General features: G+C 44.5%; 1 protein-coding gene across 3 annotated transcripts; it reads left to right on the top strand.

The window, feature by feature from the left end:
- Positions 1-118,313: 118,313 nt before the first annotated feature.
- On the top strand, positions 118,314-250,805 carry FKBP2 (FKBP prolyl isomerase 2). 3 transcript variants are annotated; one of them, XM_056527182.1, is made up of 6 exons: positions 118,314-118,450; positions 121,219-121,424; positions 179,379-179,491; positions 224,330-224,376; positions 224,455-224,490; positions 250,644-250,805. In XM_056527182.1, the coding sequence occupies exons 2-6, from the start codon at positions 121,257-121,259 to the stop codon at positions 250,703-250,705; spliced, it is 426 nt and encodes a 141-aa protein (XP_056383157.1). In that variant the 5' UTR covers positions 118,314-118,450; positions 121,219-121,256; the 3' UTR covers positions 250,706-250,805. The 3 variants fall into 3 exon arrangements, with proteins under 3 accessions (XP_056383157.1, XP_056383156.1, XP_056383158.1); XM_056527181.1 differs by lacking the exon at positions 118,314-118,450 and adding an exon at positions 119,823-120,061; XM_056527183.1 differs by lacking the exon at positions 118,314-118,450 and adding an exon at positions 120,111-120,802.
- Positions 250,806-288,358: the final 37,553 nt, after the last annotated feature.

Below are 288,358 nucleotides of genomic sequence, written 5' to 3'. Positions count from 1 at the left end.
CAAGGGGACCAATAACAGTGGGTATTTCACCTTCTTTTTTAGCTGCAGCCTTAATTTCTTTTCCCTCACTTTGTGCAAAAAAGCGCTTTAACTTTAATTTACATATACTTTTGAACAAGTATATGACAAACAATAATTCAAACCTTTTGAAAGCAAAAAATTAGGAAAAAGTGAAAATTATATTAATTTTGTTTCCGAAGGTTTGCTGTTTATTTTACAAAATAATGTTTTCAAATTTGGTGACCAGTGGTTCAGCCAAACAGGGGGAACAGGCATGCGGACACCCGTCGCTTGTACATTAGCGAATCTTTATTTAGCTTGCTTTGAAGAAAAATACGTTTTTTCACCTTCTAACCTTTTTTTGAAACACATCCAGTGTTTTTTTTCCTTTTTGTAGACGATGTGTTCATGTAATGGGATGATCCATCCCATAACATGAACACATCGTCTACAAAACTAAAAAAACACCGGATGTGTTTCAAAAAAAGGTTAGAAGGTGAAAAGTGACGGATTTTGAAAATTATGTGTCCTTTCTTAACAGCAATGAGATGAACATGAAATTTACATGTAAATAAAGCCGTACGGACTTGGAATTCCTAGATGTGCAGGTGGTGATAGAAAAAGGTGAGCTGGTTACTCGAGGCTTTAGAAAAACCACAGCATCTAATTCATACCTGCATTACACAAGCTATCACCCCCTACACACCCGGAATGCGATACCGTATGGACAATACCTTCGGTTGAAACGTATAAACAGTTCAGATGATGCGTTTGAGTGCCAAGCCCTAGATCTCTCTTGCCGACTGTTAGCTAGGGGTTACCCAGCAGATGTATTGCTAACAGCCCTAAATAGAGCTAGGAACAGTAATAGAGCAGAACTTCTTTCTAAAAAGTATAAAAAACTTTCTAGTACGAATAAGACCGAAGAAAGGTTCTCCTTTTCCTTTAAGTATAGCCCCCTTGCGGATGCCATAAGAAGTTCAATACAGACACATTGGAACCTTATCACAAGGGATCCATCAATAGTCAGTGCTCGTTTGAAAAAACCTATCATAATTTTTAAAAGAACTAAAAACCTGAGAGATGAACTGACATGTAGTAAGTTTAAAACTATTAAACCTGACAGTAACTGGTTAAAAAAAAGTACATTGCAGGGCAACCACAAATGTGGGCGCTGCAAATGGTGCTCCCAGTTTATTGCAGGAAAAACTGTAAATGCTGGAGGCATACAGAAGAATGTATCTGAATTCACCTGCTGCAGAACCTCTTTCGTAACTTATGCTTTAATTTGCAATTGCGAAAGATTCTATATTGGCAGCACAACTCGGGCACTTAACACAAGATTCCGTGAACATGTATGGTCCATAAGATCAAGGTTAATCGAGCATATGCGGACAGCACACAATGGTGATGCGTCCTCATTGCGGTTTATGGGTCTTAAAAGAGTAACCTGCCAAAATGGGTCAGATTCAGAGAAAGTACTCCGGGAAATTGAGGCCCACTGGATCCTGAGGACTAATGCACAGGAGGCAGCGGGTCTTAATGACCGTATTGATATGGCTATGTTCCTTTAATTGTGTTTGGTTTTAAATGTATGTGATTTTTTGTATATTTTAAACCTCTGCCTGTTATCCCCGCCCTGCTCCGGACATCACCGGGAATAGGTGTATTAAGGTGGCGCACCTGAGCAGGAAAGGGAGGGTCTGTGGAAGCGCAATTTCGCACGAAACAATTGTCACCCGGCAGAACACACTGGCGTCCGTGCAATCAGTGGCTTGATGTCCTATGATTTTACCTGCACATGAAGAAATAAAGAAACTTCACACAGCGGTGAGTCACCTTTTGTTTTCTTTCTTCACCTTTGGATCGTGACTGTGTACTTCTGAAATAGAGCACCACAGCAGAAGAAATTTGTATCTCCCTATTGCAGTTCCCCCACTATATTCCCTGCTGTGCAGACAGTGCCGGGCAGTTTTCTTTTTTTATGCTTTGAAAGTCTACAAGATGTCAGCGCCTACTCCACCACCACCACCTGACCCACAGGATGGAGGTGCTCCTGTGACCCCACCAGAAGGGTCTCCACAGTCTGCGAGGAGAATGTTGCCCTCCTCACCTCAAGTTCAACATTACAGCCTGGGAGCTCCTGTAGCCGCACCTGTCTTCCTGGGGAATCCCGTGCTTCCTACCTATAATGGGGATCCTTTCACTCTGCGAGACTTCAAGGAGAAGACACAGAGTCTCTTTGTTTTTTATTCTTTTCCCCCTAACCAGCAGGTGCAGTTACATACGGGACAGCTACAGGGATCAGCATTGGAAGAGGTCCGCACCTGGCCAGCCTCCGACAAGGCCACAGTGAATAAGATTTTTGAGGGACTATACCAAGTGTTCGAGTCTCACTCCCCATCTGAGGTATGTCTACGCCTGTACAAAGATGGCAGAAACCAGGTGAGACCCTTCGGGCCTATGCTGTAGCATTGTAAAATTAGAGACTGTACAGAGGTTAGATGGCATTACGCCCAAGCAGGGTAACAAGGTGCTCATGGACAGATTCATAGATGGTATAATAAAATCAAGGGCAGTGCAGCTCAATCAATAAATAGCCTGAGGTTAACTGGTAAGGTCTGATTACCCCAAGATCGAGAAATAAGTAGATAAATATAATGAAGAAATTATATGACCAGTCCTCAAGGATATTGAAAAGAGTGAAAAAGAGAAAGGATAGAAAGGAAGAAGCAAAAAGATGGAGATAAAAGATGTGGACAAATTGACAGATAGTAGATCACAAATAAAAGTATGGAAATTAAACTGATGCTGACTACAGTAATCCTATCTAGATTACAGTGATAATAAAAATACCTGCAAAATAAACTTAAACAATCATGTACATTTGAAAATAATAATAAAATAATATTAAAACACCTGGGCAGGGCCCTTGCCCAGGTATTAGAGATATGCTTAAAAAAAATTAACTTATAAAATTTCTTGTAAATGATAAATTGCCAACCTTCTTATAAAAATAATTGTGTATAAAATATTGTATATAAAATAGCAGCCGATGACCAAAGTCAATGTGATAGTTCTAGTCTATTTTAGCAGCCACAGTAGTTGGGATTGTTCATCTCATGAAGTCAATGTACTTATTTGTAGTCTTCACCGTGTTGCACGGCAGCTGACTGTCTCCGGAGCGGCAGACTCCTGGAGACTGGAATGAATCAGCGCCCGCACGGACTAAAATGAGGCCAACCACCAACCTGGCATAGGTGCAGGGGTTCCTCCGGGAAGGCGTATGTGGAGGTACGTTGGTCCCAAATGATGCGCTGTCTGATGGTGGCTTCGGTTTTGTGGATTCCAAAGTGTCTCGACTGATCATGGTAGGCATTTAGGACCATTGCAGCATCTCTTCTGGGAATCAGGATCTGATGGAGTCGTTCACCAGAGACTGGATCCAACGAGTTCCTGTACAGCAGTCCTTTGTGGATAAACAGTCGGTTTCTTTGTCGCCACAACCTCTTCAGTTCATAGTCACATTGAGACTGGCGTAGACGGGTTGGTACCTTCTTCAGGAGTAGGTAGTCCAACAGATCCGCCATGACTAGACTTTCGTCCTGTAGAGTCTTCCATGTATAGAGGTCCTCGGGAACCTTTGTAGATCCAGGTTCACTGTCTTCCTGTGTAGTCTGGACAATCTGACTCATGAACCTCTGATAGAATGGGGGCATCTCCACGTCTTCCCACTCGTCCTCGAGAGGTGGTTCTTCGCCAGAGGCCATACAAGCACATCAGCATTCACATTAGACTTGCCATTTCGGTATTTAATGTTGAAGTCGTAATGTTGAAGTCGTAGTTGGCTATTCTGGAGGCCCAACGCTGCTCAATGGCTCCCAATTTAGCTGTGATCAGATGTGCCAATGGGTTGTTGTTGGTGTACAAGGTGAAAGGGGTAGCTGCTAGATAGTCCTTAAACTTTTCGGTCACTGCCCAGGCCAAGGCAAGGAGCTCCAACTTGAAGGAACTGTAATTGGAATCGTTCTTCTCCACTCCTCGCATAACCAGGATATGCCAGGATAGGCGGCTCGGTGAGCAGGTACTTCAAAGCCCAGAACGCTGTTTCTTGTTGCTCAGCCCACTGGATCGTGAGTCTTTTGTTATAGTTCTCCTTCGCAGTACCCGGAGAAGAGCTGTAAGGGGTCCAGCAATCTGTGCGAAGTGATGGGTGAAGCGCCGGTAGTAGCCAGCGAATCCCAGGAAGCTCCTGATGTCCTTGACCGTGCGTGGGGTAGGCCAGTCCTTGACTACACTCACTTTTTCTGGGTCAGGCTGGACGCCCTCTGCGCTGATCACATGGCCGAGATAATGGACCCATGGCTTCAGTAGATGACTCTTAGAGGGTTTGATCTTCAGTCCATGTTGGATCAGGACTTGAAACACCTCCTTCAAGTGGTCCAGATGCTCTTGATAAGTCTTGGAGTAGACAATGACATCATCCAGATACAGTAACACACTGAAAGTTGAGATGTCCTAGGCATCGCTCCATTAGGCGTTGAAAGGTGGCAGGGGTGTTGCATAGCACAAAGGGCATACTTTTGAATTCAAAAAAGCCCCATCGATGTCATAAGAGGAAAGGATTTCTTTCCTCTCATGCTCCACTGATCGTGAGGCCTGTAACCTCCCTCTGCCCTGCCTGGTCTCTGCACTGAGGCTAAGCACTTCCCCAGACGTACAGACAGGAAGACCTGTGCCCCTGTCCTCTCACCTGGGCCCTCTCCTCTCTCCCGGACCCCTCCCCCATCCCTCAGTAAGATCCCCCGCCCTCCTGCTGTATACAGGTCGGCAGTCGGGGAATAGGAGGAGGGGAGGGCTGCAGGCTGCACAGTGGAGGTAGGAGCAGAGGTGAAGTAAGGAGTCTGCAGATGTGGAACCCAATGGAGCTGTCTAATCCTGCATAAAACCACCAAGTCAGCCAATACCGCCTTGCCAGCGCTGCAGTACCCAGACTCGTGTCCCACTACTGAATAGCGCGCTATTCACACCACGAGGACGCCGGCTCACAGCCGATCGCTACTCCTTAGGCCGACGGGCGAATAGTGCCCAGCATAACTCCATTCACCCACTGCTTCATATTGGATGCCGGCTCTATACATCACAGAGAACAACAGCGCATCATTTGGGACCAACGTACCTCCACATACGCCTTCCCGGAGGAACCCCTGCACCTATGCCAGGTTGGTGGTTGCCCTCGTTTTAGTCCATGCGGGCGCTGATTCATCCCAGTCTCCAGGAGTCTGCCGTTCCGGAGACAGTCAGCTGCCGTTTAACACGGTGAAGACTACAAATAAGTACATTAGCTTCATGAGATGAACAATCCCAACTACTGTGGCTGCTAAAATAGACTAGAACTATCACATTGACTTTGGTCATCGGCTGCTCGTTTATATACAATATTTTATAAACAATTATTTTTATAAGAAGGTTGGCAATCTATCATTTACAAGAAATTTTATAAGTACATTTTTTTAAGCATATCTCTAATACCTTGGCAAGGGCCCTGCTCAGGTGTTTTAATATTATTTTATTATTATTTTCACTTAACCCCTTAAGGACATAGGGCGTATCCATACGCCCCCGTTTCCAAGTCCTTAAGGACCGAGGGCGTATGGATACGCCCTGAGCATTTCCGGCCCCCGCAGCTAGCCGGAGGGGAGACGGGGCCGGATGCCTGCTGAAATCGTTCAGCAGGCCTCCCGGCATATCGCCCAGGGGGGTCATTATGTCCCCTCATGTCGGCGATTGCCACAGATCGCTGGACACTTCAGTCCAGCGATCTGCGGATGATTCCGGGTCTCCAGTGACTCGATGACCCAGAATTACTGGCTGATCGGGGCCGTCTCACTGGTGCCACCTCACGATCGCCCTGATTCGTCGGCCGGATTCCCGGCCGACCAATCAGGGCGCTTGCTGCGGGTGTCACTCCCGCAACCCGCTCCGCCCCTCTTCCGGAGGACGTGAGCGGGTGAGGGCAGAAGACCCCGGGTGCTGGGGACCCCGATCGCCGGCATCCCTGTTGGGATCTGGGCCCCAGGAGCGACGGCGGCGGCGAGGGACTGACCTGTGCGGCGGCATCGTGGAGCAGCAGCAGGAGGTGAGTGACAGCCTCCTGCTGTTGCTTAGCAACAGCTCCCAGCATGCAAAAAGGGCATGCTGGGAGCTGTAGTTATGCAACAGCAGGAGGCAGACCACCACAACTCCCAGCATGCCCTTATGGGCATGCTGGGACTTGTAGTTTTGCAACAGCTGGAGGCACATTCTTTCTATGGAAAAGTGTACCTTCAGCTGTTACATAGTTACATAGTTAGTACATTCCAAAAAAGACATATGTCCACCAAGTTCAACCAGGGAATTAAGGGGTAGGGGTGTGGCGCAATATTGGGGAAGGGATGGGATTTTATATTTCTTCATAAGCATTAATGTTATTTTGTTCCAGGAATGTATCTAATCCTGTTTTAAAGCTGTTAATTGTTCCTGATGTGACCAGTTCCTGAGGTAGACCGTTCCATAAATTCACAGTCCTCACGGTAAAGAAGGCGTGTCGCCCCTTGAGACTAAACTTTTTCTTCTCCAGACGGAGGGAGTGCCCCCTCGCCCTTTGGCGGGGTTTAACCTGGAACAGTTTTTCTCCATATTTTTTGTAAGGGCCATTAATATACTTATATACCTTTATCATATCCCCCCTTAAACGTCTCGTCTCAAGACTAAACAATTGTAACTCCTTTAATCGCTCCTCATAGCTAAGATGATCCATGCCCCATATAAGTTTAGTCGCGCGTCCCTGCACCCTTTCCAACTCCGCAGTGTCCCTTTTATGGACAGGTGCCCAAAACTGAACAGCATATTCCAGGTGAGGCCATACCAATGCTTTATAAAGGGGGAGTATTATGTCCCTGGCCCTTGAGTCCATTCCTCTTTTGATACATGACAATATCCTGCCGGCTTTGGAAGCAGCAGCCTGACATTGCATGCTATTCTGTTGTCTGTGATCTACAAGTACACCCAGATCCTTCTCTACCAGTGACTCTGACAGTTTAATCCCCCTCCCCCCCTAAGACATACGATGCATGCAGGTTATTAGTACCCAGATGCATAACTTTACATTTATCCACATTGAACCTCATTTGCCAAGTGGATGCCCAGACACTTAGTCTATCCAAGTCATCCTGTAACTTATGCACATCCTCTATAGACTGTACCGTGCTACAAAGCTTGGTGTCATCTGCAAACATAGAAACAGAGCTGTTAATACCATCCTCTATATCATTGATAAATAAATTAAACAACAGCGGGCCCAGTACTGAACCTTGGGGTACACCACTAATAACCGGGGACCAATCAGAGTACAAATCATTGACCACCACTCTCTGGGTACGATCCATGAGCCAGTGTTCAATCCAGTTACAAACTAAAATTTCCAAACCCAAAGATCTTACCTGTCAGACGTCTATGAGGGACAGTATCAAATGCTTTAGCAAAATCCAGAAACACTATATCCACAGCCATTGTATAACTACAACTCCCAGCTTGCACAATCAGCTAAAGTGCAAGCTGAGAGTTGTAGTGGTGCATCTGGTGGTTGCATAACTACAACTCCCAGCATGCCCGTTGGCTGTCGGTGACTGCTGAGAGTTGCAGTTTTGCAACAGCTGAAGGCACACTGAGTTAAGTAGCAAACCAGTGTGTCTCCAGCTGTTGCATAACTACAACCCCCAGCATCCCCAGCCAATGTAGTATGCCTCCTGCTGTTGCATAACTACAAGACCCAGCATGCCCTTCCGCTGTCCGTACATGCTGGGGGTTGTAGCTTTTGCAACAGCTGAAGGCACACTGGTTGCAAAACACTGAGTTTGTTACCAAACTCGGTGTTTCACAACCTGTGTGTCTCCAGCTGTTGCAAAACTACAACTCCCAGCATGCACTAATAGACCGTACATGCTGGGAGTTGTAGTTTTGCAACAGCTGGATGTTTCTCCCCCCCCCCCCCCCCAATGTGAACGTACAGGGTACACTGACATGGGCGGAGGATTACAGTAAGTATCCGGCTGCAAGTTTGAGCTGCGGCAAATTTTCTGCCGCTGCTCAAACTGCCAGCGAGAAACTACTGTGAACCCCCGCCCGTGTGACTGTACCCAAAAAACACTACACTACACTAACACAAAATCAAATAAAAAGTAAAAAACACTACATATACACATACCCCTACACAGCCCCCCTCCCCTCCCCAATAAAAATGAAAAACGTCTGGTACGTCACTGTTTCCAAAACGGAGCCTCCAGCGGTTGCAAAACAACTACTCCCAGTATTGCCAGATAGCCACTGACTGTCTAGGCATGCTGGGAGTTTTACAACAACTGGAGGCCCCCTGTTTGGGAATCACTGGCGTAGAATACCTCTATGTCCACCCCTATGCAAGTCCCTAATTTAGACCTCAAATGCGCATGGCGCTCTCACTTTGGAGCCCTGTCGTATTTCAAGGCAACAGTTTAGGGCAACATATGGGGTATCGCCGTACTCGGGAGAAATTGGGCTTCAAATTTTGGGGGGTATTTTCTGCTATTACCCTTTTAAAAAATTTAAAAATTTTGGGAAAACAAGCATTTTAGGTAAAAAAAAAATTTTTTTCTTTACATATACAAAAGTCATGAAACACCTGTTGGGTATAAAGGTTCACTTAACCCCTTGTTACGTTCCCCGAGGGGTCTAGTTTCCAAAATGGTATGCCATGTGTTTTTTTTTTTTGCTGTCCTGGCACCATAGGGGCTTCCTAAATGCGGCATGCCCCCAGAGCAAAATTTGCTTTCAAAAAGCCAAATACGACTCCTTCTCTTCTGAGACCTGTAGTGCGCCAGCAGAGCACTTTTCACCCCCATATGGGGTGTTTTCTGAATCGGGAGAAATTGGGCTTCAAATTTTGGGGGGTGTTTTCTGCTATTACCTTTTTTAAAAATGTAAAAATTTTGGGAAACCAAGCATTTTAGATAAAAAAAAAATTTTTTTTCCACATATGCAAAAGTCGTGAAACACCTGTAGGGTATTAAGGTTCACATTACCCCTTGTTACATTCCCCGAGGGGTCTAGTTTCCAAAATGGTATGCCATGTGTTTTTTTTTTTTTGCTGTTCTGGCACCATAGGGGCTTCCTAAATGCGGCATGCCCCCAGAGCAAAATTTGCTTTCAAAAAGCCAAATGTGACTCCTTCTCTTCTGAGGCCTGTAGTGTGCCAGCAGAGCACTTTTCACCCCCATATGGGGTGTTTTCTGAATCGGGAGAAATTGGGCTTCAAATTTTGGGGGGTATTTTCTGCTATTACCCTTTTTAAAAATGTAAAAATTTTGGGAAACCAAGCATATTATGTAAAAAAAAAAATTTTTTTTTACATATGCAAAAGTCGTGAAACACCTGTAGGGTATTAAGGTTCACATTACCCCTTGTTACGTTCCCCGAGGGGTCTAGTTTCCAAAATAGTATGCCATGTGTTTTTTTTTGCTGTTCTGGCACCATAGGGGCTTCCTAAATGCGGCATGCCCCCAGAGCAAAATTTGCTTTCAAAAAGCCAAATGTGACTCCTTCTCTTCTGAGACCTGTAGTGCGCCAGCAGAGCAATCTTCACCCCCATATGGGGTGTTTTCTGAATCGGGAGAAATTGGGTTTCAAATGTTGGGGGTATTTTCTGCTATTACCCTTTTTAAAAATGTAAAATTTTTGGGTAACCAAGCATTTTAGGTAAAAAAAAAAATATTTTTTTTACATATGCAAAAGTCGTGAAACACCTGTAGGGTATTAAGGTTCACTTTACCCCTTGTTACGTTCCCTGAGGGGTCTAGTTTCCAAAATGGTATGCCATGTGTTTTTTTTTTGCTGTCCTGGCACCATAGGGGCTTCCTAAAGGTGACATGCCCCCCAAAAACCATTTGTCAATCCTTCCCTTCTGAGCCCTCTACTGCGCCCACTGAACAATTAACATAGACATATGAGGTATGTGCTTACTCGAGAGAAATTGGGTTTCAAATACAAGTTTTCTCCTTTTTATCCCTTGCAAAAATTCAAAAATTGGGTCTACAAGAACATGCGAATGTAAAAAATGAAGATTTTGAATTTTCTCCTTCACTTTGCTGCTATTCCTGTGAAACACCTAAAGGGTAAATACACTTACTGAAAGTCATTTTGAATACTTTGGGGGGTGTAGTTTTTATAATGGGGTCTTTTATGGGGTATTTCTAATATGAAGACCCTTCAAATCCACTTCAAACCTGAACTGGTCCATGAAAAATAGCGAGTTTGAAAATATTGTGAAAAATTTCAAAATTGCTGCTGAACTTTGAAGCCCTCTGGTGTCTTCCAAAAGTAAAAACTCATAAATTTTATGATGCAAACATAAAGTAGACATATTGTATATGTGAACCCAAAAAAAATTATTTTGAGTATCCATTTTCCTTACAAGCAGAGAGCTTCAAAGTTAGAAAAATGCAAAGTTTTCATTTTTTTCATCAAATTTGGGGATTTTTCACCAAGAAAGGATGTAAGTTACCATAAAATTTTACCACTAAGTTAAAGTAGAATATGTCACGAAAAAACAATCTCGGAATCAGAATGATAACTAAAAGCATTCCAGAGTTATTCATGTTTAAAGTGACAGTGGTCAGAATTGCAAAAAATGCTCTGGTCCTTAAGGTGAAAAAGGGCTCGGTCCTTAAGGGGTTAATAAATGTACAGTTTATTTTGCAGGTATTTTTATTATCACTGTAATCTAGATAGGATTACTGTAGTCAGCATCAGTTTAATTTCCATACTTTTATTTGTGATCTACTATCTGTCAATTTGTCCACATCTTTTATCTCCATCTTTTTGCTTTCTATATCCTTTCTATCCTTTCTCTTTTTCACTCTTTTCAATATCCTTGAGGACTGGTCATATAATTTCTTAATTATATTTATCTACAGATTCATAGATGGGGCACAAAATAATTGGTACCAAGGCCCAACTTAGAATGCTGGTGGTGCAGAACCCTAACATGTCTTTCCCTGCCTTTAAGAGTTTGGCCATAAAAGTAATTGAGTCAGGATCAGAGGCAGAAGAAGTTAGAGCCCCTTCCACTGAAATGTTAGGAGCCTCTGCCAGGCCAGTACAACCATCACCGCCTGCTCCTGCACCATTACCTGTCCCTACAAGCCCTGCGGCCTCGGACAGAGTGTACGACAGGACATTGATCCGTTAACTAAGGCCGTTAAAGAACTAGTGAGCAGGTCTAGTCCACCTAGTCAAGAGACACTTCCACCCAGAAAACCTGCTCCCGGTCCTGCCTATCCACTTCATTACCCCCTGTTAGGCCACCAGGGACTCAGAGACCTTTCTGCAATTATTGCAATAAAACCGGGCATTGGAAAAGTCAGTGTTGGGCTTTAAACAGGAAACCCCTGAGGTCGAGGACCACCCCTCAGCAGCATCATCACTAGGTCCAGATGCAACATGCACCAAGTCAGGACTTTCCCTGTACGTCGCCCCATGCCTTTAAGTGAGGGTTATTGTGGAGGGGGTACAGTTAGAGGCCCTCATTGATACGGGTTCCCAGGTATCCACTATTCCTAAAGATGTTTTTTTATAGATATTGGGGGCCTGAATTATTGTGTAAACCAGATGATGTGGACTTTAAGGCAATGGCAGGCATGGGTACTGGGTGCCCACCATTCAAGTGGGAGAGTATGTCCTCCGAGGACAAGGTGTCATTGTAACCAATGTAATTGATAAAAGGGCAGCAGAGTTAATCATAGGAATGAACATTATTTCTTTTGAGAAGATAGTAGGTTCCTTGCATGCATATCTCCCTCACATGTCACCCTCAGGCTGGCGAGCTGCGCAACACCATCTGAAGACTCTGCAAGCAAAACAGAAATTCGCCAATCGCCAAGGAGAGATCTGCCGAGTGAGAATTCAGGATATACGGTCTGTGACTTTCCAACCACAGATGGAGACAATCATCTGGTGCCGTGCCTGACCGGGGGTGAAGATTCAGGATTATGACTTCTTGCTGGAGCCGATACAGCTAGAAGACTACCCCTTGGTCCGTGCAGCGAGGAGCCTAGTTACTGTGTCTGATGGAAGGGTCCCGGTCCGAGTAGTCAACTTGTCGGATGTCGCCACCAGGCTACCAAAGTATACTCCTGTCGCTCAGCTATACCATCTTGGGCCCAAGGATGTACTGACTAAGTCACAAGTAGCCCGACAGTGGACTGCCCAGACTACTGATAACAGCTATCCAGAACCATGGTGGACCCAGCTGCAGTTAGGGGATGGGAATACCCCCAGAGATCAGGTTGGCGGAGTCAATATCAGGAGGCCTTCAGCAAACACCCCACCAACATTGGATCCTAACAGGTGATAGTCCTCCAATCAAGGAAAGGCATCGCCCAGTGGCCCTTGGTATGTACCAGACAGTGAAAAAAATGCTGACCGAGATGAAGGAGGCTGACATAATCCGGGAGAGCCAAAGTCCTTGGGCCGCTCCCTTGGTCCTCGTCAAGAAAAAAGATGGGACCAACCGCTTCTGCGTGGATTACCGGAAGCTGAATAACGTCACCCACAAAGATGCCTACCCTCTACCTTGGATTGAAGAATCCCTGACTGCCCTGGGAACAGCTGCCTACTTCTCTATACTAGACTTGACCAGTGGATATTGGCAAGTGCCAATGGCAGAAGATCGTGAGAAGACGGCGTTTGTGACACCGATGGGGATTTTTTTAATTCAAAAGTATGCCCTTTGTGCTATGCAACACCCCTGCCACCTTTCAACGCCTAATGGAGCGATGCCTAGGACATCTCAACTTTCAGTGTGTTACTGTATCTGGATGATGTCATTGTCTACTCCAAGACTTATCAAGAGCATCTGGACCACTTGAAGGAGGTGTTTCAAGTCCTGATCCAACATGGACTGAAGATCAAACCCTCTAAGTGTCATCTACTGAAGCCATGGGTCCATTATCTCGGCCATGTGATCAGCGCAGAGGGCGTCCAGCCTGACCCAGAAAAAGTGAGTGTTGTCAAGGACTGGCCTACCCCACGCACGGTGAAGGACATCAGGAGCTTCCTGGGATTCGCTGGCTACTACCGGCGCTTCACCCATCACTTCGCACAGATTGCTGGACCCCTTACAGCTCTTCTCCGGGTACTGCGAAGGAGAACTATAACGAAAGATTCACGATCCAGTGGGCTGAGCAACAAGAAACAGCGTTCTGGGCTTTGAAGTACCTGCTCACCGAGCCGCCTATCCTCGCGTATCCTGGTTATGCAAGTTGCGGAGAAGAACGATTCCAATTACAGTTCCTTCAAGTTGGAGCTCCTTGCCTTGGCCTGGGCAATGACCGAAAAGTTTAAGGACTATCTAGCAACTACCCCTTTCACCTTGTACACCAACAACAACCCATTGGCACATCTGAACACAGCTAAATTGGGAGCCATTGAGCAGCGTTGGGCCTCCAGAATAGCCAACTACGACTTCAACATTACGACTTCAACATTAAATACCGAAATGGCAAGTCTAATGTGAATGCGGATGTGCTTGTATGGCCTCTGGCGAAGAACCACCTCTCGAGGACGAGTGGGAAGACGTGGAGATGCCCCCATTCTATCAGTGCAGAAAGTAGTACAAAAAAAAACTTTTTTTGGGAGCGGTGTACTAATCCTTCCGTTGGCAACACTTTTGAATGAATAAAATTCACACTTACACTTGGTGAGTGGTTACTAGAACCACTCACACACTTTAAAAAGCCCGTAGATACAACCAGTGATCTCTTATATCAGTCCTTTCTCCGCATCAATCCTCCTCGGCAAGTGACTCGTCACTCCGAATAATATATTGAAGAAACACAAAAACAAATATAGGAGAGCGGACAGGATCGATATTCATATGCAGCCACTTTTCAACTTTCCAAGCGCAATTTTACTTACTTCGGCGAGAGGGTTTTTTTCTTCCTTAAACCCCCCTCAATCCGGCTAGCCTTCGAACAAGTTTGTTTCCACCACGCCGTCCAGATGTATGGCACACCGTCAATCGATCACTCCTATTCCTAACACAATTACTACTTTTATATGGATCTATGACCCCATGTTCACCCGGAAACAATTGCCCATTGGACGAGACATTAAAATACCAAAAATTTCTATTTTCTTTATACTCGCTCAATACATTCATTAAAACCATTCGGAATCAATGTATTTAGTTTAAAAATATAAAAACTTTCTCTCCTACATAAAGTGGAGAATCTACGTAAACTTTCCGTTATCTGCTCCACGGGAATCACCCGTAGCAACCCTGGGTCTGCATTATGATGTGTCAAAAAATGACGGGAAACACTATGCTTTAAATATATTAATGAACAAAAATTACTATTGCGATGAATCTCTGAGAATTATAGAGGATGAAATGTTTTATAAAAAATTACCCTCAGATCCGTTACCAAAATTTAGAAAAGAATTAGAAATATTAATACAGGAAGGTACAGAGAAGGGAGTACTGAATAAAAACGAAAAAGATTATATATTGATTCAAAACCCAGCTACCCCCTATTTTTACTTTCTCCCAAAATTGCAAAAAAATCCCCTTTGTCCTCCTGGAAGACCTAGAATTGCGGGAGTAAATTCCCTCACAAGTAGGTTGGGAGAATATGTGGATCGTATCTTACAAAATTATGTCACATCTCTCCCATCGTACCTGAGAGATTCAGGACAAATATTGGGATATTTACAGGAATATGATTGGAGAGAAAATTTGTGGTTAATTACAATGGATGTAGTATCTCTCTATTCTAATATCCCACAGGAACAAGGAGTGAGAGTCATTAAAGAAATGTTGGATATGGATATCTTAATGCCGGACTGTCAGAAGGATTTTATAGTAAAAAGTTTGAGTTTTATTTTAAGTCACAATTATTTTACTTTTGAGGATCAGTTTTTTATTCAACATCACGGAACTGCGATGGGCGCGAAATGCGCACCGGTTTTCTCAAATCTCTATATGGGAAAAGTAGAAGAAATGTGCATAGAGAACAGTCCTTATTATAAACATATAAAATTTTACAAAAGATATATAGACGATTTGATTTTAATTTGGGAAGGGAGTAAAAATTTTTCTATGAGTTTTTAATGAATTAAACAATAATCAATGGGGCCTAAAATTTACTGAACATATAGATAAAGAAAATATTACTTTTTTGGATTTAGAAATATATATAAAAGAAAACAAAATTAATACTCGTACGCACTTTAAATCTATTGACTCAAATGGCTATCTGCATTTTAAAAGCTGTCATCAAAAAAATTGGAAGGTGAATATTCCGTTCGGACAACTAAACAGAATAAAAAGAAACTGTTCTGAAAATAAATGTTATGAAAATCAAGCTAAATTAATAGAGAATAGATTTCTAGATAAGGGTTATCCCTTATCAATTGTTGAAGGCGCTAGAAAGAAAGCAGATCTTATCATAAGAACAGATCAAATAAAAAAACAAAGTCTAAATTATAAGAAAAAAGATAAAAATGAGAAAAAAATAAATTATTGTACAGCATTTGTATCTCGTTATTCTAGAGATGCCCAAAAAATAGAAATTATCTTTAAAAAAAAATTGGGATATATTACAACAAGACCCTTTTTTAAAAGAAGCTCTAGGAACTAATGAATTCAGGCCAAAGTTCATTTATAGGCGAGCAAAAACAGTTGCACAAGAAATTGCACCTTCATACCCTAGATTAAATACAAATATAATGAATAAAAAAACAAAAAAAAGAACAAGAAACATTGAAAGGATCGTTTAGATGTAACGAAAAGAGATGTGGTACCTGTTCACATATAGAAAACGGGAAACAGAAAATAAAAAGTGCGTCCACTGGTGAGGAAATCCCTATAAAATCTAGATTAAATTGTGCTAGTAATTTTGTCATTTATGTGCTCGAATGTCCGTGTGGGACCCAATATGTGGGCCGCACATCTCAAACACTTCGAAAAAGAATAAATTCGCATAGATTTAATATTAAGCATAAATATTTAAAGCATAGTGTTTCCCGTCATTTTTTGACACATCATAATGCAGACCCAGGGTTGCTACGGGTGATTCCCATGGAGCAGATAGCGGAAAGTTTACGTAGATTCTCCAGTTTATGTAGGAAAGAAAGTTTTTATATTTTTAAACTAAATACATTGATTCCGAATGGTTTTAATGAATGTATTGAGCGAGTATAAAGAAAATAGAAATTTTTGGTATTTTAATGTCTCGTCCAATGGGCAATTGTTTCCGGGTGAACATGGGGTCATAGATCCATATAAAAGTAGTAATTGTGTTAGGAATAGGTATCCCTGAGGAAGGGGAATTTTCTCCCTGCAACGCGTCGGATTGTATGGATTATGAAATAAATTATTATTTTGGATAAAGTTAAGTGCATTGTAGTGATTTTAAAGAAAAATTTCGGACGGATCCGAAAAAGAAGTGATCGATTGACGGTGTGCCATACATCTGGACGGCGTGGTGGAAACAAACTTGTTCGAAGGCTAGCCGGATTGAGGGGGGTTTAAGGACGAAAAAAACCCTCTCGCCGAAGTAAGTAAAATTGCGCTTGGAAAGTTGAAAAGTGGCTGCATATGAATATCGACCCATTCTATCAGAGGTTCATGAGTCAGACTGTCCAGACTACACAAGAAGACAGTGAACCTGGATCTACAAAGGTTCCCGAGGACCTCTATACATGGAAGACTCTACAGGACGAAAGTCTAGTCATGGCGGATCTGTTGGACTACCTATTCCTGAAGAAGGTACCAACCCGTCTACGCCGGTCTCAATGTGACTATGAACTGAAGAGGTTGTGGCGACAAAGAAACCGACTGTTTATCCACAAAGGACTGCTGTACAGGAACTCGTTGGATCCAGTCTCTGGTGAATGACTCCATCAAATCCTGATTCCCATAAGAGATGCTGCAATGGTCCTAAATGCCTACCATGATCAGTCGAGACACTTTGGAATCCACAAAACCGAAGCCACCATCAGACAGAGGTTCTATTGGATAGGGATGCGAGGAGACATTGAAAAGTGGTACGGTGAATGTACTGTCTGCAACGTCACGAAGAATCTCCGGGTGCAAGAGCACCCCTTCATCCCATCCAAACGGAAAGGCCCAACCAGCTGGTCACCTTGGATCATGTGAAGTTGTCCTCTACTCGGTCTGGATACACCTACGCCCTTACCATGGTGGACCACTACTCCAAGTGGGTGGTGGTAGTGCTTGTCAAGGACCTCACAGCAAAGACTGCTGCGCAGATGTTCAGAGTCGGTCCTCACAGACCGGGGAACAGCCTTTGAAGCCCAACTGTTCCAGGAATTTTGCCAGTTTCACGACTGCAAGAAGCTCCGGACTACAGCCTACCACCCCCAGGGGAATGGATTGTGTGAATGCATAGTAACATAGTAACATAGAGTCCCTACTGAGTTGATCCAGGGAAAGGCAAAAAACCTTCATACTAGAGGTAAAAATTCCCGACTCCAAATATGGCAGTCAGAATAAATCTCTGGATCAACATGCTGTCCCTAAATATCTAGTATACATAAGTAGAGATGAGCGAACTTTTTGAAAAATTCGATTCGACCGGTTCGTCGAATTTTCCGGAAAAGTTTGTTTCGATCCAAATTTTTTCCCGGAGAATCAATATTAAAAAAGGCTATTTCTAGCCTACAGACAGCCTCAGTAGAGGTATAGAACCAGGCCCAGACATGCCTACCGGGATACCGGGAATAATCCTGGTGTAATAATCTCTAATTAGGCAATATAGGCGGCCGCCTAAGGCTAAAGGGGGCCTCGCGGCCGCCTAAATCGTGTAGTTAGAGCAGTGATTTTGGCGAGATTTTTTTCTTTTCTTTTTCAAATGTCCCGCCCCGGCCTGCGCGCAGTGGGGAAGGGAAGCCTGTGTGTGCACTGCGCACACAGCATCCTCCTGCATCCCCAGCATCCCCTGCGTCCAAACCCCGCCCTCCCCCTTGCGGCGCAGTGGGCCGAAAATGGTGTCGACGTCAGAGCGAGCTCCATTTGCGCTGGACTGCCGTGGAACTGCAAGCTGCGCGGGCCGGCTTGCTTAAGGTACCGTACATTTTCCACACCTCCGTTACCCCTTCTCAACCCTGTCCAAACCACCCCACTGTCACCCAGGTCCACCCTCTGCCCCCCCCCGTCACACATGTCCATCCCCTCGTCATCCATGTCCGCCTTGCCTACCTCCCTGTCCATCCCTGTCACCCATGTCTCCCCCCCCACCCCCCTGTCACCCATGTCTACCCACCACACCCCCCTGTCACCCATGTCTACCCCCCCTGGTCACCCATGTCTACCCCCCCCTGTCACCCATGGCCATTCATTTTGTGGCATTGGGAAACCCCTTGGAGCTCTGCTGGCTCATCGAGGATTAGGGGCCCTTTAAGTGGTGTTACTCTGGCAGCTCTGGATTTAAATATAGCAATATAATCAATGATATAAGTATACAGTCCAGTGTTTCCCAACCAGGGTGCTTCCAGCTGTTGCAAAACTACAACTCCCAGCATGCCCGGACAGCCTAAGTCTGTCCAGGCATGCTGGGAGTTGTAGTTTTGCAACAGCTGGAGGCACCCTGGTTGGGAAACACCTATCCAGTCCATACTCATCCCACACCATGGCCAGTTAGGATGTCAGGTGTGTACACTGTCCGTAATAATGTTATAAAACATGTTCACCCTCCTGTCACCCATGTTCACCCCCCTGTCACCCCTGTTCACCCCCCTGTCACCCATGGCCACCCCCTGTCACCCATGTCCACCCCCCTGTCACCCATGTCCACCCCCCTGTCACCCATTTCCACCCTCCTATCTTCCCGTCACTCATGTCTACCCTCCTATCATCCCGTCACTCATGTCCACCCTCCTGTCATCCATGTCCGCATTGTCCACTCCCCTGACCATCCCTGTCACCCATGTTTACCCCTTCTACCCCCATAGTCTACCCTGTCACCCATGTCCACCCTCCTGTTCACCCATCTGTCCCTTTGTTACCCCAGTCCACCCCTCTCTGTCACTCCTGTCCCTCTTTTACCCCCTTGTCCAACCCTCTGACCCCCTGTCTCCCATGTCCACCCTCCTGTCATCCCTGTCCACACCCCCCATCCACCCCTCTGTCACCCCTGTCCATCCCTGTCACCCATGTACCCCCCTCCATTGTCCACCCCCCCTTGTCACCCATGTCCACCCCCTATTCACCCCTCTGTCACTCCTGTTCACCCCTGTTACCACCTTGTCACTCCTGTCCACCCCTCTGTAACCTCCTATGCCCCGTCACCCATGTTCACTCTTCTACACCCATCTGTCACCCTTGTACACTCTTCTACACCCCCTCTGCCACCCATGTACACTCCTTTACACCCCTCTGTCACCCATGTACACTCCTCTACACCCCTCTGTCACCCATGTACACTCCTCTACACCCCTCTGTCACCCATGTACACTCCTCTACACCCCTCTGTTACCCATGTACACTCCTCTACACCCCTCTGTTACCCATGTACACTCCTCTACACCCCTCTGTCACCCATGAACACTCCTTTACACCCCTCTGTACACTCCTCTACACCCCTCTTTCATCCATGTACACCCCTCTGTACCCCTCTGTTACCCAGGTACACTCCTCTACACTCCTCTGTCACCCATGTACAGTCCTCTACACCCCTCTGTCACCTATGTACACTCCTCTACACTCCTCTGTACACTCCTCTACACCCCTCTTTCATCCATGTACACTCCTCTTCACCCCTCTGCCACTCATGTACACTCCTCTACACCCCTCTGTCACCCATGTACACCCCTCTACACCCCTCTGTCACCCCTCTGTTACCCATGTACACTTTTCTACACCCCCTCTGTCACCCATGGGGAAAAAAAGTGCAGAGCCTAATAGGTTTGTTTTGCAGGTGTAACGGTGAAGAATTGTGTGTGGAAGAAATCGTGATGATGGCCCAGACCAAATGGAGAAGAGAAGGCAACGAAGCAAATTAGAGAAGACGTCATTGGTGAGTTGCTGTATAAAGCAGCACTTTAAACTACATACCCACTGATAAATAGATATAGTGCATTGCATTTTTTTTTTCTTTTTACCATTTTATCCTTTATTTTTGCTTGTCAACCACGGTAGGAGAGCCCCGCGTAAAAAAAAAAGTTTCAGTTTTTTTTTTTTATTTGTTACTTTTTTTTTCTTCTTTTTTTATTGCGCTTGGGGGGCCTCAGATTTTTTTTTTGCCTAAGGCCTCAAAAAGTCTAGAGCCGCCTCTGACGGTAGGGGCTCCAGACCCCTACATGAAAATAGGTCCAGCGGGCTGGCCCTGCACTGTCCCAGGCCGGCCCTGCTTCTTACTTACGGCTCTGGATGGTCGGCTGCCTCGGAGAGGCGCTTTGAACTCCGGCGTGGCGCGTTGCTGAGCTTAGACGTGAGGTCACGTCACCGTGGGAGTGACGTGACCTCACGTTTAAACGCAGCAGCGCAACGTCGGAGTTCACTGTGCCACCGATCAATGCGCCCGCCACCCTGGCTGCTCTCTCTCGTACAAAGCCCCGCTTGTCCTCAGGTACAGAACCTCACTTGTCCTCAGGTACAGAACCTCGCTTGTCCTCAGGTACAGAACCTCGCTTGTCCTCAGGTACAGAGCCCCGCTTGTCCTCAGTGTACAGAGCCCCGCTTGTCCTCAGTGTACAGAGCCCCGCTTGTCCTCAGTGTACAGAGCCCCGCTTGTCCTCAGTGTACAGAGCCCCGCTTGTCCTCAGTGTACAGAGCCCTGCATGTCCTCAGTGTACAGAGCCCTGCTTGTCCTCCGTGTACAGGGCCCTGCTTGTCCTCCATGTACAGGGCCCTGCTTGTCCCCAGTGTACAGAGCCCTGCTTGTCCTCAGTGTACAGAGCACTGCTTGTCCTCAGTGTACAGAGCCCTGCTTGTCCTCGGTGTACAGAGCCCTGCTTGTCCTCAGCGTACAGAGCCCTACTTTTCCCCAGTGTACAGAGCCCTGCTTGTCCTCAGTGTACAGAGCCCTTCTTGTCCTCAGTGTACAGAGCCCCGCTTGTCCTCAGTGTACAGAGCCCCGCTTGTCCTCAGTGTACAGAGCCCCACTTGTCCTCAGTGTACAGATCCCTGCTTGTCCTCAGTGTGCAGAGCCCTGCTTGTCCTCAGTGACTGCACCTAATGTGGGGAACTATACTGCACCTAATGTGGGGAACTATACTGCACCTAATGTGGGGGAACTATACTGCACCTAATGTGAGGAACTATACTGCACCTAATGTGGGGAAACTATACTGCACCTAATGTGGGGGAACTATACTGCACCTAATGTGGGGAAACTATACTGCACCTAATGTGGGGGAACTAAACTGCACCTAATGTGGGGGAACTATACTGCACCTAATGTGGGGGAACTGTACTGCACCTCATGTGGGGGGAACTGTACTGCACCTCATGTGGGGGGAACTATACTGCACCTAATGTGGGGGGAACTATACTGCACCTAATGTGGGGGGAACTGTACTGCACCTTATGTGGGGGGAACTGTACTGCACCTAATGTGGGGGGAACTGTACTGCACCTAATGTGGGGGGAACTGCACTGCACCTAATGTGGGGGGGAACTGTACTGCACCTAATGTGGGGGGGGGGACTATACTGCATCTAATGTGGGAAAACTAATATGCTTTACAATGCATGATTTTACCTTTTATGAACAAGAAAATGACGACGTGCTGGTATGTCATTTTTTCCAGGGCTGGTTTTCACACCCAGTCCGGCCCTGTATAGAACACTTTGCTGTGTTCTAAAACGCATATGGAGTGTGCTGGGGAAGTGAAATAATACTGTTATTCAAAATAACATGCAGATTACCGGCATCGCTTTTAGAATCACTGCCGCACAGCAGCACAATAACAGAGCCTGGTTGTGGCATCAGCGTGAGGAGACCATATAGTGACTGAATGACACAGTGTGGTGGTGCTGGCAGCATGAGGATACCATATAGTGGCTGAATGGCACAGCGTGAAGGTGTTGGCAGCATGAGGATACCATATAGTGGCTGAATGACACAGCGTGGAGGTGTTGGCAGCATGAAGAGACCATATAGTGGATGAATGGCACAGCCCGGAGTAGCCAGCAGCATGAGTAGGCACTAGGCCTTCACAATCCCTAAGATTTAAAGATGAATTTAGAAATTTAAACTGAAGATTTTGCATAGCGGGTGCTACCTATGATAATTTGAATTTCCCAGACCCGGGCCCAGCAGCGGCATCAGTAAACCATATATTGCCTGAATGTCACAGCCGGTAGTTGGCTGTTGCATGAGTACACACCAGGGCTTCACAATCCCCCCCAAAAAAACACAACAATTTTAGAAATTTATGAAGAAGATTTTGTATAGCGGGTGCTACCTATGAGAACATTAGAAATTCCCAGACCCAGGCCCAGCAGTGCCATCAGTAAACCATATATTGCCTGAAAGACACAGCCTGGAGTTGGCTGATGCATGAGGAGACCATTGAAATGTCTGATTTTTTAATTTGAAATTTAAATCAAACTTTGAGTGTCCCGGACCCCAGCGTGTGGGTACGAAGGACCAAATCCAACAAGCCCCCACAGGGCTCATGTGGCCATGAGATGTAGGTGCAACGTCTCCATTGCCCTGACCGGCCCTTTTTTTTTTTGTACCTTTGTTTAAGAACAAGCACATATCCAAGAGTCCAGAAGACTCTATAATGCAGGACGGTGGACCACAAAAAGACATTCTTCTCTAAAGTAATGTTTTCTGAAATAAAGAAGCAGAGTTACATAGTAACATAGTTCATAAGCTTGAAAAAAGACCAGAGTCCATCAAGTTCAACCTATAACCCTAATAAGTCCCTATTGAGTTGAGTTGATCCAGAAATAAAAAAAACTCATACTAGAGGTAAAAATTCCTTCCCGACGCCAAATATGACAGTCAGAATAAATCCCTGGATCAACCTTCTGTCCCTATAAATCTAGTATACATAACCAGTAATGTTATCACTCTCCAAAAATGCATCCAGCCCCTTTTTGAACTCTATTACAGAGTTCACCATGACCAACTCCTCCGGGAGAAAATTCCACAGTCTCACTGCTCTTGCAGTAAAGAACCCCCGTCTGTGCTGGTGTAGGAACCTTCTTTCCTCTAGACGAAAAGGATGCCCCCTTGTTATTGATACAGTCCTTGGATCATGGGAGAGATCTCTGTACTGTCCCCTGATATATTTATACATTGTTATTAGGTCTCCCCTAAGCCTTCTTTTTTCTAAACTAAATAACCCTAATTCTGAGAATCTTTCTGGGTACTGTAGTCCTCCCATTCCCCGTATTACTCTGGTTGCCCGTCTTTGAACCCTCTCCAGCTCCATTATATCTTTCTTGTACATTGGTGCCCAGTACTGTACACAGTATTCTATGTGTGGTCTTACTAGTGATTTGTACAGCGGTAGAATTATTTCCTTGTAGTGGGCATCTATGCAGCTGCCCGACACTGGTCACTACAGCTAAGAGTAACTAAGGGTCCTAAGTCCTTTTCCATTTCAGTCGTCCCAAGTGTTCTCCCATTTAATACATAATACAAGCCCGGATTTTTCTTCCCCATTTGCATTACCTTACATCTATCAGTGTTGAACTTCATCTGCCACTTCCCAGCCCAAACCTCCAACCTATCCAGATCCATTTGTAACAGTGCACTGTCCTCTATAGTGTTTACCGCTTTACAGAGTTTAGTGTCATCTGCAAAGATTGATACTTTAGTATTCAACACCTCTGCAAGGTCATTAATGAATATATTAAATAGGACAGGCCCCAAAACGGACGGACCCCTGTGGTACCCCACTAGTAACAGTCACCCATTCAGAATTAGTACCATTAATAACCACCCTCTGTTTCCTATCTTTGAGCCAGTTACTTACCCACTTACACACATTCTCCCCCAGCCCATTATTATCAAATGCTTTGGAAAAATCCAGATATACGACATCCAGCGATTGCCCCTGGTCCAGTCTGGAGCTCACCTCCTCATAAAAGCTGATCAGGTTAGATTGAAAGGATCGATCCCTCATAAATCCAAGCTGATACGGAATCATACATTTATTTTCATCAAGATATTCCAAAATAGCATCTCTTATTTGTCTATTTTGATTTTTTGTAGGCGGCACTGTACTTCTTCCTGAGTTAGACAGATGATATGTAAAGGGGAGTTTACCTTATCACACTGTATTTCACCTGGCATTTCATTTTCCTCAGTGAATACAGTGGAGAAGAATTTGTTTAATATATTTGCTTTTTCCTGATCCCCGTTTACAATTTCTTCCTCATCATTTTTTAAAGGGCCAACACTTTCATTTTTGACCTTTTTGTTATTTATACAGTTAAAGAACATTTTGGGGTTAGTTTTACTCTCTTTGGCAATGAGTCTTTCTGTCTCTATTTTTGCGGCTTTTATCAGTTTTTTTTTACATATTTTACATTTTTCTCTATATTTATATTAAAAATGCTTCTTCACTGCTGCCCTGTTTTAGTAATTTAAATTCTTTATTTTTGTCATTTATTGCCCCCTTAACATTTTTATTCATCCATATTGGTTTTCTTTTATTTCTGACCCTTTTATTCCCCTAAGGTATATACAGCTTACAGTGAAAATTTAAGATATTTTTAAAAGTCTCCCATTTAGTGTCAGTATTGTTCTTTTTGAGGACATTATCCCATTTTATATTGTTAAGGGCTTCTCTGAGTTGATCGAACTTTGCCTTCCTAAAGTTCATTGTTTTTGTGGCCCTCGATAGATTCCCTTATTGAAGAACAAGTTCTTCAGTATTATATTATGATCACTATTTCCTAGGTATCATTTTACTTGCACATTAACCCCTTAAGGACTCAGCCCATTTTGGCCTTAAGGACTCAGACAATTTAATTTTTACGTTTTCATTTTTTCCTCCTCGCCTTCTAAAAATCATAACTCTTTTATATTTTCATCCACAGACTAGTATGAGGGCTTGTTTTTTGCGCGACTAGTTGTCCTTTGTAATGACATCACTCATTATATCATAAAATGTATGGCGCAACCAAAAAACACTATTTTTGTGGGGAAATTAAAACGAAAAACGCAATTTTGCTAATTTTGGAAGGTTTTGTTTTCACGCCGTACAATTTATGGTAAAAATGACGTGTGTTCTTTATTCTGAGGGTCAATACGATTAAAATGATTCCCATTATTACATACTTTTCTATTATTGTTGCGCTTAAAAAAAATCACAAACTTTTTAACCAAATTAGTACGTTTATAATCCCTTTATTTTGATGACCTATAACTTTTTTATTTTTCCGTATAAGCGGCGGTATGGGGGCTCATTTTTTGCGCCATGATCTGTACTTTTTTTGATACCACATTTGCATATAAAAAACTTTTAATACATTTTTTATAATTTTTTTTTAATAAAATGTATTAAAAAAGTAGGAATTTTGGACTTTTAAAATTTTTTTTCGTTCACGCCGTTCACCGTACGGGATCATTAACATTTTATTTTAATAGTTCGGACATTTACGCACGCGGCGATACCAAATATGTCTATAAAAAATGTTTTTTACGCTTTTTGGGGGTAAAATAGGAAAAAACGGACGTTTTACTTTTTTATTGGGGGAGGGGATTTTTCACTTTTTTTTTACTTTTACATTTTTTTACATTTTTTTTTACACTTGAATAGTCCCCATAGGGGACTATTCATAGCAATACCATGATTGCTAATACTGATCTGTTCTATGTATAGGACATAGAACAGATCAGTATTATCGGTCATCTCCTGCTCTGGTCTGCTCGATCACAGACCAGAGCAGGAGACGCCGGGAGCCGCATGGAGGAAGGAGAGGGGACCTCCGTGCGGCGTTATGAATGATCGGATCCCCGCAGCAGCGCTGCGGGCGATCCGATCGTTCATTTTAATCGCGAACTGCCGCAGATGCCGGGATCTGTATTGATCCCGGCACCTGAGGGGTTAATGGCGGACGCCCGCGAGATCGCGGGCGTCGGCCATTGCCGGCGGGTCCCTGGCTGCGATCAGCAGCCGGGATCAGCCGCGCATGACACGGGCATCGCTCCGATGCCCGCGGTTATGCTTAGGACGTAAATGTACGTCCTGGTGCGTTAAGTACCACCTCACCAGGACGTACATTTACGTCCTGCGTCCTTAAGGGGTTAATTACTCTGTCAGGTACATTGGTTAATATTAAGTCTAGTAGGGCATCCCCTCTGGTAGGGCCCGGCACCATTTGGGACAGATAATTGTCTTTAGCTATAGTCAGAAATCTTTTTCCTTTATGAGATTCACAGGTCTCAGTCTCCCAGTTTATATCAGGATAGTTAAAGTCCCCCATTATTATCACATCATTTTGATTTGCTGCCTTGTTTATTTGCCTCAATAATTGATCTTCTGACTCTTCCATTATGTTTGGTGGCTTATAGCAAACCCCTATCAGAATTTTTTTTGTTTTTATCTCCATATATTTCTACCCATAATGACTCTACATTATCGTTTCCCTCCCAAATATCCTCCAGCAGTGCAGCCTTCAGACTGGACTTTACATAAAGACAGACTCCTCCCCCTTTCCGTTTTGTCCGATCCTTCCTGAATAGACTATAACCCTGTATGTTAACCGCTATCGTCCAACCAAGTCTCTGTTATACCGACTATGTCATAATCCTCCTCAGAAATTTTCAACTCCAGTTCGTCAGTTTTATTGGACAGACTTCTGGCATTAGTCAACATGCACTTCAATGGTGTATATTTTTTTTTCCTATGATGCCTATCCCTATAAACTATTCTAACCCCTCCTTCCACTCCACCCCCAGGTACATAATTAAGTCCCCCCCTATATCTACACTATCTTCCCCCTCTATGTTGTAGGATCCCTCCCCCCCCCAGTCCCTAGTTTAAACACTCCTCCACCCTTCTAGCCAACCCTTCTAGCCATCTTCTCCCCAAGCACAGCTGCATCCTCCCCACAGTGCAGCCCGTCCCTCCGGAAGAGCTGGTAACCGACAGCGAAGTCGGCCCAGTTCTCCATGAACCCAAACCCCTCCTTCCTACATCAGCTTCTGAGCCACTTGTTTACCTCCCTAATCTCCCGCTGCCTCTCTGGTGTGGCTCGTGGTACAGGTAATATTTCAGAAAATACTACCTTGGAGGTCCTTGGCTTAAGCTTGCAGCCTAAGTCCCTGAAATCATTTTTAAGGACACTCCACCTACCTCTTACTTTGCCATTGGTGCCAATGTGTAAAATGACTGCTGGGTCTTCTCCAGCCCCACTAAGCAACCTGTCAACTCGAGCGCCAGGAAGACAACACACTGTTTGGCGATTCTGGTCTTTGTGACAGATCGCCCTGTCTGTCCCCCTAATAATTGAGTTCATTCATCTCCGCATTATTTTTAAAAATTTTTATTGAAAAATCACACACAACAAGCGTTCAATGGTGTAATGGTTATTATTCTGGAAAATTCAAGTTTGCTACTGAGAAAATTATTTGAAAAAAAACTGTACCAAAGAGGGTTTTAAACATGTATGGATCTATTTCAAAAATCCTAAAATGAAAGGCCCAAGCCCAGAAGCATCATTAAGGCAAGTAGTTCCTGAAAGACACAGGAGCAGTCAGAAGTAGGCATCAGCAGTACCCAAGAGGCTTTCATAACCCCTTACATTGCATGATCAATCGTGAGATCGAGCAATAACAGGTGAGTGAGGCCCTCAGATGTCCGGGGCTGCTCGCTCGCTACACTGAACGGACCAGCGTGTGTCTATCCTTCACCGACAAGTGCTGGTAACCCGCTGAACCCCGTTTGTGATAGGGATCGGGGATTGCAATCATTTGCCATGAAAGAAGAATTCCAACTAAGTGGGGGTCATAAGCTTGGGTTCATTAAGTCCCTGCCTTTTGTGCACACCGCCTGTCTCTACTATTGGATGGTTTATAGAGGCCCTCAGATTGGCCCCGGCGGGTTTGGCGATGGCCATGGCAGAGTGCCTAGAATTTAAAGATCATTGTTGAAATTAGCATTAAGCATGTATTAGCTACTGCTAAACTTCCAAAAATTAAAGGCCCAAGGCCAGAAGCATCAGTGAGGCAGGAAGTTCCTGAAAGACACAGGATGAGTCAGGAGCAAGCATTCGCAGTACCAAGATGGTTTCATAACCCCTTCACTAAAGATCAATGTTGAAATTCACATTAAGCATGTATTTAGCTACTGCTAAACATCCCAAAAATTAAGGCCCAAGGCCAGAAGCGTCAGTGAGGCAAGTAGTTCCAGAAAGACACAGGATGAGTCAGGAGCAGGCATTCACAGTACCCAAGAGGGTTTCATAACCCCTTACATTTAAAAGATCAATGTTGAAATTAGCATTAAGCATGTATTTAGCTACTGCTAAACATCCAAAAATGAAAGGCCCAAGGCCAGAAGCATCAGAGAGGCAAGTAGTTCCTGAAAGACACAGGATGGGTAAGGAGCAGGCACTTACAGTACCAAAGAGGGTTTCATAACCCTAATTGATAACCCAAGAGGGTTTCATAACCATAATTGGGAGTGTTGGTGTAGCAGCATAGTAAATCAACTCTGAGGCATCTGGCATTGGTGGCTGGAAATCCTGGCTGAGCCATCCCTGATTCATCTTGACAAACGTCAGTCTCTCCCCATTTTTCGTGAACAAACGAGTTTGCCTTTGGGTGACTATGGCCCCGTCCGCACTAAACACCCGCTCTGATGGCACACTACTGGCCGGGCAGGACAGCTTTTCCAGGACAAACTCTGCTAGTTGCGGCCATAAATCAAGTTTGGCTGCCCAGAAGTCCAGCGGATCTTCAATGTTTGTTGGCATGGCCATGTCAAGGTATGCCACCACCTACTGGCACAGGTCCTGCTTCATGTCTACCTGTTGCTGATGAGTTGCTTCACTATGCGGGTGAAGAAAGCTACTCATCAGCGATAGGCATCGGCCAACTGACTACGTAGGATCTCTCTGTAGTAGGTCAGTTTGTCCTCCCTCTCAGTGGGTGTAAAAAAGGCCCCCATTCTGGGATGGTAGCGAGGGTCCAATAAGGTGGAGATCCAGAAGTCATCCCGCTGACGAATTTTGACAATTCGGGGGTCACTACGCAAGCAACTGAGCATGCATCGTGCCATTTGCGCCAGTGACTCGGAGGGACTACCTGCCTTCATCTCCACTGCATATTGCCACGGTGTGTCTGGGTCCTCTGTCTCGCCTTCCTCATAAACCTCCAGCTCCTTTGGCTGCTCCTGCTCCTCCTCTCCTGTCCGATGACTAAAAAACACTGGCCATCTCATCCAACCTAAACTGTGCTCCACTCTGCCCCTCATCCTCCTCCAGTTCAGCCCCCACAGGGCTCATGTAGCCTTGAGGTGTAGGCGCAACATCTCCATTGCCGTGACCAGCCATTGTTTCAATCATTTGTTGTAGGAAATGTAGGATTGGAATTACGTTGTTCATGCCGTAATCCAGGCGATTTACAAATAATGTTGCCTCAGCAAACGGCAGGTGTCACGTATGAGCTGCCACTGGCTCACATTGAAGTTACACAGGGGAATACTCCTATCTGCTTGGATCATCAAGAAATCGGTGATGGCTTTTCTTTGTTTGTATACTCTGTCCAACATATGGAGTGTGGAATTCCAACGTGTGGCAACGTCACAACTAGAAGGCCTATCAGGCTGCATTTGTGGGAGGGGCTTAGGATATTTAACCCCCGGCAACCCCTCCCTAGGGGCGTATGCTGGGTTGGCGAAATCGGCTGGGATTTTCGTTGCGTACGCTAAGCAGGTGGGACTGGTAATACAGGTAAGTGCCGGAGTACCGGCGGGTTGTTCACTCACTTGGGTGCCCTGGGCCGCAGCTTTTCTCCCCTCAGGCGGGCGGTCTCCGGCACCCAAGGCGGCAGTATCCTTCAGGGGGCACCGACAGCTTAGCCAGGATGGCCGGTCATGCAGAGATATATTATGTGGCGCGTGGCTGCAGCGGGGGTGGGCGGGGAGACGCAGCACCCGGAGTCTCCCTGCGCCGGCTCATCCACACGTGGTCGGAGTGCCGTTGCACTCGGGGGGGCGGTATAACCTTACGTAGGTCAGCGGGTGCTGGGGCAGGCCTCACCGGCAGGGCACGGTCGCTCTCACGCAGCCGGCGCCGGGAGAAGCGTCCCACGTGGGTACACAGCTCCAGCGTCTCACGTGACACGCTGGGTCTCTGGTTGAGTGGAGTCGGCAGGCCAGGGGAGTAGCTGGTTTCGGGCTGCAGTTTGTGCTGCGATTAAAAAAAAAAAAAAAAGGGGGGGACATGTATAATGGTATATTCATGCATACACTGTGTTGGTATTGGAGGTGGTGTAATTCTGGCAGGTGCACCGGTGTTTGGGGGGGCATAGGCCTCAAATACATGCACAAACTAAAAGAAAGAAAAAAAAAAGAGAGCATTTGTAGTGGGGTACAAGCAGTGTTGGTATAAGAAGTATAGTTCCTGGCAGGTGCACCGGTGTTCGGGGGGCACAGGCCTCGGATACATGCACCAGAAAGAAAAAAAAAATAATATATATATATATATATATATATACAAATTAAAAGAAAAAGATAAGGTGGATGCCCCCCCCCTCCCCCCGTATATATGTATTCTTACATATAGATACCCAGTAATTCATACACACGATTATGGTTCACATCAACAGGGAGGGGGGCAGTAAGGGGCTAGCGGGGGTTTAGTCGGGTCATTTGCCAGGTTTGTTAGCTAGGTAACTCTGTGGTTAGTTTCAGCTTAGAAACACTGGTCATTATTTTGTTTCAGATTGGGTGTATTCCGGTTAGGTGGTCGCTACGTTCCTGTGTTGTACATTGCATCTACGCCTAGGGGCTTCGGTTAGTACTAGCCGCACGGCAATTTCGCTTGTTTTTCTGTTCTTGTGTTACACTGTGGTTGTCACTTTCCTGGTAGTGGGGCCAGTTCGCGCCTTCCGTTTTCAGTTCACATAATATTGGTCTACACCAACTTAAATAGTACATACAGTAGCTGTATCACATAGACGCTGTTATCAAGAGTAGTCTGACTCCAATCCGTCAGAGGGATTACAGTGCATTCATTGGTCTGGCACGCGTTCAGAGCATTTCCAGGTACATGGGTAACGGTTGCTGTTATCTTGACTCTTCTTCAAGGGTGACCGTTTACCTGCGATGGTTGCTGACACGTCTTCAGGACCGTTGCTAGTTAGTCAGAGATGGTGCGTACTGTAATCTTGGCCCGCTGTCAGGAGGTATTCACTGTCATAATACATATCATGGCTACACGCGTCATGCATTTCATAGCGCTCTTCTATATACTGTCAGTCACCTTGCACGTGGCATCAGGGGTACCAAGGGGTACACTCGACTTGCGGTCATCACTCGTTTCGGGGTCCACACCTTTGCACACTTCAGGCACGGTCAGGGGTACGAGGTAATAAGTGTTCTCATTTGGCTATCCACAGGCATTACAGGTTTCCATCGGATATTTCGATTTGTTGTGGTTTCGTTAGGGGTCAGGTCAGTAGCTGTCATTGAGGGGGGCACGTTTTTTTCAGTTTTGTCATGATACTCACTATTATCGCTTTTTCCCCGGCACCCGTTTTGGCCCGGACAGGTCATGTCTCACGTTTCAGACATCGAGGACCCGATGTCCATCCCCGAAACTCCAGGCAGGAGCTCCATGCGAGGGACGTGGACGATTCCCAAGCTAATGGAGGAATTGCGCAAGAGGGCAATTCCTTTCCCGGCCACCGCCCGTAAAGCGGACTTGTATAAGCTCCTCTTGGCGGATCAGGATGCTACTGGCACTCTGGAGGGTACTTCGAGCCAGGCTACACTAAATGAACTACATGCCATGATGATATCCATGATGGGCAGACTGGAGTCTCTTGAGAAGAGGGGTACTCAGGAGTCGATAGCCCCAGTAGCCCCACAGGGGCCTGCCCCTGCGGTAGCGACTGCCCCAGTAGTGGAGGTCAACCCAGGTAGGCGTCCAGGGCCACCAAGGGTGTCACCGGTGCATTTTGTCCCGGCGGCCCTGAGGAAGGACATACTGGAAGGGAAGGACATTAATTTGGCTTCACTTCTGATATCTGCTTTTGATGTGGAGGACACTAAGACGGTAGCTTGTGCAGAGTTATCAGTGGTCCTCAAAAGTAAGGACGCTAGGTTGAAACAGAAATTGAACATTCATGAGTATGTTATTGCCTTCAGCAAGTATAGGGAAGTGATATGCTCTGTCAGGCCGGAGAGAAGGGAGGAGCTCGACCTGTACTTGCTGAGGGTCACTGAGTATGCGTACAAGTATGGTGGTACCCACTTCTACGACTATCATAGAAGTTCCTCGGCTATGGCAGCGGCCGCTTTCAGTCAGGATGGTTACGTGACTGACTGGAGCCTAGAGGATTCGCAGATGTTTTGCAGTCATTTTGCGAATCTGAAGTTCCCAGCGTGAGCTCACTGTCAGGCCATCACTCACGCCACCGCATGGTGCGCAGGGCTTGGGCAGCAGGGGGAGCATGGGGCGGCCAGACCATCCACATCCTCAGATACCTTCTCGAGGCCCGCTCCGTCAGTGGATAAGTTGGGCCGTCCGGTGCATTACCTCGGTGGCTCGCAGATATGCAACAATTACAACATCTCTTCCTGCAACTACAGCAACTGCAGGTTGTTGCATGTCTGTTTTTACTGTTTTAGGGCACACCCGGGCTCGGCTTGCAGGCAAAAGGGGCCAGCATGACTAGGCGGGGCTCGCACCGCAGTCCTAGCTGCCTTACTCGTAGATCACCCAGACCCGGCCTGGGTGCAGTGGTTGGTCACCGGGTTGACAGAGGGTTTCCACGCTGGCATGGTCACGATTCCACAATCCACACATGAATGTGATAATTTGTTGACGGCTCTGCACGATCCCGTAGTCATAACCGATTTAATAAGCACTGAGTTATTGAAAGGTTACATGATTGGGCCCTTTGCAGTTTATCCCTTCACTTCATGAAGAGTCAGCCCGGTAGGGGTGGTGACGGGGAAGTTCAGTGGGAAGAAAAGGATGATTTTTGACTTGTCGGCTCCCCACGGTTCAGTAATTCCCAGCATCAATTCCCTCATACCATCAGACGAACTTAGCATGCAGTACACATCGATAGACGAGGCCATTCAGCTCATCCTGAAACTCGGTCCAGGGGCCTGGATGGCTAAAGCAGACGTCACAGACGCGTTTAAGTTGCTTCCGTTGCGCAGGGATCAGTGGCAATGGTTCGGTCTTAAGTGGCAGGATTCATATTATTTCGCTACCAAGCTGACCTTTGGTTGTAAAAGCAGCCCGTGGTTGTTTGACCAACTGGCCCAGGCATTGCACTGGCTGCTGGTCAATGTCTCTGGATGCAGCCAAGTCATCCATTACCTGGATGACTTTCTTCTGCTCAGTGGTCCAAGGGAAGAGCCAGGCCAGTTGGGCAGATTACTCAAGCTGTTTGCTGACATTGGGGTGCCGGTGTCTCCCAAGAAGACAGTTGGTCCAGCCAGATGCCTCACCTTTCTGGGAGTAGTCCTAGACTCAGTTACCATGCAAGTTAGCCTGCCTACCGACAAACTCAATAGAATCAGACAGACCATCCACAAGTTCACGATCTCTCGCATCACGACCAAGGTTGAATTACAAAGTTTGCTAGGTATGCTCGCTTTTGCCATGAGGGTCATTCCGCAGGGTAGGGCATTTGTGTCCAGGATCTTGTCCCTCCTACACGATGTCCCACACCAGCACAGTAGGGTATCCCTGGATCGGCAAGCCCTGGCTGATCTTGGGATGTGGGACAGGTACATGGAGCATTGGAATGGCACAGTGATGTTTGTTCCGCCAGCCTCCGAGTGGTCCCCCAAAGTCTGCACCGATGCGTCATCTTCCACCGGATATGGTGCAGTGTGGGGCAACAGGTGGATGGCGGGGCAATGGTCCGAGCAGATGTTGGCGCTGGGGGGTTTTGGCAGCACGTCTGCTCTATTTGAGATATTGCCTATTGTAGCGGCGGCAGTGGTATGGGGTGACAAATGGGCAGGGCAGACGGTGCAATTCCTATGCGACAATCAGGTGACAGTAGCCATAGTAAACAAAGGCAGTTCCAATCACGCCACAGTCATGAGGTTCGTTCGTAAGTTAGTCTGGGTGTCCCTGCAGTTCAAGTTTAATTTTGTGGCCATACATATACCGGGGGTGGAGAATACAGCTGCCGATGCGCTATCCAGGGCTAATTTCCGTCTTTTTTCACAGGTGGTCCCACAGGCAGAGCTGGTCGGAGCTCAGGCCCCAGGTTTGGCCCAGCTAGTCATGGATTAGCCTATTAAACGAAAGTGGCCCGGGACTTAATGTCTGATGCCTTGGCACCCAACACTAAGAAGGCATACCACGCGGCTTACAACACTTTTAGGTCTTATCTATCGCATCACAATATTCCTTTCTCTTTCGACACTAAGGTCATTCTATCTTTCATCAGTTTTTGCCACTCTTCTCTGCACTTATCTCATAGTATCATCAAATCTTATGTCAGGTATCCAGCACTTCATTTCTTTAGCTCACCCGGACAGGCTCTCTATTCTTTCATCTCAGGCTGTCAAGGCTGCGCTCAGAGGGGTCTTGGCCCGTAGCTCCAGAGTTCCGGCTCTCCGGAGACCGATCAGCGGTGACCTGTTCAGGGCGTTGTCTGATGCTTTGGACGGTAACCCATTCGGTTTCGAGCGCAGCTTGATTCTAAAGGCTGCCGTGTATCTGGCTTTTTATGGTTTCCTCCGTCCGGGAGAATTCTCATGTGCTAGGCGGGGCACCACACACTTGCACAAAGCTCACTTGAGGTGGCAGGGTTCTTGGTTTGAGGTTGCACTTTCTGTCAATAAGACATGCAGGTGGGGTGCAGTGGTGAGGTATTTCCCTTCAGGTAATAAATGGTGCCCGGTGGCGGTGTTGTCACAACTGGCTAACATTCTACACGACAAACCTCCGGAGTCACCTCTGTTGCCCTTCGGCGCAGGGGCGCTCACTACTTCCACGTTCATGTCACATGTTCGCACGTTACTTCGCACGTTACTTCGCACGTTAGGCCACAACCCCAGGGAATACTCAGGGCACTCCTTTCGGATCGGAGCGGCATCAGCGGCCTCCAGGCATAAGGTGCCAGTACATGTGATTCAAAAGTTGGGCAGGTGGCGCTCTGATGCGTACGCCACGTATGTCCCAGATCCCTCAAGGGAGATGGCTGATGCGTTTCATCATTTAGCTTTATAATAAAGTTCACTTTCAAATTACCCTAATAGTGTTGTCTTTTTGCCCTCTAAAGGCAGACCCTCTACGCGGTTTTCAGGCACACTTCAACCGCTGTTCAAGGGGCAGGTAGTTGTTAAGCTTCGAGTGGTATTAATCATGTCTCTTTCAGGTTTCCCTGGCAGCAGGTAACAGGTAAGACCACGCACACTGATAAGTCCTGACCACAAGTAGAAAGCCTATCAGGCTGCATTTGTGGGAGGGGCTTAGGATATTTAATCCCCGGCAACCCCTCCCTAGGGGCGTATGCTGGGTTGGCGAAACCCACCCGCCTCACCCTTTCTTTCATTTATCATGTACACAAGGGGATGCCCTCTAAAGGCAGACCCTCGACGCGGTTTTCAGGCACACTTCAACCGCTGTTCAAGGGGCAGGTAGTTGTTAAGCTTCGAGTGGTATTAATCATGTCTCTTTCAGGTTTTCCTGGCAGCAGGTAACAGGTAAGACCACGCACACTGATAAGTCTTGACCACAAATAATACTATTTTGTGGGATACTGTTCTGCCGCTGCCGCTCAAGGAAGGTGTGCTTGGCGGTGTACGAGTGGCTGAAGTGCATGCACTGTTTCCTTGCCATTTTCAGGATGTTTTGCAAATGGGGTGAAGTGCTTGATAACCAGATTCAACACGTGTGCCATGCAGGGCGCATGTTTCATACTTCCTTGTCGCAGCGCGGACACGATGTTCTTCCCGTTGTTGGTCACCATTGTTAGGTTCAACCCCAAAGGTCGAGATGTCTTCTGTCGGTGGATTCCCAATTAGTGTGTGGAAGGCTTGTAAGGGGCTGCAGTCACCTTACTTTCCTTCCAACGCCACCCTGCCACTCAAATGAAGACACAGACACAAGTGCTGTGACTTAACCAAGGGCAGTAACAAGACTGACCCTCCTCTCAAGTGTATTTTCTGATATACATGATTTTCAATATGACATGTGCAGTAAACTTTAAATTGTAACAAAGACAGGAAATCGTAAATCATTTGCATAGTTAGCAGAAAGTTAAATGCAAATATACATAGCTAAGCTTAAATCTAACAAGCCATTGTTTCAAGTACCTGAGTGTGGGAGAGAAAAACGGAGAGACCGACACAGGCGCCTTGTGCGTTACCACTAGACAGGAATAACAGATAAAAACAAACACAGTGAGCGGGCAGGAATTGCCCCTTAGGTAATGGCCGCTCACCTTGAGCGAATAAGGTATTCGCATATAACCCACACCGTGGGTGACAGAAGGATCGGAACTGCTGCTGAGCCTAGGTCCCAGGAAAGGAAGAGATCCGATTCTGATGGAAGTGGAGGCGGAGAAGGAAAATATGACCCTTACAGAGGCGCTGCTAGTTCCAGAGTAATGTAGAAGCCAACCAGAGGTATTGGTAAAACACCGGAGTGGTTTATTAGAGCATAAGAAGACAATGAAGTACACAGATGACGCGTTTCGGGGGAGCAACCCCCTTCCTCAGATCACTGATCTGAGGAAGGGGGTTGCTCCCCCGAAACGCGTCATCTGTGTACTTCATTGTCTTCTTATGCTCTAATAAACCACTCCGGTGTTTTACCAATACCTCTGGTTGGCTTCTACATTACTCTGGAACTAGCAGCGCCTCTGTAAGGGTCATATTTTCCTTCTCCGCCTCCATTGTTTCAAGTACACATCTGTGGTAACAAAAGATAAGAGTCCTGTAGCCTTGAATATAAAATACCAATTGTCTCAAGTCCAAAAGGTCAGGAGTTATGTAGAAAAACAAGAATGATAAAATGCAGTCACTAAGACCGAGAATATGAAGTCTTAATACAAAATGGAGTCTCCTCTACCCAATTCTATCATTTCCCCCTTTGACATCATCATCTGAAAGAACTGGATCCTCCAGGTCAGGTGTATAGCAGGTCTTTCCTCAGGTACTATCCCAGACCGCGAGTTGACCGAGGCTGTCCGGGCTTGCTGGGAGTTGTAGTTTTGAAACCTCCGGAGGTCCGCAGGTTGAAGACCACTGCGGCCCTCGACATCATCCAGCCCCCTCTCATCCCCTTTAGTTCTGTACAGTACTCACCTCTGCTCTGCGCTGGTCCGGTGCCGCAGGACTGTCCGGAGAGGAGGTGGTCCGGTGGGATAGTGGTTCCGGGCTGCTATCTTCACCGGGGAGGCCTCTTCTAAGCGCTTCGGGCCCGGCCCCAGAATAGTCACGTTGCCTTGACAATGACGCAGAGGTACGTTCATTGCCAACGTACTTCTGCGTCATTGTCAAGGCAACGCCTCTATTCCGGGCCGGAAGCGCGGAGAAGAGGCGCCCCCAGTGAAGATAGCAGCCCGGAACCACTATGCCACCGGACCACCTCCTCACCGGACAGTCCTGCAGGACCGGACCAGCACCGAGCGGAGGTGAGTACTGTACAGAACTAAAGGGGGGCGAGAGGGGGCTGGATGATGTCGAAGGCCGCAGTGGTCTTCAACCTGCGGACCTCCGGAGGTTTCAAAACTACAACTCCCAGCAAGCCCGGACAGCCGATGGCTGCCCGGGCTTGCTGGGAGTTGTAGTTTTGAAACCTCTGGAGGTCCGCAGGTTGAAGACCACTGTGGGCGGATGATGACGAGGATGATGAAGGGGGGGTGTGGGATGATGAAGGGGGGGTGTGGGATGATGAAGGGGGGTGTGTGGGATGATGACAAGGGGATGATGAAGGGGGGGTGTGGGATGATTACAAGGGGATGATGAAGGGGGTGGGAATGATGACAAGGGGATGATGAAGGGGGGTATGTGGGATGATGATGAAGGGGGGTGGGGATGATGACAAGGGGATGATGAAGGGGGGGTGTGGGATGATGACAGGTGATGATGATGAGGGTCTGGATGATGACAGGCGGTGATGATGATGAGGATGTTAATGATGGGGGTCTGGATGATGACAGGGGGGGATGATGTATTTCCCACCCTAGGCTTATACTTGAGTCAATAACTTTTACTGGGATTTTGGGTTGAAATTAGGGGTCTCGGCTTATACTCGGGTCGGCTTATACTCGAGTATATACGGTACCTCTCTATTTGACTAGACTTAAATTGATCAGTACTTACAGATGTTCTGCTAAAACTGACCTTTACCCCTGCTGCGGGGATTGACCCTAGGTTCAGGAGCTGTGTGACTTCTCGTGCTACCCAGGAGCTCCCCTTGAAGGTCAGTATCTGCTGTGTTCCCTGTCCAAAACTGCTCAGGTTTCCCTGCCACCGGGGTTGCCCAATCCATCCCACTATTGGAATCCCCACTGAAGTGTTCCAATTTTTTGCGTACCGTGTCTTGTTGCTTGCTAATGTGTTGAAGCAATCCCCCTGGAACATCTCATGTGGTGGTACAGGGATAGCAAAATAAGGCATACTCTGGGCAGATGTAGGAGCATGTGTGCATATCCAGCAATCTTTCACTGTGATATTTTGTGCCAACATTAAGTGGTGTTTTAAAAAACTTGTTATCTGGATGCTTTTCTAGCTCATCATGTAAGGTTGCGATGTAACATCCGCCCTTTTGTACCACCCTTTTGCAGTGTGATGTATGAATCCAGTTGGCTTTTCCTTGCAGCTTAACTGATGTGGCTGTAGTCAAGAGGACTTGGTATGGTCTTTCAAATCAGGGTTTGTTTCTTTACATACACGTAGTCTCCAGGCTGTAGCGTGTGGGTTCCTTCAATGCTGTCCAGTCTGGAAGGAAAGACAACACTTGCCCACATGTTAGTTTCAGATACTTTCACAAGAACTGCACATATGAGGACAGATTCTCCTACTAATGTTATAACTGTAATACATCCTCCCCATGGGGTAGGCCTCAGGTCAGCCTGAAGAGATCAACACACACCAAGACAAAATACACCAAGACAAGGGGTCAAGCTTATGTAATCTACCTGGACTCTCTAGAGCAGACAGAGTGGCTTTGGGTATACTTTCAGGAGGCTGGTATAGTCCTCCCTGGATTGTATAAAGCACAGGTCATATAGGCTTGAAGAGAAGCTACTATGGTAGTGGAGATACCAGGGGCTATCCAGGATTTGTCTATGACTTGCAGCATAGCCCCTTTGGACAAATGTGTTTTACCATGTATTACTTGGACTATCATTGGGAACAGAGTTCTAGGCAGGCAGACTTTTGCAGAGGTCCCCCATATGCCGTCTTTCCTCCTCTGCCCCTTAACATCTTCCAAGATTCTTTTTACAGCAACATCTGCCTGTTGTGAAGTTTTTTTTTCCCCCATGCTCACCTCCACGTTTCTGACAGATATCACTGGCAGTGCGGCAACTGCCTCTGTAGTGGTGTCAGCCAACTCATTATTTTTGGCTTCTAAAGTACCACTCTTAATATGGGCCCTAATTCTTACAATTCCCACCTCCTCTGACATTAGCAACCCCACTATGAGTGCTCAAACTCTCTGTATCTTTGATTGGTCTGCCTGAAGAGGTGAGAAAAGACTTCCAGATAAGTCTGTTAGTGGTTTTACTCCAGCCAAATCTGTAAGCTCAAGTTAGTGCAGCCAACTCATTACCTTTTTGCCCTGGGCAACAAGGCAGAGTTGTTCAGTTCTTTTCACTACTGGGTGTTGGGTGTCATTAACTCTATACAGGCATTCATCATCATCATTATACACAGAGTTTGTAATCTTCTCCCCCCTCCTTCCTCCCCCCTTGGAGCCAAAACATTCTCCAGCAGAGAGAGATGGGAATGGATCCAAGGTTAGGAATGTAACAGAGACAGAACAGCCTGTTACTACAAGGCCACATGAGCACAAACATAGAACTTCTTGAGAGACAGACAGGAAAAAAGGAGGGGGCTGCCCCCCCCTTCTACAAGAGTGTCAAACAGAACAGTACCTATTAAGAATACATCATACGCAAGAAGAGGCAAAGGGTTAAATGACTAATCCAAGAATGATCAGTGACATACAATTAAATACAGATAGGAAACACTAAAATATTAAACAAATATCAAGACACAGAATCAGGATTAGTAAAAAAAAAAAATCACAACAGTGAAAGACCTAGTGTTCAAACACAAACATTGAATTTTATCTTTTGAGATCAGAATCACAACTAAACAAAACTAATAGTGTCACAAAGATATATATATATATATATATATATATATATATATATATATATATATAAACATACTCAGACACAAAAGCTTATCAGTAGCCTTCTAAAACAGCCTCACTGAGAGATTATATTCTGCTTCATTCAACTAAAACATTGCATACTCCAGAATTTCCACTAATCCTGCAACTTTCACATTTACTAAAGATATTTACTGCAAGATATGAAACTCTCAATTTATCCCATGAAATTAAACATTTACTAAAAGCATTCACAAACTATTGTACAAGGTAAACACTTATTTCTTTGTCTACAGTATGTAACGTACAAGCCCCTCCTCTTGGAATTTTTGGGCGCTGGCTAGTCCCTGGACGCCATTTTAAGACCATAAAGGTATCATACCTCACATAAGAGGAGAAGAGAAAAGGAGTTTCATTTCACGTTCTCTACATCACAAGAGTCACTTAAAAATGTAGCATGTTAGACACACCATGTTCTACATACACAGTAGACAACACAACTTGACACACCAAACAACTTGTATGGCAATAACAAACATACCCATAGATTTCACAGAAAGCTTATGGTCATGGGAACTATAAGGGCAGGGGAGTTGCCCTTTAAGGTGACCTAGCAAATGGCAGGTCAGTCCTGAGTTTGAGCATCTCTTTTTGTCTGATGCTGACTGTCTTAACCTGTTGTATCCTGTGTGTCACTCTCCTCGTCAGTAATACGTAATATTGCTCTAGACCAGACCTGGGCATTGTACGGCCCGACAGTCAGCGCAGGCCGGTCAGAGCCCATCAAAGGGCCGTATGTGGCCCGCAGGCCGTACAATGCCCAGGTCTGCTCTAGACCAAGGTAATAGTCAGATACAGTCTGGGTCGGGGTTTGAGTGCCCACTGCTACCGTCCCCCTCTCTCTCTGTCTTTGCGTGCAAAAGGTTTCAAGAGAGTTAGTAAACGTCTGTCTGGAGGTCTCTCCCTTGGGTTCATTGGGTGTAGCTGCATGAGTGTCAGTTATAAATTGAGAGAACATGGTGGGTGGCATTTTTAACCTGCAAAGGTCTTCCCCATTCTGCCATGTGGCATTATGAGATTCCATGACCTGAGTCAGGTACCTACAAGAACCCAAAGGCTTAGTAAGTGGGTCAGGGGCATTTTGCACAAGAGCCATACATTCCGCAGGGCTCCATGGTTTATACAGGTGCCTATTTAAAGGTACTGTCTGATACTGGTTGTCTCCTATCATCTCTCTAACCTCGTCCCTCCGTAGGTGTACAGGGGCTAGGTTGACAACCTGTCCTTGCCGAGATGCCCCACATGCCAAGCATGTGTTTTTCCACCCTAGATTTTGCTGGCTGCAATTTGTACAGACCCAGGAATGCTGAGGATCATAGGGACCAGGTTGTGACAGGAAGGCAGTCTGTGGAGTAATCATTCTGATACTCTGAGGTCCCCCACAGTGGTAGCATTCTGAGGTTTTCTATAGGTTAGGATACCCACATTTACAATGCCATCCTGAATAAGGAGAACTACATACTTCTGACCCCCGTAATGTAGAGAGGTCGGGGTGCATTTTCTCAACAGGGGGTTTTAACTTCTGTTGTGGAGAGGGATTATTAGCTGGTGTAACATAAGGTGGAGGTGGGGTGCCTGTTTTTCCTGGGATTTACTGGGCTCTATTTTCCACCCTTTCTTCTTATCGTCATATGTCCAACCTTCCTCAACATATTGTGTGGAGGTACTGATCAGGCATCTGACTTGATAATCCCAATTGTGATCTTTCACTATGCTTTTCTTTCTCTCTGAAATATTTTTCCAAACTTCTGGATTCAATTGGTCATTTATTTTTTTATTTTTTTTGGAACATGGAATTCCTTCAGTATTCTACCTAGCTGGACTACTGCAAGGATTGTTTTAAGAGTGTGTATCTGGGGTTCTCCGTCTGCATTCTTGGACATTAGCTGACCCATCCTTAGCCGTCCGGTCCTAAGTAGCTTATTAATGGAAAACCTCGTAAGGTGTCTTTCTCTCGTTGTCGTCCTCTTAGGCGACTAATAGGTTAAAAAGGCTCTCCTGGCCTTTTCCTGATTAGACATTAGCTAACTCATACTAGCCGTCCAGTCCTAAGTAGCTTATTGGGGAAAACCTCTTTCCCTCGTTGCCTTCTCCTTAGGCGACTAGTATATTAAAAGGCTCTCCTGGCATTTTCCTGTGATGCATGACAATTCTGCATCCTATCCACAAAGCGAATAGACAAATGCAACCAATAGCAATAACTGTCATCCACATCACTCTTATAGGGTCAGTGTCCGTCTAGATGTTTTTTACACCTTATTCCCCCCAGACTACACGGGCTTATCACACGAATCCTGTCCTGGACTTATGATTTATTCCAGGCTCATGCTAGCAGCCAGTTAATGGTTTATGTGATAGTATGGGATTTAAGCATAATCTATGACCCCGTTAGCCGCTTTCACAGATCAGTTTGGCAATACCCTCATAAAATCACATACCATCCTCTCTTGATTCATACATTCATTTTATGTCTCCTTGCGGAGTAACAGTGTACTTATCCAACCGACAGAAGGTATATTGGTTCTTTGTCTATTCAAAATAGACCTACTATCACAGGAGTTTAGCTATTCCAAAACCCAGTCTAAGTGCAAGACCCACAGCCACAGATCTCAGGAGGGCACAGATATAAGAAAATAAAGCTTTTCTTACCTGGCCAGGTTTTGTGTAGTCTGTGGTCTCCGGAGGCCCGAGCCGTAGTGGTCCCGCACCGTAGCTGAAATGCTCCTTGTGAATCAGCAGCAGGTCCCTGTTAGTCTAGTGCCAAATAATGTTAGGTTCAACCCCAAAGGTCGAGACGTCTTCTGTCGGTGGATTCCCAATTGGTGTGTAGAAGGCTTGTAAGGGGCTGCAATCACCCTACTTTCCTTCCAACGCCACCCTGCCACTCAAATGAAGACACGACACAAGTGCTGTGACTTAACCAAGGGCAGTAACAAGACTGACCCTCCTCTCAAGTGTATTTTCTTATATACATGATTTTCAATATGACATGTGCAGTAAACTTTAAATTGTAGCAAAGACAGGAAATTGTAAATCATTTGCATAGTCAGCAGAAAGTTAAATGCAAATATACATAGCTAAGCTTAAATCTAACAAGCCTTTGTTCCAAGTACACATCTGTGGTAACAAAAGATAAGAGTCCTGTAGTCTTGAATATAAAACACCAATTGTCTCAACTCCAAAAGGTCAGGAGTTATGTAGAAAAACAAGAATGATAAAATGCAGTCACTTAGAACGAGAATATGAAGTCTTAATACAAAATGGAGTCTCCTCTACCCAATTCTATCACCATGATTCCCATTTCCAGATTTCGTGGAGTAAGCCATACTCAGATTTATTTACAAATGAATTTTAGCAGTTCCTCCCGTGTGACTCCATTCGCCAAGGCACCATGTGAAGAACAGCTTGACATCGCCGTGCCCTACACAAATGGTACGATGAAGGGCCACCGAGATTTCTACATGCAGTGGAGGCATTGGACACGGTGGATGAGGAGGCGGAGTCACACACTGACACAGGATCAACTGCCTGAGAGCGAGAGCGTGGAGGAGGAAGCGGTGTGACCTGTCCAAGTTGCAGTTGTGGCTGTGCAGGAACCACATTTACCCAGTGGGCCCTAAATGACAAGTATTGTCCCTGGCCGTAGTTACAGCTCCACACATCGGCGCTGCCGTGCACTTTTGAACACACCGACAGGCTCAAGGACTGGCCCACCTTCTCTTGTACAAACTTATGCAGGGCTGGTACTGCCTTATTTGCAAAGAAATGACGGCGTGGGACTCTCCACCTCGGCTCGGCACAAGCCATCAATTCTCTGAAAGGTGCGGAGTACACCACTTGAAAAGGGAGGGGCTGCAGCACCAGCAACTTGGACAGGAGCACATTCAACTTCTTAGAAGAAAGGTGGTTTGAGATGGCTCACCTCAGTAATGCTTCCCACACCTGCGCACGGACTAACCGGCAGTGCCTCCGGTGCAATACGTAATAGCAGCAAAAGGAATATCCAGCGCAGTGGAGGGCAAACAGGAAACTTTATTGAAGATACATGGACAGCACAGGTAAAACCAACGCATTTCGGGTCAAGCAGGACCCTTAGTCATGGCATAACATATTGACAACAAAGTATGAAAATATAACTAAAATGTGTAAACATTAATACATGGGTGTGTAAACCTAGAAGCTACGACTGGAAAACTCCAATATACATGTACAATTATAGGAAATATGTATATATCATTCCAGACATCAAACTGTACAGTAGGGACCTCAATTCAATAAGCGAGGATCAAATCATGCCTATGGTTCATTCCCATAGGTTCTCTAGTGTTTAATAAAAAGATCCAATAGGATTCCCTATTGTACAGTTTGCGTTTTAAATCACCATCCCTAATATTATTTCTGACTCTCAATGACATCAATCTTCATGATGATATATTAAATTGCTGATTTTTCGCATCTGAGATGTGCCGTCTTATTCTAACTTTAAGTGCATTGGAGGTACACCCTACATACTGACAGTGGCAGCTGCAGCATGAGGCTAAATAAACAACAGATGAGGTGTTACAGTTGGCATATGTTTTATTGGAATATTGTTTGCCTGTACTATACGAAACAAAAGTATTGGAAAGTGATATATGTGAACAAGTGATGCATTGTGAATGACCACATTTCCATGTTCCAGGATGAGAAAGCCAGGAAGACGGACCTAGTCTCTGTTGAAAATAAACTAGGAGACAATTTGGACCCCAGGGAGGGACCCCTTCTTGAGACTACCTTGATGTGGTGATTTGTCAAAATTTTGCAAAGCATTGTCACTTTCCAATACCGGAAGATATTTATGCTAAATATTACTAATTGTTTTGAATTGCCTGCTGTAGCTTGTGACAAAAACAGGAAATTGTTTTTTTGAGTCATTGAATCCATTATTCTGGTTTTTGATATTACCTTTATTTTTACTTTTGGCATATGAGGAAATGAGGGTTCTCCAATCTATTTTCTTTGCTTTCAAATATGCTTTGTTTAGACTGGCATCGTCATAACCCCTAGATTTAAGCTTTTTATGTAATGAAATGGATTCATGTTCAAAAACATCATCCTGCACAGTTCCTTCTTAAACTCACCGATTCTCCATAAGGAATATTGCGGGTAACATGCCGGGGATGGCAGGAATTTGCCTGCAGAATGGTGTTCCCTTCAGTGTCTTTCCTATAAGGTTTAAGAATGATTTTGTGTAAGGAATTATTCAAGAAATCCTCTGTGGGAGCACACAACAAAACATCCAAAAATGGGACAGATTCACTGGAAAAATGTGATGTGAAACGAAGATTAAAATCGTTATTGTTCATGTATTTAACAAAATCCTGAAATTTGCTTTCACTATCCCTCCATATCAAGACATGGTCATCTATGTAGCATCCCAGGTATTTAATACTGGAAAAAAATGGATTACTCAAATTGAAAATAAATTGTTCCTCCCAGTAAATCATATAGATATTAGCAAATGAAGGCAAGAACTTCACCCCCATTGAAGCTCCCCTGATCTAAAGGAAATATTAAACATAAAATAATTGTGAGATAAAAAATCAGTGGCCAAAATAATAAATTCCTTCAGATCAGGGGAGTAGCTGCTATGAGCATCCAAATGATGGGATAATGCTAATAGGTATGGAGGGATATAGCGCCATGACGTCACATGTAGCCCAAGAGTACTGTTCAGACCAAGCGATTTTATCAACTATTTCCAGGATATGCTTGGTATCCCTCAGATAAATGGGAGTAACTTTGGTTAGGGGTTATAGGTACGAGTCAAGCCAGTCTCCCAGTCTCTCCCAAAGTGACCCAATACAAGCCACTATAGGGTGGATGGGAGGTGGAAAAAACCTCTTATGTAACTTGAGGAGAGAGTGAAAGACGGGCGTGACTGGTGTATCCACATATAGGTATTCATTTATTTGTTTAGTTAAAACCCCCATGCTCAGACCCTTCTTCAACAACTTTTTTGGAGCTGTCTGACATGACTTGGTGGGATTACTAGTAAGCTTCCTGTATGTGGTGGTGTCATTAAGAAGATCCATGTTCAGTGTTATATAGTCCTGAGTTCAACAGGACAACCGCACCGCCCTTATCGGCGTTACGAATTATTAGATCTTTATTATTAATAATGTCTTTTAAAGCGGTTTGTTCTGCCGAACTCAGGTTACTATATGAATGCTGACATTTGACTGAAGAATGCAAGTGGACTAGATCTCGTTCCACAAGCTCCTGATATCTATCAAAAGCCGGTGTGCGTGATGTGAGGGGATAAAATCTGGGATTGGAAGTACGAAAAGATGGTATAGGGCTGCTATAATACCAGAGTCCACACCAAGTGCATGCAACAATAAAACATTGTATTGATCTAAGAAATCTGTACATAATACACCATCACTGACACATTGAGTATCCCCCTCCCTAACAAATCCTTGAGAGTCCTCACATAATGAGAAATGTCTCTTGACAGTCAGATCGTGGGCCCATTTATTAATGTCCAAGATTGTGGAAAAAAGATTAAAGTCACATGTGGGCACAAAACCAAGGCCACGGCTAAGCAGAGAGACTTGAGTAGGGGTGATTATGTAGCTGGAGAGGTTGATAACCGAAGAACTTACTTGATTAGAATCTGGGATCTCAGATTATATTTTTTGTCTCCTGTGTTTTCTCTCGGCTGTTTTTTTCCAGTATTAAATACCTGGGATGCTACATAGACGACCTTGTCTTGATATGGAGGGATAGCGAAAGCAAATTTCAGGATTTTGTTAAATACATGAACAATAACGATTTTAATCTTCGTTTCACATCACATTTTTCCCGTGAATCTGTCCCATTTTTGGATGTTTTGTTGTGTGCCCCCACAGCTGAGGATTGCTTGAATAATTCCTTACACAAAATCATTGTTAAACCTTATAGGAACACCATTCTGCAGGCATGTTCCTGTCATCCCCGGCATGTCACCCGCAATATTCCTTATGGAGAATGGGTGCGTTTAAGAAGGAACTGTCTGCAGGATGATGTTTTTGAACATGAATCCATTTCATTACATAAAAGGCTTAAATCTAGGGGTTATGACGTTGCCAGGCTAAACAAAGTATTTGAAAGCAAAGAAAATAGATCGGAGCACCCTCATTTCCTCATATGCCAAAAGTAAAAATAAAGGTAATATTAAAAAAAAGAATAATGGATTCAATGACTCAAAGAACCAACTACCTATTGTTGTCACAAGCTACAGCAGGCAATTCAAAACAATTAGTAATATTTAGCATAAATATCTTCCGGTATTGGAAAGTGACAATGCTTTGCAAAATTTTGACAAATCACCACATCAAGGTGGTCTCCAGAAGGGGTCCATCCCTGGGGTCCAAATTGTCTCCTAGTTTATTTTCAACAGAGACTAGTACCCCAGGTCCGCCTTCCTGGCTTTCTCATCCAGGAACAGGGAAATGTGGTCATTCACAATGCATCACTTGTTCACATACTGTATATCACTTTCCAATACTTTTGTTTCGTATAGTACAGGCAAACAATATTCCAATAAAACATATGCCAACTGTAACACCTCATCTGTTGTTTATTTAGCCTGATGCTGCAGCTGCCGCTGTCAGTAAGTAGGGTGTACCTCCAATGCACTTAAAGTTAGAATTAGACGGCACATCTCAGATGCGAAAAATCTGCAATTTAATATATCATCTTTGTCAAAACACTTCAGGGACACACACAGTGGGAATGTTTCTTCACTGAAGATTGATGTCATTGAGAGAGTCAGAAATAATATTAGGGGTGGTGATTTAAAACGCAAACTGTACATAAGGGAATCCTATTGGATCTTTTTATTAAACACTAGAGAACCTATGGGAATGAACCATAGGCATGATTTGATCCTGAATTGAGGTCCCTACTGTACAGTTTGATGTCTGGAATGATATATACATATTTCCTATAATTGTACATGTATATTGGAGTTTTCCAGTCGTAGCTTCTCGGTTTACACACCCATGTATTTTTCACACATTTTAGTAATATTTTGATACTATTGGGGGAAAAAAGTGTATCCAGTTTCCAGGTTTTGCTCATACCTGAGTGGTCTGTTCCATGTTTTTGCTATTGCTTTTAACTTGAAGTGATGTCACTTGCACGTGACCACATGATTTTCTATTTGAACATGACTTTGTTGTCAATATGTTATGCCATGACTAAGGGTCCTGCTTCACCTGAAACGCGTTGGTTTTACCTGTGCTGTCCATGTATCTTCAATAAAGTTTCCTGTTTGCACTCCACCGCGCTGGATATTCCTTTTGCTGCACATTCAACTTCTGCGCCGTTGGATGAGTGGGCGCATACTGTTGTCTCTTGGACATGGCTTCGCCGATGGATTGTTGGCGGAATGGCTGACTAAAAGCGGGAGAAGCAGGAGCATCTGGAGCGACAGAAGGAGGGTTTGACACACAGCTCCCTTCGGCTGAGATGCTGGAGCCTTGGCTGGATGAAGGAGGGAGTGGACGGCCACTGGGTGATTGTTACGCCGAGCGCTCCGGGTCCCCGCTCCTCCCCGGAGCGCTCGCTACACTCTCGCTACTGCAGCGCTCCGGTCAGATCCACTGACCCGGTGCGCTGCGATTCCGCCTCCAGCCGGGATGCGATTCGCGATGTGGGTGGCGCCCGCTCGCGATGCGCACCCCGGCTCCCGTACCTGACTCGCTCTCCGTCGGTCCTGTCCCGGCGCGCGCGGCCCCGCTCCCTAGGGCGCGCGCGCGCCGGGTCTCTGCGATTTAAAGGGCCACTGCGCCGCTGATTGGCGCAAGTGGTTCTAATTAGTGTGTTCACCTGTGCACTCCCTATGTATACCTCACTTCCCCTGCACTCCCTCGCCGGATCTTGTTGCCATTGTGCCAGTGAAAGCGTTTCCTTGTGTGTTCCTAGCCTGTGTTCCAGACCTCCTGCCGTTGCCCCTGACTACGATCCTTGCTGCCTGCCCCGACCTTCTGCTACGTCCGACCTTGCTTCTGTCTACTCCCTTGTACCGCGCCTATCTTCAGCAGTCAGAGAGGTTGAGCCGTTGCTAGTGGATACGACCTGGTCACTACCGCCGCAGCAAGACCATCCCGCTTTGCGGCGGGCTCTGGTGAATACCAGTAGTGACTTAGAACCGGTCCACTAGCACGGTCCACGCCAATCCCTCTCTGGCACAGAGGATCCACCTCCTGCCAGCCGGCAACGTGACAGTAGATCCGGCCATGGATCCCGCTGAAGTTCCTCTGCCAGTTGTCGCCGACCTCACCACGGTGGTCGCCCAGCAGTCACAACAGATAGCGCAACAAGGCCACCAGCTGTCTCAACTGACCGTGATGCTACAGCAGCTACTACCACAGCTTCAGCAATCATCTCCTCCGCCAGCTCCTGCACCTCCTCCGCAGCGAGTGGCCGCTTCAGGCCTACGACTATCCTTGCCGGATAAATTTGATGGGGACTCTAAATTTTGCCGTGGCTTTCTTTCTCAATGTTCCCTGCACTTGGAGATGATGTCGGACCAATTTCCTACTGAAAGGTCTAAGGTGGCTTTCGTAGTCAGCCTTCTGTCTGGAAAAGCTCTGTCATGGGCCACACCGCTCTGGGACCGCAATGACCCCGTCACTGCCTCTGTACACTCCTTCTTCTCGGAAATTCGAAGTGTCTTTGAGGAACCTGCCCGAGCCTCTTCTGCTGAGACTGCCCTGTTGAACCTGGTCCAGGGTAATTCTTCCGTTGGCGAGTACGCCGTACAATTCCGTACTCTTGCTTCAGAACTATCCTGGAATAATGAGGCCCTCTGCGCGACCTTTAAAAAAGGCCTATCCAGCAACATTAAAGATGTTCTGGCCGCACGAGAAATCCCTGCTAACCTACATGAACTCATTCATCTAGCCACTCGCATTGACATGCGTTTTTCCGAAAGGCGTCAGGAGCTCCGCCAGGATATGGACTTTGTTCGCACGAGGCGTTTTGTCTCCCCGGCTCCTCTCTCCTCTGGTCCCCTGCAATCCGTTCCTGTGCCTCCCGCCGTGGAGGCTATGCAGGTCGACCGGTCTCGCCTGACACCTCAAGAGAGGACACGACGCCGCATGGAGAATCTCTGCCTGTACTGTGCCGGTACCGAACACTTCCTGAAGGATTGTCCTATCCGTCCTCCCCGCCTGGAAAGACGTACGCTGACTCCGCACAAAGGTGAGACAGTCCTTGATGTCAACTCTGCTTCTCCACGTCTTACTGTGCCTGTGCGGATATCTGCCTCTACCTTCTCCTTCTCTACTATGGCCTTCTTGGATTCCGGATCTGCAGGAAATTTTATTCTGGCCTCTCTCATCAACAGGTTCAACATCCCGGTGACCAGTCTCGCCAGACCCCTCTACATCAATTGTGTTAACAATGAAAGATTGGACTGTACCATACGTTTCCGCACGGAGCCCCTCCTAATGTGCATCGGACCTCATCACGAAAAAATTGAGTTTTTGGTCCTCCCCAATTGTACTTCCGAAATTCTCCTTGGACTACCCTGGCTTCAACACCATTCCCCAACCCTGGATTGGTCCACTGGGGAGATCAAGAGTTGGGGTACCTCTTGTTTCAAGGACTGCCTTAAACCGGTTCCCAGTACTCCTTGCCGTGACCCTGTGGTTTCCCCTGTAACCGGTCTCCCTAAGGCCTATATGGACTTTGCGGATGTATTTTGCAAAAGAACCGCTACCCTCTACCTCTTATCTCTGAACTCTTTGATCGCCTCCAAGGTGCCCACATCTTTACCAAACTGGACTTAAGAGGTGCTTATAATCTCATCCGCATCAGAGAGGGGGATGAATGGAAAACGGCATTTAACACTAGAGATGGACACTTTGAGTATCTGGTCATGCCCTTTGGCCTGTGCAACGCCCCTGCCGTCTTCCAAGACTTTGTTAATGAAATTTTTCGTGATCTCTTATATTCCTGTGTTGTTGTGTATCTGGACGATATCCTGATTTTTTCTGCCAACCTAGAAGAACACCGCCAGCATGTCCGCATGGTTCTTCAGAGACTTCGTGACAATCAACTTTATGCCAAGATGGAGAAATGTCTATTTGAATGTCAATCTCTTCCTTTCCTAGGATACTTGGTCTCTGGCCAGGGACTACAAATGGATCCAGACAAACTCTCTGCCGTCTTAGATTGGCCACGCCCCTCCGGACTCCGTGCTATCCAACGTTTTTTGGGGTTCGCCAATTATTACAGACAATTTATTCCACATTTTTCCACCATTGTGGCTCCTATCGTGGCTTTAACCAAAAAGAATGCCAATCCTAAGTCATGGCCTCCTCAAGCGGAAGACGCCTTTAAACAGCTCAAGTCTGCCTTTTCTTCTGCTCCCGTGCTCTCCAGACCTGACCCATCTAAACCCTTCCTATTGGAGGTAGATGCCTCCTCAGTAGGAGCGGGAGCGGTCCTTCTACAAAAAAATTCTTCCGGGCATGCTGTTACTTGTGGTTTTTTTTCTAGGACCTTCTCTCCGGCGGAGAGGAACTACTCCATCGGGGATCGAGAGCTACTAGCCATTAAATTAGCACTTGAGGAATGGAGGCATCTGCTGGAGGGATCAAGATTTCCAGTTATTATTTACACCGATCACAAGAATCTCTCCTATCTCCAGTCTGCCCAACGGCTGAATCCTCGCCAGGCCAGGTGGTCTCTGTTCTTTGCCCGATTTAATTTTGAAATTCACTTTCGGCCTGCCGATAAGAACATTAGGGCCGATGCTCTCTCTCGTTCCTCGGATGCCTCGGAAGTAGAGCTCTCTCCGCAACACATCATTCCTCCTGACTGCCTGATCTCCACTTCTCCAGCCTCCATCAGGCAAACTCCTCCAGGGAAGACCTTCGTCACTCCACGCCAACGCCTCGGAATCCTCAAATGGGGTCACTCCTCCCATCTCGCAGGCCATGCGGGCATCAAGAAATCCGTGCAACTCATCTCTCGTTTCTATTGGTGGCCGACTCTGGAGACGGATGTTGTTGATTTTGTGCGGGCCTGCACTGTCTGTGCCCGGGATAAGACTCCTCGCCAGAAGCCCGCTGGTCTTCTTCATCCTCTGCCTGTCCCCGAACAGCCTTGGTCTCTGATTGGTATGGACTTTATTACAGACTTACCCCCATCCCGTGGCAACACTGTTGTTTGGGTGGTCGTTGATCGATTCTCCAAGATGGCACATTTCATCCCTCTTCCTGGTCTTCCTTCTGCGCCTCAGTTGGCAAAACAATTTTTTGTACACATTTTTCGTATTCACGGGTTGCCCACGCAGATCGTCTCGGATAGAGGCGTCCAATTCGTGTCAAAATTCTGGAGGGCTCTCTGTAAACAACTCAAGATTAAATTAAACTTTTCTTCTGCTTATCATCCTCAATCCAATGGGCAAGTAGAAAGAATTAACCAGGTCCTGGGTGATTATTTACGGCATTTTGTTTCCTCCCGCCAGGATGACTGGGCAGATCTTCTACCATGGGCCGAATTCTCGTATAACTTCAGAGTTTCTGAATCTTCTTCCAAATCCCCATTTTTCGTGGTGTACGGCCGTCACCCTCTTCCCCCCCTCCCTACTCCCTTGCCCTCTGGTTTGCCCGCTGTGGATGAAATAACTCGTGATCTTTCCACCATATGGAAAGAGACCCAAAATTCTCTCTTACAGGCTTCATCACGCATGAAGAAGTTTGCTGATAAGAAAAGAAGAGCTCCCCCCATTTTTTCTCCAGGAGACAAGGTATGGCTCTCCGCTAAATATGTCCGCTTCCGTGTTCCTAGCTACAAATTGGGACCACGCTATCTTGGTCCTTTCAAAATTTTGTGCCAGATTAATCCTGTCTCTTACAAACTTCTTCTTCCTCCCTCTCTTCGTATTCCTAATGCCTTTCACGTTTCTCTTCTTAAACCACTCATCATCAACCGTTTCTCTCCCAAACTTGTTTCTCCCACTCCTGTTTCCGGCTCCTCGGACATCTTCTCAGTAAAGGAGATACTGGCCTCCAAGAAGGTCAGAGGGAAAACCTTTTTTTTGGTCGATTGGGAGGGCTGTGGTCCTGAAGAGAGATCCTGGGAACCTGAGGACAATATCCTAGACAAAAGTCTGCTCCTCAGGTTCTCAGGCTCTAAGAAGAGGGGGAGACCCAAGGGGGGGGGGTACTGTTACGCCGAGCGCTCCGGGTCCCCGCTCCTCCCCGGAGCGCTCGCTACACTCTCGCTACTGCAGCGCTCCGGTCAGATCCACTGACCCGGTGCGCTGCGATTCCGCCTCCAGCCGGGATGCGATTCGCGATGTGGGTGGCGCCCGCTCGCGATGCGCACCCCGGCTCCCGTACCTGACTCGCTCTCCGTCGGTCCTGTCCCGGCGCGCGCGGCCCCGCTCCCTAGGGCGCGCGCGCGCCGGGTCTCTGCGATTTAAAGGGCCACTGCGCCGCTGATTGGCGCAAGTGGTTCTAATTAGTGTGTTCACCTGTGCACTCCCTATGTATACCTCACTTCCCCTGCACTCCCTCGCCGGATCTTGTTGCCATTGTGCCAGTGAAAGCGTTTCCTTGTGTGTTCCTAGCCTGTGTTCCAGACCTCCTGCCGTTGCCCCTGACTACGATCCTTGCTGCCTGCCCCGACCTTCTGCTACGTCCGACCTTGCTTCTGTCTACTCCCTTGTACCGCGCCTATCTTCAGCAGTCAGAGAGGTTGAGCCGTTGCTAGTGGATACGACCTGGTCACTACCGCCGCAGCAAGACCATCCCGCTTTGCGGCGGGCTCTGGTGAATACCAGTAGTGACTTAGAACCGGTCCACTAGCACGGTCCACGCCAATCCCTCTCTGGCACAGAGGATCCACCTCCTGCCAGCCGGCAACGTGACAGTGATGCAGCAGGCTGGACCACTACATCGGAGCCACGGTTCTCCCAGGCCGCTTTATGGTCGCAAAGCATGTGTTGACGCAGGGCCGTGGTGCCGACATTGGGACCCTGGCCACGCTTCACCTTCTGCCGACATGTGGCTAAGTGAACCTCCTCCGGATGCCTGATGAAAAACTGCCACACCGCCGAGTAGCTGATTTTCCCACCTACAGTCTGCACTAATTGACTGCTACTGGCACCGTTTCCAGGAACCCCTGTTCCACTACCTCCCGGAAAGGTAGGCTGCCGCGAAGCAGGTGGTCTCCCCCGGGGACGTTTGGCTGCAGAATTTCCACTCCTGCCACCGTGCTGACTGCCAACCGTGCTACCGCCTTGCTGGCTCAGCTGCTGCCTCGGGGGCTACCTGCAACTCTCTTCTCCTGATGATGATGAAGCCCATTCTGCACCCAGCTCCCAATTGCGATCGGCTTCATCATCATCAACAGTTGTCTGCACGTCACTGATGTCCTCCTCAGGTTCCCCAACAGTTTCTGCTTCAGGACCCTGAACCCTGGCAACACCGCCTCCAATGTTACTCTCCGCATCACTACTTGGCTGCCTAGCGGCACAAGCGGCGCATGTCTCCTCCCCTTCTTGGCTGGGCAGTAGCTGCTGACTGTCCTCTATTAGATCGTCCTCAGTGAATAGTGGAGTTGAACCCACAGCATAAGATACTTCTCTAGGAGAGGGAACAGCATAGGACAAAGGCAATGGGAGAAGAGGGACTGCTCCCTGGCAGGGCCAGTTTTAGACTAAGTCTGGCCCTTGGCAAAAATGAAAACTGGGGCCCCCAGAATGCATTACCAAAGATCACTGTGTTGCGCCCCCTGAATTGTGCTGCATCTCAGCTAATGCGAGTAAATGAGACTGCGCTGCAAACCACAAATGGCTGTGACTACAACATGAGAAATGTAATAATTCCATCCAGGATGAATTTGTGGCTGCGGTAATTTGGGGGTCGCAATGTGACCCCATTTAGTACAGATCAGCTCAGCTCCCCCCTTTGCATGAGCGAAGTGCACGGACACCTGTGGAGGAACAGCAACTTGTAAGGACAAGAAATCCAGCGCAAAACGGCATCATAAAATGTATGGTCACAGGAAAACACAGGGTCACAGAAAGCTAAACATTTTATGATGCTGTTTTAAGAGTTTAATAAACCCCCCAAAGAGCAAGAACTGATTTGTGCTGGATTTCTCTATGTGTGACCACATTTACTTACATTAGTTGAGCTTCAGCACGATTCAAGGAGAACAACATGGCGATCTTTGACTGTGCGACCCATTTTTGCCATGTAGCTCTCACCGAATATTGTCACCTTGTTCTTTATAGAGTAATAGTCACTGCACACAGATAAACAGTGATCTCAATGCTACCTATCAGTAATAAGTTCACAGACAGAATGTCCACATGGAGAATCTCCCTGCAGATATTCCGCAAACTGCAGGACACCGACATAATATGCCAGCACTAGGACTGCACAGGAATGCAGCGTCTCATAGACAGCCATGCATTCTGTGTGGACACAGAAAATGGAATTTCCGTGCTGGAAACATCTGTGGATCCACTGGTGACCCGACCCATTTTGTGCCTCCAGCTGTTGCCACCCCCCTTATCCCCGCCTCAACCGCCCCTGGCCTGCTGAAAATTTTCTGAACGCTGGGACAGGGGACTACCCCTTTAAGTATGCAGCATAGTCCCCCCCCCATATTAAGTTGGCAGCACAGTCCCTCCCCCCCACATTAGGTTGGCAGTATAGTTCCCCCCACATTAGGTTGACAGTATAGTTCCCACCCACATTATTTTGGCAGTATAGTTCCCCCACATTAGGTTGGCAGTATAGTTCCCCCACATTAGGTTGTAGTTCCCCCACATTAGGTTGGCAGAATAGTTCCCCAACATTAGGTGGGCAGTACAGTTCCCCCACATTAGGTGCAGTACAGTTCCCCCACATTAGGTGCAGTACAGTTCCCCCACATTAGGTTGGCAGTATAGTTCCCCCACATTAGGTTGGCAGTATAGTTCTCCCACATTAGGTTGGCAGTATAGTCCCCCACATTTGGTTGGCAGAATAGTTTCCCCACATTAGGCTGGCAGTATGTTCCTCCACATTAGGCTGGCAGTACGTTCCCCCACAGACATACAGCCTACAACCATATACAGCGTATGGCTGGAGGCTGTATGTCTATGTATTGCCCTGCTTCAGTGCTCCGACCACCGCTCCTCCTGGCTTATAGGCCATAGCAGTAGGTCCCGGGACCGGAGGAGCAGTGGTCAGAGCACTGAAGATGACGTGCTGCTGGTAACTTACCATGCTGGCTAGCGGGCGTCCTCCTGCTTGATGCTCCGTGCCCCCCCCCCATTTATGCAACCCTAGGCGAAAGCTAATTTTGCCGCCCCTTCACTCCGCCCTTTGACACACCCCACCTTCCTACTGGGGTGACACACTGTAACAAGCCCCCTTCACATGTAATTAGCATACTAATGAGGTGACACACTGTAACAAACCTCCTCCCCATGTAATCTCCTTACTACTGGGGTGACACACTTTAACAAGCCTCCTCCTTATGTAATCACCTTACTACTGGAGTCACACACTGTAACAAACCTCCTCCTCATGTAATCTCCTTACTACTGGGTGACACACTGTAACAAACCCCCTCCTGATGTAATCTCCTTACTTCTGGGGTGACACACTGTAACTAACCTCCTTCTCATGTAATCTCCTTACTATTGGGGTGACACACTGTAACAAACCCCCTCCTCATGTAATGTCCTTACTACTGGGGTGACACACTGTAACAAACTTCCTTCTCTTGTAATCTCCTTACTACTGGAGTGACACACTTTAACAAGCCTCCTCCTCATGTAATCTCCTTACTACTGGGGTGATATACTAAAACAAACCGCCTCCTCATGTAATCTTCTTACTACTGGGGTGACACACTGTAACAAACCTCCTCCTCATGTAATCTTCTTACTACTGGGGTGATACACTAAAACAAACCTCCTCCTCATGTAATGTCCTTACTACTGGGGTGACACACTGTAACAAACCTCCTCCTCATGTAATCTCCTTACTACTGGGGTGACACACTGCAACAAACTTCCTCCTCATGTAAACTCCTTACTACTGGGGTGACACACTGTAACAAGCCTCCTCCTCCTTACCTTTTAAAAATCATCACTAAGACTTCTAGTTCTACTCAGCCATATAATCCTTTCAGATATAATTTCATTACAAACTTTAATATTGAGGCATCTAATATTAGAAAAATACTAATCAAAAATTGGCCCATTATTCAAAATGACAAAATTCTGAATCAAATAATTCCTTCAGTTCCCAATGTTACTTACAGACATTCCAAAAATCTTAAAGGGGTATTCCAGGCAAAAACTTTTTATATATATCAACTGGCTCCGGAAAGTTAAACAGATTTGTAAATTACTAGTAAATGAAGAAAAAAGGTGTCCTGCACTCACCGCTTCAGTCCAGGTAATCCTGCTCCCATCTCGGGTCACGACTCGAACACGGAGGGCATGGGTTGTGGAGCGCTCAGAGGCGACTGCCGGCGGTTTCACGCATAGGAATGCGCTTCATCCGGCCTCGTTAACGTCATCGCGCTGTGCGAATTATAAAGGTGCAGCTGGTGAGTCACATGATTCCAGGTGAACTCTCACCCCGTGTTACATTCAGAAGTGAACGGACCGAAAAGCCACATAAGGAAGCAAAAAGCAAGTTAGGTAAGTACATCAATACTAATAGACCTAGAACTGCCCTGAATAAAGAGAAATTTATAAAAAAGGGGAAAAATCTAGTTTATCATTTAACCCTAACGGCCCCTGTGCGTCAAGGCGCAGTATCCATCGCGCCTCAGCACGCAGGAGCAGACGACGTCTATCTCCTCCAGAAGGGTGACAAGGGATTGTTTCAAGACCTCCAAATTTTAACGTGGTGCAATTTCCACCATGTATGGATTGCATATGCTGAACAAATCTTGGGGATCCGCCTCCTTTTCGAACCGAGTACATATGCTCACGTACTCGGGCCCGGAGTTGTCTCTCGGTTTTTCCAATATAAAAGAATTGGCAACTACAAAATAAAAAATATACAACAAAGGTGCTCCGGCAGGTGATGAGGTGTTTTATTTCAAAAACATAACTCCCTAATTTAATAGAAATCGCATTAATGTTGTGAGGGCATTGAGGACAGAAACCGCACTTCTTATTCCCTTTCGGGGCTATACCAGACAACCAAGTCTCCTTGGGATGTGCTTCTCTATTCAACTTCTGACCCTTCAATAAATCAGCGATCGTCTTGTTTTTTCTGAAGGTCACTATAGGTCTATTCTGTGCTGTATTCACAATATCTGGATCTGCCATGAGTAGATGCCAGTTCTTAGTGATGGCAGATTTAATAACGTGATTCAAAGGGCTGTTTTTAAAAGCAAACGTGAATCTTGAATTCTGTTCAGTAGTAGACTGAAAATCTTTTTTCTTATTTTTTGAATCTATAAGTAAATCCTCTCTGTTTTTAGTTGCAGCTCTCCTGTAAGCTCGTGCCAATACTTCATTAGGATACTGACGCTGTCTAAAGCGTGTAAGTAAGTGTCCTGCTTGTTCCTCATAATCAGACTGCTTGCTATTATTTCTTTTTAGACGTAAAAGCTGGCTATACGGAATAGAATTTTTAGTTTCAATAGGGTGGGAGCTCTTATAGTGTAAAAGAGCATTTCTTGCCACTTCTTTCCTATAGCCTTGTGCCAGAAGCTGGTTATTCTCCACATATAGTTTAAGATCCAAAAATTCGAGGCTATCTCCCCCAAACACACTCGTAAATACCATGTTCATGGCATTGACATTAAGATAGGCTACAAAATCCTCAAACACACTTGGGGGCCCATCCCACACCACCAGGATATCATCCATATACCTCCAAAATGCCCGAATGTACCTAGAAAAAAGATTGGAGGTACTGAAAACATACTCCTGTTCAAACGCGGCTAAAAACAGATTCGCGTATGAACAGGAGGTGGGACTCCCCATTGCGGTTCCGACTTTCTGTCGGAACCATTGATTGTCGAATTGAAAAGTATTGTTGTTAAGAATAAACATGAGGGCATCACAGATAAATTGTACAAAACCGTGTGACTTGTCAGTCCTACTCAGGATGTTTTGAATGGTAATGTGGGGAATGCGGGTGTACAACGCCTCTACATCTATAGATGCCAAAGAGAAAGAGGGTTCCCAATTAAAGTCGTGAATAAACCTTAATACGTCTCCTGTATCTTTAAGATATGTTGGAATGGAGGTAAGGAGGGGTCTAAGGGACCAATCTGCGTATTTAGATAAGTACTCGGTCACCGAACCCACCCCCGCAACAATAGGTCGTCCAGCGGGGTGGGTGCGGGACTTATGTACTTTGGGCAACAAATACCAATTGGGGTCACTGGGGGCCACAGGTATAAGACATTCCGCTAATTTTAGATCCAACACTCCAACCTCTACATAGTGGCGGAGGAACGATCTCAACTTCTCTTTAATACGGCCCGTAGGACTCTCTGACAACTTTTCATAGGTGTCTATCGCAGACAATTGACGCTGAGCCTCTTGGTTATAGTCGACTCTAGACCAAACAACAATACTGCCTCCCTTATCTGCTCTTGAGGTGACAAGATCCTCTCTCTTAACTAACCAACTCAGACCTTCAAATTCATCGTTAGATAAGTTACTCAGTGGATGGGGATAAATGAGTGCCTTCATGTCATTTTTTACTGCCTTCATGAACAAATCAATAGGGCCACCCGGTGCTAGGGGAGGGTTGAATGTGGAGGGGACCCCCCCTAAAAAAGGGGGGGAGTCTCCTCCACACTGAACCTGAGTGGTATCATCTGACGCCAAGTCAACTAACATATTCGTAAACTCCATGTCATTAGCATCAAAACCCTTAACAGGGATAAAGCCTAAAGGGCCTATATGGCAAGGTGTATTGCAATCAATTAATACAGGAGGTTTTTTTATGGAGCTGGAAAAAAACTTATTGAGGTTAATTTTACGAACAGCCCTAAAAAATCGACTTCAAAGGAAACAAAATCAAAACCTTCAACTAATCCAAAATTAAGACCTTTAGACAAAGCAGTCAGAGTACTCTGGGGGAGGACAACATCTGTCAGGTTCTCCACCAGAGTCTCACCTGCTAATCTCTCCAAGTGACCTCCTTGCGTTTCTGTGCCCACTTTCCTCTGAGCGTGCCTCTTTCTGCCCCCCCTTCTGGTCTTCTTTCTAAAGGGGGTTGCTGAGTGTAGGAGTTTCCCTGGCGTCCCACCTCCTGTTCATACGCGAATCTGTTTTTAGCCGCGTTTGAACAGGAGTATGTTTTCAGTACCTCCAATCTTTTTTCTAGGTACATTCGGGCATTTTGGAGGTATATGGATGATATCCTGGTGGTGTGGGATGGGCCCCCAAGTGTGTTTGAGGATTTTGTAGCCTATCTTAATGTCAATGCCATGAACATGGTATTTACGAGTGTGTTTGGGGGAGATAGCCTCGAATTTTTGGATCTTAAACTATATGTGGAGAATAACCAGCTTCTGGCACAAGGCTATAGGAAAGAAGTGGCAAGAAATGCTCTTTTACACTATAAGAGCTCCCACCCTATTGAAACTAAAAATTCTATTCCGTATAGCCAGCTTTTACGTCTAAAAAGAAATAATAGCAAGCAGTCTGATTATGAGGAACAAGCAGGACACTTACTTACACGCTTTAGACAGCGTCAGTATCCTAATGAAGTATTGGCACGAGCTTACAGGAGAGCTGCAACTAAAAACAGAGAGGATTTACTTATAGATTCAAAAAATAAGAAAAAAGATTTTCAGTCTACTACTGAACAGAATTCAAGATTCACGTTTGCTTTTAAAAACAGCCCTTTGAATCACGTTATTAAATCTGCCATCACTAAGAACTGGCATCTACTCATGGCAGATCCAGATATTGTGAATACAGCACAGAATAGACCTATAGTGACCTTCAGAAAAAACAAGACGATCGCTGATTTATTGAAGGGTCAGAAGTTGAATAGAGAAGCACATCCCAAGGAGACTTGGTTGTCTGGTATAGCCCCGAAAGGGAATAAGAAGTGCGGTTTCTGTCCTCAATGCCCTCACAACATTAATGCGATTTCTATTAAATTAGGGAGTTATGTTTTTGAAATAAAACACCTCATCACCTGCCGGAGCACCTTTGTTGTATATTTTTTATTTTGTAGTTGCCAATTCTTTTATATTGGAAAAACCGAGAGACAACTCCGGGCCCGAGTACGTGAGCATATGTACTCGGTTCGAAAAGGAGGCGGATCCCCAAGATTTGTTCAGCATATGCAATCCATACATGGTGGAAATTGCACCACGTTAAAATTTGGAGGTCTTGAAACAATCCCTTGTCACCCTTCTGGAGGAGATAGACGTCGTCTGCTCCTGCGTGCTGAGGCGCGATGGATACTGCGCCTTGACGCACAGGGGCCGTTAGGGTTAAATGATAAACTAGATTTTTCCCCTTTTTTATAAATTTCTCTTTATTCAGGGCAGTTCTAGGTCTATTAGTATTGATGTACTTACCTAACTTGCTTTTTGCTTCCTTATGTGGCTTTTCGGTCCGTTCACTTCTGAATGTAACACGGGGTGAGAGTTCACCTGGAATCATGTGACTCACCAGCTGCACCTTTATAATTCGCACAGCGCGATGACGTTAACGAGGCCGGATGAAGCGCATTCCTATGCGTGAAACCGCCGGCAGTCGCCTCTGAGCGCTCCACAACCCATGCCCTCCGTGTTCGAGTCGTGACCCGAGATGGGAGCAGGATTACCTGGACTGAAGCGGTGAGTGCAGGACACCTTTTTTCTTCATTTACTACTATTTGGTGACTACGGTCTTTATTGTCCTAGCACCTCCGTTGCCAGGGTGGATTTCCAGTCTAGCGGGACGCCGTCTCCATCTCGTGGTCTTAGGAGGCCTAAGGTATCGGTGCCACTGTTGTTTCTTGTTTACTTTTAGATTTGTAAATTACTTCTATTAAAAAATCTTAATCCTTCCAATAGTTATTAGCTTCTGAAGTTGAGTTGCTGTTTTCTGTCTAACTGCTTTCTGATGACTCACGTCCCGGGAGCTGTCCAACTCCTATGGGGATATTCTCCCATCATGCAAGGGATATTCTCCCATCATGCACAGCTCCCGTGACTTGACATCATCATTGAGCAGTTAGACAGAAAACTTCAGAAGCTAATAACTATTGGAAGGATTAAGATTTTTTAATAGAAGTAATTTACAAATCTGTTTAACTTTCCGGAGCCAGTTGATATATAACAAAACGTTTTTGCCTGGAATACCCCTTTAATAATTTGTTGGCTCCCAGCAGATTTTCTGAAAATTCAGTATCATATAATACTTAAATTTCTAAACCCTTATGTTTTCCTTGTAGAAAAAACCGCTGCCTTTGTTGCCAGTGGATTGTTCAAACTGACACTTTTTCTTCTTATTCCACACAACAAATATTCAAATTAAAAGATTCATTAAGTAGTAATACTACATTTGCCATCTATTTACTCACATGTGGTTGCGGCCGCCAATATGTCGGCCGGACAATACAAACAGTACGCTCCAGGATGAACAAGCTCCCACAGATATGTGGTCATTTCCCACAATTTTATAGATTTCTCTGTATGCAAAGCCCTATTTTTCTTTGTTGTTACCATTCTAGCAGCATTCACATTTTTGCGTTTTTTAGTTGCAGTATTGAACGCCGCAGATGAATGCCATAGATGCTGCAGATTTATATGTGAATGTCGCAGATGCCGCACATTTATATATTCCTCTGTATGCAAAGTTTGATTTTTCTATGTTGCTAACATTCCAAGAGTATTCACATGTTGCGTTTTCTAGTTGCGGTATTGAATGCCGCTTTTTTTCATTTTTTTGCATATATTTTTTGTATTTTATTGTAGTCAATGAATTGTTTCCTTTGTTGCTCGTAGGACAGTGCAGTCCTTTATTACAATTTGCTATATAAATTATTTGGTAATTCTTTTTAGTTTCTCCTTAGTTGGTACATATACAGCATATTTGGGGTTCCCATGCCCCTCTATGTTTTTTTTCTATACCACACACTCTGGAGAAACAATTCTCTGAGTGGTGTAATCCTTTGAACCATGTGTGGTGTGCATTCACACCGTATGCGGTATCCAAAGGTTTATTGTGGATTTATTGTTTCATTACTGCGATATTCCTATTTTTGTATTTATGTTAATTGCATGACTTTTCATATTTATATATATTTTTATACTTATATTTATATGTGTATTTTTGTGCAACAACATTTAAAAGTATAGAAATGGTTAATTGCTGGGGGTATATATACTGTCATGCCTGATGAAGATGCGCATGCGCAGCGAAACGCGTTGCATTTAATAATTGCAGGGACTAACTCCTGAATTTACGATCATCCTTTCCTGGTTTTAAAAATCGTAAGCCTTTCAATTTTGCACCTAAAAATCCATATGAGGGCTTATTTTTTGCGCCACCAATTCTACTAATGACATCAGTCATTTTACCCAAAAATGTACGGCGAAAGGGAAAAAAAACCATTGTGCGAAAAAATTGAAGAAAAAACACAATTTTGTAAATTTTGGGGGCTTCTGTTTCTACGCTGTAAATTTTTCAGTAAAAATTACACTTTATCTTTATTCTGTAGGTCCATACGATTAAAATGATACCCTACTTATATAGGTTGGATTTTGTTGTACTTTTGGAAAAAATCATACCTACATGCAGGAAAATTAATACAATTAAAATTGACCCCTATAACTTTTTTATTTTTCCGCGTACAGGGTGGTGTGATCTGAAGTTTTAAACGGTACAATTTTTGTTTTGATCGGACTTTTTGATCGCATTTTATTCCTTTTTTTATGGTATGAAAAGTGACCAAAAATACGCTATTTTGGACTTTTGAATTTTTTCGCGCGTACACCAATGACCATGCGGTTTAACCTGTTAAGGACCAAGGGCGTACAGGTACGCCTTTGCTCCCTGGTACTTAAGGATAGGGGTGACTGCTGATAACGATCAGCAGGCACCCCGTTCAAATGCCCATGGGAGGTCATCAGACCCCTCATGGCGGGGATCGGCGCTAATCACAAGTGAATTCACACTTGCGATTTGCGCAATTCCGGGTTATTACGGGTCTATGGTGACCCGGAAAATAAGGGGGATCGCGGTTGTCCAAGACACCCACGATCCCCCTGAAGGGATAGGAGTGAGGTGGCAGGGGTGCTACCCCTCCTATCCCTGCTATTGGGCGTTTAGAAGCGACGTCCAATAGCAGATCGGGGCGGGAGGGTTAACTTTCATTTTCCCCATCTGCCCACCCACAATAGGCGGGGAAGAACAGGGAAAAGGAAGGGGACCAGCGACGAAGTCCACTTACCCTGTGGGCAAGGCTGCGGGCGACGATCAGTGTCAGAGATCGGCGAGCGGCATGTCATGCGGCTGGCTCCCTGGATCTGACAGAAGCCGGTAAGTTGCCTATCAACATCCGGAGGGGTACAGTCTGAGAGCACTATACAGTGGTCTCTACACTGTTGTCCTCCAGATGTTGCAAAACTACAAATCCCAGCATGCCCAGATAGCTGTCATGCTCGGATTTGTAGTTTTGCAACAGTTGGAGGGCTACAGTTTGGAGATCACTGTGCTGTGAACTGGGGCCCTCTAGATCTGGCAAAACTACAACTCGCAGCATGCCCACATAGCAGTTTGCTCTCTGGGCATGCTGGGATTTGTAGTTTTGCAACATCTGGAGGGCCACCACTGTGCAGTCGTTTCTAAACTGTAGCCCTCCAGATGTTGCAAAACTTCAAATACCAGCATGCCCAAACAGCAAACAGCTGTCTCGCCATGCTGGGAGTTGTAGTTGTGTACCTCCATTTGTTGCATAACTACATCTCCCAGCATGCACTTCGGCGATTAGTACATGCTGGGAGTTGTAGTTTTGCAACAGCTGGAGGCACACTGGTTGGAAAATACTGAGTTAGGTAACAGAACCTAACTGAAGGTTTTCCAACCAGCTGTTGCAAAAGTACAACTCCTAGCATGCACGGTCTGTCAGTACATGCTGGGAGTTGTAGTTTTGAAACAGCTGGAGGCACGCTGGTTGTGAAACACCAAGTTTGGTAACAGTTTGCCCCCCCCCCCCCATGTGAATGTACAGGGTACATTAACACGGGAAGGTTGGTTTACTGTAAGTTTCCTGCTTCAAGTATGGGCTGCGGCAAATTTTTCGCCGCAGCACCAACTCCTAGCGTTAAGCTCACTGTAAACCTCCGCCAGGGGGAATGTACCCTAAAAACACTACACTACACTAACACTGGTTTGTAACTGGATTGAACACTGGCTCATGGATCGTACCCAGAGAGTGGTGGTCAATAATTCGTACTCTGATTGCTCCACGGTTATTAGTGGTGTACCCCAAGGTTCTGTACTGGGCCCGCTGTTGTTTAATTTATTTATCAATGATATAGAGGATGGTATTAACAGCTCTGTTTCTATCTTTGCAGATGACACCAAGCTTTGTAGCACAGTACAGTCTATAAAGGATGTGCATAAGTTACAAGATGACTTGGATAGACTAAGTTTCTGGGCATCCACTTGGCAAATGAGGTTCAATGTGGATAAATGTAAAGTTATGCATCTGGATACTAATAACATGCATGCGTCATATGTCTTATGGGGGATTAAACTGGCAGAGTCACTGATAGAGAAGGATCTGGGTGTACTTGTAGATCACAGACTTCAGAATAGCATGCAATGTCAGGCTGCTGCTTCCAAAGCCAGCAGGATATTGTCATGTATCAAAAAAGGTATGCACTCAAGGGACAGGGACATAATACTCCCCCTTTATAAAGCATTGGTACGGCCTCACCTGGAATATACTGTTCAGTTTTGGTCGCCTGTCCATAAAAGGGACACTGCGGAGCTGGAAAGGGTGCAGAGACGTGCGACTAAACTAATATGGGGCATGGAACATTTTAGCTACGAGAAGCGATTAAAGGAGTTACAATTGTTTAGTCTTGAGAAGAGACGTTTAAGGGGGCATATGATAAATGTATATAAGTATATTAATAGCCCATACTAAAAATATGGAGAAAAACTGTTCCAGGTTAAACCCCCCCAAAGGACGAGGGGGCACTCCCTCCGCCTGGAGAAGAAAAGGTTTAGTCTAAAGGGGCGACACGCCTTCTTTACCATAAGAACTGTGAATTTGTGGAACAGTTTACCTCAGGAACTGGTCACAGCAGGAACAATTAATAGCTTTAAAATAGGGTTAGATAAATTCCTGGAACAAAATAACATTAATGCTTATGCAGAATTATAAAACTACATCCCTTCCCCTTATCCCCTTACACCCTTCCCTCCAATTCCCTGGTTGGACTTGATGGACATATGTCTTTTTTCAACCATACTAACTATGTAACTATGTAACACATAATAAAGGGTAAAACACTACATATACACCCCTTACACTGTCCCCCAATAAAAATGAAAAACGTATTGTACAGCAGTGTTTCCAAAACGAGCCTCCAGCTGTTGCAAAACAACAACTCCCAGCATTTCCAGACAGCCACTGACTGTCCAGGCATGCTTGGAGTTTAGCAACAGCTGGAGGCACCCTGTTTGGGAATCACTGGCGTAGAATACCCCTATGTCCACCCCTATGCAATCCCTAATTTAGTCCTCAAATGCGCATGGCGCTCTCTCACTTCGGGGCCCTGTCGTATTTCAAGGAAACAGTTTAGTGCCACATATGGGGTGTTTCCGTTATTTGGGGGGCTTTTTCTCCTTTTACCCCTTATGAAAAGGAAAAGTTGGGGTCTACACCAGCCTGTTAGTGTAAAAAAATTAAAATTTTTACACTAACATGCTGATGTTGCCCCTTACTTATTTTCAAAAGCGGTAAAAGCAAAAAAAGACCCCCATAATTTGTAACGCAATTTCTCCTGAGTACAGAAATACCCCATATGTGGGCGTAAAATGCTCTGCGGACTCACAACAAGGCTCAGGAGTGAGAGCGCACTATGTACATTTGAGGCCTAAATTGGTGATTTGCACAGGGGTGGCTGATTTTACAGCGCTTCTGACATAAACGCAAAAAAATGACTATCCACATGTGACCCCATTTTGGAAACTACACCCCTCATGGAACGTAACAAGGGGTATAGTGAGCCTTAACACCCCACAGGTGTTTGAAGAATTTTCATTAAAGTTGGATGGGAAAATGAAAACAAAATTTTTTTTCACTAAAATGCTGGTGTTACCCTAAATTTTTATTGTCACAAGGGAAAATAGGGAAAAAGCCCCCCAAAATTTGTAACCCCATTTCTTCTGAGTAAGAAAATACCCCATATGTGGATGTAAAGTGCTCTGTGGGTGCACTACAATGCTCAGAAGAGAGGGAGCGCCATTGGGATTTTGGAGAGAGAATATGTCTGAAATTGAAGGCCATGTGTGTTTACAAAGCCCCCATAGTGCCAAAACAATGGACCCCCCCACATGTGACCCCATTTTGGAAACTACTCCCCTCATGTAATGTAATAAGGGGTACAGTGAGCATTTGCGCCCCACAGGTGTCTGACAGATTTTTGGAACAGATTTTGGAATAAATTTTTCATTTGCACAGCCCACTATTCCAAAGATCTGTCAAACGCCAGTGGGGTATAAATACTCACTGCACCCCTTATTAAATTCTGTGAGGGGTGTAGTTACCAAAATGGGGTCACATGTGGGGGGAGGGGTCCAGTGTTCTGGCACTACGGGGGGCTTTGTAAACACACATGGCCCCATTACTCCCATTCCAAACAAATTCACTCCCTGAAAGCTCAATGGCACTCCTTCTCTTCTGAGCATTGTAGTGCGCCAACAGAGCACTTGACGTCCACAAATGGGGTATTTCCATACCCAGAAGAAATCGTGTTACAAATTTTAGGGAAAAGCAGCATTTTAGTGAAAAAAAAAAATCATTTACACATCCAACTTTAACGAAAATTCGTCAAACACCTGTGGGGTGTTAAGGCTCACTGTGCCCCTTGTTACATTTCTTGAGGGGTGTAGTTTCCAAAATAGTATGCCATGTGAGTTTTTTTTTTGCTGTCCTGCCACCATAGGGGCTTCCTAAATGGGACATGCCCCCCAAAAACCATTTCAGAAAAATTTGCTTTCCAAAAGCCAAATGTGACTCCTCTTCTGAGCATTGTAGTGCGCCCGCAGTGCACTTGACGTCCACACATGGGGTATTTCCATACTCAGAAGAGATGAGGTTACAAATTTTGGGGGGATTTTGTCCTATTATCCCTTGTAAAAAATTTTACATTTGAGGGAAAACCAGCATTTTAGTGAAAAAAAATATATAAAATCATTTACACATTCAACTTTAACGAATAGTTGTCAAACACCTGTGGGGTGTTACGTTCCTTGAGGGGCTTCCACCATAGGGGCTTCCTAAATGTGACATGCCCCCCAAAAACCATTTCAGAAAAACTCACTCTCCAAAATTCCAGTGTTGCTCCTTCCCTTCTGAGTCCTCTACTGCGCCCGTCGAACACTTTACATACACATATGAGGTATTTCCTTACTCGAGAGAAATTGGATTACAAATTTTAGGAAGATTTCTCTCCTTTTACCCCTTGTAAAAATTCAAAAGCTGGGTTTACAAGAACATGGGAGTGTAAAAAATGAAGATTTTGAATTTTCTCCTTCACATAGCTGCTATTCCTGTGAAACACCTAAAGGGTTAACACACTTACTGAATGTCATTTTGAATACTTTGAGGGGTGCAGTTTTTATAATGGGGTCATTTATTGGGTATTTCTAATATGAAGGCCCTTCAAATCCACTTCAAAACTGAACTGGTCCCTGAAAAATTCAGATTTTGATAATTTTGTGAAAAATTGGAAAATTGCTGCTGTACTTTGAAGCCCTCTGATGTCTTCCAAAAGTAAAAACATGTCAACTTTATGATGTAATCATAAAGTAGACATATTTTATAGGTGAATCAATATAGAATTTATTTGGAATGTCTATTTTCCTGATAAGCAGAGAGCTTCAAAGTTATAAAAATGCAAAATTTTCACTTTTTTCATAAATTTTTTAAATTTTTCATCAAGAAATGATGCAAGTATCGCTGAAATGTTACCATTAACATAAAGTAGAATATGTCATGAAAAAACAATCTCGGAATCAGAATGAAAAGTAAAAGCATCCCAGAGTTATTAATGGTTAAAGTGACAATGGTGACAATGGTCAGATGTGCAAAAAACGCTCTTGTCCTTAAAGGGGTACTCCGCCCCTAGACATATTATCCCCTATCCAAAGGATAGGGGATAAGATGTCAGATCACCGCGGTCCCGCTGCTGGGGAGCCCCGGGATCGCCGATGCGGCACTTCGCTATCATTGCTGCACAGAGCGAGTTCACTCTGTGCGTAATGACGGGTTGGATACAGGGGACGGAGCAGCGTGACGTCACGGCCCGTCCCCTTAATGCAAGTCTATGGTAGGGGGTGTGACGATCGCCACGCCCACTCCCATAGACTTGTATTGAGGGGGGCGGGCCGTGACATCACGAGGGGTGGAGCCATAATGTAACGATGCTCCGGCCCCTGTATTGACCATCATTACGTGCAGAGCGCGGTAATGATAGCGCGGTGCAACAGCGATCCCCGGGGTCCACAGAAGCGGGACTGTGGCGATCTGACATCTTATCCCCTATCCTTTGGATAGGGGATAAGATGTCTAGGGGAGGAGTACCCCTTTAAGGCCAAAATGGGCCTGGTCCTTAACCCCTTAAGGACACATGACGTTCTCATACGTCTCCATTTCCGAGTCCTTAAGGACACATGACGTATGAGAACGTCATGTGTTTTACCGGCCCCCCACAACCATCTGGAGCGGAGCCGGTCCCCGATGCCTGCTGAAATCGTTCAGCAGGCATCGGGGCATATCGCCCAGGGGGGTCATGATGACCCCCCATGTCGTCGATGGCCGCAGATCGCTGGACAATTCAGTCCAGCGATCTGCGGCGGATTCCGGGTCAATCGGGTCTCCAGTGACCCGGTGACCCGGAATTATTGGCTGATCGGGGCCGTCAGAGACGGCCCCGAACAGCCAGAGCCAGCAGGGGTGAGGTGGCACTGGTGCCACCTCACGATCGCCCTGATTCGTCGGCCGGATTACCGGCCGACCAATCAGGGCGCCTGCTGCGGGTGTCACTCCCGCAACCCGCTCCGCCCCTCTTCCAGAGGACGTGAGCGGGTGCGGGACGTGCACCCCGGGTGCTTGGGACCCCGATCCCCGGCGCCCCTGTTGGGATCGGGGCCCCAGGAGCAGCGGCGGCGGCGGAGACGACGAGGGACTGACCTGTGCGGCGAGGATCGTTGGAGGTGAGTGACAGCCTCCTGCTGTTGCTTAGCAACAGCTCCCAGCATGCAAAAAGGGCATGCTGGGAGCTATAGTTATGCAACAGCAGGAGGCAGACCACCACAACTCCCAGCATTCCCTTATGGGCATGCTGGGACTTGTAGTTTTGCAACAGCTGGAGGCACATTCTTTCTATGGAAAAGTGTACCTTCAGCTGTTGTGTAACTACAACTCCCAGCTTGCACAATCAGCTAAAGTGCATGCTGGGAGTTGTAGTGGTGCATCTGGTGGTTGCATAACTACAACATGCCCGTTGGCTGTCGGTGACTGCTGAGAGTTGTAGTTTTGCAACAGCTGAAGGCACACTGTGTTAAGTAGCAAACCAGTGTGTCTCCAGCTGTTGCATAACTACAATCCCTAGCATCCTCAGCCAAAGTAGTATGCCTCCAGCTGTTGCATAACTACAAGACCCAGCATGCCCTTCCGCTGTCCGTACATGCTGGGGGTTGTAGCTTTTGCAACAGCTGAAGGCACACTGGTTGCAAAACACTGAGTTTGTTACCAAACTCGGTGTTTCACAACCAGTGTGCCTCCAGCTGTTGCAAAACTACAACTCCCAGCATGCACTGATAGACCGTACATGCTGGGAGTTGTAGTTTTGCAACAGCTGGATGTCCCCCCCCCCCCCCCAATGTGAATGTACAGGGTACACTCACATGGGCGGAGGATTACAGTAAGTATCGGGCTGCAAGTTTGAGGTGCGGCAAAATTTCTGCCGCAGCTCAAACTGCCAGCGATAAACTACTGTGAACCCCCCGCCCATGCGACTGTACCCTAAAAACACTACACTACACTAACACACAATAAAATAAAAAGTAAAAAACACTACATATATACATACCCCTACACAGCCCCCCTCTCCAATAAAAATGAAAAACGTCTGGTACGCCACTGTTTCCAAAACGGAGCCTCCAGCTGTTGCAAAACAACTACTCCCAGTATTGCCAGATAGCCGTTGACTGTCTAGGCATGCTGGGAGTTTTACAACAGCTGGAGGCACCCTGTTTGGGAATCACTGGCGTAGAATACCCCTATGTCCACCCCTATGCAAGTCCCTAATTTAGGCCTCAAATGCGCATGGAGCTCTCACTTTGGAGCCCTGTCGTATTTCAAGGCATCAGTTTAGGGTCACATATGGGGTATCGCCGTACTCGGGAGAAATTGCCTAACAAATTTTGGGGGGTATTTTCTGCTATTAACCTTTTTAAAAATGTAAAATTTTTGGGAAAACAAGCATTTTAGGTAAAAAAAATATATATTTTTTTACATATGCAAAAGTCGTGAAACACCTGTAGGGTATTAAGGTTCAAACTACCCCTTGTTACGTTACCCGAGGGGTCTAGTTTCCAAAATGGTATGCCATGTGGTTTTTTTTTGCTGTCCTGGCACCATAGGGGCTTCCTAAATGCGGCATGCCCCCAGAGTAAAATTCGCTTTCAAAAAGCCAAATGTGACTCCTTCTCTTCTGAGACCTGTAGTGCGCCAGCAGAGCACTTTTCACCCCCATATGGGGTGTTTTCTGAATCGGGAGAAATTGGGCTTCAAATTTTGGAGGGTATTTTCTGCTATTACCCTTTTTAAAAATGTTAACATTTTGGGAAAACAAGCATTTTAGGTAAAAATTTTTTTTTTTTTTACATATGCAAAAGTCGTGAAACACCTGTAGGGCATTAAGGTTCACATTACCCCTTGTTACGTTCCCTGAGGGGTCTAGTTTCCAAAATGGTATGCCATGTGGTTTTTTTTTGCTGTTCTGGCACCATAGGGGCTTCCTAAATGCGGCATGCCCCCAGAGCAAAATTTCCTTCAAAAAAGCCAAATGTGACTCCTTCTCTTCTGAGACCTGTAGTGCGCCAGCAGAGCACTTTTCACCCCCATGCGAGGTGTTTTCTGTATCGGGAGAAATTGGGCTTCAAATTTTGGGGGGTATTTTCTGCTATTACCCTTTTTAAAAATGTAAAATTTTTGGGAAACCAAGCATTTTAGGTAAAAAATATATATATTTTTTTTACATATGCAAAAGTCGTGAATCACCTGTAGGGTATTAAGGTATTAAGGTTGTTACGTTCCCTGAGGGGTCTAGTTTCCAAAATGGTATGCCATGTGTTTTTTTTTTGCTGTCCTGGCACCATAGGGGCTTCCTAAATGCGGCATGCCCCCTAAAAACCATTTGTCGCTCCTTCCCTTCTGAGCCCTCTACTGCGCCCGCCGAACAATTAACATAGACATATGAGGTATGTGCTTACTCGAGAGAAATTGGGTTTCAAATACAAGTAAAAATTTTCTCCTTTTTACCCCTTGCAAAAATTCAAAAATTGGGTCTACAAGAACATGCGAGTGTAAAAAATGAAGATTTTGAATTTTCTCCTTCACTTTGCTGCTATTCCTGTGAAACACCTAAAGGGTTAAAACACTTATTGAATGTCATTTTGAATACTTTGGGGGGTGCAGTTTTTATAATGGGGTCTTTTATGGGGTATTTCTAATATGAAGACCCATCAAATCCACTTCAAACCTGAACTGGTCCCTGAAAAATAGCGAGTTTGAAAATTTTGTGAAAAATCGGAAAATTGCTGCTGAACTTTGAAGCCCTCTGGTGTCTTCCAAAAGTAAAAACTCATAAATTTTATGATGCAAACATAAAGTAGACATATTGTATATGTGAACCCAAAAAATATATATTTGGAATATCCATTTTCCTTACAAGCAGAGAGCTTCAAAGTTAGAAAAATGCAAAATTTTCATGTTTTTTCATCAAATTTTGGGATTTTTCACCAAGAAAGGATGCAAGTTACCATAAAATTTTACCACTAAGTTAAAGTAGAATATGTCACGAAAAAACAATCTCGGAATCAGAATGATAACTAAAAGCATTCCAGAGTTATTAATGTTTAAAGTGATAGTGGTCAGAATTGCAAAAAACGCTCCGGTCCTTAAGGTGTAAAATGGCCTGGTCCTTAAGGGGTTAAGGGGTTAATAATGAAAATGATTTACCACCAGTCAGGGGTCACACAATTTCCCCTCATCAATAGTCAATAGAATGATGCCGCATCAACTTTGTATAAAAGAGTGATTTTCACAAAGTATATATCTCATATGTGGTTTTATATATATATATATATATATATATATATATATATATATAAATATATATATCTCAGCTATGCACAGATAATCAGAGGTAGAGATGGAGCGGTCTCACCAATTTTTTATGTCCCCTCTCACGCTTTCCCTCCTTCCCAGCCTTCAGCGACTTCAGTGTCTGCCGGCGTGGGTCTTTTTCACCGCGTATAGTGGAAAGTCTACCCTGGATCAAATGGCACCCTCTAAAACACGAACCTCCCGACACAGACGGCAGCAACCCTGGCACACGCTAACAACTCGCTTTCTCAGGCGATGCTCCAGGTATGCTGAATGTCTGTGGAGGAAAACTAAGGCTTATTCAGACTATCTGCTCTATAAATTCATGCTTAAATACTATTACTCCGCTCTTCATCTCGCCAAACAAACATATTTTACCTCCCTCATCTCTTCTCTGTCTAACAACCCAAAACGCCTTTTTGACACGTTCAACTCTCCCCTTTAGCCTAAAGTACAGATCCCAATCACTGATCTCTGTGCTGAAGACCTGGCCAAATACTTCAAAACTAAAATCACTGACATTTGTGATGAAATCCTCTCCCAGTCCCATAAAAGTTCTGATCCATTTCCCAGCCATGTCCCCTCTTCATCACTCTCAGTTTTTGAGCCTGTAACGGAGGATGAGGTTTCCAGGCTCTTCTCCTCCGCGCGCCCCTCTACCTGCTCTAGTGACCCCATGCCTTCACACCTCATCCAGTCTCTCTCTCCAGCTATCAGCTGTCACCTAACTAAAATCTTTAACCTCTCCCTCTCTTCTGGGGTCTTTCCCTCCTCCTTCAAACACTCTATCATAACCCCACTATTGAAAAAACCATCTCTGGACCCCTCCTGTGCAGCCAACTATCGACCCGTCTCAAATCTCCCCTTTATCTCCAAACTCCTGGAACACTTGGTCTACTCCCGCCTTATCCGCTATCTCTCCGTGAATTCTCTCCTTGACCCCTTACAGTCTGGTTTCCGCTCCCTTCACTCCACAGAAACGGCCCTAACCAAAGTCACTAACGATCTTCTGACGGCCAAATCAAATGGCAATTTCTCTTTACTGATTCTCTTGGACCTGTCTGCGGCTTTTGACACTGTGGATCACCAACTCCTCCTCAGTAGTCTCCGCTCCATCGGTCTCAAGGACTATGCTCTCGCCTGGTTTTCCTCCTATCTCTCTGGTAGCTCCTTTAGCGTCTCGTTTTCTGGCTCTACTTCTTCTCCTCTTCCCCTTGCTGTCGGGGTTCCCCAGGGATCGGTCCTGGGTCCTCTACTCTTTTCACTCTACACATCCCCCATTGGGAAAACAATCAGTAGATTTGGTTTCCAGTACCACCTCATCAGACACCCAACTCTATACCTCTTCCTCCAACATCCCCCCTGCACTCCTACAGAATACCAGTGACTGTCTCGCTGCTGTCTCAGACATCATGTCCTCTTTATATCTGAAACTAAATCTTTCTAAAACAGAACTTCTTGTATTTTTCTCCATGAACTGATACTGTACCTAACCCTGACATTTTCATCTCGGTATGTGGTGCTGTTGGGTCTATAATATTCTGATATATTGATCGCTATATCTATACTCATATGCCTTTGCTGTATGCTAATGCAATATTGTAGAAGAATTTTTGTTTTTTCATAAACCTTAGATCAATGCCAGACAGCCCAAAATGCTAAATACAAAACATTTCATCTTATCGCTTTGCCCTCTTCACTAAGACTAGAACCTTGGGATGTAGACACTGAATACAGAACATCTAAACATTGGACTTCGTGGAAAGATGAAGAAATTTCAAGACTTATGCCACAAATGACTAATCGACATATGGAATGACGCATAGTTTATCCTTCAACCCTATACTCAGACTATTATCTGCTCGTGACTCTGAACAGAGGCCCTGAGATGGCACCATTCTGGATTAGGAAAGACACAACATCGGATGAGCAGAGAACTTTTTCCAACAAATTAATGGACACTAGATATGCAAGAATTTTACGGACGCAATAGTTGAACAACCAATCAGAACGTAATATGCTAATTGGGATGTCTTAATTTGTTAAAACCAACTGTTTCTTCCTGAATAAAGTAGTACTCTTTTGGGAGCACCAGAGCTTCCAGCCAAGAAAGAGTGTATACCAACATATCCAGTGTGGTGTATATCTTTTTGTGTCGACACTTGGCAAAGTGTATAGCAGCTCAGTCAATCACATTTGGAAAGCCCCCACTCGACCCATCCTTAACAGTTGGTGGCAGCACAGGACGGCGGAACCACGCTCGCTGGAAGATACGAATCCAGTGGAGCGATACTTTGAGCCACCCGAGGCAGCCCATTGCTACCCAAACTAGGGGAGTGATCATCCCCACAAAAACAGGGTAAGTCTGCTGATTTTATGAATCTGTAGTCTTGCTTGTGTTTTTTTTTTTTTTTGTGGTTTTGTGTGGTCTGGATGGCCCAGGTCGACCCTCTGGATTTAACTCTTAGCGACAGAGGTGTTGTTCTCTTGTTCTCTGGTTTTTAGTCGCTTGTGATTGACTGCCGCTTTAAATAGGTTGAGAAGGCAAAAGCAGAAATTTTTCCTTTGCCACAAGTTTGCAGGCTTATAAAAACAAATTGTTTTTCTCTATTCCTTGAGCTGTAAAATCCTTTATCTGAGAAGCAGATAAGGTATGCTGTAACAAGGTTTTCATAATGTAAACAGGAAAATTATTTAACTGTGAGAAAGATTCATTGGGATTTTTGAGTCTGAAAAATCCAGTTTTTTTTCTTTCCTGATAGTCCGGATTTAATTACATTTTTGACTTTTTAAATTTTGTGGATTTGGGCTAAGGCAGATAAGTAACATAGATTTTTAAATTCTAGGTTCTCTAATATCTTTTTTGTATGTAGGCGCAATATCTTCAAAATCTTTTGTGGATGTCAGACAAGCTGATAACTTTAGAAATTAATATTGGACCATAAATTTTGCTGGTTTAGAGAACGACATTACTAAGTATCTTTGTCGAACGGGAGCAAAGAGTTGCTCTGGTATCTTTTGTATTGGACTGTTAATGCATAAACTGCATTATTAAGTGTCTTTGTCGAACGGGAGCAAGGAGTTGCTCTGGTATCTTTTTTTTTTTAACTAGTAATGCAAAGAGTAGCAGATTACAGTGGCATCATACAAACAGTGGTTGTCACGTTGACACCCTTCTTTTTGTTTGGTGTTTAGTATCATTTGTTTAGCCAATCCACTGCAAATTTTTTGAGCATAGGGTAATTTGCAATCCTCTGTCTACCTGGGACTGAAAAAAAAAAAAAAAAGACCTTTTACAATTGTTCAGTTCTTGCATTGATTGACTTTTGGAGATAAAGATGAATACTTTGCCGTCTTTGTTCAAAAGTCAGACTGTTTCTGTTCCTGGTTATGTAGAGGCACGTGCAATAGTTATGCACCGTGAAGGAAAGAAGCATCTTGAAAAATTAAGAAACTTATGTCTATATGTGGTATTCATGAGAGGTGTAGATTACACCCAGACTTATGGGCTGATGCCATTAAGCAGCATAAGGGAATATTGGAGGATAATGATTTGTTGGCGGCTGCCCAAGCTTGGTATCGTACAGCATGTTCCATAACAAAAGAAAAATATATAGAGATGGAATGTAGAGATAAGAAGGAGAATATAACTGTATACTGGTATTGCAAAGAGAGAGACCTGCCACCCCCATATAAAGGCGGTGATTCTAACTGTTGGGTGTGTCCCCATTGTGACCAGCAAAACCTGCCCTCATCTGAAAACTGTGTTTTTTGTAGTCAAGCCCGGCCTTTAACTGATTCTCCCTGTACTATCAAAATAGTCCCCACCCAAAATGTCCCTGCCCCACTATATCCCATGTTACCTCCTTCCAGTGGCAGCCATGTTGCTACTCCCCCAGGTGAAGCAAGCAGCCATCTTGAAACACCCAGAAGTATGGATCCTGCTGCTTCCTCTTTCTGTAATGGCAGCCATCTTGAAGGCCCAGGAAGTGAGGCAACACCTACTTCCTCTTCTGTCAGCCATCTTGGTTCACCCAAACTACCTACTCCCTATACTGAGCATACAGCCAATACACCTGAGCAGGCCTTGCCTGGTGCCAGAAGGCCTCCAACCGGAACTTTCTCTAGCAACCTTCCTAATACAGGGGCACTTCACCTCTTTCCAGTTATGACCCAAGATGGATGTTACTATGTACCAAGTCACCGGCCTATATCCACATCAGTCCACACACTCTATCGTTGAACCATCCACCCAAAGGCCTGTTCCCACTTTTTACCCAGTCCGGTCCCCACCTGAGAGCCCCGTATTTGATTCTGTTAATAATCACTGGGTCCCATCGAGGTCTCAGACACCTCTGGCTAATGTAGCAAGTCCTCCAGCCAAAAATGATTCACAGGTGCAGTTCTATTGACCTGCTAATGATCATCATCAACATCAATCCTCAGGAATGACATCTTTTACTCCTGTTTATACAATAACACCAGCTGTGGTGCGATTTCAAGAGCCTCCCAGCACCTCTGACAGTATGATGGCCAGAACGATTATAGCAAATACAGTGCCTGAAAATTTCCAAACAGCCCTTGAAATAAGAATCTGGAATAATACCTTGCTCCGAGTGGGCCTTGGTTCCATGGAAACCCAGAAAGTGGAAGCTATAGTCAATCCTGCAAATTCATATCTTCAACATAATGATGGACTTGCTGCTGACCTAGCGGATGCAGGGGGCCGTAGTATCCAACAGGACTCTAACCTACTGGTAAAACAACAAGGGCCCATTTCAACCTCCCAATTGGCAGTTACAGGTTCCGGGACACTGCCTTGTAACATGATTATACATGCTGTTGGTCCCCGATATGCATCTGAACAACATGACGCTTGTATAAAGGAGCTTCAGTCCACAATACACCGCATTCTTGATTTAGCTAAAAACAGGAAAATTTGCACTTTGGCTATTCCACCCATTAGTTCTGGTCTTTTCGGATTTCCTCGGGATATCTGTGCCAGTGTAATAGTGTCCTTTATTAAACATCACCAACCAATACCAACATTGCAAGAAATCAGGCTCATCTCTAACACGAACAGAACTGTCCAAGCTCTGGTGAATGGTGTTAACTTATTCGATCAACCTAACCTCTTGGGTAAACAACCACAAGATGACTCAAATGACTTAATACCTGGCCTACCTAAATTCACTCTATCAACAGTGTTGCCTATACAGACTAATAACTCAGATGATCTATTGCCTGGCTTTTCAAGACCTCAAGAAACAAGACCTAGATCACCAGAAACAATACCAATGTCCGCCACACCTAGTGGGGAAACAAATGCACCAGGAAGAGCAGCCTGAAATACTCATCACAAGTATTTTCCGTTTACTCTGGTAGAAGTAAATAATCTCGTAAGCCAACTCCCTGACCCAGAGAAAAAGCCAATGCCTTTCTATAGGAGGATCAAGCAAATTCATCAAACCTATTCATCAGTATGGAAGGATTTACAGCATGTGGCCTCTATTAAGGCTGGAGACACTTTCTGGCCTATCATCTCCACAAGTCTTGACAGCACTCATATTATGGACCAAGAGACATATTCTTCTGGAACAGAATTCTGCAGACAATTACATGCTTGGGCCAGAGACCGCCTAGCCTCCAGCTCTACCAACATATCTGATGCATCTCAAGAGCCTATGGAAACTGCTGAGAAATTCTTCTCCAGGCTGCTTAGACTGTTCCAGGATCAAGGCTATGACCTGGAAACCAAATTCCATAAGTCAGCTTTCGTCAATACCTTTGTTAGTGGCCTGACTGAAAATACAAAAAAAGAGACTTATGGCTACTAGGCCTGAATATGTGGAACTTGAACCAAAACAAATCTTACTCATTGTGAAGGCTATCGAGAAACAAAGTGAAGTTTCACCTGCTTAAAAATCCTCTGAAGTGGCAATCTGTCAAGATGCACTTACAATGTATAATGGAGCAACCCAACCACAAACTACTCAATACCCTGTTCAGAATTATGTCTCTCAAGACCAAACTGTCTCTCCTCGGAACCGTAATCGGAATGATGCACAACGAAGACCATCAGGCAGACTCCTCAATTGCTACAGATGTGGTAAAATAGGACATATCCAGCGCAACTGCAGATCCAGACCTCTTCCTTCTGACTACCAAATGAATTCAGCCATTATAAGACCAAGAATGTCACAAGATTACTATAGTATGGATCAACAACAATCTAGACCTTCCCCTGGATTCCCTCCACACTTCAGGATGAATCAGCAATGGACACCCAACAATGGAATGACTCAACAGGATGCACCTAATCGTGTCAGATTCAGAAATCCTCAAGAATCCAGTTCTGAACACAATCCTCACTCCTCCAACTACTCAGACTTTCAACAACTACCTTATGGTCCTCGCTAGGACATTGGCAAGCCTGTGCCCCCACTGATTTCTCAAGTATCCACTCATACCGGCTTTACTAGATCAGGACCAACCTCTTTTGTAAATCTTACAGTCAGTGTCAAAACTCTTCCTTTCCTAGTGGACACAGGTGCAGCCAGATCTGTAATATGCTCTAAAGACTTACCATGCACTTCTCTTATCTCCTCTGATCGTCTTTCTTGTGTGGGGGTAGATGGCACACCTGTTACTTGAAACCTCACCCACCCTATACCTATTGGAGCACATCAAGATATCCTTTCCCGGCTCCTTATATCGGATACCTGCCCAATCAACCTGTTAGGTGCAGATTTACTCCTGAAGCTTAAAGCCACCATAAAATATGAGGATGATGGCATGCACCTTGAGTTATCTCAACCTCTCACACCTGAAGAAGTCTGTATTTTGAAAGCCTCTCCACTGATGGACATGCATATCGAAACAAAGACTATACCCGATATCTATCTACAAGAAATCCCAGACTGTGTCTGGTCCAAAGGCCCAGATGATATTGGACTCTTACCTGTTCCACCTGTTAAAGTCTTCCTAAAACCTGGAGCAAAAATACCTAGAGTACCCCAGTATCCACTTAAGGCAAATCATAGTTACATAGTTACATAGTTAGTATGGTTGAAAAAAGACATACGTCCATCAAGTCCAACCAGGGAATTGAAGGGAAGGGTGTAAGGGGATAAGGGAAAGGGATGTAGTTTTATAATTCTGCATAAGCATTAATGTTATTTTGTTTCAGGAATGTATCTAACCCTGTTTTAAAGCTGTTAATTGTTCCTGCTGTGACCAGTTCCTGAGGTAGACCGTTCCATAAATTCACAGTCCTCACGGTAAAGAAGGCGTGTCGGCCCTTTAGACTAAACCTTTTCTTCTCCAGACGGAGGGAGTGCCCTCTCGTCCTTTAGGGGGGTTTAACCTGGAACAGTTTTTCTCCATATTTTTTGTATGGGCCATCTATATACTTATATACGTTTATCATATCCCCCCTTAAACGTCTCTTCTCAAGACTAAACAATTGTAACTCCTTTAATCGCTCCTCATAGCTAAGATGTTCCATGCCCCATATTAGTTTAGTCGCGCGTCTCTGCACCCTTTCCAACTCCGCAGTGTCCCTTTTATGAACAGGCGACCAAAACTGAACAGCATATTCCAGGTGAGGCCGTACCAATGCTTTATAAAGGGGGAGTATTATGTCCCTGTCCCTTGAGTCCATGCCTCTTTTTATACATGACAATATCCTTTGGAAGCAGCAGCCTGACATTGCTTGCTATTCTGTAGTCTGTGATCTACAAGTACACCCAGATCCTTCTCTACCAGTGACTCTGCCAGTTTAATCCCCCCTAAGACATACGATGCATGCAAGTTATTAGTACCCAGATGCATAACTTTACATTTATCCACATTGAACCTCATTTGCCAAGTGGATGCCCAGACACTTAGTCTATCCAAGTCATCTTGTAACTTATGCACATCCTCTATAGACCGTACCGTGCTACAAAGCTTGGTGTCATCTGCAAAGATAGAAACAGAGCTGTTAATACCATCCTCTATATCATTGATAAATAAATTAAACAACAGCGGGCCCAGTACTGAACCTTGGGGTACACCACTAATTGCCGGGGACCAATCGGAGTACGAATCATTGACCACCACTCTCTGGGTACGATCCATGAGCCAGTGTTCAATCCAGTTACAAACTAAAGTTTCCAAGCCCAAAGACCTTAACTTACCTGTCAGACGTCTGTGAGGGACAGTATCAAACGCTTTGGCAAAATCCAGAAACACTATATCCACAGCCATTCCTCTGTCAAGGCTTCTACTCACCTCTTCATAAAAGCAAATTAGATTGGTTTGACAACTTCTATCCTTAGTAAACCCATGCTGGCTATCACTTATAATACTATTATCCCCTATGTATTCCTGTATGTAATCCCTTATAAGTCCTTCAAACAAATTACCCACAATGCACGTTAGACTTACCGGTCAAGAAACTTCTCTTTCTGAACAAATCGCAACTCTTCTCAAGAATGGCGCCTTAATCAAATGTGTTTCCCCGGCAAACACTCCTTTGTTTCCAGTAAAGAAGAAGACGCCAAAAGGACAACCTGAGAAGTTCCGCACGGTACATTACCTTCGTGCCATTAATGCTGCCACAGTTCTGGATACTCCCATTGTGCCTAACCCACATACTCTGCTCTGCTCAATACCCCCAAATGCCATGTTTTTTTTACTGTTCTGGACTTAGCCAATGCTTTCTTCAGCGTTCCTTTGCATCCAGACTGCCAATACCTCTTTGCTTTTACTCACCAAGGAGGACAATACACCTGGACACGCTTGCCACAGGGAGCTCAAGACTCCCCTAATCACTTTTCTCAAGCCTTATCCACTTGTCTGAATTCATGGGTCTGTGCCCATCCTAATGTGACTTTACTTCAATATGTGGATGACCTTCTACTCTGTGCCACATCGCAAGATGAGTGTGCCACCACTTCAGTTGATCTGCTATCTTTTCTTTCTTCAATCAACTGCAAGGTGTCCCTAGGAAAAGTTCAGTGGGCACAACAAAAAGTTGTCTTCCTAGGACATTGTATCTCTCAAGGGGCTAAACACCTCACGGAAGATAGGAAGCAAGCCATACAAGAAATTCCTGTGCCTACAACTGTTAAGCAATTGCAAGCCTTTCTTGGTATGATCACTTACTGCCGACAATGGATTCCAGATGCCTCAGCACTGATGCAACCCCTGTATGATGCTATTCCAGCTATGACTCAGAAGCAACCACTATCATGGGAAGCTGTACAGTGTTTGAACCGCCTAAAAGACCTTATCCTGTCCGCCCCAGCACTTGGTATCCCAAATTACGAACTGCCGTTTTATCTGTTTGTCGCTGAAACCAAGGGCCATGCCTTTGGAGTCCTTGCACAAAAGCATGGAGACAAATTAAGACCTTTGGGATATTACTCATGCAGACTAGATCCTGTTGCACAAACTGCACCAACCTGCCTTCGAGCTGTGTTAGCAGCTAAAGACCTTCTGGACAACACTTCAGACATCATTCTTGGACATTACATTGTTATCCTTGCTCCACATGATCTAAAAGCTATTCTAACACAATGCCAAAGAAATCAACTTACTCTACAAAGACAAGTGAAACTTCAATGCTCTCTCTTACTCCCGGATAATGTCACTCTTCAAAGGTGCACAATCCTCAATCCAGCTAACCTGCTTCCTCTCTCGAGGGGGGATGATGAAGAAAAACAAATTGAACAAAATGATGGAGACCTTGGTGATCCTGAGCCCAATTGCTTAGAGATTATGGAAATGGAGACATCACATTTACGGTCCAGGAAACACCATTGGAAAATGCAACCTTCACTCCTACACAGATGGGTCCAGATATGCTGATGAAGGTGACCATTTCCATACGGGATACTCAGTAGTTAGCCCGTTCGAAGTTTTGCTGGCAAGACCACTCCCTTCCCGTGTCTCAGCACAAGAGGCGGAACTTATTGTCCTAACTGAAGCCTGCCGCATCTCGGAAGGACAAACGGTCAACATCTACACGGACTCTGCCTATGGGCATGGAATGACTCTGGACTTCGGATTGAAATGGGCCCTAAGGGGGTACATGACTGCAAGTGGAACCCCTATAAAGAACTTTGAAGCTGTCAGAATCCTGATTGAAGCCTTAAAACTGCCTAAACAAGTGGCGATCATCAAAATCAAAGCGCATGGAAGATTGGACTCTGACCAAGCCGCTAAAGAAGCTGCAATACTGCCGCTCGCTCGAGAGGAAGCAGGGGTATATGTGGTAACAAGAGGACAGAAGAAAGGATCAGAAAAACCAGAAGAGGAAAAAGGAAATCCCGGACTCAAGACACTGAAACAGTTCCAGACTCAAGCCTTGGACAAGGAAAAGAATATGTGGGAGAAGATGTGAGCTGAATTAGATGAATTAGACGGCCTATGGAGGAAAGAAGACAGAATTTGCCTTCCTCAAGCCCTTTATCCGGGGGTGAGTCAATGGGCTCATGGGGTCACCCACAGAGGAAAAAAACAAATGATCACTTCTATCAACAAAATCTACCTTGCACCAGGAATAACAACACCAGTTGAACAATATGTCAAGGGATGTGACATTTGTAACACCTGCAACCCTGGAAGAACAGAAGTTTCTCCGAGGAAACACTTGGCCAAACCTTACTACCCATTTCAGAGAATCCAAATTTACCACATGCAATTGCCCAAAAGTGGAAAGTTTGAGTACGTGCTAGTAGCAGCGGACATGTTCTCAGGATGGCCAGAAGCCTACCCAGTCACTAATATTACAGCAAAGACTACTGTAAAGAAACTACTAACAGAACTGGTATGTAGATTTGGAGTCCCCGAAGTAATTGAAAGGACCAGCTTTCATTGCAGATATTACAAGAGAACTTTGGAGAATGGTGGGAGCAGACCTTGGACTCCATACTCCATATCATCCTCAGAGCAGTGGGAAAGTTGAAAGACTGAATGGCACCCTAAAGAACAAAAGCCTAAAAGCCAGTAAAGAACTGTCCCTTCCATGGCCAGAAGTGCTGCCCATAGCCCTGTGCTCTGTTAGAAACACACCCGACAGCCAACAGGTCTAACCCAATATGAGATACTTTTTTGGGGGGTCCCTAAGCTAGGATGTTATTACCCTCAGCAGCTTAGTGCAGGAAATGATAATTTAGTAGAATTTGTTATTACCCTGTGCAATGAGCTGAAAGTAACACATGCTGCAGTTTATTCTTCCATTCCAGATCCAGACACTAAGCAAGGAAGTCACAATCTGCAGCCCGGAGAGTTTGTCCTTGTGAAAAAACACGTGAGGGGGCCGCTGGAGCCTAGATTCGAAGGCCCTTACCAAGTCCTACTGACAACTCCGACCTCAGTGAAACTGGAAGGAAAATCAACATGGATACATGCCTCACACTGCAAGAGGGTTCCTACACCATGCTCCTGATACATATCCTTTTTTGTATAAATGGAATGCAAACCCAGCAACCCGATTCACAATGGGCCGACCAGGAGATTTACCCCACACTTTGGTATGACTCCTCCGGTGCCCGAGTGGCAACCTTTGACTTTGATTACTGTGCCATAGTAAAGTGTGCCGGCGTGCAAGAACAATGTCTCATGTATGAAGATGATAAATCAATATACATATGTGTGATTGATGACTACTGGGGGAACACTTGTGACTATTGGGGAACAGTGGGATGGAACACAGGGACTGACTGGAACTATAAACCACAGAGTGCCGATAGGAGAAAGGACAACACTGGCAAGTCTCTACTCCAGAGAATGACACTTACTAAATCGGGCTCCTGTAATGAAAATGGAAAAACTGGTTCTAGTATGCCTCTTATCATCAGGATAGAAAACCCCGGCCCACAAGATCAGGGGGAATTTATTCTAGGGTCATACATGAAGGGACACCCGAGACGAAATTGGAGAAAATTCAGGCTAATGGACCTGGCCATTCAAAGGGCATCTAGAGGTCAGTCAAGAGCAATACCACAACCTGCCCAGGTTTTTAAAGATCAAATGGTGACTACAGCAGACCCCACAATTGATGATACCATGATAGTTGAAACCAGGTCCTCAGACACTAACCTATGGCTAGAATGGATAAAATATACCGTAAAAAAACATAATAAATCAGACTGTTACGTATGTGCTTCAGCCAGACCTCACCTTGGGACAGTTCCTTTAAACATTCCAGAAGAGAGTCAGGAGTGTTTTATTAGTCTTTTTACCAATATGACCACTGACTATACTAAATGTGAACAATGGAAAAAGGAGTACCCTTTAATAACCAAGACAACTGAGCCGAGTGAGGGCATTACCATTTACAAGGGAAATTATACCTGTTATGCTAGCAGAGGAGGGAAAGGTATATTTATGGGAATGTTTCCCAAAGGGCACTGCTCAGAATACAGCAAACTAAGTTGACAGCAGATACAAAACCAGGTTTACTCCCTAGGTGACATTTACTGGATCTGTGGTGACATGAAAATCCGAATGCGACTAGAGGGTGACTGGACGGGTGAATGTGCACTAGCCAAAGTTCTAATGCCTCTGCACATAATCCCAGATCAGGAGTACAAGACCAGATTAGCTGAACCAGTAGATACTCAAAGTAGGGGGAAGAGGGAGGCCCCTGGAGGTAGCCTAGACCCACATGTGTACTTTGATGCTATTGGAGTCCCCAGGGGGATACCTGATGAGTTTAAAGCAAGAGACCAGGTAAAAGCAGGGATTGAATCAATTCTTCTGTCATGATCCGGACTGGTATGCGGAGAGGACACGGGTGGTGGATCCTCTGTGTCAGTGAGGTGATGGCGTGGGCCGTACCTGGGGAACGGAATCTAAGGGGTTACTGGTTTTCACCAGAGCCCGCCGCAAAGGGGGATGGACTTGCAGCGGCAGGTAACCCCCAGGTCGTTCCACCCGATAGCGACTCAACCTCACTGACAGCTGAGACAGGCGGGGTACACAGGGACAAGGCAGGAGCAAGGTCGGATGTAGCAGAAGGTCTGGGCAGGCAGCAACGGTTCGTAGTCAGGGCAACGGCAAGGGTCTGGGTACACAGGCAATGGAACACACAGAAACTCTTTCACAGGGCACAAGGCAATAAGATCCGGCAAGGACAGGAAGGGGAAGTGAGTTTATATAGTGTAGGGAGTGTAAGGAACCAATTGGGCCAGGCACCAATTAATGGTGCACTGGCCCTTTAAATCTGAGAGACCCGGAGCACGCGCACCCTAGAGAGCGGGGCCGCGTGCGCCGGGACTCAGCAGGAGGACGGGGCAGGTGAGAGACACGGGGCGCGATCCAAGAGCGGGCACGTCCCGCACCTCGGATCGCGTCCCCTCTGGGAACATGGAAGCAGTGCTCGCGGTCATCGGTGCCGACCGGAGCGCTGCATAAAGAAGCACGCGACGAGCGCTCCGGGGAAGCAGCGGGACCCAGAGCGCTCGGCGTGACAGTACCCTCCCATTGGGTCTCCCCCTCTTTTTGGAGCCCAGGAACCTATGGATGAGTTCTTTGTTGAGGATATTGTCCTCAGGCTCCCAAGACCTCTCTTCGGGGACACAATTCTCCCAGTCAATAAGAATTTTTTTTTTTACCTCTGATGAGGATTTCTTTTACCGAGAAGACGTCAGAGGACCCAGTGACAGGAGGAGGAACGTTGGGGAAAAATCGGTGAAGAATGAGAGGTTTGAGAAGGGATACATAAAAGGAGTTAGGAATACGAAGGAGGAAGATGAAGCTTGTAGGAGACAGAGTTGATTTGACTTTTGACTCTGAACGGCCCGAGGTAACGAGGACCCAGCTTGTAGCCAGGGACACGAAACCGAATATATTTGGCAGAGAGCCACACTTTGTCACCAGGGGCAAAGACAGGAGGAGTTCTTCTCTTCTTATCCGCATGTTTCTTCATGCGAGAAGAGGCCAGTGAGAGCGACTTTTGAGCCTCCTTCCAGATAGTGGAGAAGTCCCGGGTCCATTCATCTACGGCAGGAACTCCAGATGAAGTGGGGATGGGGGGAAGTCGGTGACGGCCATACACCACAAAGAACGGAGACTTGGCGGATGACTCAGAGTTTTTGAAATTGTACGAGAATTCAGCCCAGTGTAACAGGTTGACCCAATCATCTTGGCGGGAGGAGACAAAATGTCACAGGTAGTCACCAAGGATCTGGTTCACTCTCTCCACTTGTCCATTGGACTGTGGGTGGTAGGAGGACGAGAAATGTAATTTGATCTTTAATTGATTACAGAGAGCTCTGCAAAATTTAGACACAAATTGAACGCCTCTATCTGAGACGATATGCGTGGGAAGCCCGTGAAGACGAAAAATCTGCAGAAAAAATAGCTTTGCCAACTGTGGCGCAGAAGGAAGGCCTGGAAGCGGAATAAAGTGAGCCATTTTGGAAAAACGATCAACGACCACCCAGATGACAGTGTTGCCATGGGATACAGGAAGATCAGTGATGAAGTCCATGGCTATGTGGGACCAAGGCTGTTGAGGCACTGGCAGCGGATGGAGAAGACCTGAAGGCTTCTGACGAGGGGTCTTGTAACGTGCACATACTGTACAGGCTCGTACAAAATCGGTCACATCCTTTTCCAAAGAAGGACCACCAATAGTGTCTGGCAATAAACTGTAAATTCTTTTTTATTCCAGCGTGACCAGCCAGAAGGGAGGAATGGCCCTATTTGAGGATCTGGAGGCGAAGATGGGGAGGAACATAAGTCTTTCCTGGAGGGACTGGTACCAGAGAAGCAGGAGCAGAAGAGATCAGGCACTCAGGCGGAATGATGTGCTGAGGAAGGGTCTCGGCTTCAGAGGCATCGGTGGTACGAGATAGAGCATCAGCTCTGACATTCTTGTCTGCGGGACGAAAATGGATCTGAAAGTTGAAACGGGCGAAAAACAACGACCACCAGGATTTAGCCGCTGGGGGGATTGGAGATAAGACAAATTTTTGTGATCAGTAAAAATGGTGATGGGGTGAAGGGATCCTTCCAAAAGATGTCTCCACTCCTCAAGGGCCAACTTAATCGCCAACAGTTCACGGTCTCCGATGGAATAATTTTTTTCTAGAGGTGAAAAGGTTTTGGAGAAAAATCCACAAGTGACATTTTTTCCTTTGGCGGATTTTTGTAGGAGAACAGCTCCGGCTCCAACAGAGGAGGCGTCAACCTTGAGGAAGAAGGGATTCTGAGGATCAGGTCTGGACAAGACTAGAGCAGAGGAGAAGGCGGCTTTGAGGTGGTTAAAGGCTTCCTCCGCCTGTGGCGGCCAGGATTTCGGATTAGCATTTTTCTTAGTCAGTGCTACAATAGGAGCAACGATGGTGGAGAAGTGGGGAATGAATTGACGGTAGTAATTAGCAAATCCGAGAAATCTTTGGATTGCTCACAGGCCAGTGGGACGAGGCCAATCCATTACCGCAGAAAGTTTATCAGGGTCCATTTGAAGACCTTGTCCGGACACAATGTAACCCAAGGAGGGAAGACTGCTGTGTTCGAATAGACACTTCTCAATTTTGGCGTAAAGTTGATTTTGGCTTAGTCGCTGGAGCACTTGACGAACATGAAGGCGATGTTCCCCTAGGTTGGAGGAAAAAATTAGGATGTCGTCAAGATAGACTACCACACAAGAGTACAGCATATCCCGAAAAATGTCATTAACAAAGTCCTGAAAGACTGCTGGGGCGTTGCATAGACCAAATGGCATAATTAGGTATTCAAAGTGACCATCTCTGGTATTGAAGGCGGTCTTCCATTCATCACCTGCTCGAATACGGATGAGGTTATAAGCACCCCTTAGATCTAGTTTGGTGAAAATCTTGGCACCTCGCAGTCGGTCGAAGAGTTCGGAGATGAACGGCACAGGATAGCGATTTTTTACGGTAATTTTATTGAGGCCGCGGTAATCAATACAAGGGCGGAGAGATCCATCTTTTTTAGCGACAAAGAAAAATCCAGCTCCAGCTGGGGTAGAGGATTTCCGGATAAAACCTCTTTTGAGGTTTTCTTGTATGTACTCAAACATAGCTTGGGTTTCCGGGGCAGAAAGTGGGTAAATCCTACCACGGGGCGGTGTGGTACCAGGGGGCAGGTCGATAGGACAGTCATAGGCTCTATGTGGTGGTAAGACCTCTGCCTGCTTTTTACAAAAGACGTCCGGAAAGTCCTGATAGGCCTTTGGAAGACTTGGCAAAGGAGTGGCCATGGAGACTTGGCAGGAAGAGACTGGGTGAAGACATCGCTTATGGCAAGAAGATCCCCAGCTCTTAATGTCCCCGGTGACCCAGTCGAGGCTAGGCGAATGACGTTGGAGCCAGGGCAAGCCCAGAAGAATTTCAGAAGTGCAGTTGGGTAGCAATAAAAATTCAATATGTTCATGATGGTGAACGCCAACAGTCATGAGTAGCGGTTGAGTGCGGTAACGCACGGTGCAAACCAGTCTTTCTCCATTGACGGAAGAAATGAAGAGAGGCTTGACGAGACGGTTAACTGGAATGTTGAATCTGTTTACTAGAGAGGCTTCAATGAAACTTCCTGCTGAACCCGAGTCCAAGATGGCCACAACGGAGAAGGAAGTAGCATTAGCGGGTATAGCAATCCGCACAGGTAAAGTCAATCGTAGAGAGGTAGAATTCACTCCTAGCAACGACTCTCCTACGTTGACTAGGTGAGTGGGTGCGTTTCTCAGACGCGGAGGACGAATAGGACAGTCTTTTAGGAAATGTTCGGGGCTTGCACAGTATAGACACAGGTTTTCATTCCTACGGCGAGTCCTCTCTTGTTGGGTCAGGCGAGACCTATCCACTTGCATAGCCTCCTCGGCAGGAGGCACAGGAACAGATCGCAAAGGACGTTGGAAGAGAGGAGCCTGGGAGGAAAACCGCCTGGTGTGAACAAGATCCTTTTCCTGACGAAGTTCCTGGCGTCTTTCCGAGAAACGCATGTCGATGCAGGTGGCCAAATGGATGAGTTCAGACAAGTTAGCAGGAATTTCTCGTGCGGCCAGGACATCTTTGATGTGACTGGATAAGCCTTTCTTGAAGGTCGCGCAGAGGGCCTCATTATTCCAGGAAAGCTCAGAGGCGAGGGTGCAGAACTGGATGGCGTATTTGCCCACAGAAGAACTCCCTTGGACAAGATTCAGCAAAGCAGTCTCGGCTGAGGAAGCCCGGGCTGGCTCCTCAAAGACAGGAGGCTGACCACGAACGCCACCTTAGACCGTTCTGAAGGAAATTGGTCCGACATCATCTCCAGGTGTAGGGAACACTGGGACAGGAATCCATGGCATAGTTTAGAGTCCCCATCAAACTTGTCTGGAAGAGACAGGCGGAAACAGGGAGCAGCCACTCGCTGAGGAGAAGATGCAGGAGCTGGCCGAGGAGATGGTTGCTGTTGTTGCGGCAGAAGCTGTTGCAGCATAGCGGTCAACTGAGTCAGCTGTTGTCCTTGTTGCACGATCTGCTGAGATTACTGGGTGACCACGGAGGTTAGGTCAGTGACACTGGGCAGCGGGACCTCAGCGGGATCCATGGCCGGATCTACTGTCAGGATCCGGACTGGTATGCGGAGAGGACACGGGTGGTGGATCCTCTGTGTCAGTGAGGTGATGGCGTGGGCCGTACCAGGGGAACGGAATCTAAGGGGTTACTGGTTTTCACCAGAGCCCGCCGCAAAGGGGGATGGACTTGCAGCGGCAGGTAACCCCCAGGTCGTTCCACCCGATAGCGACTCAACCTCACTGACAGCTGAGACAGGCGGGGTACACAGGGACAAGGCAGGAGCAAGGTCGGACGTAGCAGAAGGTCTGGGCAGGCAGCAACGGTTCGTAGTCAAGGCAACGGCAAGGGTCTGGGTACACAGGCAATGGAACACACAGAAACTCTTTCACAGGGCACAAGGCAATAAGATCCGGCAAGGACAGGAAGGGGAAGGGAGTTTATATAGTGTAGGGAGTGTAGTGTAGGGGGACTCAATTATTAGGGGGACAGACAGGGCAATCTGTCACAAAGACCGGGATCGCCGAACAGTGTGCTGTCTGCCTGGCGCACGAGTTCGGCACATCGCGGATCGGGTTGACAGGTTGTTGGGCGGGGCTGGAGAGGACCCAGCAGTCATGGTACATATTGGCACCAATGACAAAGTAAGAGGTAGGTGGAGTGTCCTTAAAAATGATTTCAGGGACTTAGGCCGCAAGCTTAAGGCAAGGACCTCCAAGGTAGTCTTTTCTGAAATACTACCAGTACCACGAGCCGCACCAGAGAGGCAGCGGGAGATCAGGGAGGTAAACAAGTGGCTCAGAAGCTGGTGTAGGAAGGAAGGGTTTGGGTTCATGGAGAACTGGGCTGACTTCGCTGTCGGTTACCGGCTCTACCGTAGGGACGGGCTGCACCTCAATGGGGAGGGTGCAGCTTTGCTTGGGGAGAAGATGGCTAGAAGGGTGGAGGAGTGTTTAAACTAGGGACTTGGGGGGAGGGAACCTACAGCAAAGAGGGGGAAGATAGTGTAGATAGAGAGGTGGGAATTATAAATGTACCTGGGGGTGGAGCGGAGGGAGGGGTTAGAATAGTTAATAGGAATAGGCTTCATAGGAAAATAAAACTTACACCCTTGAATCCCATTAACCCCAATAACATAAAGGATGGAAATGTAAAGTGTATGTTCACAAATGCCAGAAGCCTAGCAAATAAAATGGGGGAGCTTGAGGCCTTGATACTGGAGGAACATATTGATATAGTTGGGGTCACTGAGACATGGCTGGACTCCTCGCATGACTGGGCTGTCAATCTGCAGGGGTTTACATTGTTTCGCAAGGATAGAATGAACAGGAAAGGTGGTGGAGTTTGTCTGTATGTAAGAAGTGGTATGAAAGTCAGTGTGAACGATGCCATAGTGTGTGATGATTCTGAGTATGTGGAATCATTGTGGGTAGAATTACAAAAGGAGGGAAATACTGAAAAAATAGTATTTGGTGTAATCTACAGACCCCCTAATATCACTGAAGAGATAGAAGTTCGGCTTCATAAACAAATAGAGAGGGCCGCCCGGGCAGGTACAGTGGTAATAATGGGAGATTTTAACTATCCAGATATAGATTGGGGTCCGGGGTTGGCTAAAACTACAAAGGGGCGACAATTCCTAAATTTATTGCAGGATAATTTTATGGGCCAGTTTGTGGAGGACCCAACAAGAAGTGATGCCTTGTTGGATCTGATCATTTCCAACAACGCAGAGCTGGTTGGTAATGTAACTGTGCGGGAAAACCTTGGTAATAGCGACCACAATATAGTTACTTTTGACTTAAAATGTAGAAAACAAAGACAGGCGGGGAAGGCAAAAACATATAACTTTAAAAAGGCAAACTTCCCTGGGCTGAGGGCTGCACTACAGGACATAGACTGGGGGGAGGTGTTCTCAAATACTGATACAGAAGGTAAATGGGACATCTTTAAATTAACTCTAAATAACTATACAGCTAAATATATACCAAAGGGGAACAAATATAAACGATTGAAACTAAATCCTACATGGCTGACAAATGAGGTTAAAAGAGCAATAAACATCAAAAAAATAGCCTTCAAAAAATACAAATCTGATGGGTCAGCGATAACATTTAAACAGTACAAGGAGCTTAATAAAATCTGTAAAAATGTAATAAAAACAGCAAAAAATCAAAATGAGAGACAGGTGGCCAAAGAAAGCAAAACTAATCCTAAATATTTTTTTAGATATATAAATGCAAAAAAAACAAGGACAGAGCATGTAGGACCCCTTAATAATGATAATGGGGAGGTTGTCACAGGCGATCAAGAGAAGGCGGAGCTACTGAATGGGTTCTTTAGTTCTGTATACACTATGGAAGAAGGAGCTGACATTGGCCAGGTCAGTGCTGGTAACACATCATGTAATGTACTGAACTGGCTTAATGTAGAGATGGTACAAGGTAAGTTAAGTGATATAAATGTAAGCAAATCCCCAGGACCGGATGGACTACACCCAAGAGTTCTTAGAGAGGTAAGTTCAGTAATATCTGTACCCCTGTTCATGATATTTAGAGATTCTCTGGTGTCTGGTATTGTGCCAAGGGACTGGCGCAAGGCGAATGTGGTGCCAATCTTCAAAAAGGGCTCTAGGTCTTCCCCAGGAAACTATAGACCGGTAAGTTTAACGTGCATTGTGGGTAAATTGTTTGAAGGACTTATAAGGGATTACATACAGGAATACATAGGGGATAATTGTATTATAAGTGATAGCCAGCATGGGTTTACTAAGGATAGAAGTTGTCAAACCAATCTAATTTGCTTTTATGAAGAGGTGAGTAGAAGCCTTGACAGAGGAATGGCTGTGGATATAGTGTTTCTGGATTTTGCTAAAGCATTTGATACTGTCCCTCACAGATGTCTGACAGGTAAGTTAAGGTCTTTGGGTTTGGAAATTTTAGTTTGTAACTGGATTGAACACTGGCTCATGGATCGTACCCAGAGAGTGGTGGTCAATGATTCGTACTCTGATTGGTCCCCGGTTATTAGTGGTGTACCCCAAGGTTCAGTACTGGGACCGCTGTTGTTTAATTTATTTATCAATGATATAGAGGATGGTATTAACAGCTCTGTTTCTATCTTTGCAGATGACACCAAGCTTTGTAGCACGGTACAGTCTATAGAGGATGTGCATAAGTTACAAGATGACTTGGATAGACTAAGTGTCTGGGCATCCACTTGGCAAATGAGGTTCAATGTGGATAAATGTAAAGTTATGCATCTGGGTACTAATAACCTGCATGCATCGTATGTCTTAGGGGGGATTAAACTGGCAGAGTCACTGGTAGAGAAGGATCTGGGTGTACTTGTAGATCACAGACTACAGAATAGCATGCAATGTCAGGCTGCTGCTTCCAAAGCCGGCAGGATATTGTCATGTATCAAAAGAGGCATGGACTCAAGGGACAGGGACATAATACTCCCCCTTTATAAAGCATTGGTACGGCCTCACCTGGAATATGCTGTTCAGTTTTGGTCACCTGTCCATAAAAGGGACACTGCGGAGTTGGAAAGGGTGCAGAGACGCGCGACTAAACTAATATGGGGCATGGAACATCTTAGCTATGAGGAGCGATTAAAGGAGTTACAATTGTTTAGTCTTGAGAAGAGACGTTTAAGGGGGGATATGATAAACGTATATAAGTATATTAATGGCCCATACAAAAAATATGGAGAAAAACTGTTCCAGGTTAAACCCCCCCAAAGGACGAGGGGGCACTCCCTCCGTCTGGAGAAAAAAAAGTTTAGTCTCAAGGGGCGACACGCCTTCTTTACCGTGAGGACTGTGAATTTATGGAACGGTCTACCTCAGGAACTGGTCACAGCAGGAACAATTAACAGCTTTAAAACAGGATTAGATACATTCCTGGAACAAAATAAGATTAATGCTTATGAAGAAATATAAAATCTCATCCCTTCCCCAATATCGCGCCACACCCCTACCCCTTAATTCCCTGGTTGAACTTGATGGACATATGTCTTTTTTCGACCGTACTAACTATGTAACTAAGTAACCAATTGGGCCAGGCACCAATTAATGGTGCACTGGCCCTTTAAATCTGAGAGACCTGGAGCACGCGCACCCTAGAGAGCGGGGCCACGTGCGCCGGGACTCAGCAGGAGGACTGGGGCAGGTGAGAGACGCGGGACGCGATCCGAGAGCGGGCAAGTCCCGCACCTCGGATCACGTCCCCTCCGGGAACATGGAAGCAGCGCTCGCGGTCAGCGGTGCCGACCGGAGAAGCAGCGGGACCCGGAGCGCTCGGCGTGACATCTTCCCATAATCACTGCCAATAAAAATGTTGAATGGATAAACTACATATATTACAATCAACAAAGGTTCGTAAATTATACCAGGGATGCTCTTAAAGGATTAGCTGAGCAGTTTGGACCCACTTCTACCATGACCTTCCAAAATAGAATGGCCTTAGATATGATGTTGGCAGAGAAAGGAGGAGTATATAAAATGATTGGTGAGACCTGTTGCACTTACATACCGAGTAACACTGATCCAAATGGTAAAGTTACAAAAGCCATAAAGAAATTAGAGGATTTGTCTATAGAATTGAAGAAAATTTCAGGGATAAATGACCCCTGGGATCAATATTTTCCATGGTTAGGAGACTGGAAAAAATGGAATCTACAAGTAGCTATTATTTTAGTGGTCCTTATTGCCATGATAATAATAATTGGATGTTGCATAGTCCCCTGTGTAAAGAGAGCAATAATCTCCATTGTAGAGGCCACATCTCCAACAAGAACAATGTATATGGATGTTGAACCTAATACTTCAGCTGACTTGAACCAAATCGGTACATCAGACCCAAACATGACCGAGGGAATTCCCCCCATAAGAACAACTATCCTGTATGCGGATGGCTCGAAGGCAAACCCAGCAGAGTAGGGTGAACATAGAAGTCCCAGGTACAGGACTTGTCTGACTACAAAGGGGGCGGTTCGCTAGGGGCCGTTCGTCTCAATTCAGTGAAGCATCCCATACCCGTTTTTAATTTTTTTCCGCCTGAACTTGGGACTATTAGGCAGAACGCACCATAGGGAAAGATGGAGGAAAACAAAAGTTCTTAGGGGGGAATTGTTGGGTCTATAATATTCTGATATATTGATCGCTATATCTATACTCATATGCCTTTGCTGAATGCTGTATGCTAATGCAATATTGTAGAAGAATTTTTGTTTTCCTTAATACAAAACATTTCATAAACCTTGGATCAACGCCAGACAGCCCAAAATGCTAAATACAAAACCTTTCATCTTATCGCTTTGCCCTCTTCACTAAGACTATAACCTTGGGATGTAGACACTGAATACAGAACATATAAACATTGGACTTCGTGGAAAGATGAAGAAATTTCAAGACTTATGTTATGCCACAAATGACTAATCAGCATATAGAATGATGCATAGTTTATCCTTCAACCCTATACTCAGACTATTATCTGCTCGTGACTCTGAACAGAGGCCTTGAGACGGCACCATTCTGGATTAGGAAAGACAAAACATCGGATGAGCAGAGAACTTTTCCAAGAAATTAATGGACACTAGATATGCAGGAATTTTACGGACACAATAGTTGAACAACCAATTAGAACGTAATATGCTAATTGTGATGTCATAATTTGCTCACCTACTTTGTACATTGGTAAAACCAACTGTTTCTTCCTGAATAAAGTAGTACTCTTTTGGGAGCACCAGAGCTTCCAGCCAAGAAAGAGTGTATACCAACATATCCTGTGTGGTGTATATCTTTTTGTGTCGACACTTGGCAAAGTGTATAGCAGCCCGGTCAATCACATTTGGAAAGCCCCCACTCGACCCATCCTTAACAGTACTACCATAACTCCCGGGCAGTAGGCTCGCTGTCTTGGAGTTATACTTGACTCTGATCTGTCTTTCACTCCCCATATTCAGTCCCTTTCACGTTCTTGTCACCTGCATCTCAAAAACATTTCCAGAATCCGCCCATTTCTCACTACTGAAACTGCTAAAACTCTCATTATTGCTTTGATTCACTCCCGACCAGCGACCAGCTATCAACAGCGGCACCCATGCATCAAGGGGGGGATCTATGGCTCCGCTATTCCGCCTCTCCACCTCGCCTCCCAGCTGCATCAGGGTACCCAAACATCAGGCATAGGCATCAGCCAAGGTCCCATTGGTAAGCGTAGCTAATCATGGAGCTTCAGGACTAGGGGGGAGGAGTTAGCTTCTACTTCCTTTCGGCATGTTCCCCCCATCATATGGATTTTTAGGCACAAAATTGAAAGGGTTATGATTATTAACTCCTTAACGACGCAGGACGTATATTTACGTCCTCCGCCGGCTCCCGTGATATGCCGCGGGGTCACGCGATGTCCCCGCGTCATATCGGGTCGGTCCCGGCGGCTATCAAAGGCCGGGACCCAGCGGCTAATACAGGACATCACTGATCACGGTGATGCCCTGTATTATCAAAGCTGACCGCCGCGTCTGAAGTGAAAGTATCCTGGCTGCTCAGTCGGGCTGTTCAGGACCGCCGCGGTGAAATCACGGTGTCCCGAACAGCTTACAGGACACCGGGAGGGCCCTTACCTGCCTCCCCAGTGTCCGATCGACGAATGACTGCGCCGTGCCTGAGATCCAGGCAGGAGCAGTCAAGCGCCGATAACACTGATCAAAGGCGTGTTAATACACGCCAGTGATTAGCATGAGAGATCAGTGTGTGCAGTGTTATAGGTCCCTATGGGACCTATAACACTGCAAAAAAAAGTTAAAAAAAAGTGTTAATAAAGGTCATTTAACCCCTTCCCTAATAAAAGTTTGAATCACCCCCCTTTTCCCATAAAAAAAATAAAACTGTGTAAATAAAAAAATAAATAAACATATGTGGTATCGCCGCGTGCGTAAATGTCCAAACTATAAAAATATATAATTAATTAAACCGCACGATCAATGGCATATACGCGGAAAAAAATTCCAAAGTCCAAAAAAGCATATTTTTGGTCACTTTTTATACCATTAAAAAATGAATAAAAAGTGATCAAAAAGTCCGATCAAAATAAAAATGGTACCGATAAAAACTTCAGATCACGGCGCAAAAAATGAGTCCTCATACCTCCCTGTACGTGGAAAAATAAAAAATTTATAGGGGTCAGAATATGACATTTTTAAACTAATACATTTTCCTGCATGTAGTTATGATTTTTTACGGAAGTACAACAAAATCAAACCTATATAAGTAGGGTATTATTTTAACTGTATGGACCTACAGAATAATTAAAAAGTGTCATTTTTACCGAAATATGCACTGCGTAGAAACGGAAGCCCCCAAAAGATACAAATGGCGTTTTTTCTTCGATTTTGTCGCACAATGATTTTTTTTTCCGTTTCGCCGTGAATTTTTGGGTAAAATTACTAATGTCACTGCAAAGTAGAATTGGTGGCGCAAAAAATAAGCCATAATATGGATTTTTAGGTGGAAAATTGAAAGGGTTATGATTTCTAAAATGTAAGGAGGAAAAAACGAAAAAGCAAAAACTGAAAAACCCTGAGTCCTTAAGGGGTTAAAAAGTAAGGAGGAAAAAACGAAAGTGCAAAAATGAAAAAATGCTCAGTCCTTAAGGGGTTAAACTTTTAGAGGGTTTAGCGTTTATGCAGTACACTTTACGGTGAAAATTACATTTACATTTTTTTCTGTGAATCAATACGATTAAAATAAAACCTGTGTTTACATGCTTTACTATGATTGTACTACTTTATTGTAAAAAAAAAAAAAAAATCCAACTTTTTAAATTGATTGATTGCACCGTCTAAATGCGCAATCTATAAGTGCCAATAGCTCAGCGGCGAGGGACCTTACCTGCCTCCTTGCCTTCCGATTGGTGCTCTGATGTCCTGCAATGGCAGGCTAGAGCAGCAGAGCACCGATAACACTGAACAGTGCTGAGCCAAAGCTCAGTATTGAACAGTACAAGTAATCACAAGATTGCATATTATAGCCCCCTATGGGGACTAAAAAAAAAGAGTTAATAAAAATTAATTAACTTAACCCCTTCCCTAGTAAATGTTTGAATCACCCCCCTTTTCCCATTTTTTTTATAACATAATGTAATAAAAAATAAACATATGTGGAACCGCCATGTGCGTAAGTGTCCGATCTATTAACCCCTTCCCGCAAATGGACGTATATTTACATCCATTGCTGGCTCCCGCGGTATGACGCGCACTCAGCAGGTGAGTCTGCATCATACCCAGTGGGTCCCGGTTGCTATCAACAACCATGACCCGTGACTAATACCGGAAATCGCTGAAATTGCTAAAAACTTCAGATCACGGTGCAAAAAATGAGCCCTCATACCGCCCCATAAGCGGTAAAATAAAAAAGTTATAGGGGTCAGAAGATGACAATTTTAAACGTATACATTTTTCTGCATGTATTTATGATTTTTTACGGAAGTACAACAAAATCAAACCTATATAAGTAGGGTATCATTTTAATCGTATGGACCTACAGAATAAAGAGAAGGTGCCATTTTTACCGAAAAATGTACTGCCTAGAAACGGAACCCCCCAAAATTAAAAAATGGCGTTTTTTCTTCAATTTCGTCGCGCAATGATTTTTTTTTCCGTTTCGCCGTAGATTTTTGGGTAAAATGACTGATGTCACTGCAAAGTAGAATTGGTGGCGCAAAAAATAAGCCATAATATGGATTTTTCGGTGCAAAATTGAAAGGGTTATGATTTTTAAAAGGTGAGGAGGAAAAAACGAAAGTGCAAAAATGGAAAAACCTGTGGTCCCCCCTTAAGGACCAGGCCATTTTACACCTTAAGGACCAGAGTGTTTTTTGCAAATCTGACCACTGTCACTTTAAACATTAATAACTCTGGAATGCTTTTAGTTATCATTCTGATTCCGAGATTTTTTTTTTCGTGACATATTCTACTTTAACTTACTGGTTAAATTTTATGGTAACTTGCATCCTTTCTTGGTGAAAAATCCCCAAATTTGATGAAAAAAATGAAAATTTTGCATTTTTCTAACTTTGAAGCTCTCTGCTTGTAAGGAAAATGGATATTCAAAATAAATTTTTTTTGGTTCACATATGCAATATGTCTACTTTGGATTTGAAGGGTCTTCATATTAGAAATACCCCATAAAAGACCCCATTATAAAAACTACACCCCCCAAAGTATCAACAACCATGACCCGTGACTAATACCGGAAATCGCTGAAATTGCTAAAAACTTCAGATCACGGTGCAAAAAATGAGCCCTCATACCGCCCCATAAGCGGTAAAATAAAAAAGTTATAGGGGTCAGAAGATGACAATTTTAAACGTATACATTTTTCTGCATGTATTTATGATTTTTTACGGAAGTACAACAAAATCAAACCTATATAAGTAGGGTATCATTTTAATCGTATGGACCTACAGAATAAAGAGAAGGTGCCATTTTTACCGAAAAATGTACTGCCTAGAAACGGAACCCCCCAAAATTAAAAAATGGCGTTTTTTCTTCAATTTCGTCGCGCAATGATTTTTTTTTCCGTTTCGCCGTAGATTTTTGGGTAAAATGACTGATGTCACTGCAAAGTAGAATTGGTGGCGCAAAAAATAAGCCATAATATGGATTTTTCGGTGCAAAATTGAAAGGGTTATGATTTTTAAAAGGTGAGGAGGAAAAACGAAAGTGCAAAAATGGAAAAACCTGTGGTCCCCCCTTAAGGACCAGGCCATTTTACACCTTAAGGACCAGAGTGTTTTTTGCAAATCTGACCACTGTCACTTTAAACATTAATAACTCTGGAATGCTTTTAGTTATCATTCTGATTCCGAGATTTTTTTTTTCGTGGCATATTCTACTTTAACTTACTGGTTAAATTTTATGGTAACTTGCATCCTTTCTTGGTGAAAAATCCCCAAATTTGATGAAAAAAATGAAAATTTTGCATTTTTCTAACTTTGAAGCTCTCTGCTTGTAAGGAAAATGGATATTCAAAATAAATTTTTTTTGGTTCACATATGCAATATGTCTACTTTGGATTTGAAGGGTCTTCATATTAGAAATACCCCATAAAAGACCCCATTATAAAAACTACACCCCCCAAAGTATTCAAAATGACATTCAGTGAGTTAACCCTTTAGGTGTTTCACAAGAATAGCAGCAAAGTGAAGGAGAAAATTCAAAATCAAAATTTTTTACACTCGCATGTTCTTGTAGACCCAATTTTTGAATTTTTGCAAGGGGTAAAAAGGAGAAAATTTTTACTTGTATTTGAAACCCAATTTCTCTCGAGTAAGCACATACCTCGTATGTCTATGTTAATTGTTCAGCGGGCGCAGTAGAGGGCTCAGAAGGGAAGGAGCGACAAATGGTTTTTGGGGGGCATGTCACCTTTAGGAAGCCCCTATGGTGCCAGGACAGCAAAAAAAAAAAACACATGGCATACCATTTTGGAACTAGACCCCTCGGGGAACGTAACAAGGGGTAAAGTGAACCTTAATACCCCACAGGTGTTTCACGACTTTTGCATATGTAAAAAAATAATAATAATTTTTACCTAAAATGCTTGGTTACCCAAAAATTTTACATTTTAAAAAAGGATAATAGCAGAAAATACCCCCCAAAATTTGAAGCCCAATTTCTCCCGATTTAGAAAACACCCCATATGGGGGTGAAAATTGCTCTGCTGGGGAACTACAGGTCTCAGAAGAGAAGGAGTCACATTTGGCTTTTTGAAAGCAAATTTTGCTCTGGGGGCACACCGCATTTAGGAAGCCCCTATGGTGCCAGAACAGCAAAAAAAAACAAACACATGGCATACCATTTTGGAAACTAGATTCCTCGGGGAACATAACAAGGGGTAATGTGAACCTTGATACCCTACAGGTGTTTCACGACTTTTGCATATGTAAAAAAAAATTATTTTTTTTACCTAAAATGCTTGGTTTCCCAAAATGTTTACATTTTTAAAAAGGGTAATAGCAGAAAATACCCCCCAAAATTTGAAGCCCAATTTCTCCAGATTCAGAAAACACCCCATATGGGGGTGAAAAGTGCTCTGCTGGCGCACTACAGGTCTCAGAAGAGATAGAGTCACATTTGGCTTTTCTAAAGCAAATTTTGCTCTGGGGGCATGCCGCATTTAGGAAGCCCCTATGGGGCCAGAACAGCAAAAAAAAACACATGGCATACCATTTTGGAAACTAGACCCCTCGGGGAACGTAACAAGGGGTAATGTGAACCTTAATACCCTACAGGTGCTTCACGAATTTTGCATATGTAAAAAAAAACATTTTTTTTTACCTAAAATGATTGGTTTCCCAAAATTTTTACATTTTTAAAAGGATAATAGCAGAAAATACCCCCCCAAAATTTGAAGCCCAAATTCTCCCGAGTACGGCGATACCCCATATGTGGCCCTAAACTGTTGTCTTGAAAGACGACAGGGCTCCAAAGTGAGAGCGCCATGCGCATTTGAGGCCTAAATTAGGGACTTGCATAGGGGTGGACATAGGGGTATTCTAAGCCAGTGATTCCCAAAAAGGGTGCCTCCAGCTGTTGTAAAACTCCCAGCATGCCTAGACAGTCAGTGGCTATCTGCCGATACTAGGAGTAGTTGTTTTGCAACAGCTGGAGGCTCCGTTCTGGAAACAGTGGCATACCAGACGTTTTTCATTTTTATTGGGGAGGGGGGCTGTGTATATGTAGTGTTTTTTACTTTTTATTTTATTTCTTGGTAGTGTAGTGTTTTTAGGGTACAGTCGCATGGGCGGGGGTTCACAGTAGTTTCTCGCTGGCAGTTTGAGCTGCGGCAGAAAATTTGCCGCAGCTCAAACTTGCAGCCGGATACTTATTGTAAACCTCCGCCCACGTCAGTGTACCCTGTACATTCACATTGGGGGGGGGGGGGGGGGGGAACATCCAGCTGTTGCAAAACTACAACTCCCAGCATGTACGGTCTATCAGTGCATGCTGGGAGTTGTAGTTTTGCAACAGCTGGAGGCACACTGGTTGTGAAACACCAAGTTTGGTAACAAACTCAGTGTTTTGCAACCAGTGTGCCTTCAGCTGTTGCAAAAGCTACAACCCCCAGCATGTACGGACAGCGGAAGGGCATGCTGGGTGTTGTAGTTATGCAACAGCTGGAGGCATACTACTTTGGCTGGGGATGCTGGCGATTGTAGTTATGCAACAGCTGGAGACACACTGGTTTGCTACTTAACTCAGTGTGCCTTCAGCTGTTGCAAAACTACAACTCTCAGCAGTCACCGACAGCCAACGGGCATGCTGGGAGTTGTAGTTATGCAACCAGCAGATGCACCACTACAACTCCCAGCATGCACTTTAGCTGTTTGTGCAAGCTGGGAGTTGTAGTTATACAACAATTACATCCCTTTCCCTTATCCCCTTACATCCTTCCCTTCAATCCCCTGGTTGGACTTGATGGACGTATGTCTTTTTTCAACCATACTAACTATGTAACTATGTAACAACTGAAGGTACAATTTTCCATAGAAAAAATGTGCCTCCAGCTGTTGCAAAACCATAAGTCCCAGCATGCCCATAAGGGAATGCTGGGAGTTGTGGTTGTCTGCCTCCTGCTGTTGCATAACTACAGCTCCCAGCATGCCCTTTTTGCATGCTGGGAGCTGTTGCTAAGCAACAGCAGGAGGCTGTCACTCACCTCCTGCTGCTGCTCCACGCCGCATCAGGTCAGTCCCTCGCCGCCGCCGCTGCTCCTGGGGCCCCGATTCCAACATTAACGCCGGGGATCGAGGTCCACAGCACCCGGGGTGCACGTCCCGCACCCGCTCACGTCCTCCGGAAGAGGGGCGGAGCGGGTTGCGGGAGTGACACCCGCAGCAGGCGCCCTGATTGGTCGGCCGGTAAATCGGCTGACGAATCAGGACGATAGTGAGGTGGCACCAGTGCCACCTCATCCCTGCTGGCTATGGCTGTTCGGGGCCGTATCTGACGGCCCCGATCAGCCAGTAATTCCGGGTCACCGGAGACCCGATTGACCCGGAATCGCCGCAGATCGCTGGACTGAATTGGCCAGCGATCTGCGGCCATCGCCGACATGGGGGGGCATAATGACCCCCCTGGGCGATATGCTGCGATGTCTGCTGAACGATTTCAGCAGGCATCGTGCACCGGCTCCCCTCCGGCTAGCGGCGGGGGGCCGGGAATGGACAGGACGTACTCCTACGTCCTCGGTCCTTAAGGACTCGGAAACGGGGGTGTAGGAGTATGTCCATTTTCCTTAAGGGGTTAAGGGGTTAAAGGGGTTATCCAGGAAAACTTTTTTTTCTATATATCAACTGGCTCTAGAAAGTTAAACAGATTTGTAAATTACTATTACTACTACTACTATTACTATTAAAAAATCTCAATCCTTTCAGTACTTATGAGCTGCTGAAGTTGAGTTGTTCTTTTCTGTCTAAGTGCTCTCTGATAACACCTGTCTCAGGAACTCTCCAGAGTAGAAGCAAATCCCCATAGCAAACCTCTTCTACTTTGTGCAGTTCCTGAAACAAGCAGAGATGTCAGCAGAGAGCACTGTTGCCAGACAGATAAGAACAACTCAACTTCAGCAGCTGTTAATTATTGGAAGGATTAAGATTTTTTTTTTATAGAAGTAATTTACAAATCTGTTTAATTTTCTGGAGCCAATTGATCTAGAAAATTACCCCTTTAAGGCCAAAATGAGCTTGGTCCTTAAGGGGTTAAATCCCATAATTTGACCCCTCCTACTCTTTAATTTTATTGTATAAGGGGCTATATGAGGGCTCATTTTTTGTGCTGGGATCTGTAGCTTGTATATGAGACTTTTTGATAATTTTTTTATTTCATTTTTCTGGGGTGTAATGTGGCAAAAAAAAAGCTATTTCTTTCTCCCATAGTTCGGACATTTACGCATGCACTGATACCAAATATGCTTATTATTTTTTTGTATGTTTTGTTTTTTAGTAAAATGGGGAAAGGGGGCGATTTAAAATTTTACACATTTTGTTTAAACTTTTCAAGTTTATTTGACACTTTGTCATTAAATTATGCTATTAGATTACTAATACTGTTCAGTGCTATGCATAGCACTGATATGTATTATCGGCCATCTTCTTTTCTGGTCTGCTGGAAGGCAGACTAGAGAAGAAGACCCTGTGATGATGGCCAAAGCAGGTAAGTTGACCTCTGTCCACCATCTTGGCTGATCTGATCCCCGCATCTCATCAGATCAGCCTTTGTCTTCCTTGCTCTTTGATTATCACTCTGTTGTGCCTTGTGCTATGTTATTTCATGACGGCCTACCTGGCACAAGTCACCCTACACTTTGTGCTGGCATTTGTTATCATTGTTCCCAGTTTCTGTTCAGTTTACTTCCCTCTGTGTGTTATGTTTTGGTGGGAAACAATTTCTTCCATTATCTTAGTCAACTACAGGACTATAGGTATTAAGTGCAGTATTTTTGATACTATTGTGTGTTTATGCTTAAATTAAAAAAAAAATAATAATAATAAAAAAAATATATATATATATATATATATATATATATAGATGCAAATCATAAAATGTTGCAGTATCCTGTAATACCCTTTTTATTGGACTAACAGCATTTTGTAGAGACAAGCTTTCGGGATTCCTCCCTTTATCAAGTCCAAAGCAAATCTAAGCTCACAAATAGAAGACACAGGTTACATCTCACAAATATGCAGGGGTTAAGACAATAGATGTGTAGATCACTTAATCACTGGACTAATACGGCTACTCAAATTTACTATATATATATATATATATATATATATATATTTATATATACATATAACAGTGACAGTCAGTATACAGAATGAGATGGGTGGAGAGGAATCTGTGACCTGTAAGAAGGGATTTGATAGATCCAGTAGCTCACAGAAAGTTAGCTGACCAAGGTCCGACCACGTTCTTACAGTAAACACTGTGATTTTCTGTGGGTCAGGCTGGTGACCACATGACCCAGTTAACGTAATGGAATGCAGCTGTGCTGGAATGAAACAACTGGTACTGTAGAAGCAGTGGTGGTAAGTGTGCAAAAAGGGAGGAATTTATCAGGCTCTTTTATTGTAAGATTCTCTTTGTTGTCCTTAGCAACCAATCAAAGCTCAGCTTTAATATCTTATCTTGCTATGGTAAAATATATTTTAAGCTGTGATTGGTGGCTATGGAAAACAAAGATGATCTAACTATACAACAGTTTGAAAATCTCTTTGTTTACAGCCTATTTTCTGCAGGAAAATCTATAGTTGACAGGTTCTTTAAGTCATTTGTCTCTCTCTGTGTCCTCATCTGACTTCGCCCATTATCCTCAATTCACCTCTCATTGATCAGTCTGCAATATCCCTGCTGCACAAGACAAAACAAAGCCGCCTCAAGCTCTGCGTGTTCTAAACTATGTAAACAAAGCATAAGTTATTATAGAGTATCGTCCAGGCACTGCAGAATTTCTTATATTATTTCAGCACTGTACAGAGAATGCTTTACAAAAATTATAACCATTACTTTTACTGTGTACATCTATATACAGTGACCTACGATGGCCCCGACATATGATCAAATCAACATCCGATGGCCTCTCAGAGGCCATCGCATGTCGATGTCAGCATCGACATACGATGCTTTTTTATGTCGGGGCCATTGCATTAAGTGCTATCCGGCAGCGCAAAATGTTTAAGCTGCTGCCGGATAGCAGCTTAATGTTCCCCGAATGGTGCGGTAAGTATTACTTACCCCTCCACGATGCTCCGGGGTACCCTCCGGGTCCAGCGCTGGTCATCCGGTGTCTTCTCGGCCCTCTCCGATGACGTCAATACGCTGCTGCACACGTCATCCAATAGGAATGGCGTACGCAGCGGCGTAATGACGTCGCTATGCAGGCCCAGTAAGGCCTTGCGGAAGAAAGCAGAGGACCGGAGAAGACAGCAGAGGACCAGAGAAGACAGCCGAGGACCGGAGAAGACAGCGGAGAGCCAAGCGGAGGCCCGGGGTCACCATCGGGAGCGGCGGGGACACCATCTCGAGCGGCGGGGACAGGTGAGTACAGCTTCCTATACTTTACATTGCACGAATCCCTCAACATACCATGGATTCGACAAACGATGGCTCGTTTGGAACGAAGTACCATCGTATGTTGAGGGACCAATGTATATAAAACTCAACGTGCGTGTGTGTGTGTGTATGTTTCACAAAAACTTCCAAACGGCTAAAAATATTAACATGAAATATGGCACACATGTTACTTATATGTCAACAACAAACATAGGATAGGTGATTTAACCCTTACTCACCCCCATTTGCCAGTGTCGGGGCTTTTGTTTAAAGGGGTTCTCCGGTGCTTAGACATCTTATCCCCTATCCAAAGGATAGGGGATAAGATGCCTGATCGCGGGAGCCCCGCCACTGGGGAACCCCGGGATCTTGCACACGGCACCCTGTTTGTAATCAGTCCCCGGAGCGTGTTCGCTCCAGGTCTGATTACCGACGACCACTGGGCCGGCGGCGTGTGACGTCAATCCTCTGCCCCGTGTGACGTCATGCTCCGCCCCTCAATGCAAGCCTATGGGAGGGGGCGTGGCAGCTATCACGCCCCCTCCCGTAGACTTGCATTGAGGGGCGGAGCGTGACGTCACACAGGGGCGTGCAAGATCCCCAGCGGCGGGACTCCCGCGATCAGGCATCTTATCCCCTATCCTTTGGATAGGGGATAAGATGTCTAAGCACCGGAGAACCCCTTTAAAGTCCCATACAAGTCTATGGGAAATATATGTTACTGCATAACTTCCAAACGACTGGAGATATTTCGATAATACTTGGTCACATGTTACTTATATGTCCACTTAAGATATAGGATAGTTAATTTAACCCCTTAAGGACTCAGCCCATTTTGGCCTTAAGGACTCAGACAATTTAATTTTTACGTTTTCATTTTTTCCTCCTCGCCTTCTAAAAATCATAACTCTTTTATATTTTCATCCACAGACTAGTATGAGGGCTTGTTTTTTGCGCGACCAGTTGTCCTTTGTAATGACATCACTCATTATATCATAAAATGTATGGCGCAACCAAAAAACACTATTTTTGTGGGGAAATTAAAACGAAAAACGCAATTTTGCTAATTTTGGAAGGTTTTGTTTTCACGCCGTACAATTTCTGGTAAAAATGACATGTGTTCTTTATTCTGAGGGTCAATACGATTAAAATGATACCCATTATTATATACTTTTATATTATTGTTGCGCTTAAAAAAAATCACAAACTTTTTAACCAAATTAGTACGTTTATAATCCCTTTATTTTGATGACCTATAACTTTTTTATTTTTCCGTATAAGCGGCGGTATGGGGGCTCATTTTTTGCGCCATGATCTGTACTTTTTTTTTATACCACATTTGTATATAAAAAACTTTTAATACATTTTTTATAATTTTTTTTTTAATAAAATGTATTAAAAAAGTAGGAATTTTGGACTTTTTAAATTTTTTTTCGTTCACGCCGTTCACCGTACGGGATCATTAACATTTTATTTTAATAGTTCGGACATTTACGCACGCGGCGATACCAAATATGTCTATAAAAAATGTTTTTTACGCTTTTTGGGGGTAAAATAGGAAAAAACGGACGTTTTACTTTTTTATTGGGGGAGGGGATTTTTCACTTTTTTTTTACTTTTACTTTTACATTTTTTTACATTTTTTTTTACACTTGAATAGTCCCCATAGGGGACTATTCATAGCAATACCATGATTGCTAATACTGATCTGTTCTATGTATAGGACATAGAACAGATCAGTATTATCGGTCATCTCCTGCTCTGGTCTGCTCGATCACAGACCAGAGCAGGAGACGCCGGGAGCCGCACGGAGGAAGGTGAGGGGACCTCCGTGCGGCGTTATGAATGATCGGATCCCCGCAGCAGCGCTGCGGGCGATCCGATCGTTCATTTTAATCGCGAACTGCCGCAGAGGGGTTAATGGCGGACGCCCGCGAGATCGCGGGCGTCGGCCATTGCCGGCGGGTCCCTGGCTGCGATCAGCAGCCGGGATCAGCCGCGCATGACACGGGCATCGCTCCGATGCCTGCGGTTATGCTTAGGACGTAAATGTACGTCCTGGTGCGTTAAGTACCACCTCACCAGGACGTACATTTACGTCCTGCGTCCTTAAGGGGTTAACCCATAACTACCCTCATTTGTGAGGGTCAAGGTTTTTGTTTAACATCCCATGCAAATCAATGGGAAATGTATGTTCTCACATAACTTCCGTACGGGTGGAGATATTTCAATACCTGGTACACATATTACAGGTCGGGATATGAGGACGGGATGGGAGGGTGAGATAGGAGGTCGAGATAGGAGGTCGAGATAGGAGGTCGAGATAGGAGGACGCGATAGGAGGACGGGATAGGAGGTCGGGATAGAAGGACGGGATTTGAGGACGGGATAGGAGGACGGGATATGAGGACGGGATATGAGGATGGGATATGGGGTTGGGATATGACAATATATGAGGACGGGATATGAAGTCAAAAGCTTCCTCCTTTGTTGATTTTCTTCCCCAACAAGGATGAGGAAGGAAAAACCGGGCAATGCCGGGTATTCAGCTAGTGTATAAATACAATGAAACCTCCTGACTACCCAAAAGTACAATTTAAATGATTTGGCTCTCTAGCGTGTGCAAAACTACAACTTCCATCATGTCTTGACATCTAAGCAGTGTTCCACAGGCTGTGGCTTGCAAACTGTTGCAAAACTACAACTCCCATCATGCCCTAACATGAAGTATGACGGCAGGGTTTCACTCATCTCTGGCTCTCAAGCTGTTTCAAAACTCCAACTACAACATGCCCTGGCTGCAAAGGCTCAAGGCAGTGTGCCAACCTGTGGCTCTCAAAAAGGCTGTCAGGGCAGCCCGCTGCGATCCGCATTTATTAACTTAACAAGCGGGAGGCTCCACTGTGCTCCCTGCCTTCTCCAGGCGGGGAATATACAGTTGTTATAATTCATAATCCCTGCCGCCAGGAGATGGGAGCTCTGATTGGTCAATTAACTGTCAAGCTCTTCACCAATCAGAGCTCCTGTCTCCGGGGGGTGGGGATTATGAATTGTGACAGCTGTATATTCCCCGCCTGAAGCCTGCGGGGAGCGCAGTGGAACGGCATGTGCCACCTGCTTGTTAAGCTAATAAATGCAGATCACAGCAGGTCTCTGGAGAATGGCCCGCTGTGATCTGTCTCTAAGCCCCTAGACTACAACTCCCATAACGGACAGAGTCTGTCCATGATGGGAGTAGTAGTCCTTACAGTCCCAAAAAAGTCCCACAGCCGGGGGATGTGCAGGAGCCATCCCTCAGTGTTGGGATACTACAACTTCTCCCATCATGGGACAGACTCTGTCTCATGATGGAAGTAGTTGAAGTTTAGCAGTGCTGACGGACGGCTCCTGCATCCCCCGGCTGTCTCGGTAGGATTTCACCTTCGGACACTTTTCTACATGTCATATTAGAGTAGTCTTTACGCAAATAAAAAATAAATAAAAACTTCTGTATTTATTTTGCGCAAATAATAAATACAGCTCCACTGCAAAAAGTGGTGTAAGGTGCACCAAACAGTAGACACATTTTTGAAAGATGTTCTACCCAAAAAAATGCGCAAAAAATCCAATTACTGGGACTTTTAGAACAATAAAGTGGTGTAAAGCCAATCATAAATGCCCCCCATAGCACCTACAGTCATAGCCTTAAATGTTGCCCCCCCCCCCCCTGAAATTTTTCAAGAAAATGAAGTATTTCTCACAGAAAAGGATTGCAGTAACACATGTTTTGCTATACACATGTTTATTCCCTTTGTGTGTATTGGAACTAAACCAAAATAGGGAGGAAAAAAAGCTAATTGGACATAATGTCACACCAAACTCCAAAAATGGGCTGGACAAAATTATTGGCACCCTCAACTTAAAGTTTACCTCTCGTGAAACAAACTTTTTATATATTAAACATAAAGCCCTACTGAATAACTTTTTAATTGCTTTTATTAAAAATGTTTTCCTCTTTTCATGTTTTTTTTCATGTCTTTAAAAACTTCTCCACTAAGGTCTCCCTAGCAATCCTGTCAGCAAGCATTTCAGACTCAGTGAGTGAGCCTGAAATCTGCTCTGTGCAGCTCCCAGCCTGTCAGTCAGACAGGGAAGCAGGGAGCAAACAGAGAGCATACATTCCCTCTTCTCTTTATCTCAGTTCCTCTCCCCTCTATTCACTTTCCACATGGCTAATTATATATGCACTGCCTATCTGCTCTATCCATGCCAGTTGCTATTACAACCTCCTGTTCATTGTGCGGTTGGAGAGCATAGAAAAAAGGTATTTTTAGTTTTTTTTTTAAAGCAAAATAAGTACAGGGATAGAGTTAGTCAGGGTCAGATGGGGAGGGGGATTAGGGAAAATTTAAATGGTTATAGGTACTCTTTAATATTTGGTTTCACACCCTCTGGAAAAAATAACTGAAATCAGTCACTTCCTATAACCATCAATAAGCTTCTTACACCTCTCAGCCGGAATGTTGGACCACTCTTCCTTTGCAAACTTCTCCAGGTCTCTCTTATTTGAAGGGCGCCTTTTCCAAACAGAAATTTTAAGATCTCTCCACAGGTGTTCAGTGGGATTTAGATCTGGACTCATTGTTGGCTCCTTCAGTACTCTCCAACGCTTTGTTGACATCCATTTCTGGGTGCTTTTTAACGTATGTTTGGGGTCATTGTCCTGCTAGAAGATCCAAGATCTCGGACACAAACCCAGCTTTCTGACACTGGGCTGTACAGTGCGACCCAAAATCAGATTTCATGATGCCTTGCACTCATTCAAGGCACCTAGTGCCAGAGGCAGCAAAACAACCCCAAAACATCATTGAACCTCCACCATATTTCACTGTAGGTACTGTGTTCTTTTCTTTTTAGGCCTCATAATAATAATAATAATTTTATTTATATAGCGCCTACAGATTCTGCAGCGCCTCATTCCATTTTTGGTAAACAGTAGAATGATTTGCTTTACCAAAAAGCTCTATCTTGGTCTCATCTGTTCACAAGATGTTTTCCCAGAAGGATTTTGGCTTACTCAAGTTCATTTTGGCAAAATGTAGTCTTGCTTTTTTATGTCTCTGGGTCAGCAGTGGGGTCCTTCTGGGTCTCCTGCCATAGCGTTTCATTTCATTTAAATGTTGAAGGATAGTTCGTACTGACACTTATGCTCCCTGAGCCTGCAGGACAGCTTGTATATTTTTGGAACTTGTTTGGGGCTGCTTATCCACCATCCGGACTATCCTGCGTTAACACCTTTCATCAATTTTTCTCTTGTGTCCATGCCCAGGGAGATTAGCTACAGTGCCATGGGTTGCAAACTTCTTGATAATGTTGCTCACTGTGGACAAAGGCAAATCTAGATCTCTGGAGATGGACTTGTAACCTTGAGATTGTTGATATTTTCCCACAATTTTGGTTCTCAAGTCCTCAGACAATTCTCTTCTCCTCTTTCTGTTGTCTGTGCTTAGTGTGGCACACACAGACACACAATGCAAAGACTAAGTGAACTTCTTTCCTTTTTATCTGCTTTCAGGTGTGATTTTTTTTATATTGCCTATACCTGTTACTTTCCCCAGGTGAGTTTAACCCCTTAAGGACAATGGACGTACTCCTACGCCCCCGTTTCCGAGTCCTTAAGGACCGAGGACGTAGGAGTACGTCCTGTCCATTCCCGGCCCCCCGCCGCTAGCCGGAGGGGAGCCGGTGCCCGATGCCTGCTGAAATCGTTCAGCAGGCATCGCGGCATATCGCCCAGGGGGTCATTATGCCCCCGCATGTCGGCGATGGCCGCAGATCGCTGGACAATTCAGTCCAGCGATCTGCGGCGATTCCGGGTCAATCGGGTCTCCAGTGACCCGGTGACCCGGAATTACTGGCTGATCGGGGCCGGAACAGCCAGAGCCTGCAGGGGTGAGGTGGCACTGGTGCCACCTCACGATCGCCCTGATTCGTCGGCCGACCAATCAGGGCGCCTGCTGCGGGTGTCACTCCCGCACCCGCTCCGCCCCTGTTCCGGAGGACGTGAGCGGGTGGGGGACGTGCACCCCGGGTGCTGGGGACCCCGATCCCCGGCGTTAATGCTGGGATTGGGGCCCCAGGAGCGACGGCGGCGGCGGGACTGACCTGCGCGGCGTCGATCAGCAGCAGCAGGAGGTGAGTGCAACAGCTCCCAGCATGCAAAAAGGGCATGCTGGGAGCTGTAGTTATGCAACAGGAGGAGGCAGACCACCACAACTCCCAGCATTCCCTTATGGGAATGCTGGGACTTATGGTTTTGCAACAGCTGGAGGCACATTCTTTCTATGGAAAAGTGTACCTTCAGCTGTTGTATAACTACAACTCCCAGCTTGCACAATCAGCTAAAGTGCATGCTGGGAGTTGTAGTGGTGCATCTGGTGGTTGCATAACTACAACTCCCAGCATGCCCGTTGGCTGTCGGTGACTGCTGAGAGTTGTAGTTTTGCAACAGCTGAAGGCACACTGAGTTAAGTAGCAAACCAGTGTGTCTGCAGCTGTTGCATAACTACAATCCCCAGCATCCCCAGCCAAAGTAGTATGCCTCCCGCTGTTGCATAACTACAACACCCAGCATGCCCTTCCGCTGTCCGTACATGCTGGGGGTTGTAGCTTTTGCAACAGCTGAAGGCACACTGGTTGCAAAACACTGAGTTTGTTACCAAACTCGGTGTTTCACAACCAGTGTGCCTCCAGCTGTTGCAAAACTACAACTACCAGCATGCACTGATAGACCGGACATGCTGGGAGTTGTAGTTTTGCAACAGCTGGATGTTTCTCCCCCCCCCCCCCCCAATGTGAACGTACAGGGTACACTCACATGGGCGGAGGATTACAGTAAGTATCCGGCTGCAAGTTTGAGCTGCGGCAAATTTTCTGCTGCAGCTCAAACTGCCAGCGAGAAAATACTGTGAACCCCCCGCCCGTGCGACTCTACCCTAAAAACACTACACTACCACAAAATAAAATAAAAAGTAAAAACACTACATATACACATTCCCCTACACAGCCCCCCTCCCCAATAAAAATGAAAAATGTCTGGTACGCCACTGTTTCCAAAACGGAGCCTCCAGCTGTTGCAAAACTACAACTCCCAGCATGCACTGATAGACCGTACATGCTGGGAGTTGTAGTTTTGCAACAGCTGGATGTTCCCCCCTCCCCAATGTGAACGTACAGGGTACACTCACATGGGCGGAGGATTGCAGTAAGTATCCGGCTGCAAGTTTGAGCTGCGGCAAATTTTCTGCCGCAGCTCAAACTGCCAGCGAGAAACTACTGTGAACCCCCCGCCCGTGCGGCTGTACCCTAAAAACACTACACTAACACAAAATAAAAAGTAAAAAACACTACATATACACATACCCCTACACAGCCCCCCCCTCCCCAATAAAAATGAAAAACGTCTGGTACGCCACTGTTTCCAAAACGGAGCCTCCAGCTGTTGCAAAACAACTACTCCCAGTATTACCAGACAGCCACTGACTGTCCAGGCATGCTGGGACTTTTACAACAGCTGGAGGCACCCTGTTTGGGAATCACTGGCGTAGAATACCCCTATGTCCACCCCTATGCAAGTCCCTAATTTAGGCCTCAAATGCGCATGGCACTCTCACTTTGGAGCCCTGTCGTATTTCAAGGCAACAGTTTAGGGTCACATATGGGGTATCGCCGTACTCGGGAGAAATTGTGTTACAAATTTTGGGGGGTATTTTCTGCTATTAACCTTTTTAAAAATGTAAAATTTTTGGGAAACCAAGCATTTTAGGTAAAATTTTTTTTTTTTACATATGCAAAAGTTGTGAATCACCTGTGGGGTATTAAGGTTCACATTACCCCTTGTTACGTTCCCCGAGGGGTCTAGTTTCCAAAATGGTATGCCATGTGTTTTTTTGCTGTCCTGGCACCATAGGGGTTTCCTAAATGCGGCATGCCCCCAGAGCAAAATTTGCTTTCAAAAAGCCAAATGTGACTCCTCCTCTTCTGAGACCTGTAGTGCGCCAGCAGAGCACTTTTCATCCCCATATGGGGTGTTTTCTGAATCGGGAGAAATTGGGCTTAAAAGTTTTGGGGGGGTATTTTCTGCTATTACCCTTTTAAAAAATTTAAAAATTTTGGGAAACCAAGCATTTTAGGTAAAAAAAAATGTTTTTTTTTTACATATGCAAAAGTCGTGAAACACCTGTAGGGTATTAAGGTTCACATTACCCCTTGTTACATTCCCCGAGGGGTCTAGTTTCCAAAATGGTATGCCATGTGTTTTTTTTTTTTTGCTGTTTTGGAAAAATAGGGGCTTCCTAAATGCGGCATGCCCCCAGAGCAAAATTTGCTTTCAAAAAGCCAAATGTGACTCCTTCTCTTCTGAGACCTGTAGTGCGCCAGCAGAGCACTTTTCATCCCCATATGGGGTGTTTTCTGAATCGGGAGAAATTGGGCTTCAAATTTTGGGGGGTATTTTCTGCTATTACCCTTTTTAAAAATGTAAAAATTTTGGGAAACCAAGTATTTTAGGTTAAAATTTTTTTTTTTCTTACATATGCAAAAGTCGTGAAACACCTGTGGGGTATTAAGGTTCACATTACCCCTTGTTACGTTCCCCGAGGGGGTCTAGTTTCCAAAATGGTATGCCATGTGTTTTTTTTTGCTGTTCTGGCACCATAGGGGCTTCCTAAATGCGGCATGCCCCCCAAAAACCATTTGTCGCTCCTTCCCTTCTGAGCCCTCTACTGCACCCGCCGAACAATTAACATAGACATATGAGGTATGTGCTTACTCGAGAGAAATTGGGTTTCAAAAACAAGTAAAAATTTTCTCCTTTCTACCAATTGCAAAAATTCAAAAATTGGGTCTACAAGAACATGCGAGTGTAAAAAATGAAGATTGTGAATTTTCTCCTTCACTTTGCTGCTATTCCTGTGAAACACCTAAAGGGTTAATACACTTATTGAATGTCATTTTGAATACTTTGGGGGTGTAGTTTTTATAATGGGGTCATTTATGGGGTATTTCTAATATGAAGACCCTTCAAATCCATTTCAAACCTGAACTGGTCCATGAAAAATAGCGAGTTTGAAAATTTTGTGAAAAATTTCCAAATTGCTGCTGAACTTTGAAGCCCTCTGGTGTCTTCCAAAAGTAAAAACTCATAAATTTTATGATGCAAACATAAAGTAGACATATTGTATATGTGAACCCAAAAATGTTTTATTTTGAATATCCATTTTCCTTACAAGCAGAGAGCTTCAAAGTTAGAAAAATGCAAAATTTTCATTTTTTTCATCAAATTTGGGGATTTTTCACCAAGAAAGGATGCAAGTTACCATAAAATTTTACCACTAAGTTAAAGTAGAATATGTCACGAAAAAACAATCTCAGAATCAGAATGATAACTAAAAGCATTCCAGAGTTATTAATGTTTAAAGTGACAGTGGTCAGAATTGCAAAAAACACTCTGGTCCTTAAGGTGTAAAATGGCCTGGTCCTTAAGGGGTTAAAGGAGCATCACATGCTTGAAACAATCTTATTTTATCCACAATTTTGAAAGGGTGCCAATAATTTTGTCCAGACCATTTTTGGAGTTTAGTGTGACATTGGCCCTCATTTACTATTCTAAACCCGACTTCTTTTGTCGGGTTTTTTTGTCGCATCTTTGTCTGCGCCATGTCGCAGACATGGTGCGCCAGTCTGCGACACGATGTGACATTTTTTCCCGACGGACCCGATGTGGATTCTCCCAAACCCGAAAAAGGGGCGTAACCCGACATTTCTGAGCTTTCCCACGTATTTATAAAGGTTTCCAACCCGAATTTGTTGAATTGTTGTGGATTTTTTCCCGACAGCTCAGAGGAGTTGGAAACCAAAATCAACAAAACGCACGTGCAACAAACAAGATGCGACATAATAATAAATACCAGGGGAAAAAAGCAGTCGGGTAAGAAAGCAAGATAAACTTACAACCCGATTTTCTAAGTAAATGAGGGCCATTATGTCCAATTTGCTTTTTTTCCCTCCCTTTTTTGGTTTAGTTTAAAGGCAAAAAACAAGGAATAAACAAGTGCATAGTAACATGTGTTACTGCAATCCTTTTCTGTGAGAAATACATTTTCTTGAAAAACTTCAGGGGTGCCAACATTTACGACCATGACTGTATCTCTATGCAGAGTTTCTCTCTAGTCTCTAAAGGTTTCCTTTTGTTACTAGGTTTAGCAGTCTAGACACCGGGTTGTACCACTTTCGCAGTATTTTAGGGGCCGCCATTTGTCTCTAAAACAGTATTCCCTCACATTAGTCATATGCGTCAATATTTCTCGTGGTATTAAGTGGACTATTTTTCAGCCTCCCCTTTTCTTTATTTGCACATACAAGCCCGAGCATACCGTTGTGTCCCGACCTGGCCCCTCAGCATTTAACAATGACAGCCCGGTCCAACCAATTAGCGAGCGCTGGTGATGTTTTGTACTCTGTGATTGGACGAGGGTAGAGGTGACGTACACGGATGCGGAAGAGGGGTTAAGTCTGTGTGAAGCTGCGGTGTGCAGACAGATCAGGGGAGAGGTGAGGGCAGTATTACCGGAAAGGGGGATGAGGAGGCCGGGGGAAGAGCGGGGTGCGGGGGCCCGGGGCAGGGAGAGGAGAAGACACCGGGGAGGACCCAAGGTGACCTGGGACGTAATAAGGGGCCCACAGGATCTAATTATGGGGCGTAAAATGGAGGACTGGAGGGGGAGCGGCTTGGAAGGGGTCGAGGAAGTCAACGAGGACACGGAGGTGCAGGAAAGGAGCTCTGTGGAGGAGATTGCGGAACGCAGCAGTTCGCACTATGTGATCGGGTCTCAGCAGGGGGAGAGGGTACTGACCAGAAGCCATACGGATGAGAACAAGTACTGGGGAAGAGGCAGTAGCAAGGGTCTCCCCCAGGAGGTGACAAGTGACAGGTCCCCAAACAATATGGCCCCTGATGACTGTTCATGGCGGGGGGGCAGCCCCAACAGGATCAATGATAGATATCCAGGGCAAGGAGATGCCATCAGTGACCAGCCACCATGTGAGGCCAGTGGAGGGGGCAGAGACACTTCTGATGGAGCCTATAAACAGCAGGAGAGGATGGAGATGCCTGCACCAGAGGGGGTCACTCCTGATGTCCAGATGCTGCAGAAATGGAAGAAAAGCAAGTCCTTCAAGAAGCAAGGCCATGCCAATGGGGCATGCCAAGAGCCAGGGCAGGGGGGTGGGCACCAGAGCATGGATGATAGTAGCTTTCAGGATCTATATAGGGGGGAAAGCTTAGAGGAGGAGGCACTTAAAGACATCGGAGAACAGGGGGATGCTCAAGAAGACTCCCAGTGTGAATTGAGTAGTAGCAGCACAGAGGTGACTGATGTTGGGACATCAGACTTGAGAGACGGGAGACATGAGATTAATAGAAATATAGGAACTGCAATGGTGATTGAGAGGAGAGGGTCCAGAGATGGTCTGGGGGGGAGCAAGGGCTTTAATAAAGAGGGAACTGACAGTACAAGACCTCATGAAGACTGTTCACAATCTAATGCCAGCTATAGGGAGGTATTCAGGAGTCCAGGGAATGGGTGTAGTGGCTCTACAGAGGGGTTTGAGACAGAGCAGGGTGGTTATACTAGCAGGGCCCATTCTACAGGATTGGGTAGGTGTGACAGGGAATGGGATGGTGAAATGGAAGACAAGAATTGTTACCCTGTGAACTACCAGCATGTACAATTTGTGTCACAGAACTGCTCAGTGCCTGCTCAGTGCCCTCAAATGGGGTCATTGGAGAAATCAAGTTTAGAAGGATGTGGGAATGTAGAAGAGATGGGCACATGGTGCTGGTGCCTTCATCTCTATTTAGGGGACTCTGAAAGTACCCCGCATGTGGAAAATGATACGGCAGAGGAGGATCAATCTAGGGAGAGCGGTTACTCGCTGAGTAGTACTCTGCGTGTAGGAGAGCACCTAGATGAAGAAAATGGGGATGGTGGGGTGAACCTGGGGGATATTTCTGAACCTCTCACCAAAAAGGCTGAAAAAATAGGAGACACCCCTGAATTGCAGGAATGGGTCAACTGGTGGCAAGGTTGGGCTGGTTCCTGTCGTACAGCATCTGGGCGAAGAAGGGGAAAGACGCCACAGGCTTGGGGTTGTCGAGGAGAGGTGAGAGGAGAAGCACAGAAACAGCAAGATGTGTGGGTGCTAAGAGAATGGACTAGAAGAGATGGAGGGAAAAGAGGGGAAAATGGGCAGAGGGTTTCAGGTAGTGAGGTGTGGGTACTAAGAGAGCAGGGGGAAGGAAAGCAGGGCTCTGCCTGGCCCTTAGGGAAGGAGGAGGTATGGGTTCCTCGAGAGCCTAGGAAACATAGAAGTGCATATTTAATGGCGGACAACACCAAGTGGACTCCTCGTAACACTAAACCGGGGTTTTCTGATAAGGGTGAACCTTGAACAGATGTATGGGGTAGTATACCTCGTCCTGTGGAGGAGACATCTAAACTGTTGTGTGTGCGTGTTGTGCGTGTCTGTCCTTATGGGGGAGGGTGTTTGGGGAGTCTATTGTCACCTTTTGGGGGGAGTAAGACACTTCTAGGGTGCACTTTGATTCACTGCACTAAGCCGATTTACTGGTGCTGCTTTCCTATTTCTATATATGGTGCTAAAACCAGGTGCTATGAGGTGCTGTATACTGCATGCTGATAATTTTGTTATGGGGCTTGGAGGAACTATTCCTATACAGGGTTCTCACCCCTTTAGAAAGGGGCACGTCGGGTCTCTTTTAGAAGTTCTTTAAATGGGGTCGGGAAGGAATAATTTTTGATAAAATAATATGGTGCTGTTGCCAATTTTGTGGCAAACATGAATTCTACCTGTTAAACTATGTGACCAGAGCCAGCAACAAAGGTAAGTGATATTACCGATATAACATTACTGGCCAAAACTTCTTCTGAGAGCCCCTGCGTGGTGCATCCTCTCATCTGTCTCATGTAAGACAAGACCCCAATAACCTATACTGTTCGTTTACTCTAGTTATTCTCTGCCCTTTCTACCACATTTGAGTACAGTCCTATACAGGTTGTATCACTTTAAAGGATCTGTATGTTTTCAACCGTAGCATATTTTTGTCAGTGTAATAGACTCAGATAAATAATGATCATGGTAAAATTGGTCCTTTATTGATCTTTCCTGTATACATTACATTAGAGTATGAAGATGATCATGTTCCCTTGTCTACATGTGTCCTGTCCACCCATTCTCTGCTGTTGTAGAAGTAAGATCTCTTCTTACTAGCACTTTGCATTTTTATTTAATCTTTACAGAAAACTGTGACTGTTTTGGTGCCCATCCTGCAATCATCATGAATACTCTGTCATTCAACCCTCTATGGTGCCTACTTGTCTTTTCGCTGCTTCCCCTCACTTTTGCTAAAGAGGGAAGTAAGAAATTGCAGATTGGTGTGAAGAAGAGAATGGAAAATTGTCCCATTAAATCTCGGAAAGGGGATACCCTCAACATGCATTACACAGTGAGTACATATAAGCATGCTAGAGAAGTGCTACATGATATGACTACCTGAAACATTATGTTGCTGTGACTGTATAGAATGAAATTCCTGGGCTAATATCAAAGACAGAATCTAATACTTAGTAGTCCTAACTTTTTGAGTACTGAAAAAGATCTCATGTGCTCAAAGTAGAGCGGAAATTCTTTCTGGATTAATAAGATGCTGGAAGCATAAATAAGCCTAGGTGCACACTACATTTAGCTATTACACTCAGTGGAACAGGAATCCACAAGTTCTTGTTCTCAGCGGGAAAAGCATGCCCTGTTCCTCTTAAGGGTTACGGTCAAACATACACGATCTGCTACATATTTTGTGCAGCTGATTTTGCTTCCCATAGCAAAATCAGCTGCACAAAATCTGCAGCAAAAACAAACGTACCCTTAGGGTAGGGTGCATCCACAGCGTATTTAAAGGGGTATTCCAGGCAAAAACTCTTTTTTTTTTTTTATATATCCACTGGCTCCGGAAATTTGAACAGATTTGTAAATTACTTCTATTAACCCCTTAAGGACCCGGGCTTTTTCAGTTTTTTCATTTAAAATTTTTCCTCCTTAACTTTAAAAAATCATAACTCTTTAAAATTTTCACCTAAAATTCTCTATGATGGCTTATTTTTTGCGTCACTAATTTTACTTTGTAATGACATTAGTAATTTTACCCAAAAATCTACGGTGAAACTGGAAAAAAAATCAATGTGCTACAAAATTGATATTTTGTAAGTTTGGGGGCTTCCGTTTTTACGCAGTACATTTTTTTTTGGCAAAAATGATACCTTATCTTTATTATGTAGGTCCATACGGTTAAAATGATTTCCTACTTATATAGGTTTGATTTTGTTTCACTTCAGAAAAAAATCATGAATACATGCAGGAAAATTTATACGTTTTAAAATGGTCATATTCTGACCCCTAAACTTTTTTTTATTTTTCTGTGTTCAGGACGCTATGAAAGCTAATTTTTTGCGCCGTGATCTGAAGTTTTTAGCGGTACCATTTTTGTTCTGATCAGACTTTTTGATCACTTTTTATTCACTTTTTTGTGGTATAAAAAGTGATCAAAAATGCGCTATTTTAGTTACATAGTTACATAGTTAGTATGGTTGAAAAAAGACATGCGTCCATCAAGTTCAACCAGGGAATTGAAGGGAAGGACTATGGAATTTTTTAAAAATGTGCGGTTTAAAAAGTGGTATATTTTTATAATTCGGACATTTCCGCGATACCACATATGTTTATTTTTATTTACACTGTGTTTTTTTTATTCCTGGAAATGCCGGGTGATTCAAACTTTTAATAGGGGAAGGTATAACTGAAAGGGTTAATGATTTTTTCTACACTTTTCTTATGCAATATTATAGCTCCTATAGGGGGCTATAACATTGCATGCACTGATCTTTTACACTGATTGATCCATCTCCATAGGAATGGCTCAATCAGTGTTTTCGGCGGTTGAATGCTCAAGCCTGGATCTCAGGCTTGAAGCATTCAATCGGCGATCGGACTGCAGGAAGGAAGGTAAGAGACCTTCCTCCTGTGCTACAGCTGTTCGGGATGCCGCGATTATACCGTGGCGATCCCGAACAGCTCCCTGAGCTAACCGGCAACATTCACTTTCGTTTTTAGCCGCACGGCTCAGCTTTGAGCTAAAGGGTTAATAGCGCGCGGCACCGCGATCAGTGCCGCGCGCTATTAGAGGCGGGTCCCGGCTTCACTATCACGCCGGGCCCGCCGCGATATGATGCGGGGTCACCATGTGACCCCGCGTTATATCGCAGGACCGGGACCCAGGACGTACCCATACGTCCTGGGTCCTTTAAGAGGTTAAAAAATCTTAATCCGTCCAATAGTTATTAGCTTCTGAAGTTGAGTTGCTGTTTTCTGTCTAACTGCTTTCTGATGACTCATGTCCCGGGAGCTGTCCAGCTCCTATGGGGATATTCTCCCATCCTGCAAGGGATATTCCCCCATCATGCACAGCTCCCGTGACATCATCATTGAGCAGTTAGACAGAAAACTTCAGAAGCTAATAACTATTGGAAGGATTAAGATTTTTTAATAGAAGTAATTTAAAAATCTGTTTAACTTTCCGGAGCCAGTTGATATATAAAAAGTTTTTGCCTGGAATACCCCTTTAAAGCTGCGGATGCACTACTGACTATCCCTAGAGTGTGCTTCCTGGTGTGCCAGTGTTTCCTGCTTTGTCTGCTTCTAGTAGCAATCCGCCAATACAGGCAGACACTGAGCTAGGCTGAGATCGGCTGCAATGTCTGTGAGTCGCATTCGCAGTGTACTCAGACATTGCTGGCGCTCTCGGCCTAGCTCAGGGGGCAGCGTCTGTGAGTACAATGCGCATGTATGCGTGACTCGGATCCCTATGTCTCTACTCGTAGCGTCGGACAAAGCAGGGCACGGCAGGGGGCACACTCTAGGGATAGTCAGTAGCGCATCTGCAGCATCAATTACGCTACAGATGTGCTACGTCTGACCCTACCCTGAGGATGTATTCACACGTCCGGTATCCTGCACATATGATGCGCATGATTTAAAGCTGTGTTTAATCATTTAGTTTACACTGAAATCTGCAGCATAAAATTTTGCGCGTCAACTGTGCACAGGATACTGTAAGTGTGAAAAGACCGTTAAAAATAGTTGAGTGAAGCTGAACTGTATTGGAAGGAAGCAACGATGTCTAACTCTTTTCAACCCCTTATCTCTCCAAGTAAGCTAGAAATTGCTTGATGACATAAGGTGAGATGTTGAATATTTCCCTTTTAAGGCCCCTTTCACACTGCTGTTATGCCCCGTCAAAATACAGCTGGCAAACTCCTTTTTTTTTTCCGTCAGTTTGACGGCCATCATTTTCACGGGTCATAACGGCCAATAATGGATGCCGATGGAACCCATTATAATCAATGGGGTCAGTTGAGCGCCGTTATTTTCGGAAAGAAGAGCCGGCAAAAAATGACGATGCAAGCACGGAAATTCCATAATGTGAACATATCCTTAGATTCTGTTTTGGTTGAGGTTGCTGAAGTTTTGCTGAACTCTGATTCTGACCTGTGATGTGATCTATTGAGACGCAGCTAAGGTGATTGGTCAGAGCCAGGTCCGGACTGGCCTACTTCGATACTGGGAAAATTCCCGGCAGGCGGTCCACCTTGTGGGCTTGCAGGATAGCCATCCTGCCACCCACACACAAATGTTTGACCCGTGAGGGCTTAACAGTATTTGTTAGAGCCAGGAGGATCGCATTGTGTGCTGTACTGTGACTGCTGTGCTCCTATCCTATATTCCATGGCCCAAAATTCCGTAATTCTGCTGTAACCTCGCCCCCTAACCTCAGCCATCCATCTGCTGCTCTGCTCTGCTCTGGAGGTGTTCAAATGAAGAGCTTCACCATCTTTTCCTAGGATCCTGGCACCCACAAGGTTCCCTCCAGGCTGGTAAAACACTTACTGTGCTGTGGAGCAGTGTTTCCCAACCAGAGAGCCTCCAGCTGTTTACAAAACAACTAACTTCCAGCATGCCCGGACAGCCTTTGCTTCTGTTCCTCCCCTCAGTTCTCCGAACCATTTATTGGCTCCGTCTTTATGCAAAATCGTCTGGGGCACATTGCCTCTGCCTCCCCGGTCTGTACTGCATCTTGGACTGTATAATTTATGGTTTACAAAACAGTATGTAGGTAGATTTTGCAAAACTATAACTTCCAGCATGCCCAGACAGCCAAAGCCTTTCTAAGCATGCTGCGAGTTGTAGTTTTGCAAAAGCTTACAACACAATGTTTGGAAAAAACCTATAGATATATGTACAACTCGCTGCCTGCTCGGACAAGCTTTGGCTGTCTAAGCATGCTGGGAGTTGTAGTTTTGCAAAATCTTGTTACATACTGTACACAGTCCAAGATGCAGTACAGAGCGGGGAGGCGGAGGCAATGTCTCCACGCAAAATAATCTGGGGCGCAGAGTTAAGAAATGGTTCGGAGAGCTTGGGGGAAGAGCAGACTCTAAATAATCCCTCCCTCCGCTTGCAGTCTGGAATTTTTATTATTTTTTATTTTTTCAGAGTGCTCCTTTAATAATTTACATATATGAAATTCAGCACACAGTATTCATACAGGACATTCCTAGCCCTGGGGGTCATTTTAGCCCCTATGCTTGTCACCCCAGTGATAGGACGTCTTACTGATGTGATAATCAGCCCCTATAGAGGTCATAAAAATATGGGATAAAATGAACCACAGGACCGATTAATCTAAGTAAACCTGTGGCTGTGATGGGGGCACCCCTTACCTCTCTTCCTACCTAACCCCACCTAATTATTTAAGGGGCAAAATGAAAAAAGTAAACAAATTGTAAATTTGAGTCTCTACTCATTGCACTTTTCAGTAAAATGATATCTTTATTCTGTAGGTCCATACGATTACCCAATTTATGTAGGTTTTGTTTTATTTTATGACTTTAAAAACTAACTTTTGTCCAAAAATTAGTATGCTTAAAATTGTCCCCTTCTGACTCTCTTTCATATACAGGGCTGTATAAGGGTATTTTTTCACCATATGATCTGTAGTTTTTATCAGTGCCATTTTTGTTTTCATGGGACTTTTTTTGATATATAAAAAAAAAAAAAATTTCTGGTACAGTATATGGTCATCAATCCTGGACCATGGACCGTGCGGTTATATTAATGTTATACTTTAATAGTTTACACTTTTTTTATTAAACCCCCTTAAGGACGCAGCCCATTTTCACCTTAGCATGTTGGGGACGGAGGGCGTATGGATACGCCCTCGCGTCCTGTCACTTAACCCCTTAACGACAATGGACGTAAATGTATGTCATGGGGACATGGTACTTAATGCATGAGGTACATTTACGTGCCGCCATGATCGCGAGCACCAGAGCGGTGCTCTCTTCATACGTGGCAGGTCTCGGCTGCTATAAGCAGCCAGGGACCTGCCGGTAATGGTGGACGTCCGCAATCGCGCGAATGTCCGCCATTAACCCCCCTCAAATGCCGTGTTCAATACAGATCACAGCATCTGCGGCAGGACGGTACTTTGAATGGATGATCTGATCGCCCGCAGCGCTGCCGTGGGGATCCGATCATCCAGCATGGCGGCTGGAGGTCCCCTCACCTTGCTCCAGCTGTCTCCCTGGGTCTTCTGCTCTGGTCTGAGATCGAACAGACCAGAGCAGAAGATCACCGATAATACTGATCAGTGCTATGTCCTATACATAGCACTGAACAGTATTATCAATCAACTAATTGGGGACATAAGTGTAAAAAATTAAATAAATAAAAAATAAATAAATAAATATATATATATATATACACAAACTTTAACTGTGAAAAATCCCCTCCCCCTATAAAAAAATAAAATGCCTGTTTTGCCCATTTTATCCCTCAAAAAGCGTAAAAAAAATTAATACACATATTTGGTATCGCCGCGTGCGTAAAAGTCTGAACTATTAAAATATATTGTTAATTATCCCGTACGGTGAACGGCGTAAACAAGTCAAAAATTGCTGCTTTTTTTTTTTGTAACATTTTATTGCAAAAAAATCTTATAAAAAGTAAAACCTAAGTATATGTGGTACTGATAAAAACTACAGATCATGGCACAAAAAAAGAGCCCTCATAATGCCCCATATATGGAAAAAATTAGAAAGTTATAGGTGGTCAAAATAGGGCAATTTCAAACATACTAACTTTGTTAAAATGGTTTGAGATTTTTTTTAAAGCGGTAGAATTATAGAAAAGCATATAACATGGGTATCATTTTAATCATACTGACCCACAGAATAAAGAAAACATGTCATTTTTACCAGAATATGTATAGCATGAAAACAAAACCTTCCAAAATTTGCTAAATTGCGGTTTTCTTTTCAATTTTCCCACATAAATAATTTGTTTGGTTGCGCCGTACATTTTATTGTAAAATAAGTGATGTAATTACAAAAATACAATTGGTGACGCAAAAAACAAGCCCTCATATGAGTCTGTGGATGGAAATATAAGAGAGAGTTATGATTTTTAGAAGACGAGAAGGAAAAAACAAAAATGCAAAAATAAAATTGGTCTGGTCCTTAACCCCTTGGGGACGGAGCCCATTATGACCCTAAGGACGGGAGCATTTTTTGCAAATCTGACCACTGTCACTTTAAGCATTAATAACTCTGGAATGCTTTTACTTATAAATTTGATTCCGAGATTGTTTTTTCGTGACATATTCTAATTTATGTTAGTGGTAAATTTTCGGCGATACTTGCATCCTTTCTAGGTGAAAAATGCTAAAATTTCATGAAAAATTTGAAAATTTAGCATTTTTCTAACTTTGAAGCTCTCTACTTATAAGGAATATGGATATTCAAAATAAATTATATATTGATTCACATATACAATATGTCTACTTTATGTTTGCATCATAAAATTGATGAGTTTTTACTTTTGGAAGACACCAGAGGGCTTCAAAGTTCAGCAGCAATTTTCCAATTTTTCGCAAAATTTTCTAAATCGGAATTTTTCAGGGACCAGTTCAGGTTTGAAGTGGATTTGAAGGGTCTTCTGGTTAGAAATACCCGATAAATGACCCCATTATAAAAACTGCACCCCCCAAAGTATTCAAAATGACATTCAGTAAGTGTGTTAACCCTTTAGGTGTTTCACAGGAATAGCAGCAAAGCGAAGGAGAAAATTCAAAATCTTCATTTTTTACACTGGCATGTTCTTGTAGACCCAGTTTTTGAATTTTTACAAGGGGTAAAAGGAAAAAAATCCTCTCAAAATTTGTAACCCAATTTCTCTCGAGTAAGAAAATACCTCATATGTGTATGTCAAGTGTTCGGCGGGCGCAGTAGAGGGCTCAGAAGCGAAGGAGCAACAATGGGATTTAGGAGAGTGAGTTTTTCTGAAATGGTTTTTGGGGGGCATGTCCCATTTAGGAAGCCCCTATGGTGCCAGGACAGCAAAAAAAAAACACATCGCACACTATTATGGAAACGACACCCCTCAAGGAACGTAACAAGGGGTACGGTGAGCCTTAACACCACACAGTTGTTTGACAACTTTTTGTTAAAGTCGGATGTGTAAATGAAAAAAAAATATTTTTCCACTAAAATGCTGGTTTTTCCCCAAATTTTACTTTTTTACAATGGTAATAGGAGAAAATGCCCCCCAAAATTTGTAACCCCATTTCTTCTGAGTATGGAAAATACCCCATATGTGGACGTCAAGTGCACTGCGAGCGAACTACAACGCTCAGATGAGAAGGAGCGCCATTGAGCTTTTAGAGAGATAATTTGTTTGGAATGGAAGTCGGGGGCCATGTGCATTTACAAAGCCCCCCGTGGTGCCAGAACAGTGGACCCCCCCACATGTGACCCCATTTTGGAAACTACACCCCTCACGGAATGTAATAAGGGGTGCAGTGAGCATTTACACCCCACTGGCGTTTGACTGATCTTTGAAACAGTGGGCTGTGCAAACAAAAAATAAAATTTTTCATTTTCACGTACCACTGTTCCAAAAATCTGTCAGACCCCTGTGGGGCGTAAATGCTCACTGTACCCCTTATTACATTCCGTGAGGGGTGTAGTTTCCAAAATGGGGTCACATGTGGGTATTTATTATTTTGCATTTATGTCAGAACCGCTGTAAAATCAGCCACCCCTGTGCAAATCACCAATTTCGGCCTCAAATGTACATGGTGCGCTCTCACTCCTGAGCCTTGTTGTGCACCCGCAGAGCATTTTACGCCCACATATGGGGTATTTCCGTACTCAGGAGAAATTGCGTGACAAATTTTGGGGGTCTTTTTTTTCCTTTTACCTCTTGTGAAAATAAAAAGTAAAGGGCAACACCAGCATGTTAGTGTAAAAAATTTTTTTTTTTTACACTAACAGGCTGGTGTAGACCCCAACTTTTCCTTTTCATAAGGGGTAACAGGAGAAAAAGCCCCCCAAAATTTGTAGTGCAATTTCTCCCGAGTACGGAAATACCCCATATGTGGCCCTAAACTGTTTCCTTGAAATACGACAGGGCTCCGAAGTGAGAGAGCACCATGCGCATTTGAGGACTAAATTAGGGATTGCATAGGGGTGGACATAGGGTTATTCTACGCCAGTGATTCCCAAACGGGGTGCCTCCAGCTGTTGCTAAACTCCCAGCATGCCTGGACAATCAGTGGCTGTCCGGAAATGCTGGGAGTTGTTGTTTTGCAACAGCTGGAGGCTCCGTTTTGGAAACACTGCTGTACAATACGTTTTTCATTTTTATTGGGGGGGGACAGTGTAAGGGGGTGTATATGTTGTGTTTTACTCTTTATTAGGTGTTAGTGTAGTGTAGTGTTTTTAGGGTACATTCACACTGGCGGGTTACGGTGAGTTTCCCGCTAGGAATTTGTGCCGCAGCTCATACTTGAAGCAGGAAACTTGCTGTAAACCCGCCCGTGTGAATGTACCCTGCAAACCTCCAGCTGTTTCAAAACTACAACTCCCAGCATGCATGGTCTGTCAGTACATGCTGGGAGTTGTAGTTTTGCAACAGCTGGAGGCACACTGGTTGGAAAACCTTCAGTTAGGTTCTGTTACCTAACTCAGTATTTTCCAACCAGTGAGCCTCCAGCTGTTGCAAAACTACAACTCCCAGCATGCACGGTCTGTCAGTACATGCTGGGAGTTGTAGTTTTGAAACAGCTGGAGGCGCACTGGTTGGAAAATACTGAGTTGGGTTCTGTTACCTAACTCAGTATTTTCCAACCAGTGTGCCTCCAGCTGTTGCAAAACTACAATTCCCAGCATGTCTGATCACAGAAGGGCATGCTGGGAGATGTAGTTATGCAACAGCTGGAGGTACACAACTACAACTCCCAGCATGCCGAGACAGCTGTTTGCTGTGTGGGCATGCTGGAATTTGTAGTTTTGCAACATCTGGAGTGCTACAATTTAGAGACCACTGAACAGTGATCTCCAAACTGTGGACCTCCAGATGTTGCAAAACTACAACTCCCAGCATGCCCAGACAGCAAACAGCCTGTGTGGGCATGCTAGGAGTTGTAGTTTTGCAAGATCTAGAGGGCAGTATAGAGATCACTGTGCAGTGGTCTCTAAACTGCAGACCTCCAGCTGTTGCAAAACTACAAATTCCAGCATGCCCACACAGCAAACAGCTGTCTGGGCATGCTGGGAGTTGTAGTTTTGCAACATCTGGAGGGTTACAGTCTAGAGACCACTATAGTGGTCTCAGACTGTAGCCCTCTAGATGTTGCTATGCAACTACTCACCGGCTTCCGTCGCATCCGGGAGCCGTCCTCTTCTGCCGCACGCCGCCGCAGATCTCCGTCGCCGCCGCCGATCCTCGTCGCTCCGCTGCCTCCGGAGGGGTAAGTGGACTCCGGTGGGAGGGCAGAACGGGGAAAACGAAAGTAAACCCCTCCGCCCCGTATCTGCTATTGGTGGTCGCGTCTAGACCACCAATAGCAGAGATAGGAGGGGTGGCAACTCTGCCACCTCACTCCTATCGCTTTAGGGGGATCGTGGGTGTCTTAGACACCCGCGATCCCCCTTCTATTCCGGGTCACCATAGACCCGTAATGACCCGGAATCGGCGCAAATCGCAAGTGTGAATTCACTTGCGATTTGCGCCGATCGCCGACATGGGGGGGTCTAATGACCCCCCTGGGCATTTGTACGGGGTGCCTGCTGATAGATATCAGCAGTCACCCCGGCCCGGTCCCCGCCCGGCGTGCGGCGGGGGCCGAAATTCCCACGGGCGTATGGATACGCCCTTCGTCCTTAAGTACCAGGACGCAAGGGCGTATGCATACGCCCTTCGTCCCCAACAGGTTAAAGGAGTAGTCCAGTGGTGAACAACTTGTCCCCTATAATAAGGATAGGGGATAAGTTTGAGATCGCGGGGGGTCCGACTGCTGGGGCCCCCTGCGATCTCCTGTACGGAACCGCGACAGTCCGCGGGAAGGCGGCGTGTCGACCTCCGCACAAAGCGGTGGCCGACACTCCCCCTCAATACAACTCTACGGCAGAGCCGAAGCGCTGCCTTCGGCAATTTCCGGCTCAGCCATAGAGATGTTTTTAGAGGGCGTGTCGGCCGCCGCTTCGTGCGGAGGTCGACATCTGCTATCTGGCTGGAGAGCCTGGCCCCCGTATAGAGAGATTGCAGGGGGCCCCCAGTGGTCGGACCCCCCCGCGATCTCAAACTTATCCCCTATCCTTAGGATAGGGGATAAGCTTTTCACCACTGGACTACCCCCTTTAAGGCCAAAATGGGCCTGGTCCTTCAGGGGTTAAAGGGGTTATCCAGATTTTTATATATATCAACTGGCTCTAGAAAGTTAAACAGATTTGTAAATTACTTCTATAAAAAAAAATCTTAATCCTTTCAGTACTTATGAACTGATGAAGTTGAGTTGCTCTTTTCTGTCTAAGTGCTCTCTGATGACACGTGTCTTGGGAACCGCCCATTTTAGAAGCAAATCCCCATAGCAAACCTCTTATACTCTGTGCAGTTCCCGAGACAAGCAGAGATGTCAGCAGAGAGCACTGTTGCCAGACAGAAAAGAACAACTCAACTTCAGTAGCTGATAATTATTAAAAGGATTAAGACTTTTTAACCTCTTCCCGCTAGAGGACGTATGCTTACATCCAATCATCCGACATGTTTGCGCAATTGGACTTATGCATACGTCATAGCGATCTCCGGCACTGCCGCGGGCAGCGCAGGAGATCGGTGACGGGACCCGGAGTCCCGCCAAAGCTGCCGGAGCCGCGATTGCGCCGGTCCCGGCAGCATTAGCCCCATAGATGCCGTGATCAATCCTGATCATGGCATCTATGGTGTTGACAGGGGGAGCGCTCTCCCCCTGTTCTCCAACGGCGGCGCCGCGATACACTCGCGGGTCGCTGTTGGTTGCTATGGCAGCAGGAGGTCAGATCATGACCTCCTGTATGCCTGCTACGGAAGCCTGTGAGATCCAGCCAGAGGCTGGATCGCACAGGCTGTAGTGTGTGCAGCTCATCAGGTTATACTGTGCTGCAGTTCGAATGTATTGCAGCATAGTATAACCTGTAAAAAGTGTAAAAAATAAAAGTTCTTCAACAAAAGTATGAAGTGTATAAAAATAAATAAAAAATGCCCCTTTCCCAATAAAAGCCCTGTATTATCACCAAATAAGATCAAAAACACAAATCATATACATAGTAGGTATTGCCACGTCCATAATGACATGTACTATAAAACTATAATGTAAATTATTCCGCACGATGAATGCCGTAAAAAAAACAAACAAATTTCACCAACTTTGGTACAAATAGCGGAATAAAAGAGTACAAAAGGTAGGTTGTAGCACGTAATTTACAAATCTGTAACTTTCTGGAGCCAGTTGATGTGTGTGTGTATATATAAAAAAAATTATTTCCTGTGCAGAGCGGGGGAGAACCAAGGGGGGGGACCGGACTTAGCGGCATTGGCAGTGGCGGGAGAGACCATCGGACAGCGGAGACATCAGGAGTGCGGCGGAGGAGGCTGCGGTGAAGATCGCCGGTAAGTGATCTTCACCGTGGCCTTCTAAAAGTTGCAAAACTACAACTCCCAGCATGCCCAGACAGCCTTTGGCTGGGAGTTGTAGTTTTGTAACATCTGAAGTGGCACAGTTTGGAGACCACTATACGGTGGTCTCTAAACTGTAGCCCCCCAGATGTTGCAAAACTACACTTCCCAGCATGCCCAGACAGCCAGGGATGTTGGGCAGTGTAGTTCTGCAACATATGAAGGGCCAGATATTGCAGAACTACAACTCCCAGCATGCCTGGACAGTCTGGGCATGCTTGGAGTTGTAGTTTTGCAACATCTGGAGGGCTCCAGTTTGGAGACTACTACTCAGCGGTCTCCAAACTGTTCTTCCCCAGCTGTGGCATAACTGCAACTCCTAGCATGCCCTGACTGGCTGGGCATGCTGGGAATTATAGTTTTGCAACAGCTGTAGGCACACGGGTTTGAATCATTGTGCTAGAGTCTGTTTCCTAACTCAGTGGTTCCCCACTAATGTGCGGTCTGTGTGCATTCTGGGAGTTGTAATTTTGCAACAGCTGAAGGTTCTGGCGTGCGCCCCCCCATTTGAATGTACATTCACACGGGCGGGTCTACAGTGGGTTTCCTTCTGCGGCGGAAAATATGCCGCAGCTCAAACTCCCAGCAGAAAACTCACTTAGAACCCCCGCCCATGTGAATGTACCCTAAAGACACTACACTGCACTACACTACACTGACACAAAATAAAAAGTAAAACACTACATATACCCCTACACAGTTGCCCCCCCCCCGCCCCCCCCCCCCAAAAAAAAAAGTGAAAAACGTCTCATACGGCAGTGTTTCTAATCCCAGCTGTTGCAAATCAAGCTGGGAGTTTTGCAACAGCTGGAGGCACCCTGTTTGGAAATCACTGGCGTAGAATACCCATATGTCCATCCCTATGCAATCCCTAATTTAGTCGTCAAATGCGCATAGCGCACTCTCACTTCGGAGCCCTGTCGTATTTCATGGAAACAGTTTAGTGCCACATATGGGGTATTGTACTGTACTCGGGAGAAATTGCCTAACAAATTTGGGGGGGGGGGGGGGGCTTTTACCCCTTATGAAAAGGAAAAGTTAGGGCTACACCAGCATGTTAGTGTAAAATGTTTTATTTTTTACACTAACATGCTGGTGTTGCCCCATATTTATTCATTTTCACTAGAGGTAAAAGGAGAAAAAGACCCCCAAAATTTGTAACTCTATTCCTCCTGGGTACGGGAATACCCCATATGTAGACGCAAAGTGCTCTGCAGGCGCACAGCATTGCTCAGGATTCAGAGAGTGCCATGTAAATTTGAGGTCTAAATTGATTTGCACAAGGGGTAGTTGAGAGTTACAGCAGTTCTGACATGAATACGCAAAAAAAGCACGCACGCGTGATCCAATTTTGGAAACTACACCCCTCACGGAACGTAACAAAGGGGTATAGTGAGCCTTAACACCCCACAGGCCATTACATTTGGACGTGAAAATAAAAAAAATAAAAAATTTCCCCTGAAATGCTGGTGTTACTCCAGATTTTTCATTTTCACTAGGGTTAATAGGAAAAAGGCCTCCCAAAATGTGTAATCCAATTTCTTATCTGTATGGAAATACCCCATGTGTGGATGTAAAGTGCTCTGCTGGTGAACTACAAGGCTCAGAAGAGAATGAGCGCCATTGGGCTTTTGGAGAGAGAATTAGGCTGAAATTGAAGGCCATATGCATTTTACAAAGCCCCCAAGGTGCCAGAACAGTGGACCCCCCCCCCCCACGTGACCCTATTTTGTAAACTACACCCCTCACGGATTGTAACAAGGAGTGCAGTGAGCATTTACACCCCACAGTTGTCTGACGGATTTTTGGAACAGTGGTCCGTGAAAATGGAAAATGTTGTTTTTCATTTGCTCAGCCCACTGTTCCAAAGATCTGTCAAACGCCAGTGGGGTGTAAATGCTCACTGCATCCCTTATTACATTCCGTGAGGGGTGTAGTTTCCAAAATGGGGTCACGTGGGGGGGGGGGGGGGCAGGCACTGTTCTGGCACCATGGGGGCTTTGTAAAAGCACATAGCACCCGACTTCCATTCCAACCAAATTCTCTCTTCAAAAGCCCAACCGTGCAGGAAAAAATTTTCGGTATTCGGTATGCACCGGTATACCGCCCAGCACTAACATGCCCCCCCCTAAAACCATTTCAGTAAAATTCACTCTCCAAAAGCCAATTGTCGCTCCTTCCCTTCTGAAGCCTCTAGAGCACCCACAGAGCACTTTACATCCACATATTAAGTATTTCCTTACTCGAGAGAAATGGGGTTACACATTTTGGTGGGCATTTTCTCCTATTACTCCTTGTGAAAATGATAAGTTTAGGGTAACCCCAGCATTTTAGTGTTAAAAATCTAAATTTTCATTTTCATGTCCCACTTAAATGAAAGTTCGTCAATCACCTGTGGGGTGTAACGACTCAGTTTACCCCTTGTTACGTTCCTTGAGGGGTGTAGTTTCCAAAATAGTATGCCTTGTGTTTTTTTTTTTTTTTTTTTTTTTTTTTACTGTTCTGACATCATGGGGGCTTCCTAAATGCGATATGCCCCCCAAAAACCATTTCAGCAAAATTTGCTCTACAAAATCCTATTGTCGCTCCTTCCCTTCTGAACCCTCTAGTGCACCCACAGAGCACTTTACATCCACATATGAGGTATTGCCTTACTCGAGAGAAAATGTTAAAAGTTTTGGGGGGCCTTTTACCCCTTGTAAAAATGAAAACAATGGGGCCACAATAACCGGTTAGTGTAAAAAATTGAGATTTAGATTTTTCACCTCTGTTTTGCTGCTATTCCTGTGAAACGCTTAAAGGGTTAACAAACTTTTTGAATGTCATTTTGAATACTTTGAGTGGTGAAGTTTTCATAATGGTGTCCATCATAGGGGATTTGCATCATAAGACCCTCAAATTCACTTCTAAACTCTTCTAACTGGTCCCTGAAAAATTCAAATTTTGAAATTTTCTGGAAAAATTGGAAAATTTCTGCTATACTTTGAAGCCCTCTGTCTTCAAAAAGTAAAAACATGTAAACTTTACGATGCAAACATAAAAGTTAACATATTGTATATGTGAATCAATATGTAATTTGACATGTCCCTTTTCCTTACAAGCATAGAGCTTCAAAGTTAGAAAAATGCAAAATTTTCAAATTTTTCATCAAGAAATGATGCAAGTTGCAACGAAAATTTACCACTAACATAAAGTAGAATATGTCACAAAAAAACCTTCTCGGAATCAGAATGAAAAGTAAAAGCATCCCAGAGTTATTAATGCATAAATTGATAGTGGTCAGATTTGAAAAAAATGGTCCCCTACTTAGGGTAATAATGGGCTCCTTCCCCAAGGGGCTAACCCCTTCCCGCTAGAGGATATATGCATGCGTCCAATCATCCGACACGTTCGCGCAATTGGACATATGCATACGACATAGCGATCTCCGGCACTGCCGCGGGAAGCGCAGGAGGTTGGCGACGGGAACCGGCTGTCAATCACAGCCGGAGTCCCGCCACAGCTGCCGGAGCCGCGATCGCTCCGGTCCCGGCAGCATTAACAGCATGTTCTCCAATGCCGGCGCCACGATACAATCGCGGGTCACTGTTGGTTGCTATGGCAGCAGGAGATCATGACCTCCTGTATGATCATGACCTCCTGTATGCCTGTTAAGGAAGCCTGTGAGATCCAGCCAGAGGCTGGATCGCACAAGCTGTAGTGTCTGCAGCTCATCAGGTTATACTGTGCTGCAGTACAAATGTATTGCAGCATAGTATAACCTGTAAAAAGTGTAAAAAAAAAAAAAAAAAAAAAAAGGAATAAAAAGTTCTTCAATAAAAGTATGAAGTGTAAAAAAAAATAAATAAATAAAAAATGCCCCTTTCCCAATAAAAGCCCTGTGATCACCAAAAAAAGATCAAAAACACAAATCATATACATAATAGGTATTGCCACGTCCGTAATGACGTGTACTATAATGTAAATTATCCCGCACGGTGAACGCCGTAAAAAAAAAAAAAAAAACAGAAAAAAAGCACAAAATTCGCCAATTTTGGTACAAATAGCAGAATACAAAAGGTAGCACGTAGCACTAAAAATGATACCAATAATAAGTACCGCTCATTACGCGAAAAATAAGCCCTTACTCAATGGCGTCGGACAAAAAATAAAAAAGTTACGGCTGTTGGAAAATGAATGGCAGAAAAAGAATTTTGCTCAGAAAAGGAAAAAGAACATAGATAGCTATATAAAATGGGTATCGCCACAATCGTACTGGCTCACAGAATAAATATAACATCACTTTTACCGCACAGTGTACACCATAAAAAAATTTTTTTTAAACGCCAGAAATTTTCCAGTTTTTCACAATATTTTGAAGTTTTTAGAAAAAATGCTTTGTGTCAACAAAAATGCACCAGTTTTATAAAGTACAATATGTCCCGAAAAAAACTGGTACCAAAAAAATTTAACAGATTTCTAAATGACTTCTATTAAAAAAAAAATTCTCCCTTCCAGTACTTTTTAGCAGCTGTATGCTATAGAGGAAATTCTTTTTTATTTTATGTCTTGTCCACCGTGCTCTCTGCTGACACCTCTGTCTGTGTCAGGAACTGTCCAAAGCAGCATAGGTTTGCAATAAGGATTTTCTCCCTGCTCTGGACAGTTCCTGATACGGGCATCAGGTGTCAGCAGAGAGCACTGTGGACAAGATTAAAAAAGAAAAGAATTTCCTCTATATAGCATACAGCTGCTAAAAAGTACTGGAAGGGTAAATGTTTTTAAGTTTCTGGCACCAGTTGATGTTTTATACCGGAGTACCCCTTTAAGGACTGAGCCCTTTTTTTGCACATCTGACCACTGTCACTTTATGCATTAATAACTCTGGGATGCTTTTTACCTTTTCATTCTGATTCTGAGATTAGTTTTTTTGTGACATATTCTACTTTGTTAGTGGTAAATTTTCATCGATGCTTGCATCATTTCTTGGTGAAAAATTCCCAAATTTCATGAAAATTTAGCCATTTTCTAACTTTGAAACTCTCTGCTTGTGAGGAAAATAGACATGCCAATTTATATATTGATTCATATATATGTGTCTACTTTATGTTGGCATCATGAAGTTGACATGTTTTTACTTTTTGAAGACGTCAGAGGGCTTCAAAGTTTAACATCAATTTTCCAATTTTTCCCTAAAATTTCAAAATCTGAATTTTTCAGGAACCATTTCGGTTTTGAAGTGAATTTGAGGGTCTTTATGTTAGAAATACCCTATAATGGACACCAATATGAAAACTGCACATCTAAAAGAAAAGTGGAGGGGAAAATTCTATATCGTAATATTTTTTACACTAACATGTTCTTGTAGACCCATTTTTTTTTTTTCATGTTTACAAGGGGAAAAAAGAGAAAAAACAAAACAAAATTTGTAACCTAATTTCTCTCGAGTAAGGAGAAACCTCATATGTAGATGTAAAGTGCACTAGAGGGCTCAGAAGGGAAGGAGCGACAATGGTCTTTTGGAGAGCGAATTTTGCTGAAATGGTTTTTGGGGGGGGGGTATGTCACATTGAGGAAGATGGGTGATCTGGTGCCAGAACAGCAAAAAAAAATCACACTATTTGGGAAATGACGCACCTCAAGGGGTATAGTGACCCTTAACACTCTACAGGTGTGAAAATTTTAAATTGGATTTCTCGGTCGTCTCTATTGGGGGACACGGAGACCGTGGGTATATGTTGCCGCCACTAGGCATACAAAAAGAAAGAAGGACCCTCCTGGCATGATATACCCCGCCTACTTTGAGCTAATCAGTTTTAGCTTAATGTCAGTAGGAGGCCGACACAGGTCTGGAGTTCTCCAGACCTTGTCTCCTTTTTTATTTTATAGCTAGAGCCTGTCTGTAGGTTCTTTTTTCTCCTTTTTTTTTTTTTTTTTTTTTTTTTTTGGTGGGGGTTCAGGAGCACGGCACTACCTGTTAACCCATATGCGGCTAAGGGGCATGGGCATAGAGTATGCACCTTTTGACCCCTTCCCGCCAACGGCCAGCTCCTGGGGTTGTACCTTCCCTGCTCGTCCCGTGTCTCAGCCTGACACGATGCAGGTGACCATAGCTGGCTGAAGACATCTTAGGTGAGTATGGTGGATTAGGGTGAGTATGTCCCCCCCCCCCCCCCCTTTCCTCTACAGCACCTCTTCATCTACCTCTTGGGGTTCCTTATTACCTGGGGCCCCAGGGGAATTTTCCTGATGGTGATAGCTACCTTTTTATTCTAGGGGTTAGGGGTTTTCAACCTTCTCCCTCTATGCACATGTCGGGTGATAGCAGGGCAACCTCCCCCCACCGCCAGCACTGCTTACTAGAATCTTCAGCGCTCCAGCGCCTGCCCGCAGCCTCTGTCAGCTCCCCTGCGGCGCACGGCCGGCGCTCTTTATTACTTTAGTTTCTGCCCTCTTCTGGGGCATGTACGCGCTTCATGGTGCTTGTTAATTGAGGCTGTGGCCTTCGCCGGGACTTTGCTCTGCCCACTTCCCTTATTACAAGCATGCTGGCGGGGGCCCCGCTCTACTCTCTTCTGCGACCAATGATTTCTTTGGGGAGTCAACTTTTGGGTGCCTCCCACTTTGGCTCCAATAGTACGCCATTCTGGTACTGGGACCGTCCTGATCTTGGGTCAGTGCAGCCGGCACCTCCCCCTTCTCTCTGCCTGCCTGCAGACTCAGCTGCTACCTGCCTCTTCAGCTCCTGCCGGGACACAGCCAAAGCCGGCTTTACAGCTTCAGTCAAGGATCACAGCTCAGCTCCAGCCTGCTTTCTGCTCCAACCAAGGGACACAGGACCTGGGTGAGATTGTTACATTTTATTGCTGACTACTTCTTAATACCAACTATGTCCGACACCCCCTACCCAGACAGGCGACCGCAGCCTTGGTCACCTACTATTCTTGTGTGGGCTGCAAGACCAAAATGCCCGGTGGTTCCACTGAATCCACCTGTTTAGTGGAACCACCATTTGCTCCACCACGCGCTCCATCCCCCTTGTGCCTTCTTCTCAGGATATCTCTCCAGAACCCGCAGGGCGCAGATCTCCGACCTGGCTAGGGTCACCAGATCAGTGGCTTCAGCCTTGGAGCGGTCTTTCCTGCGCACGAACCCCAGGTAGTCCTGCTCGGTCTCTCCTGACCCCCACTCCCAGCACTCTCCCAAATGCCCTAAAGTAATTTCCCCAGGCTTTTCTCCAGAGTCTCGTGTTCGGTATAGACATTCTTCCTGTAGGTCAAGCTACTCTTAACCAGCTCACCGGCAGCGCCCCCACTCTGGGGCCCACTTCCCCAGTGACCATCCCAGGTCCCCGACTCCTCGTTCTAGGTCTCGCACCCCAGTCTAAGGCTACCAACCCATGCTCCCACTCTCCAGGGGAAGTAGCGGATGACAGGTTGGAATCTGATCATGAGGACCACCCTGCTGTGGACAGCTTGGTGTCAGCCATCAAAGACACTTTTCATCTGGAGGATTCCAGAACTTTGGATCCTGATGCAGAAGTTTCTTTTCGCTGCTCTCGGCATTCCCCCAAGGTTTTCAGTTCTCATGCTGAATTTGACAGCTTTCTGGACGCGGCTTGGAAGTATCCGGACAAACGTTTCCAGGGAACCAAGAAGATTCAAGCTCGGTTTCCCTTTCCTCCGGATCTGGTTTCCTAGTGGACAGCATCACCTGCAGTAGATCCTCCAGTTTCTCGTCTGTCCAAATCTACTACCTTGCCTCTGGCAGACGCAGCATCCTTTAAGGATCCTCCGCTTTGTGCGGTGATCAACACCCACTATCTGGCCAGCAAGACGGGGCCCCAGCGGTCGGACCACCTGCCATCTGAAACTTATCCCCTATCCTTAGTATAGTGGATAAGGTTTTTAGCACTGGATTACTCCTTTTTAAGTACCCTCCTCGCTCAAGGAGTAATTGCACCAGTTTCTCCAGGGGAGCGTTTTTTTTGGGGTTCTACTCAAATCTCTTTGTCGTCCCCAAGAAAAAGGGCTCTGACTGCCCCATTCTGGACCTCAAGCTACTCAACCGCCATTTGCGCATGGAGTCCCTCCACTCGGGGGGAGTGCCATCGGGGGGAGTGCCTATCTGGACATCTCCATTTTCCCTGCCCATCAGAGTTTCCTCCACTTTGTTGTCCCTGCAGGTAATTTCCAGTTCGTGGCTCTCCCTTTTGGCCTTCGCTACGGCTCCTAGGGTCTGTCTGCCTTCGGTTCGGTGATCAACTGGGAAAAGTCCAATCTTTCTCCCTACCAGTCTCTTGTCTTTCTGGGCCCGTATTAATCTTCTGTTGGACAAGTTGCACTCCCTGCAGAAGGGTATCTGTTGCCTATGGCGCACCTCTCTTGTTCTGATTCACTTCTGCATGGAGGTGCTCGGCCGGATGGTGGAGACATGGAGACATCCCTTTCGTCAAGTTCCGCTATCGCCCTCTTCAGCTGGCCATCTTGGCCCAGTGGAAGAAGTCAAAGTCCACTCTGGATCGCTGGATTCTTCTGCACTTCTGTGTTGGCTCCACTCCTTCTCCAGGGGCGTTTCTTCCCATCCACTGGCAGGTCATCACGACCGATGCGAGTCTCCTGGTTTGGGGAGGTGTGCTTGAGGACCAGGGTTGCTGGTTCTCTCAGGAGGCTCATCTCCCCATCAATCTTCTTGAGCTCCGTGCCATCTTTCTTTGCCTCCTCCACTGGGAGATTCTCCTACAGGGTCGTCCTGTTCGAGTCCAATCAGACAACGCCACTGTGGTGGCATATATCAATTGTCAGGTCGGCATGTTCAGTCGCTCGGCGATGGAGGAGGTCTCCAAGATTCTGCTCTGGGCTGAGACTCGCCACAACCCACATTCCAGGTGTAGAGAACTGAGAAGCGGACTTTCTCAGCCGCTCCTCTGCAGATCAAGCGGAGTGGTCTCTACCTCTGGGGGTGTTTGCACAGATCTGCGATCTTTGGGGGACCCCAGACGTGGACCTCTTTGCGTCACTCCACAACAGACAAGTCCCTTGCTTTGTCGCAAAGTCACAAGACCCTCTGGATCTGGCCGTAGACACACTCGTCATCCCATGGTCATCCTTCAGTCTTCCTTACCTCTTTCTGCCTCTCCCTCTCCTGCTCAGGGTTCTGAGGAGACTCAAGGCGGAGGGCGTTCCTGCTATTCTGGTGGCCCCAGACTGGCCCAGGCGCGCGTAGTATACCGACTTAATTTGGCTGGTCGACGACTTACCCCTGCGTCTTCCAGTTTGCCGCGATCTGCTCTCCCAGGGTCCTCTCTGCCACCCCAATTTACTGTCGCTGCATTTGATGGCATGGTGGCTGAAGCCTTCCTCCGCTAGGATTTACCACCACACTTGACGGGCTTATTTTCAGTGGTGTGAGGCTCAGTCTGTCTCCCCGGTTGTCTCCTCCCTTCCGCGCTTTCTTCCAATCTGGTCTGGAACAGCGCTTGGTGTTCAGCTCCCTTAAGGGTCAAGTGTTGGCTCTTTCTATTCTTTCAGCGGCAGTTAGCTTCCAAACCTCAGGTCCGCACCTTCCTGCAGGGTGTGGCCCATGCGGCTCCACCATACCTGTCTCCCACCCCTCTTTGGGATCTGAACCTGGTGCTTTGCGCCTTGAGTGAGGCTCTTCGGGATGCTTCTCTAAGCGTTCTTTCTTGGGAGGTCGCTTTCCTCATTGCCATTACCGACATTAGGAGGGTCTCCGAGCTGGCTGCTCTCTATATTGTTTCTCTCCCTTCTTGGTCCATCAGGAAAAGGTTGTCTTTCGGCCACCTCCCTCCTTCTTGCCCAAGGTGGTTTCCTCCTTTCACATGAACGAGGAGATTGTTCTCCCTTCATTTTGTCTGGCTCCATCCAACTCTGAGCATTTCCTCCATTGTCAGGATGTGGTTCTAGCTGTCCGGATCTATCTTATCATCACCTCCTCTTTCTGGCAGGGGGACGCCTTCTTTGTGATTCCGTAGGGTCTTCCAGCTTCCAAGGCGACTATCTCGCAGTGGATCCGGTCCGCCATCTCTGAATCGTACTGCGTAAAGGGAAAGTCCCACCTTTTCGGGCTTTCGGCTTACAAGTCCTTGCATACTTTGACAAAGTTGTACCAAGTGCACACTTTAGCATCCGCGGAGGCCGCTTTGGGTCGCAAGGTGTTGCAGGCGGCAGTGGTTCTGTCTTCTGCCTGATTTCTGTTTTGGGGAGGGAGAGAGGGGGGGAGAGAGAGAGTTTTTTTTTTTTTTTTTGCTTACTGTAAAAATCTTTCACAGAGGATCCATTGGGGGGACACAGCACCCTGTTTATTTATTTATTTATTTTTTTTCTGTCTGTCTTCTCCTACTGCTCTGCGACTAAACTAATTAGCTCAGTCAGTAGGCAGGGTATATCCTGCCAGGAGGGGCCTACTTTCTTTTTGTATGCCTAGTGTCAACAAGATATACCCACGGTCTCTGTGTGTCCCCCAAAGCCCCCCCCCCCCAAAAAAAAAATTTATAACACCATTTCTTATGAGTAAGGAAATACCCCATATGTGGATGTAAAGTGCTCTGTGGGTGCACTACAGGGCTCAGAAGAGTAGGAATTACATTGGGCTTTTGGAGGGAGAGAATTTTGTTGGAATCGAAGTTTGAGGTCATGTGCGCTTACAAAGCCCCTATGGTGCCAGAACAGAAGACCCCCCCCCCCCCCCCCACATGTGACCCCAATTTGGAAACTACACCCATGATGGAAAGTAATAAGGGGTGCAGTGAGCAGTTACACCCCATTTACATGCAGTTCGTGGCGCCGGGCAGGTGAATTTTTCTGGCCCTTAGCCTGGCTTCGGGCAAGCAGGGCCGGACCTGACGAGCGCTGTGGCGCTCTGCAGTCTGTATGGAGCGGGCTCCCGTCTTGTGCCCGCTCCATATTCTGCAGCCCCCGGCTGTGGAAACTTGCGTCCTCCGAATGCAGAGCAGGGGGAGGGGAGATGAGAAGCTGTGTACGTCCTATCTCCTCTGCTCTGCCGTCTTTCTCCCTGTGCAGACCTGCGTCCTCTGCCTTCGCTCCCCCCAGCTCTAGCTTCGGAGAGCTGAGGGGAGGAGCAGCAACAAGTCTGCACGGGGCGCAAGTTTCCACCTCACACCGCCGTTAATTGCCAGCATGCTGCGCTCAGCAGTCTGTATGGAGCGGGCTCCGGACTCCTGCCTGCTCATACTCTGCAGCCCCTGGCTGTTTGCAGTAGCCAGGGGCCGCCGCTAATAGCCAGCATGCAGCGATCGCCGCGGCTGGCTATTAACCCTTTAGATCGCCGCTTTCAAAGCCGACAGCGGCGTCTAAAGAGACCTGTGAATGCTCCCTGGTGGGCTAGTGGGGTGGATTGCCTGGGGTGGTACCTCATGGGTCTGGGTCTCCCTATTTCCCTGCTCACCTCGCTCGCACGTGGTAGCTTGGCTAGCCTGGACAGGGTTTTTTTTTTATATATTTATTGCTGGGGTGAGCAGGAGCATTTTTGGACTGGGGCACAGCTTTATTCATACTTTTCACTTTCCTGAACGATATGTGTGTGTGTGTTTTTTATAGGCTGACAGCCGCAGCGTTTTTACTATGCGGGCGCATGAAGCGCCGGCTTACTTTTCGCTTTCGGCAGCAGTCGTCTGCCGGCGGCGTCTCGCTCGCTCGCTTCCCCGCAAGCGCATATGCGAATGACGTGTGCTCGGGGAGAGGAGCGGGTGTGGGCGCCATTACTGACCTTCTTGTCAGAAGCTGAGGGCACTATAGCTTTGCCCCCTCTGTTGGGGCTTCTAAGAGGCACGAATTAGCCTATCTCCACCAGGGTAGTCTTCAAGATCCCTCTGGAGGATGTATTTAATCTAGCTCCCGATGCTCTGCAGCTGGAGATTTTCTGTTCCATGCGTAGCCACTGTGCTGCTTTTGCCACAAGCTACCTGGTAGCCATGTGGCTTAAAGCCTGGAATGTGGACGCCGCAGAGTTCTTTATTGCCTCTGGATACGGCTCACAGAACCGCTTTCCGTCATAAGTCCTCCTTCGGGTTTTGCGGACCTTGGGTGCCACCACAGGGTACCAACAAAAGGTCCAGCTGGGCGCCTTCACGGGAAAAGGGCTCCCTCCTTCCGGACCTGTCCCTCCCGGAGGTCGGCTATCCGTTCAGGCTGTTTTGCGGCCCCATCAGGCACCCGTAGGCCTTCCTCGATCTGATGGGTCGCCCCCACCCGCCGACCTTTCTTCGTTGTTGGTTGCCTCTTACTCTTCCGGGATGCCTGGACCACGCACATTCATTGTCCCGGTTCCTTCAGGGGAAAGTTTCCGAGGTTTATTCCAACCTCTTTGTGGTCCCCAAGAAAGGCGTTTCTGTTCGCCCAATCTTGGTTCTCGAGTATCTCAGCCAGCATCTTCTGCTTCCCATCCCGAATGGAGTCTCTCCGTTCGGTGCTGGCGTCCCTGGTTCATGGGGAATTTTCGTTCCTCGGTGGACATTAAGGATGCCTGTCTCCACATCTCATTGTTCCTGTCATCAGCGGTACCTCCGCTTTGTAGTTCCGGGCGGTCATTTTCTATTGTGGCTCTCTATTTCTGTCTGGCCACTTCTCCGCGGACCTTTAACAAAGTCCTGGCGCCTGTGATAGCCCCTTTTACGGCCAACAGTTGTTTCCGTGATTCCTTACTTAGATAACCTTCTGATCAGAGCTCCAGCCAGGGCCCAGATCCTAGAGAGTCTTTAGTCTCAACCTCCAGACCTTGTCTCTCTTCGGTTGGATGGTCATTCGGGACAAGTCCAACTGCTTTCCTGGGGCTCCAGTTCGATACGGCCTCTGCCCGCTTTCAACTCAGCCGACCAATCGGCTGAATCTCTTATCAAGAGTCTGATGACTTTGGCACCCTGCTCCAGTTTCCATTCGCTTTTACATGGATGTGCTGGGTCGGTTAGCGGCGGCCGTGGAGGCCGTGCCGTTTGCCCAGTTTCATCACCGACCTCTTCAATTGGTGATTCTCTTCCGGTGGGACAGGTCTCCATTGTCCCTTGACAGTCTTGTCGGTCCCTTCTATGGTGGCTTCGTTTCCCCCTGCTTATTTAGGAGCGCTCCTTCCTGCCAGTCTTTCGGGTTGGGGAGGTGTTTTCAAGGACCGGCTGGTCTGGGGCCTTGGTCCCTCGAGAAGCCCTTTTCCCCTTGAACATGTTGGGGCCTAGGGCAATACTTTCTTTGCTTGCTTCTTGGGAAATTTCCTTCTGGGCGGAACACAGGTTTACGGCCATCTCAGCGCTTTTCATTCCGGGTGTTTCTGGGATGTGGTCTTTCTCAGCCGGTCCTCAGCCGTCCAAGGCGAGTGGTCCCTACATCCGGAGGTGTTTGCAGTGATCCACAACCTCTGGGGCTCTCCAGGCGTGGACCTCTGCGCGTCCCGCAACAACAAAGCGTTCCTCTTCTTGATCGGGCTTTGCCCTACCCTATCTGTTTATTGGTCGGGCTTTGTCCTACCTTTATCTGTTTCCTCTCCTTCCTCTCTTTTCGGGGTCCTGAGGAAACTCATAGCAGAGGGCGTTCCCGCCATTCTCGTGGCCCAGACTGGCCCCGGCGGGCGTGGTACGTCATCGTGGTCAGGCTCCTGTACTACTTACCTCTGCACCTTCCCTATCGTCTTGACCTCCTATATCAAGTCTCCTGTGCCACCCCTATTTACCATCACTGCTTTTGACGGCTTGGCAGTTGAGACAGCTGTTCTGAGGACCCGCGGTTTCTCTTCCCAAGTGGTTCACACCATGCTGAGGGCTCACAAGCCTTCCTCTGCAAAGATTTACCACCATACCTGGCGGTCTTATTTCTGTTGGCGTGAAACTTTTTCTCCGGTCAAGGTTGGCTTTCAGCTCCCTTAGGGGTCAAAGGTTCGGCCGTTTCCATTCTTTTTCAACACTCTTTGGCGTTCAATTATCCTGTCCGAACCTAGTTCAAGAGTGGCACAAGCTGCCCCACCTTATCAGTCCCCTTTTTTCCCTTGGGGCTTACTCTTGGTCTTAGGTGCTCTGCAAGACGCCCCTTTTGACCCTCTCGGGGACATTTCTCTTCGCCTCCTTCCCCGGAAGGTGGCGTTCCTTATTGCTCTTACCTCTGTTAGGAGGGTGTCGGAGCTGGTAGCTCTCTCCTGCCGTTCTCCCTTCCTGGTGGTATACTAGGACAAGTTGTTTTTCGTCCAGGTCCGTCCTTCTTACCTGAGATGGTTTTTGACTTTTTCATCTCAATGAGAACATCGTCCTACCGTCCTCTTCTCCGGCCCCTTCTCATCCCTGGAAGCATTTGTTCCACAACCTTTTGTGGTGAGGGCTGTTCGGACTTATATCTCAATCACTCTTTCCTTTCGGCAGTGTGACCCCCTTTTTTTTGTTTTTCCGGAAGGTCGTTGTATAGGACAACCTGCTTCTACGACCACCATTTTTCGATGGATCCGGTCTGCTCTTTTTGGGAGCTTACCATTGCAAGGGGAAGATCCCACCCATCAGGGGTTTGGCTCATTCCACCCTTTTTTCAGGGCATCCTGGGCCCTCCGCTACGTGGCTTCGGCCTTGCAATTCTGTAAGGCGTCCGCGTGGTCGTCTTGATTCCTTACCCACCCAAGGGACGGCTTTGGTACGTCCCATGGTCTGTGTCCCCTGTAACTATCAGCGCAAATTGCCAATTTAGGCCTCAAATGTATATGGTGCGCTCTCATTCTTGAGCCATGTTGTGCCCCTGCAGAGCATTTACACAGGGGTAGCTGACCATTGCAGAGATTGAGAGGGGGCGTGCCGGGGGCGTGCCGGGGGGGCGTGTCCTCCTCACATGCGACTTTAGGGCCGACTTGCGACATGTATATTTCTGCACCTGGCGCAAGGGTGTCCACGAAGCCACTTGATTTACTGCATTGATGGGCCTGATTTGGCCTAGCCAAAAAAGCATTGGGGTGCTGAGCCACAAACTGTTGGCTGGCAAGTTCTTATGAGCCACTATCAAATTGACAAATTCCTTAATGAAAAATAAGGTAGTCAGTTTCAGTGAGAACTGGGGGGTCAATTTGGATTCCTGGGTGTCCAACAAACCCAGGAATCTGTGGCTCATAAGCATTTGGAACTGGTGTCCAGATGGGGTCGCCTATATGGGGGACAGGAAAAATTGGAAAGGGGACAGGGAAAATTAATTACTGATCAGCAATCAGGGCAGTCTGCACAGCACAGAACAGACACTGGTGGCATGGACTGCAAACACCCCCTCAAAAGTGCAACAAAATAAAGAAAGAAAAAATAGAGGCAGCAGACTGTAGGGTCAGACCAGCGGTCTGCAAACTGTGGACCTCCAGCTGTTGCTAAACCACAACTCTCAGCATGCTGGGAGTTGTTGTTTTGCAACATCTGAGACCACTGGGTTTAGTGCCTTCTTCATGTCACCTACACAGGATCACTAGAAGGGGTAACTAGGTGTTTAGGGGTCTTAGAGTTTTTATTTATTTTTATTATACAGAGCTTACACAGCTCTGATCTCCTCACTGATTGCCCTGCACTGAGTAGATTGGAACTGTGAAAGGCAGTTTTTTTTCAACTGCCTTTGCAGTAATTGATCATTCTAGATTTACCAATCACAGCAATCGGGGGCGGAGCCGGCCGCAGTGACATCACAGCTGTTGTCACTTTTTTCTGTCACAGCATGTTTACAGGATATATATAGAAAAAAAATTGGAACAGAAAGCATAAAGCTGCTATCTAAGTGCTGTAAATGATGGTCAAGCCAAAAGCATAAAACAAAAAACAGAAAAAAATAAAAAGAAATTTAAAATTAAAATAAATATGAAAAAATAACAAATCAGAATTGAATATACGTGGAAATTAGAGCTTTTGTTTAGATAAATCGGCAATCACATATATTCTCGTGTGTGTGTGTGTGTGTGTGTGTGTGTGTAAAAAAATATATAAATAAATAAATAAAATAAATATATATTATAATATGGAAATGGTAGAAATTTGATATCAGCTGGTATAGGTGAATGGTATCTCACTCACCTATTTGTGTTGTGCTGCGGGCACAACACTGTTTAGCTCATGGAAGAAGTGTGGCAATTCTCCAAAGATCCTCTGGCATCCGGACCCGAACAACTGCTGTGTCTGTTAAGGCAATGGAAAAGAGTGGTCTCAAAATGAAGCTGCTCCAGCAGTTTCCAGGGAGGAAAAATACGGATGATGTCTGTGGCGCCTTGAGAGTATATTGTAGTCAAACAAGTATCCCGGGATTATGGGGTTACTTATTTATTCAATAAAAATGGCAACCCATACATTAAAACCAAATATATGGAATATAAAATCAAAGAGGGAGATAGCAACGCGTTTCACAGGGTGACCCCTGCTTTGTCAGGCTAGCAAGGTCCAACTTGTATTTCTAGTGTGTGTGTGTGTGTGTGTGTGTGTATGTATATGTGTGTGTATATATATATATATATATATATATATATATATATATATATATATATATATATATATATATATATATATATTATATGGTATTAGAGCATTTGTGTGTTGGTGTATTACTGTTATAATGCACCGATGTTAGATATTAGATGGTACATGTTCGTGGTAATGAACGTGCTGCACGATCTGAATCTTCAGTGTATGACAGTGCTGTCATGTATTTGAATGCTGTGCTGAACGATCTGAATGTTCAGTTTTTGGCTGTGCTGTCAGGTCCATATGAGGTCTGTTAATTTACTGCTTAAATGTGTAACAGTTTCATGGTTTTTAATACAAATGTATCTTTGGGTTTAGAGCTATTGAGCACTTGGATAGAGTGATGTAGCTTCAGTAGCGGTCATAGTGTGCTTATTAATTTAGTTAGAAGTGACAGTGCCTCATGATTTTTTTCTATACAGTGATGGTTTATTCACTAGATATTCGTCTGTCAGGGGTTTTATAAATACAGTAGGTTGAATGATATACTGCTTCAGGATACAGGTTAGGAAGAGAAGCTTTTTTTCTTTCTCTGATAAACACAATACATGAAGTATTGTATTATGAATGTATTAGTAGGAACATAAATGTTTTGTAAAAATTGGACGTCTATGGACATATAAGTAAATTCTTGTCTATATTATATACACACAAACACACACCTGTGTGCATGAATACATATATATGACATAGGTATATGCATGTGTAGATATATCACGCATACATCGAAGATATACTGAAGATAGCTGCGTATTTGGAATAGGATTGGAATTATATCTGTTGTATGGGATATGGTTGGTCAGTATATGTGTAGTTGTTCCAAATTTGGATAATTTGAGATATTTAAAATATTTTTTTAATACATTTGTTTTGTTTTCATATACCGTATATACTCGAGTATAAGCCGACCCGAGTATAAGCCGAGACCCCTAATTTCAACCCAAAATCCCAGGAAAAGTTATTGACTCGAGTATAAGCCTAGGGTGGGAAATACATCATCCCCCCCCTGTCATCATCCAGACCCGTCATTAACATCCTCATCATCATCCACTTATCATCCCACACATCCCCCTTTCATCATCCCCTTATCATCCCACACACCCCCCCTTCATCATCCCCTTGTCATCATCCCACACATCCCCCCTTCATCATCCCCTTATCATCCCACACATCCCCCCTTCATCATCCCCTTGTCATCATCCCACACCCCCCCCCCCTTCATCATCCTCTTCTCATCATTCGCCCTCAGTGGTCTTCAACCTGCGGACCTCCAGAGGTTTCAAAACTACAACTCCCAGCAAGCCCGGGCAGCCATCGGCTGTCCGGGCTTGCTGGGAGTTGTAGTTTTGAAACCTCCGGAGGTCCGCAGGTTGAAGACCACTGTGGCCTTCGACATCATCCAGCCCCCTCTCACCCCCTTTAGTTCTGAGTACTCGCCTCCGCTCGGCGCTGGTCTGGTCCTGCAGGGCTGTCCGGTGAGGAGGTGGTCCGGTGGGATAGTGGTTCCGGGCTGCTATCTTCACCGAGGGCGCCTCTTCTCCGCGCTTCCGGCCCGGAATAGAGGCGTTGCCTTGACAACGACGCAGAAGTACGTTGGCAATGAACGCACCTCTGCGTCGTTGTCAAGGCAACGTGACTATTCTGAGGCCGGGCCCGAAGCGCTTAGAAGAGGCCTCCCCGGTGAAGATAGCAGCCCGGAACCACTATCCCACCGGACCACCTCCTCACCGGACAGTCCTGCAGGACCGGACCAGCGCCGAGCGGAGGTGAGTACTGTACAGAACTAAAGGGGGGTGAGAGGGGGCTGGATGATGTCGAAGGCCGCAGTGGTCTTCAACCTGCGGACCTCCGGAGGTTTCAAAACTACAACTCCCAGCAAGCCCGGACAGACGATGGCTGCCCAGGCTTGCTGGGAGTTGTAGTTTTGAAACCTCTGGAGGTCCGCAGGTTGAAGACCACTGCGGGTGGGGGAGTTCACTCGAGTATAAGCCGAGGGGGGTGTTTTCAGCACGAAAAATCGTGCTGAAAAACTCGGCTTATACTCGAGTATATACGGTAATAGAGAATAATCTTTTCATGTATTATTTCCTTTAAGAGGGATTATAGGAAACTGTATTTATTTTGACTATAAGGATGTGCAATATTTTTATATTAGATATAATGATAGATGTGTGTATATATAAACAAAAAATATGTTGACTGTTGGTCACACAGTGAGTTTGCCAACGAGCATGCTATTTTAGTGTTTTAGTATTATTGTATATATGGTAATGGTTCTCTATTTATTTTGGGGGGGGGGGGGGGGGCATATATAGGACAAGGAGGGAGCAGTCTTAGTCCCTATTAATTTAGGACCCTGAGCACATGTCTTCTAGACTATTATCGGATTAATTTGGTGGCTTCATTTAAAGAGCACCTATCATCAACTAAACTTTCCCTAATCCCCCCCCCCTCCCCATCTGTCCCTGACTCTAACTATCTCTAACCCTGTATTTATTTTTGTTTAAAACCCCCTGTAAATACCTTTTTCATAGCATCTTCGGTAGCTCAGTGCTGAGCAGTATACAAGGGCAGGAAGTGGGCGTGGCCCGGCAGGCGCGACGTCATCCGAAGCCTGGCCGGGCCAGCATCCGCCCTTCTTCCTGTATGCTGCGCTCCCTTTCTGGAGCGCGCATACATGTGAAGCACAGGGGAGGGCCGGTGTGAGGTGGATTTTTGCGCCCCCGTCAATTCTTGTGTCCGCTCCTCCCCCAGCTCTCCTAAGATTTCCGAAGCTAGAGCTGGGGGAGGGCAGAGCAAGGGGAGAGAGGAGGTACACGCCCCCTCTCTTATCTCCCCAAGCTCCGGAGGATGCAGATCTCCACGGGGAGAAGTACGCGCCCCCTCCCTGATCTCCCCGAGCTGAGGCTGCAGATCTCCATGGACAGTCAGAGCAGGTCTAGAAGCCAGAGCTCTGTTCCTCATCTCCCCTGCCTGAGCTCTGACTGTTTACTGTACACGTGCTGGGGATTCATACACTGGGACTGGGAATAAATCTCTGCCTGGGGATGATTTCTATGTGAGGAGGAGGGGGGGGTCTCTGTTGTGTGTGTGTGTACGCTGGGAGTTTTAGTCCCTTTTAGGTGTGTGTGTGTATGTTGAGTTGTAGTCCCTGTTAGGTGTGTGTGTGTATATGCTGGCAGTTGTAGTCCCTGTTAGGCGTGTGTATATGCTGGGAGTTTTAGTCCCTTTTAGGGGTGTGTGTATGTTGGGAGTTGTAGTCCCTGTTAGGTGTGTGTATGCTGGGAGTTGTTGTTCCTGTTAGGTGTGTGTGTACTGGGAGTTGTAGTCCCTGTTAGGTGTGTATGTATGCTGGGAGTTGCAGTCACTGTTAGGTAGGTGTGTGTGTATGGATGCTGGAAGTTGTAATCCCTGTTAGGTGTGTGCTGGGAGTTGTAGTCCCTGTTAGGGGTGTGTGTGTATGCCGGGAGTTGTAGTCCCTGTTAGATGTGTGTGTATGCTGGGAGTTGTAGTCCCTGTTAGGTGTGTGTGTGTATATGCTGGCAGTTGTAGTCCCTGTTAGGCGTGTGTATATGCTGGGAGTTTTAGTCCCTTTTAGGGGTGTGTGTATGTTGGGAGTTGTAGTCCCTGTTAGGTGTGTGTATGCTGGGAGTTGTTGTTCCTGTTAGGTGTGTGTGTACTGGGAGTTGTAGTCCCTGTTAGGTGTGTATGTATGCTGGGAGTTGCAGTCACTGTTAGGTAGGTGTGTGTGTATGGATGCTGGAAGTTGTAATCCCTGTTAGGTGTGTGCTGGGAGTTGTAGTCCCTGTTAGGGGTGTGTGTGTATGCCGGGAGTTGTAGTCCCTGTTAGATGTGTGTGTATGCTGGGAGTTGTAGTCCCTGTTAGGTGTGTGTGTATGCTGGGAGTTGTAGTCCCTGTTAGGTGTGTGTGTATGCTGGGAGTTGTAGTCCCTGTTGGGTAGGTGTGTGTGTATGCTGTGAGTTGTAGTCCCTGTTGGGTAGGTGTGTGTGTGTATGCCGGGAGTTGTAGTCCCTGTTAGGTAGGTGTGTGTATACTGTGAGTTGTAGTCCCTGTTAGGTAGGTGTGTGTGTGTATGCCGGGAGTTGTAGTCCCTGTTAGGTGTGTGTATGCTGGGAGTTGTAGTCCCTGTTAGGTGTGTATGCTGGGAGTTGTAGTCCCTGTTAGGTGTGTATGTATGCTGGGAGTTGTAGTCCCTGTTAGGTAGGTGTGTGTATACTGTGAGTTGTAGTCCCTGTTAGGTAGGTGTGTGTGTATACTGTGAGTTGTAGTCCCTGTTAGGTAGGTGTGTGTATACTGTGAGTTGTAGTCCCTGTTAGGTAGGTGTGTGTGTGTGTATGCCGGGAGTTGTAGTCCCTGTTAGGTGTGTGTTTATGCTGGGAGTTGTAGTCCCTGTTAGGTGTGTGTATGCTGGGAGTTGTACTCCCTCGTGTGTGTATACTGGGAGGTGTAGTCCTTGTTTGGTGTGTGTATGCTAGTGTTTCCCAACCAGGGCATGCTGGGAGTTGTAGATTTGCAACAACTGGAGGCACCCTAGTTGGGAAACACTGGTGTATGCCCTGTATCGGTGTGGTGAACTGCAACTCCCAGGAGACTACCGAGGCAGCTGCTGGTGATATACCACAGACTGAAGACTCCTGAATGACACATGCTGGGAGTTGTAGTCCCTTGTGTGTGTATGCCAGTGTTTCCCAACCAGGGCTGAGTTATATTAGTGTGCTGTGTATATTGCAGGTTTCCTCGGGCTGCAAGGGGGGGCGTGAACTGCTCGGGCAGGTTTCCGCTTTTTCATGGGGTGTTCATTAGCCCCATAAAGGGGACATAGAAATGCACGGGGTTCATACAGGGAAGCAGAAATGCACGGGCGTTCATACAGGGAATCCGAGATGCATGGGGGTTCATACAGGGAATCAGAGATGCATGGGGGTTCAAACAGGGAAGCAGAGATGCACGGGGTTCATACAGGGAAGCAGAGATGCACGGGGTTCATACAGGGAAGCAGAGATGCACGGGGTTCATACAGGGAAGCAGAGATGCACGGGGTTCATACAGGGAAGCAGAGATGCACGGGGTTCATACAGGGAAGCAGAGATGCACGGGGTTCGTACAGGGAAGCAGAGATGCACGGGGTCCGTACAGGGAAGCAGAGATGCACGGGGTTCATACAGGGAAGCAGTGATGCACGGGGTTCATACAGGGAAGCATCTCTGCTTCCCTGTATGGACGCCGTGCATCTCTGCTTCCCTGTATGATCCCCGTGCATTTCTACGTCCCGGTATGAACGCTGACATAGAAATGTACAGGGTTCATACAGTGATATTCATGTCCTGTACAAACCCCATACATTTCTATGTCCTTTTTATGGGGCTAATGAACACCCCATGAAAAAGCGGAAACCAGCCCGTGCAGTTCGTCCTCCCCCTTGCAGCCTGAATAAACCTGCGTTATACACAGCACACTAATATAACTCAGAACTGGTTGGGATACACTGGCATACACACACAAAAGGGACTACAACTCCCAGCATGTGTCATTTAGGAGTCTTCAGGCTGTTGTACATCACCAGCAGCTGCCTCTGTAGTCTCCTGGGAGTTGTAGTTCACCACACCTCTACAGGGCATACACCAGTGTTTCCCAACCAGGGTGTCTCCAGGTGCTGCAAAACTACAATAACAGGGACTACAACTCCCAGCATACACACACCTAACAGGGACTACAACTCCCAGCATACACACACACCTATTAGGGACTACAACTCCCAGCATACACACACGCCTTACAGGGACTACAACTCCCAGCATGCACACACACCTAACGGGGACTACAACTCCCAGCACACACCTAACAGGGACTACAACTCCCAGCATACACACACCTTACAGGGACTATAACTCCCAGCATACACACACACGTAACAGGGACTACAACTCCCAGCACACACATGCACACAACTAACAGGGACTACAACTCCCAGCATACGCACACACACACCTAAAAGGGACTACAACTCCCAGCATACATACACACACACCCACACCTAACAGGGCTACACACACACACACACACCTAACTGGGACTACAACTCCCTGCACACACATACACCTAACAGGGACTACAACTCCCAGCATACATACACCCACACACACACACACACACACCTAACTGGGACTACAACTCCCTGCACACACACACACACACCTAACAAGGACTACAACTCCCAGCATACACACAACTAACAGGGACTACAACTCCAAGCATACATACACACACCTAACAGACTACAACTTCAAGCATACATACACACACACACACACACACACACACATCTTCCATAAGTGTTCTCTTTCTAATAGGGTGCCTCCAGCTGTATCCCAACTACAACTCCCAGCATGGTCTGACAGCTAATAGCAATCGTGGCATATATGTGTGTGTAATGATTTACTATATACATCTGCCAGATATGTGTGTGTGTGTGTGTATGTATATATATATATATATATATCTCACACACACACACACACACACATCTGGCACTCATGCAAGATGTATATATAGTAAATCATTACACATATATATGCCATGATTGCTATTAGCTGTCAGACCATGCTGGGAGTTGTAGTTGGGAAACAGCTGGAGGCACCCTATTAGAAAAAGAACACTTATGGAAGATGTGTGTGTGCCTCCAGCTGTTTCCCAACTACAACTTCCAGCATGGTCTGCCAGCCAATTGCAATCATGGAATGCTGGGAATTGTAGTTGGGAAACCGCTGGAGGCACCCTATTAGAAAAAGAACACTTATGGAAGATGTGTATGTGTGTATATATATTTGTAATGATATACTATATATACATCTGGCATGAGTGTTCTTTTTGTAATAGGGCGCCTCCAGCTGTTTCCCAACTACAATTCTCATCATGGCCTTACAGCTAATAGCAATCATGGCATGCTGGGAGTTGTAGTTGGGAAATAGCGTAAGGCACCGTATTAGGAAATATATCATGGCAGGAATATATAGTATAATACATACACACACACATATACATATATATATATATATATATATATATATATATATATATATAATTTATATGCATGTGTGTTTGTATATATGCGTGTGTTTGTATGTATTCTCCTATATATTATTGCCATGATATATTTCCTAATAGGACGCCTAATGGTGTTTCCCAACTAAAACTCCCAGCATTCAGGGATAGCCAATAGTTTTCGGGGCATGCAGAAATTTTTTATTGTAAAACAGCTGGAGACTCACTGTAAGTAAAACACTCTGGGCATAGATATAAAACATAGTATATATCAATGGCATGAGTGTTTTCAAAACAGTGTGCCTCCAGCTGTTTGAAATTACAACTTCATGCATGACATCACAGCTTTTGTCTATCATTGAATGCTGGGAGTTGTAGTTGTGAAACAGCGTTAGGCGCACTATTAGGAAATATATCATGGCAGGTATACCTAGAAGAATATATATAAACGGACGTAATAATATACTATATATAATAGACATTATTGTTTTCTGTACAGGGTGCTTACATCTGTTTGTTCATGTATGCTTTTTTTAAAATCAAAACTAAATTTGGTAAAAACAACATGACCTACAAGGCTACACCTTTTAATGTCTGGATGTCTAGTGAAGACTCCGTCATGGTCAAAGAATCTGCTGACCTAACTTCTTATCTCGATTTGTCAAAGAATGATGAATTGGGGTCTATTAAAAACACTCAGTGTTTTTTTTTTTTTTTTTAAGGTCATAACCTATTATTTGCTCTACCATATTAGAAAAAGAACATTCATGCCAGATGTATATATAGTATATCATTACATATATATATATATATATATATATATATATATCTATCTCTCTTCCATGAGTGTTCTTTTTCTAATAGGGTGCCTCCAGCTGTTTCACAACAACAATTCTCAGCATGGCCTGACAGCTAATAGCAATCATGTCATGCTGGGAGTTGTAGTTGGGAAACAGCTGGAGGCACCCTATTAGAAAAAGAACACTCATGCCAGATATATATATATATATATATATATATATATATATATATATAAATATTATATCATTATCAACACACACATTGGGAGTTGTAGTTGAGAAAGGGTCATGTGTAATCAAGAGGGTGACTCCAGATGCTGCAAAACTACAACTCACAGAAAGCCGTGAATGCTGATGGCTGTACTGACATGCTGGGAGTTGTAGTTTTGCCGCAGCTGGAGGCAACATGAAAATTATACATGAGTGTTTGTCAAATAGTGTGCCTACAGCTGTTGAAGTACTACAACTCCCAGTATGCCCATACAGCTGTCGGGTCATGCTTGCTGTTGTAGTTTTTCAGCAGCTGGAGGCACACTGTTTGAAAAACACTCGTGTAATTATTAGGGTGGGTGCCTCCATCTAACGCAAAACTACAACTCCCAGCATGATCATACAGTCATCAGCTTTCAGGGCATGCTGGGAGTTGTAGTTTTGCAGCAGCTGTAGGTACCCTGATTACACGAGTGTTTCTCAAACAGTGTGCCTCCAGCTGCTGAAAAACTACATGCCCTGACAGCTGTATGGGCATACTGGAAGTTGTAGTTTTCAACAGCTGTATGCACATTTAGTTTAGAAATACTGATGAATAATCATCAGGGTGCCTCCAGCTGTTGCACAACTACTAGTAGCTGTCTGTGCATGCTGGTAGTTGTAGTTTAGAAACAGCTGTAGGCACACTGATGATTATTCATCAGTATTTCTATAATAAATGTGCCTACTGCTAATTCTAAACAATTTCGGGGCATAATTTTGATCATTTGTGGGGTTTCTAAAGTTTTTCATTATATTGCCAGTTGTTTACAATATTACCATTATTGTAATCGGTCCCGTGTCTCGGCTGTAATATCGTGCACGGCAGGCCGGCGATGCTCCTCTACTCCTCCTCCCTGGATATATGCACAGGTAAACAGGGAGGAGGAGACCCCGGAGCTGCCTGCCATGCTATTGGCAGATCATCTTTGCGCGCTCCCGACAGGAGCGCTGCATAGACGATCTGAGGGTGGAAGCAAGCGCCCAGCAAGGCATCAGTGACTTCGCATCTGTTGGGACTGCCCTTCCTGCCCTGCTTTATAGAGCAGATTTAGAAGCACTAAATCTGCTCTATTAAAGCGATTAAAATTTTTTTTAAAGCCAGGTAGGGGGTTAGGGCTAGATTACTAATAGGTAGGGACATATTAGATTATATATTACTTGGTGGGAGCTACAGTTTAAAGTGGTCAGATGTGCAAAAAACGCTCTGGTCCCACAGTGAAAATTGGCCCGGTCCTTAAGAGGTTAAAGGGGTTCTCCGGTGCTTAGACATCTTATCCCCTATCCAAAGGATAGGGGATAAGATTCCTGATTGTGGGAGTCCCGCCGCTGGGTACCCCCGGGATCTTGCACGCGGCACCCCGTTGGTAATCAGTCCCAGTGCCTGCAGCACAACACAAATAGCTAAATGAGATACCATTTCTACCACTTCCATATGTTATTTATACATACACACACACATACACACACACATATGTGTGTGTGTGATTGCCGATTGATCCAAACAAAAGCTCTAATTTCCACGTATATTCAATCCTGATCAATTTTTTTCTTATTCATATTTTCATTTTTTATTTTCTTAATGCTTTTGGCTTGACCATCATTTACGGCACTTAGCGCCTTTATGCTTTCTGTTCCAATCTTTTTTTCTATATATATATATCCAGCATCAAGTTGACGGGTCTCCTCAGAGGTTTCCCGGCTGTCAATCTTTGACAAGGAACAGACGGCTGCTGCTAGGTGCCACTCTCTATAAAGAATCAACCATGGATTATTTTACTACTTGGCTTGAAGATAGACAGAAACTAATTTGCAATCTCACTGAATACAATTGTCCGAACTCTGAAGATACATCAGGTATTACTAATAATGATACCAATATTTCAGCTATGACCACCCTTTTTCACAAACTAGAAAATCTTATGCATGATGAACTTTGGCATACCACAGATGTTTAGAAAGTAAATATCTATTGGTCGGAACGCCTAGCCCCAACGGGGTCTGAGGTTAACCATTGATCCTACTTTCAAAGATGATTCTGCATATGTACTTGCTTGGGATGATGTTTTAACTGAATGTTCACAATTAATGTTAGTTTGTATGCAAAAAAAGAATGTCATTGTCAAGAATGTTAAAATTTAATGAGCAAACTGAACATACAATTATCGAATTAAATGATTTCTCACACATGTCAGAATACACCAAATTTGACAAAGGGGTTTGACAAACAGCCATAGCATCTACAGAAACTACAAAAAAAATAATTACAACACAAATACTAATTAAAAAAAAACTTGTACCAACCCACAAAGTTTTAAAAATCCAGAAAAAAGTGAAAAAACTAAAATAAATTCTGTTGAATTGATAGATCCCTTATGTCTCGACTCCCTAACACTGGAAGCAGGCCTACCAGTAACTTCCATCCAAACGAAAGTCCAGATGATCGAAATTAGAAGTACAATAGATCGACTTCAAGAGGAAGTAGGCCGTGGATACCCGAAAAAGACCACTGACCGAACATTACTACAACTTTCACCATCCCCCACAAAAGGGGGATCAATAAATGATTTATCCATATTAATAATATATGAGGAATACTCACCAGGAAGCCGCCAGATGTCTCAACGGTCCCCACAAGGGATGAAATCACAGCCAGGAGCCCCAACAACTACAACTTTATTATCTGCTGAAAATGAAATTAGTCCAAAGAAGAGAACAGCAGAAAAAGCTGATCCTCCAACCAACACCCATAGAATAAATCAAATACTGATGACAATATCATTATCATTGACAATACAGGATCTAAAGAACAAACTGTGGTCCCCTTCCTCCAAGCTTGTGCAACAACATCGCTACAAACTCAAAATAGTGAGGACGTTTTTTTAGATCAAACCACGAAACCAAAAGTGCGACAGAAAACCCTGGAACATTTCTTCATCCCGGACAAAAAGAAAAACCACAAGTGAGGAGTCAGAGGAGGAACAAACCAATGGGAAAAAAGGAACAATAAACACAATAAATACAGTAATTGAAAATGAAAACTGTAACGTAAGCAACATGAAAAAACCAATAGACAATGATGCCATCGTGAAAATTTTCAAATGTATCTGAATATAAACTTACTACCTATGAAATACAGTGGTCCCTCAACATACGATGGTAATTCGTTCCAAACGACCTATCGTTTGTCGAATCCATTGTATGTTGAGGGATCCGTGCAATGTAAAGTATAGGAAGCTGTACTCACCTGTCCACGCCGCTCCGGACCAGGTCCTCACCGCTCCCGCTGCTGTCCCGCTGCTCCGGTGTCTTCTTCGCGATCCTCCGTCTTCTTCCGCATCTTCTGCAGGGTCCGGGTCTCGCTTTCTGGTGACGTTATTATGCTGCTGCGCCGACGCGGCGTGCGTAGTGACGTAATAACGCCGGAAAGCGAGGCCCGGACCCCGGAGAAGATGCAGAAGACGCCGTAGGATCGCAAAGTGGACCCGGAGCAGAGGGAATAGGTAAGCAAACCTGTCCAGGATGCTTAAACTGCTATCCGACAACAGCTTAAGCATTTTGCGCTGTCGGATAGCAGTTAATGCGATGGCCCCGAAATTTAAAAGCATCGTATGTCGATGCTGACATCGACATGCGATGGCCTCTGAGAGACCATCGTATGTTGATTTTATCATATGTCGGGGCCATCGCATGTCGAGGGGTTACTGTATGCCTTTTGAAGAAAGGCTTATCTTATTGTCCCTCCAGCAAATTAGATGGATTCACACTCTTCCTAGACCTCAATCATTTTACGAGGAAGCTAACCTTAGACATTTTCAGCTTCCCTCCATAAAAGCATCAAAGACCAAATAAATCCAGAAGAAATAATACAAGGAAAACATCCTAAAATTAACAATAAATCCAAACTTTACCCCATTTATAACCAGGGTCACTTAATCAAGACCTTCCATGACCTGACAGCCACGGATCTCGAGAAAATCTCTGATCGAACCTCAGGAAGTACTGAAGGCAAACTCGCCAAGAAGGAAAGGGAGGCCCTAAAAATTTTAAAAGAAAAACTCTAATCGTCATCCGATCGGCCGATAAAGGCGGAGGTATTGTAATTCAAAACTATGTAGACTACCAAAAAGAAGCCCTAAATATTCTTCAAAACACTGATTACTACAGAGTAATCCAAAAGGACCCTTACCTCCAACTACAAAAAAAATTCAAGAGTTAATGGATAAAGCTTACAAAGACAAAATCATTACTAAAGAAAAAAGTTCCTCACCATATATCATCCGTTGCAACCTTTCTTTTATCATCTCCCAAAAATACATAAAAACCCCAATAATCCACCTGGATGCCCCATCATATCGGGCATAAATAGCCATACATGAAACATATCTCATTATCTTGATTTAATCTTACAGGAATATGTTCAAGCCCTACCAAGCTTTCTAAAAAACTCAGATGATTTAAATACAATCCTGAAAGACCTAAAATGGGAAAACGATTATACATTCATAACCATGGCTGTAACTGCATTATATAGTAATATCAAACATGATATCTGCTTAAATTGTATTAAAAAAAAAGTGTCTTGGAACAGGACACACTAATACCAATTATACAAAGAGTTTCTTCTCAACTGTTTGGAAATCATTCTCACTCAGGACTTCTTCCGCTATGACGGTACCACATACCATCAAACTAGAGGGAAAAGAGTGGCACCATCTTATGCCAACTTGGTCATGGTCAAATCATCTATACAAAGCCTGTATCGTCATCTACGAAAGATAAATTGACGACCTGTTCCTCATATGGAGAGGCCCACAAGAGCACATAGACCAGATGGTTGAGGAAATCAACCAAAACTGGGGTATATCCTTGACATCACAGCATTCAAATATTATAGTGGAGTTTCTGGACCTAGAGATCTACCATAACATCGATGAGATCCTGACGGCAACATTTTTTTTTTTCAAAGTGGACTCAAATAGTTTAGTTACTTACCATTCTCCAGTGGCCACCTAAAAAAGTGGAAAACAAACATTCCTTTTAGTCAACTAAGAAGAATTAGATAAAACTGCCCGGAAACAAAGAACAAGCGAATAAACTAACAGAACGGTTCAAATCCAAAGGATATCCCCAAGAATTAGTAAAAGACGCACGTAAAAGAACTGACCTACTCTCTCAAGAAGACTTTCTAGCAAAAACAACAAAAAACAAACAGCAGAGTCACCCAAAATCAATTTCATTACGACATTCAATCGTGCCCACAAGGAAATCCTAAACGTACTGCAAAGACATTCGCATATTCTGCAACAAGATCAGATAAAAGAATACTTAAAAGCAAGACCATGTCTGACTTTCAAACAAGCTCCCATGCTAAAATACATCTTGGCCCCAAGTCGGTTGAAACAACATCAAAATAAAAAATAAAATGGCTAAAATCAATCAGACTACTTATGGCATCTCTAAATGCGGGAGAAACCGGTGCCTATGCTACATAACTATCAAGGCCGGCCTGACTATATTTAAAAGTAACCGTTCAGGAGAAAAATTTCCCATCAAACTCTGCCTGGACTGTAGATGATCATTTGTCAGTGTTGCTGTGGCCTACAATATGTAGGCCGGACAACTCAAGAACTTCATCTTCGGTTGAACAACCACAGACAAAATATCAAAAAAGGATACTCAATGCATAGTCTGTCAAAACATTGTAAAGAAAAGCATCCTGAAATAAAAAATCCTATTCATATCTATCTAATAGATCAAATCAGTGATCAGATTCCAAACCGAAAAGAGGAGTTAAATAAACGTGAAATGTATTGGATATATCGTTTGGGCTCTTTGGCAGCGGGAGGATTAAATGAAGCCACCGAATTAATCCGATAATAGTCTAGAAGACGTGCTCAGAGTCCTAAATTAATAGGGACTAGGACTGCTCCCTCCTTGTCCTATATATGCCCCCCCAAAATAAATAGATATCCATTACCATATATACAATAATACTAAAACATTAAAATAGCATGCTCGTTAGCATTCATTAACGTATATACAATAATACTAAAACACTAAAATAGCATGCTCGTTAGCAAACTCACTGTGCGACCAACAGTCAAAAAAATTTTGTTTATATATGCACACATCTATCATTATATCTAACAGTATAAAAATATTTCACATCCTTATAGTCAAAATAAATAGTTTCCTATAATCCCTCTTAAAGAAAATGAAATAATACATGAAAAGATTATTCTCTATTATATGAAAACAAATATAAAAAAATATTTTAAATATCACAAATTATCAAAATTTGGAACCACTACGCACATACTGACCAAACATATCCCATACAACAGATATAATTCCAATCCTATTCCAAATGCGTGATATATCTACACATGCATATACCTATGTCGTATATATGTATTCATGCACACAGGTGTGTGTTTGTGTGTGTGTGTGTGTGTGTGTTTGTGTGTGTGTATGTGTGTATATATATATATATATATATATATATATATATATCTATAATATAGACAAGTATTTATTTACTTATATGTCCATAGACGTCCGATTTTTACAAAACATTTATGTTCCTACTAATAGATTCATAATACAATACTTCATGTTTTGTGTTTATCATAGAGAAAGAAAGAAAAAAAAAAGCTTCTCTTCCTAACCTGTATCCTGAAGCAGTATATCATTCAACCTATTTATAAAACCCCTGATAGACGAATATCTAGTGAATAAACCATTGTATAGAAAAAAAATCATGAGCCACTGTCACTTCTAACTAAATTAATAAGCACACTATGATCGCTACTGAAGCTACATCACTCTGTCCAAGTGCTCAATAGCTCTAAACCCAAAGATACATTTGTATTAAAAACCATTAAACTGTTACACATTTAAGCAGTAAATTAACAGACTTCACATCGACCTGACAGCACAGCCAAACACTGAACATTCAGATCGTTCAGCACAGCATTCAAATACATGACAGCACTGTCATACACTGAAGATTCAGATTGTGCAGCACGGCATTCAAACACATTACCACAAACATGTAACATCTAATATCTAACAGCGGTGCATTATAACAATAATACACCAACACACAAATGCTGTAATATTTATTTATTCATGTTTTATGTGGTTTATATGATACATGTTTGCCTAATCAAAACTATTAGAGATGGAAACAGAAGAAAAACTACCGCATCAGTGAGCACCTCTCCCCAACCATACTAACCACTGCAGTTACCTAACTTCCGACACAAGAATGTCAGTCTTGTTTTACCCGCGAACTTTCAAACAAACTGTGTGTGTGTGTATATGTATGTGTGCATATATAATATTATAGAGAGAGATAATGTGGTATTAACCACTGTGTACGTTAGGTCTCCCAATATTCAATAGAAAAAAGCAGAGTTAAGGGAACCTTTTTAAAATTTCACTTTTATTGAGTCTTCTTAAAAGTTCAATATACGTACAAAAAACAAGAAAACAATTATTGAATTCTTGACCGCCACCAGTGTACTTTAAATATTAAAGTTCAAAGAGTCTTTATCAGTATCCTGTATGCTTGTTCCAAGGATATTGTATACCCTTTATTTCAGAGTCTATTGATCAATCTTGGGTACATGAGCCAAATCAGATTATTGGCCACTGTGCATGCATTTTCTCAATGTGTAATTTGCACACGATTTCTTTAACATGCAAATGCTTGCAAGGACAGTTCATGTGTGTTATTAGTTCTGATACTTATTGTTAATTTTTCACTCAGTATCGATGCCTATTCACACTGCTGCCAATTTGCATATGTATTATTAATATTCTTTATTAGATATTAATCCTCAGTGTTAAAGACATTTGTCCGTGAACCAAATTAACTTGCTCACCGCCATAGATGCATTTCCTCCACATATTGCAATCTCTGTATACTTTCTTTGGATAATTGCTTAAGTTTAATATGATTAGATGTACGATCTCTGTGGCCTTCCTCGCACTCACTTAGGTCCGTGTTCATATATCTTGCACTTATATGCATGCGTTAGTGATATTTTTTCATTTCCATCAACCACACTGAATGTGGATACTCAGTAGCTGAAGGCATTCATCTGTATAGACTATGGTCTAATATATATTGTACTCCAGTTGTGCATCATGAATAAAGATTTGGAACACTCGTATTGTGTAGATTAAAGGGGTATTCCAGGCAAAAACGTATTTTTATATATCAACTAGCTCCGGAAAGTTAAACAGATTTGCAAATTACTTCTATTAAAAATCTTAATCCTTCCAATAGTTATTAGCTTCTGAAGTTTTCTGTCTAACTGCTCAATGATGATGTCACGTCCCGGGAGCTGTGCATGATGGGAAAATATCCCCATAGGAGCTGCACAGCGAGAGGTGTTGTATATTCCAAAAACCATCTGCGATCCTAGAACAATGGGAACTGGGTTCTATTAAGTTAATCGATTCAGAGAGATATACGCAATCAACCAGTTACACCTGACTGGGCACAGCACACTGCTGAGAGGCATGCAGACACCTATCTATGAAGTAACTTCTAAAAACTGTGTGAACAAAAGTATGTATGCGGTGAGCAACTTAAATCAACATTTATTGCTACATTTAAAGGGGTACTCCGGTGAAAACCTTTTTTCTTTTAAATCAACTCGTGGCAGAAAGTTAAACAGATTTGTAAATTGCTTCTATTAAAAAATCTTAATCCTTCCTGTACTTATTAGCTGCTGAATACTACAGAGGAAATTCTTTTCTTTTTGGAATGCTCTCTGATGACATCACAAGCACAGTTCTCTCTGCTGACGTTATTATAATAATAATAACAACGCTTTATTTATTGTTGTCTTTAGTGGGAATTGAACCCAAGTCCCCAGCACTGCAAGGCAGCAGTGCTAACCACTGAGCCATCATGCTGCCCTTAGCATGCATCTGCTATGCATCTGCTATGCATGGTTGCTAAAATGGACAGAGATGTCAGCAGAGAGCACTGTGCTCGTGATGTCATCAGTGTTCCATAAAGAAAGGAATTTCCTCTTTGGCATTCAGCAGCTAATAAGTACTGGAAGGATTAAGATTTTTTAATAGAAGTAATTTACAAATATGTTTAACTTTCTGCCACCAGTTGATTTAAAAGAAAAAAGGTTTTCACCGGAGTATCCCTTTAAATATCTAAAAGGGATACACTCACCACAAGCGATAGTGAAGGACCGGAGCGCATAACATTGTTCTCCGGACATTCACTATAAAGAGCTCTTTACTGTAGTAGGCATACAGGTAGAATCATAAGTGTATAAATAACATAGCACATATGAAAGAATTACTATACTGCATGAATGAATTGCTATAGTGGGTGCATATACCACAAGGAGGTGCACCAGTCCAATATACGTATACGCTAATTTCTCTCTAATGTGAACAGAGAGCTGCAAAAATAACGCAGATTGGATGACTGAAGTGTAAACAGTATATGGAATATTTAAAAACAATTTGAAAGGGAGCATAAAGTACAACTAAGTATATGTGTACAAGATCGGTACTGATAGATGCACCTGAAGGAATGGACACAATGTAAATACATAACATGTGGAATATAGCATAAAGCCCCTGCATACTACACAGAAAATCTTTATTCATGATGCACAACTGAGTACAATATATATTGCACCATAGTCTATACAGATGAATGCCTTCAGCTACTGAGTATCCACATTCAGTGTGGTTGATGGAAATGAAAAAATATCACTAACGCATGCATATAAGTGCAAGATATATGAACACGGACCTAAGTGAGTGCGAGGAAGGCCACAGAGATCATACATCTAATCATATTAAACTTAAGCAATTATCCAAAGAAAGTATACAGAGATTGCAATATGTGGAGGAAATGCTTCTATGGCGGTGAGCTAGGTAATTTGGTTCACGGACAAATGTCTTTAAAGAGTACCTGTCATCAACTAAACTTTCCCTGATCCCCCACCCCATCTGTCCCTTACTCTATCTATGCCTATCCCTGTGTTTATTGAGGTTTAAAACGCTGTGGAAATACCTTTTTTTTAATCCCTCTTCTTTAGCTCAGGAGCACTGTCTTTCTGAGGGGTGGAAGGAGGTGGGTCCCGGCAGGCATGATGTCACATGAAGCCTGGCGGGGATTCTTCTTCTGCCAGTCTTCCTGTATGCTGCTCTCCCTCTGCAGCAGTGTTTCCCAACCAGGGTACCTCCAGCTGTTGCAAAACTACAACTCCCAGCGTGCCCAGACAGCCAACAGCTGTCCGGGCATGCTAGGAGTTGTAGTTTTGCAAGAGCTGGAGGCACCCTGGTTGGGAAACACTGCTCTGCAGTGTGCATACAGACTAAGTACAGGGGAGGGATGGCAGCCTCGGTGTCTCTCTCTCTCCTGTGTCTCTCTGCACTAAAAAGTCAATGCTGAGAACCAGGGGTGGGGGGAGCAATTACAGAGGCAGTAATTAAGATGAATGTCAGGGGGGGCGGGGGGCACAGAGCAGGGAGTGCAGTGAGATAATACAATGTATAAGCTAACGTGTGGTGAGGGGCAGGGAGAACACAGAGCAGGGGGAGGGGGAGGTGACTGGCCTCTGTTATATGAGAGGCATGTGCAGGCTTGTAGCTCACAGTGCTGCTCCAGGCTGGGAGCGAGTCCTGAGCTGAGAGTACTGAACTTCCTGTGGAAGGACCAGTGCCCTTTCAGCATTAGTCCTAAAAGCTGTACACTTACTATGAAAAGCATAGGAAGCTGCCTGCAGACCAGGCATAGAAGAGAGACCCCTAGTGGCCAAAAGTATAAAATGAAAAAAACTGGTATAAATATTCAGATTTTTTTTTAATGAATATATATTACAATTTGTCTTCATTAATGATTATGAACAACATATTAAAATTTTTTGTTCATGACAGGTACTCTTTAAACACTGACGATTAATATCTAATAAAGAATATTAATAAAACATATGCAAATTGGCAGCAGTGTGAATAGGCATCGATAGAGTGAAAAATGAACAATAAGTATCAGAACTAATAACACACATGAACTGTCCTTGTAAGAATTTGGTTGTTAAAGAAATCGTGAGCAAATTACACGTTGAGAAAACGCATGCACAGTGGCCAATAATGTGATTTGGCTCATGTACCCGAGATTGATCAATAGACTCTGAAATAAAGGGGATACAATATCCTTGGAACAAGCATACAGGATACTGATAAAGACTCTTTGAACTTTAATATTTAAGTACACTGGTGGCGGTCAAGAATTCAATAATTGTTTTATTGCTTTTAGTTTTTTGTACCTATATTGAACTTTTAAGAAGACTCAATAAAAGTGAAATTTTAAAAGGTTCTCTCTCTCTCTCTCTCTCTCTCTATATTCTCTCTCTATCTTTCTCTCTTTCTCTCTATCTCTTTCTCTCTCTCTCTTGAAATACAAGTCAGACCTTACTAGTCTGACGAAGCGGGGGTCACCCTGCGAAACGCGTTGCTATCTCCCTCTTTCTTTGATTTTATATTCCATATATTTTGTTTTAATGTATATGGTTTGCCATTTTTATTGAATAAATAAGTAACCCCATAATCCCGGGATACTTATTTGACTACAATATAGTCTCAAGGTGCCACAGACATCATCCGTATTTTTCCTCCCTGGAAACTGTTGGAGCAGCTTTCTTTAGCTTCAGGACGAGCCTGCTCTTCCTAATGTGGAAAGTACTCGCTTATTAGGACGATACGGCTTTTCCTGTGTTGGCAAGCAGTTAAAAATATAGTATGTAAAACAATTTTTTTTTTTTTTTAGTCCCCCAATAGACCAGTGTTTTCCAAAAAGTTTCTCCAGTTGTTGCAAAACTACTACTCTGGCGTACTTGGACATTCAAAGGCTGTCCGGGCATGCTGGGAATTCTGCAACAGCTGGAGAGACACTGTTAGAAAAAAAAAAAAACTACCATGGAGACTATTACTTGCAATCTTTTGATTGTAGACACTGATCAGCTATGTGCTATGCTTTGCAGTGGGTGTCTCGATCAGCTCCACTGAGCTACCGCCACTTGTTTTGGCATTTCAACTTTGATTGCGGCATCTAAAGGGCTGTGCCATTATATATGCGAAGGTCAGTTGAGAAGTGGTTAACCCCTTCACGAAGAGCGACGTACATGTACGTCCTCCGTCGGCTCCTGCGATATGTCGCGGGGTCACGCGGTGTCCCCGCGGCATATCGGGTCGGTCCCGGCGGCTATCAACGGCTGGGACCCGCGGCTAATACAGGACATCACCGATCGCGGTGATGCCCTGTATTAACCCTTCAGACGCGGCGATCAAAGCTGACCGCGCGTCTGAAGTGAAAGTGAAAGTGACCCAGCTGCTCAGTCGGGCTGTTCGGGACCGCCGCGGTGAAATGGCCTCGTCCCGAACAGCTTACAGGACACCGGGAGGGCCCTTACCTGCCTCCTCGGTGTCCGATCGACGAATGACTGCTCCATGCCTGAGATCCAGGCAGGAGCAGTCAAGCGCCCATAACACTGATCACAGGCGTGTTAATACACGCCAGTGATCAGCATGAGAGATCAGTGTGTGCAGTGTTATAGGTCCCTATGGGAGCTATAACACTGCAAAAACAAAGTTAAAAAAAAAGTGTTAATAAAGGTCATTTAACCCCTTCCCTAATAAAAGTTTGAATCACCCCCCTTTTCCCATTAAAAAAAATAAAAGTGTAAATAAAAATAAACCTATGTGGCAAATAGGTCCGAACTATAAAAATATATCATTAATTAAACCGCACGGTCAATGGCGTACACGTAAAAAAATTCAAAAGTCCAAAAAAGCGTATTTTGGGTCTTTTTTTATACCATTAAAAAATTAATAAAAAGTGATCAAAAGTCCGATCAAAACAAAAATAGTACCGATAAAAACTTCAGATCACAGCAAAAAAAAAAAGAGTTCTCATACCGCCCTGTACGTGGAAAAATAAAAGTTATAGGGGTCAGAAAAGGACATTTTTAAACATAAATTTTCCTGCATGTAGTTATGATTTTTCCAGAAGTACAACAAAATCAAGCCTATATAAGTAGGGTATCATTTTAACTGTATGGACCTACAGAATAATGATAAGGTGTCATCTTTACCGAAATTTGCACTGCGTAGAAACGGAAGCCCCCAAAAGTTACATAATGGCGTTTTTTCTTCGATTTTGTCGCACAATGATTTTTTTTTCCGTTTCGCCGTGAATTTTTGGGTAAAATGACTGTCCCTGCAAAGTAGAATTGGTGATGCAAAAATAAGCCATAATATGGATTTTTAGGTGGAAAATTGAAAGGGTTATGATTTTTAAAAGGTAAGGAGGAAAAAACGAAAGTGCAAAAACTGAAAAACCCTGCATCCTTAAGGGGTTAAGTAACCTCCTTCTAACGCTAGGCCCTAATGGGAGTCTCCTCCTAGCATGCCCGGACAGCCTTTGAATGTCCAAGTACGCCAGAGTAGTAGTTTTGCAACAACTGGAGACACACCTTGGAAAACTCTGTTCTATTGGGGACTAAAAAAATTGTTAAAATAAATTAAAAAACAGTGTGCTGCACAGTGAAAGTGTCGGGCCACGTTGCACATGAGCGGAACATGCTGATACCTGAGCTAGGCAATCTGCAATTATCACAATTCTTTTGCAATATATTGTGCAGCCCTAATAAATATTATTATTACCAGGACGGGTTTTTACCCCCAGTCTTGCCCTGGTCAGAGCCATCCCTGAATCTGTCCACAGGCTCCACCCTATAGACACTCTCATAAATAGGCAAACCCCTTAAGGACCAAGCCCATTTGCACCTTAAATGGGCACTGTCACCAACTTTATTTTTTGATATGTTGTAGTACTTATGTACTACAACATGTCTCTAATATACTTTTATTATATTTTTTTTTCATTAAAAAGGTTTAATTTACATTTAAAAACCGGCCACTGAAAAAGGACTGATTTTGGATTTGCAATCGGTCCTTTTTCAGTTAGGCTGCACTCGCTCCCTGCCTGTCAATCAGGCAGGCGGCAGCGAGCGCATTGGCTCCCCGGCCACTCCTCCCGCACATCGCCGCCTCGTTGCCGCCGCTGTCCCTGCACGCCCGCTGCCGGACTCTGCAGTAACTGCAAGTGTAATGAGGGAACGGGGTATGCGGGGCGGGGGGGGGGGGGGGGCGGAGGGAACGGGCTAGCAAAAAAAATGAATAGGATGGTGGGAGCTACCCTTTAAGGACCAGGCCAATTTTATTTTTGCGTTTTTCATTTTTTCCTTCTCGCCTTCTAAAATCCATAACTCTTTTATATTTCCATCTACAGGCCCATATAAGAGCTTGGTTTTTGTGTGACCAATTGTGCTTTGTAACGAAACCTCTCATTTTACCATAAAATATACGGCAATCCCCAAAAATAAATATTTACATACAAAAATATTTTTTTTAGGGAGGAAATTTAAATGAAAGCCACAATTTCTTGGTCGCTCTTGCCACTAGGAGGCGCTGACAATAGGCATAAAAAAGTCAGCTCCTCCCTGGCAGGATATACCAGCCCACTGGAAGTGAGGTAATCAGTTTTAGCTAGTGTCAGCAGGAGGCAAGACACAGGTCTGTGTGCTCCCCAGACCTTGTGTTTTTTAAAATTATTTTCTAGTAAGGGCTGTTTAGTTAGGCTCTTTACTCCTTTTTGTTTCCTTTTTTCAGGAGGGGGTTCAGGAGCATGGCACTACCTGTTCCCCCATATGCGGCTAAGGGGCATGGGACATTAGTGAATGCACCGTTAACCCCCTCCCACCAACAGCCAGTGCCTGGGGTTGCACCTTGCCTCCAGGTCCCCCTATTTTCCCTGCTCGTCTTGGGTTGTAGCAGCATGACGTGATGCAGGTGACTAAAAAGCTGGCTGAAGACCTCTCTAGGTGAGCATGTGGCGACTGAAGTGAGTATGTTCTCGCGCTGCCCCCCCCCAGGCACATGACTTAAGGGGTTGATATCTCCTTTGGCTATGGGCAATTTCAGGGGTAATTGGCATATCTTTATTGGGGTCAGGTCTCCCTGGTAGTCTCACCTTCAGTTTCATGTCTCAGGGCAGCCGCCGATCTTTGCAGCGGCTCCCTGTACTTATTCTCTACAGTCGCGGCTCTCCGACATCCGGGCGCTGTGCCGACCGGCGGGAGCCATAATGACGGCAGGTAACTCCGTCCGTCTTCTTCCCTACTTCAGAGGGGGATTCTGAGGGTCAACGGCGGGCTGGCCCTCTCCCTGCTCTGGGCTGCCGCATACAACTGTCTGAGTGTTCCTGCTGGCAAAGGTTGGCTGACAGTCAGCCAGTCTTCGTCTGCATGGTCTCCTACACCACTGTGTTGCCCATAAGTTTTGCGCACTCCTGTGCCCCACTGTCTAGTGGAGGTTTCAAAGACATTTTCCTGTGTACTCAGGAATCCTCTACCTGTCAGCCGGATGGCTGTCTCTGTAATTTTCTGCTGCATGTGGTCAAATACCATACACTTCCCACTGTGTGGTGGTGGTAACCCACCGCTTCGGTGTAGTCCCTAGTGGGTCTCCCCATGTTGCTCCATGAGCCCTCTGCAATGCGCCACATGCTGATTAGGAGAGTTTCTTTCTTTATCAGGTCCCTCTCCACGTGCCTGCCGCTCTCATGGCTTCAGGCTCGTAGCCCATTTTTAGTGTGTGGTTCTGGATGCGGGACCCGGTGTTGCCATGGTCTCTATGCCAGGTAGCCAGTCTGCCTCAGGGATGTGGAGATCCTATCGCCCGACGCCCAGGACAAGTAGTTTTGGGCGCCGGGCAGGTGAATTTTTCATAGATTTAGCCCTGTATCTGGCTAGCAGGGACAGACAGATTTCTCCCTTATTTTTCTTTAATGCCGGTGTGAGGTGCAGGAGCCGATGCAAGTCTGCACCTCACACCGGCGCTTAGGGTGTATGGAGGGGGCAGTGGCGGCCTCCAGCTGATTTCAGTAGCCGGGGGCTGCTGCTCAGAGCCCCCCCAGCCGGTGTGAGGGGATCTCAGGAGCGAGGGCAGAACCCGAGGTCGTACGTCTGCAGGAGATGATTAAACCACGTCCCCTCCCCCCTCCTGGAGGATGGAGGGCGCAGCTCTGCATAATACAAGAAGACAGGGGGAGAATGAGGACGTACACAGCTCCTCCCTCCACCACACACAGCCTCTCCCTTCCCCCTACACGGGACCTAATTTATCACGGGGAGGTTTCAAGTATTCACGGGGGGAAATACAGAGCGGGGAGAGGACATGTGTGAAGGAGACTGCACTGCACGGGCTGGGGATTTCACCTCACACCGGCTCAGGTGATGAGGCTGAGCATGCACGCGGCGGGAAGGGTGGTTGTATATGTATGTAATGTATAATTAGGTGGGGGGGTGTATCAACGGCGGGTGTATGTATGATGTGTGTATATGTATGATGTGTGCAGTGTATATGTGTATGATGAAGTGTATATGTGTATGTGTGATGTGTGTATGATGTGGGGTGTATCAGCGGCGGGTGTATGTATAATGTGTGCATATGTATGGTGTATGTGTCATGTGTATATATGATGTCTGTATGGTGTGTGTGTCGTGTGTATGTAATGTATGATATGGGGGGCAGCGGCAGGTGTATGTATGATGTGTGCATATGTATGGTGTATGTGTATATATCATGTGTGTATGGTATATGTGTGATGTGTGTATGTAATGTGGGGGGGGGGAAGCAGTGGCGTTTGAATGTATGATGAGTCTGTATGTATGATGTATGTACGTAATGTATAATATAGGGGGCAGTGGGCGGTGTATGTAAATGTGTATGTTTTGTACAGGGGCGGACTGACAAGTGCTGCTGCCAGTTGTGCTATCTAATTTTATTTATTTTTAGTGGCTTCTAGCCACTCGCACTAAATTGCACCACTAGAATCCCACCCCTTCATACTCTCCTGCCGACCAAGAGCCTCACGGATGCACGCAAACACGCCCGAACCAAAACTACAACTTCCAGCATGTTGCACCACAACCTAAACTATAGAACGATAAAGTGTAACATGCTGGGAGTTGTAGTTTTAGTTCAGGTCAGCTGCAGAGCCATAGGCTGCATCAGGGCATGCTGGGTGTTGTAGTTACTAACTGTAATTCCCAGTTTTCCTTGACACATCCTATGGCTCTGCAGCTGACACGAACCAAAACTACAACTCCCAGCATGTTACACAATAACCTTAAATGTACTACTATACAGTGCAACATGCTGTAACACCCACACAACCATAGGCTGTATCAGGGCATGCTTGGAGTTGTAGTTATCTAGTACCTAAATGCAACGTCCAGCATTTTCTGACACATAATTAGAGTAAATTAAATGCACCATATAAACTGGAGAAGCAGAACCTCCACCCCCCCCCCCCCCCCCCAGTAACACAGCGGCGTTCAGTGTTTTCCAACCAAAAGACTCCATATATAAGTCCCTATGAAGACTGAAAAATAGTGATTAAAATATTTTAAGAAGTGCGTATATTTGTGAATAAGCCCCTTTCCTAATAAAAGTTCCGATAAAAACTAAAGATCATGTCACGCAAGATTACCCTCATCCCTGAATATGGAAAAATTGGAGTTATAGGGGTCAGATGGGGGGGGGGGGGGCTTGCCTCGGGTGTAAAAGGAGCTAGCTACAGCTCTCCCGCCGTGAATAGCCTGGCATGCTGCGATCGCCGTGGCTGCTATTAAACCATTAGATCACCGCTGTCTAAGTTGACAGCAGTGTTTAAAGGGATCTTATATCCATCCCTGGTGGTCTAGTGGGGTGGATTGTACTATTTTGGTTGAAATTATTTTATCTACCAGGACAAGTGGATTTTCTTGAGGGACAAGTAGATTGTGTTCCGCCTTAGTCCCTTGGACAAGTAGTTTTTTTTAATTTCCACACCCCTGTGCCTGCATGGCTTTCGAATCCACCAGGTCGCCTCCCCCATTCCTGCCGCTTCCATAGCAGCAGACCGATGACTCCCTCCATGTGAAGTCCATCTCAGTGTGCCTTTAGGTTCATGGGACCTCTTCTGGGTCTGCTTGTTTCCTTCTCCACATGCATTCCTCATCTCTTGCATCTGCGACTGCAGTCCAGGAGCGGGGGCGTGGGCGTCTCCTGCAGGTTCCATGGTTTTTCTTGGCTACAGCTGCACTCCCTGTTTCCCTTTTTCTAGGTGTACCACGTGGGTCTGCTAGGCGCATGCTTGTGACACATCTTCGGGTGCTGTGTGATTTCCATTCTGCCGGACTTTGGGATGTCTGCAGTTTGGTTCCCCTCTACTTTCGTGAGGTAACCATGTCTGTGTCCCTACGTAGGCTAGGTCATCTGCTCATGTAGAGTCCTCCCTCACTTCTGCTCGGAGTGGTGCCTCGGGCCTTCCTGTGGTCTGGTTCTGCAATCCTGCGATGGTTGAGCACCTCTGTTCTGGCCCTGGGCCTGCTGGGGCGTCAGTCAGTTCAGCCCCTCCCTATGCCTCCAGGTACCTTCCGGGGGTTCGGTCTAGGGTGGCTCTGGCACCTACTCGGTTGCCTTTGCAACTGTCTGGCTTGACTCTCCACATGTCTTGTCTTTTTGCGCAGCTCCAGTTGGAAGGGTTCCCTTTCCTCTGGGGACACATTGTGGCTCCTCCAGACAGCAATGGGTTGTCGCTTGGCCTGTGGGCTACGTCCACCCAGTACTTGTCCCATGGCTGTGGGGCAGCATTTCCCTGCTCCTACATTGCCTGGCGCACTTTGCCAATCCACTTTCTACAGGGGGTATGGGGATCAGGGTGCTTGACAGCAGTCAGTACCTAAGTTTTCTCTTGTCCACCTTTGTTTCCCTCCACTGGGGGACTATTTTGTTGAGGTTTTTTTTTTTTCTGGCGCCAAGATGTTGCCGTCTCTAAGTGCCCACTATATAGGTGGGGTATCTTACTGGGCCTTTTGTTTATGCTGAGAGCAATCAACAGAGGTTTTTTGTGTCCAGACTTAAGTGCTTACTGTCCAACATTGCAGCCTGACTCTTTTCTCGGTTCTATGGTTGTCTGCTGCTGCTCTCACAGCCTTGGCTCTCCTCTGGTGGGAGGAGTTTGTCCTTTTGTATGGCCGGAGTCAGCTGGTCTAGCCACAGTCTGTAGTTTTGGGTTCTACCATTGCCTTTTTCCTCCCTCAGAGCAACCTCCCTGAAAGGGTGTGTTCTACATTCCCCTTTGTTTGGGTCAGTCTGTACTGCACTGACTCCATAGTCTTCTGGAGTAACCTTCCTGTGCCCAGAGCCTGTGTGTCCCCCTCTGTTTCCGTTTTGGCGGGATGTTTCTCCAGAGTGCTCCGGTCCGCTCGGACCTCTAGGGTCCAAAACCGGTTGGTCTCCTTGGCTTGGACTCTGTCCTAGGATGCTGTGACGTGCCTTCCTTTCAGACGGCTCTTCCAGTTTCTTGGGCCTTAGTGATGGTTAAGGCCTCTGGCATGTGTAGTGATCCGACCCGAACTCCCCTGTCGTTCGTGGAGTTATTGCGGATGTCGGTTCAGGGGTGAGTCTTCCATTACGGGTCCGTCTTCCAGATGGCTCAGACATCTCCAGTCTCCAAGTCGGTCTCTCCCGTTTCTGGGATTTCCCCCCTTTTCAGGGCCTTCCACTCCTTTTTTCCTTCGGGGTCAAGGTCCTCCCGAGAGAGGGCGTTCAGGTCTTCCAGATTACACCAGTATGACTACTATCGCCTTCCAAGTGCTCATGGCGGGCCCCTGGGGCAGGGTTTTTTGGGTATGCAGCAGTTCTGTTCTTGGTTCTCTGTACCAGACCTCTCCAGAGCAGATTCTGTCTTTCTTTTTTTTTTTCCTGTAGTTCTGGTCTCCACCTCCTGTGGGGATCAGGCGTCCACTGATCTCCCTGTGATGTTCCTGGGACTTCTTCCTATCTGCTTCTGGGATGGTTTTGGCCCATCTGGCTTCCTGGTCGACCCTTTTTGGTCTCTCTATAGGGTCCGGGTGTTTTGAGTATACAAAGGACGATCCTGGTGTCTTGAGTCTACAAAGGATGGTCACTTCTTTTGGCGGCTTAGTCCATCTCCATGGTCCGGGGATCTTCCGGTGGCTCCTTTTTTGGGCCTAGTTTGACTCTGGCCTGGGGGCTCGTCCGCAGCCCTTGTTGGTCTCGGGAGCTCAATCTCTGGACTGGCTCCTTTTTCTCTGGTGGTTGGTTTTTCCCACCCTAGGGGACTGCTCTGGTACGTCCCTTCTGTAAGGTGTCCCCCAATGAAGAGCTGCCAAGAAAAGATTATTTTTTTTTGTGTGTTTACCGTAAATTTTCTTTCTCGTAGCCTTCATTTGGGGACACCACACCCACCCATCTTTTCATCTTTTTTCCGGATAATTTTTTCCGGTTCTTGGGCTGTTTATCCAGGATTCCTTTCTAGGGTTTGCATTTGCATATATAAAACTTTTAGATAATTTTTTATAAATTTTTTTTGGGGGGGAATAAAATGTGACAAGCAGCATTTTTGGACTTTTTATTTTTTAAGTTTACGCCGCTCACTGTATGGGTTCATTAACATTATATTTTGATAGATCGGACATTTACACATGCGGCTATACCAAATATGTTAATAAAAAAAAGTGTTTTACGCTTTTTGGGGGTAAAATTGGGGAAAAAAAAGACCATTTTTATTGGGGGAAGGAGTTTTTTACTTTATTTTTACATTTTTCAACTTTTTTTTTTTTTTATATTTTTTTTTATATTTTTTTTTTTACACTTTATGTCCCCATAGGGGACTATCTATAGCAATCATTTTATTGCTAATACTGTTCAGTGCTATGCATAGGACATAGCATTGATCAGTATTATCGGCTATCTCCTGCTCTGCTCGATCTCAAACCAGAGCAGGAGACGTCGGGAGATGGACGAGGCAGGTGAGGGGACCTGCGTCCGCCGTTACAGATGATCGGATCGCCGTGGCAGCGCTGCCGGCGATCTGATCATCTATTTTAAGGTGCGCATTGCCGCAGATGCCATGATCTGTACTGATCACGGCATCTGAGGGGGTTAATGGATGGCAGACATCCGCGCGATCGCTGATAGCAGCCGGAACCTGCCGTGTATGACACGAGCACCGCTCCGATGCTCGTGGTCATACCCAGGACGTAAATGTACGTCCTGGTGCGCGAAGTACCGCCAAGCCAGGACGTACATTTACGTCCGTGGTCGTTAAGGGGTTAAGCTTGTGCACACAGTATTCCATTTTCGAGGCAATCAAAAAAATCTTATATGTAATTGAAAGGATAGCAAGAGTAAAGCTTTTAAATTTTTTATCTACTTGAAACACATAGCTCAAACTGCGTGGACAGAACTTACTTTGACTTTGTATTTAGTTTATAGTTCATGAAGTGGATTCATTATGTACTTGCAATAAAATGTGAGTTATTATTTCTAGAAAATCTTAATTTATTGTTTGCTTAGTGCACAGACTTCATTAAACATGCATTTTTGCAAAGAAATTGTGAAATCTGAAGACTGACAGGCCCTTTCTGTGGTGATAATTGTGATGAGTAGACAGGATGAATCTCCGGAACATTGTCCTCAGTCTACTAAATCCTTCCTAATTGGACAGATCTATCTTAATCAGTCTGTTTGATATTATCCTAAACATCCAGAAAGAACGTTCAGTCCTGTAAACTTTTTTTAATTTTTTTACAGGGAAAGTTGGAGGATGGCACAGAGTTTGATAGCAGCATTCCCAGAAATCAACCATTCACCTTCACACTGGGCGCTGGACAGGTCATCAAGGGCTGGGACCAAGGTTTACTCGGGTACGTCCTCAAATCAGACAAAAGGATTGTATTAAAAGGACTAACAAAGAGAAACAAACCTAAAATATCTTTATTTCAAATATTAAAAAAAAATGTCAGTACCAGAAAAATACAGCGCTACAAACGGGTACCAAAACACTCATAGTATCATAAAATGGCCCAAATTTTCCAAACAGTATGTGAAAACCATCCAAGCAAAATAGCAAAACAAATTGGTCAAAATCTGCCCAGAGATGAAAGGCGAGGAGTAAGAGACTGACTTGAAATAAGTGACCCTACTAACTCCCCCTAATAAAATGGCTGGTCCTCACCCAAGACCTAAAGTCTAGACCATGTGCACAAACCTATCCCTCCTTAAGGGTGCATTCCCACACGGCGTATTTTGCTGCGTATTTGCTGCGTATTTGGTGCTGCGTATTTTCCTACCCATTGACTTCAACAGGGAAAATAAAATACGCAGCAGCAAATACGCCGTGTGGGAACGTACCCTAAATGTCCCTTTTTTCCCCTCTTTCTGGGTTACTACTAAGTGCATAATACCTGCTAGGACAAGCCCAAACATAGCTTAAAACAATCTGTCAGCAAGGGAGATTAGGCTTGAAATATACAATATACAAATATGCATACAATATAGTATATACAGTACAATGTTAGATGCACACAGTAAAGCTCATATAGGGCAAAAACAGCAAAATAATCCGTAAAAAAAAAAAAAAAAGATATATATACCTAACGTCCCTACCTATTTTGGCAATACAGGACCCTTTCAGGGGACAATGGTAGAGGATAGATATTAATATCCAGACAAACTAAAGTTTGATGTTATGTGGGAGTTAAGTATCCTTTCACACAAATATGTATACCTAAATATATTTCCACAAATTGACACCAGGTTCCCATAACCTATGATGGGCAGAATAGTGTAGTTTGCGGTCCTGTCCATTAAATGAAGGGAATGTACACAGGGATTTACAGTCCATGATTTTCATAAATAATTGGGTGTATAGATCAGCAATTTAATTTTGAGCTATCAAATATCTGAAAGACACAGTGAAATGAGGTTTATTGGATATACAGAAAATGTGCAAACTACATTAAAATAAAAGTAGACGGGTGCATAAACTTGCGCACCTCAACAGAAATATCACATCAATATTTAGTTGAGCCTCCTTTAGCTGAAATAATGGCTTCTAGACGCTTCCTATAGCCTGTAAGGAGTGTTTGGACCATTCATCCTTGCATAACCTCTCTAGTTAGGTTTAATTGTTGCCGAACATGGATAGCCTGCTTCACATCACGCCACAGATTTTCAATGATATTCAGGTCTGGGGGGGTGGAATTGCCATTCCAGAACATTGGAGTTGTTCTTCTGCGCAATGTTTTGGGTCGTTGTCTTTTTGAAATATCCAGCCCATGCGTAATTTTAAGTTGACTGACTGATTCCTCTACATTATTTTCAAGTATCTGTTAAAGGGGTACTCCGGTGGAAAACTTTATTTTTTTTAATTAACTGGTGCCAGAAAGTTAAACAGATTTGTAAATTACTTCTATTAAAAAATCTTAATCCTTCCAGTACTTATTAGCTGCTGAATACTACAGCGGGAATTATTTTCTTTTTGAAACACAGAGCTGTCTGCTGACATCATGAGCACAGTGCTCTCTGCTGACATCTCTGTCCATTTTAGAAACAGCATATGTTTGCTTTGGGGATTTTCTCCTATTCTCCTAAAGTTCCTAAAATGGACAGAGATGTCAGCAGAGAGCACTGTGCTCATGATGTCAGCAGACAGCTCTGTGTTTCAAACGGAAAATAATTTCCACTATAGTATTCAGCATCTAATAAGTATTGGATTGAATATTGAATAATGGAAGGATTAAGATTTTTTAATAGAAGTCATTTACAAATCTGTTTAACTTTCTGGTACCAGTTGATTTAAAAAAAAAAAAAAGTTTTTCACTGGAGTACCCCTTTAATATTGAGTGGAATCCCAGCAACCCTCAACTTTAACAAGACTTCCAGTACCATCTCTGACCACACAGCCCTACACAGTCCACCAAACTTTACTGTGGGTAGCAAGCTTTTGCCCTGCAATGCTGTGTTCTTTTAACGCCATGCATAATGCCCCTTATGATCAAATAACTCCAACTTTGTTTAATCAATTCACAGCACTTTCTTACAAAATGAAACTGGCTCCTCCAAATGTCTGGCTGCATACCTCAAGCGACTGTTTGTGGCGTGTGTGCAGAAAAGGCTTTTTCCGCATCGCTCTCCCATACTGCTTCTCTGTGCAAAGTGCATTGAATTGTTAAGTGATGCACAGTGACAGCTGTGACATCTGCAGCAAGATGATGTAGGTCCTGGAGGTGGTCTGTGGGCTGTTTTTGACTGTTTACACCATCCTTCTTCACCTTTGCCTCTGATATTTTACTAGGCCTGCCGCTTCTGGCCTGTGGTCTTCCTTTTCCTCACTTGGTTCCTCACAGTGGTCATTGACAGCTTAAACAGCCCGTTTTCACCTTAAGGACTCAGCCCTTTTTTGCAATTCTGAACACTCTCACTTTATGCATTAATAACTCTGAGATGCTTTTAACTTTTATTCTGATTCCGAGATTGCTTGTTTGTATTTTTTGTGACATATTCTACTTCAACATACTGGTAAACTTTTGTCGTTACTTGCATCCTTTCTTGGTGAAAAATCCCCAAATTTTATTAAAAATTTAGAAAATTTAGCATTTTTGGAACTCAGAAACTTTCTTTCTTATATCTCTAATATAGTTAACTTTTTTAAATTTTTTTTTATTAACGTAGTGTATTTTACATTTGAAAACCGGCCACTAGGGGTCTCCTCTCCGATCGTTGTGCCGCGCGCTGTTCCTTCTGACGCGGCGATCAAAGTTGACCGCCGCGTCTGAAAACTAAAGTAAACGGTTCCCGGCAGCTCAGTCGGGCTGATAGGGACAGCGCGATAAAATCGCGATGTTCCGATCAGCTGGGACGCAGGCGGAGGTCTCCTTACCTCTCTCTGCCTTGTCCGATGGTCGATTGATTGCTCCAAGCCTGAGCTACAGGCTTGAGCAATCAACCACCTATCTGACTGAACCGTGCAAAGCTATGGCTTTGCAGGGATCAGCATAGGAGATCAGTGTCTGCAGGTCCCTATGGGAGCTATAACACTGCAAAAAAAAAAAAAGTGAAAAGAAAAGTTAACAAAGGTCATGTAACCCCTTCCCTATTAAAAGTTTGAATCACCCCCCTTTTCCCATAAAAAAAAAAAAACGAAAGTGCAAAAACGGAAAAACCCTGAGTCCTTAAGGGGTTAATATTGAGTGGAATCCCAGCAACCCTCAATCCTAATCCTTCCAATAGTTATTAGTTTCTGAAGTTGAGTTTTTGTTTTCTGTCTAACTGCTCTCTGATGACTCACGTCCCGGGAGGACGTGAGGCTGTGCAGCTCCTATGGGGATATTCTCCCATCATGCACAGCTCCCTGGACGTGACCTCATCATTGAGCAGTTAGACAGAAAACTTCAGAAGCTAATAACTATTGGAAGGATTAAGATTTTTTTTATAGAAGTAATTTACAAATCTTTTTAACTTTCCGGAGCCAGTTGATATATATATATATATATAAAAAAAAGTTTTGCCTCGAATACCCCTTTAAGTTTGAAGTGGATTTGAGGGGCCTTTCTGTGAGAAATACCCCATGAATGACATTATGATTACAGAAACTGCACCTCTCAAAGCGTTCAAAATGACATTTAGAAAGTTTGTTAACCCTTTAGGTGTCTCACAGGAATAGCAGCAAAGTGAAGGAGAAAATTCAAAATCTTAATTTTTTTTACACTCTCATGTTCTGGTAGAGCCATTTTATTTTTTATTTTTACAAGGGGTAAAAGGAGAGAAATCCCCCCCCCCCCCCCCCCCCAAAAAAAAAAATTTGTAACCCAATTTCTCTTGTGTAAGGAAATACCTCATATGTAGATGTAAAGTGGGTGCACTAGAGGGCTCAGAAGGGAAGGAGTGACAATGGGATTTTGGAGACTGAATTTTGCGGAAATGGTTTTTGGTGGGCATGTTGCAGTTAGGAAGCCCCTATGGTGCCAGAACAGCAAAAAGAAAAAAAAAGAAAAAAAACATACTACTTTGGAAACTACATCCCTCAAGGAATGTAACAAGGGGTATAGTGAATGTTTTTTTTTTTTTTTTTAACCCCATTTCTTCTGAGTATGAAAATACTCCATGTGTGGACGTCGAGTGCTCTGCTGGCGCACTACAATGCTCAGAAGAGAAGGAGTCACATTTGGCTTTTGGAGAGCGAATTTGTTTGAAATGGAAGTCGGGGGCCATGTGCATTTTACAAAGCCCCCATGGTGCCAGAACAGTGGACCCCCCCTCCACATGTGATGTCATTTTGGAAACTACACCCCTCACAGAATTTAATATAATAAGGGTTATATTGAGCATTTACACCCCACTGGTGTTTGACAGATCTTTGTGACATTGGGCTGTGCAAATTTAAAAATTTTATTTTTCATTTTCTCGGACCACTGTTCCAAAAATCTGTCAGACACCTGTGGGGTGTAAATGCTTACTGTACCCCTTATAACATTCGGTGAGGGGTGTAGTTTCCAAAATGGGGTCCATCGTTCTGGCACCATGGGGCTTTGTAAACACACGTGGCCTTCAATTCTGGACACATTTTCTCTCTAAAAGCCGTATGGCGCTCCTCCTGAGCATTGTAGTGCATCAGCAGAGCACTTTACATCCACATATGGGCTATGTTCTTACTCAGAAGTAATGGGGTTACACATTTTGGGGGGCTTTTTTTTTTTCTTCCTATTTTCCCTTGTGGAAATGAAAAATTTAGGGTAACACAAGCATTTTAGTGAAAACTTTTTTTATTTTCCCATCCAACGTTAACGAAAATAGTAAAACACCTGTGGGGTGTTAGGGCCCACCTATGCCCCTTGTTACGTTTTGTGAGGGGTGTAGTTTCCAAAATGGGGTCACATGAGGGTATAAATTTTTTTGCGTTTGTAGGAACCGCTGTAAAATGAGCCACCCCTGTGCAAATCCCCAATTTAGGCCTCAAATTTACATAGTCCGCTCTCCCTCCCAGGGGTGTGGAAATTTTATAAAAAACTACTTGTCCACGGGACTAAAATGGAGCAAAATCTACTTGTCCCTCATGACGATCCTCTTGTCCGGGCCAATTTTCGCTTTTACGCTCTCGTTTTTTCCTCCTCGCCCTATAAAAGCCGTAACTACCTACTATAATGATTCTCCGAACCCAAAAAATATATAAATATATATTAAGGGAAGTGAAATTGAAATAGTAAAAGATAATTTTGCAGATTTGGTGGTTTTTCTTTTCTGCGCCATTTACCTTGTGGTTGAGGTAACATGTTAGTTTTATACTTTAGGCGCCTGATTACAGCAATACCAGATTTGTATCGTTTACGTCATGTTTTACTAATTCTGGACTTTTTCTAATTTTTTTTAATTGCCATTTTTTAACCCCTGCAGCTTTATTTTTTTTCCCGCATACCAGGCTGTATGAGGGCTCATTTCTTGCGCCATAATCTGTTTTTTGTATCGGTACCATTTTGCTATTGATCTGACTTTTTAATCGCTTTTTAACTTTTTTTTTCTGGGATATTATAAAAATTTCAAATCTGTGGTTTGGTATTTTTTTTACATTTACCATACGGGATACATAATGTTATATTTTCATAGGTTGTACAATTACGCACGAAGCGATACCAAATATGTTTATTTTTATTATGTTTGCATGTTTTTATATAGGAAAAGGGGGTGATTTGAACTTTTAACATGGAAGGGGTTAATGCAGCGGTCTTCAAACTGTGGCCCTCCATATGTTGCAAAACTACAACTCCCAGCATGCCCGGACAGCAAACGGCTGTCCTGGCATGCTGGGAATTGTAGTTTTGTAACATCTGGAGGGGCACAGTTTGAAGACCACTGGGTTAATATGTGTCTTTCAAACTTTTATTAAAACTTTTATTTATTATAATTTTTTTTTTGACACTTTATTAGACTTATGAGGAATCATTAGATTCCTCAGACAGATGAATAGAGTTCTATTGAACTCTATTAATCTGTGTGCTCTGTGATCCATTGATAGAGCCTGGTCCAGCCAGGATCTATCAATGACAGAGCCGGGACAGGAGGAAGCAGAGGTAAGCCCTCCGGCTACCTCTATAGTGGATCGCCCCCCTGCGATCACGCTGCAGGGGGGCGATCCATCCCACTAGCCCACCAGGGAGCGTTCACATCTCCCTTTAGACGCCGCTGTCAGCTTTGACAGCGGCGATCTAAAGGGTTAATAGCCAGCCGCGGAGATCGCCGCATGCTGGCTATTAGTGGCGGCCCCCGGCTACTGAGAACAGCCGGGGGCTGCAGAGTATGGAGCGGGCAGGAATCCCGAGCCCGCTCCATACTCCCCTGTGAGCGCCGCATGCAGTCTCCCCGTGCAGACGTGCGGGGAGTGAAGGCAGAGGACGCAGGTCTGCACGGGGAGAAATAAGCCACGCCCCCGAATCTCCCCCCGCACGTCTGCAGAGCAGGGGAGAGAAGACAAATACACAGCTTCTCATCTCCCCTGCTCTGCTTCCGAGGACACAGGCTGCAGAGTATGGAGCGGGCAGGAGTCGGCAGCCCGCTCCATACAGACTGCAGATCCGCCGCACTTGTCAGGTCCGGCCCTGCTTGCCCGAAGCCGGGCTAAGGGCCGGACAAATTCACCTGCCCGGTGCCCAAAACTGCTAGTCCCGGGCGTTGGGCAGTAGAAATTCCACATCCCTGCCTCCTGAGCCCTGTTGTGCACCCGCAGAGAATTTTATGTCCACATATGGGGTATTTCCGTACTCGGGAGAAATTGTGTTACAAATTTTGGGAGTCTTTTTTTTTCCCTTTTACCTCTTGTGAAAATGAAAAGTATGGGGCAACATCAGCATGTTAGTGTAAAAAAAAAAAAAAGACATTTTTTACAATAGCATGCAAGTGTAGACCCTGAATTTACCTTTTCATAAGGGGTAAAAGGAGAAAAAGCCCCCAAAATTTGTTAGGCAATTTCTCCCCAGTATGAAAATACCCCATATGTGGCACTAAATTGTTGCCTTGAAATACGACAGAGCTCTGAAGTGAGAGAGTGCCATGAGGCCTAAATTAGGTATTTGCATAGAGACTGATCCGGATGCCAGAATTACGCTTACCTCTGATACCAAAATTACCCTACGGCAATGTTTCCCAAACAGGGTGTCTCCAGCTGTTGCAAAACTCCCAGGATGCCTGGACAGTCAATGGCTGTCCGGCAATACTGGGAGTTGTTGTTTTGCAACAGCTGGAGGCTCCATTTTGGAAATGGTGCCGTACCAGATGGTTTTTCATTGGTATGGGGGGGGGGGGGGTTGTGCGGCCCGGCATAACTGTGTAGGGGTATATATGTTCAGTCAGGTCCATAAATATTTGGACATCAACACAATTGTAAAAATTTTGGCTCAATACACCACCACAAGGGATTTGAAGGATTTGAAATTAAACTAACACAATGTGTTTTAACTGCAGATTGTCAGCTTTAATTTGAGGGTATTTACATCCAAATCAGGTGAACAGTGTAGGAATTACAACAGTTTGCATATGTGCCTCCCACTTGTTAAGGGACCAAAAGTAATGAGACAGAATAATCATAAATCAAACTTTCAACTTTGCAGTCAATTACATCCTGAAGTTTGGAATGCATCCTTGCATCCACTGGGTTTCATCCTTGGTGATTCTCTGCCAGACCTCTACTGCAACTCCATTTATTTCCCTTAAAAAAAAATCTTTGGTTGCTTTTGCAGTATGCTCTGGATCATTGTCCATCTGCACTGTCCAAGGCGCCGTCCAATGAGTTCTGAAGCATTTTGCTGAATATGAGAAGATAATATTGCCTGAAACTCTTCAGAATTCATCCTGCTGCTTTTGTCAGCAGTCACATCTACAATAAATACAAGAGAAGCAGTCCCATTGGCAGCCATACATGCCCACACCATGACACTACCACCACCATGCTTCACTGATGAGGTGGTTTGCTTAGGATACTCTTCTCTTCCCATAACTCTGGTACAAGTTGATCTTGGTCTCATCTGTCCATAGGATGCTGTTCCAGAACTGTGAAAGCTTTTTTAGATGTCGTTTGGCAAACTCTAATCTGGTCTTCCTGTTTTTGAGGCTCACCAAAGGTTTACATCTTGTGGTGAACTCTGGTGAGGTCTTCTCTTGATTGTTGCCTTTGACACACATACACCTACCTCCTGGAGAGTGTTCTTGATCTGGCCAACTGTTGTGAAGGGGGTTTTCTTCACCAGGGAAAGAATTCTTCGGTCATCCTCGACAGTTGTTTTCCTTTGTCTTCTGGGTCTTTTGGTGTTGCTGAGCTCACCGGTGCATTCCTTCTTTTTAAGAATGTTCCAAACAGTTGTTTTGGCCACGCCTAATGTTTTAACTATCTCTCTAATGGGTTTGTTTTTTTTCAGCCTAATGATGGCTTTCTTCACTGATAGTGACCGCTTTTTGGATCTCATCTTGAGAGTTGACAGCAACATATTCCAAATGCAAATAACACACTTGAAATGAACTCTGGACCTTTTTATCTGCTCATTATAATTGGGATAATGAGGGAATAACACACACCTGGCCATGGAGCAGCTGAGAAGCCAATTGTCCCATTAATTTTGGTCCCTTAGCAAGTGGGAGGCACACATGAAAACTGTTGTAATTCCTACACCGTTCACCTGATTTGTAAATACCCTCAAATTAAAGCTGACAGTCTGGAGTTAAAGCACATCTTGTTCCTTTAATTTCAAATCCATTGTGGTGATATATTGAGCCAAAAATGTTAGAATTGTGTTGATGTCCCAATATTTATGGACCTGACTGTATATGTAGTGTTTTACTTTTTATTTTGTGTAGTATTGTGTAAGTTTTTAGGGAACAGTCACACGGGCGGGGGTTTACAGCAAGTTTCCCGCAGGGAGTTTGAGCTGCAGCAGAAAATCTGCTGCATCTCAAACTTGCAGCGAGAAACTCACTGTAAACCCCTGCCTGTGTGACTGTACCCTGTACAGGGGGGGGGGGGGGGGGGGGCAAACCTCCAGCTGTTGCAAAACAACTCCCAGCATGCCCTTTGGATTTTGTGCATGCTGGGGGTTGTAGTTATGCCACATCTGGAGGCATACTGTATGCAAAACACTGAGAGTTTGTTACTTAACTCAGTGTTTTGCAACCAGTGTGCCTCCAGCTCTTGCAAAGCTATAAGTCCCAGCATGTACGATTTATAAAGGAGAGAGCGGGTGCCGGGAGTGTGTACCTGAGGCTGGGGCCCCCGATCCTCGGCATCGAGGCCCCACCAGCTCAGTCGGGGCCGGCAGGATCTTCAGAGCGCAGCAGCAGGAGGTAAGGCTGGCTGCCTTCTGTTGCTTAGAAACATCTCCCAGCATGCACACAAGGGCATGCTGGGACTTGTAGTTATGCAACAACCGGAGGCACACTACTGCCAGCACAACTCCCAGCATGCCCTTTGGCTGTCTGTGCCAAAAAATGTGCCTCCAGCTGTTGCATAACTGCAACCCCAAGCATACACAAACTACCAATGGGCATGCTGGGAGTTATAGTTGTGCCTTCTGCTTTTGCAGCTCAACAACTCCCACCATGCCCTTGTGTGCATGCTCGGAGTTGTTGCTAAGCAACAGCAGGCGGCCAGCCTTACCACCTGCTCCTGCGCTCTGAAGATCCTGCCTGCCGGCGCCGACTGCACTGGTGGGGCCTCTATCCCGATGCCGGGGATCGGGGGCCCCAGCCGCGGGTGCTGCCAAAGGATGATAACTGCCATCTCGGATGGCACCTATCATTCTTTTTTACCAGGGACCTGATTGACCCGGAATTTCCGCAAATCGACGATCATCGACATGGGGGGTTTGTTTTTTCGTGACATATTCTACTTTATTTTGGTGGTAAATTTTCGGCATTACTTGCATCCTTTTTTGGTGAAAAATCCCCAAATTTCATAAAAATTTTGAAAATGTTGCATTTTTCTAGCTTTGAAGCTCTCTACTTTTAAGGAAAATGGATATTCCAAATACATTTTTATTTTTATTCACAAATACAATATGTCCACTTTATGTTGGCATCATAAAATGGACATATTTTTGCTTTTTGAAAAAATTAGAGGGCTTCAAAGTAGAGCAGCAGTTTTCTAAAATTTCATTAAAATTGCAAAATCTGAAGGGACAAATGTTTCAGAACTACAACTCCCAGCATGCCTGGGCAGTATAGGCATGCTGAGAGTTGTAGTTTGGCAACACCTGGAGGGCTACCGTTTGGGCACCACTGTAACAGTGGTCTCCAAACTGTGGCCCTCCAGATGTTGCAAAACTTCAACTCCCAGCATGCCCAGACAGCCTTTGACTGTCTGGGCATGCTGGGAGTTGCAGCTTGGCCTTCCTAGTGGTTGCCACAGTAAAGATCACTTTACTTTCACTTTCATACCCCCCCCCCCCCTCCCCCCCACCCACACCGTAGTTTCCCTACCTGAGCCAGGATCCAGCAGTCTCCCGACGATCGGGTGTCCCCAGGCATCTTCTTCTCCAGGTACCGGCCTCCATCTTCTCCCCATGTTCCCCTCAACATCCAGGGGTGGGCAGAACGGGGGTTGCCAGCACTGCAACCTCGCTCCTAGCCCTCAGGATGATCGGGGCTGTCCCTGACAGCTCCGATCATCCCTATTTTCCGGTTGATCGGGTCACCAGAGACCCGATCAGCCCAGAATAGCAGAAAATCTATTTTCTGCGATCGTCGACATGGGGGGGTCTAAGGACCCCCCTCGGCGATGTGCCGGGATTTCAGCAGGCATTCCGGTCCGGTCCCCAACCGGCTAGCGGCGGGGACCGGAATTCCCACGGGTGTATGCATACGCCCCACTTCCTTAAGGACTCGGCATGCAGGGCGTATGCATACGCCCGGCGTCCTTAAAGGGTAGCTCCCACCATCCTATTTGTTTTTTTTCTGTCCCTGCCTATTGCCCCTCTATCCCTAACCCCCTCCCTGCTTTAAATTTTTATTTTTACTATATTAAAAATGCCTTTGGTCTGCCTGGCAGTGTGCTCACTACCAGGCAGACTTCCCCAGCAGGCACCACGTCACTGATGCCTGCTGGGGGTACTTCCGCCCTTAGTTCATCTACACAGGGTGCCTCCAGCTGTTTCACCACTTCAACTCCAAGCTTGCCCTGACATCTATTGGCTGTCAGGGCATGCTGGGAGTTGTAGTATTGAAACAGCTGGAGGCACCCTGTGTAGATAAACTATTAGTTACATGCGGCACTAGCCCGTCCCCTCCGTCTCCCTCCCCCCCCCCCCCCCCGCGCCATACCCCGTTCCCTCCGTCTCCCTCCCCCCCCCCCCCCGCGCCATACCCCGTTCCCTCCATCACAACCCCCCCGCCCCCCCCGCATACCCCGTTCCCTCCATCACAAACCCCCCTCCCGCATACCCCGTTCCCTCATTACACTTACTGCAGAGTCCGGCAGCGGGCGTGCAGGGACAGCGGCGGCGACGAGGCGGCGACGATGTGCGGGAGGGGTGGCCGGGGAGCCAATGCGCTCGCTCCCTGCCTGTCCGATTGACAGGCAGGGAGCGAATGCAGCCTAACTGAAAAAGGACTGATTGCCAGGCCAAAATCAGTCCTTTTTCAGGCGTGACGTCACGCCAGGCTGCAGCCGGCCACTAGGAGGGAGACCCCTAGTGGTCGGTTTTCAAATGTAAATTAAACCAGCGTTGGATAATACAAGACTGCATCATGAGCTCACCTGCAAAAGTTCCAGATCCTCCAGTGATCCCAGGATCCGTGAGTACTGAGGGACTATGGGTCTGCTCTGGCCTATCTTCATTCCATGGTGTTTTATCCTTCTCTTCCTTGTATTGCAGGGAGACAAGGATTCTACAGGTTCTTCGGTTAAACCGAAAAAATAAAAACCCAAGAAATGTGTTATTTGCTATAAGGAGTTTCCTGAATCTGCTTCTAAACCCTTATGTAAATCATGCATTGCATCAGTAGTAAAAGATGACTCTCCAACTCTTATGCAAGAAATTAAATCCATGATTCATTCAGAGATACACTCTGCATTAGCCTCTTTTGCACCTGTTACTCCTGTGGCATCCACTTGGAAGAATACGTTGAAAATCCTCATAAGGAGGAAGCTTCCTCTTTGAAAAAATTCTTGTTTAATTCTGATGATATAGAATCCTTACATAGTTACATAGTTAGTACGGTCATAAAAAGACATATGTCCATCAAGTTCAACCAGGGAATTAAGGGGTAGGGGTGTGGCGCGATATTGGGGAAGGGATGGGATTTTATATTTCTTCATGAGCATTCATGTTATTTTGTTCCAGGAATGTATCTAATCCTGTTTTAAAGCTGTTAATTTTTCCTGCTGTGACCAGTTCCTGAGGTAGACTGTTTCATAAGTTCACAGTTCTCATGGTAAAGAAGGTGTGTCGCCTTTGAGACTAAACTTTTTCTTCTCCAGATGGAGGGAGTGCCCCCTCGTCCTTTGGGGGGGTTTAACCTGGAACAGTTTTTCTCCATATTTTTTGTATGGGCCATTAATATACTTATATACGTTTATCATATCCCCCCTTAAACGTCTCTTCTCAAGACTAAACAATTGTAACTCCTTTAATCGCTCCTCATAGCTAAGATGTTCCATGCCCCATATTAGTTTAGTCGCGTGTCTCTGCACCCTTTCCAACTCCGCAGTGTCCCTTTTATGTACAGGTGCCCAAAACTGAACAGCATATTCCAGGTGAGGCCGTACCAATGCTTTATAAAGGGGGAGTATTATGTCCCTGTCCCTTGAGTCCATGCCTCTTTTGATACATGACAATATCCTGCCGGCTTTGGAAGCAGCAGCCTGACATTGCATGCTATTCTGTAGTCTGTGATCTACAAGTACACCCAGATCCTTCTCTACCAGTGACTCTGCCAGTTTACTCCCCCCTAAGACATACGACGCATGCAGGTTACTAGTACCCAGATGCATAACTTTACATTTATCCACATTGAACCTCATTTGCCAAGTGGATGCCCAGACACTTAGTCTATCCAAGTCATCTTGTAACTTATGCACATCCTCTATAGACTGTACCGTGCTACAAAGCTTGGTGTCATCTGCAAAGATAGAAACAGAGCTGTTAATACCATCCTCTATATCATTGATAAATAAATTAAACAACAGCGGGCCCAGTACTGAACCTTGGGGTACACCACTAATTACCGGGGACCAATCAGAGTACGAATTATTGACCACCACTCTCTGGGTACGATCCATGAGCCAGTGTTCAATCCAGTTACAAACTAAAATTTCCAAACCCAAAGACCTTAACTTACCTGTCAGACATCTATGAGGGACAGTATCAAATGCTTTAGCAAAATCCAGAAACACTATATCCACAGCCATTCCTCTGTCAAGGCTTCTACTCACCTCTTCATAAAAGCAAATTAGATTGGTTTGACAACTTCTATCCTTAGTAAACCCATGCTGGCTATCACTTAAAATACAATTATCCCCTATGTATTACTGTATGTAATCCCTTATAAGTCCTTCAAACAATTTACCCACAATGCACGTTAAACTTACCGGTCTATAGTTTCCTGGGGAAGACCTAGAGCCCTTTTTGAAGATTGGCACCACATTCGCCTTGCGCCAGTCCCTTGGCACAATACCAGACACCAGAGAATCTCTAAATATCATGAACAGGGGTACAGATATTACTGAACTTACCTCTCTAAGAACTCTTGGGTGCAATCCATCTGGCCCTGGAGATTTGCTTACATTTATATTACTTAACTTACCTATCTCTACATTAAGCCAGTTCAGTACATTACATGATGTGTTACCAGCACTGACCTGGCCAATGTCAGCTCCTTTTTCCATAGTGTATACAGAACTAAAGAACTCATTCAGTAGCTCTGCCTTCTCTTGATCGCCCGTGACAACCTCCCCATTATCATTATTAAGGGGTCCTACATGCTCTGTCCTTGGTTTTTTTGCATTTATATATCTAAAAAAATATTTAGGATTAGTTTTGCTTTCTTTGGCCACCTGTCTCTCGTTTTGAATTTTTGCTGTTTTTATTACATTTTTACAGATTTTATTAAGCTCTTTGTACTGTTTAAATGTTATAGCTGACCTATCAGATTTGAATTTTTTGAAGGCAATTTTTGTTGTTGTTTATAGCTCTTTTAACATCATTTGTCAGCCATGTTGGATTTAGTTTTAATCGTTTATATTTGTTCCCCTTTGGTATATATTTAGCTGTATAGTTATTTAGAGTTGATTTAAAGATGTCCCATTTACCTTCTGTATCAGTATTTGACAACACCTCCACCCAGTCTATGTCCTGTAGTGCAGCTCTCAGCCCAGGGAAGTTTGCCTTTTTAAAGTTATATGTTTTTGCCTTCCCCGCCTGTCTTTGTTTTCTACATTTTAAGTCAAAAGTAACTATATTGTGGTCGCTATTACCAAGGTTTTCCCGCACAGTTACATTACCAACCAGCTCTGCGTTGTTGGAAATGATCAGATCCAACAAGGCATCACTTTTTGTTGGGTCCTCCAAACTGGCCCATAAAATTATCTTGCAATAAATTTAGGAATTGTCGCCCCTTTGTAGTTTTAGCCAACCCCGGACCCCAATCTATAACTGGATAGTTAAAATCTCCCATTATTACCACTGTACCTGCCCGGGCGGCCCTCTCTATTTGTTTATGAAGCCGAACTTCTATCTCTTCAGTGATATTAGGGGGTCTGTAGATTACACCAAGTATTATTTTTTCAGTATTTCGCTCCTTTTGTAATTCTACCCACAGTGATTCCACCTCCTCAGAATCATCACACACTATGGCATCGTTCACACTGACTTTCATACCACTTCTTACATACAGACAGACTCCACCACCTTTTCTGTTCATTCTATCCTTGCGAAACAATGTAAACCCCTGCAGATTGACAGCCCAGTCATGCGAGGAGTCCAGCCATGTCTCAGTGACCCCAACTATATCAATATGTTCCTCCAGTATCAAGGCCTCAAGCTCCCCAATTTTATTTGCTAGGCTTCTGGCATTTGTGAACATACACTTTACATTTCCATCCTTTATGTTATTGGGGTTAATGGGATTCAAGGGTGTAAGTTTTATTTTCCTATGAAGCCTATTCCTATTAACTATTCTATCCCCTCCCTCCACTCCACCCCCAGGAACATTTATAATTCCCACCTCTCTATCTACACTATCTTCCCCCTCTTTGCTGTAGGTTCCTTCCCCCCAAGTCCCTAGTTTAAACACTCCTCCACCATTCTAGCCATCTTCTCCCCAAGCAAAGCTGCACCCTCCCCATTGAGGTGCAGCCCGTCCCTACAGTAGAGCCGATAACCGACAGCGAAGTCAGCCCAGTTCTCCATGAACCCAAACCCTTCCTTCCTACACCAGCTTCTGAGCCACTTGTTTACCTCCCTGATCTCCCGCTGCCTCTCTGGTGCGACTCGTGGTACTGGTAGTATTTCAGAAAATACTACCTTGGAGGTCCTTGCCTTAAGCTTGCGGCCTAAGTCCCTGAAATCATTTTTAAGGACACTCCACCTACCTCTTACTTTGTCATTGGTGCCAATATGTACCATGACTGCTGGGTCCTCTCCAGCCCCGCCCAGCAACCTGTCAACCCGATCCACGATGTGCCGAACTTGTGCGCCAGGCAGACAACACACTGTTCGGCGATCCCGGTCTTTGTGACAGATTGCCCTGTCTGTCCCCCTAATAATTGAGTCCCCCACCACTAGTACCTGTCTGGCCTGCCCTGTACTCCTCCCTCCCTCCTTACTGGAGCAGACACCCCCCTGGCGGTCAGAGGCGGTATCCTGCTGCAGTTCTGCTAGCTCTGTAATGGCATCCCCCTCATCTGCCAAGCGGGCAAACTTGTTGGGGTGTGCCAGTTCAGGACTAGCCTCCCTGACACTTTTTCCCCTACCCCTCTTTCTAACTGTAACCCAGCTAACTGCCTGACTGTCCTGCAACTCCGTCCCACTGTCCTCCCCCACCTCTATTCCCGAGAGTGCCTGCTCAGTGAGCACGAGACTCCTCTCCATGTTGTTAATGCTTCTCATTGTTGCCAGTCGCCCCTCTAGATGCAGGATCTGGGCTTCCAGACAGACAACTAGCACACATCTCGCACAACAATATGCACCCTCAAACGGTTGTTCAAGGATTGCATACATTGAACAGGATGTACATTGGACTGCATTTTCCAACATGGAGGCCATCTAGTTATGGGGATTTCACAAATGTATAGGCAAAAACACTTCAAATTTTTTGTAGACCTTGTGGGTTCTGAAATTAACACTCACAGCGATCTCAACCTCCTGCTTTCAAACTCCTGTTTTTGAAACTCCTCTTTCACGCCCCCTCTTACACAGCAACAGTCAGAAGAGCAAGCTCTCAATAAGAGTCCCAAGCTAAGATTTATACACCTGTGCCCAATCTACTCCTCCTCCCCCCTAGAGGTGGAACAGAGAAAACAAAAATGAAAAAGGGTGTTTAAACTCTAACAGTTATCCCACTATGTGCAAAAGAGAAAGACTTACCCAAAATATGAATGTGGACTATAGGCAGTCGCACCCACTCCACAGATTCACTGCGCACAACAGATAATCTCAGTTTTTGAAACTCCTCTTTCACGCCACCTCTTACACAGCAACACTCAGAAGAGCAAGCTGAGTCCGTTTGTATTACCTTGAATTTAGAGGAAGTTCAGGAGACTAAGTCTTTCCAGGATGAGCTTTTTGGAGGCCTAGGAGACAGGAAACCCTGTACTTTCCCTGTTCATACAAATTTGCATAAAATTATTAAAGATGAATGGGCAAAGCCAGAAAAGAATGCTTTTATTCCCCTAGTCTAAAAAGGCGATATCCCTTTGATGACGCAGACTCTACTACCTGAGACACGATACCATTAGTAGACATCCCGGTTGCTAAGGTAGCAAAGCGTACCTCTCTGCCTTTCAAGGATGCTACACAACTTAAAGATCCAATGGATAGAAAGGCAGAGAATTTGCTTAACAGTGAGGAAGCAGCCTCCCAGGTCTTTTTAAGGCCTAGTATAGCCTCTACCTGTGTAGCCAGGACTTCAGGATTTTGGTTAGACCAGCTGGAATACCACCTCCAGTCTGATACCCCTAAGGACCAGATTTTGGAATCCTTAAGATGGCATCTAATTTTTTATCAGATGCCTCCTGCAGAATCGGTAAAACTTGCTTCTCATACTGCTGTATTATCCAATACCACTAGGCGTGTACTGTGGTTGAAATCTTGGTTGGGAGACAGGACTTGTATTATCCAATACCAATGCTTAAGATGGCATCTAATTTTTTATCAGATGCCTCCTGCAGAATCGGTAAAACTTGCTTCTCATACTGCTGTATTATCCAATACCACTAGGCGTGTACTGTGGTTGAAATCTTGGTTGGGAGACAGGACTTCAAAAAGTAAACTCTGCTCCCTTCCTTTCCATGGAAAATTTTAGTTTGGTCCAGAGTTGAATTCTATTCTGGAAAGAGCAGACAAGAAAAAAGGATTGCCCTTATATAAGGTCCAACCTAAAAAGTCTCCTTTTCATCTTTTTTTCCCAGTCAGACCAATCTTTCAGAGGAGGTAAAGGGAAAACAGGATGTTGGTCTTACAGGAAGGGAGGTAGAGGTAGAAATATAGTCTATTTTTCCTGTCACTTAAGGCAAATGGACGTTCATAAACGTCCAATACATTTTCTATCACCATTTCCTGTGGCATGGTGATAGAAACGTCATTGCAGCTGTTCTGAACTGCTGATAGATGTTACTAGGCGGCTGGGGACAAATCAGAAAGGTCCCCTCCTGCTGATCCCTGTCATTGGCCAGTCACTAAGTGACTGTCCAATGACAAGTGACTTGCGGGGTTCGCGGTGTTTACCGAATCTGAGAAGCTCATTTCTCTACCTGATCTTCTCAGATTCGGTAGTCTCCTGCAGAACCAGAAGAAAGTGTATAAAGAAGAGTTAACCCCCGATTAACCCCTGATTGCTTACAAACTCTGTGCCTGCAGTGCTGTGCCTATGTCCCGTATTCTGCTGCGGCTGTCAGTTGCTGTCAGTGAGGTCGTTGTCTGCAATCTCACATAAGTCCCCCAAGTGTGTCCCCCCCCCCCCCCAAAACATGCATTATATACCCCCCAAGAGTCTCTCCTGCAGCCCGATCTGTGTTAGAAGCACTGTGTCAGGAGCAGTGCTTCGGAGTCGAGGAGTCGGAGGAAATTTTGGGTACCTGGAGTCGGAGTCAGCAAACAATGCTCCGACTCCTACTAAATAGTTACTGCAATGCCACCCACCCAAGTCAGTGTCGAAAGATTATTTTCAGCCCTAAAAATAATGAAGTCTGACTTAAAGGGGTACTCCGCCGCTGGCATCTTATCCCTATCCTCCAGCATTGTTACCCCGGTTGGTGGGTTGATACACGAGTTTTCCACTCGCTCCAGGTGAGCACACATTACCTACAGGCAACCTGTGCCCATTTGCCTCTACATCATTCCTTCTTTATTTGCGGTAACACACTAGGCGCCCCCCGCCGGTCTTTACTTTTCTCTTCAAATACATATGCTACAGACATGATGGGAGTTTTAGCTTTACAATAGCTGGAGAGCCAAGGTTATTGGTGGGGGTCCCAGCATTTGGACCTCCTCTAAAAAAATTGGGCTGCTTATTCTAGAATGCGTGGGCCTATTTTTGATTCCAGTCCGGCCCTTCCTGTAAGTCACTTATATCATTGTGTATTCTCTTGACTGTGTCCCATCAGTGCTGTAGTCACTGACATCTTTGTGACATGTATGTTGCCTTTCTTTCCTTCAAGGAATGTTTAAAATACATTTGCATATTAATACAGAGGAGTTGGAGTCTGAGTCGGAAGTACAAAAAACTAAGGAGTCGGAGTCGGAACATTTATCTACCGACTCCACAGCCCTGGTCAGGAGCACTGTTAGTCTCCTGCTTCCTGCTGCTGCCGGCACTTTACTGTTACTTTCAGTTTGATCGAGATCGCTGTCTGCGATCTCACATAAACTCAAGTTACTTCTCAAGTGTTCCCCCCCCCCCCCCCAAGAGGTCCCCTACAAACATATTACAGCCCCCCTAAGGGATTTTCAGCCTCCTCTCTCAGATCGCTGCTAGTGAGCTGCCTCCTTACTGACGATCTACTTGTCAATGAGGATCTCCTTGTCAGTGAGGATTTTGTGCCCTCACAAAAAAATCCCCCAGTGCCCCCAAGTATACACATATCCCACCTAAGTATATCCACAGCCCCCTGAGTGAACTGCTGTATCCTACATCTAAGGCTGGGTTCACATCACGTTTAATCCCCTTCGGGAGCGCATACGGAAGGGGGGGAGCTAAAACCTCGCACTCATGTATGCTTTCGTATGTGCTCCCGTATGTAATTCATTTCAATGAGCCGGTCGGAGTGAAACATTTGGTCCGGTCGGCTCATTTTTGCGCCGTATGTGCTTTTACAACCGGACCTAAAACCGTGGTTGACCACAGTTTTAGGTCCGGGGGAAAAGCGCATAAGGCGAAAAAATGAGCCGACCGGACCGAACGTTTCACTTCGGCCAGCTTATTGAAATAAATTACATACAGGAGCATACGGGAGCGCGAGGTTTTAGCTCCCCCCGCTGTATGCGCTCCCGTATGGAAGAAAACGTTATGTGAACCAGCTTTCACAGATCCTCAGATCCCTCCATTCAGATCCTGTTCTCAGTGAGCCTGTTAGCCTTTCAGTTCTGCTGACTCAGCAAAAAATCCTTTACTGTGCGAAAAAATAAAATCACCGTCTAGTCCCTTACCACTAGATCTGTGTTGACAGTCACCAAATCCGTGCAGTCAATCATAGATTTGTGCCGTCAGTACACATAACCCCCGCAAAAAAAAAAAAGAATAATTTTATTGTTAGTCATAAGATCAGGTTCAGTCATCTGATCCGTGCATTCAGTCATCTGGTCTTTAAGTCCCTTGATCCGTGCAGTATTTGTTGTACACCCCCCCCCCAAAAAATAAATAAATAAAAAAAAGGCAGTCATCAGATCAAGTTGTTATCTTATCGGTTTTGACCGATCCAAAAAAATAACAAATTTAATTGGTAGTAGTTAGTCATCAAATCAGTTTCGTGCCGTCAGTTATCTGATCCGTTTTTTTCAGTTATCAGATTTGTTGTAGTACAAAAAAAGGCACGACAGTTTTACAGTGCAGAGGAGGCCTTCGCTATGATATTCGCTTATACAGACAGTCCTAGTGACATCGAGGATGAATTAATACTTTCATATGCATCCTCATACTCACCCTCTTCCTCATCCTCTTAGAGTGATGAGCCCCCTGCACAGTGCAGAAGAGTAGCTGCAGAGTCTGAGTCTATGGACACGGTCGGCATGTGGGTACCTGCTACCAACTACACCCCAACTTTACTGCCTCCTCAGGTGTCCAAGTTAACACAGAAGGATTCCAGGAGATAGACTTTATTTAATTTTTTCTTTCATTAAGTTTTTATTAACAATTTTCAAAAAGATAAGACAGGCAGGCATATCAATGACAGACGCAGCTGTCAGTAACAAAGATAAGATAATTGGCAGGTATAACAAAAGGTATGTATTTTTCCATAAAAGGAAGAGAGAAAAATAAAAACAAAAAAAAGGAAGGTAAACAACCAGGAACCATATAACCTGAGTCCACACACAGATAATTAACCAGGAGGTGATCTCCTGGCATAAGTAAAACTGTAGAGGACGTCCTAATGCTGGAGCAGAGGTTTGTCTCGAATTAACCTGTGTCACCCTGCAAAATTCGGGCTATAGTATATGTAAGCTCCTAGGGAGCAGGTGAGATAGCTGCAGAAGGCCTATGTGTAGGTTGTCTATATCATGGCTGAGGTGTAAGCTCTATATGATGGGTTATCAGAGCAAGCGTGTAATGTGACTATTATATGTCTTTGCATAGTGGGGAAGAATGCCACAGATCCCAACGCAAATAAAATTTAGCCATACGGCCCGAACCCATAGCTAACACTTTTTCGTATGAGTAGGTGGTGTTCAGTTTCTGAACTATTGCTTCCTTGGTAGGGATCACTGTAGTTTTCCAATGGCTAGTGAGAGTCAGTTTAGCAACAGTGCAAAGGATGCAGAAAAGGTCCCTATACATCACAGGAATGTTCTTAGAGCCAAGAAATAAGAGTACAAGGGAGGGGGAGCAATTTATACGGCTTTGGAATAAATCTAACACCATGGCCCTCATTTACCATGGCCCTCATTTAACGGAGTGTAGGTTTCTTTGTGGGTTTTAATTCGCTACAATTTATTTTCCACCGTATGTACTAAGGTTTCCCTACATTTTCCACTTTCCCTAAATTTATTATTTATTTTTTTTTTTTTACACCCGCTCTGATCTGTAGGGTTTTCCTCAGCTCAAATCCACCACATTTTATGTGGAAACCTTAGTAAATATGTTGGGTTTTTGTGAAAATGTCTGGAACTCGCCCCTTTTCTGAGACCATGCCCCCTTTTCCCAGCAGCCATGCCCCTTTTAGGTTTTCTTAGCAAAATGTAGAGTTAGTCGGATTTTCTCAATTCTGGCGCAAATTCTGGCGCAGACAGAATTTCTGGCGCAATGCGACAGAATCTGGTGCACAACCCGACAAAACATGTCTGGTTTGCAATAGTAAATGAGGGCCCATGTGTTTACAGACTTCCCAAAATGGGGAGGCTAGGGGACAGGTCCAAAGGGTTTGGAGAAGAGTACCTATTTGCCCGCAACCTCTCCGCCACAACAGGGAGGTACTAGGGTAAGCCTTGGCTATCTTGTTGGGGGTATAATACCTTCTTAGTATAGTTTTATAGGTTGATTCAACATTTGAGGAGCACTGTAGGGCATGGCATGGTGGTTACATTTGAATGTGCTCTTCCAGTCATCTATGTCAAGTGTTATGTCTAAGTCTCTCTCCCAGAGTCTCAGGGGGTAGGATTTAGTACAGACATTGGAGTGGGAGAACGTAGAGTAAAAAGGTCTGAGGCCTTTCAGGGGAGAAGAGAGAAGTCTTATGATGGATTTGTCGATGATTAAAGGAGTCGCTTGTAAGGTAGGTAGGAGGTGTCTGAGTCTCAGGTATTTATAAAAGTCAGATTTATGTATGCCATAATGATTTTGAAGAAAGCTAAATGGGTGTAAGGTGTCGCACTGATATAGATGTCCTACGGTTAAGACTCCCTTCAATATCCAGTTACTGAGATCCAGATCAGGAGAGGAGAACTGCAGAAGGGACAGGGGGATGGTGTGTTTGTTTGGGGGGAGTGGGAGATTTCGGTTAGAGAGGTACTAGGTCCATGCAGTATAAGCCGCTTTATTAATAGGATTGGAAAAGGAGGAAGGGGGTATATTCCACGCTGGCAATAACATAAGATCATGTAGGGTATTGGGGAAGAGAGGTATTGATTCCATTTGAACCCAAGGGGGTGCCTTTTCAGGTGACCACCAGTGTTTCAATAAAGAGACTAAGGTAGCTATATAATAACTTCTGATATCCGGAGTGGCTAGACCGCCAGCTAATTTAGAACGTAACATAAGTGCTGCCGCTAGTCGGGTTTTTTTTGTTTTCCCAGACAAAATCGGAGAGAATGCGTTGAGCTTTAGTGAAAAAGGAGGCTGGCAGGGAAATAGGGAGCGTTCTAAAGAGGTACAACAATTTAGGTAATATAAACATTTTGAAGGTGGCAATCCTGCCGGTCCAAGATATGACTGAACGGGAGAATTTAGTGGAATCAGCTTTAATTTCAGAAGGCAGAGGGGTATAGTTATGGTCAAATAGGAGTTTGCCTCTCCTACCCCCATTCCTCCCTAAGTAATCAATGTGTTGAGAGCGCCAATCGAAGGGAAAGCGCATTTTAAGTCGGGAGAGGTCAGTTATAGGGATATTTAATGAGAGAGCTTGAGTTACATGGTTAGTACGGTCGAAAAAAGACATATGTCCATCAAGTTCAACCAGGGAATTAAGGGGTAGGGGTGTGGCGCGATATTGGGGAAGGGATGGGATTTTATATTTCTTCATAAGCATTAATGTTATTTTGTTCCATGAATGTATCTAATCCTGTTTTAAAGCTGTTAATTGTTCCTGCTGTGACCAGTTCCTGAGGTAGACCGTTCCATAAATTCACAGTCCTCACGGTAAAGAAGGCGTGTCGCCCCTTGAGACTAAACTTTTTCTTCTCCAGACGGAGGGAGTGCCCCCTCGTCCTTTGGGGGGGTTTAACCTGGAACAGTTTTTCTCCATATTTTTTGTATGGGCCATTAATATACTTATATACGTTTATCATATCCCCCCTTAAACGTCTCTTCTCAAGACTAAACAATTGTAACTCCTTTAATCGCTCCTCATAGCTAAGATGTTCCATGCCCCATATTAGTTTAGTCGCGTGTCTCTGCACCCTTTCCAACTCCGCAGTGTCCCTTTTATGTACAGGTGCCCAAAACTGAACAGCATATTCCAGGTGAGGCCGTACCAATGCTTTATAAAGTGGGAGTATTATGTCCCTGTCCCTTGAGTCCATGCCTCTTTTGATACATGACAATATCCTGCCGGCTTTGGAAGCAGCAGCCTGACATTGCATGCTATTCTGTAGTCTGTGATCTACAAGTACACCCAGATCCTTCTCTACCAGTGACTTTGACAGTTTAATCTCCCCTAAGACATACGACGCATGCAGGTTATTAGTACCCAGATGCATAACTTTACATTTATCCACATTGAACCTCATTTGCCAAGTGGATGCCCAGACACTTAGTCTATCCAAGTCATCTTGTAACTTATGCACATCCTCTATAGACTGTACCGTGCTACAAAGCTTGGTGTCATCTGCAAAGATAGAAACAGAGCTGTTAATACCATCCTCTATATCATTGATAAATAAATTAAACAACAGCGGGCCCAGTACTGAACCTTGGGGTACACCACTAATAACCGGGGACCAATCAGAGTACGAATCATTGACCACCACTCTCTGGGTACTATCCATGAGCCAGTGTTCAATCCAGTTACAAACTAAAATTTCCAAACCCAAAGACCTTAACTTACCTGTCAGACGTCTATGAGGGACAGTATCAAACGCTTTAGCAAAATCCAGAAACACTATATCCACAGCCATTCCTCTGTCAAGGCTTCTACTCACCTCTTCATAAAAGCAAATTAGATTGGTTTGACAACTTCTATCCTTAGTAAACCCATGCTGGCTATCACTTATAATACAAGTATCCCCTATGTATTCCTGTATGTAATCCCTTATAAGTCCTTCAAACTATTTACCCACAATGCACGTTAAACTTACCAGTCTATAGTTTCCTGGGGAAGACCTAGAGCCCTTTTTGAAGATTGGCACCACATTCGCCTTGCGCCAGTCCCTTGGCACCATACCAGACACCAGAGAATCTCTAAATATCATGAACAGGGGTACAGATATTACTGAACTTACCTCTCTAAGAACTCTTGGGTGTAGTCCATCCGGCCCTGGGGATTTGCTTACATTTATATCACTTAACTTACCTTGTACCATCTCTACATTAAGCCAGTTCAGTACATTACATGATGTGTTACCAGCACTGACCTGGCCAATGTCAGCTCCTTTTTCCATAGTGTATACAGAACTAAAGAACCCATTCAGTAGCTCCGCTTTCTCTTGATCGCCTGTGACAACCTCCCCATTATCATTATTAAGGGGTCCTACATGCTCTGTCCTTGTTTTTTTGCATTTATATATCTAAAAAAATATTTAGGATTAGTTTTGCTTTCTTTGGCCACCTGTCTCTTGTTTTGAATTTTTGCTGTTTTTATTAAATTTTTACAGATTTTATTAAGCTCTTTGTACTGTTTAAATGTTATCGCTGACCCATCAGATTTGTATTTTTTGAAGGCTATTTTTTTGTTGTTTATTGCTCTTTTAACATCATGTGTCAGCCATGTAGGATTTAGTTTTAATCGTTTATATTTGTTCCCCTTTGGTATATATTTAGATGTATAGTTATTTAGAGTTGATTTAACCCCTTAAGGACCGGGGGGTTTTCCGTTTTTGCATTTTCGTTTTTTGCTCCTTGCCTTTAAAAAATCATAACTCTTTCAAATTTACACCTAAAAATCTATATGATGGCTTATTTTTTGCGCCACCAATTCTACTTTGTAATGACGTCATTCATTTTGCCCAAAAATCTATGGTGAAGCGGGAAAAAAAATCATTGTGCGACAAAATTGAAAAAAAAAACGCTGTTTTGTAACTTTTGGGGGCTTCCGTTTCTACGTAGTAAATTTTTCGGTAAAAATGACACCTGATATGTATTCTGTAGGTCCATACGATTAAAATGATACCCTACTTTTATAGGTTTGATTTTGTCTGACTTCTGGAAAAAATCATAACTACATGCAGGAAAATTAATACGTTTAAAATTGTCATCTTCTGACCCCTATAACTTTTTTATTTTTCCGTGTATGGGGCGGTATGAGGGCTAATTTTTTGCGCCGTGATCTGAAGTTTTTAACGGTACCATTTTTGCATTGATAGGACTTATTGATCACTTTTTATTCATTTTTAAATTATATAAAAAGTGACCAAAAATGCACTATTTTGGACTTTGGAATTTTTTTGCGCGCACGCCATTGACCGAGCGGTTTAATTAATGATATACCGTATATACTCGAGTATAAGCCGAGTTTTTCAGCACGATTTTTCGTGCTGAAAACACCCCCCTCGGCTTATACTCGAGTGAACTCCCCCACCCGCAGTGGTCTTCAACCTGCGGACTTCCAGAGGTTTCAAAACTACATCTCCCAGCAAGCCCGGGCAGCCATCGGCTGTCCGGGCTTGCTGGGAGTTGTAGTTTTGAAACCTCCGGAGGCCCGCAGGTTGAAGACCACTGCGGCCTTCAACATCATCCAGCCCCCTCTCACCCCCTTTAGTTCTGAATACTCACCTCCGCTCGGCGCTGGTCCGGTGCTGCAGGACTGTCCGGAGAGGAGGTGGTCCGGTGGGATAGTGGTTCCGGGCTGCTATCTTCACCGGGGGCGCCTCTTCTAAGCGCTTCGGGCCCGGCCTCAGAATAGTCACGTTGCCGTGACAACGACGCAGAGGTGCGTTCATTGCCAACGTACTTCTGCGTCATTGTCAAGGCAACGCCTCTATTCCGGGCCGGAAGCGCGGAGAAGAGGCGCCCCCGGTGAAGATAGCAGCCCGGACCACCTCCTCACCGGACCACCTCCTCTCCGGACAGCCCTGCAGGACTGGACCAGCGCCGAGCGGAGGTGAGTACTCAGAACTAAAGGGGGGGAGAGGGGGCTGGATGATGTTGAAGGCCGCAGTGGTCTTCAACCTGCGGACCTCCGGAGGTTTCAAAACTACAACTCCCAGCAAGCCCGGACAGCCGATGGCTGCCCGGGCTTGCTGGGAGTTGTAGTTTTGAAACCTCTGGAGGTCCGCAGGTTGAAGACCACTGAGGGCGAATGATGAGAAGAGGATGATGAAGGGGGGGGGGGTGTGGGGATGATGAAGGGGGGTGGGGATGATGAAGGGGGGGTGTGGGATGATTACAAGGGGATGATGAAGGGGGGATGTGTGGGATGATAAGGGGATGATGAAGGGGGGATGTGTGGGATGATGACAAGGGGATGATGAAGGGGGGATGTGTGGGATGATAAGGGGATGATGAAGGGGGGATGTGTGGGATGATGACAAGGGGATGATGATGAGGATGTTAATGACGGGTCTGGATGATTACATGGGGGGATGAGGTATTTCCCACCCTAGGCTTATACTCGAGTCAATAACTTTTCCTGGGATTTTGGGTTGAAATTAGGGGTCTCGGCTTATACTCGGGTCGGCTTATACTCGAGTATATACGGTATTTTTATAATTCGGACATTTCCGCACGCGGTGATACCACATATGTTTATTTTTATTTACACTGGTTTTTTTTTTATTGGAAAAGGGGGGTGATTCAAACTTTTAATAGGGGAGGAGTTAAATGATCTTTATTCACTTTTTTTTTCAACTTTTTTTTTGCAGTGTTATAGGTCCCATAGGGACCTATAACACTGCACACACTGATCTTCTATGTTGATCACTGGTTTCTCATAAGAAACCAGTGATCAACGATTCTGCCGCATGACTGCTCATGCCTGGATCTCAGGCACTGAGCAGTCATTCGGCGATCGGACAGCGAGGAGGCAGGAAGGGGCCCTCCCGCTGTCCTGTCAGCTGTTCGGGATGCCGCGATTAGCCGCGGCTATCCCGAACAGCTCGACTGAGCTAGTCGGGAACTTTCACTTTCACTTTTAGCCGCGCGGCTCAGCTCTGAGCGCGCGGCTAAAGGGTTAATAGCGCGCGGCGCCGCGATCGGCGCTGCACGCTATTAGAGGCGGGTCCCGGCTTCACTATGACGCCGGGCCCGCCGTGATATGACGCGGGGTTACTGTGTAACCCCGCGTTATATCAGGAGAGCAGGACCAAGGGCGTACCTGTACGCCCTTGGTCCTTAAGGGGTTAAAGATGTCCCATTTACCTTCTGTATCAGTATTTGATAACACCTCCCCCCAGTCTATGTCCTGTAGTGCAGCCCTCAGCCCAGGGAAGTTTGCCTTTTTAAAGTTATATGTTTTTGCCTTCCCCGCCTGTCTTTGTTTTCTACATTTTAAGTCAAAAGTAACTATATTGTGGTCGCTATTACCAAGGTTTTCCCGCATAGTTACATTACCAACCAGCTCTGTGTTGTTGGAAATGATCAGATCCAACAAGACATCACTTCTTGTTGGGTCCTCCACAAACTGGCCCATAAAATTATCCTGCAATAAATTTAGGAATTGTCGCCCCTTTGTAGTTTTAGCCAACCCCGGACCCCAATCTATATCTGGATAGTTAAAATCTCCCATTATTACCACTGTACCTGCCCGGGCGGCCCTCTCTATTTGTTTATGAAGCCGAACTTCTATCTCTTCAGTGATATTAGGGGGTCTGTAGATTACCCCAAATATTATTTTTTCAGTATTTCCCTCCTTTTGTAATTCTACCCACAGTGATTCCACCTCCTCAAAATCATCACACACTATGGCATCGTTCACACTGACATTCATAACATGAGTTTTGGAGGTATTTAACCCCTTAAGGACGCAGGACGTAAGTGTACGTCCTGGTGCGGTGGTACTTAACGCACCAGGACGTACATTTACCTCCTGTGCATAACCGCGGGCATCGGAGCGATGCCGTGTCATGCGCGGCTGATCCCGGCTGCTGATCGCAGCCAGGGACCCACCGGCAATAGGCGACGCCCGCGATCTCGCGGGCGTCCGCCATTAACCCCTCAGGTGCCGGGATCAATACAGATCCCGACATCTGCGGCAGTGCGCGATTTGAATGAATGATCGGATCGCCCGCAGCGCTGCTCTCCTTCCTCCGTCCGGCTCCTGGCGTCTCCTGCTCTGGTCTGAGATCGAGCAGACCAGAGCAGAAGATAGCCGATAACACCGATCTGTTCTATGTCCTATACATAGAACAGATCAGTATTAGCAGTCATGGTATTGCTATGAATAGTCCCCTATGGGGACTATTCAAGTGTAAAAAAAAATGTAAAAGTAAAAAAAAAGTGAAAAATCCCCTCCCCCAATAAAAAAGTAAAACGTCCGTTTTTCCTATTTTACCCCCAAAAAGCGTAAAAAATTAATTTTATGGACATATTTGATATCGCCGCGTGCGTAAATGTCCGAACTATTAAAATAAAATGTTAAAGATCCCGTACGGTGAACGGCGTGAACGAAAAAAAAAGTCCAAAATTGCTACTTTTTTAATACATTTTATTAAAAAAAAATTATAAAAAATGTATAAAAAGTTTTTTATATGCAAATGGGGTATCAAAAAAAAGTACAGATCATGGCGCAAAAAATGAGCCCCCATACCGCCGCTTATACGGAAAAATAAAAAAGTTAGAGGTCATCAAAATAAAGGGATTATAAACGTACTAATTTGGTTAAAAAGTTTGTGATTTTTTTTTAAGCACAACAATAATATAAAAGTATTTAATAATGGGTATCATTTTAATCGTATTGACCCTCAGAATAAAGAACACGTCATTTTTACCATAAATTGTACGGCGTGAAAACGAAACCTTCCAAAATTAGCAAAATCGCGTTTTTCTTTTAAATTTCCCCACAAAAATAGTTTTTTTGGTTGCGCCATACATTTTATGATATAATGAGTTATGTCATTACAAAGGACAACTGGTCGCGCAAAAAACAAGCCCTCATACTAGTCTGTGGATGAAAATATAAAAGAGTTATGATTTTTAGAAGGCGAGGAGGAAAAAATTAAAACGTAAAAATTAAATTGTCTTGAGTCCTTAAGGCCAAAATGGGCTGAGTCCTTAAGGGGTTAAGGAGTTGTATGACAGCTTTCCAAATGCAGAGATAGTGTCTAGGGCTACTGGGAGGGAAATGAGGGTATTCCTTAGGGTCAGGATGACATTGTCTGCATATAAAGAAATGACATGGGATATAGGGCCAATTTGAATGCCTGAAATTGAGCTACTTAATCTAATGGCTTGAGCTAAAGGTTCAATGGAGAGGATGAAAATGAAAGAGGAGAGAGGGGCAGCCCTGTCTCGTGCCATTGGATATGGAAAATTCAGCCGAGAGGGTTCCATTAGAGAGAACTCCGGCCATGGGGTTAGAATACAGGGAAGAGAATACTGTACGTCAAAAGCAAAGGAGCATTTGAGGCGGTCAAACGCCTTTTCAGTGTCCAACGCTAACACCAAGGCCGAAGTGGCCAGAATCTACATGATGTAAAATATCCATGCAACAGAAAACATGTATCTAGCAATACCTAGGGGTATAAAGAGAGACACTAAATACTGAAACATATAAAGTATTACCCACTGTTAGATGCTAGAGCACTAAATGGTCCTATATATGTCAAACAACCCCTGCAATAGGTGTGCAAATATGCCTTGCTATAGACTCCGAATGAAGATAAACCCAAGAGAAGAAAAAGGAGCTACTCAAACGTAGGTGGAAAAAATAAAATACAATCTTTATTTCATAATACTAAAAACATATAGTGCAAATTAAAAAGGAGGAAGGCGGCATACCTGGGACAATGGACAGTAGATATGCGAAATAGTGCTAGTTCACATAAACTGCATATTTAACTGCTGAATGTTTATAAATACAGTGACCCCACCGACCTGCGATGGCCCCGACATATGATGAGATCGACATACGATGGCCTCTCAGAGGCCATCGCATGTCGATGTCAGCATCGACATACGATGCTTTTTTATGTCGGGGCTATCACATTAAGTGCTATCCGGCAGCGCCAAATGCTTAAACTGCTGCCGGATAGCAGCTTAATGTTCCCTGTGTGGTGCGGTAAGTATTACTTACCCCTCCACGATGCTCCGGGGTGCCCTCCGGGTCCAGCGCTGGTCTTCCGGTGTCTTCTCGGCCCTCTCCGATGGCGTCAATACGCTGCTGCGCACGTCATCCAATAGGAATGGCGTACGCAGCGGCGTAATGACGTCGCTACGCAGGCCCAGTAAGGCCTTGCGGAAGACAGAAGAGGACCGGAGAAGACAGAAGAGGACCGGAGAAGACAGCAGAGGACCGGAGAAGACAGCGGAGAGCCCAGCGGAGGCCGGGGTCACGATCGGGAGCGGCGGGGACACCATCTCGAGCGGCGGGGACAGGTGAGTACAGCTTCCTATACTTTACATTGCACGAATCCCTCAACATACGATGGATTCGACAAACGATGGCTCGTTTGGAACGAATTACGTATGTTGAGGGAACACTGTAATAAGTTACTTGTAGTAAAAATGTTTAGCCAATATATCTAAAGTGCAGGTTTCAACAAGATAGAGCAAAAACATCAGCCATATGGCATACAAATGTAAATAAATTCTTACCGCAGTCCCGCAGTCTATATGAAGAGTACTACAGTTCCCAGGATGCCGCCACCCCTACACGTGTTTCGGTCTGCTGACGAAGGCACAGAGAGTCAGGGATGCGCGTACCGGGGACCGGAGGCAACGCATGCTCACATCGTACACATGAAACTGTGCACGATGTGCGCATGTCATATACATATCAATAGACTGACATCTAGTGGACAAATAGATTATTGTAACACAATTGAATACACCAAGATAGTGACACCTAAAGAACAATGTGATAAAATGCATAGTAATATTCAGAATAAAGCATGTATCTGATCATACATAATAAATATAATATAATAATAATAATATAACTCTTATATATAATAATATAACTCAACTCATGACTTGTGTCCATAATTTCATAAATATATATACACTGCAGTGAAAAATACAGTTTAAAATTTACTAAGACAGTGTAAATTTGCAGAAAGGTGTGTGAATAATTTAGTGACATGGTGAGTGTGTGAAAATGATTGAAATAAATTGGAATGTGTGAAATGAATTGTGAATGTGTGGTGTATGCAATTGTGTGTATGTGTGTGTGTGTGTGTGTGTGTGTGTGTGTGTGTATATATATATATATATATATATATATATATATATATATATATACACATATATAATATATATATATGAACGTGAGGTGTGGATGGGTCATGGGTGAAAATAATAAAAAATATATAGGAAAAAATATATAATAAAAAATTATATGATAAATTAATAGCATTTATGTACATAAAATATGTGCACAGAATATATATTAGTGCATAAAAAAAGGGGGTGAGATGAATGCATAAGGTCAAAAATTCATAAGGGGAAAAAAATTCATATAAAGGTATGAAATGTGCTTAGGTAGTGATGTGAAAGGGGATGCAGGTATGAAGGTGAGTGCAAAAGAATATTTGGGAAGTGATTGTTGTGTATTGTCACACATGTGGACATGGTTCACACATGTCCACATGAATGGCAAAAACACACAGCGATATCACACGTGAAAAAACGTGTCAAAAAATTGTGCGAACACAAGTGATAACTGATATATACCTTTTATATATATTTATGTGCTACATCGATAATCATACAGCTATAATAGACTGCAATGATCTAACTATATGTATATTGTGATATATCTTCTCTTACACATGTATAAAGTGATAAGGATGTGATGTATGCAAAGGGGTGGGCTCTCTTGATGTAAATCGCTTGACACATGGTAGTCAAATTCATCCTGATCTGAATACTTCTTGGTCCTATGACACATTAAAAATACAGGCAGTTAAAATACAAATATATACACAAAAAAATGATTTAAAAACCACAAATATACAAGGAAACCTACTAGGGGATTTCTCCAGCCAGAGAAAATTATGTAAAGAGAGGAAAGAAACAAGATCCTTTAAAGAAATGGAGCAAAACTTAACGTTTCATTAAGTCCGAAAGGTTGGACTGTGTTTAAACGCCATATCCACCTACTCTCACATTGGACCAAACATTTCCCAACACCCCCCCTTCCCCGCATACCTAGATACATCAAGACGATCCCACGGATTTGGAGGAGAGATAAATCACAATTATGCTTTTGTTTGAAGTGTCTTGGTATGGGCTTCAAATCTTCAAGTATCTCAGCAGAGAGGGCTAGCTTGATGTCCATGATATGTTCTCTTGTCCTAATTTTCAAGGCTCATGTGGTGAGTCCAACATAAATTTTACACAACTTATTAGCTGCTGAATACTACAGCGGAAATTCTTTTCTTTTTGAAACACAGAACTGTCTGCTGACATTACGAGCACAGTGCTCTCTGCCGAAATCTCTGTCCATTTTATGAACTGTCCAGAACAGCATATGCTTTCTATGGGGATTTCCTTTTTACCCTGGACAGTTCCTAAAATGGACAGATATGTCAGCAGAGAGCACTGTGCTCATGATGTCAACAGACAGCTCTGTGTTTCAAATGGAAAAGAATTTCCACTGTAGTATTCAGCAGCTAATAAGTACAGGAAGGATTAAGATTTTTTAATAGAAGTCATTTACAAATCTGTTTAACTTTCTGGCACCAGTTGATAAAAAAAAAAAAAAAATGTTTTTCACCGGAGTACCCCTTTAACCCCTTAACTACAATGGACGTAAATGTACGTCATGGTGACGTGGTACTTAGTTCACCATGACGTACATTTACACGCCAACCTGATCGCGAGCACCGCTCCGTTGCTCGCGTCATGCCCGGCAGGTCCCGGCTGCTATCAGCAGCCAGGGACATGCCGGTAATGGGGGACATCCGCGATTGCGCGGATGTCCGCCATTAACCCCTCCGATGCCGTGATCAATACAGGTCACGGCATCTGCGGCAGTGCGGTACTTTGCACGGATGATCGGATCGCCTGTAGCGCTGCCGCGTTATTGGTGACGCAATTGGTGACGCAAAAAACAAGCCCTCATATGGGTCTGTGGATGGAAATATAAGAGAGTTATGATTTTTAGAAGGCGAGGAGGAAAAAACGAAAATGCAAAAATAAAATTGGTCTGGTCCTTAAGGCCAAAATGGCCTGGTCCTTAACCCCTTAAGGACCAAGGACGTACCGGTACGTCCTTGGTCCTGCTCTCCTGATATAACGCGGGGTTACACAGTAACCCCGCGTCATATCACGGCGGGCCCAGCGTCATAGTGAAGCCGGGACCCGCCTCTAATAGCGCGCAGCACCGATCGCGGCGCCGCACACTATTAACCCTTTAACCGCGTGCTCAGAGATGAGCCGCGCGACTAAAAGTGAAAGTTGCCGGCTAGCTCAGTCGGGCTGTTCGGGATAGCCGCGGCTAATCGCGGCATCTCGAACAGCTGACAGGACAGCGGGAGGGCCCCTACCTGCCTCTTCGCTGTCCGATCGCCGAATGACTGCTCAGTGCCTGAGATCCAGGCATGAGCAGTCATGCGGCAGAATCGTTGATCACTGGTTTCTTATGAGAAACCAGTGATCAGCATAGGAGATCAGTGTGTGCAGTGTTATAGGTCCCTATGGGACCTATAACACTGCAAAAAAAAAAAGGTGAATAAAGATCATTTAACTCCTCCCCTATTAAAAGTTTGAATCACCCCCCTTTTCCAATAAAAAAAAAAACAGTGTAAATAAAAATAAACATATGGTATCACCGCGTGCGGAAATGTCCGAATTATAAAAATATATCATTAATTAAACCGCTCGGTCAATGGCGTGCGGGCAAAAAAAATCAATAAGTCCTATCAATGCAAAAATGGTACCGTTAAAAACTTCAGATCACGGCGCAAAAAATGAGCCCTCATACCGCCCCATACACGGAAAAATAAAAAAGTTATAGGGGTCAGAAGATGACAATTTTAAACGTATTAATTTTCCTGCATGTAGTTATGATTTTTTCCAGAAGTCCGACAAAATCAAACCTATATAAGTAGGGTATCATTTTAATCGTATGGACCTACAGAATAAAGATAAGGTGTCATTTTTACCGATAAATGTACTATGTAGAAACGGAAGCCCCCAAATTTACAAAATGGCGTTTTTTTTTTTTCAATTTTGTCGCACAATGATTTTTTTTTCCGTTTTTCACTGTAGATTTTTGGGCAAAATGACTGACGTCATTACAAAGTAGAATTGGTGGCGCAAAAAATAAGCCATCATGTGGATTTTTAGGTGCAAAATTGAAAGAGTTATGATTTTTTTAAAGGCAAGGAGCAAAAAACGAAAATGCAAAAACTGAAAAACCACCGGTCCTTAAGGGGTTAAAACCATAAACACATACATGCTTAAAACAATTTCATTGCAGCAAAATGTAATCAGATGTTACCGGCATTTACAGAAAAACTGAAAAATTGCATAACTCATTGAACCCATCTGGACTCAATTAATTAAGGGTTTCTATCCAATACACTTCTCGTAGTAATTTTATTTTTATTTTTTTCTTCTGACTCTCCTTCTATTTCTTCAATAACCAACCAGCATAATTCACTGACTTTATGACCAAATTCGTGGAAATGCTTCGCTACTCCTGTTTCCCCAAATGTATTCCTTATTTCCACCTGACTTTGATCTTCATTACTTTTCATGTTCCGGATTGCACACAGATGTTCATTAATCTGGCATTTCACATTCCTCATTGTCTGCCCTACATATACACGGCCACAGGGACATTTTAACATGTAAACTACGTGTTTCGAGTTGCAACTGTAACAGCCTTTTATTGGAATTTTCGTGCCTTTTGAGAGGATGGCAAATTGCATCAGTTTTTATAATGCTGTTACAGTTTTGACAACTCAAACACTGAAAGGTACCTTTCTTTTTTGTACACAAAAATGACTGTTTAGTTTTTCTTTCATATCTGCCCGGAGAAAATAATTGGCTAATGATTTACCTTTTTTGTATATAAATCTCGGCAATTTTTCAAAATTTTTTTCATATTTGGGGTCAGCACGCAACAAACCCCAATATTTTTTTACTGTCTTCTTAATTAATTGTGCATGACAGTCATATGTAGATATGAAAGAAAAATTCTTCTCTTCATTTCCTTTTTTATTTTGATCTTTCCGCTCTCTTAATTTCTCTCAGGGTATTTTTTGAACTTCCTCTCCTACTTTTCTTATCTTTTCCTCATACCCTCTTTGTTCACATATTCTTCATCGTTACTACATATTCGTCTCGCTCTTATGAACTGTCCTTTCGGAATTCCATTAAATGTTTGTGGTGCATGTTGGCTTTGTCTCAAAAGTACATTATTTCTATCTGCTTGTTTCTTATATAATGTAGACTCCAATTTTGTACCATTTTTATATACCTTGACATCCAAATAGTGGATCCGCTGGTGATGTACCTCCATTGTGAACTCGATAAGTGGATGGCAACTGTTAAGTAACTGTACATATTCACCTAGCTGTTCCACTGAACCTGCCCACATCAAGAATACGTCATCCACGTATCAAGTCCATTTAAGTATTAAGTAAATATTAACTTAATGCAAAAGAATATACGAATGCTTCCTCAAATGTATGCATAAAAATATTTGCTACACTTGGTGCGACAGGGGACCCCATCGAGGTCCCCTGTTTCTGTAAATAAAAATCTTTCCCAAACCTAAAACATTTTTTTGGTAGGACAATCTCCAGCATACAGACTATAAAGGCAATTTTCGAATTGCAAAGTGTAGGCTCCAGAAAGTTAAACAGATTTGTAAATTACTTCTATTAAAAAATCTTAATCCTTTCAATAATTATCAGCTGCTGAAGTTGAGTTGTTGTTTTCTGTCTGGCAACAGTGCTCTCTGTTGACATCTCTGCACAGAGTAGAAGAGGTTTGCTATGGGGATTTGCTTCTAAACTGGGCGGTTCCCGAGACCTGTGTCATCAGAGAGCACTTAGACAGAAACGAACTTCAGCAGCTCATAAGTACTGAAAGATTAAGATTTTTTATTTGAAGTAATTTACAAATCTGTTTAACTTTCTGGAGGCAGTTGATATATTAAAAAAAAAGTTTTTTCCTGGATAACCCCTTTAATTCTTCCCTAACAGATGCTATTCCTTCATGTGTGGGGATATTAGTATAGAGACTTTTAATGTCTAGTGTACATAGTAATGTTTTTTCTGTAACTTCTAAGTTTTTAATATGATCTAAAAAATCATTAGTGTTCCTTAAGCAATTTTTCAGTTTTTTTACAATTTTTTGTAGATAATTATCCATCCACATATACTGCCAAAGGGTACAGGATGGAGTCGACCCCCAAGACTATGGGGCGTCCCGGGGGTCTTTTTCCATCCTTATGCACCTTTGGAAGCAGGTATAGAATAGGGGTTCTAGGATGGTCGTTAATCAGAGCTTTCTGGGTTAGGGCATCAATTACACCATTATTCACTGCCTCTTCTAGTAGAATATGAATAGCTTTCTTAAATATTTCTGTAGGGTCCCCTTTTAATTTCTTATAGACCTTTTTGTCCCTTTAATTGTTTTTCTGCTTCCTGCGAATACAGTTCTTTCCCCCCATAGGACCGTAGCTCCCCCTTTATCCGCCTTCTTAACGACCACCCTATCATCCCTTACCAATTCAGTTAACGCACATCTTTAATCAAAACTACGATTTTTTACTTTTTTCTTTTTACACTTTTCCCATTGTTCACATACATTGTTCAAAACCGCCTTCTGGAAACTTTCCAGAAGGGGGCTATTGACGTTAGGGTCAAATAAACTAGGTTTTCTTAATTTATCTGGAATTTCTGTCACATTACATTGACCGACATTCGGTTTGGATCTGTTCACATCATAGAAAAACATTTTTAAACGCAATGTCCTGCAAAATTTTACTAAAATAAAGAGATAGACATCGCTCCGTAGTGTGATACCGTAGGTACAGGGTAAGGGCTAAATGCAGAAAAGCGCTTAACGCATAGAGTTACACTCGACCAAGTGTAACAATGGATAAAAGCATGGAAGATGGGACATCTGCAGCTACTCCACGTCTAACAGCAAACAGAACAGATCCTCCAATGTGGCGACGGGATAGAGAGCACAAGACACCCAGGTAATGGGAAGTGAGGTTTATTCACCCATGATGCAACGCGTTTCACAGATAGACTGCTTCATCAGGCATACTCAGGTGCGTACAAACACATAATATACAGGCCTCTAAGGTTAACCCTTCAAGGGACAACCTTAAAGGGACCATACACAATTACACACATATATATATATACATATATATAAAAATTCACAACTTGTAAAAAACATGCATAATTAATATATATCTATTAACAACCTATTTTTGGACAGGAATACATAATATAGATTAATTAAAATGAAAAATATGTATGATACATGGCATTCTATTTATACAATATATAAAAATAAAATGATGGTGATGATTACTATTTTTATATTTTATAAATAGAATGCCATGTATCATATTTTTCATTTTAATTAATTAATCTTTATTATGTATTCATGTCAAAAAATAAGGGGTTAATATATATCTATTAACAACCTAAGGACCAGCACAAGTAAACCTGTACGCCCCTGAAAGACCAGGCCTGCTTTTTCAAATCGGGGATGTCTGACTTTATTAGAGAATATATATAACTTTTGCCAATCACAATAATTCTGACTTTGTTTTTTTTGTCACAAGTTGTCCTTCACGTACATAGTAAAAGTAAGCCGATATAATTTGGGGTTTTATTTTTTACAATGCAAAAAATCATGAAAAAAAAAATGTATTAATTTTTTTGCTATTTTAACACTAATAGGTTGCATATATTTATACTTACTGACCAAATAGTTCATGAAACTTATACTTTCAGATGTCTACTTTATTTTGACAGCATTTTTTTTTATTCACATTTTAAATTAATTAAAAGCCTAACAATTTATCTTGAAATTTAGAAAATTTGAAAAGTACATCTTTTTTTTATGTGCTATGCAAGGTTTGCAGAAATTTGAAGGTGGTAGAACATAGGAACACCCCCCAAATGACCCCATTTTAAAAACTAGACCCTTCAAGGTATTCGCTAGGGGGTACAGTGAGTATTTTAACACCATAGTTTTTTGGCAGGAATTACCGTATATACTCGAGTATAAGCCGAGACCCCTAATTTCAACCCAAAATCCCAGGAAAAGTTATTGACTCGAGTATAAGCCTAGGGTGGGAAATACATCATCCCCCCCTGTCATCATCCAGACCCGTCATTAACATCCTCATCATCATCCCCTTGTCATCATCCCACACATCCCCCCTTCATCATCCCCTTATCATCCCACACATCGCCCCCTTCATCATCCCCTTATCATCCCACACATCCCCCCCTTCATCATCCCCTTATCATCCCACACATCCCCCCTTCATCATCCCCTTATCATCCCACACATCCCCCCTTCATCATCCCCTTATCATCCCACACATCCCCCCTTCATCATCCCCTTATCATCCCGCACATCCCCCCTTCATCATCCCCTTGTCATCATTCGCCCTCAGTGGTCTTCAACCTGCGGACCTCCAGAGGTTTCAAAACTACAACTCCCAGCAAGCCCGGGCAGCCATCGGCTGTCCGGGCTTGCTGGGAGTTGTAGTTTTGAAACCTCCAGAGGTCCGCAGGTTGAAGACCACTGCGGCCTTCGACATCATCCAGCCCCCTCTCACCCCCCTTTAGTTCTGAGTACTCACCTCCGCTCGGCGCTGGTCCGGTCCTGCAGGGCTGTCCGGTGAGGAGGTGGTCCGGGCTGCTATCTTCACCGGGGGCGCCTCTTCTCCGCGCTTCCGGCCCGGAATAGAGGCGTTGCCTTGACAACGACGCAGAAGTACGTTGGCAATGAACGCACCTCTGCGTCGTTGTCAAGGCAACGTGACTATTCTGAGGCCGGGCCCGAAGCGCTTAGAAGAGGCCTCCCCGGTGAAGATAGCAGCCCGGAACCACTATCCCACCGGACCAGCGCCGAGCGGAGGTGAGTACTCAGAACTAAAGGGGGGTGAGAGGGGGCTGGATGATGTTGAAGGCTGCAGTGGTCTTCAACCTGCGGACCTCCGGAGGTTTCAAAACTACAACTCCCAGCAAGCCCGGACAGCCGATGGCTGGCCGGGCTTGCTGGGAGTTGTAGTTTTGAAACCTCTGGAGGTCCGCAGGTTGAAGACCACTGCGGGTGGGGGAGTTCACTCGAGTATAAGCCGAGGGGGGTGTTTTCAGCACGAAAAATCGTGCTGAAAAACTCGGCTTATACTCGAGTATATACGGTATTACAAAGTCAGTGTTAAAAATTCGAAATTAGCATTTTTTCACAAATGCATCATTTGTGGGACATATTTTTTGTACATCACTTCTGATATTGCAAGAATTGCACCCTATATTTTATTGAGCTGCTCGGCCCGTGTTTGGAAATACCCCCGCTTAGGCCATATTTGGTTCCTTGGCCGCGTAGTAGGACCCAGAAGGAGAGGAGCGCCATTTGGCTTTCAGGGCATCATTTTAGGCCGAATGGATTGTAGGCCGCACTTCATGCCTGCAAAGGGTTTTAGCTGCCAGAACCATACAGAACCCCCACAAGTGACCCCATTTTGGAAACTAAACCCTCTAAAGTATTCATCTAGACCAAAAGTGAGTACTTTGAGTCCTTTTTGTGTGGCTGGAATGGATACAAAGTCAGTGGAAAAATTTTAAATTTCTTTTTTTTTTCACAAATGCATTATTTGTGGGACATATTTTTTGTACATTGCATCTGAAAAGTAGAAAATGCGCCCCATATTTTATTACGCTGTTCGTCCCGTGTTCGGGAATACCCCCGCTTAGGCCATATTTGGTTGCATGGCCACATGGTGGGACCCAAAAGGAGAGGAGCACCATTTGGCTTTCAGGATATCATTATACAAATTATAGGCCGCACTTCATCTTGCAAAGCATTCTGTGGTCAGAACAAAACCTAACCCCCAAAAATGACCCCATTTTCGAAACTACCCCCCTAAAGTATTCACCTAGGGCAAAAGTGAGTACATTGAAATAATTCTAGCCACACAATAAGGGCTCAAAGTCAGTGGAAAAAATAGAAATTAGCTTTTTTTTCACACAAATTCTTTATTTGTGGAACATCATTTTGGTATGTCGCTTTGAAATGGAGGAAGTACGCCCCATATTTGATCACACTGTTCGTCCCGGGCTGGGCAGTACCCCTACTTAGGCCATATCTGGTTGCCTGACCGCCTGGTAGGACCAAGAAGGAGAGGAACCCCCTTTGGCTTTCAGGGCATCATTATATGAATAGTCCCCATTTATACTGCGTTTCTGCAGTATAGGTGTCCGTTATGTCAAAAAAGGGATGCCAATGTATAGTGTAGCAGTCTCATTCAGAAATGAATGGTGCTGCTACAGTATACGTCAGCATAACTCTTTGACGTGATGCTGACGGATACCTCTAACACTGCATGAAAAGCAGTATGAACGGGACGCAGTGTAGGGGCACAGAGCACATCCGCGGCTTATTTCACACCGCGGATCCCCCGCCAGCAGTCACAAGGGGCGAGATCACTGCTGCGGCTGGGTAGCTCAGTGTATCCGCTCATGACTGCCGGCGGGAAATCCGCTGCTATGAGTGGACACACAAAGCTACCTAGCCGCAGCAGGGAGCTCATTATTGTGACTGTTGGCGGGCATCCGCAGCATGTAATATGCTGCGGATGTGAGCCATGTGATCCTACACATTATACATTTTTATTTTTGATTTATATTTAATGTATTTTTATTATTATCTTTTTACACTTTTTTACATTTATTTTTTTTACACTTTTGTTTATGCTTTGGAATACTTAGTATTCCAAAGCATTGCAGTTATATGCTGTCTGCCAGTTTTACACTAGCAGGCAGCATATCAGGACGTGCATCAGGCACGTCCTATCAGGCAATAACGAGGGCAGACCTGGGGGTCCTAGTAAAGACCCCCGGCTGCCCAGGTAAGCAGCAGCACCCTGCGATTGTTGCTGGGTGCTACAGGAGAGAGACAGAGGGAGCCCCCTCCCTCTGTCAAAACTCCTTACAGCTCGCGGTCAGTTCCGACCGCGGCTGTAAGGGTTAAACTGCCCGGACCGAAGTTTACTTCGGTCCTGGCATTGCGGCAGGGTCCCGCCTGTGTGTTACAGCCGAGTTCCTGCCGCGATCTCGTGGGTGCACTGTGCAGCTCCCACGAGAGCCATGGACGAGTATACACGTCCTAATGGCTGAACGTGCATTCAGCCTGGACGTGTATAGAAGTCCATGGTCCTTAAGGTGTTAATTATGCATGGTTTTTACATGTTGTGAATTTTTATTAAATATATATATGTAATTGTGTAAGGTCCCTTTAAGGTTGTCCCTTGAAGGGTTAACCTTAAAGGCCTATATATTATGTGTTTTTACTCACCTGAGTGTGCCTGATGAATCCTAACCCCTTATTAACAACTTTTTGATGACTTTTTCAGTCAATTCAATAGGTGATACATTGATTAGGAGCTCACCTCTTTGTTCTTCGCACTCCGTGTTTTTATTTCCCCTTTGTTCATATCTTGTTTTTTCTTTATAGGGTACTTTTCTTTTGGTCTTGTTCCTAAAAAATCTTTCTGACTTTTCTGCTCTTTGACACATTTTTCTGATAGATTCAATTCACTCGCTGTGGAGAGACTTTCACTTGAAGACAGTCTATTAGTATTCCACTCTTTTCGACGGACACTCCTTCGTTCTTCAGCCCAGGTGTACACCCTATCCAGCTGGTAATCACGGGTGTCTCTTTCAAATTTACTTAATTTTGTTTGCAGGATTGATGCTTTGAGTTTATATTGAGATATATTTTCTTGTAAATTTCTATGTGTTTCTTCCACCACTTCTATCATAGAACTTTTTTTTAACTCCTCCTCTACTTTTATCACCTCACTCTGGATGTTTTCTATTTTTGATTGCAGATGTTGTACTGTTATTAACATTAAGTCCAAGGAATGGCGATTACATAATGCATACCATTTTTTCTGATATTCCTGATCATCAGTTAAGAGAGCTGGTGTCAGGGTACTTCTTAGCCCCCTCAGTATCCTTTGTACCTTCAGGTATTCTATAAGTGTTGAGGCATGTAATATTAGACTGGTCTCTTTCTTTTTTAGTTGTAACAGCTTTTTTGCATAATCACCCCTTATGCCTTCTTTCACATCACTTAATAAAAAACCAGCCGATGATAAAATATTGCTGCGTTCCCCTTCAGTAAATAGGAAGGTGTCTGCGTTCTGATCTGTACTTTTTGATATACCTTCAAGCGACATCTTATGCAACTTCAGGCAATGTCCAACAATATTTTTCAATTTAAACTTTCAGGTTTACTCTGAGCAATTCAAAGTCCATATAACAATAGAATGGTAAACCTTATTTGCACTGGGGTTATGTGTGAGTACACAGAGGCTCAATCCATCTCAAGTAGTATCCAATATATAAAGTAATTCACACTTGACAAATATGTGCGTTTTAAAGTGCTTTAGTAATTTTTCAATTTTCTTCGTACAAAATCGGAGAAAGGGTGAAAGTATATCGGTGGCTGGATCAGGAGATGTCGGACGTTGATTAGTGAGCACTGTCGGTGAAGTACTTTTTGTATCGTATACATTTGGAAAGTGGAGAATTCTCCCATTTTGTACGAAGAAAATTGAAAAATTACTAAAGCACTTTAAAACGCACATATTTGTCAAGTGTGAATTATTTTATATATTGGTTACTATGGGAGGTAGGCAGATTCCATTGCAATTTAATTAACACCCGTCTCCTCTCTGTTTATCTGGCTTCCAGTGTGCCATGCCTACTGTTGTAAGCAAATAATTTATGACTGTGAGCTCAGTTTGTGTTCACCCTCACTTTATTAATCTATGCTGACTGCAGCCTAATCATTTGAAGGGTTTTATCAACAGCATTTTAGAAAGGACAACTTTTTTTTATTTTTTATAAATGTTTTATAATGTGCATACTTAATTTGCCATTTATAGGTTGTCTTCCATCTTAAAGGAGTACTCTGGTGCAGAGTACTTCTGCTCCGGGCTGCAAAAAAAATGAAAATGAACCATCACTCACCTTCCTGGCTTCCCGCGGAGCTCCGCTACAGCTGATCGGTCCTCCAGTCCATCTTCTTCATACTTCTGTGTGAACGAAGCGTCACATGGCGCTCAGCCTATCGCCAGCCGCCGCAATGTTCTGCCTCGACCCACAATAGGCTGAGTGCCATGTGACTCTTTGTTTACACGGAAGTATGAAGAAGATGGACCGGAGGACCGATCAGCTGTAGTGGCGCTCCACGGGAACCCAGGAAGGTGAGTGATGGTTAATTTTCTTTCTTTTTCTTTTTTTTTTTGCAGCCCGGGCAGGACGGAGCAAGATTACCCTGCACCAGAGTACTCCTTTAAGTTTTTTACCCCCTGTGATAGTGCTCACCTACTGCAGGTTACATATCCCATAGAGGACAGCATCTTATCAGAGTCAGGGGAGGTGTATTGCTCTGCAGCTATCAGAAAAATAGGAAAAAGATGTATCACAGCACTGCCAAGTCCTTTAAATGCAGGGAAAAAGCTACTTTGAGCTTTTTAGTACCTAAAAAGCTTTACATACATTTTGGCAGGACAATACTGTTTTTATCAAGTAACTTGTGATCATGTAGTTCATAGTAAGCTAGCCACACAGAACAGACCACTTCCTTTTACATTAACCCCTTAAGGACACATCTCATTTTAGCCTTTAAGGACCAAGCCAATTTAATAATAGCATTTTTGTTTTTTTCTCCCCTCTTTCTAAGAGCCATAACTCTTATGTTTTTCATCCACAGATTTAAGGGTGGTTTGCTTTTTGCAAGACCAATTGTTCTTTGTAAGGACACCTTTCATTTTACCCTAAAATGTGTGTGGCAACCCAAAATATATTATGTAGTGAAATTGAAATGAAAAAACAACATTTTGCAACTTTTGGAGGGTTTAATTTTTACGCAGTGCACTGTACGGTAAAACTGACATGTTCTCATAATTCTGTGGGTTAATAATTTCTTTTCAAAAACCGCTCCAACTTGGCTCCATTGACTTCAATGAAACTGAGCTGAATACTAATACAAGCTCTATTCTGACCCCTGTAACTTTTTAATATTTCCATATTTCAGGCTTTATGGGGGTTTATTGGTTCTGTCTTTTGTACTTCTTAGTATTTGTGTCACATTTTATTTTCCAGAATGTGTGAGGGAGAGAAAAGGAAGCTGGTTATTCCGTCAGAATTAGGTAAGTGCCATCATACTGGGACAGGGGGTAATTTTGATTGCTTACAGTAAAATTAAAAAGTCTATTTTTATTTTTAAGGATATGGAGACAGGGGAGCACCCCCAAAAATTCCAGGTAAGATGCACTCCACAGTTACATTTCAGTCTTTGTCATGCTGTAGTTTAGATTCATACAGGCAATTTAAAGGAACCTTAGGCTTGGTTTCACATGCCTTTATAGGCAAAACCATACATCGTTTTCTGAAGTTTTGCAATGGTTATTGGTTGGTAGTACACCTGTAAAAAACGCATGACCAGCAACTGCTTTGCATCTGAATATTTAGGTGAAAGGTGTGTTTAATTGTGGTGGTTTGTTGGGGCAATTGTAGCAAAACTTATCTTTTGTGATCATCGCGGCAAGAGAATCTTCAGCACCATACCTAGTTGAACACTCAAATTACATAGACTTGCAATAACTTGTCTGAGATGGAATGCATTATAAACAGAACATAATTTTGTTCATCACTTCTTGACTTTATTCAAAGTTCAAAAATACAAGAAGTAAGGTGCAAAGTACATGTCCAGTATATGCTTACATGTCCACTATATGCTCATGTCCAATGTAATCATAATTTTATAGTAAATTTGAGTAGCCGTATTAGTCCAGTGATGCAGATGCAAATCAAGAAATGTTGCAGTATCTTGTAATACCTTTTTTATTGGACTAACAGAATTTTGTAGAGACAAGCTTTCGGGATTCCTCCCTTTATCAAGTCCAAAGCAAATCTCAAGCAAAGCAAATTTGCTTTGGACTTGATAAAGGGAGGAATTTATATTATAGTGGCATGGTATATTTAAATGATTATTCCAGGAAAAAACTTTTTTCTTTATATCAACTGGCTCCAGAAAGTTAAACAGATTTGTATATTACTTCTATTAAAAAATATTAATCCTTTCAATAATTATCCGCTGCTGAAGTTGAGTTGTTGTTTTCTGTCTGGCAACAGTGCTCTCTGCTGACATCTCTGCTTGTCTCGGGAACTGCACAGAGTAGAAGATTTTTGCTATGGGGATTTGCTTTTAAACTGGGTGGTTCCCGAGACACGTGTCATCAGAGAGCACTTAGACAGAAAAGAACAACTCCACTTCAGAAGCTCATAAATACTGAAAGGACTAAGATTTTTTAATAGAAGTAATTTACTAATCTGTTTAACTTTCCAGAGCCAGTTGATATTTAAAAAAAAGTTTTTTTTCCTGGATAGCCCCATTAAAATACTTAAGGACTAATCACAGACTAACACAGTGTTTGACCATAGGGATATCAATTTGTCCAGTTCACCTGTGCTGCCCCACATTTCTTTTTGAGAACTGCAGAGAAAATATATATGTAAAAAGACATTGCAAAAACATCTTTGTTATAAACAATCTTATTAAGGCCCCTTTCACACTGACGTTGTGCCCTGTCGGTAAATGTCCATCAGGCACAATAAAATTTTATTTCCTTTTTATAGAAATCATGGCTTCTAAAATCATGGCTTTGTCCAAGCTGAAGCACAGGCATGGACAAAGTTCAGTAAGTGAGGGTGGACTAGGACTCCTCTGTGCTCTCTCCTGTCCTAGCAGAAAACTTTTCCCCCCATATTTTTGAACGTCCTTTTATATACATAGAAGAGGGTAATTCAAGAAAAATGTTTTCCAGGCAAATTCTATTAAACCTGGGCTGCTGCAATTAAAATAAACATTTCACCGGTTCCCCTGGTATCGCTTAAACATCCAACAGTGTGGTCTTCTTCCTGCTTTTGGAGCCCAACACGTCACACTGAGGCTCAGCTAATTGCTGGCGGAAGCTATGTCCTGCCTCGCCCAGCAATCAGCTGAGTGGCAGTGTGATGTATTAAGCCTGATACATCATACCGCAACGCAGCTCAGCCTATCACCTGCCAAGACAAGACATTACTGTAGCCAGCTATTGGCCGAGCCGCAGTGTGACATGTCAGGCGCAAAAAGCAGGAAAAGACCGCATTGGAGGAGGGGAGAGCGAAACCAGAGGCACTGGTGGGGGGGGGGGGGGGGGGGAGTGGCGAGGAGGTAAGTCAAGGTATATTATTTTATTCGTGGTAGCTCAAGCATAATGAAAGAATAAAAAAAAATACTACGGGATAACTCCTTTTAAATAAGTTGATCATATTTTCTCTTTAAATGTCTCTTCTCTTTTCTTGCATCTTGCGCTGTGATCGCTAATGGTGGCATGAGGTATTAACTGTAGCTTATGCAGGTTGCACACGCTCCTCCATACATGCCACTGCAAGACCTTTTTTGTGTTTCCCAGCACGGTCTCACAAGTAGAGCACTGGATATGGACAAAGAGAATCAACCAAGAAGTAATACTGATATCTGCTTTATTGGCAGTGTTCCTTTTAACACAGAGCCCTACGAAATTACCTTAAGTCACTGTTGTGCATGTATCTAACCAACCTGTCAGAAACAGACTCCAGGAGGGCTCAATGTTTACCAATGAGATCTGTTGTCACAGACTAGCACTTTGTAGATCGACTTGCTAGAGAACAACAGAAAAACTAGTGTTTCTCGATCGGCTCCATTGGGGGACACAGGAACCATGGGGTATATCTTGTTGCCACTAGGAGGCTGATACTAGGCTTCATTAAAAAAGAGGTTGGCCCATCCTGGCAGGATATACCCCGCCCACTGACTCTGGGCTAATATGTTTTAGCTTAGTGTCCTAGGAGGCAGACGCAGGTCTGGAGTTTCTCCAGACCTGGTCTTCTTTTTGTTATTTTCTAGTTTAGAAAGTTTAGTTTTTTTTCTCCTTTATTATTTTTCTAGGTTGGGGGCGACAGGAGCATGGCGCTGCCTGACACCCCCCCCCCCCCCCCACTTGCGACTAAAGGGCACGGTTCATATTGTATGAATCGTTAACCCTTTCTCGCCACCGACCAGCATTCAGGGTTATGCAATGGGTCCAGGCCCCTCTTGCCCCTGCTCGCCCTGCTTTTGCAGCCTGGTATGATGCAGGTGGCCCCAGGCTGGCTGAAGACATCAGAGGTGAGTATAAGCATCTTCAGGTAAGTATTTCCATCTCTGCTCCCCCTCTAGTGCTTACCTTAAATGCACTCCGGCATTAGATTGCAAGCCAGGCATGTCCCTGGATCTGACATACCGTATTTCAGCACGCTGCTCCTGTTGCTAGTGCGATAGGCTAGGCAATGTCCCCTTGTCTGGCCGGGCTTTTGTCTTCTTCTCTTGTCCTCCGGAGTCCACGCCGGTCTCCGTCTTGTTTCAGGGGGCGCCCCAGCAGGCCAGAGGAGAAGCAGAGGCCGCGGCTGGCGGGCGCCATAATTTTAGCCCGGCTTCGGCCTATTACGCTCCGGCGGGTACCTCCACCTCTATATTTACTTACACAGGAGGTCATTCACAGCCTCTCCCGTTGTAGCGCACGCTGAGGGGGTCACATAACTCTTCCCTCTAGCCCCCTATCACCTATAGGAGAGCTCCTTTAGGACAGAGTCACATGCTCCGAGTGCAGTCTCCTCTCCGGTGCCGGTGTTTTCCCCTCACGATGCTGTGGGCTTCCTGTATGCTCTTACTGTGCTTGCCTGGTACTCCTGTGGGTAGCTCCAAGCTGCTCCAGTTGGTTGCTCCAAGCTGCTCCAGTTGGTTGCTCCAAGCTGCTCCAGTTGGTTGCTCCAAGCTGCTCCAGTTGGTTGCTCCAAGCTGCTCCAGTTGGTTGCTCCAAGCTGCTCCAGTTGGTTGCTCCAAGCTGCTCCAGTTGGTTGCTCCAAGCTGCTCCAGTTGGTTGCTCCAAGCTGCTCCAGTTGGTTGCTCCAAGCTGCTCCAGTTGGTTTCGGCCAGCTGGTCCTGTTGGATTGCTGCAAGTGAATCCTGGTGGTTGTTGCAAGCTGCTCCTGTTGCTGCAAGCATCCTGTTGCTGCAAGCTGTTGCCGCAGCTGTTCCTGCAAGTTCATCTCCGAGGGACCTGCACCTACACAAGGGACTCCACCTGCACATCTTCAGCACACAGGAACCTGGCTGAGCTTGTTCCTTTTTCTTTTTGTCTATGGGATAGCTGACTTATCTGTTTACCAATGTCCGACCCCAGCTCCGAACCCTCTGACAGGCGGTCACGACCCTAGTAACTTACTATGCTTGCACGGGCTGTAAAACTAAAAGTGGTTCGGCAGTACCCACCTGTTCTTCCGGCTCCATCTCACATCCAAACCCCTCTGCCCAGGATAGCTCCCTTGGGCATGTGGTCTCTGAACCCCCCCGGTTTGGGTATCTTCACTCTCTATCACTGATCTACGCAGGTTTCCAGAGAGGTGGCTACTGCCTTGAAGCATTCCTCCTTGCAACCTCACTCCAGGGAGACTAGTACAGCGTCCTCAGGCTACCGACGCTCTCACAGGCGTCCTAATGTAATTTACTCTGACTCCTCTCCTGAAAGGTGGTCTGCTCACCGCTCCCTTACTTTTAGGTAGCGTCCTCGCTCCCGCGGTAGTCCCTCCAGAGACCATTCCCGATCTCCAGCCCGCCCGGTCAAATCGATGTCGCCTAGATCTGGAGCCTCCACTACTCGTTCCCGGTCTCCTGGGGAACTAGTGGATTCTTTCACTTACAGGACCCTGGAACTTCGGACCCAGCTCCAGAAGTCTCCTTCCGCTGCACTCTCTGCTTCCTCAAAGGGTGCGTCACACTGACCCTCGCCGCAAGACCTCTTCCTTTCAGTCCTTTTGTCAGTTCGCTCAAGGGACAGGTGTCGGCGCTCTCTATTCTTTTTCCGCGCCCTCTGGCTACTGATCCTCATGTGAGCTCTTTCCTTCATTCAGGGGGTGGCACACGAGATTCCTCCCTACAGGTCTCCCACTCTGCCTTGGGATCTGAATTTGGTCCTCGGCACCTTACAGGTCGCACCATTTGAGCCTCTTTGTAGAGAGAGGTCCTAGAAACTGTAAGAGGAGAGCAAACATATTGATAGTAAGGTCTATAATACTATCCTTTAGATTACAAAATTGACATAATTTCTTAATATATAATAGATGGCCTTGATAGAATCATGTTTTGTTGATACTGGAGCAATATTTACCTCATATCATACCAGTAGGAGAAATACAAGAGTTATGAGTAATAGAAGCCATTATACCAATATGGAGATGTGGACACACACACACACACACTTCAATATGTGGTTAACAACATCACAAATTAAGAAAGAATAAATTATTAAATGAATCTTATTTAGGGAAATCCCTCACCTTTGCACAATGGCAGGTCATATGGTCACGGGCAGCTAAGTCCTCGACTTGTATCACACACAAAGAGAACCAGTACAAAATCTTACTACATTGGTATCACACACCTGAGCTCCTGCACCGCCTCTTCCCGCAGCTTTCACCCTCTTGTTGGAGGTGTAATAGAGATATTTGTTCTATAACACACATATTTTGGGACTTCCCACTTCTAAGACACTTTTGGCTGGAGGTGCAGTCACTAGTTAGGAGGATTATAGGGTCCCACATCCCACTGTCAGCGGAGACATATCTTCTGAACATCCCCCCAGCGGAATCGCTACCATTTAGTCTAAACTCTTCTTACATATACTCACTGCGACCAAGTGTCTTGTGGCTCAGTGGTGGAGGAAAACCGATAGCCCACCATTCCAGATGCTACTAGATAAAATCGTAGATATACGGAGAATGGAAAATATGTCCGCCATGGTGGAAAACAGACTGGATGCTTTTGATACTTTGTGGCGCCGGTGGGATGAATATGTGGTGTCCCTGAGAGTGGTCTGAGGCAGTGGATGGACCCTGAGGAGCTGGAGCCGAGCGGATACTTCTTTATTCTCTTTATCTTCCCTACTTATCCGCCCCTTTATTTTTATCTTCCATACTTACCTGTCTTTTTCTCTATCTAACTTTCTACCTCTTACAAACTTTTTACCTCCTGTTTTTTTTTTTACATTATTTTACATCTTCTTCATTGCATATTGCCTGGATTATTGACCATAAGCTGAGGTGTAATGGATCCGGAGTCAAGAGATATTATTAGTATCCTCTCTAATAGCACTTTATATTATCCTCGCTTTATTATCTGTTAGATAACGGCTTTTATCTAAGCTTCATGTCTCTGATGTGGGGTCTTCCCCGGATACTCACAGAGCCGACCAGAAATAATCTGGACTTTACAACATCTTTACAGCCGGATCTATGTTATCATATTGTAACCTGGTCTTTTTAATATGTAATGACTCTGTTTATGATTCTATGTACTTTTCCTCTCAAATATCTGTTTTAAAGAAAAATTCTTTAATAAAAAAAAAAACTGTTATAAAAAAAGAAAGAATAAACTAAATTAGTATCATATTCATGAAGTTGTCCCCTCACATCTATGCATGAGACCTAGCATCCCTCTATTATATAAATTAGAGATCTGACAGCTTTGAAGTATATATCTTCTATTATTTCAGGACTGAAGAACATTTTAATATTTTTGAACAAATGTATCACTAATTTCTACAGTTCTAAATTTACTGAAATATCCATAAACAAGCAATGTGCACTAACAAATAAATATGTGGCACAAGTATTATATAGACCCTTCTTTGTCCAATTATTATGTTAGAAACATCCACAACTTTTAAAGTTGTGAAATCAATATAAGAACATATGAGTATCGATACTAATATTCATGTACTAATATAACCACACTTAAAATAAACTATAATATTTTTGAACAATATACTATCAAATTTATAATAAACTTATAGATGCAAATCATAAAATGTTGCAGTATCTTGTAATACCTTTTTTATTGGACTAACAGCATTTTGTAGAGACAAACTTTCGGGATTCCTCCCTCTATCAAGTCCAAAGCAAATCTAAGCTCTAACTCTGTAGTGTATTTAACGTCCCCCCCCCCCCCCCCCCCCCCCCGGAGGAACTAATCATATATGACCCCCAGGCGCTGCTGTATTTCTCAAACACCCCCCCCCCCCCCCCCCCTCCAGGCCACGGCACTTTAAAATGAATGAAATGCAGGCTGCGACACTTTAAAATAAATGAAAAATGCGTGCCTCGGCACTTTAAAATTAATAAAATGCGTGCCGCGGCACTTTAATATGAATGACATTTGGGCCGCGCTTTAAGTGAATGACTTGCGGGACGCCGGCACTTTAAATGAATGAGATGTGGGCTGCGGTGCTGCAAAGCACTGAGCAGAGCGAGATTGCAACCCCCCACAATCAACCAATCAGTGTCTCAGCACTCTGTTCAGGGCACAGAACGCTTCAAGACACAGTTTTCTTCACTACACCCGGAAGCTGTCACCTCCCCCTGCAAAGCCAGGATTTTAGCACTTGCAGTGGGAGGTGACAGCTTGCTGCGGCTCACATCTCATTCATTTAAAGCGTGGCCCGCAAGTCATTCATTTAAAGCGTGGCCGGCAAGTCATTCATTTAAAGCGCGGCCCACAAGTCATTAATTTAAAGCGTGGCCCACATTTCATTCATTTAATCAGTGATGTTATAGCAGATACAAGTGGAAGTGCCAAATATACCTGCTCTAGATTTAGTAATAATATCAGGAGTCAGGGAGTTCCTCCTGAATTCTGGTTTCAGTTCTAATTAAAGTACCAGCAGTATAAGCATAACATAGGAGGGTGTGAGAGACTCCGTATGAAAAGACAGAAGCACCTACTATATTATTAACAACAAAACAACCCATGGTCGTCGGGTACATCTTCTTCCCCTACATACCAATGAGAAGGTGTGAGAGACCTCTCAAAGGGCGACTGTCATAGTTAACCTCCACTGATTTCACCAATAACAATAAAGGAAGGCACTAATTAGCCTCCTCTCATAAACTGATGACAGAGGCAGCTGCTATCTCACCACAAGTAAGGGACGTATCCCATAAATAGTATAAAAAGAAAATCATAGCTATAGAGTCCCTGATCATTTTAAAATATCACTATTTGTTATATGTGTGTATAGTACCTTATTTTTAATGTATACCAATAAAAAGTGTTTTTAGTGGTGCCCTAGTGTAGGGTTTTTCACCCTGAGGGGGCCTTGTCCTCCCAAAGGGTATTGGTAAAAATAATTGATGCCCTGGGATTCACACAGGATATATGATTTTGGTCTTTGTGAGATCTCTCTCCGCTTTCTTTCTTGGAAGGTGTCCTTTCTCATTGCCGTGACTTCCATCCAGCGGGTGTCAGAATTGGCAGCTCTCTCTTGCCGACCCCCCTTTCTGGCCCTTCATCAGGACAAGGCTGTGCTTCGGCCGGTGCCTTCTTTTCAACCAAAGGTGGTCTCCTCGTTTCATCTGAACGAGGATATTGTCCTTCACTCTTTTTGCCCAGCTCCGTCTCACCCTAAGGAGCGCTCCCTTCACAATTTGGATGTGGTCATAGCTCTACAGATTTACCTCTCGGTCATTTCTTCTTTTTGGCGTTCCAATGTTCATCATTACGGAGGGCCGTCACAAGGGTTTCCCTGCTTCTAAAGCGACCATCTCACGATATAGCCAGTCTGCCATTTCAGAGGCCTATCGTTCTAAGGGGAAGGTCCCCCCTTCTCGGGTTACGGCTCATTCCAATGGCTCTGTTGGGGCCTCTTGGGCAGTTTTCAATAGGGCTTTTGGTCCTGCAGGTCTGTAAGGCGGCCACCTGGTTGTCCGTGCACACGTTCACCAAGTTTTACCAAGTGCACACTTCTGCGGCTCCTGACGCCAGTTTGGGGCGTAAGGTGTTGCAGGCGGAGATGGCTTTGCCATCCGCCTGAATTCTGATTGGGTTTTGTTTTCCCTCCTGCTTTGGTACGTCCCACGGTTCCTGTGTCCCCCAATGGAGCCGATCGAGGAAAGGAGATTTTTTATACTTACTGTAAAATCTCTTTCTCTGAGGATCCATTTGGGGGACACAGCACCCACCTGCTGTTTCTTAGTTTGTTGTATGGGCCGCCGAATTCCTGTCTCTGGCGGTTGTTAACTTTCATTTTTGGCTGGGCCATCTTTGTTGTTGTTTGTTGGTTTCCTCCTACTGCTTTGGGACTAAACTGACTAGCTCAGAGTCAGTGGGCGGGGTATATCCTGCCAGGAGGGGCCGACCTCTTTTAAAAAAAAAAAAAAAAAAAAAAAAACTTAGTGTCAGCCTCCTAGTAGCAACAGGATATACCCCACGGTTCCTGTGTCCTACAATGGGTCCACCGAGAAAGAGATTTTACTGTAAGTATAAAAAATCTCCTTTTTAAAACACTGTTCTATCAATTCTGACTGTTGTTGGATACCTAAATGTAGTCCTCAGAGCCACTGTCAGACCTTACTCTGTTGCAGAGAACTGCAGGTTTCTACTGCTGCAGGGCAATGCCCAGCCCCACGTGGCTAGGCTGTGTTGGCAGTTCCTGGATGACAAGGGCATTGATGTAATTGACTAGCTCTCATGTTTCCCAGAAATGAATTGAATATAATATCTCTTAGACATTATATTTCAGTGCTGATGCTGCCAAGTAGAGCCACAGACTATCCTGGACCTAACTGTGTACTAGGTTTGGGAGGAGACCTGCCCCCCCCCCCCCTTCTCCCCTCTAAGAAAAGACACCATCTTCCATTTAATTAGGATCATAGCCAGATGTTATCAGGATATGGGGGTAGTGATTGGCGGTATGACCAAAAATGCATATCACAGTATTTTTGCAAGTTATGGCGGTTCCACGGTATTTAACGTTACCACGGCAGGAAACCTATTCTAAACCTGCCCATGTGCTCTACTCTAGCTGTTGTCGTTTTGCAAGGGCTGGAGGCACAAAACTACAACCCCCAGCATGCCATTCAGCTGTCTGTACATGCTGGGAGTTGTAGTTCTGCAGCAACTAAAAGCACACTTTTTGATAAAGAAAAAGTGCCTCTAGCTGTTTCATAACTACAATAACCAGCATGCCCTTAGACTGTCAGTGCATGCTGGGAGTTGTAGTTATGCAACAGCTAGAGGCACTAACTCAATAACTACAACTCAGAGCATGCACCGACAGACATAGGGCATGCTGCTGCTGACTTGGGCCAAAGAGATTGCTGTCAGTGACACCACCCCGCAAGAGCTCTGATTGGTCGGTTGGTCGGTCTCAGCCACTTTACTCTTGCTACATAAGGGTCTCGAACAACACCAATCACGCTTATTTTCTGGGTCACTATAGACCTGATTGGCCCAAAAGAGCCATGATTCAACTGTCAGAATTGACCCACCAGTCACAGCGGTGACTGGTGTGGTAATAACTCAATTATGAATTATGGTCATAAAAATATTAATTATGAAAAATGTTCAATGATTACAAATATCAAAATTAGGACCCGGTGAATTGTAGACAAAGCCAATCAATACAATTCACATATGAGTCTGACTATTTCCTCAGATAACAAGTTCTTTTTATGACGGGATGACATTAACGTTTAAGGATGTAGTTTAGCAATATACAATAATTCGCAGATTTATTGGTTATAACGTTATAAACATAAATGAGTAATAAACACAATGATATATGCAAATTATATCAATTAGATATATTAGTAAACATTACAAGCTTCTTAATTGACTACATATAATAGGACAATACATGTGAGTAGTAAGCAACTTGTTACAATGAAACAAAAGCTACTAGGTTAGGAATATCATATAAGAAAAAGGTTGCATATCACTCTACAGGGGTGTGGAAATAAAAAATAAAAAAACTTGTCCAAGGGACTAAAGCGGAACACAATCTACTTGTCCCTCAAGAAAATCCACTTGTCCTGGTAGATAAAATAATTTCAACCAAAATAGTACGATTCACCCCACTAGACCACCAGGGATGGATATAAGATCCCTTTAGACACTGCTGTCAACTTAGACAGCGGTGATCTAATGGTTTAATAGCGGCCACGGCGATCGCAGCATGCCAGACTATTAGTGGCGGGAGGGAGAGCTGTAGCTAGCTCCTTTTACGCCCGAGGCAAGCCCCCCAATTTTTCCATATACAGGGATGAGGGTAATCTTGTGTGACATGATATGTAGTTTTTTTCAGAACTTTTATTAGGAAAGGGGCTTATTCGCATATATACGCACTTCTTAAAATATTTTAATCACTATTTTCAGTCTGCATAGGGACTTATACACAGAGTCTTTTGATTGGATAACAGTGAACACCGGTGTGTTACCGGGGGGGGGGGGGGTTCTGCTTCTCCAGTTTATGTGCTGCATTTTATTTACTCTAATTATGTGTCAGAAAATGCTGGAAGTTGCATTTAGTTACTAGATAACAACACCCAGCATGCCCTGATGAAGCCTATGGTTCTGTGGGTGTTGCAGCATGTTGCACTGTATAGTAGTACAGTTAAGGTTATTGTGTAACATGCTGGGAGTTGTAGTTTTGGTTTGTGTCAGCTGCAGAGCCATAGGCTGTGTCAAGGAATACTGGGAATTAGTTAGTAACAACAACTCCCAGCATTCCCTGATGAAGCCTATGGTTCTGTGGGTGTTGCAGCATGTTGCACTGTAGAGTAGTACAGTTAAGGTTATTGTGTAACATGCTGGGGGTTGTAGTTTTGGTTTGTGTCAGCTGCAGAGCCATAGGCTGTGTCAAGAAGTACTGGGAATTGCAGTTAGTAACTACAACACCCAGCATGCCCTGATGCAGCCTATGGCTCTGCAGCTGACCCAAACCAAAACTACAACTCCCAGCATGTTGCACTTTATATTTCTACAGTTTAGGTTACGGTGCAACATGCTGGGAGTTGTAGTTTTGGTTCGGGCGTGTTTGCGTGCATCCATAGGGCTCTTGGTCGGCGGGTGAGTATGAAGGGGCGGGATTTTGGGAATGCAATTTAGTGCGGGTGGCCAGAAGCCACTAAAAAAAAATAAAAAAAATTTGATAGCACAACTGGCAGCAGCACTGGTCAGTCCGCCCCTGTACAAAACATACATGCGTACACATATCATACATACATCGGCCACTGCCCCCTATATTATACATTACATACATACATCACACACATATTCCATACACACATCATATATACACATCACACATATACTCACACCATACACTCTCACCATACATATGCACACATCATACATACACCCGCCACTGCTCCCCTCCCCCACATCATACATTACATACACACATCACACATACACCATACACACAACATATATACACATACACTCACACCATAAATATACACCATACATATGCACACATCATACATACACCTGCCGCTGCCCCTATATCATACATTACATACACACATCATATATACACATGACACATACACCATACATATGCACACATTATACATACACCCGCCGCTGATACACCCCACATCATACACACATCACACATACACGGACACCATACACATATACACTTCATATATACACATGACACATACACCTTACATATGCACACATTATACATACACCCGCCACTGATACACCCCCCTAATCATACATTACATACATATACAACCACCCTTCCCGCCGCCTGCATGCTCGGCCTCCTCACCTGAGCCGGTGTGAGGTGAAATCCCCAGCCCGTGCAGTGCAGTCTCCTTCACACACGTCCTCTCTGTATTTTTCCCCGTGAATACTTGAAACCTCCCCGTGATAAATTAGGTCCTGTGTAGACAGAGCAAGGGGAAGGGAGAGGCTGTGTGTGGGGGAGGGAGGAGCTGTGTACATCCTCATTCTCCCCCTGTCTTCTTGTATTATGCAGAGCTGCGCTCTCCATCCTCCGGGAGGGGGGATGAGGGGACATGGCTTAATCATCTGCAGACGTGCGACCTCGGGTTCTGCCCTCGCTCCTGAGATCCCCTCACACCGGCTGGGGGGCTCTGAGCAGCGGCCCCCGGCTACTGAAATCAGCTGGGGGCCGCCACTGCCCCCTCCATATACTCTCAGCGCCGGTGTGAGGTGCAGACTTGCATCGGCTCCTGCACACCGGCATTAAAGAAAAATAAGGAAGAAGTCTGTCACTGCTAGCCCGATACAGGGCTAAATCTATGAACAATTCACCTGCCCGGCGGCTAAAACTACTTGTCCTGGGCGGCGGGCGATAGGATTTCCACATCCCTGACTCTATCCAGAGGAACCTCTTGATATTATGATGGGCAATATCTAATCATAGACATCAATATGGAATGCTAAATACACTCCCTGGCCCTTTCTAACCAACTACAAATCACATGACTCCAAGAATGAGCAAATCCATCTAAGGATCTAAACATGGAAGAACCTACACCCCATTCTGGACTATTTTAGATACATGATCTTGGTAAGACATTAAGACAAATAGCAGAGTTTTATGATCTTGCTAGACTATATTTTAGGAGGAAGAACTTGAAACAAGTTTCCTGTGTGGGAAATATACTTATAACACTTAGTTTGGCAAGTAGGAATTCTATCAATGTCTAAGCAATTATTTCATGCTTTGATAGATTGAGTCCTGATTCTTCTGCAGGTAGAATGAAGTCTCTGAGTTGATCGAACTTTGCCTTCCTAAAGTTCATTGTTTTTGTGGCCCCTCGAGAGATTCCCTTATTGAAGAACAAGTTATAATGTATTATATTATGATCACTATTTCCTAGGTATCCTTTTACTTGCACATTCATTACTCTGTCAGGTACGTTGGTTAATATTAAGTCTAGTAGGGCACCCCCTCTGGTAGGGCCCTGCACCATTTGGGACAGATAATTAGGAGGTCGGGATATGACAACAATATATGAGGACGGGATATGAAGTCAAAAGCTTCCTCCTTTTTTTCCTCCCCAACAAGGATTAGGAAGGAAAAACCGGGCAACGCCGGGTACTCAGCTAGTATATATATATATAAAACTCAACGTGTGTGTGCATAACGTCCAAACGGCTAAAGATATTAACATGAAACTTGGCACACATGTTACCTATATTTCAACAACAAACCTAGGATAGGTGATTTAACCCTTACTCACCCCCATTTGCCAGGGGGCGTGCTTTATGTTTAAAGTCCTATACAAGTCAATGGGAAATATATGTTACTGCATAACTTCCAAACGGCTGGAGATATTCCGATAATACTTGGTCACATGTTACTTATATGTCCACTTAAAATATCGGATAGTTAAACCCTTAACTACCCCCATTTGTGAGGGTCAGGGTTTTTGTTTAAAGCCCCATGCAAATCAATGGGAAATGTATGTTCCCACATAACTTCCGTTCGGCTGGAGATATTTCAATACCTGGTACACATATTACCGGTCAGGATAGGAGGTCGGAACATGAGGATGGGATATGAGGACGGGATAGGAGGACATGATATGAGGTTGAGATATGTTGACGGGATAGGAGGTCGGGATATGAGGATGGGATATGGGGTTGGGATATAACAATATATGAGGACGGGATATGAAGTCAAAAGCTTCCACCTTTGTTTATTTTCCTCCCCAACAAGGATTAGGAAGTAAAAACGGGGCAATGCCGGGTATTAAGCTAGTATATATATATATCTTGTCTCTACAAAATGCTGTTAGTCCAATAAAAATGGTATTGCAAGATACTGCAACATTTTTTGATTTGCATCTGCATCACTGGACTAATACGGCTAATCAAATTTACTATATCTATCTATCTATCATATATATGTAAAACTCAATGCGGGGAATTCATCAATATGTGTCTATTGTAGACACAGTTCTACCTCTTTACACTGCTTGTCTATTGTACACTCTTGCTCAGAATTTACTAAGGCTGTGCATGTCCTTTGATAAATCTTGTGCAAATATAGAATCGCCCCCCCTTGCTCCACCGTACACTCCTTCTCTACCTCACAGGAAAAGTGGATGTAGGGATTTTGTTCTATTGCTTTGAGGCAAGGATTCCATTGTGGTTTTTTGTCCATCATAAAAAAAAAAAAAACACAAGAAAAACTGTCCCAGCTTTTTCCTGCTTTTTGCCAGTTTTTCTTGTGTTTTTTTTTCTTGCATTTTTGCTGGTGTGTGGAAACCAAAAAATGTACTAACCTATATTTTTTTTTTCTTCGAAATTTAGATCCGTGAATGCAGAGGACTATGTCAGATTTTGTGAATTCCGATGATGAACAGCTTTTTTTTTTTAAATGTAAAAAAAAAAAAGGGTTAAAGAGGGCTGTGAGGGAGTGTTTTTTTTAAATAAAAAATGTTTTCAATGTGTTGTGTTTTTTTGTAATTGAATTTTCAGGCTTAGTAGTGGAAGGCGTCTTGTAGACATAATCTATTACTAGGCCGGGGCTTAGCGTTAACCCCCAATTATTACCCCGGTACCCACCGCCACAGGGGTTCCAGGAAGAGCAGGTACCAACAGGGCCAGAGCGTCCTGGGCCTAGGCGGTAACAGGCTAGTGTTACTTAGGCTGGGGAGGGCCAGTAACAATGGTCCTCGCCCACCCTGTTAACATCAGGCTGTTGCTACTATGTTGGTATCTGGCTGATACTGAAAAAATTAGGGAACCACACACTTTTTTATTTTTTTATTTATAAAAAAAAAAATTAAAAATACGCATAGGGTTCCCCCTATTTTCAGTATCAGCCAGATACCAACCAAGCAGCAACAGCCTGACATTACCAGGGGGGGCGAGGACCATTGTTAATTACTGGCCCTCGCCAACCTGTTACCGCCTAGGCCCAGGAGCGCCATTTTTGATGCTCAGGGCCTGTTGGTACCGGCTCTTCCTGGCATCCCTGTGGCGGTTGATACCAGGGTAATAATTGGGGGTTAGCGCTAGCTGAATTTTGGGCTAACGCTAAGCCCTGGCTTAGTAATGGATTCTGTCTATAAGACGGCTTCCACTACTAACCATGAAAATTCAATTAAAAAAAACAAGACACATTTAAAAAAACACTCCCCCCACAGCCCTCCTTAACCATTTTATTGAATAAAAAAAAAAACGCTGGTCATCGTTGCAGTCCACCGAATCTGATGTAGTCCTCCGCATTCACATATCTGAAATGAGAATAAAAGAAAAACAAGAAATATGGGTTCGTACTTATTTTCTTTGCTCTCCCCTGGAGAGAGCACACATAATGCAGCGTGTTGATAAACAGGGAGCCTCAAATTGTTGCTAAACTACAACTCACATCATGGGGGCTGTAGTTAACCAACAGCTGGAGTCTCCCTGTTTGGGAACACACTGCCAGAAAGGCTCTGTTCCCATTATGCAAAATGCATAATGTGAACAGAGATCTGTCTCTCTTCCCTTGGACTACTACTCTCATCATGGACAGACTCTGCCCATGATGGGAGTTGTAGTCCAGGGGCTGAGGTGCAGATCGCACCAGGTCACTCAGCAGAGACCCGCTGCTATCCGCATTTAAGTTAACAAGTCAGCGGTACATGTGGGCTACATCGCGCTGCCCGCCAACTTGTATATAAAGCTGTCATAATTCATAATCCCCGCCGGGAGAAGAGAGCTCTGATTGGTCAATAGCTATCCACCAATCAGAGCTCCAGTGTTACGGCGGCGATTATGAATTATGACAGTGTATATAGGAGCCGTCGGGGAGCGCGATGTAGACGCATGTAAGGCGTTAATTTAATTTAATAAATGCGGATCGCAACAAATCTCCAGAGAATGATCTGATGCGATCCGCATTTAAAGGGGTACTCCGCACCCCTAGTCATCTTATCCCCTATCCAAAGGATAGGGGATAAGATGTCAGATCGCTGGGGACCCCCTGGATCTCGGCTGCAGCACCCACCTATACGGCTTCCACCTCACACCGGCAATGCTGGAGGCTTTGGATCCCGACCACAATGGCGGAAGAGCGTGACGTCATGCCCCGCCCCCTCAATGCAAGTCTATGGGAGGGGGTGTGACAGACCTCCCATAGACTTGCATTGAGGGGGCGGGTCATCACTCTTCTGCAATTGTGGTCGGGATCCGAAGCCTCCAGCATTGCCGGTGTGAGGTGGAAGCTGTACAGGTGGGTGCTGCAGCCGAGATCCCGGGGGTCCCCAGCAGCGGGACCCCGGCGATCTGACATCTTATCCCCTATCCTTTGGATAGGGGATAAGATGTCAAGGGGTGCGGAGTACCCCTTTAAGTTAAAAAGCCGGCGGCACATGTGTCTACACTGCGCTCCTGTGCTTCTATATACACTGACATAATTCATAATCTCCGCCAGAACACGGGAGCTCTGATTGGAGAATAGTTATTGACCAATCAGAGCTCCCCTTTCCCGGCGGCGAAGATTATGAATTATGACAGTGTATATACAAGTCGCCAGGGCAGTGCATTGTAGACGCATGTACCGCCGGCTTGTTATCTTAATAAATGCGGATTGCAGCGGGTCTCTGCAGAATGACCCGATGCGATCTGCACCTCAGTCCCTGGACTACAACTCCCATCAGTTTGTCCATAATGGGAGTAGTAGTCCTAAAAGTCCCACAGCTGGGGGATGTTCTAGTGCCATCCCTCAGCAGCGCTGCTGTAATACAACTACTCCCATCATGGGACAGACTGTGCCCATGATGGAAGTTGTAGTCCAGGGGCTGAGGTGCAGATCGCACCGGGTCATTCTGCAGAGACCCGCTGTGATCCGCTTGTCATTTAACAAGCCGGGTGGTACATGCGGCTACATCGCGCTGCCCGCGGCTTCTATATACACTGACATAATTCATAATCGCCGCCGCTGGAACACGGGAGCTCTGATTTGAGAATACCTATTGACCAATCAGGTCTCCCAGCGGGGATTATGAATTATGTCAGTGTATATAGAAGCCGCGGGCAGCGCTATGTAGCCGCATGTACCGCCCGGCTTGCTAAGTTAAATGCTGATCGCAGCAGATCATTCTCTGGAGATCCGCTGCGATCCGCATTTATTAACTATCAGCACCAAACAAAAGAAGATACCAGCATACCAGATTATATTCAAAATGGTGAGAAAACTTTATTAACGTGAAATACATAAAAGATCACATAGATTAAAAAAAAGGTACTATGCAGAAGAGAGCTACAGAAAGAAGGTAGTGGTCATAATTCCAAGTTGGTGCAAGTATAATTAGCAGGAATACAGTTCATAAATAATATATTGCACCATGCCCATAAATGTATAAATATAATACAAGATTGTTACAAATGGTAATAAGTGGGGCCTATATAAAGTGCAGTTATATAATATTATTGCACACAGATATCACAAAAAGAGCATGGTAAAAGACAAGAAAACATGATACCTGCCATACACCAAAAGAGGAGAGCACTACCTACACCCCAATGCGCGTTTCGCGTATGGGCTTTGTCAGACGCCCCCTGACGCATCTGTATAGTACCTTTTTTAATCTATGTGATCTTTTATGTATTTCACGTTAATAAAGTTTTCTCACAATTTTGAATATAATCTGGTATGCTGGTATCTTCTTTTGTTTGGTGCTGATGTGCTATGGTTGGATCCAGTATACGCAATTGCCTGATAGGCAAATGTTTGTTCGGTGACAACAATTTATTAACTATACAAAGTGGCGCTACATGCGTCTACATTGCGGCTTCTATATACAGCTGTCATAATTCATAATCGCCGCCGCTGGGAGAGGGGAGCTCTGATTGGTCAATAGCTGTTCTCCAATCATAGCTCCCAGTGGGGATTATGAATTATGTCAGTGTATATAGAAGCCGCGGGCAACGTGATGTAGCCGCATGTACTGCCCGGCTTGTTAACTTACATGCAGATCGCAGCGGGTCTCTGCAGAATGACCCGCTGCGATCTGCACCTCAGCCCCTGGACTACAACTCCCATTAGTTTGTCCATAATGGGAGTAGTAGTCCTAAAAGTCCCACAGCTGGGGGATGTTCTAGTGCCATCCTTCAGCAGCGCTGCGGTACTACAACTACTCCCATCATGGGACAGACTCTGTCCCATGATAGGAGTAGTAGTCCAAGGGCAGATCAATGCAGTTCACTCTCCTGCGATCCACATTTATTAATGATACAAGCCGCTGACACATGTGGCTACACTGTGCTGCACACTCCTATGTACAGTTCTTATAATATATAATCCCCAGCCGGGAGAGGGGAGCTCTGATTGGTGAATAGCTATTGACCAATCGGAGCTCCCGTGTCCGGCGGCGGGGATAATGAATTATGACAGTGTATACAAGAGCCGGTGGCAGCGCAGTGTAGACGCATGTACCGCTGGATTTTACAGTTAATAAATGCGGATCGCAGCGGGTCTCTGGATAATGACCTGCTGCGATCTGCACCTCAACCCCTGGACTATAACTCCCATCATGGGCAGAGTCTGTCCATGATGGAAGTTGCAGTCCTTACTGTGTGAAAATAGACACTTTGGTACGTGTCCTCTGAGGTGGTGTATATTTGCGCAAAAAAATGAGACTTGCATTCTTTTTGTGCGTACCAAAAAAACCTGCAGTTGATAAATCCATGTCTATATGAAAAAGGGCTCTACGGTACACCCGAAGGGTGACAACTTTAGAAAAAATTCCACCAAAAAAGACGCACAAAAAGAACACAGAAAATATCATTGCGCAAGAAAATACACTTAAAATCTATATCTATACTCAACGTTTGTGTGTGTATGTATGTATGTATGTATGTTCCACAAAAACTTTCAAACGGCTAAAGATATTAACATGAAACTTGGCACACATGTTACTTATATGTCAACAACAAACATAGGGTAGGTGATTTAACCCTTACTCACCCCCATTTGCCAGGGGCGGGGTTTATGTTTAAAGTCCCATAAAAGTCTTTGGGAAATATATGTTACTGCATAACTTCCAAACGGCTGGATATATTTCGATAATACTTGGTCACATGTTACTTATATGTCCACTTAAAATATAGGATAGTTAATTTAACCCTTAACTACCCCCATTTGTGAGGGTCAGGGTTTTTGTTTAAAGTCCCATGCAAATCAAAGAGAAATGTATGTTCCCACATAACTTCTGTATGGCTGGAGATATTTCAATACCTGGTACACATATTACAGGTCGGGATATGAGGACAGATGGGAGCTCGAGATAGGAGATCAAGATAGGAGGACGGGATGGTCGAGATAGGAGGTCGAGTTAAGAGGTGGGGATAGGAAGACCGGGATAGGAGGTCGGGATACGAGGACGGGATAGGAGGTGGGGATAGGAGGTCGGGGTATGAGGACAAGATATGAGGTTGAGATATGATGACGGGATAGGAGGTTGGGATAGGAGGTCGGGATATGGGGTTGTTACATAGTTAGTACGGTCGAAAAAAGACACATGTCCATCAAGTTCAACCAGGGAATTAAGGGGTAGGGGTGTAGCGCGATATTGGGGAATGGATGAGATTTTATATTTCTTCATAAGCATTAATGTTATTTTGTTGCAGGAATGTATCTAATCCTGTTTTAAAGCTGTTAATTTTTCCTGCTGTGACCAGTTCCTGAGGTAGACAGTTCCATAAGTTCACAGTTCTCATGGTAAAGAAGGTGTGTCGCCCCTTGAGACTGAACTTTTTCTTCTCCAGACGGAGGGAGTGCCCCCTCGTCCTTTGGGGGGGTTTAACCTGGAACAGTTTTTCTCCATATTTTTTGTATGGGCCATTAATATACTTATATACGTATATCTCAACGTGTGTGTGTGCATGTATGTGTGCATGTGTGTATGTTCCAGCATCACGTCCAAACGGCTAAAGATATTAACATGAAACTTGGCACACATGTTACTTATATGTCAACAACAAACATAGGATAGGTGATTTAACCCTTACTCACCCCCATTTGCCAGGGGCGGGGTTTATGTTAAAAGTCCCATACAAGTCAATGGGAAATATATGTTACTGCATAACTTCCAAACGGCTTGAGATATTTCGATAATGCTTGGTCACATGTTACTTATATGTCCACTTAAAATATAGGATAGTTAATTTAACCCTTAACTACCCCCATTTGTCAAGGTCAGGATTTTTGTTTAAAGTCCCATGGAAATCAATGGGAAATGTATGTTCCCACATAACTTCCGTACGGCTGGATATATTTCAATAACTGGTACACATATTACGGGTCGGGATAGGAGGACAGGATAGGAAGTCGGGAAAGGAGGACGGGATAGGAGGTCTGGATATGATGACTGGATAGGAGATCGGGATATGACAACAATATATGAGGACGGGATATGAAGTCAAAAGCTTCCACCTTTGTTTATTTTCCTCCCCAACAAGGATTAGGAAGGAAAAACCGGGCAACGCCGGGTACTCAGCTAGTATATATATAAAACTCAACGTGTGTGTATGTATGTATGTGTGTATCATCCAAATGGCTAAAGATATTAACATGAAACTTGACACACGTTACTTATATGTCAACAACAAACATAGGATAGGTGATTTAACCCTTACCCCCATTTGCCAGTAGCGGGGTTTATGTTTAACTCCTTGGGGACGGAGCCCATTATAACCCTAGAGACGGGAGCATTTTTTGCAATTCTGACCACTGTCACTTTAAGCATTAATAACTCTGGGATGCTTTTAATTTTCATTCTGATTCCGAGATTGTTTTTTCGTGACATATTCTACTTCATGTTAGTGGTAAATTTTTGTCGATACTTGCATCATTTCCTGGTGAAAAATTCCAAAATTTCATGAAAAAATTGAAAATTTAGCATTTTTCTAACTTTGAAGCTCTCTGCTTGTAAGGAAAACAGACATTCCAAATAAATGATATATTGATTCACAAATACAATATGTTATGTTTGCATCATAAAGTTGACATGTTTTTACTTTTGGAAGACATCAGAGGGCTTCAAAGTTCAGCAGCGATTTTCCAATTTTTCACAAAATTTTCAAAATCTAAATTTTTAAGGACCAGTTCAGTTTTGAAGTTGATTTGAAGGGCCTTCATATTAGAAATACCCCATAAATTACACCATTATAAAAACTGCACCCCTCAAAGTATTCAAAATGATATTCAGAAAGTTTGTTAACCCTTTAGGTGTTTCACAGGAATAGCAGCAAAGTAAAGGAGAAAATTAAAAATCTTCATTTTTTACACTCGCATGTTCTTGTAGACCCAGTTTTTAATTTTTACAAGGGGTAATAGGAGAAAAAGCCCCCCAAAATTTGTACCCCAATTTCTCTCGAGTAAGGAAATACCTCATATGTGTATGTAAAGTGTTCGGTGGGCACAGAAGGGAAGGAGCGACAGTGGGATTTTGGAGAGTGAATTTTTTTGAAATGGATTTTGGGGAGCATGTCACATTTAGGAAGCCCCTATGGTGCCAGAACAGCAAAAAAAAAAAAAAAAAACACATGGCATACTATTTTGGAAACTACACCCCTCAAGGAACATAACAAGGGGTGCAGTGAGCCTTAACACCCAACAGGTGTTTGACGACTTTTCGTTAAAGTCGGATGTGTAAGTGTAAAAAAAGAAATCAATTTCACTAAAGTGCAGCCCCCCCCCCCCCCACCCCAAATTTACAATTTTTACAAAGGGTAATGGGAGAAATTGCACCACAAAATATATGCACCACTATACAGTGGTCTCCAAACTGTGACCCTCCAGATGTTGCAAAACTACAACTCTCAGCATGCCCAGGCAGCCTTTGGCTGTGTGGGCATGCTGGGAGTTGTAGTTTTGCAGCTTTTAGAAGGCCACAGAGTATATCACTTACCGTGATCTTCACTGCAGCCTTCTGCACGCCGCACTTTCCGGCTGCTCCAACTGCTGTCGGTGCCGCCGCTGGTCCAGGATGCCTCAAACGGTCCTGGTAAGCCGGACCATGCTCCCCCCTCGCCGCACGTGTTCCTCCCGCTCTGCACCGACTTCGATCGGTGGGCAGAGCGTGGGGAAATGAACTCTAACCCCGCCCACTGACCGACCAATGGCAGGGGATAGGAGGGGGTGGCAACACTGCCACCTTGCTCCTATCCTTTAGGATGGTCTGAGCTGTCTCTGACAGCTCCGATCATGCTTATTTTCCGGGAGATCGGGTCACCAGTGACCCGATTAGCCCGGATCGCGAGCAAATCGCTGGTCTGAATTGTACCCCATATGCTGATCGATATCAGCAGTCACCCTGGTCCGGTCACCCCGGTCCGGCACGCGGCGGGGACTGAAATTCCCACGGGCATATGGATACGCCCTTCGTCCTTAAGTACCAGGACGCAAGGGCGTATGCATATGCCCTTCATCCCCAACAGGTTAAAATAAAGGATAGTTAATTTAACCCTTAACTACTCCCATTTGTGAGCGTCAGGGTTTTTGTTTAACCCCTTAAGGACCGAGGGTTTTTCAGTTTTTGCATTTTCGTTTTCTCCTTGCCAATAAAAAATCATAACTCTTTCAATTTTGCACCTAAAAATCCATATGATGGCTTATTTTTTGCGGCACCATTTCTACTTTGTCATGACATCAGTCATTTTGCCCAAAAATCTACGGCGAAACGGAAAAAAAAATCATTGTGAGACAAAATTGAAGAAAAAATGCAGTTTTGTACATTTTGGGGGCTTCTGTTTCTACGTAGTGCATTTTTCGGTAAAAATTACACCTTATGTTTATTCTGTAGGTCCATACAATTATAATGATACCCTACTTATATACGTTTGATTTTGTCATACTTCTGGAAAAAATCATAACTACATGCAGGAAAATTAATACGTTTCAAATTGTCATCTTCTGACAATATATATCTATCCATACATACACACATATATATCTATCCATACACACACATATATATATATATATATATATATATATATATATACACATATATATCTATCTATCCATACACACATATATATATATCTATCTATCCATACACACATATATATATATCTATCTATCCATACACACATATGTATCTATCTATCCATACACACATATACATCTATCTATCCATACACACATATACATCTATCTATCCATACACACATATACATCTATCTATCCATACACACATATCTATCTATCTATCCATACACACATATCTATCTATCTATCCATACACACATATCTATCTATCTATCCATACACACATATCTATCTATCTATCCATACACACATATCTATCTATCTATCCATACACACATATCTATCTATCTATCTATCTATCCATCCATACACACATATCTATCTATCCATACACACATATCTATCTATCTATCCATACACACATATCTATCGATCTATCTATCCATACACACACACATCTATCGATCTATCTATCCATACACACACACACACACATCTATCTATCCATACACACACACACATCTATCTATCTATCTATCCATACACACACACACATCTATCTATCTATCCATACACACACACACATCTATCGATCTATCTATCCATACACACACACACACACATCTATCTATCCATACACACACACACATCTATCTATCTATCTATCCATACACACACACACATCTATCTATCTATCCATACACACACACACATCTATCTATCTATCTATCCATACACACACACATATCTATCTATCTATCCATACACACACACATATCTATCTATCTATCCATACACACACACACTACATACATTCTGTACATACATTCTCCGTTTAGGGATCCCCTGTATGGCCAGCGCTCTCCTTCCTCGTCATCACGTCGTCGCGTACGTGCGTCGGTGTGCGTAACAACATGATGGCGGCGACTGAGAGAGAGGATACCCGGCCGGCAGCAGAGACGTTCCGGAGCGACGGGGACACGGCGCCAGCGATGGAGCGACATCCAGGGCAGCGGTGATGGGTCCGGAGCGGCGGGGACATCTGGAGGTCCGCAGGTTGAAGACCACAATTGGGTTCAAAATCTTTATTTTTTTGAGATAGGTGTGTGTGTGTGTGTGGGTATGCATGGATAGATATGTGTGTGTGTGTGTGTGTGTGTGTGCATGGATAGATATGTGTGTGTGTGTATGCATGGATAGATATGTGTGTGTGTGTGTGTGTGCATGGATAGATGTGTGTGTGTATGTATGGATAGATATGTGTGTGTATGTATGTATGGATAGATATGTGTGTGTATGTATGTATGGATAGATTGTGTGTGTGTATGCATGGATAGATATGTGTGTGTGTGTGTATGGATAGAAATGTGTGTGTGTGTGTATGGATAGAAGTGTGTGTGTGTGTGTGTGTATGGATAGAAGTGTGTGTGTGTGTGTGTGTGTGTGTATGGATAGAAATGTGTGTTTATGTATGGATAGAAATGTGTGTGTGTATGCATGGATAGGTGTGTGTGTGTGTGTGTGTGTGTGTGTGCATGTATGGATAGGTGTGTGTATGTATGGATAGAAATGTGTGTGTGTGTGTGTGTATGCATGGATGGATAGATGTGTGTATGTATGTATGGATAGATGTGTGTGTGTGTATGTATGGATAGGTGTGTGTGTGTATATGTATGGATAGATATGTATGGATAGAAATGTGTGTGTGTGTGTGTGTGTGTGTGTGTGTGTGTGTGTATGTGTGTATGTATGGATAGAAATGTGTGCGTGTGTATGGATAGAAATGTGTGTGTGTATGTATGGATAGAAATGTGTGTGTATGTATGGAGATATATATTATTAATTTAATATAAAATATAAATAATATATTATATTTCATATAAAATATAATATAAATATAATATATGATGTATCCAGGTGGGTGCTCAGTCCTGTGTTAGACTTGACCAATAAGTCCCAAGCAATGCAATTTCCAAAATAACAGGGCTGCACTCCAGCAATCCAAGGAAAAAGTGTTTTTTATTCACCCAAAGTGAAGAGCAACGTTTCAACCTACTCAATGAGAAGCATGTGTATATATATGTGTATATATATATATATATATATATATATATATATATATATATATATATATATATATGTGTGTGAGAGACTGACTGACTGACTGACTGACTGACTCACTCACTCACTCTCATACAAAACGTATGGGGAAAACTGTTCCAGGTTAAAGCCCTCAAAGGAGGCCACAAGCAGTCTTTAACATAAAACTGTGACTTTATGGAACAGTCTACTTCAGGAAAAGTTGAAAGTTTCAAAACCGTGTTAGATACATTCCTACAACAAAATAACATTAATGCAGAAGTATAAAATCTCCTCCCATCCCCTTCCCTTCAATTCCTTGGTTGAACTTGATGGATGTATACTGCATCTTTGAATGTCATGATGATATATGACGACGCTTCCTCCATATAAAGACTGACACAAGTTAAATAAATTATTGGTCAATGTAAATTTTGTACATTGTGCTAATATTTGTGATTCTATTTCAGGAGGAGCTACTCTGATTTTCGAGGTGGAACTGCTAAAGATTGAAAGAAGATCGGAATTGTAGATGGGGCTATGGGACAAGCTTGTTTCTCCATTTAGGGCCCTGTATGTTGGGAAAGTGGCATCTTACACACTGCTCAATAAACACAAACACACCATTTTGACCACCTTGTTTCTTCTTAGAAGATTATTTTTTTTTTTTTGCAGGAGAAGGACCAATAAACCTAAGATGTTTACAGCAGATGATAGATAAGTGAGATAAAGGGGGGATTGTAGGGGCAGACATTTTCATATTTGCTGTAACTAATCTCACTGAAGAACATAAGGCTGGGTTTACGCTGTGGATGTTGATATTCCCTGGGAAGCACTAGGACCACACGGACTGCTTTGCTGTCCCCATAGATTAGATGGCTGTGCATTTCAGAGGAAGGTAATGCAATCCACGCGGTCCTAGCGCCGCTCACAGATCTCACAAGATTCTGCAGTGTGAACCTGGCCTAACAGTAAGACAGGATGTGTTGCTTACATGTGACAATAGATTGCATTCTACAGCTTGGATGTGGACATGATTTTAGGGTACCTATCTACTCTCCATGAAAAGTTTTCCTTGACCTCGGATCTAAATGCATGGTAACCTTTATGAAAAGCAATTTTTTTAAATTCTTGTTTTGTACTTATGAAAAAAAAAAAGCATAGGTCTTCATAAAAAATTAGCATACATTGCGTGTACGTTCTCCATATATACTTGTTGGTGATGGGAAATTTGGATTTTATTAAAGACAAGACGTGAGTATTATGTCTATAAGGCTGGGTTCGCATCATGTTTTTCCCCATATGTGACCGCATACAGCTGGGGGGGAGCTAAAAACTTGCGCTCTCGTCTCCCTGCCATGTGCGGCCGGTATGTTACATAGTTAGTACGGTCGAAAAAAGACATATGTCCATCAAGTTCAACCAGGGAATTAAGGGGTAGGAGTAATTCATTTCAATGAGCCGATCGGAGTGAACCGGTCGGCTAATTTTTCCCTGTATGCGGTTTTCTACCGGACCTAAAACTGTTGTTGACTACTGTTTTAGGTCTGGTAGAAAACCGCATCCGGGGAAAAATGAGCAGACCGCTTCACTCCGGTCGGCTCATTGAAATGAATTACATACCGGCCACATACGGCAGGGATACGGGAGCGCAAGTTTTTAGCTCCCCCTAGCCGTATTCGGTCACGTATGGGGAAAAACGTGATGTGAACCTAGCCTAACTTCTTTTACTGAATTCAGCAGCATATAAGTACTGTATGTATTAAAGAAATTTTTTTAAATATAAGGTGCAGTCAAACATGCTATCCAAGATGCAACCTAACATGCTGCACCACAGTAAACCATCAGATCACAGCATAGGTAATATAGGTAACTGTCGCCTAGGTAACTTCCTTCTTCTTTGCGGTGAACTGTAAGATGAGAATATGAACTTGAACAAAGAAATTCATGCAGGAATGAAGAAACAGCAGTGCAGAGTGGAGAAAACATCCTTTGATATACTCCAACCATAATGGACGGGAAGGAGGATTTGTGAGAAGACATTATTATTGAGCTGTCGAAATAAAACAATTATACTGATGTTGTATCAGATGGCAGAAGGTTGCTCAACCCCTCAATGCAGATGTGCATAGATACTGGGGGGCAGAACCTGCTCTTGTAGACCATTGCTATGGGCAATCCCATAAAATGCATACAATGGAGGATGCCTGCAACCGACCACAAGTACCACTAGGGGCATCCTGCACCAGATAGATAGGTGTGGATGTGAAACAATCTATATTGAAAATAGGTGCACTACGGTGGTGGATGTAACATTGACATTGGCTATATCTCAAAACTGATATTAAAATAGAGACAGTTGCCGGTATATCCTTACATGAAGGACATACCAGAACCCCTACACCAATGCCAAGGTTTCTTAAGTGGCATGGGACCTAAGACTAACCTACCTGTGCATGATAAGCAAAACCAGGGGCCAGTGGGCGACTCACAGCCTGCTTCCAGGTTACTTCTAGCGTGACTGAGCACACATACAATGGGAGGAGGAAGACTGGCTGTAAGCCCCACCCAAGCTGGCTGATATGATGCCGGCCTCAGGTGAACCTTAATGCTACCTAAAATGACAATAAAGGCGCATTAGTATAAAATTTGAAAAATTACACTGACGTGGTATCAGATGGCAGAAGGTTGCTTCACCTGTGAATGCAGATGTGCATAGATACTGAGGGGCAGAGCCTGCTCTTGTAGACCGTTTTAGACAATTTTAATTTCAGTTTTGAAAGATGGTCAATGTTACATCCACCACAGTAGTGCACCTATATTCCATATAGATTATTTTGATTGTTTCACATCCACACCTATCTATCTGGTGCAGGATGCCCCTTGTGGTCTGTTGCAGGCATCCTCCATTGTATGCATTTTATGCTGGGGATTGCCATTGCAACGATCTACTAGAGCAGGTTCTGCCCCCCAGTATCTATGCACATCTGCATTCAGGGGTTGAGCAACCTTCTGCCATCTGACACCATGTCAGTGTAATTGTTAAAATTTTATACTAATGAACCTTTATTATCATTTTAGGTAGCATTAAGGTTCACCTGTGAGGCTGGCATCATATCAGCCAGCTTGGGTGGGGCCTACAGCCAGTCCTCCTCCTCCCATTGTATGTGTGCTCAGTTACACTGGAGGTAACCTGGGAGCAGGCTGTGAGTTGGACTTAATACTGCTGTAATTGCCTACTGGCCCCTGGTTTTTCTTATCATGCACAGGCAGGTTAGTATTAGGTCCCATGCCACTTGAGAAACCTTGGCGTTGGTGTGCGGGCTCTGGTATGTCCTTCATCAAAGGATATACTGGCGAATGTCTCAATTTTAATATCAGTTTTGAGAGAGAGCCAATGTCAATGTTACATCCACCACAGTAGTGCACCTATATTCCATATAGATTACTGTTGAAAGAAAATAGAAGTATTATAGGGATGGGTCCAAGGGAGGGATAGTACTCACGTCTTGTCATAAAAAAAATCTAAATTTTCAGTCACCAAGGTTTGGAAAATTTCCAATTTAAAGCAAGACAAGACGCTCCTATTCTAGTTCAAAACTAGTCATATATATATATATATATATATATATATATATATATATATATGACAGAAAAAACAATATACACATTAAAATGAAATAACAATAGAATAATAGAGACATGAGATTTTTAAAAGAAAACGTTTTAAAAGTAGAAGACCAATTGGCAGCTTTCATTAAGTCAGAGAGAGAAGCTCCTGATTGGAATAACTTGGTAGAAACAGCTCCTCTGGTAGAACGAGCACCAAATTTGGAGACATCAATGCCCACCTTATCCATAGTTTGTCTAACCCATCTAGCGAGAGTGGGTGAAGAGACAGGAGCATGTGGTTTGCAAAAAGAAATGAGTAGTTGGAAAGAAGAAGGAATTCTGAGAGATTCTGTCCTGGATTCATAAGAACGAAGACAACGAACCACACAAAGTTTATCGTGATGTGGAAAAGAAGGATAAAAGACTGAATGTAGGTTTGTTTTGATACGGCGAAAAATAGAGAAGAGAACTCCTTGGGGAGTAAATTGTCTGCAAGATATATCAAGAGATCTGACATCGGAAACGCGTTTAACTGAAATAAGACAGAGAAGAACCATGAGTTTAAAGGAGAGCAGTTTTAGAGCTAATAAATCGTTATCTCAAGAAATGAACATATCCAGAATGATATTGACATCCCAAGTTGAAATGTAATTAGGTAAAGGAGGTCGACGGAAACAAATGCCTTTAAGTAATTGGCAAATTAAAGGATGTTTGCAAATGGGAATACAATCTATAGGGAAATGTCTGGAAGAAATTGCAGAACAGTAAAGGTTAATAGTCCTATAGGCTTTACCAGCGTCATAAGATGCTGAAAGGAAATTTAAGATGTGAGAGGGAGGTGCTCGTAAGGAATCCGAATCCCGTTGATCGCACCAAAGTCTCCAGGCCGATCGGTAAGCTGATCTGGTACCTGTGGCCCAGTCATCGGAAAGGATGTCTTGAGTCGATTGAGAAAATTGTAAGCCAACTCTTGTCGACCTGAGATCAACCAAGCGACCAGAGGTAATTGATCGGATAGAATTAATGGATGATTGTTACCTTAAGGGTTCAGAAGAAGATTTGGGATGGACGGAAGGATTCATGGGAATCTATGAGAGGATGTAAGATTTGAGGAAACCAAGGTTGAGCTGGCCATAATGGGGTAATTAGAACCATTGTGGATTTCTGAATTGAAGTTGGGAAAAGAACATGTGGAATGAGATTAACCCCTTAAGGACCAAGTACGCGTATGTCCTAGCTACCTGGTAGTTAAGGTTCAAGGACGTACGCTTACGTCCGTGGGAATCTCGGCCCCGGCCGTGTGCCGGGCAGGGACCGGACAGCGGTGACTGCTGATATCTATTAGCAGGCACCCCGTGCAAATGCCCAGGGGGGATCAGACCCCCCCCCCCCCCATGTCGGCAATTGCCAGTGAATTCACACCAAAGATTTTGGGTCATGCGGGTCTCTGGTGACCCGGAAAATAAGGGGAACGGGTTTATCCAAGACACCCACGATCCCACTGAAGGGATAGGAGTGAGGTGGCAGGGGTGCCTTCTCTCCTATCCCTGCTATTGGTCATCAAGAAGTGACGACCAATAGCAGATCGGGGGTAGTGGGGTTAACTTTTGGTTTCCCCGTTCTGACCACCCACAGTAGGCCGGACAGAACGGGGAAACCGACGAGGAACGGCGCCGAAGTCCACTAACCCATCGGTGCCAGTGAGTTGCCTAGCAACAACTGGAGGGCTACAGAGGTCTCTAAACTGTAGCCCTCCAGATGTTGCAAAACTACAACTCCCAGCATGCCCGCACAGCAAAAAGCTGTCTCGGCATCCTGGGAGTTGTAGTTGTGTACCTCCAGCTGTTGCATAACTACATATCCCAGCATGCCGTTTGGCAATCAGTACATGTTGGGAGTTGTAGTTTTGCAACAGCTGGAGGCACGCTGGTTGGAAAATACTGAGTTAGGTTAACTGGTTGGAAAACCTTCAGTTAGGTTCTGTTACCTAACTCAGTATTTTCCAACCAGTGTGCCTCCAGCTGTTGCAAAAGTACAACTCCCAGCATGCACCATCTGTCAGTACATGCTGGGAGTTGTAGTTTTGAAACAGCTGGAGGTTTGCCCCCATGTGAATGTACAGGGTACATTCACACGGGCGGGTTTACAGTGAGTTTACTGCTTCAAGTAGGAGTTGCAGAAACATTTTCGCTGCAGCGCAAACTCCTAGCGGAAAACTCAGTGTAAACCTCTGCCCGTGTGAATGTACCTTAAAAACACTACACTAACACATAATATAGGGTAAAGCACTACATATACACCCCCTTACACTGTCCCTCACCCCCCCCCCCCCCCCCCCCCAATAAAAATGAAAAATGTATTGTACGGCAATGTTTACAAAATGGAGCCTCCAACTGTTGCAAAACAACAACTCCCAGCATTTCTGGACAGCCACTGACTGTGAGTTTAACAACAGCTGGAGGCACCCTGTTTGGAGTTTAACAACAGCTGGAGGCACCCTGTGCAATCCCTAATTTAGGCCTCAAATGCGCATGGTGCTCTCTCACGTCAGAGCCCTGTCGTATTTCAAGGATACTATCTAGGGCCACATATGGGGTATTTCCGTACTCGGGAGAAATTGCACTACAAATTTTGGGGGCTTTTTCTCTTTTTACCCCTTATGAAAAAGAAAAGTTGGGGGCTACACCAGCATGTTAGTGTTAAAAAAATAAACATTTTTACACTAACATGCTGATGTTGCCCCATACTTTTTATTTTCTGGTTCAATAATTTTTATTGAAAAAGATTTTATGTTCAAGGTCAAACATGTACAACAATCGTACTTAGAACAGAAAATAAACAGCGATAATGTAAGTGTCACAGATAATAGAGACTGAGAAAAAATCCACTGGTCTACAATGATATCAAGAATGCAGACAATTGCGGTCAGTTGTCTCCCTAATGAAGCCACAGAAGTGGTGAAACATGTTGGGGTGTGACAGTTTTGTGTTTTAAATTGCAACTCCACTGCATCTTAAGTCTAACTCCAATTGCTGGAAATAAATACAATTAAAATAAGGACAAATAGACCACTCCTGCGGTGCACAGCAAGGAGTGGGTAGCTATCTGCTGGGGTTCCCCCTGGAACCCCTTGTGAGTTTTAGGGTCAATGAACATTATATACATAAGTGGTTAGAAGGGATCATTGTACCCTCAAAGCCCTTTGGACACCCAAAGCGCATAACCCAGTTTAATACTGAGGACCACCTAAGAATTTAGAGCTCACACAGCCTGATAGCTAGATCCAATAACTGAGTTATCCCATCCTTGCCTTGTAGTTCATTCAATGAGACCAGGATGTCAGTTGAGTTGTGGTTTTAAATACTTTTTTTCCTCACACATGATATTTAGTTTAATATAGGTTTAGTTTTATATTCACATTTGTGTGACATAGAATTGAGAGACTGTTTAACCCCCTCGGGTTAATTTGTTGGAAAATTTGATACCTCAATACATGTCATTGGGCCGTAAGGTAGTAGTTTAACCTGTTCAGGACGCCGGGCGTATGCATACGCCCTGCATCCCGAGTCCTTAAGAATGTGGGGCATATGCATACGCCCGTGGGAATTCCGATCCCCGCCGTTAGCCGGTTGGGGACCATACCGGGATGCCTGATGAAATCATTCAGCAGACACCCCGTCACATCGCCCAGGGGGGTCATGAGACCCCCCCTGGTCGGTGATTGCAGAAAATCACGTCAATTCAGACATGCGATTTTCTGCAATTCCGGGCTGATCGGGTCTCTGGTGACCCGATCACCCGTAAAATAGGGATGATCGGAGCTGTCAGAGAAAGCCCAGATCATCCTGAGGGCTAGGAGTGAGGTCGCTAGAGCACTGTTCCTCATCTCCCCTGCCTGAGCTCTGACTGTGATTACTGTACACGGACTGGGGATTCATACACTGCAGGGACTGGGAATAAATCTCTGCCTGGGGATGATTTCTATGTGAGGAGGAGGGGGGTCCCTGTTATGTGTGTATGTATGCTGGGAGATGTAGTCCCTGTTAGGTGTGTGTGTATGCTGAGAGTTGTAGTCCCTGTTATGTATGTGTGTGTGCATGCTGGGAGTTGTAGTCCCTGTTAGGTGTGTGTATACTGGGAGTTGTAGTCCATGTTGGGTGTGTGTATGCTGGGAGTTGTACTCCCTGTTAGGTGTGTGTATGCTGTGAGTTGTAGTCCCTGTTAGGTGTGTGTGTATGCTGGGAGTTGTAGTCCCTGTTAGGTGTGTGTATACTGGGAGTTGTAGTCCATGTTGGGTGTGTGTATGCTGGGAGTTGTAGTCCCTGTTAGGTGTGTGTATGCTGTGAGTTGTAGTCCCTGTTAGGTGTGTGTGTATGCTGGGAGTTGTAGTCCCTGTTAGGTGTGTGTATACTGGGAGTTGTAGTCCATGTTGGGTGTGTGTATGCTGGGAGTTGTAGTCCCTGTTAGGTGTGTGTATGCTGTGAGTTGTAGTCCCTGTTAGGTGTGTGTGTATGCTGGGAGTTGTAGTCCCTTTTAGGTGTGTGTGTATGCTGGGAGTTGTAGTCTCTGTTAGGTGTGTGTATGCTGGGGGTTGTAGTCCCTGTTAGGTGTGTGTATACTGGAAGTTGTAGTCCCTGTTAGGTGTGTGTATATGCTGGGAGTTGTAGTCCCTGTTAGGTGTGTGTGTGTGTGTGTGTATGCTAGGAGTTGTAATCCAGGTTAGGTGTGTGTGTGTATGCTGGGAGTTGTAGTCCCTGTTAGGTGTGTGTGTATGCTGGGAGTTGTAGTCCCTGTTAGGTGTGTGTGTGTGTATGCTGGGAGTTGTAGTCCCTGTTAGGTGTGTGTGTGTGTATGCTGGGAGTTGTAGTCCCTGTTAGGTGTGTGTGTATGTATGCTGGGATTTGTAGTCCCTGTTATGTGTGTGTGTATGCTGGGAGTTGTAGTCCCTGTTAGGTGTGTGTGTTGGGAGTTGTAGTCCCTGTTAGGGGTGTGTGTGTATGCTGGGAGTTGTAGTCCCTGTTAGGGGTGTGTGTGTATGCTGGGAGTTGTAGTCCCTGTTAGGTGTGTGTATGTATGCTGGGTGTTGTAATCCCTGTTAGGTGTGTGTATGCTGGAAGTTGTAGTCCCTGTTTAGGGGTGTGTGTATGCTGGGAGTTGTAGTCCTTTTAAGGTGTGTGTGTGTGTCTGTATGCTGGGAGTTGCAGTCCCTGTTAGGTGTGTGTGTGTTTTCTGGGAGTTGTAGTCCCTGTTAGGTGTGTGTGTGTGTCTTTGCTGGGAAATGTAGTCCCTGTTAGGGGTGTGTGTGTATGCTGGGATTTGTAGTCCATGTTAGTTGTGTGTGTATGTATGCTGGGAGTTGTAGTCCCTGTTAGGTGTGTGTATTCTGGGAGTTGTAGTCCCTGTTAGGTGTGTGTGTGCTGGGAGTTGTAGTCCATTTTAGATGTGTGTGTGTGTGTATGCTGGGAGCTGTAGTCCCTGTTAGGTGTGTGTGTATGCTGGGAGTTGTAGTCCCTGTTAGGTGTGTGTCTGTGTATGCTGGGAGTTGTAGTCCCTGTTATGTGTGTGTATGATGGAAGTTGTAGTCCCTGTTTAGGTGTGTGTCTGTATGCTGAGAGTTGTAGTCCCTGTTAGGTGTGTGTGTGTTTTCTGGGAGTTGTAGTCCCTGTTAGGTGTGTGTGTTTGCTGGGAGTTGTAGTCCCTGTTAGGGGTGTGTGTATGCTGGGATTTGTAGTCCATGTTAGTTGTGTGTGTATGTATGCTGGGAGTTGTAGTCCCTGTTAGGTGTGTGTATTCTGGGAGTTGTAGTCCCTGTTAGGTGTGTGTATGATGGGAGTTGTAGTCCCTGTTAGGTGTGTGTATTCTGGGAGTTGTAGTCCCTGTTAGGTGTGTGTGTGTGCTGGGAGTTGTAGTCCCTTTTAGGTGTGTGTGCTGGGAGTTGTAGTCCCTTTTAGGTGTGTGTGTGTATATGCTGGGAGTTGTAGTCCCTTTTAGGTGTGTGTGTGTGTGTGTATGCTGGGAGTTGTAGTCCCTGTTAGGTGTGTGTGTATGCTGGGAGGTGTAGTCCCTGTTAGGTGTGTGTGTGTGCTGGGAGTTGTAGTCCCTGTTAGGGGTGTGTGTGTGTGTGTATGCTGGGAGCTGTTGTCCCTGTTAGGTGTGTGTGTATGCTGGGAGTTGTAGTCCCTGTTAGGTGTGCGTGTATGCTGGGAGTTGTAGTCCCTGTTAGGTGTGTGTATATGCTGGGAGTTGTAGTCCCTGTTAGGTGTGTGTGTATGCTGGGAGTTGTAGTCCCTGTTAGGTGTGCGTGTGTTTGTGCTGGGGGTTGTAGTCCCTGTTTTGAGTGTGTATGCCTGTGTTTCCCAACCAGGGCATGCTGGGAGTTGTACATTTGCAACACCTGGAGACACCCTGGTTGGGAAACACTGGTGTATGCCCTGTAGAGGTGTGTAAAACAAAGAAAAAACAGGCGCTCCCTTGTGGGGAATCAACGGGATCACAGGTGTGTGGGAGGGAAGGGGAGGGAAAAAGTAAAGGCTCACCCTGCCAGGTTGTGTGCACTCCCACACAACCAGGATATGCGTTCAATATGATGGTCCTGGTCTGCAGCCTTCCTAGAAACAGTAGGGAAATGTATAGCAAACTTCGAGGAGGATAGGAATTCCGGCGCTGACCAAGGAGAAGACAATAGAGCCAGGTGTGTAGCGAACAGATTTAATCCAATGCGACGCGTTTCACCGTATGTATTGACCCCGTGAATCTCTGCTTCCCTATATGAACCCCGTGCATCTCTGCTTCCCTGTATGGACCCCGTGCATTTCTGCTTCTCTGTATGAACCTCGTGCATTTCTACGTCCCAGTATGAACGCTGACATATAAATGCACAGGGTTCATACAGTGATATTCATGTCCTGTACAAACCCCATGCATTTCTATGTCCTTTTTATGGGGCTAATGAAAATCCCATGAAAAAGCGGAAACCAGCCCGTGCAGTTCGTCCTCCCCTTGCAGCCCGAGGAAACCTGCATTATACACAGCACACACACACATATATATATATATATATATATATATATATATATATATATATATATATATATAAAATGAAAAAATGCAGCACATCCAGTAATACTACCACGGGTGCCCAGCGTCCAAGGCCCAATCCTGGCCTATCTAGACAGTCCACAGAAATCAATGGCGCAGCACTCCAACAGCGTTCCAATCAACAAGTGAATTAATTCAAAGCATGTCTCCAGTAGCAACGTTTCAGCTCTACACTAGAGCTTTTTTCAAGCATAGTGACAATCAATACTTCAGGGGTATATATACCCAAAACATGTGATCTCATTTATCAAACAATAAATTAACTAATACAGTGCAAAAAGATTAAAAATCACAATCCAAAAATACAATATTAGCCCAAAACAGTGCATAAGTAAGAGTACCGATAAGTACAGACATAGTGAATATGTTAAAATCATTAAGATGTACATAAAAAAGCTTGAAAGTTAATGCTCAAGTATAATTAATTAATATTATACAAATCAGCTGTAATCATATTTAATCATAGTGGAAAACTCACGCGCTCCGTAGCTGTAATGGCGCCGATTGCTTGTGAATATTCTCAATGCGCATGCGCTAGATGGTTACAATCATGTGACTAATCACATGACTAGCGCTCACCTGACTGACTCATTGCCTAGGATACCCTCCGATACCATCAGAGCGCCGGCGCCGGCCCAGCCCACCGCCAGCATAACAGTGCGCATGACGGGTTATGTGCGCATGACGGGTTAAATATAAAAATAAATAAGTAAAAAAATAATTAAATAAACCAAAAATAATTTTTTTAAATGATGTAAAATGGTACCAACTACATAAATAATAAATTATAGGGTGACGGACAACTTGTCAAAGGGTAGGTTCACCAATTTCAAAATCCCTGGTTTGTAGGACCCTGATCATGCCTCACCCTAGGGACAGGCATGTTTCAGTGTCACTGAGAGGCGCCCACCTGAGGGATTGCTAGAGTCCCCAATGTACGGAACCATCCCACTACAGCCAAAACGGGGTGCGCTCGCTTTTCAGCAGCGCTCTGCTATATGGTGATCAACCAATACCCTCTTATCACCCACCATCATAGGTTTCAATCAAGAAAAAAATATATAAATAAATAAAATAAATACAAACAAGAAATTATTGTATTACAAGAAAATACACATTTTTTGATGTAGGGCAATAGACCCTTCGTGGTGTGTCGCCTACTCCCCCGCTCTTTTTACCGGCGTATGCAGCCATCCCCCACTCAAACTAGTCCAACTTAGTGCAAATATATAGCCACTAAAACTCATAAAAAAATATTTGTTTTATTCAAATACAATTGCGCACAAAGAGAGAACATAATGATTTTTGTGGTTCATATTATATAAGTAGCAACCGGAGCAGGTGACTTTTCCTCCATGACGAATCCCAGATATATCCAAATAATCTAGGAAAAAATTAATAAACACAAGTAAATGCAAATTTTTTTTAAACAATTGTCACTTAATTCTGCCAAGGACTAATATAACAGAAGTCATCAGAAGACATGGGAGATGCCAAATCGTTAAAACAACTCATCTATATACTCAATGTAATTACCCACATCAAATAGCATTAAACTCAACATTCATGCCTTTCGGGCGTAAACAATCTAATTGGTGTATCCACCACAGTTCTTTTTTTTCTAAGCAGGGACAATCTATCACCCCCCTCGATTTGGAATGGGGACATGGTCTATCGCAACAAAGCGAAGATCCTTCTCACTATGACCCATGTCGCTAAAATGTTTAGAGACTGGCAAGTCAAGTTTTTTTCGTCTGATGCTATATCTGTGGTTATTGATTCTCGTTTTCAGGCTCCAAGTAGTTTGGCCAATATATAGTCATTTACATGGGCAAATTAAGGCATAAATCACCCATGTAGAATCACAGGTCAAGAAATTCCTTAATTTATATTTTTTCTTTGTCTGAGGATGTACAAAATCAGTACCCTTAATCATAGCAGTTGAGCGGTCCAGGACCTGCTGTTGCAATTATTATTTTTGATTTTGACAAATAATTATTTTTCGTTTGACAATCAATTTTTTTTACAGCAGGTCGGGACCGCAATGGGTACGAATGTCGTGACCACGTATGCGAATTTGTATGTTGCCAACATGGAGGAAGATGTCGTCTATCGGTCCAACCACTTCAGACATTGTCTGGGGTGGTGGCGCTTTATAGACGACGTCTTCCTCCTATGGGAAGGTTCCAAAGATGAGCTAGACATTATTTTTCAGTTTCTGAACATGATTGATGATAACATTCAGTTTACTATGACACAGTCTACTGATAGTATCAGTTTTCTTGATGTTCTTGTCTGTAAGGAGGGCAATAAACTGGGAACCCAGTTATATACAAAGCCCACAGACAAAAATACGTTACTCCACTACCGTAGCTGTCACCCCCGGGGAATGGTCGATTCATTACCCTATAGCCAAATGTTGAGGGCAAGGAGGGTGATAGATAAAGATCTGACTTTGAAAGACACCCTTGACCGAATGGCTGGGGACTTCTGTGAGCGGGGTTATCCGGCAGAAATTATCTCTAAACACAGAAAGACTGTAGAGAATTTAGACAGAGAAACGACCTTGATGACTAGACGCAGGGATCAGAAGAAGAGGATACCCTTTACTTCACAATATAACATACAAAGCGGTGCAATAGCTAATATCCTCAACAGACACTGGCATATCATGAAAAACAGTTTTGAAAACATCGAGGAGTTTAAAAGTAATCCTCTGATGTCATATAGAAGAGCACCCAGTTTGAGGGACAAATTGGTTAGAGCACAGACATGCAGAGCGGTTGACACAGGGCAAACATTCTTAACATATAGGAGATTGGGATCATTCCCTTGTTTGTCCTACGTCAACTGATCTGCTATGATTAAGGGTACTGATTTTGTACATCCTCAGACAAAGAAAAAATATAAATTAAGGAATTTCTTGACCTGTGATTCTACATGGGTAATTTATGCCTTAATTTGCCCATGTAAATTACTATATATTGGCCAAACTACTTGGAGCCTGAAAACGAGAATCAATAACCACAGATATAGCATCAGACGAAAAAAAACTTGACTTGCCAGTCTCTAAACATTTTAGCGAAATGGGTCATAGTGAGAAGGATCTTCGCTTTGTTGCGATAGACCATGTCCCCATTCCAAATGGAGGGGGGGGGGGGGGGGTGATAGATTGTCCCTGCTTAGAAAAAAAGAACTGTGGGGGATACAGCAATTAGATTGTTTACGCCTGAAAGGCATGAATGTTGAGTTTAATGCTATTTGATGTGGGTAATTACATTGAGTATATAGATGAGTTGTTTTAACGATTTGGCATCTCCCATGTCTTCTGATGACTTCTGTTATATTAGTCCTTGGCAGAATTAAATGACAATTGTTTAAAAAAAAATTGTATTTACTTGTGTTTATTTATTTTTTCCTAGATTATTTGGATATATCTGGGATTCGTCATGGAGGAAAAGTCACCTGCTCCGGTTGTTACTTATATAATATGAACCACAAAAATCAATATGTTCTCTCTTTGTACGCAATTGTATTTGAATAAAACAAATATTTTTTTATGAGTTTTAGTGGCCATATATTTGCATTAAGTTGGACGAGTTTGAGTGGGGGATGGCTGCATACGCCGGTAAAAAGAGCGGGGGAGTAGGCGACACACCACGAAGGGTCTATTGCCCTACATCAAAAAATGTGTATTTTTTTGTAATACAATAATTTCTTGTTTGTATTTTATTTTATTTATTTATATATTTTTTCTTGATTGAAACCTATGATGGTGGGTGATAAGAGGGTATTGGTTGATCACCATATAGCAGAGCGCTGCTGAAAGCGAGCGCACCCCATTTTGGCTGTAGTGGGATGGTTCCGTACATTGGGGGCTCTAGCGATCCCTCAGGTCCCTAGGGAGAGGCATGATCAGGGTCCTACAAACCAGGGGTTTTGAAATTGGTGAACCTACCCTTTGACAAGTTGTCCGTCACCCTATAATTTATTATGTATGTAGTTGGTACCTATTTTACATCATTTAAAAAAAAATTTGGTTTATTTATTTTATTATTTTTTACTTATTTATTTTTATATTTATTTATATATTTTTTTATTGATTTTTTTCTTTTTTTATATTTTTTTCAGATTTTTGTATTTTATTTTATATGTTGCAATTTTGATTATTTTTCTATTTAATAAAATTTTTTTAGTAAAATTTTTTTTTTGTAAGTGGGGCAGTGTGACTCGGTCTGTGGTGTGTTGGCCGATTTCCCTGCTCTCAGGTGTGTCATGCAGACATTCCCACTCATATTCTTTCCTTGGTATATTTTAGTATTATTTTGAGCACTAATGTTTTTTATATATATGTTTTGTACATACTTTCCTTATCATTTTTATACACTATTTTTTGCCACGATATTCTATATCATATAATATATATCACCTGTGATCCCTCTGGTATACTCCGGGCGTCTGTGTTGTCCTGGTTACCCGTCATGCGCACTGTTATGCTGGCGGTGGGCTGGGACGGCGCCGGCGCTCTGATGGTATCGGAGGGTATCCTAGGCAATGAGTCAGGTGAGCGCTAGTCATGTGATTAGTCACATGATTGTAACCATCTAGCGCAAGCGCATTGAGAATATTCACAAGCAATCGGCGCCATTACAGCTACGGAGCGCGTGAGTTTTCCTCTATGATTAAATATGATTACAGCTGATTTGTATAATATTAATGAATTAATTATACTTGAGCATTAATTTTCAAGCTTTTTTATGTACATCTTAATGATTTTAACATATTCACTATGTCTGTACTTATCGGTACTCTTACTTATGCACTGTTTTGGGCTAACTTTGTATTTTTGGATTGTGATTTTTAATCTTTTTGCACTGTATTAGTTAATTTATTGTTTGATAAATGAGATCACATGTTTTGGGTATATATATCCCTGAAGTATTGATTGTCACTATACTTGAAAAAAGCTCTAGTGTAGAGCTGAGACGTTGCTACTGGAGACATGCTTTGAATAAATTCACTTGTTGATTGGAACGCTGTTGGAGTGCTGCGCCATTGATTTCTGTGGACTATATATATATATATATATATATATATATATATATATATATATTTATACACAGCACACTTATATAACTCAGCCCTGGTTGGGATACACTGGAATACACACACAAAAGGGACTACAACTCCCAGCATGTGTCATTCAGGAGTCTTCAGTCTGTGGTATAACACAAGCATGCTGCCTCTGTAGTCTCCTGGGGGTTGTAGTTCACCACACCTCTACAGTAGGGAGATGTATAGCAAACTTCGAGGAGGATAGGAATTCCGGCGCTGACCAAGGAGAAGACAATAGAGCCAGGTGTGTAGCGAACAGATTTAATGCAATGCGGGACGTTTCACCGCGCTTGCGCGGTTTCATCAGGCATAACAAACACTTCTCAGGGAGGGGTTTATATACACGCAGGTGTACGCAATGACAAAGTGGATTTTCACATCAAATATACAAATGTAAACATATATACTCATAAAATACGTTTAGACACTTAATAAAAATGATTATTAATAAAGCAAAAACCAAGGAAAAATTTATAGTAATAAACAAAAATAAGAAGAAAAAAATAGGAAGAAAAAAACAGGGGAAAAAGAAACACATAATGTATGGGTCATGAAAAATATGTTATCACAACCCCTTATCTACATATGGTCAGGATGTAACAAATTACAAATATACATATATGTACATACACATACACGTATATACACATACCTACGTACATATATATAGAAAAACATAAGATGTGTGTTAAATGAAACTATATGTAAGACAGGGATAATAATAATAAATAATAAATAAAATAAAATCTTGCTACATGAATATATATCTATAAAAATATGTCACATATAACGAAGTGGCACGTAACAACAGTCTTATACTAGAAAGAATCAAGACCATCCCAGTAGTCCGAATGGGCAATACAAGATCTCTGATTATTAAAATAAAAACGCTCAATGTGTACTATTACTTAGTATTACTTAATAATTATTTAGAGTAATCCAGTAAAAAAAGAGAGAGTGGATCGTTGGTATACAGCTGTGGAGGGGACAGCAAGAAAAAATGGGGTAACATGAGACCACAGAGAAGTTATCAAAAAAGAAGAGAAAAAGAAAAACGTTACCTAAAAGTAGGTGTTATTTAACATTCTCTATGGTCTCATTAAGCCCATTAGGGGTCAATGTTAGAAGCTTGTGAATCCAGTAGGATTCACGATTAATGAGACGTTGGTACCTGTTTAAATGGTCGGATGGAATTGTTTCAAGGATTGTTAGTTTTAAAAACTCTAAATTATTATCATGTTTAAAGGTGAAATGTTTTGACATGCTATGTAACAGATATTTATGTTTAATGTTCCAACGGTGCTTATTCATACGTGACTGCACTGTTTGTACAGTGCAGCCCACGTATTGAAGATTACAGCTGCATGTTAATAGGTATATTGCAAAGGAAATATTACATGTAACCTTATCCTTAATATTGCATGATAACCGAGTTTGGGAGGAACAAAATTATGTAGTTCATTCTTTAATTAAACTACAACAAAGGCAGCGTGAAATTCCACAGGGGTACAAAAGCCATCTTTAGATGTTAGGAGACGTGGTTTAGTCTTGTATTTGCCTGGAACCACCATGTTCTGCAGGGTGTTCGTCCGTCTGAAGGTAACTCTAGGAATGGAAGGAATTAACTCCTTAAGAACTGGATCTTGGAGTATGATTGGCCAATGTTTGTGCAATATTTGTTTTATTTGTGAAGCTTCCTTGTTATAATTAGTCACAAAATTTGTTTTAAATTCAGAAGTTTGTACACAAGAAGGGTTATTTGGAATATTGGTAGAGCTATTTGGAGTATTGATAATATGTACTTTGGGAATAACTAAGTCTGACTGTTTTTTATTTTTAACTTTATTGTAGGAATTGATAAGGAGTTTTTTGGGTACCCCTTTTCTGCGAAACGTCCCCTAAGGACAGCAGCCTGCGCATCGAAATCCTCATCCGAGGTACAATTTTTTCGAATGCGCAGGTACTGTCCATAGGGGACACCCCTCAGCCATGCCGGATAATGTGCACTGTCAAAATTAAGAAAACTGTTAATATCTACTTTTTTTCAATTCCTAGATTTAGAACTAACTAGGTTAGAAACAGGTCAAATTTCCACCAAAACATTATTTTAAAAAGTAGATATTAACAGTATTCTTAATTTTGACAGTGCACATTATCCGGCATGGCTGAGGGGTGTCCCCTATGGACAGTACCTGCGCATTCGAAAAAATTGTACCTTGGATGAGGAATTCGATGTGCAGGCTGCTGTCCTTAGGGGACGTTTCGCAGAAAAGGGGTACCCAAAAAAACTCCTTATCAATTCCTACAATAAAGTTAAAAATAAAAAACAGTCAGAATAGCTCTACCAATATTCCAAATAATTTAGAGTTTTTAAAACTAACAACCCTTGAAACAATTCCATCCAATCATTTAAACAGGTACCAATGTCTCATTAATCGTGAATCCTACTGCATTCACAAGCTTCTAACATTGACCCCTAATGGGCTTAATGAGACCATAGAGAATGTTAAATAACACCTACTTTTAGGTAACGTTTTTCTTTTTCTTTTTCTCTTCTTTTTTGATAACTTCTCTGTGGTCTCATGTTACCCCATTTTTTCTTGCTGTCCCCTCCACAGCTGTATACCAACGATCCACTCTCTCTTTTTTTACTGGATTACTCTAAATAATTATTAAGTAATACTAAGTAATAGTACACATTGAGCATTTTTATTTTAATAATCAGAGATCTTGTATCGCCCATTCGGACTACTGGCATGGTCTTGATTCTTTCTAGTATAAGACTGTTGTTACGTGCCACTTCGTTTCATGTGACATATTTTTATAGATATATATTCATGTAGCAAAATTAAATTTTATTTATTATTATTATCCCTGTCTTACATATAGTTTCATTTAACACACATCTTATGTTTTTCTATATATATATATATGTACGTAGGTATGTGTATATACGTGTATGTGTATGTACATATATGTATATTTGTCATTTGTTACATCCTGACCATATGTAGATAAGGGGTTGTGATAACATATTTTTCATGACCCACACATTATGTGTTTCTTTTTCCCTTTTCCCCTGTTTTTTTCTTCCTATTTTTTCTTATTATTTTTGTTTATTACTATTAATTTTTCCTTGGTTTTTGCTTTATTAATAATACATTTTTATTAAGTGTCTAAACTTATTTTATGAGTATATATGTTTACATTTGTATATTTGATGTGAAAATCCACTTTGTCAGGCAGGGGTTAATACCTGCGTGTATATAAACCCCTCCCTGAGAAGTGTTTGTTATGCCTGATGAAACCGCACAAGCGCGGTGAAACGCGTCGCATTGGATTAAATCTGTTCGCTACACACCTGGCTCTATTGTCTTCTCCTTGGTCAGCGCCGGAATTCCTATCCTCCTCGAAGTTTGCTATACATCTCCCTACTGTAGAGGTGTGGTGAACTACAACCCCCAGGAGACTACAGAGGCAGCATGCTTGTGTTATACCACAGACTGAAGACTCCTGAATGACACATGCTGGGAGTTGTAGTCCCTTTTGTGTGTGTATTCCAGTGTATCCCAACCAGGGCTGAGTTATATTAGTGTGCTGTATGTATATATATATATTTATATATATATATATATATATATATATATATATTAGTGTGCTGTGTTTCATGGGATGTTCATTAGCCCCATAAAAAGGACATAGAAATGCATGGGGTTTGTACAGGACATGAAAATCACGGTATGAACCCTGTACATTTATATATCAGCGTTCATACCGGGACGTAGAAATGCACGAGGTTCATACAGAGAAGCAGAAATGCACGGGGTCCATACAGAGAAGCAGAGATGCACGGGGTTCATATAGGGAAGCAGAGATTCACGGGATCCATACAGGGAAGCAGAGATGCACGGGGTCCATACAGGGAAGCAGAGATGCACGGGGTCCATACAGGGACGTAGAAATGCACAGGGTTCATACAGGGAAGCAGAGATGCAAGGGGTTCATACTGGGATGTAGAGATGCACGGGGTCCATATAGGCAAGCAGAGATGCACGGGGTTCATACATGGAAGCAGAGATGCACGGGGTTCATACAGGGAAGCAGAGATGCACGGGGTCCATACATGGAAGCAGAGATACACGTGGTTCATACATGGAAGCAGAGATACACCGGATTCATACAGGGAAGCAGAGATGCACAAGGATCATACAGGCAAGCCGAGATGCACGGGGTCCATACAGGGAAGCAGAGATGCACGGGGTTCATACAAGCAAGCAGAGATGCACGGGGTCCATACAGGGAAGCAGAGATGCACGGGGTCCATACAGGGAAGCAGAGATGCACGGGTCCATACAGGGACCTAGAAATGCACAGGGTTCATACAGGGAAGCAGAGGTGCACGGGGTTCATAAAGGGAAGCAGAGATGCACGGTGTTCATACAGGGAAGCAGAGATGCACGGGGTTCATACAGGGAGGCAGAGATGCACAGGGTTCATACAGGTAAGCAGAGATGCACGTGGTCCATACAGGGAAGCAGAGATGCACGTGGTCCATACAGGGAAGCAGAGATGCACGGGGTCCATACAGGGAAGCAGAGATTCACGGGGTCCATACAGGGAAGCAGAGATGCACGGGGTCCATACAGGGAAGCAGAGATGCACAGGGTCCATAAAGGGACCTAGAAATGCACGGGGTTCATACAGGGAAGCAGAGATGCACGGGGTTCATACAGGGAAGCAGAGATGCACGGGGTTCATACAGGGGAGCAGAGATGCACGGGGTCCATACAGGGAAGCAGAGATGCACGGGGTCCATACAGGGAAGCAGAGATGCACAGGGTCCATAAAGGGACCTAGAAATGCACGGGGTTCATACAGAGAAGCAGTAATGCATGGGGTTCATACAGGGAAGCAGAGATGCACAGGGTCCATAAAGGGACCTAGAAATGCACGGGGATCATACAGGGAAGCAGAGATGCACGGGGTTCATACATGGAAGCAGAGATACACGGGGTTCATACAGGCAAGCAGAGATGCACGGGGTTCATACAGGCAAGCAGAGATGCACGGGGTCCATACAGGGAAGCAGAGATGCACGGGGTTCATACAGAGAAGCAGTAATGCATGGGGTTCATACAGGGAAGCAGAGATGCACAGGGTCCATAAAGGGACCTAGAAATGCACGGGGATCATACAGGGAAGCAGAGATGCACGGGGATCATACAGGGAAGCAGTGATACACGGGGTTCATACAGGGAAGCAGAGATGCACGGGGTTCATACAGGCAAGCAGAGATGCACGGGGTCCATACAGGGAAGCAGAGATGCACGGGGTTCATACAGGCAAGCAGAGATGCATGGGGTCCATACAGGGAAGCAGAGATGCACAGGGTCCATATAGGGAAGCAGAGATGCACGGGGTCCATACAGGGACGTAGAAATGCACAGGGTTCATACAGGGAAGCAGAGATACACGGGGTTCATACAGGGAAGCAGAGATGCACGGGGTTCATACAGGCAAGCAGAGATGCACGGGGTCCATACAGGGAAGCAGAGATGCACGGGGTTCATACAGGCAAGCAGAGATGCACGGGGTCCATACAGGGAAGCAGAGATGCACGGGGTCCATACAGGGACGTAGAAATGCACAGGGTTCATACAGGGAAGCAGAGATGCAAGGGGTTCATACTGGGATGTAGAGATGCACGGGGTCCATATAGGCAAGCAGAGATGCACGGGGTTCATACATGGAAGCAGAGATGCACGGGGTTCATACAGGGAAGCAGAGATGCACGGGGTTCATACATGGAAGCAGAGATACACAGGGTTCATACAGGGAAGCAGAGATGCACGGGGTTCATACAGGCAAGCAGAGATGCACGGGGTCCATACAGGAAAGCAGAGATGCACGGGGTTCATACAGGCAAGCAGAGATGCACGGGGTCCATACGGGGAAGCAGAGATGCACGGGGTCCATACAGGGAAGCAGAGATGCACGGGGTCCATACAGGGAAGCAGAGATGCACGTGGTCCATACAGGGAAGCAGAGATGCACGGGGTCCATACAGGGAAGCAGAGATTCACGGGGTCCATACAGGGAAGCAGAGATGCACGGGGTCCATACAGGGAAGCAGAGATGCACAGGGTCCATAAAGGGACCTAGAAATGCACGGGGTTCATACAGGGAAGCAGAGATGCACGGGGTTCATACAGGGAAGCAGAGATGCACGGGGTTCATACAGGGGAGCAGAGATGCACTGGGATCATACAGGGAAGCAGAGATGCACGGGGTTCATACATGGAAGCAGAGATACACGGGGTTCATACATGGAAGCAGAGATACATGGGGTTCATACAGGGAAGCAGAGATGCAAGGGGTCCATACAGGGAAGCAGAGATGCACGGGGTCCATACAGGGACATAGAAATGCATAGGGTTCATACAGGGAAGCAGAGATGCACGGGGTCCATATAGGGAAGCAGAGATGCACGGGGTTCATACAGGGAAGCAGAGATGCACGGGGTTCATACAGGGAGGCAGAGATGCACAGGGTTCATACAGGTAAGCAGAGATGCACGTGGTCCATACAGGGAAGCAGAGATGCACGGGGTTCATACAGGGAAGCAGAGATGCACGGGGTTCATACAGGGGAGCAGAGATGCACGGGGTCCATACAGGGAAGCAGAGATGCACGGGGTCCATACAGGGAAGCAGAGATGCACAGGGTCCATAAAGGGACCTAGAAATGCACGGGGTTCATACAGAGAAGCAGTAATGCATGGGGTTCATACAGGGAAGCAGAGATGCACGTGGTTCATACAGGGGAGCAGAGATGCACAGGGTCCATAAAGGGACCTAGAAATGCACGGGGTTCATACAGAGAAGCAGTAATGCATGGGGTTCATACAGGGAAGCAGAGATGCACGTGGTTCATACAGGGGAGCAGAGATGCACAGGGTCCATAAAGGGACCTAGAAATGCACGGGGTTCATACAGGGAAGCAGAGATGCACGGGTCCATACAGGGAAGCAGAGATGCACGTGGTCCATACAGGGAAGCAGAGATGCACGGGGTCCATACAGGGAAGCAGAGATTCACGGGGTCCATACAGGGAAGCAGAGATGCACGGGGTCCATACAGGGAAGCAGAGATGCACAGGGTCCATAAAGGGACCTAGAAATGCACGGGGTTCATACAGGGAAGCAGAGATGCATGGGGTTCATACAGGGAAGCAGAGATGCACGGGGTTCATACAGGGGAGCAGAGATGCACGGGGTCCATACAGGGAAGCAGAGATGCACGGGGTTCATACATGGAAGCAGAGATACACGGGGTTCATACAGGGAAGCAGAGATGCACGGGGTTCATACAGGCAAGCAGAGATGCACGGGGTCCATACAGGGAAGCAGAGATGCACGGGGTTCATACAGGCAAGCAGAGATGCATGGGGTCCATACAGGGAAGCAGAGATGCACGGGGTCCATACAGGGAAGCAGAGATGCACGGGGTCCATACAGGGACGTAGAAATGCACAGGGTTTATACAGGGAAGCAGAGATACACGGGGTTCATACAGGGAAGCAGAGATGCACGGGGTTCATACAGGCAAGCAGAGATGCACGGGGTCCATACAGGGAAGCAGAGATGCACGGGGTTCATACAGGGACGTAGAAATGCACAGGGTTCATACAGGGAAGCAGAGATGCAAGGGGTTCATACTGGGATGTAGAGATGCACGGGGTCCATATAGGCAAGCAGAGATGCACGGGGTCCATACAGGGAAGCAGAGATGCACGGGGTCCATACAGGGATGTAGAAATGCACAGGGTTCATACAGGGAAGCAGAGATGCACAGGGTTCATACAGGGAAGCAGAGATACACGGGTTCATACAGGGAAGCAGAGATGCACGGGGTTCATACAGGCAAGCAGAGATGCACGGGGTCCATACAGGGAAGCAGAGATGCACGGGGTTCATACAGGCAAGCAGAGATGCACGGGGTCCATACAGGGAAGAAGAGATGCACGGGGTCCATACAGGGAAGCAGAGATGCACGGGGTCCATACAGGGACATAGAAATGCACAGGGTTCATACAGGGAAGCAGAGATGCAAGGGGTTCATACTGGGATGTAGAAATGCATGGGGTTCATACAGGGAATCACAGAGATGCACGGGGTTCATACATGGAAGCAGAGATGCACGGGGTTCATACAGGGAAGCAGAGATGCACGGGGTTCATACATGGAAGCAGAGATACACGGGGTTCATACAGGGAAGCAGAGATGCACGGGGTTCATACAGGCAAGCAGAGATGCACGGGGTCCATACAGGGAAGCAGAGATGCATGGGGTTCATACAGGCAAGCAGAGATGCACGGGGTCCATACAGGGAAGCAGAGATGCACGGGGTCCATACAGGGAAGCAGAGATGCACGGGGTCCATACAGGCAAGCAGAGATGCACGGGGTCCATACAGAGAAGCAGAGATGCACGGGGTCCATAAAGGGATGTAGAAATGCACAGGGTTCATACAGGGAAGCAGAGATGCACGGGGTTCATACAGGGAAGCAGAGATGCACGGGGTCCATACAGGGAAGCAGAGATGCACGGGGTTCATACAGGTAAGCAGAGATGCACGTGGTCCATACAGGGAAGCAGAGATGCACGGGGTCCATACAGGGAAGCAGAGATGCACAGGGTCCATAAAGGGATGTAGAAATGCACAGGGTTCATACAGGGAAGCAGAGATGCACGGGGTTCATACAGGCAAGCAGAGATGCACGGGGTCCATACAGGGAAGCAGAGATGCACGGGGTTCATACAGGCAAGCAGAGATGCACGGGGTCCATAAAGGGAAGCAGAGATGCACGGGGTCCATACAGGGACGTAGAAATGCACAGGGTTCATACAGGGAAGCAGAGATGCAAGGGGTTCATACTGGGATGTAGAGATGCACGGGGTCCATATAGGCAAGCAGAGATGCACGGGGTCCATACAGGGAAGCAGAGATGCACAGGGTCCATACAGGGATGTAGAAATGCACAGGGTTCATACAGGGAAGCAGAGATGCACAGGGTTCATACAGGGAAGCAGAGATACACGGGTTCATACAGGGAAGCAGAGATGCACGGGGTTCATACAGGCAAGCAGAGATGCACGGGGTCCATACAGGGAAGCAGAGATGCACGGGGTTCATACAGGCAAGCAGAGATGCACGGGGTCCATACAGGGAAGAAGAGATGCACGGGGTCCATACAGGGAAGCAGAGATGCACGGGGTCCATACAGGGACATAGAAATGCACAGGGTTCATACAGGGAAGCAGAGATGCAAGGGGTTCATACTGGGATGTAGAAATGCATGGGGTTCATACAGGGAATCACAGAGATGCACGGGGTTCATACATGGAAGCAGAGATGCACGGGGTTCATACAGGGAAGCAGAGATGCACGGGGTTCATACATGGAAGCAGAGATACACGGGGTTCATACAGGGAAGCAGAGATGCACGGGGTTCATACAGGCAAGCAGAGATGCACGGGGTCCATACAGGGAAGCAGAGATGCATGGGGTTCATACAGGCAAGCAGAGATGCACGGGGTCCATACAGGGAAGCAGAGATGCACGGGGTCCATACAGGGAAGCAGAGATGCACGGGGTCCATACAGGCAAGCAGAGATGCACGGGGTCCATACAGAGAAGCAGAGATGCACGGGGTCCATAAAGGGATGTAGAAATGCACAGGGTTCATACAGGGAAGCAGAGATGCACGGGGTTCATACAGGGAAGCAGAGATGCACGGGGTCCATACAGGGAAGCAGAGATGCACGGGGTTCATACAGGTAAGCAGAGATGCACGTGGTCCATACAGGGAAGCAGAGATGCACGGGGTCCATACAGGGAAGCAGAGATGCACAGGGTCCATAAAGGGATGTAGAAATGCACAGGGTTCATACAGGGAAGCAGAGATGCACGGGGATCATACAGGGAAGCAGAGATGCACGGGGTTCATACAGGGAAGCAGAAATGCATGGGGTTTGTTCAGTGGTCTTCATGTCAGCGTTCATTGTACTGCAGCTTTGAGAGAAAATCATGGTCAGGAGGGACGTACAGGAGAAATAACACATTAGCATGTACTGCTTCATCCAGGAGAAATCGAGAAGTAGGAGAAAACGGATGGAGATGTACATGCTACAGAGTTATTTCTCCTGTACGTCTCTCCTGACGTGATTTTCTCTCAAAACTGCAGTATAATGAATGCTGACATGAAGACTAGAGATGAGCAAACTTTTCCCGAAAAGTTCGTTTCGATACGAATTTATTCGCAGCGAATCGATATTAAAAAAGGCTATTTCTAGCCTAGATACAGCCTCTATAGGGGTATAGAACACTTTGCTGTGTCCTAAAACGCATATGGAGTGTGCTGGGGTAGTGAAATAATACTGTTATTCAGAATAGCATGCAGATTACCGGCCGCACAGCAGCACAATGACAGAGCCTGGTGGTGGCATCAGTGTCAGGAGACAATATAGTGACTGAATGACATAGCGTGGACATGTTGGCAGCAAGAGGAGACCATTTAGTGGCTGAATGGCACAGCGTGGAGTTGGCTGATGCACTAGTACACTACACACCAGGGCTTCACAATCCCCCCCCCCCCCCCCCAAAAAAAAAAAAACACAACACAATATATGACATTTTTGACAAAGATTTCTCATTGGTAGCACCCGCTATCCAAAAATTTGAAATTAACAGACCCAGGCCCCACCTCTGCGGCATCAGTAACCCATATATTGCCTGAAGGACACAGCCTGGAGTTGGCTGATGCACCAGTACACACCAGGGCTTCACAATCCCCCCTCCAAAATTAACACAATATATGAAATTTTTGACAAAGATTTCTCATAGGTAGCACCCGCTATCCAAAAATTAGAAATTTCCAGACCCAGGCCCCACCTCTGCGGCATCAGGAACCCATATATTGCCTGAAGGACACAGCCTGGAGTTGGCTGATGCACCAGTACACACCCGGGCTTCACAATCCCCTCCAAAAAACAAGAACAAGCGTATATCCAACAGTTCACAAGACTCTATACTGCAGGACGGTGGACCACCCAAAGACATTCTTCTCAAAAATAATAAACCACACAATGTTTGAACTTTTTTTTACAAAAACTACCGTATTTATCGGGGTATACCACGCACCGGCCTATAACACGCACCCTCATTTTACCAAGGATATTTGGGTAAAAAAAGTTTTTTACCCAAATATTCGTGGTAAAATGAGGGTGCGTGTGTGCGCGTGTATACCCCGATACATCTCCAGGAAAGGCAGGGGGAGAGAGGCCGTCGCTGCCCGCTTCTCTCCCCCTGCCTTTCCTGGGGTCTAGAGCCCTGCTGCCGGCCCTTCTCTCCCCCTGGCTATCGGCGCCGCTGCCCGTTCTGTCCCCCTGACTATCGGTGCCGGCGCCCCACTGCCGGCGCCGATAGCCAGGGGGAGAGAAGCGGCGCCGACAGCCAGGGGGAGAGAAGGGGCAGCGGCACCCATTGCCGGCGCCGCTGCCCCGCTGCCCCGTTGCCTCCCCTCATCCCCGGTGGCATAATTACCTGAGTCGGGTCCGCGCTGCTGCAGGCCTCCGGCATGTGTCCCCTGCGTCGTTGCTATGCACGGTGTGGCACACTGACGTCATGCGCCGCGCCGTGCAGCGCACAGCAACGACGAAGGGGACGCATGCCGGAGGCCTGCAGCAGCGCAGACCCGACTCAGGTAATTATGCCACCGGGGATGGGGGGAGGCAACGGGGCAGCAGCGCCGGCAATGGGTGCCGCTGCCCCTTCTCTCCCCCTGGCTATCGGCGCCGGTACCGATAGTCAGGGGGACAGAACGGTCAGCGGCGCCGATAGCCAGGGGGTGAGAAGGGCCGGCAGCAGGGCTCTAGACCCCAGGGAAGGCAGGGGGAGAGAAGCGGGCAGCGACGGCCTCTCTCCCCCTGCCTTTCCTGGGGCGGTATCGGCGTATAACACGCACATAGACTTTAGGCTAAAAATTTTAGCCTAAAAAGTGCGTGTTATACGCCGATAAATACGATAATTCAATATGTGTGTAAGCGCATCTGTCTCCAAAAGATCAGATCACCAAAGAACTTTTTTCACCCAAAATGATGAAGCAGAGTTAATCCCTGTCCGTATTTTTTATTTTATTTTTAATTTTCATTAAAAAATCTAACGCAACAAGCGTTCCGTTGTGTAATGATTAGCATTCTGGAAAATTCAATTTTATTACTGATAAAATTATCAGTAAATTAAAAAAAAAAAAACACTACCCAAGAGTGTTTAATTACCCCATACATTGCACCAGGAGCAGTCAAGAGTAGGCCTCAGCAGTACCCAAGAGGCTTTAATAACCCCCTACCTTTGCGCGATGAATTGCGAGATCGAACAATACCAGGTGTGTTATGCCCTCGGATTTCCGGGGGTGCAGGCGCGCTCCACTGAGCGTATTAGCGTGTCTCTATCTTTCATCGACCGGTGCTGGTAACCCGCTAATTCCCGGAAAGGTAATCTGCCGCGAAGCAGGTGGTCTCCCCCGGGCACGTTTGGCCCCAGAATTTCCACTACTGCCACACCACGCTGACTGCCAACCGTGCTACCGCCTTGCTGACTCAAGGGCAACCTGCAACTCTCTTCTCCCGATGATGAACCCCCCTTCTCCTGAGATCAAGCAATAACAGGTGTGTTATGCCCTCAGATGTCCGGGGCCGCAGGCACGCTCCACTGAACGGATTAAGGGATGTCCATCTTTTTTTGTAGCACCCGCAATCCAAAAATGTTAAATTCCCAGACCCAGGCCCCACCTCTGCGGCATCAGGGACCCATTTATTGCCTGAAGGACACAGCCTGGAGTTGGATGATGCACCAGTACACACAGGGCTTCACAATCCGCCACAAAATCAACAAAATTATATAATTATTTTTTTTTATTTACAACTTTGTGTAAGCACAGGCGCATATCCAACATTTCAGAAGACTCTATAAGGCAGGACGGTGGACCACCCAAAGACTTTCTTCTCAAAAATAATGAACCACACAATTGTTGAATTTTTTTTTTTAAATTGAAATTCCTAGACCCAGGCCCCACCTCAGCTGCATCAGTAACCCATAGATTGCCTGAAAGACACAGCCTGGACACACACCCGGGCTTCACAATCCCCCCCCCCCAAAAACGCAATTTTTAAAAAAAAATTGTCTGACAAAATACCTTTTTGTTAAAACAAGCGCATATACAGCAGTTCAGAAGACTCTATAATGCAGGACGGTGGACCACCCAAAGACATTCTTCTCTAATATAATAAACTATGTTCAATTTTTTTTAAATAATTGAAATTCCAAGACCAAGGCCCCACCTCTGCTGTATCAGTAACCCATATATTGCCTAACGGACACAGACGAGTTGACTGATGCACGAGTACACACTACACACCCGTCACCTGGGCTTCACAATCCACCCCAAAAAAACGCAATTTTTTTTAAATTGTCTGACAAAATACCTTTTTTTTTTTTTTTTTAAACAAGCGCATATACAGCAGTTCAGAAGACTCTATAATGCAGGATGGAGGACCACCAAAAGACATTCTTCTCAAAAATAATAAACGACACAATGTTTGAAATTTGGTTAAAAAAATTATTACATGTGTGTAAGAGCATCTGTCTCCAAAAAATCAGATGACAAAAGGATTCTAATCGCCAAAAATGATTAAGCAGAGTTAATCCCTCTCCATCAAATTTTTTTTTTCATTAAAAAATCACGCGCAACAAGCGTTCCGTTGTGTAACGGTTAGCATTCTGCAAAATTCTACTTTATTACTGATAAAATTACCAGTAAATTTAACAATAACACTACCCAAGAGTGTTTAATTACCCCATACATTGCACCAGGAGCAGTCAGGAGTAGGCCTCAGCAGTACCCAAGAGGCTTTAATAACCCCTTACCTTGCCCGATCAATTGCGAGATCGAGCAATAACAGGTGTGTTATGGCCTCAGATGTCCTGGGCCGCCCTACCGCTCCACTGAACGGATTAGCGTGTCTCTATCTTTCAAGGACAGGTGTGTGTTGCACGCTGAAACCAGTTCGTGATAAGGATCTGTGATTGCAATTATTTAACCTTAAAATGAGGAATTGCCAGTAAGTGAGGGTCAGAAGCTGGCGTTTATTAAGTCCCTGCCCTTTGTACACACCGCAAGTCGCTATAAGCAATTGGAATAGTTAGTGAGTTGGTTAGTGAGGTCCTCGGATCTGCCCAGGCGGGGTAGGAGAAGGCCCTGGCAGAGCGCCGAGAATTTAACGATCGTTGTTGAAATTTGCATTAAGCACGTATTTAGCTACTGCTAAACATCCAAAAATGTAATGCCCAAGGCCAGAGGCCCCAGGGAGGCAAGTAGTTCCTGAAAGACACAGAATGAGTCTGGAGCATGCATTTGCAGTACCCAAGAGGTTTTCATAACCCCTTACATTTAAAGATCAATGTTTACATTTACATTAAGCATGTATTTAGCTACTGATAAACTTCAAAAAATGATAGGCCCAAGGCCTGAGGCACCAGGGAGGCAAGTAGTTTGTGAAAGACACAGAATGAGTCTGGAGCAGTTATTCGCAGTACCCAAGAGGGTTTCATAACCCCTTGCATTTAAAGATCAATGTTGACATTTGCATTAAGCATGTATTTAGCTACTGCTAAACTTCAAAAAATTATAGGCCCAAGGCCAGAAGCATCAGTTTTCCCCATATTAGGAGCAAAGTTGTCCCCCAGATTAGGCAGCATAGATGTTCCCCAGATTAGGAGCATACTTGTCCCCCAGATTAGGCAGCATAGATGTCACCCAGATTAGGCAGCATAGATGTCCCCCAGATTAGGCAGCATAAATGTCCCCCAGATTAGGACCATACTTGTCCCCCAGAGTAGGCAGCATAGATGTCACCCAGATTAGGCAGCACATATGTCCCCCAGATTAGGAGCATACTTGTCCCCCAGAGTAGGCAGCATAGATGTCACCCAGATTAGGAGCATACTTGTCCCCCAGATTAGGCAGCATAGATGTCCCCCAGATTAGGAGCATACTTGTCCCCCAGATTAGGCAGCATAGATGTCACCCACATTAGGCAGCATAGATGTCCCCCAGATTAGGAGCATACTTGTCCCCCAGAGTAGGCAGCATAGATGTCCCCCAGATTAGGCAGCATAGATGTCCACCAGATTAGGAGCATACTTGTCCCCCAGATTAGGCAGCATAGATGTCACCCAGATTAGGCAGCATAGATGTCCCCCAGATTAGGAGCATACTTGGTCGCCAGAGTAGGCAGCATAGATGCCACCCAGATTAGGCAGCATAGATGTCCCCCAGATAAGGCAGCATAGATGTCCACCAGATTAGGAGCATACTTGTCCCCCAGATTAGGCAGCATAGATGTCACCCAGATTAGGCAGCATAAATGTCACCCAGATTAGGCAGCATAGATGTCCCCCAGATTAGGAGCATGCTTGTCCCCCAGATTAGGCATCATAGATGTCCACCAGATTAGGAGCATAGTTGTCCCCCAGATAAGGTGCATAGTTGTCCCCCAGATTAGGCAGCATAGATGTCACCCAGATTAGGCAGCATAGATTTCCCCCAGATTAGGCAACATAGATGTCCCCCAGATTAGGCAGCATAGATGTCCCCCAGATTAGGCAGCATAGTTGTCCCCCAATCAGCGCGGGCCAGTCAGAGCCAATCAAAGGGCCGTATGTGGCAAGCGGGCCGTACAATGCCCAGGTCTGCCCTAGAGGGTTTCATAACCAACTACAATAGAGAAAATTTTGTTGTAGGAGCATGGTCAATCTACTCAGACCCATCTGTCATTGGTGGCTGGAAATCCTGGCTGATCCATCCCTGATTCATCCTGACAAACGTCAGTCTCTCCACATTTTTAGTGGACAGACGAGTTCGCCTTGGGGTGACTATGGCCCCGGCCGCACACTAAACACCCGCTCTGATGGCACACTACTGGCCGGGCAGGACAGCTTTTCCAGGGCAAACTCCGCTAGTTGCGGCCATAAATCGAGTTTGGCTGCCCAGAAATCCAGCGGATCTTCAACGGTTGTTGGCAGGGTCATGTCGAGGTAAGCCACCACCTGCTGGTTCAGGTCCTGCTCCATGTCCACCTGCTGCTGATGAGTAGCTTCACTATGCTGCTGAAGGAAGCTACTCATAAGCGACTGTAGACTCAGGCTGCTGCTGATTGAGCCGGTACTGCTCCTGCCACCCGTCCCCTCCCCAGCAGCCGTGGCAGTGGAAGGTGAGCGCAGAGGGCCCCCAGAGTGGATGGACCATGTGGCCGATAGGCATCGACCAACCGACTACGTAGAAGCTCCCTGAAGTAGGTCAGTTCGTCCTCCCTCTCAGTGGGTGTAAAAAAGGCCCCCATTCTGGGCCGGTAGCGAGGGTCTAATAAGGTGGAGATCCAAAAGTCATCGCGCTGATGAATTTTGACAATTCGGGGGTCACTACGCAAGCAACTCAGCATGCATCGTGCCATTTGTGACAGTGACTCGCTGGGACTACCTGCCTCCATCTCCACTGCATACTGCCACGGTGTGTCTGGGTCCTCTGTCTCGCCTCCCTCGTAATAAGTCCCTGCCCGTAGTTACAGCTCCACACGTCGACGCTGCCATGCACTTTTGAACACAGCGACAGGCTCAAGGACTGGCCCACCTTCTCTTGTACAAACTTTTGCAGAGTTGGTACTGCCTTCTTCGTAAAGAAATGACGGCTTGGGACTCTCCACCTCAGCTCGGCACAAGCCATCAATTCCTTGAAAGCTGCAGAGTCCACCAGTTGGAAAGGGAGGGACTGCAACACCAGCAACTTGGACAGGAGCACATTCAACTTCTGCGCCGTTGGATGAGTGGGCGCAAACTGTTGTCTCTTGGACATGGCTTCGCCGATCGATTGTTGTCAAATTGGCTGACTACAAGCGGAGGAAGCAGGAGCGCAAGAAGGAGGGTTTGACACAATGCTCCCTTCAGCTGAGGTGGTGGAGCCTTGGCTGGATGACGGAGGGAGCGGATGGCCACTGGGTGATGCGGCAGGCTGGACCACTACCCCGGAGCCACAGTTATCCCAGGCCTCTTTATGGTGGCGAATCATGTGTTGACGCAGGGCCGTGGTGCCGAGATTGGGACCCTGGCCACGCTTCACTTTCTGCCCACAGATTTTGCATGTGACTACGCTAAGGTCCTCCGGATTCTTTATGAAGAACAACCACATCGCAGAGTAGCTGATTTTCCCTCCCGCAGTTCGCACTATTTCACTGCTATTGGCGCCGTCTCCAGGAACCCCTGTTCCACTACCTCCCTGAATGGTAGCTTGCCGCGAAGCAGGTGGTCTCCCCCTGGCACGTTTGGCTCCTGAATTTCCACTACTGCCACCACCACGCTGATTGCAAACTGTGCTACCGCCTTGCTGCCTCATAGACAAAGAGCAAATATCTTCTCCTGATGATGATGAAGCCCTGGCTTCTGCACCCGGCTCCCAATTGCGATCGGCTTCATCATCATCAAAAAGATGTGTGCACGTCACTGATGTCCTCCTAGTGTTCCACAACAGTGTCTGCCTCAGGACCCTGAACAATTAAAACACCGCCTCCCACGTCACTCTCCACATCACTACTTGGCCGCCTTGCGGAGCAAGCGATGCATGTCTCCTCAGATTCTTGGCTGCCCATTAGATGCTGACTGTCCTCTATTACATCGTCCTCGCTAAATAGTGGAGCTGAACCCAAAGCATGAGATACTTCTTTGGGAGAGGGAACAGCATAGGACAAAGGTAATGGGATTACGGGGACTGCTCCCGGGCCATGCCAAATGAGGGTTGTGTCTGAGGAACCCACCGACTCTTGACTGGGGTTGTCAGATGTCGCTTGTGATGATGGGGATGAGTGTGCAAACCAATTGACGAGGAGAGATGGGTCGACGACACGACCGCTGGGTGTTAACGGGAGCTCAGGCCTATTGCTGCGACTCCTGCTGCCACTCGCCCCAAGTCTGCTGCCAACTCTGCCGGACGTATGTAGGCCTCTGCCCCTTCTCTGTGCACGTCCTGGCACTTCCCTGCCTGACATACTTAGTGCGTTTATGAGGGTATAGAACAGCAGCAGGCGATTACTTACGGCTGTCCTTTCAAAGTATATAGGCCCTAGACAGAATAACAGTTACTAAATAGTACACTCCTTTGTTGTATGTATGCCCCTTGCAATGATGACCACACTGTTAAGCGTATTTATACGCAGAAGAAAACTCTTTTTTTGTTGTATACACCAGCCAGTGTATACTAATGTGTGGAATAGCACTGAATTTAGCACCGAGACAGAAATACAGGTACTAAATAGTACACTACTTTGTTGTATGTATGCCCTTTGCAATGATGAGCGCACTGTTAAGCGTATTTGTACGCAGGAAAAACTTTTTTTTTCTTTAATACACCGGCAGGTGTATAACATGTGGTATAACACTTAATTTAGCACAGAGACAGAAAAAAGGTGGTATATGGTACACTATTTGCTTGAATTTAGGCCCTTTGCAATGATAAGGCCACTGAAAAAGCATATTTGAACTCAGGAAAAACTTTTTTTTCTTTAATACACCGGCAGATGTATAACGGGTGGTATAACACTTAATTTAGCACAGAGACAGAAAATAAGGTAGTATATGGTACGCTATTTGCTTGTATTTAGGCCCTTTGCAATGATGAGCGCACTGTTAAGCGTATTTGTACTCAGGAAAAAAAATGTTTTATTTTATACACCGGCAGGTGTATAACGTGTGGTATAACACTGAATTTAGCACAGAGACAGAAAAAAAGGTGGTATATGTTACGCTATTTGCTTGTATGTAGCCCCTTTGCAATGATAAGGCCACTGAAAAAGCGTATTTGTACTCAGGAAAACCTTTTTTTTTCTTTAATACACCGGCAGGTGTATAACGTGTGGTATATCACTTAATTTAGCACAGAGACAGAAAAAAAATGTAGTAGATGGTACGCTATTTGCTTGTATTTAGGCCCTTTGCAATGATAAGGCCACCGAAAAAGCGTATTTGTACTCAGGAAAAACATTTTTTTCTTTAATACACTGGCAGGTGTATAACGTGTGGTATAACACTGAATGTAGCACAGAGACAGAAAAAAAGGTGGTATATGGTACGCTATTTGCTTGTATGTAGGCCCTTTGCAATGCTAAGGCCACTGAAAAAGCGTATTTGTACTCAGGAAAACCTTTTTTTTCTTTAATACACCGGCAGGTGTATAACGTGTGGTATAACACTTAATTTAGCACAGAGACAGAAAAAAAGGTAGTATATGGTACGCTATTTGCTTGTATTTAGGCCCTTTGATAAGGCCACTGTTAAGCGTATTTTTACTCATAAAAAAAAATTTAAATTCTTTAATACACCGGCAGGTGTATAACGTGTGGTATAACACTGAATTTAGCACAGAGACAGAAAGAAAGGTGGTATATGGTACGCTATTTGCTTGTATTTAGGCCCTTCGCAATGATAAGGCCACTGTTAAGCGTATTTTTACTCAGGAAAAAAAAAATTCTTTAATACACCGGCAGGTGTATAACGTGTGGTATAACACTGAATTTAGCACAGAGACAGAGTAACAGGTGAAAAATGGTAAAAAGGCACTAAAGTTCACACTAATATGACTTATTTCTGAACAGCAGCAGGACCCAACAGTGCAGCACCACAAAAAAAAATTCAGGGATTAAACCCTAAATTGCACTCTGTCACACAATTCTGAGCAGCAGAAGATTTGTGGAGCAAAAAAAACTCAATTGGGCTGAAAAATGAGGAGATAAGATGCTTCAGAAAGTTCAGGCAGCTTGGAGATCTGTATGAGGCAGCTGATAGCTATCTGCCCCTCTCTGCTGCAATGCTCAATAACGTGAATAGAAGTTTTAGCAATCAATGATCCTTCTCAGTGTAACAGCACTCTGCACTCCTGCCTTTCCCTAATGCTGATGTGACTAGCAGTTGCAGTGTAACGCTGTGGTATGAGCTATTCACACACACACACAGTCCCGTCCTCTCCATCTGAGTGCATAGATGAAATGAAGAGAGGCAAGATGGCCGCCGATTATATAGGGGCTGTGACATCACAGGGGTCAGTGAACTGATAGGCTGCATCTCACATGTGATTCAGGGTCAGCCCGCCTACCTTCATTCCCGCCGCTGTTTCCCGCCCTCCCATAATCCCCTGCCCCATGTACTCACATGTTGATCCGCCATCTTAGCTCTACAATAGCCTGGAACGCTGTAAAATGGAGTTTAATGAAGCGATTCGTGCCATAGAATCGCAGCGATATTCGTATTCGTTGCGAATCAAATTTTTCATGAAATTCGGAACGAATTCGGGTTCGTCAAGTTCGATTTGCTCATCTCTACAGCGTGACACCGCCGTGCCCTGCACACATGGTATGCTGAAGGGCCACTGAGACTTGTCCGGGCAGTGGAGGCTTAAGACACAGTGGAGGATGTGGAGGCGGAGTAGCACACTGTCACATCACCAACGGGCTGACAGAGTGTAGCAGGAAGCAGCATTGAGTACACACCAGAGCTTCAGAATCCCAAAGAAAAAACAACAATTTTTGCATGAAGTTGGCTGATGCATGAGTACACACTGGGGCTTCACAATTCCCCACAAAAAACACAACAATTGTAGAAATTTATGAAGAGGACTTTTGGATAGCGGGTGCTACCTATGAGAAAATTTGAAATTCCAAGACCCAGGCCCAGCAGCGCCATCAGTAAACCATATATTGCCTGAATGACACAGGCTGGAGTTGGCTGATGCATGAGTACGCACCAAAGCTTCACAATCCCTAATAAAAAAGACAAAAAATTTTTAAGAAAAATTTTTACGAAAATTTAGGACAGCCAGTGCTCTCTATATATTACCAGAATGACGCAGCCTGGAGTTGGCTGCAGCATGAGGAGACCATTGAAATGTGTGGTTTTTTTTTATTTGAAATTTAAATCAAAATTTGTGTCCCGGACCCCGCCGTGTGGGTACAGAGGACCTAATCTCACAAGTACCCACAGGGCTCATGTGGCCGTAAGATGCAGGCGCAATGTCTCCATAGCCGTGACCGGCTATTTTTGGTTTTTGTACCTTTGTTTAAGAACAAGCGCATATCCAAAAGTCCAGAAGACTCAATAATGCAGAACGGTGGACCACCAAAAGACGTTCTTCTATAAAAGAATTTTTTATGAAATAAAGAAGCAGAGTTCATCCCTCTCTGTATTTATTGTTTTACATTTTAGTAAAAAAAAAATCACACGCAACAAGCGTTTAATGGTGTAATGGTTATTATTCTGGAAAATTCAAGTTTATTACTGTGATAATTATCAGAAAATTTGAAAAAAACACTACCCAAGAGTGTTTAATAACCCCATACATTGCACCATAAATGTTGAAATTTTAATTAAGCATGTATGTATGTATTTCAAAAATCCTAAAATTAAAGGCCCAAGCCCAGAAGCATCATGAAGTTAAGTAGTTCCAGAAAGACACAGGAGCAGTAATGAGTAGGCATCAGCAGTACCCAAGAGGCTTCAATAACCCCTTACATTGCACGATCAATTGAGAGATCTAGCAATAACACGTGTGTTATGCCCTCAGATGTCCTGGGCTGCACGTGCAAAACACTGAACAGACCAGCATGTGTCTATCTTTCACCGACAGGTGCGGGTAACCCGCTGAACCCCGTTCGCGATAGGGATCAGGGATTGCAATTATTTGCCAGGAAAGAAGAATCACAACTAAGTGCGGGTCATAAGCTCGGGTTCATTAAGTCCCTGCCCTTTGTACACACCGCATGTCTCTACTACCTATTGGATGGTTTGGTGAGGTCCTCGGATCGGCTTTGGCGGAGTAGGAGAAGGCCCTGGCAGAGCGCTGAGAATTTAAAGATCATTGTTGAAATTTGCATTAAGCATGTATTAGCTACTGTTAAACTTCCAAAAATTTAAGGCCCAAGGCCAGAAGCGTCAATGAGGCTAGTAGTTCCTGAAAGACACAGGATGAGTCAGGAGCAGGCATTCACAGTACCCAAGAGGGTTTCATAACCCCTTACATTTAAAGATCAATGTTGAAATTTGCATTAAGCATGTATGTAGCTACTGCTAAACATCCAAAAATTGAAGGCCCAAGGCCTGAGGCATCAGGGAGGCAAGTAGTTCCTGAAAGACACAGAATGAGTCAGGAGCAGTCAGGAGCAGTACCCAAGAGGGTTTCATAACCAACCCCTTACATTTAAAGATCA

Source organism: Hyla sarda, chromosome 6 (assembly GCF_029499605.1).
Source record: "Hyla sarda isolate aHylSar1 chromosome 6, aHylSar1.hap1, whole genome shotgun sequence".
Lineage (NCBI taxonomy): Eukaryota > Metazoa > Chordata > Amphibia > Anura > Hylidae > Hyla > Hyla sarda.
The sequence above is the reverse complement of the archived record's forward strand: the minus strand, read 5'-3'. Positions and strand labels throughout refer to the sequence as shown.

Excerpts from the sequence above, each read along its gene's own strand:
- FKBP2 (XM_056527181.1), top strand. The coding sequence starts at position 119,965 with ATGGGTCAACTGGTGGCAAGGTTGGGCTGGTTCCTGTCGTACAGCATC. Across the intron at positions 120,062-121,218 it reads CTTGGGGTTGTCGAGGAGAG|AAAACTGTGACTGTTTTGGT; the intron begins GTGAGAGGAGAA and ends TAATCTTTACAG. Across the intron at positions 179,492-224,329 it reads TGGGACCAAGGTTTACTCGG|AATGTGTGAGGGAGAGAAAA; the intron begins GTACGTCCTCAA and ends TTTATTTTCCAG.